Source organism: Crotalus tigris, unplaced genomic scaffold (assembly GCF_016545835.1).
Source record: "Crotalus tigris isolate CLP2741 ecotype Arizona unplaced genomic scaffold, ASM1654583v1 scf7180000017680.1116333, whole genome shotgun sequence".
Lineage (NCBI taxonomy): Eukaryota > Metazoa > Chordata > Lepidosauria > Squamata > Viperidae > Crotalus > Crotalus tigris.
The window spans coordinates 815,574-1,103,931 of NW_024096562.1; the positions used below are offsets into that span (position 1 = coordinate 815,574).

Here is a 288,358-nt window from a genome sequence, read left to right on the forward strand (position 1 = left end):
ATTGAGACTAAAGAGGAATTTATTTTACCCTACAAGTATTTCATCTATACCTTTGAGGATCAGAAAAATCAAAGACTGAGATTTGAGCCTTTAAAGCAATGACGTTTCAAGGATAAGAGAAATAGATGCCCAATGCAGAGGACGGGATGCTTCTTACTGTTTCAAATGATGCTATAAGCAATAAAGAGAGACTTATTGGCTGAAAGGGAAGTTTTGTTATGGAAAGCTGCCTGGCACAAAAAAAGGCCAGAATAAGACTGAAAATTTAAATTCAAAATTATATGTGATGGATCAAAGGCACTGTATAATTATGGATTGAGTTAAGGATTAAGGTTTGGAGTCAGAAGTAAGAGAAAAATGGGTGATTATTAGAATATATATTTTAAATAGATTAAGAATGTATTCTTTAGAATAATGGGTTTATTTGTATAAAAACTATTATGTAATGGAATGAAGAAAATTGAAGAAGCGTTTTAAATTTGGATTGATTTAATAACTAATTGAGTATGTTAAATTAGTAAGATGATGTTTTTGCCTGACAATATGGACATTATTAGGTATGATAATTAACTGGATGAAATTTGAATTTGGTCCAATGGGCTGAAATGATTTAAGGTTTGATATTACTTTGTTATTTTGTTATCTTAAAGAGATTGATTGATGGATGGATTATATATGTATAGGATAGACTAATATTTTATTTTAATTAGGAGATGTATTGTGTAGTGGAAGAAGAAATAAATGAGATTTGTGATAAAATTAAGGATTTAAGAGATTGAGATCTAGAATATATCTGGAAGGGATACCTGAATTGATAATTTGCTTCTTTAAAGTCAAATTTGATTATGCTAATTGTAAATCCACAAAGCTCAAAAATAGGTTTAGGATTGTTAGAAATTTAAATTAGAAATGGATTATTTTAAATGTATTAGGTTAATTGAGGGAAATAGAGAGGGAATATTTAATGTATTGATTTGAGTTATTCATATATGGTTTTATTTCTGGATGTTTGATTACCCCAGCATCACGGTGTGTCTTAAGCACTTTGTTCTACAAAGTTTTAAAAAAGAGAGTTTTATACAATTTCACAAGGAGAGCTGTATAAGAAATAGCATCTAATAAACCTTTTAGATCTAACTTTTTGTTCTATTGGTCACTAGCCATCCCTATTCCTAAGCCTTGGCTAACGAATGCTCCAGAAGTTATCTAATACACATTCTATTTGTTCCAGGCCATCCCTATTCTAACTTCTAGCTGAGGTATGCTGGATGTCTAACTCTTTGTTACTGTTTATCAATTCTCTAACTGCCTAGAATTGACACAATGCAGGCATATTCTGTGTTAATAAACACTCTTTGTTCTTGCTAGACAAACTCAACAGGCTTCCTGGTTTTTTTCCAATTGTATGCCATAGCCTTGCTTTGTTTTAGCAGACAGCCCATCATATAATTTTATCTATATCCATCATTTTACATGCATACAATATGTGTAACACATACTAAAAAAAGGGGTTTAGATTTTCATTTTACTTTGTGCACCATGTTTGCATTTCCAAATGGAAAAGCATTCCATTTATCTTTGGTAAATTTCATTCTGTTATTTGCAACCCATTTTTTTTTTGGCCTACCACTTTTGAGTAGAGAATCCAGGGCTGAACTTTATACATTCTATTGCATATGCCAATTAAAACTGCTGAAGAACCATCAATGAATGTCCTTTTATTCTAAAAACCTGATTTTGTCAGTGGGCCTGAGGACCATGAATGGAGATGGAGACAATCAAGTGGCTGATTTGATTGTGTTGCCATAAGGGTGTGAGAGGGACATTTTTGAAATGTTTTTTTTTAATTATATGGTAGATTTTTTTTTACATTTTGCCATCCAGGAGCTATGTCTGGGCAACCAGGGCTTAGCCTGTAGGATTAATGCAAGAACAACAAATACACACAAGACAAGTCTTACTCTGAAAATTACACTGTTATGGCCTCTTATTATAAATCAGAACCAATAAAGAGGGACTGTTTGGATCTGTACATATATTATGCTGATACATTACAACATCCTAGGTGTGAGTTCAGTGGGTATATAAATTTGTAGTAAGTAAGTAAGTAAATGTGATGTCATCTTATCTGCATTTAACTAGCTTCCTAATGCTTGGGGACATTTGTCAGATAGCTTGGTGAAATCAAGATATAGTGTATCTATAGCATTCCCACAGTCCACTAAGGAAATTACCCAGTCAAAACATCACACAAGTTGATCTGGCAAATGACTTCTCACTAAATGCATGCTAACATCAGGTAATTGTTTTTAAGGTGATTACATATTATAGATCATTTTGTGGTCTAGCATAAAACTTTCCTATATTAATAATGAAACCCTTGGTCTTGCTTTCTCCCATATTTAAAGTTATGGACATTTTATTTCTTCCTTGACAGCTCAAGAGTTTGACTCGCTTCCATAAGAATTTATAAGATCTCACCAGAGAGTACTTAAATATTGGGGTAGTTTATGATTTTGGTAGAGTTTGGCAATTCTTTGTTTATTTTATTTTATAGTTTGAAAGCTGGACAATGCAGCACCTCCGAGAAACATATTACCAATTCTTGTATGTTTAAAAAGAAATAACCACAAGGCATTTTTTTAAAAAAAAAATCCAAACAGGAAAACATCCAAATGAGGAATGTATAAATCCATTTAGGAGATAAATGAATCCCATTGTTTTTGAGAACTATTATCAATATACAGCTTTTCAGCATTATCTCTCTGAATCAAAATTCCTCACCTGGGTGGTCCTCCCTTGCCTGAGATGAAAAGGCCTGGGGATCTGGAAATGTAGCCTTTTAGGGTAAAGGGAACCCTCACTTTGCTTGCTTCTTGCAAAATCCTAAAGATCAAGTTGTTCCAAAGAGGTTTTGTGGAAATGGTGGATGTGGGTTATCATTGTAATTTTATTTTCTTTCCTTAGTCTGTTGCTGTTTCATTGTGCTTGGGCATATTGTAAATCACCTTGAGCCCTTGGCAGTAGGAAATAGAAATAATTGTATAAATAAATATACATTTAGGACCTGCCAAAAAAAAATTGGGTAGCAAGCTAAGAAATCTTGTCTCTCAAGGACATAATAAATATTCTGATTTTGTGCTTACTAATTAAGATATCATGATCCAGAAAGGCTGTAAAATATTATTATATGAGACTATATTCTCATATCTATACAAGTAGCCCTTGACTTACAACCACAATTGAACCCAAAATTTCTGCTGCTAAGCGAGACAATTATTAAATGACTTTTATCCCATTTTATGACTTTTTTGTCACAGTTGTTTAGTGAATTATTGCAGTTATTAAATTAGTATTGTGGTTGTTAACTGAATTGACTTTACTTGTCGGAAGGTCACAAAAGGAAATCTCATGACCACGGGACACCACAACCATCATAACTATGAATCAGTTGCCAAGCATCCAAATTTTGATCATGTGATCACGGGGATGCTGCAACAGTTGTAAGTGTGAAAAACAGCCATAAGTCACTTTTTCCAGTGCTGTTGTAAGTTCAAATGGTCACTAAGTGAACTGCTGTAAGTCAAGGACTACCTATACATGTTATGTACCATATATAGTACATATATAAGATATTGAAGAAGCATATATGCGACGTAGTGCTGTTAATCTGGAGAAAATATACAGTATTAAAGAATTACAAAAATTAAATGGTGCTATGAGGTTTTCAAATAGGTTATTTAGAAAATCAATTTAATAGCTGAAACAGAACTTCCTTTTTTTATCATCAGACTGCTTGTTCAGTCCAATATAACTTTATTCAGGTCTTTAGTATTCAAGTAAGCGATTTCATGAAATGTACGGAGCTACATTTATAGCAGAATGGTGATCATTACTACTGAGCAGTCTGTTCCTTAATGCTGGTTTTTACAGTAATGAAAACGGAGCTCTTAATCAGGTGATCCGACAAATGTGCAATTTACCAAGAAAAAATATGTCCTGATGAAAGGATGGAAAATGTTAGACACCCAGGTAAATGCCAATGCTGAGATCTGGATTATAAGTTAAGTAACAAAGACACAATAAATATTTATGCATTTTTTTAAAAAATAATTTGATTAGAGGGGAGCTCAAAGCTGCAAATAGGAATCTGATGACACTGACTGGCCTTTGTCACATCTCAGCAAAAGCTAAAAGAATGCAATTTTGACACAGAGGACAATGGAAGAAGATATTAATTCTGTAAGGCTATGATGTTTCTATCAGATTCTTAAGGGCGTCTTAACACAGAGGCACGAGAGTTGCAGCTACTGTATCAGAGGAGAACCAAGAAACCTTGAGTCTAGCTCACACTGTTGTCATTTTTAATATGCTAGATGGGGAAATGTTAACATAGCAGAATGGGAATTTAGCAAATATGTGAAGTTTAATTGTATTAAATCTACTAATTTAATTTTAATAGAGGTTCTATTAAAATTATATCAACCTCATAAAGGGTTTTTTTTCCTGGCTTCACCTGCTTCTTGGTCCTAACTCTGCCATCTCTTAGCAGGTACAAGTGCCAGCATGCACTCCTGCCTTTGTTCAGGTATTAGAAAACCAGAACACAGATTAAATTAAAATGCTAACTAAACTCCATCTTTCTAGCATCACTCAAATTACTTCCATCACTTGAAGATTGTTGTATGTTTGGCATGAATTGTTGGACTAGTACCTGGAACCTCATGAGGCAAAACAGGGAATGTCATATAGTGCTTGTTTAAAACTAAGAGCATCCACACACGAGTAAAATGTAACTCATATAAATATATTTAGTGCATGCCTAATGACCAGCTTAATGATACATCATGCCAGAATGATCCATTTGTTTGCAAACATAACTAATGAAAAAAATCATGCCCGAATGAACCGGAAGACATTCCATTCCAGACAAGAATTATAATATCAAAGTTGGGGATAAAACATCTGGGAGGGCATGAGAAATACGATCTAGCAATTAATGCACAAGTTGCTCATTCTGATGGATAATGACATTGTGGGATGTTCTTAAAAGTAGAAGAACATGTGTCTCAGCATCTGCCTTTCAAGAAGAGGTTAAAATGGAAATAATGCCCAGATTTGAACTAATTGAAAATTGCTGTACAGAGACTAATATATTATGCTACTTAGTATTATATGAAGAGAAGAGAAGACAGTTAACTTAGCTTTCTCTCCAATCATGTACTCTAGGTCTAACTATCTTCCCATCTACATTTTCTTCCATGAGTGGGAACTGTGACTGGTTATCCATTCTAATTACACCTGTACCAAGATGTAAATGGCTAAGTCATGGTATTAACTCTGCCAGTTTATTTTTAGTAGGAACAATTTGGCAGGCTATAAGTCTTTTCCTGTAAAATGTATAACCTGCAATTGTACCTATTTTTAAATAAACAAAAGTAATTATTATAAGTTGTGCCTTGTGGGTGAGAAATCTGTGATGCATGAGTGAGGGAGGGTGAACTAAAGCTGACATAAGGGCAAATGAGCAAAATTTAGGCATAAACTGAATGTTAGGGTCGAAGGAGAAAATGGTTACAATAAGCTAAATTGAACTGAGGAACACATACTTCATTTCCTAGAGATTTACTGCAGTTCTGTTCAGATCTTACTGGTGGCTTGTTCATCTTGGCTCTGACTCTATGCAGTGTAATGATCCAAGAACTTAGTGGTTTCAAGGACAGTAGTGGCATATGAGTTTGAGTGGCCTGGCCTGGTTGCTGGCTGCTGTTATCCTGGAACGAGCTAGCAAATAGAATAAATAAAAGGAGAAAAAGCAGATCAATTCTGGCCTTGAAGGGCAGCAGCCAGCAGCACTTTCACAAGGCCTGATGAGCTGACCTGGCTGCTAACCAGGGTTGGTTTGGTGAGATGTCATTACAGCAATATCATTGATCCAAACTGGAATATGTTATTACGATGAGAATTGGGATGAGAATTTCCATTGCTAACTGATGGGGTCATAAAGTGTAATGTCACATGACCATATCACTTAACAATAGCAATCACAGCAGTCCCAATTGGCCTTATAACCCAGTGAATGTTCAGGTTATTAAGAGAAGACTTCATGTGACTGGAATCCTAGACAATAATGCCAGTAGACAAGAGTTTTGGATGGGTAGGTGAGTGCTGTGGGTGGGCACTATTGAGAGCAGGCAGGCAGGCAGGCAGGCAGGCAGGCAGGCAGGCAGACTGGTGTGTGTGTGTGTGGGGGGGGTGCTACAGAGTGCAAGATCCCTTATACTCCATAGGAGGGTTCCTCAGGATAACACGTGGTGAGAGAGACTTATGGCAGTGACTTGTGACTTTCCTTGTCAGCTTCCTCGTTGTCTTTGAACAGGCAGGAAAAAGTTTGTGCATGAACTGAGTGGTTGCAGAGAACAGATTAACTGGAGAGAGAAATTAAGAGTGTTGTCAGTCCCTGTTTGGAAAGGAAAAAGAAAGGTCCAGGCATGATGTTCTTGGAAGAAGTGAAATAGACTCTGAGGCTTATGAGGTGGTAACATTATTTGTCAGAAGCAATACCTAAGTAGGAGCCCAGTGATTGAATAGAGCTTCTTCCTTAATGCAATGTCTGTTCAGCATCTTGAACTTGATAAAAAAAGTGATAATAACTTTGAATGTCAGCTGATGTTCTTTCATAGTAACTAATTGTTGGCCAAACTTTCTTAAGATTTGTAAATGGGACAAAAGACCCTCCCTCTTCCTCCAGGAATGATGTAATAAAAGAAAATAAAGAAGTCAACATGTGACAAAGAGACAGAAAGAGCTGACTACTGGTGTTGTAACCATTTCTAATGGCAGCTTCCCTTTCTGAAAAATTGGATTTCAGAGCAATACACTTTTTCTTCATTTTGTAGAATAAAAACTCAGAAATGTTAAAGTACAATAGAAAAGCTAAAGTTCCAAAATGTCAGTTGCAAACCTTTTAATTATAATTTGGAATCTCCATTAAACTTTACTTAACCATCTTACATAGGTATGTGAATGTCAAAAAGCTGTAAGGCATAAGAAATAAGCTAGTAGCGAGTGGGGGAAAGAAATCTGACAAAATGTCCAAACGAGCTGAGTGAATGTTTTGGTTCACTCATCTGATTTGGTATAGATGAATGATAATAATCCAAGCTCTTCATTTTAGACATTACCATAAAACGTTTATCCATTTTGTTCCCCATAGTCATGTGATGCAACTTAATCAATCCAAACTGCAGTAGTTTCCAAAAGTCTACAGTCATTCTTCTTGAATCTATTTGGTCTAATTTCACAACTGTTGCATCTTGACTTGAGGTAATATGAGGTTGTTTATCTAGCACCTCAACAGCATTTTACAAATTTGCAATCCACGTAGTTCAGTGTTTGCACAATTCATTTGCTCATCTGTGTTTCTCTCTGCCACTATAATGTTTGTTATTATCAATTTTTATTAATAGTACTTCAGTCGTAAGTCCTCATTTAAGTATTCTTTCTAATTGCTTATTACAATTAGAGCCATATTATTGGGAGCCATATTATTCTTTAAAAAATGGGGGGAAAGCTTTAATTCTGTTTCAATACTTCTCTTAATTCCTTCTGCTTCTTCTCTCAGACAAGTGCTGCATTAGACTAAAGTCTAGTCACCCAAAATATCTGCCTATCTAGTTACATCTCTTCTTTGTTGCCTGGTTTGAAATCTCCAAGGTGATTATTTTGTTCCATTTAAGGAACAAGGCCATCTATTGTATTCTGGAGCTTTCCACATAGAAAACTGTATTCCCTCATTGTGCTGTGGCCACCTACAAAAGGACAGTGGGAAGTGAATGGATCACAGGCCCCAAGAATAATCAGCCTTAAATACAAGAATATTCTCTGATCTTTATTGTTAAGACTCTGGATCTAACTGAACATTTTGCAGTATATTAACACTGTTTATCTGCAATGCAAATCTGGAAAGAATTTATTTTTAATTCATTACTCTTTTTTTCCTCCAGTGAAGCCTCTTCTTTTCCCCATTTCAGAAGTTTCAGACTGATCATTTCTCAACCTTAACAGTTTTAAGATTAGAACAATTAGAGGTTAAATTTAAGATTAAAACAATTAATCAGTGGAACAACCTGCCTCCAACACTGGAGTTTTTAAGAAGAGACTGGAAAACCATTTGTCTGAAATGGTATAGGCCTTCCTGCTTGACCAGGGGGTCGGACTAGAAAATCTCCAAGGTCCCTTACAACTTTATTATTTATTATTATTATTATTATTATTATTATTATTATTATTATTATTATTGTTGTTGTTGTTGTTGTTGTTGTTGTTGTTGTTGTTGTTGTTGCAGTTGTTGTTGTGGTGGTGGCGGTGGTGGTGGTGGTGGTGGTGGTGGTGGTGGTAGTAGTGGTTGTTAATAATATAAGATGCATGGACTTCAACTCCCTTAACTCCTCAGCCAGAAAGTTGGCTGAAGTGCATACAAATTAAAGAGGTCAAGATTGAGAAACAATGATTTACACGATTGGATGTTGCATGCTCTGGTTAAATGAAGGTACAGCTTATTCTATTGTCTTTAGTGAACTCAGATTTATCATTAAGACACAGGATTTTTTTAAAAAAAATCTTTACTTTCTTCTCTATTTTTCCTTTTTATATAATCCCGTTGATTTAAAATGCTAAGCTTTTAAAAAACATTTACATGTTCTTATTTGCAGAAAAAAAGCCCTCTGATTGACAATATTAGTTTATATGAAACTTTTTTTAAAATATCACACTTGACTAATTCTTATTAAAATTTTAAGTGATTGGCAGCTACATTTGAAATGAATGTTGTGTAGGGATGGGAAAAAACCCTCAGAGCATTCATAACTTTAGCATTGTTTTTCATCTAGCATTGGGGTTGGAAGAAGATTCTCTAGGTAAAAAAAAAAAAAATCTCCTGATTCATGTTAAGTCCTGCTAGTACCTCAAATAATAGGAACATTTTATTTAGGAAGACTGAATATTGTTTTTCCTGACTGTAGCAGAAAGGACAGTCTTTGCTCTACAATGCAGGTAAAATAACATGCTTTGATTTTTAAAATTGTTAGAGTGCAGTCCAGATAGCAGTAGCATCCCTTTGATATCAATGGGGGGGCTGAGGATCTGTGAAGCTTTTCTTCTGTGAAAAGTGCTTTTTTTTATGCTGAGCATGTCGATCATCCCATAAGCAGCTCTTTTGCTGCAGTGCTTGGAAATGATGAGACAGTAATTACAGAATGAATTTAGAACCCTGTATTTGAATTTAGAAGATTTGATTTGAAAGCTATTAAAATTATACTCTCAAGAACATGAATCACAATTTTAAACAACATTTTAATGGAGGGAGAGAGCTTTTCAAAACGTGCCGCAATTTTATTCGGTATATTCTTATTGTTAACTTTTCTACAAGCCTCAAAAGTGTTTTTCATCTATTTTTCTAGGGATATAATTTTAAGAAATGGAGAAACAAAAGCAATGTACAGTGCCCCCCAGGTAAACTGAGCAATTTCTTGTAACAGACAAAAGTCAATAATCAGTTGCCATGAGCACAGTAGCCAAAACATCTCCTTCTATGTCAGCCTTTTAAGGTGAGCATAATGAACCTAAGCAAAGTTATTAGCTGAGGAACAAAAATGAGGAAAATACTTATGCATTACAAAATGTTGCAATATCCTCATTGCACATGGGACCTCTCTGCATGTAAGCTCTTCTGTTAATGATCAAAAAAGGCAAATCCAAGGTGCATCTTGTATTCTTATTCCATCCTCATGTGAAAGGGCAAATGTTCTCTGTTATGATTGATTGATTATGGGCCATCAAGTCAGCGTTGGCTGTTAGATACATTTTCTCAAGGACCATCTGTCCCCAATCTGGTGTTTCAAATCCTCCAGTGGTATACCCATTGCTGTTATAATTGAATCCATCCCTTACTGCTGCTAGTGTTCTTCATTATAGAAGAATTTAAAATTATGATAGTTATCTAGGTTGTAAGATGCTGAGAACTTGGCCATAGGATAACAAATAAATATCAGATAGAGACAGAGATGATACACAGAAATGGAGAACTTCTCCAAACTCCAACAGTGAAGGTTTTTAAGAAGAGATTGGACAACCATTTGTCTAAAATGGTATAAGGTTTCCTGCCTGAGCAGGCGGTTGGACTAGAAGACCTCCAAGATCCTTTTCTGTTATTCTGTTAGGTACACACACACACACACACACACACACACACACACACACACACACAGAGAGAGAGAGAGAGAGAGAGAAGTTATCTGTCCAGTTAAGAGTTGGAAGAGACCATTTAGACTGGGGTAGGCAATTAATTTCCCAAGAAGCCACATGAAAAATTGGGACTGTTGTTGAGGGCTACTGCTGCTCCCCAACTGCCACCCTGCTGCCACCCCACCACCCCTTGCCACCCCTGCAGGCTGGACAAAGACAGCCAAAGAGCTGAATGTAGCCCATGGACATAAAATGCCCAGGTTGATTTAGATTAAAATCTAACCTCCCTTTCAGTACAATGCAATGAAGATGGTTGACTAGTATGGCTGTGGTACCATTATCCTTCTCATGTTTTCTATTAGGTTTTCTTATTGTTATAATTGTTATGATTATATTACTTTGTTGTTTGTATGTACACTGAAAGCTTATGTACCAGAGAAAACTTCCTTGTGTGTCCAATCACATATGATTCATAAAGTATTCTATTCTATTCTATTCTATTCTATTCTATTCTATTCTATTCTATTCTATTCTATTCTATTCTGTTCTGTTCTGTTCTGTTCTGTTCTGTTCTGTTCTGTTGTTCTATTCTATTCTATTCTATTCTATTCATACTTGCACATCCATTGATGGAAAGTCCATTAGATAATTCGTCAGAAGTGCTTTCACAGTGAGAATTTTTTTTTGCATTGTTCAATCAGAATCAATCTTTCTTTAAGTGAAATCCATTATTCCAAGTCCTAAAGGAAAGAACACATACACTGAACTACTTTTGTATGACATCCTCTCAAGTATTTGAGAAGTGCTGTGATATTTCTCTTCTCCCCTTATCTAACATAATTGTATTAAAAGTTTTTAAAAGGACAGTAAAAACGAATACAAACTAATATAAAGTAAAAAAGAAAAAAATCAGCTAGAAGTGCAAGAAAAGAAAAATAGAAACAAAAGAGAAAGATATAAAGAAGTGGCTTCTTTTTATAATTTAAATTGCTTATCATTAGAACCACAAATTATAAGTTCATGGTTTTTTTTTTATTTTATGTAAAGTCCATAAGGAGTTTTCAGTTACAAATGAAGGCAAATATATGTGTCCCAGGATAACGTTTCAGGATCCAATCTGGGTTAGTCACTGGGACCATGAGGTTTTGTCTTCTGAGCTTTCGGATTCATGCAGGAGACCATATTCAGGGGACTTCTCTCTAGGTTTCAGTTAGCAATAACTGTCTTTTTCTCTAATCAAATAAGTCAATTTGGCCATCTCAGTGAGTTCCATCATCTTCATCAACCACTTCACCATTTAAGTATTGCTGACTCTTTTCATCTTTTTGCATACATTAATCTTGCTGCAGTTATGATATACAAAAGCAAAATTCCACAACTTTTTCCAACTATTTGTCCATCAGTCCCAGAAGAAAAACCTCTGATTTCAATTGTATATCAACTTTTAAACTTGTCTGAATCAGTTTGAATTCAAAATTTTGTGGCCTTTTTACATATCCACCATGATAAAATGTCTCTTCCTGTTTTTCTCATTTCCAACCTATATTTGAAGTGTTTTTCTACATTCTAAACAATTTCTCTGGTGAAATATACCAACAATATATCATTTTATTTAAAAAAATATTTTAAGATACATATAATATATGCATTATAACATAGTGCAAATTTCAGTTCTTTCAACCACATTTTACCATTGTTCCAGCTGTAAATTATGACAAAAAAATTTAGACCATTTCACCATACATTCTTTCACTTGCTTATACCTTTTAGCAATTACATATACCTCTTATTTGTATATGCTGTAATTCCATTTTAAGCTCAGTCTTACAATGTTCAAAACCATAAGCTATTTTGTTTACTTTAAATCTTTCTAATAACTATAAATGAGAAAACCATTGGGAACTGCCAGTTGTCGTCAGTCCTTCTCCTGCTTTTATTTTATAATCCCCTTGACAGAATTCTAATATCTCACAATAAATTAGCCATTTGTATTTGTCTTTTGTTTTTTGTCTATGAGATAGTTTGAGTGCTGAGAACCACAAAAGGGGGGGGGGGTTGGCTCAGTCTTCTTTTCTCAAGGTTAAATATAACCCATTCCTTCAGTTGCTTATCACACAACTCAACTTTCTGTTCCCCTAAATGTCCTTCTTGCCTATTCAAAAATTGTACAATTTATTTGACTCCTTATAGTGTGGTGCCCAGAATTGGACACAATACTTAAGGAAGGAGGTCTGTCAAATGCGGAATGAATTGAATCTACTGAGAATAGCCAGGAGCTGAATTACTTCTCCTTCTCCTGGTCATCCATTCCCTCCCCTCACCCTCACCCTTCCACTCCTTATCTTCCTACTTTTAAGTGCAAATTCTTCCTCTATTCTGAATGAACAGCACACATGCACATATGTGTAGGAAGTTTGATTATTTGGCATGGTTTTCCTAGAACGATATTAAATTGTTAATGAAATATGAACACATCAATTTTCACCACTTGCATAATGGTGCAGAAAAATTCTTGCAGGAGGAAGCTTCTGTTAGTTAATAAGGAAGTGAGCATTTGCTAATAGCTTAAAAGTTAATGGGAGATGGAAGAAGATGAAGTTTTGAATGATATGCCAAGCTTATATTATAGTTCTTTCTTCCCAACCTGGTGAATTAACCTTATCAAGAAACTGAATGCTTATGATTTACAAGAACTTTCTTTACCCATGACTGTAAGCCAATTAACTTGTAAACAAAGGCAGGTTTAATCCATGATATTTCTAGTGATCTACATTTGTTTGTTGGCTTTTTGGTGCCTTTGATTCAATCCTGACTCTTGGTAACTGCCGTTTTCTTGGCAGCAGTTTCAGAAGGGGGTTTTCTATTGCCTGCTTCCTAGGGATAAGAGAAATTACTGGCCCAAGGCTACCCAGTTTTAAGGCAGAACTGGAACTCAAAGTCTCCTGGTTTCTAGCTTGATGCCTTAACCAGTACACCGAACTGACTCTTTGACATGGGGGTTAGGGATGTGTAACTTAATTTAAATCTTACTTGTTTTATAATTGTTTTGAAAGACTGGTTTCCAGCCATTCAGTTTTATGTTCAGGTTCTTAATTTAACGAAATCCAGCTATAAATGAACTGACCCATTTAGGGACAATGAGGGTGCTCCAGAAAACTTACAAGATGGCCCCTGCATGGGGTTGCAGTGATTCCAGGAAGTGTTTGAAATGAAAAGATGCTGCACAGTTTCTTCCCCCTCCATGCCCTCCATAAAACAGGCAAAAGGTAATTGTATGTCACCTTTCAAAACAACATATCTAAAATAATTGTATCATATCATCCAGAAAAACATAAAAAGTCTCAGTCCCTCTCTCCATCTCTCTGTCCCTCCTCCCTCTCTATCCCCACCCCTCTGTCTGTGTATCTGATATCTATATACCTAGCAGTTTATAGTGAATGAAAAGACTACAGCTTTAGGATACCTTTTCATAGCAACAAAACTATGCAATACATTTGTATTTCTGTAAATTGCTCAGGGAATGCATTCAACAATGTATGAATTATGAGCATGGGGAAAGAGCAGGCGCTCTTGATGCAGTTTGCAAATCTGCTCTTGGATTTCTGCCTCCTTAATCAAATTACATCTACCTTTTAGTTTTCTAAAAACAATTGCTAACAATATAATCCTATGCGTGTTTGTTCAGAAGACTTATAGTGTCCTACATAGGAGAAAACATTTTGGTAAGTGGTGCAAAGGTGCGGGGTTATCACCTTTTTGTCATCAAGTGATTGTTAAAGCATAATAAATAGGTCAGTACCATTGTTTGCTTTTGTGAATTGGATGCACTATTTTCTGTTTACTGAATTTTGTAAGTAGAATTTTGTAAATGTTGATTTAATAATTAGTGCTATTTGAATGCGGTAACATTGATTTTAAAAGATTAATTTTAGAAGCATGAAGCTCTTTAATACTTATTTGCCATAATTAATTGCTCCTTCCTTGTAATTGCATTTTAAATATTTTTACTTCTAGCATGTGCTCTTTTTTTTTACATTAGACCAAAAATATTTTAGCTGCAAATAATATAAGATATTGATCCAGAATAGCTCTTGGTAACTGCATTATTCCAGTATTCAAATTAGGCTGTGAATTGCAATGGATCCTATTTTGTCATTGTGTTAATGTACATTCTGAGTTATCAATGAGAGAAATACTGTTTTGCCTTCACTGGACATACAACGGAAGGAACACCATCGCGATTGGGCAACACCTTACTGAGACTACAAGATGAGAAAGCCCAGAGGATGATTCGGCAATGACATTGAACAGCCGCATATGAGCGGAACGGATGGAGAGAAGGAGGGTGGGGGAGAAAAAGCGCTAGGATTCAAACGTGCACAGGCAGACACAATGCGATTAGGAGCAACATGATTGACTAGGAGGGGACGAGCGGAGGAGGGACCAATTACTCATTCTATGAGCAGATCATTGAAACAACCAGTGATATAAGAAGGCTAGCTAAACCTTTGGCTTTTACTCTGACAACGTCGGCAGAGGAGCGACAAAAGCTTAGTAATAAAACAGTTTGTTTTTATACTTATCCTGAGTTCAATAACTATTTTTTCTAGTATGAGTGTACCTAGGATTCGGGTGTTTAAGATTATTAGACACACACACACACACACACACACACATATATGCATACACTATACACACATACAAAGACATACTATATATGTATTTCACTCATTGATAACTCAGAATCTACATTAACACAATGACCAAATAGGATCCATTGTAATTTTTATATATGTATTTATATATGTATTATTTATACATACACACATACACACATGTATATGTGTATGTATATGTATATGCATACACATATATATATAAATAATACATACACACATTCAGATATCAACTGGGAGACAAACTCTGCAGTGAGTGGAAGATCAAACAGATTCTTAACCAACCTAGCTGATAACTTTATCATCCAAAAGATAGAGGAGGGAACTAGAAGTAAAGCTATACTGAACCTAATCCTTACTAATTGAGAAGAAGTGATAGAGGGAGTTGAAGTTGCCAGAACTTTGGGTGAAAGTGACCATGTCATACTGGAATTCAATATAATACAAACATAAACAACAGAAAATAATCCAACCAGAGTCTTAAACTTCAAAAGAGCTGATTTTTAACAAACTCAGAGAGAACCTAGGAAAGATTCCATGGACGAAAACTCTCAAGGGGAAAATAACACAAGAAACGTGGGAAATTCTGAAAAATATGATCGTAAAGCCCATATCAGCACAATATCACTGAAAAAGAAAAGCAAGAAATTCAAGAAGGAACCAGCATGGCTGCACAAAGCTCTCTCTGACAGACTGAGAGATAAAAAAGGACAAGTACAAAAAATTGAAAGAAGGACACATAACTAAGGTTGATTATCAGCAGATAGCCAAAACATTCAAATATAAATTCAGGAAAGCAAAGGCTCAGAAAGAACAAAGAATTGCAAAAAAATCAAGGACAATAAAAAAAGTTTCTTTCAACATATTAATAACAAGAAAAAAGTCAAGGAAACTGTCCACTAAAGAGAGAAGATGGCAAAGAAGTAACAGGCAGTTGGGAGAAAGCAGAACTACTTAACTCATTCTTTGCATCAGTCTTCATAAAAAAAGAAATTATAGCCCAACATACCAAAAAAACTACTTCAAAAGACAAACTAGAAAAAAAATAATGATGAATATAAATCACCGGGACCCGACAGATTACATCCCAAAGTTCTGAAGGAGCTGGCAGATATTATCTCAGAGCCATTGTACCATATCTTTCAAAAATCCTGGAGCACTGGAGAGTTACCTGATGACTGGAAAAGGGCTGATGTGGTTCCCATCTTCAAGAAAGGGAAGAAAACAGACCCAGGACCACAGACCAATCAGTCTAACATCAATACCTGGGAAGATCCTGGAAAAGATAATCAAAAAACAGATCTGCGAACAACTAGAAGCAAACAAAGTTACAACCAGTAGCTAGTGTGGATTTGTCAAAACAGATCATGCAAACTAATCTTATTTCATTCTTTGATAAAATGACTAAATTAGTAGACCAGCAAAACACTGTGGATATAGTATACTTAGATTTCAGTAAGGCATTTGACAAAGTAGACCACAACCTGATGTTTGGTAAGCTAGAAAAAGTGGGATAGACAACAACACCACCAGATGGATCTGTAGCTGGCTAACAAACCATACTCAATGGTATTACATCCACATGGAGAAAAGTAAGCAGTGGGGTACCAAAAGGCTCCATCTTAGGCCCAGAAGACAAACTCAGGATCCAAAAAGATCTTGACAAACTTGAACAATGGGCCCCATCCAACAAAATGAGTTTCAGTGTGGAGAAAAGCAAAGTTTTACATTTAGGCAGGAAAAAAAATCAAAGGTTTAAGTACAGATTAGGCGAGACCTGGTTCAAAAACAGCAACTGTGAGAGGGACCTTGGAGTCCTAGTGGACAATCACTATTTAGTTATACTAGTCTCCCTTTAATTCTTTGTCAGTAAATTTAAATTTGACACACAAATAGTCTGTCACAGAAGCGACTGCCTGTGAAAGCTCCTAGATTGGGGCTGAAAGCGGAAGCAGTATGCTCTGTCCCATATTTGGGGTACACCAGGTTGCCTTGATAGACCGGTCTCACTGGAAAACACTTCTGCAGATGCTATTGTCTTCTCACTGAACTTCTTGAAACAGGCTGCAACAGGAGATAATTCGAGCATATGCTCTGATGCTGGATAACTGGGCCTAGAAGCAAAAAGGTGAATCTCTTCTGCTCATTTTTCTCTTTGACAGGCAAACATACAGCTTTGAGGCATACATTGACCACAGAGCAATAAAACAAGCGGACATAGAATAGTCTTATTTGCAGCCTGTCCTTGGGCATACAATAGTCTGCTGCCATAAATCCCAAATTGTTATATGAGAACTGTAATGGTTATCTTTTGTTACTACCATATAAAATGTCGCACATTAATGAAGCATTACATAGAGGTGAGGGTTGAGGAGTGAAAAAAAAAAGAAAATATAACAAATTAAAGGTTTTTTTTAAAAAAAAACCATATCAGGGAAACAATTTTTTCAAGAAGAACAGAGAAGGACCTCTATTTATTCCTCTGCTTACATTTCAATTTTAATCAAGACAATCAACCATACCTTGAAATAAGGCCATTCCCTCATGCTAAGTTTAATGATCCTTTTAATACCAGTATAGTTTGAGGGTTTTTTTTTCCCTCTAGCTATCTGCTGTGTCTCTTCAGCCTGAGAGCATTAAATATAAGATTTTTTTAAAGAGACTTTTTGGCATGGTTCAGGAATTAGCAAAAAGGTGAAATGGAACTAAATATTCGTCCAACATGAAATAAGAAACGAAAAGAGATTAAGAAAGTAAATAATTATATAAACGGAAATTGTTTAACAAAAATCCAATTATACTTCATCTCCAGTTATCAATTATAGAAAACCCCATTTCTGCCCTCTCTGGATTCTGCCATAAAGAAAGAGAGGGGGGTGAACAAAGGGGCTTTATGGCCCTTACTTTCTTTGGTACAACTTCAAAGGGTTTGAATGTGGTTAGCACCAAAAGGCCTTATCATAACAAAGGAGGCTATTTACCTTTCATGTAGTTTATCTGAAGTCTCCATCCAGACAGAAGAAAGGAAAAAAGGGGTGGGATTGTGATGCCTGAAACTGTCACTGGAAGAGGGGGTGATTGGGTGGGACTACTGGGGAACCCCTTAAAACCTCAAATGGGAGAGCTTGAACCCCAAGTCCTGTCTAGAACGCCTGCAACCATTTTCTCTTAATAGAGGATCCCTGTTGGAAGAATTATTCCAAGAGTTCTGTCTTCTTAAGATGCAAAGTGGGGTGGGTCCTTACAGGTGAGGGTTGAGGAGTGAAAAAAAAAAAGAAAATATAACAAATTAAAGGTTTTTTTTTTTAAAAAAAAAACCATATCAGGGAAACAATTTTTTCAAGAAGAACAGAGAAGGACCTCTATTTATTCCTCTGCTTACATTTCAATTTTAATAAGACAATCAACCATACCTTGAAATAAGGCCATTCCCTCATGCTAAGTTTAATGATCCTTTTAATACCAGTATAGTTTGAGGGGTTTTTTTTCCCCCTCTAGCTATCTGCTGTGTCTCTTCAGCCTGAGAGCATTAAATATAAGATTTTTTTAAAAAGACTTTTTGGCATGGTTCAGGAATTAGCAAAAAGGTGAAATGGAATTAAATATTCGTCCAACATGAAATAAGAAACTAAAAGAGATTAAGAAAGTAAATAATTATATAAACGGATATTGTTTAGCAAATTGTGTTCAAAGTTAGCAGTTTATCCTTTACATTTATCCTATACATTTTTTATCCCTTTGAGTCACTCTTGACTCCTACTGACTGCCTGGACAAGTTTCTGAAGTTTTCTTGGCAAGATATTTCAGAAGTGACTTGCCATTGCCTCCTTTCTAGGCCTGAGAAGAGTGACTGGCCCAAGGTCACCCAGCTGGCTCTGTGTCTAAAGCAAAATCAAAACTCATGGTCTCTTGATTTCTAGCCTGATGCCTTAACCCAGTGGTTCTCAACCTTTTTAATGCTGTGACCCCCAACTGGTCGTAAGTCGAGGACTACTCAACTGGTGCAGCACTGTTTGCAGAATGGGACTTTTGGCGGGCTCAGCAGGGCAGAGACTATATTCAAGAGAGTCTATTCTATTGGCTTTCAAAAGCCAATAGAATAAAGGAGTAGCACAGCTAAGGAAAAGGGGGAAAAAATGGCGGACTGCATTGTTTGGCAACCCCTGTGAAATGGTCGTTCGACCCCAAATGGGGTCCCAACCCACAGGTTGAGAACCACTGCCTTAACCAGTATATCAAACTGGCTCTCAAAGATTGAGTACATGTAGTTATAAGCTCATCGAGTGGTTGCATTTATTCATGGAGGTTAGGGGGTTCAATTACTGCAAATCCACCTTCTTTACTTGGCCTTTTTTGATATAATGTCAATGTATTCAATGACAATGACATTGGTATAATGTCAGTGTGAAACATAGTGAAATTACAGGGTAGTTATCAAAATATTTTAAGTGCCAATTCCGAAAAAGGTTTATCATTCTTCACCATATCTGTGAATTGAATAATACACATGTGGAGAGGGCTTTGCTTCCTTTTTTAAAGGATTCCTCCCCCAAAATCAGGCACCTTATGCTAGAAAAGCCTTTCTGAACTTTGCACCCTTCATATGTGTTGGGACAGAAAGTTCCCAAGCAGACTAATTCTCTGGGAATTTTGTCATTGCTAGGGTGATATTAGGTAATTACCACTGCAGAGAGTGCCAGATTGGAGAAGGCTATTCTATAAAAACTTCTTTGGAATTATATAAGTAATATTACCAAGCACCTGTCGTTTCAAATCAACTCTAAGGAAGGGTGGCTAGACAGATTGACAGAGAGAAAGAGTAAAAGGTAGTTCTTAAAGCCCAGGGAATATAAACCCTTACAAAACATCTATCTATCTATCTATCTATCTATCTATCTATCTATCTATCTATCTATCTATCTATCTATCTATCACTGTTAAGTTTCATGTTGATTGTAACTAGAATTTAAAATAACTCAAAAATACTTTTAAAACTGCAGCATGAAAGGAATCTCATTCAATAAGAATAGACATACATGATTTCCTTAAAACATAAAACAGATGATTAGTTCAATTGCTAAATTGGGAAGATTCTGTCATCCACCTCCAAATTCTTCCCATTCAGAAAATGTTTCAAAACAAAATATCTAGAAACATACATTATATTTCAATAATTCAGCAAAAAGTAATGTGATTAATAGCTCTGTGTAGATTATGAGTACCAATAAATTTCTCTTGAGTAAAGTAAAATTCAGTGGAGTATATAATGTAAAGTGCAGAGCACTTTCTACTGCACTACATCTTGTTTGATTTATGCTTTCTTGTTGCCAATTTGATTTCTAATTAAAATGAAAACAGATAATATTAATATTGCTATGTTAGAACATCATCAGAACATCCAATTTGTTTATGTTTATATAGCCAGTTTATGCTTGTGTGTGTATCACATTTCATTTTCATATGATTATATTAATGTAGAAATTAAACTGCATTTATTGTTACAATTACATCACGGAAAATAAACATAACCTTTCTCTCGCCCCTCCCTGCAATTTTTAATACTTTTTCTCTAGGGAAAGAAGAAATAATAGAACCTGTTGAGTCTGCCTTTATTAAGAACAAATGAAACAATATATTTACCAGCTCTCGGTGGTTTTCCTTTGTTTTACAAAATGATTCATTATAAGATGATCTAACATATACATTTCAAACTGAGTCTCAGGGAGGTTTTTAGTGTTTTGGTTTGGGTTTTTGTTGTTGTTGTTGTTTCATTGTATTTATTTTATGCCTTTGAGTCACTCTTGACTACTTGTGACAGCTTGGACAAATCTGAGCAGTTGGGGTTTTTGGGGGTTTTTTTTCTGGCAAAGTTTTCAAAAGTAGTTTGTCATTGCCGTCTTCCTAAAGCAGAGAGAGAATGACTGGTCCAAGGTCACTCAACTGACCTTGTTTCTTCCCTTAACAGCCTTGCTGTCACCTTTCTGCCCCAAGCTGTATTAAATCTATCACATTAATTTTTTTTTCAGATACTCACATACCAGAAAATGATCACACACACACACACACACACACACACACACACACACATGCCAACCCTGGAAAAAACAAGCCAAGCTTCTTTGCCAGATCAGCAGTCCAGTCTGATATGGAAGAATTCAAAGAAACTGGAATGAGCTTTTTCTTCCCTATGGTTCACCACCTAGATCTGAAACAGGAATTTGCAAGGCAGGCTAGGGAGAGAGCACAGACACCTCTTCTTTCTGGTGATGAACATTTAGAATGGCAGGAGGTAATGCAAAGGGCCAAGGCTTGCCTTTGGGTGCATCTGATGAATAAGATGGGCACTGGTGCATCCAGGCAAACTTTTTGTGTCAGGGTAGGCCTTTCAAAGGATTAAATATTCTAATTTCCTTCCCCTCCTGTCCACAAATCCATATACTCCATTTTGTATTTTTGTTCCTATAAAACAGAATCAGATAGGTGGAAAAGGGAAGCTGTAGAAGCTGTCCCTCCCACCAAGGAGAAGATGACAAAACTCTACAAGTATTTTCAAAGCAGTAGTCAATTGCAAACAAAAGGCCAATTGATCTGAGCTGTCATGAGGAAGGGGCCAATCAACACTGAGTCTATTTTCTTGGATAGATGGAAAGAACTGTAGTGAAAAGCCACAACAAATCTTCCAGTGCAATCCTGATGTCTTTCCCAGAGTATTGACTCCCTATTTATATATAGCCTTGATCAAATCTAGCTGCTCTCTTCAGATGAGCTATGCTGCCTATATCACTTGAAGAAAATTGGAGGCTAATTGAATCATAAAATAGGAATAAAGGTAAAAAATAAAGGTTTCTCCTGTCCAGGCATGTCCAACTCTAGGGAGCGGTGCTCATCTCCATTTCTTAGTAAAAGGAGCCAGCAGTGGTCACGAAGCCAGCATACTATACACCAAGGCACACAGAACACTGTTTCCTTCCCGCCAAAGTGGTACCTATTAATCTACTCGCATTTTCATCCTTTCAAACTGCTAAGTGCAAGAGTAGGGCAAGTAACGGAACTCACCTCTTTGCACAACACTGAGGTCTCAAATCCAGTTTGTCAGCTTTCCAGCTACAAGCTCAGTGTCTATAAATGGGAGGCTAAAATGTGTGAGTGATAACCATAATTTCTTTAGTAAACAAATCTGCTGATAAAGAGATGTAGATCGTTATTATATAATAAACAGTTTTGACATATAATTGAACATCACCTTGACACCTTTAACATTCATCAATCTACTTATATACCTTAAAATACCATTCTAAAAAAAGTAGCAATCTATCACTAGAAGACGGATGAATGATGAACACTTTAACAACTCCAACAAATAAAATCTGATGTTCGTCCTTTCAAGTCCATTCTTTTGGGAGCCCAATTCTCTCTAAATACAATTTTTGATTAATCAAATTTAATTTCAAATCTGTTGATATCATTTCAACATTTTAAAGAACATTTAGTTATTATTATTTTTATTAATTAAAATTTACACTGCCTAGTTCTAGCATTCCTAAGAATGAAGCTATTGATGAGGCATTATCAGAAATTCCAATTCTTGTGCCAATTTTCTGGGATATCTGCAAAAAAGTCCATTTTAAACTTAGACTGGCAGACTAAAGTCTGCACAAAGACTAATAAACTGTGTAAGCCTGGAATAGACCCTTAAAAATGAGGTTTTAAAGCAATAACGAGAGAGAGAGAGAGAGAGAGAGAGAGAGAGAGAGAGAGAGAGAGAGAGAGAGAGAGAGAGAGAGAGAGGGGGAGACAGAGACACACACAGTGAGGCAATTAATTAACTAATTTGTTATTTTGACAGTCTAACAATCAATGGTCCAACCATATTTCCTCAGGATAAGCCCAACTCCTGTGGACTTCAGGAAGACATCCATGATACTTTTAAAAGTCTTCTAGAATTAAAGCAGATAACAGTATCAAGAGACAAATGAGAATAATTTTTAAAGTGGTGGTCATGCAAAAAGACTCAAATTACAAAGACCTTTTTAATATCAAACCTTCCATAACAAGACAAAATCTACCTTGAACACTAATATTCTAGTTAACTAAATCAGCTGTTCAACTATGTAGGACTAGAAGGTTCAACAACAGTTACACAAATCATGTTCCAATTATCTATTCCAGCCAAAAGTTGATAATACAAAAGATGGATCAGAATATCATTTTCCTGTCAATCAGGTCAATTAAACTCACTACTCATGTATAACCATACGACTTGAATAAAATATAAATCATCCAAAGACTTCCATTATTCCATTATCCCCTCCAGGCAATAATCTGTATTTTGAAAAGTAATCCAGAATGCCTATTTCTAAGTGAATCACCTCAGCCAAATTCAGTAGTCACCCTTAATTAGAGCCTGTTGAGAGAAAGAGAGACTGCTTAAAAATGACTATAGTTTATAGTAAAGGTCAGAATGTCCACTTCCAAATGAATGAAACTACCAAATGAGTGTGATCATTTAGTCTTTTGAGGAATAATACTAAAAGAATAAGAAGCACAACATGATTCTTATTCTTTGTAAAAGTCCATTGGTCCATTTTTTGTACCAAATTAGAGCTACTGCATGCAAATTAAAAAAATAAATGAAAATGTGTGGAATGGCTAAACATTGTCTTAATAATTGCATTATCTATTCCATACAAACATTAGGGGCTAAGGAATGTCAGCAATGGAGCTGCTAAAACAGAACAACTGGATAAGCATAAAATGGAGCCCCTCTGGATTCTCCAGAAGTCAGTGGAGATGAAAAATATTGTTGCTGGAAACAATACAGCAGAATAAATAAATAGCTGTTCCAACTAGGATTTTTCGCCTCTCCTGAGCTGATGTGCTCAGGAGTTGCAATGAAAATTGCTTTCCCTATTATTAATCAGTATCCTACTTATATTATTTTAACTCCAGAATAAATAAGGATAATTTAAGGCTGTTTCACTCATGGACTGGGAAAGAGATGAAGGCAACATCCAGGGGATATGATAACATAGCAACATCTTTTTTGTTGCTATGTTGTGTTAGTGGTTGAGAGGTAGTCAAGAAAAGTTACATGTCTAAGAGCATTTGCTGAAGCAAAATGACATTTAGGAGATGAAGTCTTGTGGTTTTTAAAAAGCAAAAAGAAGTACAGGCATATTTCCCGAGCAAAACAATTTCTAGAGCTAACAAACACACTAAGTATAAGACATTTTAGGCCATATTTTGTCTTTAAAACATACTTTAACTTTTAGATTGTAATCAAGCCAAGGTGCAATCTCCTGCCACTTCTCTATCAAATTGTTATGTTCTTCCGTTTCATCAGTGGTCCACTGAGGAGGAGGAGGAGGAGGAGGGGGGGGAGGAATTATTTCCTTCCCCTCTACTCTGAAATAGATTAATTTGTCTAACTTCAGCTCACTCATACACTTATGATGTTGAGATAATTTTTTTAGAGAATTGATTGTAGGTCATATTATATCTGGAACAGAAGAAGGAAAGTAAAATTAACTTATTGTAAACTACTTTGAGGTACCTCTAAGGCAGGGATGTCAAACCCGATCACATCAAGGGCCATATCGTGATGTATTGGGATTTGTTTTACCCTTGCAGGGCTGGAGTGGGCGTGGCCTGTGCTGGCCAGATGTGGGCCTGTGGGCCAAGTGTTTGACATGCCTGCTCTAAGGCATTGTGTTAATACAAATGTTTTTTTTCATTATAATCTGTGCACAGGGTTTATCAATTGTTATGTTTTACATAAATTGAGTCATGCTGTTTGATCCTGCATCTGAACTAAATGAGAAGACATGACTTGAAGACTCCCTAAAAATAAATTATTTTTTATGGATTGGAAAGGAGAAGTGGAAGAAATATCCTGGAGGCTAAAATACAAAGTCTTCTTTGAGTCGAGCTCAACTCCAGATGACTTTATAAAAATTTCTGCATAATCTTATTGGCAAAAATATGGAAATTGTTCCTTTCCTTTTTTTTAAAAAAATATCAGTTAAGCTTATGGCTATGGGATTTCCTAGCAACCTCTCATCCAGAAGCAAACTGATCTAAGCCTGATCAGTTTTATCAAGATCAGACAAGGTTGTTGTTTGCTGCTGCCACCTAGTTGGGCTACCTTTTTTTCTGACTAAGCATATCAAGTATCACCCTATTAGAACACGTTTCTTTCAACCTATTATTGTCTTTTCAGATATTCCTGTTATGATTCCATATGAGCCCAAGTATGTATTATGTTCCTTATAACCAATCTCAGAAAAAAAAAAGATTAGTAATTGAGGGGAGGGAAATCACACATTTACAAACATTTGAGCAATTTCCTTCTGATACAGAAACCAGAATGAAGATTCTAATTTTTATGCTAATTCAAATGTGCACACAAAATGTTATATTATATGACATTATACTATATTAACTATTATATTATACTATATTAACTAGTATATATATATACTATATAATTATATTACATAGAGAAAAGAATATGCAAATATATTATCAAATATATGCTGGGAAATGTATTAAAATTGTTGATTTTTAAAATGCAATGCTGTACAGAATGAGGAAATGTAAAGCTGAAAAAAACAAGAAATTCCTTTATCCCTGTGAGGGACAATACACTGGCACAAGAGTGAAAGCACACAGGCCTTGCAATCAATGTCTACCTGAAATGAAGTCTTAGCATAGTGTGTTAGTGCATGGGAGCAATGTCATTCTTTCCAAAACTTTTTCCACTCTCCGTTTGTAAATTAAGCTTGGAATGTTAACTCTCTTTGTATTTTTTGTTGTTGTTTCTTTTCCTTGCTTATTAATTTCAGGTGTTTTTTATGCCACAGGGATATCAAATAGAACTATTAGGCAAAATATGCATCAAACAAATTTAATTAAATAAATAAATTCTATTCACATTTAACCCCCTCATCTACACACTGTCAAATAGAGCAACTGTTTCCAGCCACTCAAGTCTGAGCTCAACTGAAAAGGGTCCAGATAATGTTTCTGGACCCATCCTGTTTACAATAATGGTCCCTACAAAAGGAAGGTTAGAAGCACTCTGTAGGTAGTTGGGTCAAAGGCTATTCTCATAAGGAAAGATCACACTAAGGCCCTTTTCAAGAATATCAGTGTCTCACCTTCTTGTAGTGAGCATAGAGATATACTGTCCTTGGTGCCCTTAGCTTGGTGGTTTGCTTGCAGACGTTTCATTACCCAACTGGCTAACATCATTAATCATCTGTGGATGTTATCTAGTCATGTAACAGTTTGGTAATGAAACATCTGTAAGCAAACCATCAAGCTCAGAGAGCATCACATCTTGGCAGCACACATTGCGCACAGATGGCGCAAGGATGAGGTGACAGAGCTCATCTCACTAAGGCCTGTCCAATTCCTCAGGATTAATAGGTTCAAGCTCTTTCCATATAAACTGCTAGACATAACTCACAACAATTCTTTACCCTTTGTTGATCCAATGGATGCAAGTGATGTTATCTGAACCAATTCACAGAGGCCTATTGGTGAATGTTTCGGTTTATTCTTCTCCACAAGGGTCCACATCACCTTAAAAGGGGCACTCAATACAGATTTTTCCACTTCATCATTCATCCAACAATCCTTTCTGACCTCCATACACTTCTGCGTCATTTTGCAATATAATTCTTTTCATTCTTTCAAACAACATTTACAGACTGCTAGGAGATTAATCTACCATCTAAACTTATATATATATACTTTTTCTTCCTCTGGTCCAGGGGTCTTCAAACTTGGCCCTTTTGTGACTTGTGGACTTCAACTCCCAGAATTCCTCAGCCAGGCATGCTGGTTGAGGAATTCTGGGAGTTGAAATCCACAAGTCATAAAAGGGCCAAGTTTGAAGACCCCTGCTCTAGTCGTTCTACTTTCTGTTTCATATCTTTCACTTCTTCCATTTCTAATTTCCCCCAGAATCCAACACCCATTCATAATGCCACGAAAAAATAGTCTACCTCAAATTCCGAACTTCATTGTCTTTGAATCTTTCAGTAACACTTTCTGTTTCTCATCATAGCCAGCAAATTAATAATGATTTTATACAAATATGTTTTGTTTTGCTATGTATATTGCAATATGACATATCAATAGTCTTATGCTTCAGTCACAAATTCAGAATGAATCAGACAATTTTCTAAAGAAAAATTATCAGCAGTCACCATTCTTCTCATAATCACTCCCTGGAGCATAATGTGCAATTTTTCTGAACCTGAGGATTCTCACTTTCAAATGTATCTGAACTTCATACTTTCTGGTGTTATCTTAGCCCTTTTATTCATAATAAAGTATTTTAGGTGTTTTGATGGTTGTGATATTGTTTTATTTGTTATTGTGTGCTGCCTAGTCTCACATTCAGTGAGATAGATTGACATATGAATTTGCTAAATAAACAAATAAATAATCTACATCTTTACTTTTTGGCATGCATCTTCTATTCCCTTCCACAAGTCTAGATTACCTTTAATTCAAACCATCACACCTTCCCCTTTCTTAAACACAAAATAGTTGTAAATTTATTTTAATTTGATATATTAATTTATGTTTTTTATCAATGATTCCTTGTATGGTCCACATTGCAATCTTCCATATATTGCAGTATTTATCAGATGGACCTGCAGATATTAGTATCCGCTATCTGTCATGGCTTTGGTCAATTGATGCTTTCACAGGCTTTCCAGTAACACAGAAAGGCGTAACTTAGGCTTTCAGCCTTCATTATGCCTCTGTCACATGCAGCATTTCTTCCTAATGGTAAGGAAATTACTAGCCATTTTTGGTACATGCCGATCAAGATTCCATAAATACAACCAAAGGCCAGTTTCAGCCCTAACATGCTCACATTATTCTATGCAAACTCTAATCCATAAATCAAGGGTATCAAACTCGATCGCATCACATGAAATATCGTGATGAATCACAACATTTTTTGCTCTTGCGCAGCCGGGGAGAGCGTGGCCTGTGGGTGACACATCTGGCCCGCAGGCCATCATTTTGACACTTCTGCCATAGATGAACTTGCAACTGAACATACTTTTGCTAAGATCTCACCATTTAGGGGTATGTGTAGTATATGGGAACACAAGGTACATATACATTCTTGTATATTTTTTAATTAGTATAGTTCTAATAAAATAGCCACAATTGTTTATTTGTGCTGGTAAGTGTCCTGCTAAACATATCAACATATCAGCAAATGCTGATATAGTCTTCATACCTCTTTCCTGAAGCTCTAATTTCTGCCCAACAATACAGTTGAAGAACAATAAGTAGGAAAACTGCTGTTTACATTTTATTTGCACACTACCAAAAACAAAGAAAGAAAGAAAGAAATTGCTAAATTTACTAAATAAATATATTCACTGAAGCAACGGCAATGTATTCTAATACAACCATTTAGAGAAAAGAAAAACATCTCAAATTACATGTGAGCCTTTAAATTGTTTCAACAAATACAGTGAAATTACAATGTCCATTAAAGCAGCTTTTCTGCATCCAAAGAACTAAAATGAAATCATCTCATATTAAAGCGAAACAGCTTTGGGTTGGAAATGGATTTTTAAAAAAAAATTGAAAAGAAAAGGTTTGTGGTGGTAGGGCTCTTTCATTTAAAAAACAACAACTATGCCTTTGATTTTGTTCAATAGATTTGATTTTGATGTGTAGAGATCCTGGTAAAGAAAATGGGCATTTTTGCAGCAGTGTGAAATGTCTAGTGCTTCTTAGATCCTCTACTAAAGACTGTAATGGGACATTGAAACATGAAAGTTTAATTTATCTTAAAAATTATCAGAACTGTGGTATGATACCGAAGAAGTATACAATGGTGGCTTCATGGATTTCCATCATCCTAAAGCTGGTAATTGAACTACACTATGACAAAGTCAACCTGGTTTTCCTCTTGTTAAAAGGTCCTAATAAAATGGAGGAAAAGAAGGAACTAAGCTTTGTAAGTTAGAGCACAGTGCTTAAATTATAGAAGTCAATCTAGAAGTCCAAGCTTTATCAGTAGAGATTTGGAGAAAAGTATCATCACTAGAGAGCTAGTTTGGTGCAGTGGTTAAAGCACCAGGATAGAAGCCAACTGTATGATCTTGGACCAGCCACTTTCTTTCATGCAAAGGAAGCAGACAATGACATTTCTGAACCCCTGGCAGGTAGTAGTCCAGACAGTTGCCAGGAGTAAATACCAACTCTTACTTCTGTGTATCATATGAATCAGGAGATGCTGTATGTTTCTGGATCAATGATGTAGTGGTGAATGTGGACCGATAAACTGAGGCTTTTTGGTAGCAAAATAGAGGTATTGTGACTACATAGGTCTTTGTGAGAATAGTAAGGGTGCCTATTCTGGATGATAACAGACCACTTTTATAGTCTGGAAGAGTTATGAAATTCATAATTATCCATGAACGTTCAAATAGCCTTTTTTATTACTGGCTGGTCCACAGGTAAAGAGGTCTGCAATGCATATAAAAATGGGGTTGGGCTTCAATCGTGCAGTTGCAATTGCCATCTTGACTTTTTCGACTACCCATTTGGAGATCCTAGACCAGGCATATCAAACACATGGCCTGTGGGCCACATCTTGCCCATGCAGGCCACACCCACCCCAGCAAGGGCAAAACAAATCCCAGCATATCACAATATGGCCCACGATGCGATCAGGTTTGACACCCCATCCTAGACAAAATGCTAAGGCTGGTAATTAAAGAGGACTACACAACCACACTTGAGCCCAAAATTTATGTTAAGTGAAACATTTGTTAAGTGAATTTTGCCCCATTTTACAACCTTCCTTGCCACAATTGTTAAATTAATAACATTGTTAAGTGAATGTGGCTTCCCTATTGACTTTGCATGTCAAAAGGTCACAAAAGCTGATCACATCACCCCTGGACACTGCAACTGTCATGAATATTGCTAGTTGCCAAGCATCCGAATTTTGATCATGTGACCAAGGGGATACTACAAATGTAAGCATGAAAAGCCTGTCATAAGTCATTTTTTTCAGTGCCGTTGTAACTTTGAATGCTCCCTAAATGAACTGTTGTAAGTCGAGAACTACCTGTACTTATAAACTGCACATTTTGAAGGAATGCCAGTGATTAGCTTAAGATTCCTTATAAGAGCAAGTAAAGTTCTGTGTAGCTTGGGACTCAACTGTGTGTTTGAAGGATATTCTTAAGGAGTTGCACTTCTGCCACAATCCAAAAGATAGCTTGCTTGACATCAGAGTCCTGTTTACTGAATTTTCTCCCTGAAGAGCTGAGATTGGAACCAAAATTTGTTAGCTTTTAGGATTAACCAAATCTTGTTTTCTGTTCACCAAGCTTTTTGAATGAACTTTGACTATTTTTTCATTTGGCATGTGTAGCTTGTTTTAATCCCATAGTTGGTCTTCAGCTGGAAGGTGATCTTCTAGCATTTTCCTTGAGCAATCAGCTTCTATCCAATTCACATTCAACAAATCTCTTGTCAACTTTTCCCTGGAAGATGATGTAGGGTGGATGTATTACCCCCTCCCCCACCTTTTTGGGCATCCATTAAGAAAGATATTAACCTCCAGTTTTAAACGGAGAAGAACAATATTACTTTACTCTTTGCATTAGGAAAACTATAATGATATGCAGACACAGCACAAGGACAAGAATAACCTGAAACAACAGGAACTCTAGAACTCAGTGGAAATGAATCCCTCCTGTGTAAGTCTGAAGATGTTTGCTTTGATGGTAGCTGCAAGGAGTGGAGTACCATAAGGGCTGCAGGTGAAAAAAACCTGAATATTCTCTCCTTTTTATCTTTTAGATAACAGTAGTCTCCATATGTGTGTGCCTCTCTCCCTTTGAAAGGGTTGTTCCCTCATCCCCTCTCTCTCCCCAGCTGCGTCCTGCAGGCTTATCATCCCCTTTCCTTCTTCTAGCCTTTGTTGCCAATGTCTTCTGCTCATCTCTTTTTTTCCTAGATATTTCTGCATGTGACTTGCAACCATGGCTCCACAGCTTTTTATAACTTTTCTAACACCTCTAATTTTCACTCCTTTGGTCTCTACTTTTGAGGGTGAACCCTGTCACTTCTGCATGTCACCAGCTCTGACTTCCTCATGGGCTCCATGTTGTCTGTCAAGTAATCCCGTCTTGTCCCGTGAGCTATTCACCTCCATCTCAGTCGCCAACAATACCATGTTTCTCTGCTTCTGACTTTTCCAGTTATAGATCCCTGAGAGTAATCAGATTCCTAGTGCTGAACTACTGTATGATGCTTCCCTGTCAGTTTACAACAGAGTTATATCCTATGTTTGCTGCAGCTTTCCGGATACAGATGTTTTGGTTATTGCTGTTATCATATGGTTTTAAGTTTTGAATTTTTTTTGTGACATAGAAGTTTGTTCTAAAAGCATAAGAAGGAGTCTGAACATGTATGTATGTATGTATCATCATCATCAACATCATCATCATCATCATCCTAGCCATTGTCTATCCACTGCAGGTTGAAGGCCTCTTCCGCATGTTTCCAACCTACACGGTTCTGAGTTTTCTTTTGCCACTTGGATCCTCAATACTTGCTGATGTTGTTGATACATCTTGCTTTAAGTCTCGTTTGTGGACACTTTTTATCAACTGGGATCCAATCTATGACTGCAATCAGTTCTTCTTGCTATATGACCAGCCCATTTCCATTTCAATTCTTTTACTGTCTTCATGGCATAGTATACTTTCATTTGTTCTCTAAACCATGTGCAGGTCTTTCTATCTTGTCTTGTAATGCTGAGCATGTATCTTACCATGGCTCTTTGCACCACTCATAACTTTTGTATCGATTGTGAGGTTAGTGTCTGTGTTTCACCAACGTATGTTAGAGCAGGTAGCACACACTGATCGAAAACTTCTGTCTTCAGGCATAGAGGGAGGTCATTCTTGAAAATTACACTTAGCTTGCCAAATGCCTGCCAACCACTGTTCAATTTCCTTTAATTTTTCTTTCTTTGGTGAATTTATTAAACACAACTTGGCTCTTTTTCAGGTTTAATTTTAAGCCAAGCGGTTCTCCTGCTTTGTGCAACTCTTGTATGTGTCTTTGTAGCTCTTCTGGGTCTTGTGTGTAGTTATATATAATCTCACTACACACACACACACATACACACACAGAGACAGACACACAAGATTATATATACAAATATATATATATATATCAATAAAAAATGTTAAATTCAAATATTCTTGGCAAATCTTCCACTAGTTTAATCACTAGTTTAAAGATTACTTATTAAATAGTCTTAACAAATTAACTACAAAGTAAATGTTAACCAAAAGAAAATAAAGAACATCAAATCAGGCTTTATAAATGATTAGCACATGTACATTGTTAAGCCCCCAGTAGCATTACTACAATAATATTTATGTAACATTGTAAATATACCTGTTATTTATTATTTTGGGAGGCACTCTTTTCTAATGTGTGTGTGTGTGTGTTTGTTGTGTTTTCTGAACTCTTGAAGAAATATGTCATTAAACCATGGTTACTCAAATAAAGATGATTATGGAGCATCATGCGTAAAATTCATATGGTACTCATCTCCAGAAGTATAAATATAAATTAAAGCTTCAAACCTATGTCTTGGAAATAATATCCCAAGAGTCATTATTCAGAGGACAACTCCCATTCACCCACAGGAAATGTATTCTTTAGAAAGAGAAAATATCTCTGGCCCTGTTGTCATAAAATATTTAGTTGGGTAATGAGGGAAATTGTGCCATGGGAACCAAAAAGAAAAAAAAACTAGAACAGATGAACCAACCAATTAAGGAGTAGTTTGTGGCCCTTTCATCTTTGGGGGGAAAGATGAAGTCCTAGGAGGCAATATGAAAATAGATCTTCTAGGCCAGAGGTCATCTTTTCAGGCTGGCAGCCCAGAGGGAAAGGGAGCAGCTGGGAAATTTGCATGTGCATGTAAGCACGTGCATGCTTGCAGAAGCAGGGCTGTATGCACTCACATGGCGCTAGCAGCCCCATTTGCGCAGGCGTGCAGGGACTAGCAACTGCTGCTAGCCCCTATGCACATGTGCAAATGGCCACAAAACCTGCATGAGGCTAATGACCCTGTCTGCACAGGCATGCAGGCACTAGCCACTGCTGCTAGCTCCCACATGCATGTGCAAATGGGCCTTGCAACTTGCGTGCACGCTAGCAGCTCCAGTTGCGCAGGCTCGCAGGCACCAGTCGCCTCTAGTGCACACATGTGCAAACAGGTTCGCGGGCGCTAGTGCGAGTGGGATCGAGTGTGCACATATGTGCATGCATACTGGACAGCCTGTCCTGCAGCCCAGTGGCCAGTAGGCCACCACCCAGTAGTGGAGCATGGCCCATAGGTTGGGGACCCCTGTTCTAGGCACTTCATTACTATGATCACTTTGATTTTGTACATCCTTATGATCATGGTACGAAAGAAGGAGCATAAATGGATTATATGGAATTACCGTCTTTTGAATTAGTTTGCAATGGACTGGCCCCAGTACAACCACTGCAGCCTTTGTGTTATTGTTCCAATGGTTTTTGTTCATCCAAATCTATTTTAATTCAGCACTATTTGAGACTAAAGCAACACCAAACCCTATTCAATTAAAAGATATATCCTTGCTAATAAAAATATTGCTAATAAAAAAACTGACAGCATTACTGCACTTCATTTCTTGGTAGAATTATAAATATTATAGATTTTACCTAGAAAGAAAGTAATGATTTGAAATGGTAAATTGAATGCTTTTGATAAAGAGCCACAAGGAACTCTAGTGATTGCTCAAAAAAAGTTATGTCAATAAATGTTCTTTAAAGAATGGATTCATTTGCAACTAAACTAGTGAGCGTGTTTATCAAACAGAGAAAATCTATTCCATATGCAAACAAAGTTGTAGATGTTCTAAATATTAAATCTCTGCCACTGAGAGAGAATATTTTCAGTAATATGTCTATAAACTAAATGTATATTCTGTGTGTGTGTGTGTGTGTGTGTGTGTCTAGGACTATTTATAAACAGTTGTTTAGAAAAACCAGTTTCAGTTTTAAGATGATAGTGGATTGAAAACTAAGTTAGCAGAAGGATGAGAAGCTGTACAAAACTGACAGACAGACAGACAGACAGACAGATAGAAGAGAGAGAATGGGGTAAGCAGGGGTCAGATGATTCTGCTATTCTCTTGGGGTAGGGCACTTTTTCATCTTAAGCCAAAGAGATGTCATGAATTTGTTTGTTTTTATTCATTCTGAATAATGTGAATTACACATGTTGTTTTCTGTTTATGAATAACTTTGTCTACAATGCCAATTTTAATCTTTGTATATTTATCATATAAGCAAGCATAGTTTGGATGATTTCTTTTGTTGTCGTTAGATTCTCAATTAGAGTGGGTATGTTTATTCTAAAAGCTTAAGACACCTATGGCATTGTATCATTCCCTTCCAAGCCATCTAGGATGTTGCAGTTTATTAAAAAAAAAAACCCTTCTTTTAATTGCATTTTAGGTTTCAGTGGCTTTCTCTAGGTCGATACAATGCCAGTTTTAAAAAAAAATCCATGTGAGGATGTATATTCTGACTCTGTCATGTATATCTAAAACATGTAATTGAAAATTATTTAGGACCTGGTCTACATCACCACAAGTAAGGAGAAGTTTTAAAGGCAGTATGTGTCAGAAGTAAGATCTCTGAAGATGTTGTATTATTTATACAAACACAACTACAAATATTTGGTGTAGGCAACAAGTCAGCCTCATAAACTAAGAGATGAGTTTTGTATGGTTTCTCATCCTCCTGCTAACTTAGTTTTCTATCCACTGCCATCTTGAAACTGTTTTTTCTAAGCAAACATTTACAAATTATCCTCAGCTTACACCCACAATTGAGCCCAAAATTTTTGTTGCTAAGCAAGAAAGTTATTAAGTGGATTTTGCCCCATTTCACAACCTTTCTTGCCACAACTGTTAAGTGAATCACTGCAGCTGCTAAGTTAGTAATACGGCTGTTAAGTGAATCTGCCTTCCCCATTGACTTTGCTGGTCAGAGGTCACAAATGGTGATCACATGACCTGGGACACTTCAACTGTCATAAATAAATGCCAGTTGCCAAGTATCTGAATTCTGATCATGTGACCATGGGGTTGCTGCAATGGTCATGCCAATTTTTTCAGTTCTGTTTAACTTTGAACATTCCCTAAATGAATGGCTGCAAGTTAAGGTCTACTTGTGCTTATATTTGGGCAATCATTCTCTCTCATATATTTATTTTATTAACTGCAGATGTTTCATCTCAATAAATCATATCCTATCATTAGTCATCAACTAGTCATCAATTTCCACTGATGAAATATTTATTGACCAGTCTAAATAACTGAACAAAAAAATAATTCATGCCAGTAGCTCTAACAATTGCTACAGGCAATGAATCACTTAAAAAAATGACAGATAGGAAAAGCACACTGTAGTTGTTGTTGCAAAAGACTTGCACTGTCTAAATCAGGGGTCTTCAAACTTGGTCCTTTTATGACTTGTGGGCTTCAACTCCCAGAATTCCTCAGCCAGCATGCCTGTTCTGTGAGTTGAAGTCCACAAGTCATAAAACGGCCAAGTTTGAAGACCCCTAGTCTAACTGAATTCGCTTGTAGGTGTTTGTGTGTGTTTGTGTGTGTGTGTGTGTGTGTGTGCGTGTGCGCGTGCATGGAAGTTCCAACCAAAGAAAACCAAAGTGGTTAATAGTGTAATGAAATTCAACTGCTTTTATATACTTGAAATGAATTTATAACAAATTCAAATTTCCTGTGCTGTTGTCTAAAAAGCCTATGTGATGGTTCTAACCTGTCAGGAATTTTCAAAGCTAAAGGCTAGATTAAAAATTCAATTTTAATACAGTTGGTTAGATTGTCAAAAAGAAAACCATATAGTGGCAAGTACATTGTCTGTATGTGTGATTAATTAGTCAATAGCTATCACATGAAATAAATATGAAGTCATAATGAATAAATGGCCAAGGATACTAAGGTAACCATAGTTTCCTACATTGCATTACTTAGAACACTACAATTATTTTAGACAGAATTGTAAATATGAATGATCCATACAAGTCAAAATCTAGGAAGGTTTATCATTATTAGGTCTGATGTGTCAAGACCTGTCAAGCATCACTATTTCAGAATTCACTTTATTTTATCACTTCAGACTAGAGTCAATTTCTGTCTATAATGCACAAAAAGCATAAAAGAAGAATATTTGTAGGAACCAGGGTGTATAAAAAAAAGTTGAATTGGGTTTTATCCAAATATTGATGGAGTCCCATTTCAGATGTGCACTTTCTCAATAACATTAATGTATAAATGTTGAAGAAACTTGTAGGTTCCTACAAAGAAAATATGGGGAACCTGAAAAAACACCTAGGGAAATAATGAACAAGATTGCATCTAAAACCAGTGTCCCAGCTTAAAAAATAAAATGAAGAAAATCAGGTAATGTAAATAAACTGCTATTAACAAAGTCTGTTTGTTCTGTATTGCATACACCATTATGTTTGGAAGAGTTAGTAGTAAAGGAAACCAGGCTGCCAAAGAATACTGTGGCTGGACACCATCAAAGATGACACCTGCCAGAGCATTAAAAAACTCAAAAAAGCAGTGCAAGATGGGACGACATGAATTGCCAAGAGTCAGATGTGACTGATTGGATATTATTATCATTATCAAGAAAAGGAATACATATGAAAAATGGCAGAAGGTAACAATCACACAGGCAGAATTCCTAACAGAATAGAAAAGAGCTGGAAGGGACCTTGGAGGTCTTCTAGTCCAGTCCCCTGCTTGAGCAGGAGAACCCATGCCTTTTTTTGTCATAGAACGCCCAGAACAGAGTTCTGGCACCTTTTCTGGATGGAACCTTGTAGGCAAGGCGGGTTGTATGATGTGTGTGAGTTCCGGCACCTTTTTTTTTTTTTTTTTTTACAAAAGAAGCACTGGGAGAACCTATACCATTTCAGACTGTTTAGTCTCTTCTTAAACATTTCCAGTGATGGAGCACCCAAGATTTCTGAAGGCAAGCTGTTCCACTGGTTAATTGTCCTCACTGTTAGGAAGTTTCTCCTTAATTCCAGGTTGCTTCTCTCTTTGGTCAGTTTCCAACTATTGTTTCTTGTCTTGAGTCAATACAATCTGTCTAGCTTAACCAGTTACTTAGCAAAGGTTGTAGTCTACAATCTTAAAAGTTATTTCACACAATGTAGGACAAAAGTTTGCCTTCTCTGGAATGTTATTTTTATTTTCTATCTTTAATAATGATAACATTCCCAATTGAATGAAGAATGTATTATCTTCCTTTGGGTAAGGGTCAGGATGGAAAGTTTGGACAACTGAATGGCAATCATAATGCCTTCACTTTAGTGTGGACATTTTATTACCTAAGAAATTTACCCATAAATTGTATTTATTGAAAAATATCTATTATACATATCTATAGATAATATACATAAATTGGAGGTGATCAAGGGGATTACAATATAGGACAATTGATTTGATATACCTTATCTCACACTTTCATTCCATGTACATATAAAAATTACATCTGAATGTAGACCGAACTTACTCTTCCTTATATTATTATTTAAATATATATTTCTGAATGTTAAAAACAGAATGTCTAGTATGTCTGAAAGAATAACTTGTCCCTGAAGGAATACAGTATTATCTGTATATGCATATGCAACATAGATCTTCTTGGTTTCATTTCTTAATGTATGATTTATTTTGCTTTACTCTTTCAATATCTCAAATAATCTTGTAACCTACCTAGGGGCTTCTGGTTATTGAGAAAATTTAAAATATAACATATTAATCAGAAAAGGGAAAAGCCATATTTCCCTGATAAAAGTATAAAAGGAGAATTTTTCAGCTTCTTCTATGTCAGCCCTTAGAAGTTTTCCTTCAGAATTAGTTTCTATAATAGAAACTGTTGAATGGTCAAGTTCCCATCTGAAACTTGAAATGGAATAAATAATTGTTCTTTATTTAATTCTTTGAACAAACAACAGCCACAGATGGCAGCCCTTGGTTATTTCCTTGAAATCTGATACAATACAGCTTGAAATATGAAATTAGTATTGACAGTGTAGAGGATTTGTTTAGGGTAAATTGAGGGATGGGAAAAATGGAGTAACATTAAATATTCAAGGCCCTTACTTATTTTACCAATTATTCTAGACAGTTCAAACATTCTGTGTTATTCAGGAAAAAAAATGATTTTTAAAAGATGGTAGAAAAGATTAGCAGTTTTGGTGGTGAGAACAAAGGGGCATCTTAAAAATATCATTTAGTTCCTTTTACTTGTGCAAAAGACAAAATGTGTTAAAGCAACCTAAATAGAAAGAGAACATGCATACATATTTAGAAATATAAATGCAGTATTTTTTTCCTTGTTTTGATGGTTTAAGAAACATATTATATAGTTACTGTATACTTATGCTTTTAGCAGAAATGAGATGCATGACGTTGCTTACACAACTGATTTGTGAAACTTGCATTCTGCCAAATAAGAAGATATTTCCCATATATGTCATAGAAAATAATTAATAACTTAATAATGTTTTGTTCATTACATGTATACAGCATGGCCACTAATATATTGTGAGCTTAGTGGTCTTCGTGCAGATGTTTCATTATCAAACTAGGTAACATTAAATGATGACCTGATGCACTGATGTCATCTGTTTTGGCAGTAAATGACTGCAAGAAAACCATCATGTTCAGACAGCACCAAGGACCCCATAATTCAACTATTAGTTTCAAATATTCTCTTTTATAGGCACTTATGCTTCGTCAGAAAAGAGAAAACATATCATCCAAAATGGTGATGCTAATTCCTCATATCAATGTTGATGTAAATTAAGAAATAATTATAAGAATGTTAATAGATACAAAATATATCACACTAAATTTATTCAATAGGCATTTCCCCAGCAGTGACTGAGTATCTGTGTATCATCTAGTCTTATCCAACCAATATTATGCCAAAATAGTAGTAATGAGACTTGCTTTGTATCCTTAGCAATGCTGCCATACTTTCAAGTATAGATAAACTATACAGTGTTACAAACACACACTTTTAACATGCATGGCCATAATATGCATGTTTCCTTAGTATAAACAAAGGTGCATTAGTTTTCTTCATCAGATTCTTAAATATTTGAAAGTTTTAAATTAATGCATAATTAATAATTGCATGGATGATGACTTTGAAGTGGAGGGGGTGAGGTTATTTTTTCCCATCTTTCTAATTGAATGTCTCTGTAATATCATGAATTTAGTTTTTCCAACCTATCACCATGCTAGATACTTACTATGAGTTAAGAATGTATTTATTTTATTTATTTTATTTTTATTTTATGAGACTTATATACCGCTTTAAGTGCAAGCACTCTCTAAGCGGTGTACACCAGTAAGCAATGTATATATATATTTACATTGCCCCTAACAATCTGGGTCCTCATTTTACCTACCTCGGAAGGATGGAAGGCTGAGTCAACCTTGAGCCAGTGAGATTTGAACTGCTGACCTGCTGAACACAGTCAGCTAAAGTGGCCTGCAGTACTGCACTCTAACTGCTGCGCCACCTCCGGTCTTGTCTTCTCTTTTGCTCTGTATTCCTCTGCCATACTAAAATTTCAGTATTCAAAACTTTCCTGAGCATTTTCTACTATTTTTAAGGCAAGTGTTTGGAATGTTTGGGTGCTTATTTTTTATAATTTACCAGCTGTTAAGCTTTTACATATTGAGGGAGCCCCAAAAATATAGCCATAATTCACTCATTTTATAGCGGTCCTGTTTTCCCTCCAAATATATATGCAGTTGATCACCTAGGGCTGCTATTAGGAAAAACAGTTTTAAAATCTTTTTGATTGTTAGTGTCATTACATTGCCTGTTTATTATTACATAGCCATCAATTTGCATAACATTTTACAGAGTATGAAGAAGTATAAATATTGCCTTAAGAGGATTGTAATCTAAATTTCTGGAACTGGTGGAGGCAATAGCTGCATTTATTTATTTTGGACCAAATGAAAAATCAAATTGAGCATGTTGCATTTTCAGGATCCAATCTGAGTCGGTTACTGGGACCAGAGATTTTGAACTCAGGAAACTTTTGTCTCTATATGTGCATGCAAAGAGAGAGAAGTTCCCTAAGCATGGGGTTCCAGCATGAATCCAAAAGCTCAAAGGACTAAATCTCTGCCCTTGGTGACCAACTCAGATTGGATCCTGCAACATTATCCTGGAACGCATATGTTTGCCTTCATTTGTGTAGCATTTGGCTCAACTTCACTTCCATATAAAATGTGGGGAGTGACAGAAAAATAAGCATGATCATAAGACTAGAGCCACTTGCATTACTAGCAGTACAGTGAAAAAAAACATTACGGCTGAACCACGTTCCTTCCTTCTTCCTCTGTTGCCTCAGTTTACAATTTTGGCCAGTCAGAATGATAGTTTTGTTTTTCCTTCAATGTCAGATTTTACTAGTAAAAATCATGAGACCTCCAGGCCAGATGGTAGCTGCAAACAAACCAGTTCTTTCCATTGCTGCTGCTGTTAAAATTTCATAATGAAAGAGAGGCAGAGATTAATTATTAGTATCAAAGTGATATAAGCATTAAAAATGCTTGTGCAAATGAATGAGATGATGTCAAAAGGGACACAAGACAAACTTTTAGTAACAGAACCTTGATACTGTTTACTTGTTTATGTATATATTTATTTATGCACAATTTACTAGTTTACTGGGTGATTTTCCTCAATAAATCAATGGATAGCTATAATGTTTTGTTTAATTTTGATTATTTTTATTTGGTTTTATGATTTGCATGAAGAACAGATCATATTTTTGTCACATTTGTGAAGAAATATTGAAAAATCAAAAAAATTCATAACCTTTTAAGTGTCACTAAATCTCTTGACTGTGTTTGGTGGTACTTTTTGACCTGTTTCTTTCTATCTATGCTCAAGTGTATGTTTTTTTAATCAAGAATAAGTATATTCTTAAATATTACCTGTTTGGTGTTTGGTTACAGCACTCTAAGAGCAGAGAGAAGTAGAGATCCTATTATGCCATTACTGGGATTTAAATGACTTCCATCACCCTTCTTAAACTGGAGGAATGCCTTTGTTTTGCACAGGCCTGGATGGATCACCCTTAAAAGGTGTTGGTGGCTTTCTGCTAACAAAATTATATAGAGTATTTTGCCTCTTCGCTTTTGTTCTTCTTTACCACAAATCCTTCTGTCAATGAAGTTAATAAAATGTGACCCTTTCAGCCACTGTTGGCTCATATACTCTTTCCAATGGCTGGAGCTGTAAAAAGGTTGAAGAGTGATCATAGAAAGCAAAGAAGGCAATGATCTAAATGATTAGGGCAGGGGAGCAGAACCTGAGGGACATGGAAGAAGCAAGCAGGCTAGATCAGGTCAGAAAGAGTCTTCTGTGAAGCTACAGGAAAAACAAAAATGTCATTCTGTGGAAAGTGGATGATAAGGAAAGCACTAACTCAAAACAGTTTCATGTCTGTGAAGCAACAAATGCAAGCATTAGAATTAATGAGAATATAAAAATATAAAACAGAAGGATTTTACCTTACCACATTACTGAAAATTAAACTTATTTCTAAAAATCTATGAATTCTTAAAGGATAAAAGTGATTTTTGTAATGACTTAAAATGATAGAAAGAAAATCTTTCTGTAGCAATGTAGGAAAATAAGAATAACTTTCCAGCATTGTTCTATATCAATAGCCAATTATTTTCCTCTGGATGTTCCGGCTGCCTGCTAATGCACTGACAATGAGTTAGCTTTTAAAAGAACTCTCATTTCAAAGCTGACCCTTTAATTTTGAAGTATTACAGAAATTACATTCTTCACTTTTAAGAACTGTATATGAGCTAAGTCATTTGATCTCTCTTTGGACAAAGGTACCTTCTATTTCTGGTTATATTTTATAAAAGTGTAGTATATGTCTGAGCAGTTGTTGTGCTCAAATTATTACTTTTTTCACTGTTTCTTTAAGGACTATCTTTACCGTCATTATGAATAGAGGTAGACCATGTGTGATTACGTCATAGGGATTGAGGGAACATATTACTGGTGTCATCTCCTCTAGCTACAATGCAGACCATGTTTAGAAACATTAAAAAGATCACAATACTGCCAACAAATTCTTAAGGCCAGTATTTTACAAATACTGTTTGCAGGAATTAAAGCAGTGTCTTGTCATTTAATAGGACTGAATATAGCTTTGTGAAACTTTAAAACTGATTTGGAAGAAGTGCTTTGGTTCTTGTGTTTGAAAATTTTCTATTATTCATTAAAGTAGACATTTTCTTGCGACATCTATAAAAACTTGGAAAAAAAAACCTTTGTGTGTTGTTTAAGAACCTTGCTTAAAATAGAACTCCTTAAAGCAGAAGCAACTTTTTTCAGACTTTTGTAGAAGCTAGAGAAGGAGAAGCATGTAGATGTGAGGCAGGGGAAGAGATTGTTTTTAATGAACAGTAGAGAGATGCTTAGTGCCTGTTCACATGAAGGTCAAAGCTGGTTACTCTTCTGAATGTTCATTACAAGCCTTAAGAACAAAGCCAGAATTGAGAAGACAGCAACAGATAGCAAGTGCCAACTCTTTAAAGAAGCTGAAGTAATAGTGGATGACCTGCTGTAAGATTAGATAGACTGACTACAAAAAATGGCATGAAAAAGTAGCAACAATGGTGCATTGGAAGATTTGCAAGAAATGCCATTTGTCTGCAAGCAACAACTGGTGGAACCATAAAACAAAGAAAGTCACAGAAAATGAAGAAGCTAAGGGTTTTCTGAGACTTTAGAATTCAAACAGACAGGCACCTGGCACATAACATTCCAGATTTAACAATTGTCAATAAGAAAAATAAAAAAAGGCTGGATGTGGCAGTACCTGAAGACAGCCGAAGAGAAGAGAAAGAAGTGGAGAAGATAACAACACGCAAAGACCTGAAAATAGAAATAAAATGACTGTGGCAAAAAAAACAAAAAACCCAAGGTTAATATCAATAGTAATAGGTGCCTTGAGTGAAATCCCAACACAACTGGAGCACCACATGAACACCATCAGGAATGTCAAATTCACCATCAGTCAATTGCAAACAGCAGCTTTACTTGGAACAGCTTACATCCTGCAACAATATGTGTAACACCATCAAACATTCACATATGCCTATCCTAAGTCCATGGGAAGGATTCGAAAAGAAGGAAAAAATGTAAAATCCAGTCTGAACATTTTATTGACTGTGCGATAAATCAATATAATAATGTAATGTAATGTAATGTAATGTAATATATAATACTCCCAGTATGTTTTAGAAAAATTAGTAAATTACAGCAACTATTCTCAAAGTTTTAGTAGTATTCTTGCAACTTTAGTAGAAATGTCTACAGATTAAAAATTAAATAAAAAAGCAGAGAGCAGCTCTGAAGGTACTGTGCTGTATCTCAAAGACTGGGAATTCAGTCAGACTGCTATGACTCTTGCACAGGGATGCTGATATTCAATAAAATAGCCCAATCTGGGAAAAATTAGCAGCAATAGCTAAAATTAGCAGTGCTTTCCACTGAACAAGGAAGGAGTACAGTTTATTTATTACAAATGGTTAGCTTCATGGTATAGAATTTGCTATGGAAGTTTTGGGATCCATTGGGGAAAATATCAAGATTAATTCAGGTTCATTATGGATCGCTAGGAATACCTTTTGGATCAACAAACAGCTTTCCTGATAAGTTTTAAGTATATAACAAATACTGAATTTCCTAACATTTCATATTTCAAAAGTTGTCCAGTGGCTGATGATTTCTTCCTTAGATTATACTGGCTGTAGGTACATGCAAGGTGAATATCAATATTTTGAGCTCAACATCTGTTATTCCATTCATATTCTCATCCTAGACCCAATTGTATCAAATTGGAAGCAGCAGTGTAGAAAATTAGGAACAAATCAGAAAAGACTACAGCTGTGAAATGAATCAAGTCACTGTTTCCACATTTAGTACTTCCTTGGGAATAAAAGACTTTAAACATATTTTGGGAGCTTACAACTATCGAGACAAGAATGTGTTTCCCTAATTACTGACTAATGCTGGTTACACAGTACAGCTCACTATATTTTAATACCAACAGATGCATAAACATTTTTTTAAAAAAAATATTAATCAATTAAAAAAATTGAATGATTACATTGTTGACATCATTTAACGTACAACTGCATTATGCAAAAATTATAAAAGACCTTCTGCTACAGATATTGAGACTTACTCCTTAACAGATTCAATTGCTAATATTCATAGAAAATAAAATGGGTGGGGTTTGTTTTTACTCTATAGTTTAATACCAACTTCTTTCAGTGGGGTATACAAGCGTGCGCTCGTGAACACACACACATGCACACACAGAGACACAAACCAGATTTTGATACTTTTCTCACCCAACACATTAAAAACATATTTCTGCATGTATGTGTATTCAGAAGTAACTTAAAGGAAAACTTATAGGAAATAGCATATATTTTGGAGGGGAAATCCACTATCTACCTCTGTCAGGAAGATCTAAGAAACAAAAATGTTTCATTGTTTGGTTGTTATCTAATCATTATTTTGTGGTTTGGTTTATACAGCTAGGTGGCAGCACCAAACCAGCTTTGGCAACCTTGAAAAGCTAAAAGGAACAAGTTTGTGTTTGAATAGGAAACCACCAGGAAATCTCAAGGCTAATGGCTAGCCCTAAGAGATTAAAAGAGGTTAAAAAGAAAATCTAAAGAGAAACAACATCTGTGTTGTTGCCAAGGAAACTAAGACGACATATCCACCAATATGAAGATATTTCCATCTTTATAGGGTCATGAAAAAATATTAGGGAGAACCTCCTCAAAAATATGCAAGACTGGAAAGCCAGATTAAATGTTTGCCAGAGTTCACGCTAAAATACATGCATGCATCTCTCTCTCTTTCTCTCTCTCTCTCTCTCCCCCTCCCTCCCTCCCTCTCCCCATCCGATTATTGTTAGCTGGTTAGTATACGGAATAAAATATGCTTATTGTAACTTCCTTTTCTGGCTGAACTTCATGATAAAATTTTCTTTCTCACACCATATTTTTTGTATCTCAGATTGTAGGGGAAATTGGTGAATCATTAAATCATAGGTAGATATTAAAGTATTAAGCTTCTCTTCCCTGGGTGAAGAAATCCTAATAGGAAATCCCCTCAGATACCTTTCCAGAAATAATTTTTAAACAATCTCTTGACACAAATTTGAATCACAAAATTAATGAAACTCCTCAGTTGAAGTCCTAGAATTCACAGCATGCAGGGAGTGGCAACTTTTCTATATTTCTGAAAACAAAAAACAAGTAAAAAGCAAAGATTTGAATTATTTCTTCTTCTTTCCATATTTCAGCTCCACTGTAATATAGCAAAACTGGATATTAAAGTGATTCATTTCCTCTACTATTCAAAATATCTAATACAGGACAGGTAAAATGTTAATTGGAGGGGACAAGAATCCACCTCCCAAACTAGCAGATTAATGTCAGCAATGTCTACTCACGTAGAGAAAGTTGAAAGTGATCGGATTGTGTTTAGCCTCATTAGCTGGGAGTACTTTTACATACTGATACAATGTAGAGAACATTAGTTTGTTGGTAAAAATTCAGGAAAAAAAATCCTATTGCTTGGCAATTCAAAATCCTCTCAGTGAAACAAACATCACTTTTGATTTTCCTTCATTTTTTCCCATTTAGGTCCCATTCCAATTCCCATTCTTGATGGAACCTAATTTCTAGAAACTTAACCATAATGCAAGCATATGAAATCCTTCATTATTGTCATCAATGAATTTCCAAGTTTGGAAATCTTGGCTGATGAATGATGTAAAGAGAGCATAAAAGATCTGATACCATTGTAGCTAAAATCATTGTTCTTGGTAAAATAATTGAGCTAGCCAATAGCCATTAGTTACCTTCTGGCCTAAACAAGAATAACTCAAGGCATCTGTAGAACACAAGATGTTGAATGATTGATTTGAAGCAACAGGATTATTCATATGAACTACATTCACCTCCTTGTCTGTCCTAATCACGACATACACATTTCTGTTAGGTGTTGCATGATGATTAATGGTAGTTCTAAAAAAGTAAGTTCAGGAGGTTAGACTTAATCTCAATTTTCTTTCTTTGTTTTAAGTCCCACCACCACCACCTTTACATCAATGAACACTCGCTCAGCTTCAATTTATTTGTCCAGTTATCCCTGCTTTAAGTAATCCAGGTACTGGGCCCTTTTACTTCCTCTGGTTAGATGTAATATGAGAATAGATAATAAAAACCAATAACAAATAAATACCTCATCTCATTTCTTCAGATTAACTGTCATTAATGCTTTCTTTTTTAATAATATTTTATTAATTTTCCTATTAATGCTTTCTTAAAATCAGTGAGTAAAATGCCACATATTACTGAATCATTTGACATGATTCTCTATCAATTTCTCTTATTTTTTATTTTTGTTTTCATTGTAGCAAATGGCTTTAGTAAGATCAGTGTGATGGCAAATTAGGCCTCTTACATAATCTTACAAAGTACAGCAATGCCTTACTTTGACGATTTATGTAAGAAAAATGGCATACTTTATGTTGCAACTGCTGAAGTAGATCTTGGCAGTTCTGAAAATATAATAATAATAGAGGTCATGAAAGGAGAAAGTGGCTTGATAAAATAATGCCGCTAACTTCTCTAAACATCTATCTATTTAATACCACTTTACAATGTCTTGGTAAGGCCACATGCATCCAGTTTTGGTCACCACGATATAAAAAACTGAGACTCTAGAAAGAGTACAGAGTAAAGAAAAGAGCAATAAAGATGATTAGGGGACTGGAGGCTAAAAAAAAAAGGAACAGTTGTTGGAATTAGGTATGTCTAGTTTAACAAAGAGAAGATGAGGGGGGACATGATAACAGTGTTCCAATATCTCAGGGGCTACCACAAAGAAGAGCGGTCAAGCTATTCTCCAAAGCTTCTGAAGGCAGGATAAGAAGCAATGGATGAAAACTAATCAAGGAGAGAAGCAAACTAGAAATAAGGAGAAACTTCCTGACAGTTAGAACAATTAACCAATGGAACAACCTGCCTCCAGAAGTGGTGAATGCTCCAACACTGGACGTTTTTAAGAAGAGACTGGATAGCCATTTGTCTGAAATGGTATAGGGTTTCCTGCCTGAGCAGGGGGTTGGACTCGATGACCTCCAAGGTCCCTTTCAACTATTATTATTATTATTATTATTATTATTATTATTATTATTATTATTATCATCATCATCATCATCATCATATACAGCATGTTTAGAACTGGGTGAGAATATTGATCCTTTATTATTTTACAACTGAATTTCCTGGGGAAGGCTCCCAAGAAGCTAAAAACCTTTGAACGTAAACAGAAGTGGTGTTTTAATTCTATGAGGGACAGAAGCATACAATATTGAAGTGGAAGTAACATAAAGCTACAGTTTTGATAAATTTGAGAACTGAGATAACTATTAAGATTTTCTCTTTGAAAAAAAATATTGAGGCAAAATATAAGAAATCAATTCTTTGTTTTAAGAGTGGGAAATGAACTTTGAATAACATCTAGTGGTAGGTTTGTGTATAGCACTATTCCTAGCTTGGGAGAACAGCTGGCAATAAAGGAAAATATTTTGGTATACTTATCACCCTCACCTTGTTGAATTATAAATACCTACTTAGCTTGGACTTTTAACTTCAAGAGCTAATGGGACAGAAAGAAAAATTTGAGCTTGGACTACACCTGGCTGGGAGAGACTGTTGAGCTGTTTTCAGAAGGTTGAACATTTTGAACACTTCAAACATTGTGGATTACAACCTTGCCTGATTAACAACTTTTTGGATACTTGAGTCAAAGGATTACTATAAAATATTGCTTTCAGGACTAAACCTATACTTTGGAATCTATTGGATTATAAAGAATACATATAAAGACCAGAAAACTAGAGGAAATTTTGATCTACTCTTACTGAGTCTGGTGATACTAGAGGATCTCCAGAAATGATGCCTCAAGAAAAAACAAACACTTTCCAGAAGGAAATATATCCTATGCTATAGCTAATTCACCAAACAATTGTTGCATGCAAAGAGGACATAAAAAGAAATCATAATGAGACTAAAAACAACTGAGACAATATAAATGAGAAAATCTCCAAATTAAATCTACAACTAGAAAGTTCCCAGATAATTACTACAAAGTATGAACAAATAATCCAGAAATCAGAAGATGAAACAGAGGGAATAGATTTAGAGATGGAAGAGATAAAAGAAGGGAAATATAAACGACTATATACAGACAAAATACTGCAAGATTTAGCTATAACAATGAAAATACAAAAGACCTTTTACCCCTTAGGCTTGCAAAATATATCTGTTGGCAAGGAAGAAGATTTTTAAAAAGGGAATATAGAGCTGTTAAGGGAAATGTCACAACTTGGGAGACAGGGAATGAAAAGAGAAATGGAGGGAGAAAGGAACTGGGAGTTGTTTAAGGAATATAAATGGATGGAATTCCCCCTCTCCCAAAATACCCCACCTAAATTGTTTTCCTCATGCCAAACAATTTTTATAAAAATAGAAAGAAAATTCAGGGTGATCTAATTGCCCTGGCTTGGAAAGTGACTTGGCAAAGAAAGAAAGTGAGAGTCAGATTTAAAAAACAGAAGATTTGACCTTTTAGAGGGGGCAATATATATTTTATTACTTGTTTGAATAAGATTAAAAGAATGGATGACCCTTAGATATAATTAGACTTTTATAATGAAAGATATAATTTAGAATTAAGATAACATTTCCCCCCTCTTTTTTGGATTTGGGAAACATGAAGATAAGAGGAGGATTTGAATAAAATGTTTAGCTATATAAATGTAATTAATATTGAGAAAATCATAACTGATAAAGATATTTCAAATACTGATGGGAAATCAAACCTTAACAAGAGCACGAAAAGCAGGATATTGATAATGAATTGACATTATTGATTTACAAATTGATATTATTTGTATGATATTAATAAAATATGATGAAGATGCTTATATCTAACTTTTTATACATTAACAGTAATAAAAACAGTAATGAGGGGGAAATGGAAAAAATATGAAGAAGAAAGGAGAATCAGGGAAAAATACTGGATTGTGTAGTATTGAATGGATTTATATTGAAAAAGTTAATGTTAAATATTTGAACCCAGACAACATGTTATTTACCAAGCACTAAATATTGTAATTTTAAAAAATTAATAAAACTTTTATATAAAAAAAGAAATTTGCATGTCATATATTGAAAGAATGGTCCTCTGTATCCCAATCACTAATGCTACTAATTGTGGACTTCCAGTGAGTGCCATGGTAAGCTAGATATCCCTGCCAAAGTGGAACAGCATGTATGGCTGCTGGATGCTTGAACCTGGCCAGCAAAATCTCTCTGGAGAAAGGAGAGATCATGGGATAGACCACACGCACTCCATATATTTACTCCTCATGAGTAGATCACAGAAACTGAAATTTTGCGGTCAGCGTATGAGTTGGCTGGGTATTAATGGATACCATCTAAGCTCACAGCCATAACACACAGCCTTTTGTGAATAAAAAGCTCAGCCAAGCCTCATTTCTAAAATCACATTTGGAATTATTGCTTTAGAAATATTAAATGACCAGTTTTTATTGTGTTCACTGGTGAGCCTCCTTTTTCTTAGAGAAAGAAGTTTTAAACACAGCTTTAAGTACCAGGAAAATATTATTTTGGAATAAACAGAAAAAGGATGTTTAAAGTATTGATTTTGGAAAGTCAAAAATGGATCAAGGGTCCAGATGGAAGTAGAATAAAAATCTGAAATTTACTATAAGAAAATCCTTCCTCTGGGAAACTATGGTTGAGGGGTTTTTTTGGTAAAAAAAATGGAATAGGACTTTGAAAGCTGGACACACTAAGGGAAATAGAAAAAATAAAGTTTATAATTAAAGGAGAAGAATACTTAAATTCAACTTGTTAATAAAGAATGGAGCAAAATACTTTAACAGTAGATTTTTTTGAAGGATATTTTTTAACAATGGACTCAGGAATTAAGAATGTCTGAGACCATATTATAGTTAGTATCATTATCAACACACAAAGAGTGTGTTAATAATGTCGCAGAAGAATAATAAGCTATACTGGATAATACTGAAAGTCATTTGAATATAGATTAAATATGACAAGAGAATGATATGGAAAAAATGATATACTGGCTATACAAATGAAATTAGTTGATGTTTTAATATTTAAAAGGGGCATTCACGTACCAAAGCAAGAGTGATTTGGACAAACTTTTCTTATTGGATGTACAAAATAGATCTTTTAAAATCTTGAAGGATTCCCTGAGAAGGAACCAAAAGTAAAATGAAACCAAGTTCTAAGACATTATTTGAAGGGACTAAAAACCAAGATTGTTAAAAGTATAGGAAAGAATTATAAAGTCAATGTATTTGATCAAATCTAAAATAGATTTATTTCTGGTGACTCTTAATAAGCTTCTCTTGATAAGGAATAAATAACAAAATGTTTAGATTTTGTTTATAGTTAAACAATGGATCATATCAGCCATCCCAGGTAAACAGAAAATACTAGATGAGCTGATATGTTAACAGAAACTTGCATGTCTGAAGATTCAGATTTCCCACTGCCACATTTAACTGCTTAATCAATTAAAAGGGGTTCTTTCTAAGTTTCTTTCTCTGACCATTAATCCACTGGGGGCTCCAGCCTCTGTTTCCCGATTGTTTCCTAGACAGCATTTCTTTCCCTGATTCTCGAGGTTATCCACACATTTCATTACAGATATGAGATGAAGAGATGGGATAAGTTACTAAAATTGGTTATACTTGTAATAAAGGAGGAATTTATTTCTTTATATACTTTTTTTCTTTTCTACCATATTTATTCTTTGTATTATTATATTTTTGTAGATTGTGTTAGATTTTATTTTTTTCTAATTCAATTTTTTTCTAATTGTAATCTTCAATCACAATTATCACAAACAACCTAATGCTACTCATTGTGAAGTGTTCTACTTTGGTGTTACTGTTGATTAAAACGTATAATAATGATGATGATGATGATGATAAAGTTGGAAGGAACCTTGGAGGTCATTTACTCCAACCCCTTGCTCAGGCAGGAAACCCTATACCATTTCGGACAAATGGCTGCCGAGTTTCTTCTTTAAAACTTCCAGTGTTGGCGCATTCACCACTTCTGGAGGCAGGTTGTTCCACTGGTTAATTGTTCTAACTGTCAGGAAGTTTCTCCTTAGTTTTAGGTTGCTTCTCTCTTTGGTTAGTTTCCACTCGTTGCTTCTTGTCCTGCCTTCAGGTGCTTTGGAAAATAGCTTGACTCCCTCTTCTCTGTGGCAGCCCCTGAGATATTGGAACACTGCTATCATGTCCCCCCTCGTCCTTCTCTTCATTAAACTAGACATATCCAATTCCAGCAACCTTATATGTTTTAGCCTCCAATCCCCTAACCATCTTTGTTGCTCTTCTCTGTACTCTTTCTAGAGTCTCAACATCTTTTTTTACATTGTGGTGACCAAAACTGGATGCAGTATTCCAAGTGTGGACTTACCAAGGCATTGTAAAGTGGTATTGATACTTCACGTGATCTTGATTTTATCCCTCTGTTAATGCAGCCTAGCACTATGTTGGCTTTTTTGGCAGCTGCAGCACACTTCTGGCTCATATTTAAATGATTGTCCACTAGGACTCCGAGATCCCTCTCTACTATTGAGCGAGGTACCCCTATACTATACCTGTACATTTGTTTTTTCTTGCCTAAATGTAGAACCTTACTTTTTTCACCACTGAATTTCATTTTGTTAGATAGCGCCCAGTGTTCAAGTCTGTCCAGATCCTCCTGTATCCTAAGCCTGTCTTCTGGAGTGTTGGCTATTCCTGCCAGCTTGGTGTCGTCTGCAAATTTATATATTAATATAAAGTTGTCTAATAGTAAAATGAACCAATATTCTATTTCAGCTTGCCAAAGACACTTAAACATTCCTATATTATTTACTTGAAATCAACATTCTATTAGTTGGTGTTCAGTTTTTAATAAGAAGTATCAAATATATTTATCATTTCTTCTATTTATATCAACTCTTGATTTCAAAATAATATGTGCTGCCAAAATTCAGGTTGTTTAGTATATCTAGGAACATGTCTAAGAATCATTATCATTTACTTTTTAAAAACTCTTAATAATATAATGTAAGCAAGCAGTACAGTCATGGTATAGATGACTACAGCTATAATTTACAAGAAAAGAGACATCCCTAATTAATTAACAATAATGTAATACTTGCATTTACTTGTATCTAGTAAAAAAGGTTTATTTAAAATCTTCCTGTGTTCAGTTTCAGATTTTCTAAAAAATATGTTTTCTATCACATTCTTCCTGCTTTTGAAAACTATCTGTCTTCTGTACACTGAGCATTAATCAATATAGATTTTATCTAATAGCCATCCCTATTATAAGACATAATGCTTCTTTAAGCTGAGTTGGAGTTTTCAAACAACCATACTTCTAATTTAAATGCAATCCAAAGCTGATTTACTAGGGCATGCATGCCATTGACCTTAATGGGATTTGTTCCTGAGTAAACATTTATGTATTTACTTAAAAGATTTATATATCTCAGCAGCAATTTCCAGGATGGTTTATATAAAATTATGCTGTAATTACCTAAGCAGCAGTTGTTCTGAAAACATTGAAATCATATTGTTGAATGATTTCATATATGAGGTATTGTAATGATACTTTTCAAACATGATTACTTATCCATACAATTATTTGACTACAATGAATAGATATGAAGAATATGTAAACTGTTGTACACTTTATCATATCATCCCCATCATATCTATACTTTATCATTCAATTACATTATCTGAATGCTAATGATAATATTGTAAACCTGATATTCTTACTTCAGCATTTTTTAAACATTTACATTTTAAATTATAATGAGTAGAAAAATTTTGTTTTATTTAAAAAAAAATTAAACATTTAGAACGCATTACATATACAGTAAGATGATCTGCTGTGGTTCTCTCTCTTTTAGCACACAGAATTCTGAATATGAGAATCCCCTGAAAATGTCATTCAATGATCCCAATCTTCCACGTTGCACTTGTAACAAGCCTCTTGTCTGCTCATATATGATATATATTTCTAGGGATGAAAGTGGAGATTGCAAGGGTCAACCATATCATCGACATGTACTCCCTGTAGCTGTCCCATCTCTTTGGTTGTGTAGCAATCAAGACATTACTCAGCAGAGCAAAAGCAGCTCTTCCCCTGTTTTCTCAGTTGTCCTCTCTTTCTGAGCCATAGGCAATTTGGCTAGGGATTGGCTCCACTCCATTCCATCTAACAAGAGATTTCACACTCAAATGAGTATGACAAGTTAACAGCTGCTCTCTCCAGCTGAAATTCCTTGCTCAGCCTCTGCCTGTTAATAATAGGATCAGCCCTGGATTAACCATTAAGCAAAATAAGCACGTGGTTAGGGCACCAAGGGAAAGGGGGCAACACAGAGTTTTTTTTCTCTTGCTATGATGCCCTTAACTCTTTCACAACCACACTTCAGTTTAATTTATTGAGCCTGCCAGTTGAACAATAGAAATGTTGGGCTGTGCTTAGGGCATCAGTTGACCTTAATCTTGCAGCAATAGGATGGGACTATAGATCCTGCCTTGTTCCAAAGAGTGAAAGGAGTAGACTACCAAAAGTTGAGAAATCTGCTTTATTTACTTTAATATTAGTTTTCCCAGAAGTCATAAAGTTACACATTCAATTAAACCTATCTCAAAATAATGCCATTCAGTCCTATTATTTGGATGTTTACTGTTTCATTTTTGTTTGAGACACCAGACACCCTTTTCCTTTAATAAATTACATCTAACAAATGTTGCTGCAAAATGCACAAAATGAATAGTTTATCATCTCTTTGTGTATTTTTCAATTTATGAATTAGATGAAGGAAAATAAATGAAGCTGTTTAGATCTTCACTAAAGCTTCTGCAAGAAGAGAGTTTTATTAGCCAGTTTGGTCTAGTGCTTAAGGTACTGTACTAGAAAGCAAGAGACTGTAAGTTCAAGTACTGCCTCAGTCAGGAAAGCCAACTGGGTGACTTTGGGCCAGTTTTTCAGTCTTTCAGCCCAACCTACCTCACAGGCTTGTTGTTGTGGGGAAAATAGGAGGAGAAAGATGTGTTGGATATGTTCACTGCTTTGAGTCTTCTGTAAAAGTAGTAAAGACAGCACACAACTAAGTAAATAAATAAAAACACACATATTTTCCCATGATTTTTGTTTTGCAAGATTCCATCTTGCAATTTTGCTTTTGCTTGCAGCTGCTGTCTATTGTCCTATCTTTGGTTCAAATTCTTTCTCAGGGGTCCCTAATCTTCAGGGCTACTCTCCATAGAGAGATGAGGTTTTCAAAACTTGTTCTTCCAGTACTTTACTTCATTGCTCTTGCTGGATAATTCAGCTATTATGAATCCATCAGGTCTGTATTGCCCAGAAAAAGGAAGCAGTTGATCAATCAAGAGAAAGGACAATTTCCCCTTTCTGATATCCTTTCACTGCTGAGGAAGCCATCCCCCTGACCTCTCAAATGTCTCTGTAATCTGTTTTTTCAAAGACAAAATCAAAACTCTTTTAAACATTTCAGCTGGGAACCTTCCTATCTCAATTTTGTTTGTTTTTTTCCCCCCAAATTGGCATTAGTGTATTCTGAGAGGCAGTTTGGTGTAATGGTTAAGGCACTAGGCTAGAAATGGGAAGCTGGTGAAGTCTAGTCCTGCCTTAGCCACAAAGCCAGTTGGCTGACCTTGAGCCAGTTGCTCTCTTTTTCGGCTTTAGAAGGAGACAAGGGCAAACCGATTCTCAGAAATTTGTCAAGAAAACTGCAGGGACCTATCCAGGCGGTTGCCAGGAGTCTACACCGATTTGTATATATATTGCATTCTGCAATTCTACAATGATTTATTAAGTACCGAAAAGCCCAGTTTATTAAGGACACTTTTTGATTATGCTGTCATTAAACTCCTTGAAATCACAGGGGACGGCTGTTAACACAGAGGGAGAGATGCAGCAACAGCTGGCTTCCCTCGGTCTCTGAGAGGCAGCCAGTCCACATCTGAGGGAACTGGCACTGCTCTCTCTCTCTCCAGGTCTGGAGCCCTGCAGCTGCCTACTTATTATCACCTAGGTTGGAGCCTACCATTAGCTAGCATAAGGCGCTGAGGAGCAGGAAGGAAAGTAAAAAAAAAACAAAAAACAAAAAAAAACAAACTTTCCCTGGCCTTTCCTACTAATATCCAACTCAGAGGCAGGGGGTTTAAGCAAACTCGCCTTAGGAAAGACCCAGGGCCAGGTGTCACGAGTCACGCAATCCCCACTGTGGCGCGTTGGAAAGCTGGCCGCCGCTGCCGCCTCCTTTGCCCTTGGCCAACCGAGCCTCTTCTACCGACTTCCCTCCCCATCTGCCTGGGACTCCCGCCCTTTTCCCTCGCCCTCGGCATTTCTTCGATGTCCGCACAGGTGTCAGCGATTGGGTAGAATATGCAAATGCGCCGGTGACGTCACGCAGCGCTGGTCCAGACAGCAGAAATAGGGCAGGAATTCAGCAAAGCAGCATTTACACACCTCTCTTCGCGCCTGGATTGAGACTGAAGCTACCGCTGCCTCGTCCTTCTTTCCGCCTTTTGTGTGTGTGTGTGTGTTTCGCTTTCCTTGTCCCCCCCTTTTGATTCCCCCCCTCTCCATCCCTTCTCCCTCCTTCTCTCAATTCCGGCCACTACCGCCCCTCGCCACCCTTCCCAACCTTCCCTCAGGCTTCGCATCTCTTTCGTCGAGGACTGTTTTTCTTTCGAGAGCAAAAGCACCTCAACTCTGACGTCTCCTTCCCTCAGTCGCGCCGGGCTCTTTGACAGGAGGTTCGCCTGCTGCTCTCGGGCTACTCCAGGTAAGCCTTGCATATCTCTAGCGTTGGCAGGGGGGAAGTCTGGACGAGCTGGGTGACACGCTTCCTATCCTTCCCTCCTCGCCAAGGGGAAGGAATGACCCAAGTGGTGCGCTGCTCTCCACCACCCCGTCCGCGCGCACGAACAGCCCAATTCCGTGTGTGTGTGTGTGTGTGTGTGTGTGTGTGTGTGTGTGTGTGTGTGTGTGTTCTGGTCCCCCCCCTTTTTTTCCCGGTCGAGGCTGGAAGAGGTCTGCACGCGAGAGTTTCCACGCCGTCAACTTAGGAGGCAGTTAAAGCGAGGCCGCCCCGAGCGAGCTGCGCTTTCGAATGGGGGGGGGGGTTGGTGGTGGTTAAGCGTGTGTGCGCGCGGAATCCAGCGAGCAAAAAAAGAAAAAAAAAGAGAAAGGGAAGCTATTGGGGGAAGAGCCTGGATGGCACCTTGCCCGAAAAGCAGAAGCTACTAAGCTCCGGAGCTCGCTCGCTCTCTCTCCCTTTCCCGCTTACTGGGAAGAAGATAGGTGGAGACGGGGGTTGGGCAGGGGAGAAAGAGGACACTGGCTAGAAGAAAAGCTGCAGTTCCGTCGTCTCCGCCAAACTCTATTTCTCGGGGCGCTTCAGCTTTGGGGGGGGGGGGTGGGCAATGGAGGGATGTTGGAGAACTTTGAATTGAATGCCTAGCTTGAGTCCCGCGATTGCGCATTTCCAACGGCCCGAAGAAGATACTCCGGGAAATCGGAGCGGCTACCTTGGTCGAGCGCTAGTGAGCGAGCGAGCGAGCGAGCGGTGCTCTCCTTTAGGACGACGCTCGTCTCTCTCTTCGTTTTCACCCTTGCCCTCTCCGGGGGTGGCGGAAGTTTTTTGTGTCCCACGATTAGCGTGGCGGGTTCATGGCCGCCCAATTGTCAGAAGCCCAGGTTGCCCTGCGGTGGGAACTGGAGCCTTTGGTAGGATCCGTGAGCTTATATAAATGCATGCCCATCGCATTGCGCCCCTTCCAGTTATGTAAAGATGAGAAAGGAAGTTAAAGGACGGCGAGCCAAAGAAAATTCAAATGTGAAATAGAACGTAGCTGATTGTAATTTATACGGGCAGCGTTCCCTATTCTTCTCCGCTCTTCTTTCTCTGCAAATCAGCTTGACTTCTCACCATTTTCATGCACTGCTTTTTATACATGGCCTGTACTTTTCACACTTTCTGGTGGTCCCATCCATTCCATCCAACCACAACTTTCCCAGTCTGCTTTCTGTTTCCTATATTTGATTTGCAATTCCATCCTCAGGCATACATCTTTTATACTTTCATATTTGAGTCACATTTTTTATACTTCCATTCATTGTTGACCTCCTCTAGATTCCCACAAAACGCATTTAAGTATTCCATTCCCACTGCATTCAACTTTTATGTTTCTCCTAATATACCCAACTCTCATACATAACAAGGGAAGCAAAAGAGTTGTTGCACATGAAACCATATGGAGATATATATATATATATATATATATATATATATATATATATATATATGCATAGTCTACATACTAGTAGTATTTATATAAAAAAAGTTTCCATCTTTGGTGACCATTCTTCCAAAGTATAACAAATTCATTTATCTAAATAAAATACAAGTTATTTGCCATTGATGTATAACCTTGCAATTATTCACTCTAGTTTCCTTGTCAATACTGTACTGTTGGCTCTGACATGAATTTTTGGATGCTTTGTCCCTGTTGTATCACCTGTTGCATCATATAACCCATGTGAAATTCACTACAAAACATTTGTATTCTTAATCAGCAATGTAACAATCTGCACATATACTTTATTCAACATACAAATCAATCCACCTTTAACATTATTACAAACATTAATTGCACATTTATCCATAAATACATTACATAAACAAAAATTTTAATTCCTTGCTAATTTTGTCCATTTTCTTGTATGTTTTCCCATCTGGTCCTCTTATATTGGCACAAAACATTATCTAACAAACCTCTTCATCATGCACTTTTTCTAAATCAACCACTATTTTTATACCTTTTCCAATGACATTTTAGCTCCTCCTCCCCTTTTCTGTACATTTCCTTTCCAATGTAGAGTTGCATTTGCTCTTCCCAGGTTTGGCTCATTGTCTTTTTTACTGTGTTTTTCAGTCAGAATTCTGACGAATGCCTTCCCAAATACACTTAATGAACAATTACCCTTGAAGTTTCTGCCTTCTGCAATACATTTGTAAAGGGATACATTCTTTCAATCAGGCACAGATGTGATCTTCACATCCTTATTTTTCTGTAAGTCAGGTCCATATTTTAACAGTTCTCCAGTTACACCATCTACACCTGTAGCCTTACTTTTTAAAAATATTTTTCAAGCATCTTTTGGTTCCTTTATTTTCCATTGAATGCTTACATTTACAGCATTTGCTTTAATTCCACTTATTGACATGTTGCTATAATATCTATATAAATCTATAGAATACTCTGTCCTTTCATGTTGGCTTCATTTTGGATTATTTCATTCAGTTTTTGATTTTATTTATTCTTCTGGAGGCTTCTTGTTTTGTTCTTTTCATCCAGTCCAAAACAAATACTTATTCCTCCCAAAAATTATCTGAATTTGTTTGGTCTTAAAATTGTACTCATTCATTGCTTCCATTATAACTCCAATTCATGGCACTGCAAATTCTTAGTGGTTTTCATATATTTCTTTTTCTAAAATATACTTTTATTAAATTTCTTCAAAAATAAAAAAAATAAAAATTAAAAAGGAAAGATAGGGAAGGGGAAGGTGCAAAGGAATAAAGAAAAAGTAGGGTAACTTCCAACTTTCTTCAGTACAGTTACAAATATAAAATGCGTTAACTTTTTGGTATAAAATTCAGTGTTACATTGTATTCCTGTAATCACAAGCCATTCTAATAATCCAATCCAAAAATTAATATAGCACTTCTTTCAGTTTCTAGAACAAAGTCCCAAAATGGTTTCCACATAGAAACAAAGCTAGTCAAAATCTCTCCTTTAATCAAGGTAGTTAATTTCGCCATCTCAGCAAGTGCCATTAACTTCACCATCCATTTTTCCTTTGCGGGAAGCTGTAAGTCTTTCCATCTCTGTGCATACAAAAGTTTCACTACAGTTATCACATACAAGAACAAGACCCAAGTTTTGTTTTCAATGGCTTATCCATCAAATTCATATCATATTTCCATTCATTTATTCTCAATTAATCTGCATTTTTGTTATATTCTGTTCCTTCAGTTTTATTTTTATTCTAGTTTCTTTTGCTCGTATGTCCATTTTCCCTGAAGCCTTGATGCTATCCAGAAATGGTTTATCCTACGGCTAGAATTGCTTATCTCCTTTGTACTCTGCACTAATTATCTTCATCAGCAAATCAGTTATGATTTTAGATTCATTCCTTTGCTAGGTGTTTGTTTGATGAGGCTTATATCTAAACTACATATTTGAAACAAAATATGTTTTTCTGAAAGAGACTCATCCTCTAATTTATTCTTGCATCTTCAAATGACTCAATCCTTTTTTTGGTTCTTTTTTGTCACCTAGATTATTTTCTGCTACAACGTATTAATTCAGAACATTGCACTATTTTTCCCAATGGTTCTCACACAAACCCAAGTTCATAGTTTTTGCATATATGTATAATATAGCAAACATTTAGAGACTTTAATGTGTGATCATATTATATTGCAGGTTATACAGCATAGTACAAAAGACTTGGTGTGGTATAGTGAAGATCTAAAACATTTTAAATTCTCTCCCCACACTTCCCTTTAACATTCTTTTTATTAAAAAATTACGTAAGAGCCAAGATTGAAATGATGCAGTTTGTGTGACATAGTATCAGAGATTAAGTACTGTAGGTTTCAGATAAACTTATTTCTAAATAAAAGCATATTGAAATATACCATAGCTACAAAAGTAAGCCACACATGAATTTTGTGAAGCTTTATCTCATATTTAGAAGAAATAGGTGCATAACTTAGCCTTAAGGTTTGTTTAAAAGTTGAGAGTTCAACATTTATTTCTAAGTAAATTAAATGATCCTAAAATTTTAGTGACATAATACAAACGTTTATGACTTATCCACTCTGATCTACTTAGAAGCTGTTTAAGTATGCTTTATTTCTTTATTAGGATAAGGAATCTATGGTTTCACAAATGTATGAAATAATCATAATATAATTCATGCTTTATTCTTGTAAAAGTAAACTTTAAGTACCTTTTTTCTTATGTAATAAAAACTGATTAGAGATAAATGTTTAGGAATCTTCTGAGATGGATACTGAGGCATTGAAAATAGTTCTTGAACTATAATTAAAAGGTCACTATATCTACTTGTCTATCAAGCTACATTTCTTATGTTGTTTCTTTTAGTTTTCTTATAAAGCCCAAATTGAAATACATAATGCCAAGAAAAGTCCAAAGCACTTTACCTCTAATAGTTTGTGTACTAAATAATGTCTTTAATAATTAGCAAAGATTTAAGGATTTTTCCTGCATCTATGAACGGGGGAAGGAGGCTCTCTGATTAGTAATTGTGCAAAATTTTTAAATATTAAATTACACAAGTTCCTTATGTTTTAATTTAGGAAGACATTGATTACATGGCAAGATATTTTAAATATTGTAATTTTTTTAAAAAAATAACTGGAAAAGTTTCAAAGGAAAGTCTTATTCAGTTTTTCTTTTATAGTTTCTGGGCTTTTTTCTTTTTATGGTAAAATGTTGGTAGATATTATATAACAAGTCACTCTTTATGAAATCTCTCTGATGTGTTGTCATGTAAGGCATCTTGATAGTCATGGTAAACTTGTTTCTAGTTCTACTAGGTTACTTGGAACCTTCAAAGCAAAGATGAGCTGTCCATCAGTTGTAGTTCTGAAATCCTTGGAATTGCCGCTCTGATTTTCTCATTATTTTGCCCCTAGGTGTCGCCTGTGCTGAATTTAAAATTCTGGGGAAAATGTTTTATTTCTAAATATATATTTTTATCTCAAATTGAATAACAAGTATAGACACCTTCTTTAAGTGTTTGTCTTGCCTTCCTTCTGTCAGCATCTTTTTCTATATTGTATTCAGACATGCTTAGTAATGATTATACTGTTTAAAACCTTATAGGTATTCAGGGAGATCAGTGAAGAAAGATAGCAGTACTTCTTTTCAGAGAAATACCATGCCTTGCTTTTTAATGGATATCTTAAAAAGATAGTAATATTGTATTTGACTGCATGTATTTAATGAGTCATGCAAAGATTATAGATATCACTCCTGCGAGATGGCAGCAGATTGAAGCTTATGGTCTTGAAGTATCAATTTTGCTTAGAACTATATCTGCAAAAAAGTCTTCTAAAATCCCTTTTACCATATTTTGTAAATAATTAATAGAGCTAATACAAAGATTAACACTCATAATTAGAGCAGATGAGATAAGATCACATGAGAATAACATTGTCAATTAATAGTCTAAAAAATCTGATGAAACTTAAAAGGAAAAAAATATTTGGCTGAATTAATATATTAATAATTACTTTAACTTATAAATATAATACATATATTCTAAATAAACTTCCTAGAAGTGATTGTTTCGCAGATGGTAAATTGCAGCTAAAAACACATCCCTATAATTACAGTCCCTGACTTCAAAGGGCATTCAGAGAAAATTATTCAATGAATTCATTTTTAAGTAATACAGGAGATTTTTTTAGATAGATGTAGTAACTTCTGGAAGTGAATAAACATTACTTCTTTGTAATACGCTTTTAGTTATATGTTTTAGTTCTGATATGTTTTAGTTCTGATGCGCAATCCTAATATATCAAAAATGAGTGAAGTGTATGACCTGTCTCATCATCAGTATGGTGAAATTTGCATAATCTTTCAACTATCTCATTTTCTAATATCTGTTCTGTTTTCTATTCTTGGAAAGCATTTTATATTCATGATTAATGGTTTATAACCTTTTTTTCATAATTCTGGGGGAGAAAAATCAGTTGAATTTTTGTGCTAATATTTTCTTTTGCTTTGTCTTATGCTTTCTGTCCCAATCCATTGAGGAGACTATAAAGGTTTTTGTTGATCAAACTAGTTGTAACCAGTGATTTTTCTACCAGCTTTAAAATATGAAATGACATGGCTGACATGGCATCCATACTGTAGTGTTGAAGAAAATTTTATTAAATGAAAGCTGCAATTTTTGTTATAACAAGATTATTAGCTTGACCTTTGAAGTAAATCATTCCCAAACTTTTGTCTAACACAGTTTTAACCTAATTAGAGCAGATTCTTTGGGGCTCCAAATTTGGGCAGGCAAAGGAAAAGCAAAAGTTATAATGCAAAAATTATGAGCTTTTATTGCTTCAAGGTCACTTTAATTATGCAAAATTATAAGGAAGAAATTATGAGGAATGACAGTGTTCTGGCACAGAAATAAGATTAACCCTTTTATTCTAACATGCATGCTGTCATGTAGATTCTGGTTTGTTTTGAACACTATTCAGTTAACTGTTTGACAGTAATAACTAAGTGAAGCCTAGTATCGGGATTGTACCTAGGTTAGGTAGCCCAAGGAAAATGGAGAAATTATTGGGCTGAAACTTTTGGGGATGTGTTGAATTAGTTACACTAAAATCAATGTACCTTTTGTTTATGTTCTTATATAAAGAAGGAAAGACAGAGTATCAAAGATGAACATGTGACTCCCACTGAATGGATAAATAAATATCTTTTATTTCTTCAAAAGCTTTCCCTATGGCAAACAAAGCCATGATTTGTGATCTACTAGTTATCTGGTTCTACTTACCATTTGCTAAGTAGAATAGTAGCTGAAATGGAAAGAACACATATACTGTAGAAGGGAAAGCTGATTGTATTTCTGTTCTCCTAGCATATCCTGGAAGTATTTTTTCATTGAAGAAATCAAGAATCTGCCTTTAAATAGCTAAAATGGAAAACATGAATTGGACTGTTACAGGATGACCAAATCAAAATTTGTCATAAGAGAAAAAAATGGATTTAGGATTTCTGTTTCATTCAGTTTGCTAAAAGTTATTTAATGCTACACAACCTAATCTACCTTTGTGCCAGCATTAGCCTTCCTAATATCTATAGCTTGGTTTGGCTGTAGTGTAACTCAGCTCTTTTTAAGTTTTTCTCTCCCTCCATTTTTCACCCTCATGCTACCACAGATTATTTTTCAACAATTTAATGCAATTCAAATAAGTTCACTGTTACAGTTCAGATGGTATGAAGTTTATAATTTTGTATTTAAATCTGAGTTTATATTTCTTTTATAACATATATGAATGTTTTAATTTGATTTTATAGTCTATCTTTCCACTGAATTCTTGGCTATAATTCACGGCAAAGAGAGATAGGGGACAAAACTTAATTTAATATTTTTTTCTGTACTCAAATATATCACATTAAGACTAGGTTCAGTTGAGGTATCTATCAAAATTTAAAAGATTAATCTGAGATTATGCAGATAATTAATTGCAAGGTGACTTGCTGATAGGGTTAATATACAGTTAGGGTAGTTTCTTAAAAGAACTAATGGTATTTTATAAAATCAACAGGCAGCAAAATTATTTTCAAAATTGTCCAGCAACATGGCTGCTGCAGCAAAATGGCTTTTAGAAAATGTGCTAGAGGTTGATGTTTTTTATTAAAAATACAAAGAAACTATTTACCAGGACAGTAGATCATGGAAGGGATATTGGAGGCATCAAATTCAATGTAAGGATGTATATTACAGCGTGCCTTGCATTTGAATTCATCCAGTGAAGGGATGTGTATCAACACACTTGGAAATTGCTTCTTTTATCCAACTGCTTTTACTGATAATAAGTTTCTTCTAAGATAGAAGTATCTACAGAATCCTAGCAGTGTCGCACCACAAGCTCTGACTCTTCGGCACAAAGGAATGGTGCAGATAGAAAAGGGATGAGGCTCTCGTTGCAGTGGTACAATTATGGCTTGCTTTTGTCGTTCTGTCTCTTCTTTTGCATTTACTCCATAGCTGCTGCCAATCTAATTTAACTTCCTGTAACTTAAATCCATTAATCTCTATCTGGCATTCAGGATAAGTAGAAAACACATCTTCATCTTCTGCCGTGTAACATCATTTCAGGTCTTTGAAAACTCTATTTTTGTGCGCATGCACACAAACAGACAATAAACTAAATAATCCCAATTCCTTATTTTTTTTTCAAGGATTTAGTTTCTTATTCTAATTTATTCTTCTTGAAACTATATCAAATAATGTAACTTTTTAAAGTATGGGCCTACAGCTGCATATGATATTAAGGTAAGTCAGTATAAATTAATGTAGAACCATTAATGCTTTTCTTTTCTTTCTGCATCACACTGGTGACTCAGACTTATTTTGTCATTGGTTGCTATTCTGAACTCTTTCATAGTAATAATACTTTATTATTATTGCATATCTCTATCAAAATAATAATTGAATATACTTGTATATTTTCTTTATTACCTGTATGGATTTGCTGTCATCATTAAGTAGCTGGTATATTGATTGTTATCCTACTATTTAAAGCAGCCCTTTTTGTTCTTCCTTTACCAAGCTACATGTCTATGGAGATAATTAGTCATCTGGGTCATGGTTATCCCAAAGGTGCTTTTTTCATGAGGCAATTGGACTTCCTTGTTTTCCTTTGAAGATGTTTCGCTTTTCATCCAAGAGGCTTCTTCAGCCAAAGAAGCTGAAGAAGCTTCTTGGATGAGAAGTGAAATGTCTTCAAAGAAAACAAGAAAGTCCAGTTGCCTCATGAAAAAAGCACCTTTGTGTTTACCAAGCTACCCTACAATTCTGGGATACCTATCTGTACTTATGGGTTGCTGTCCCTCTTTCTATCTCCGTGCAGTATGTCTCCTTTTTTGTTGCCTTTGTAAATGATTTGTGCAGTCCCATTGACAACTTTTATTTTCTCAACTGTTGGCAATTATGTCTTTTGTTTTTTTTTAAGAAACTCTCTTTCACTTTGAACTCCCTTTTCTCCCTCCACAATATTCTGATTCACTAAAATTCCCTTTCTTTGAAGTCCAAAATATGTGTTTGATTACATTGTGTTAGCTATATTGCTTTTACAGTATATTAAAATCTTAAAAAGAACTCCAGTGTTACATTGTCTTTTTTTTTCCTTCCCTTCCTCTCAGCCCAGTGTTCCTGCTATTCCCACTTCCCCAAAAGATATTTTTCCTATGGATTGGTTTCAGATTAGAAAGAGTTGGGACTAGCTGATCTTTCTAACCATGAAGGAGAAAGTTGTCAGCAAATCAGGGTAATAATTTATTGGAAAAATCATCCTTGGCAGAGTGTGTCTCCAACAGATGTCAGGGCAATTAAAGTCCCCCATCAGTACTATTTCATGCCTGTCTTAAACTGCAATTTGCTTTAGGAAAGCATGAGCTATATATTGCTTTAGGAAAGAATGAGCTATATATCTTATTATATTGGGCAACATACCAACCACAGTTATTTTAAAAAATTCTGTCCTCTACTTATTTTAACCCCAAGAGCCGAGGTGGCGCAGCAGTTAGAGTGCAGTACTGCAGGCCACTTTAGCTGACTGTGTTCAGCAGGTCAGCGGTTCAAATCTCACCGGCTCAAGGTTGACTCAGCCTTCCATCCTTCCGGGGTAGGTAAAATGAGGACCCAGATTGTTGGGGGCAATGTAAATATATATATACATTGCTTACTGGTGTACACCGCTTAGAGAGTGCTTGCACTTAAAGCGGTATATAAGTCTCATAAATAAATAAATAAACAAACCCAGATGCTCTCTCTTAATAACAACTGGGATAGCGGATATTTTTAACCTATTGTGGGACACTTCCTTTCCTGTTTATTTATTAATCACATTTATATGGCTGTCAATCCTACACAAAGTGGGATTTTGCGCGCGCGATGGCGGCTACTTTGTAGCCGTCTCTCCTGGGTAAGTGTAAGAACCGCTATGAACAGCAGACATCAGCTGTTCAGCGGTTCAAAATCCCCCTCCTGGGCAAAGGGGGGGGTAGAGAGTGTCTGAATAGTGGTAGAGCCTCTTTTGCACCCCCCAAGTTTTTTTTGGGGGGGTGAAAGGAGTGCTCCCACGGAGTTCAGACTTGTCTCCGCTTCCCAGCTGTTTTTGTCCTCAGGGACAAAACGAGCCGCTGCAAACACCTCCGTGCTTAAAGAGAACTGGTGAGTTTTTTTATAAACGGACAGAGCTGAGTAGAGGATTTAGTTTTTCCTTTCTTTGATTTATTTGGATTTTAAGTTTTAAGACTTGCTTCTATTTTTATTCTCTCTTTTTATTTTTTTTTCTTTGTTGAAAGGGAAAGTAAAATGGCGATCGGCAAATCTCTCGGTGTTTTTTTTTCTGAAGTTAGAATGCTGACCGGCAGGCTTTTTGGTGTTTCTCTTTCTTTCCTTTCCCTTTCCCTTTTTATTTTCTTATGATTGGAATGGTTGTTTTTGGTATCTCTAAGTATTTTTTTTGGAACGGACTTTTTCTATTTAATTATTTTTTTTTCTTCTCCCTTTTTTTTTGAACTCCCTTCTTTTTATTGTAATGACCCTTTTTTGAAGGACTTTTTTCTGTTTAATTTTTTGCAATTTTTAAGAAGGAGTAAAGCTTTTTTAAATTCTTTTTCTCTTCCTTTTTTTTTTCCCCTTTTTTCTTTTTATTATAATGACCTTCTTTGGAGGGAGTTATGATTTTTGAAGGAATTTTTATAATTTTTTAAGAAGGGCTAAAGGTTTTTCTTTAAGATGGCTCCAAAGCGTCCAGGGATTTCTACAGCTTCTAAATCAACAGTTTCACCCTCTTCTGGGGGTCAGCTAATAACTATGAAGGATTTGCAAAACATGATGGGAGATGTTATAATTCAAATTAGGGCAGAAATGAAAAAGATTTTAGAGGAAAATAATAAGATCTTGAGACAAGATTTTGTTTTGGCTTTAGAAGGAGTTGCTTCTGTTCTTGAAAAGGTGAACTCCCATGTGGAAGAGGTAGCTGAAAAAGTGGACATAATGGAGGGGAAAATTGAAAGTATGGAAAAAGAAATGGAAAATGAGATTCTTATGCTTCAATATGGACAAATGGAATATGCCTTAAGAATCAGAGGCCTGGGAGAGTCTTTGCAAGGAGATCTGAAAGAGATGGTTGCAAAGGACTTTGCATTGATTTTGAATAAAGAAAAAGAGGGAATACTTAGTGAAATTGAAAAATTATTTAGGGTTAACTCTGTGGTGGCAGCACAGAAGAATCTGCCAAGAGATGTGGTAATTTACTTTGGTAAAAGATCTTTACGCAATGAAATTGTGCAAGCCTATTATAAGAAGAGATTTCAAATTGCTTCACAAGATGTTATAATTTTTAAGGAGATCCCATCTAAAATTTTAAGAAGAAAAAAGGAGTTTGCTTTTCTAGCAATTGAACTTAAAAAGAGAAAAATTCTATTCAGATGGGATGTTCCGACTGGAATGGTGGTGAACTACCTGGGGACATGTCATAGACTTAATACTGTTTCTCAAGCAAAAGATTTTTATACTTCGGTCCTGGGGGTATGTGCATCGCCATCTATTAGGTCTCAACAAGTCCAGATTGAGGAGCAGAAGATAACTTGTGTAGCATACAATTCCAAAGAAAAGCAGCAACAGAAGAAGGTTAAGGAAGTTTCATATTCAGTGGTCTCTGAATCTCTGGGAGATGTTAGACCTACAAAGTCTTTGGAGCAATCTTCAAGGGTGGAATTGCTGCCTGAAATGGAAATTGGGAAATCTCAGTTTGAGGGGCATCAACAAGAGAGGAACGGGCAGAGGATAACTTGTACAACTTACAATTGTAAAGATCAACACAAGGAGGAATTTAAGGAACCCTTACCTGTATTGGCTTCGGAGTCGATGGGAGATTCAGGAATTTTGGAGCAGTCTCCTAAGGCAGAACTTGCAGCATTTCTTACGAGTTTGATACAAGAATGGAGAATGGAAATGGAAGATTGGAAGAATGGAGAATGGAAAAAACTGGAATGTGAATAATTAATAATAATACTAATATAATTGAGACTGATAAGGATGCAGTTTCTTACGGATGGAATTTGTTATTGGTGAAGATTGAAATGTTTAATGTGTTTATTATGGATAGGCGTATAAGGGAATTTTGTTGTTTTAAGTTTTGAACCTTTAATGATAATATTGTTTAAATTTGTGTTTTGAAGGGATTATAATTTGTTCATTTTAGTGAGGGGATTCTAATGTTTTAAATTTTAAGTAATGTTTAAATTCGTGTTTTGAAGGGAGTACAACTTGTTCAAGTTTTAAGTATGCTTAAATTTGGTTTTTAAATATTAATATTTTTAAGAGAAAATAATTTGTTTAATTAAATGTTTAGATTTGTTTAGGAAAGAAAGTAATGTTTAAATTTGTGTTCTTGGAGGGAGTTTATACAGAATGATGATTGTATTTAGATTTGTTTAGGATTTAAAAGTGTTTCTAGTTTTTAAATATTATTATTAATATTTTTAAGAGAAAATAATTTGTTTAATTAAATGTGCTTAGATTTGTTTAGGACTTATAAGTTTTTTAAGTTTTTTCTTTTTGGATAGGAGAGAAGATTATGAAGATTGAAGGAAATATGTATTTACTTTAAGTTTTTTAAGAGTATTTAGTTTTAATGGTATAACAAAGGTTTATATGTTTATTTTTTTGTTTTAGGATAAAGAAAGAAGGAGAAATTAGATTTTACACTATAGATATAGATATTCAAAGAAAGTAATGTTTAAATTTGTGTTTTTGGAGGGAGTTTATATAGAATGATGATTGTATTTAAACTTGTTTAGGTTTTAAAAGTGTTTTAAGGTTTTTTTTTTTTTTAATTAAGCCTGTACTCAGCTCTGGGAAGTCCAGGGGAGGGTTTGGGAGGTTGGGAAGGGGAGGGGTGAGGTAGGGTTGGGGGGGGTATGGGAAGGGGATTTGTTTTTGTAAAATTTAAAAAATTTTCAATTAAAAAAAAAAATCCTACACAAAGTGACTCTGGGTACCTTACTATATTTCAAATACTTAAGTTGTTCTACTTGCATTCATTCTGTAAAATTATTTAAAAATAATAGAATGAGAACAAATTATTCTGATTTGCAACAGTATGCATCTGCTGGGGAAAAAATTTTTTTAATGGTATTAAAAATAAAGCTACAGTATCACAACTCCCTTATATCAATCAGTGGTAAAACTGTATCTGGTGTACAGTCCTGAACCTTAAAAAAAAGGATATAATGTAGTTAGATAAGTAAGATTCAGAGAAGGGCAGTTAAGATTATCAAGGGGCTGGAGTAATCTCTTGGACTTCTGGGGAAGAAATGGCAATTTGAAGATAGCTCTGTGACTAACAGAGCTGATGATTGTAATAGAATAAAGAGCCAGCAAAAAGACAGTCTCTTTGTAATTCTTCCTTGGACAAGGAGAAGACTTGAACCAAAGTGCTCTAGAGGAGACTGCAAGACAGGAGACTGCAAGCATGAGGAGACTGCAAGACAGCAGTTTCTGGTGGGTTAAATGCTCTGGGAGCTGAGGGAATAGCTATCTTTTTGCTCAAATCATGGCCAGTGCTTTCAAAAGGACACTGGCTTCACATACTTCTTTTTTTAATCACTTTTGGAAATTGCTTCTTAACTGCTTTTTTTCTTCTTCTTTACTTTCTTCTTTTCTTTTTTCTTTTTGTTCCTATTTTTCTCTTCTGTTCTTTTTGTTAGTTTCTTTTGTATTAGTTTTTATTGTGGCAATTTTAATATTTTAATAAAATTACTAAAATCCCATGAAGAAAAGTTGCAATATTCAGACTTTTTTAGTTTAGAAACAAGAAGAATGAGCAGGGACATGACTGAAGTATACAGAATTATGCATGGCAGTGTGACTGCTCCAAAAGCCACTTGCTGGGAGACTAATAGGCTTCCTGTGCAGTTGGTTGGCCACCATGAGAAGAGACAGGTGGAGTAGATGCGTCATCTGTCTGATCTAGCAGGCCACTGCTTATATTCTTATGTTCTTAAAAACTGTCTCTTATTAACTGTATGCATTTATTCAGGTTTTTGGTACTTTTCCTATAGGATAAAATGAAACTGATCCTTATACTATTTCCATAGCAGAACACCATCAAATATATATACATATCTCAGACTGTTAAAATATGCCTTTTAGAAGCATTTTACAAAGAGTGGATCTTGCAATTGTATATTAGGCATAGGAGAGAAATATATATAGTTGGCTCCTGGGCATTCATTGTAATCTGTGCTGAATACAAAAATGTAGCTGAAATGAAATTATGTATTTATTATTTATCCACGTTTCCTCCAGAAGTACAAAGTACATATGCTTCTCCTATTTTTAATCCAACAACCTGTTTAATAAACAAGGGTGGAAAGAGATCTAATGAGCTTGGGTGATTAAGGGCAGATTTTAACCTGAGTTTCCATAGAATTAGCCCAGGGTCTTAGCCCACTACATTATACTGGCATAGTGTTTAGAATGAAATAATGAGCTAAGTGTGGATACTTTAAACATAAGTAGGGCTACTCTAATGGCTAATGGAGTGGATTACAATTTGGGAGCCTGCAAAAAATCATTGGATGACTATAGACTAGTCACTTTCTCCCAGCTTAGCCCAGCCTACTTCAAATATTATTGTGAGAAAAAGAGGAGGAAGAAGCAGTTTGTATGTTTTGCTTCTGAATGAAAGGCAGGATATAAACCTTATAACATTTATTTTAAAATGGGGAATGGAATGTAGATTACTTACAAATGGAGCAGTGGGAGATGACTATATTACATATTTAGAATATCGTATCTTGTGGATTTTGTTGGATCAGATGTACTACATCATCAGGTTGTAGTGTTTTTGTTGGTTTGTGGGCCACCTTGATGCTTAACAGTTGAAATAATCTGTTGGAAGGCTCTGATATGTTTTGTGTATGGAAATATTATTGTAGTTGGTGGCCCATGAATATGCAGAAACATTACAAAGAATTCTGTGCATTCCCAAAAACTGCATGCCTCACCAAGGCAGAGCTTTTACACTGTTTCCATAATTAACAGCTGAGATTGCAATTGGCTAACTACCTATGAAAAACAGGGAGCTAGCTATATTTAAAAAAAAACCTAAGTAGCACCTAACTGCAATAAAGAACTAAAATCATAAATCCTTAAGGGCCACCCATGCCATCAATGCAGGTCATACAATTTAGTATGAAAATACAAAACATAATAAATCACACAAACAGCAGGAAAGCCAAAGAATTACTGGAACCCTGGCACTCAAATGAGTTATCAACAGATCCATAGAGCTAGATACATTCTACAACCCAACCAGATACCTGATCCAGACCACACAAAGCAAGCAGATGTTCAAAGTAGTAACCACACCATTCACAGCAACCAATTAATCAGTTTCTCCCAGGAAAATTCCAATCATTCCCCACACTCAACCCAACCCCCTGTGTCCCAAACTTACACAGTCTGCAAATACTAAAAGGCAATCTCCATTTTTGAACTGTTGTGCTAAGGAAGTCTCCATAGAATCAGGGCAAAATCCATGATAATCTCGGTATTGATCTCCCAAAGACCAGCAACCCAACTACTTAGTATGAATATTGCATCTCTGTGGAGACCCTAAGGATCTATGGATCTGGCATAGGACAGTGGTAGCACTGTCTGTCAGTTCAAGCTGGTTTTGTAGAAATAGAGGAAAATAGCTTGTAAAGGTCAATAATGTTTCTAAAAAAAAATTCAAGAAAAAATGGTAAAGCTATCAATGAATGCTTGAAATATGAACATGAAATTGGCATGACAGGATGATTTTGTTTTCAATCTCAGTTACTATTTATTGTTAAACTGTTTTGTTCCATTTACTCATTAATCTGTAAATTTCAGCTTAGAAATCTGCATGCATTATATTTAAAATAATATATTTGCATTCCTAAATAGCTGTAGATCATTTGAAATATGGTTCTGTATCTCCCTTCAAACATTATCTAGGGACCATTACTTAGAATTTAGTTTATATTGGTATATATGGATGTGATTAGTGAAGTATATAAAACAATCTGCCTTTTTTAAAATGCTGGAGGAAACTCTTTATCTTCCTATTCCAGTTATGGCTAATTTTTAGGTCAAAACAGGAACCTATCTGTCTTTGGAATATTAACAGAACAATGTATGAAGCAAGCTAATATTTGTATTTATTAGTTGTAATTATTTAGTGTAACAGTATCAATATTCTGGAATGGTGGTGATAAATATCCTAAAATGGCATTTAGTTTGATTTCTGCTATGGTTCCATTTTTCTTTTATATAAAACTTGCAGTTTTTAAACAGAGTCTAATATAAAGCAAACTGCTCCTTAATATAGATCTGTTGGATTACATTTGATGGTAATTTTAATCCAAAATACATTAAATTCCACTGTGCTCCAGTTTCACCTCAACTTTGTAAATGCTTGACAGCGAATCTAATTTTAGGCAGAAGAAACATTGCAAACAGGATGATGAAAAAATGGCTCTCATATATTTCTTGACAGAAATATTAAATAAGTTGGGGCAGTATCCAGAGAAATAAGAATTAATTCCCTTCTGTCTTGAATCCTAAAGACTCAATTAGTTCTTATTTTACATGTTTATTTGTTTGAAAAATGTTGCACATTCTATTCATACTCTTAGATAGTTTAAAAATATAGCTATAGACATAGCATTTCTCTTTTGTATCCAGTGCTGAATGGAAGCACACTGAATTGGAGCCTCATATAAGCATTATAAATGCAATCTAGGTAGGGCTAAATATGTGCATCTGTAATCAACAAAAATTTAAAATTATCTAAATTTTCATATTTCCTACGTTGTAAGTATACTTATGAATGTAGATCAGAATTTAGTGAAAGTGTTTAAATATTTGTAAGCTGGTTTTCTAAATAGGTTTCCCAGGGAGATCTTGCCACATACTGTATATTTTGAAAATATATATTTTTTTTCTGAAAGTGATTAAAAATTAGAAAGTAAAGGCAGCAGAAATAGATTGCATAAAGGACAGCACAACATTAAATATTAGGACAATACACTAAAAGTTCTGGAAAATAAATGTCTTTCTTAATCCTAGAAAGATAATAAGCAGTCATCTTGACTGACTGAAAGTCACTCCAGAAAGACTGCTACTCCAGGGCATCTACTTTTCACACTCAACATGGAACAGAACCAGAAGCAGAGCCAAATATGTAAGAAAAGGCATTCCTTTGCACAATTGTGGTTTCAAGCTATACACAGTAATTCAGTTAGGGACCATAAATGATTTGGGATTAAATGAAGATAATGTAAAATTGCAGACAGTCATAATCCCCAATGCTAGCTCATATACTTGCTGCCCTGTATTTTATAACTGAAGTTTTCAGATAATTTCAAAGCCTTTATCTGGACAAAAGATAACTATGGCATGAATTACTATTTCTATGTAAGATCTAGCACAGTGGTTCTCAACCTGTGGGTCTGGACCCCATTTGGGGTTGAACGACCATTTCACGGGGGTCGCCAAACAATGCAGTCCGCCATTTTTTCCCCCTTTTCCTTAGCTGTGCTACTCCCTTTTATTCTATTGGCTTTTGAAAGCCAATAGAATAGACTCTCTTGAATAGAGTCTAATTCTATTGGCTTTCAAAAGCCAATAGGAATTGTCCAGGCTGTCTCTGCCCTGCTGAGCCCACCAAAAGTCCCATTCTGCAAGCGGTCCTGCACCAATTGAGTAGTCCTCGACTTACGACCGGTTGAGTAGTCCTCAACTTACGATGGTTGGGGGTTGCGGCATTAAAAAGGTTGAGAACCACTGATCTAGCAAATGTGTCAATTTCAACTGTTGCACAGAGCATATTAATGCATCTGATGATAAGAGATAGATCCAAAGTTATTTACATTTTACTTACCATCAGTTCTGTAGTCACGGTGCCTCAAAATCTATATTACTATTCTGTCTCAATTTGCAAAAAAAGTAATTACTTGATTTCCTATGATAGAATTAAGTGATGGAAAACACTCAATAAACAAATGGTGCTTTTTCATAAGAACCATTACTATTTAATGCAATTGGAGTCTTAGTTTATTAAAGAAGAGATGATTTCACATTTATATATTACTGATCTTTTCATTTGCCTTCACACTGCAAGTACATACTTAGAAATTTGAAGGCTTATTTTTAAAATTTTGAACTGATACTCTCACAGTACCCAAATAAAACTAGCCAGATGTGATTGCTACAAGATGTGATGGCTGACATACAGTACCGTATCAGTTAGGATTAGTCATCACCTCTGCAGCTGAATGAAGAACCAATTATTTTGAACTTGAACATTACTGACCAGAAATGAATTTCCGGGGCTCTTCTTTTATAGAGAGGTGAAATATCTTATTTCATATAAATTTCTTCTTCTTCCTATACACAAAATTTTTGTACAGGTAATCTTCGAGGTACGACAGTTTGCTTAGCTAACGTTCAAAGTTATGACACCATCCCCCAAAGTACTTACGACACAATCCTGAAGTTATGAATGCTGCAGCACCACAACAGTCAATCACCCTTACAGAGACATTGCAACATTCCCCCTGCCTATTCCCCCCCCAGGACCTAACAGGCACTGGGCCTGTGGAGATTTATTTATCTTGTGAAAATCTCCATCATCAAGCAAGGTGTCTCCTGTCCAGCCTCTCTGCCACAGTTCTTTTGCCTGTTCCTGGAGCACCAATAGCGGAACAGTGAGACCAGGCGCAGAGTGGGACAAGCATGCTGTGCTCATCTTGGCAGAGTCATACCCTTGCAGGCCTCTATTTTCCACAGCAAAGGGGATGTGCTTCTTCAGACTCACGGACTTGAGTCTAGTGCTCCAAAAGCAGATCAGGTGTCCCCTGCAGGCAGCTTTGGTGAGTCAGCCAAGCTGAGCAGGGTGCACTCATCCCACTCTGTCTTTGGTTCCCATTGCTCAGCTATTGGAGCTCCAGGAAAAATCGCAGCGGAGAGGAGACAATTCACTTGATCATGGAGATCTTCTCAAGGTAAATGAGTTTCCAAAGGCCCAGTGCCTATGGAGACCTGGTGGGGCAGGATGGAGGGAAGCAATTGTGGGGACCCCAGGGGAAAATGAAGTATCTTATTGAGTCGGGGGAAGCCTTGGGTGGTCTGAAGCAGGTGCCTGATCCAGCACTTGCCCCCCCATGGTCTTCCCCACCTCATGTGCACTTAACGACCTGTGCATTTGATTAATGAATGTGTTGGGGAAAGAGAGGAATTAATTAACGAATCCTCTGGTTATGAATGTAATTGGGAGGCTCCATTATATTCGTAATTTGAGAATTATCTATATAGAGAACATGGCTGCTGCTGCTGCAATAAGTGTTTAGCATTTGAAGAGCTAAATATGTATTAGAAACTTGTACAGAGAGGATATCTGATCAGAAATGACAAAAGAGAAAATAACAGATCGCTTACTGAATTTTTGTCTAAAAGGTTTATTATAAAAGTGGGAAGGGGAGGGAGAGAGGTCCAGTTACCTAGGAAAGGAATAGTGAAATATACTGACAACAATATTTTCTTATCTACTATTGCATTTTCAGAAAGGTTTCTGTCCATTCTATAAACTAGTAAAAATGTTTGTGCATATAAATTGATCTGTTTGGCAGTGTCATTAATCCCATTTGCAGTTTTAATCTATCACTTCTTCATACATGATGCTTATATGTTATGATTTTTAATATACAGATAGTCCTTGAATTACAACCACAACTGAGTTCAAAATTTCTGTTGCAAAGTTCATTTTGTACGTTAAGTACATTTTGCCTCATTTTATGATCTTTCATGTTGTTAACTGAATCACTGCAGTTGTAAAGTTAGTAACATGGTTGTTAATTGAATCTGGCTTCCCCAATGACTTTGCTTGTCAGAAGGTCACAAAAAGTGATCAAATGACCCTGGGACGCTGCAACTGTCATAAATAAGAGTCAATTTTTTGATCAGTGTGAACGTGGGGATACTGTAGCAGTTGTAAATGTGAGAAATGGTCATAAGCCCCCTTTTTAGTGGTATTGTAACTTCGAATGGTCACTAAAAGTACTGTTGTAATTTGAGGACTACCTGTACTGTCATTTTAATAACAATGGAGGCATGCACGCATCTTTAACTCCGAAGAGTTTTAAAAAGTTAGATGCTTTTGTTTCTTTAGGTTTGGGAGTGTTTTTTTGTGTTCCTCCTCAAGTTGTGCTCTCAGTATTATAGCCAAGTTAACAGAATAACTCAGATCTTTCAGCTTGGTAAACAAAAGACATATTAGCTGAGTTCCTAAGCTCATGAATATAAGAAAATAAATTGAGACTTTTGCGTTTTGGAGTGACTATAATGAAACAATAGTCCTTCTGACACAAATGATTAAGTCTTAAAAATGACCTTTGAGAAGTCAATCTGACATGAAACAGAATGAGTCTCTGTTCATTAGACTAGCAGTGCAGTAACCCCTAAAACATTCATCATTCCAACCAACCTGAAATGTAGTTTTTCTTAGAAAAATGCTTACCGCAATTCTGTAAAGTTCACCCCAGTACACAGTCCTATCTGGAACTGGAACCTACCTACTGTTCTGAGACTAAATTTCTGATTATTTTTTATGAGTTGGATTCTAGAGATCATTATTTCTTCATTTAGAATAAAATACTGATATCATAGGTTTCCACTGATAGCAGCTTTCCAAGGTAGTAAGAAATTATGGTGAAAAAGTAATACATAATTTCAAAAACAGAGTGACGATTCTGGAGGGAAGATGATGATGGAAAATGTCACTCCGAACCTACGTATTACTGACAGTGTGATTATTTCAACAGATGTTATTTGAAAGATTCAGCTATTAAAAAAGCATTTGAATTTCTGTCCTGTTCTAGAACATTCTCACAGTTCAGAATGTGTGAGAGTTGAGCACTTTACATCATGCCTCAAAGAAGTATTTGCATCCAAATTACCTCAAGCTTTATGTATTCTAAATATGCTAAATTTAAATATCTTTTAAAACACCAGATTTATGTGCCTGTAATATGCGATTATGGTATATACAACTGTTTTTCAATGTTCACGTTTGCTCTCAGAATCACTGGAATTAATAGCCTACCCAATTACTATGTAGCATGTGCTACAGTATTCGTTTGTGGTTATGTGTGGAATAAATGAAACAATTCTAAGAAAAATAGTGATAAAAGGAAACTTACACATGATCTATATATATCCCTTTTTATTTACCCTAGTAAGAGGCTAAAATATTCCAATTATTATTTTAAAAATATGCTTATTTTCTACTCAATTAAAATTAAGAATTGGCTGCCAGCAGTTCGGCAGTTCAATTCTCACAGGCTCAAAGTTGACCTAGCCTTCCATCCTTCCGAGGTTGATAAAATGAGGACTCAGACTGTTGGGGGCCATATGCTAACTCTTTAACCCACCTAGAGAGGGCTGTAAAGCACTGTGAAGTGGTATATAAGTCGAAGGGCTATTGCTATTCCTATTAAATATAATGGGATGTTCATAATCATATCTAGATATGCCATCTTTGCTGAAGAAGGGAAGCAAAGATATAGAAGTCTAAGGATTACTATATTATGACTTTTGAACTGGACTTTGGTTTGTAATTCAATACCTCTCTACTGAAATCTGTTTTACTAATAACACAACTGTGCTGAACTCACCTACCATAGTGTAAACTATGGTTTGTGGCAAGGTTGGTCAACTTTCAGCCCTAGTTGCAAGGAATCTCTGAACTCCCGCTCCCATCTTCAGAGCTGTCTATATCCATGTTTATATTAAAAACGATGCAAATTCCCATCTTCCTGCTTGATTAAAAAAAGTTGTATGTATTCCCACCAAAAGTTTAACATTGTTTCATAAATAATCATACCCAATAAAGCCAAGGAAGGATGGTGGTAGGGAAGCCTTTTCCACTTCTGTAGTGTGGCCCCACCTGCAATATTGCTAAGCCAGCTGTGACCAAAATTCTTGATTCTCTCCACCCCCATTGCACTCTGAAGTGCTCACCTCTGGCATAATTGTTTGATATGATATATAAGCATAATCAAATATGGCTCATTCAGTAAGCTTAAGCAACAGAGTATTTACACAAACAAACAAACCAACAAACCACAGGCATTTATTCTTATTTCCTTTAGAATTAGAGCAATGAAATCAAGGAGCATCTGGTCATTCCTCCTATTGCTTGAAGTTTTCATAGCAGTGGCTTATGGATGGATGGAATCAAACTGGAACGGACAATTTTATTCTGATTCTGGGAGGTTAACACAAGAGGTAAGGTAAAATTTAAAATTTACTTTTTTTTTGGTATTGTGCTTCTCCGTTCTTCCCAGTGTACATTTTGCCATTCGAATTGAGATTTAAATAAAACATAAGAATTTTAATAAAGTTCTGTAAGAAATGGAGCTGACACATGATTCAGCCTTGGCTTTTATTTTACCAACAACAAACACATAAGAAAATGTTGACTTTCCCAAGATTGCATAGTATGGTTCTTGGCTAAGAAAACTGACATTACGTTTCCCATGTCTGACTCAGAAAAACAATTATACAATCTTCTAATCTTTGGTCCAGGATTGATTTTCCGACCTTTAAAAAAACTTCCAAATCTATAGGTTCCCCAACAATAAATCTCAATTAGTAGTAGTGATAAACTGAATTGGGAAATAATGATATTCAGTTCAATACGCTGTTCTACAATATACAAGTAGTCCTCGACTTATGACTACAATTTTTCCCCAATTTTCTGTTGTTAAGTGAGGCATTTGTTAAGTGAGTTTTGCACCATTTTACTACCTTTCTTGCCACAGTTGTCAAGCGAATCACTGCAGTTGATAAATTAGTAACCTGGTTAAGTGAATCTAGTTTACCCATTGACTTTGCTTGTCAGAAGATCACAAAAGGTGATCATATGACCTTGGGACAAAGCAACGGTCATACATATGAGCCAGTTGCCAAGCGTCTGAATTTTGATCACACATTCATGGCAATGCTGCAAAGGTCATAACAGTGAAAAAGGTCATAAGTCACTGTTTTCAGTGCTGTTGTAACTTTGAACTGTCACTAACAAACTGTTGTAAGTCGAGGACTACCTGTAGTACAGTATTCTCTTTTGTCCATTCAAGTATGCAGGGTATATATGTCCAGTTCACATGTGACCCTTAAAACTATAATATCTTAATTATTAATTTTTGCTAGGAAGTACCTTGTTGGGATAATGAATGCATTTATTGTACATAAACGCAATACAGTATCTGAATTAAATTCTAAGAATAAAAGGCTATCAGCTATTTTCCCCCTCTGTCACATTCAGACACTTGTATGTGCACACACACGTATATACTAATGAATTGCTTAAATATTAGTGAAGATTTTGCGAAGCTGGGGATAAGTGAGATAAGGAAGTTTAAACTTGTTAAACTTAATTTATAAGATCCAGATTGTAGAAGAAAAATTTCATGTTTTTTTCCTCCCCCATCTTCAGTGTGCTGTTCAGGGCTCAAGACTAGCCATCCAGATTAGATCCCAGTTCTGAAACACATGTCCCATATGTTCTTACCAGTTATTTATGCTTGTATTTTAAATGTTTCTCAGGTAACATATTGCAAAATCTTTCCTTTCAACAATAATAGGCAGAGAGAGAGAGAGAGTTCTCCACCCTCACTTTTGCTGCTTAGGTAGCAACATGCTGTGATCTAAAGGCTTACAAGAACTACATAGGGCTGATGACTTAATTAGTCTAAGATGACTTTGCTTATCTCTCTCATTTAATAGAATAGATTAACAGAAATCTTAACATGTTACTTATGAATCTACTCCTAATAGCAGTAATAATACTACAGTAGCTATAGCAGCTAAACATTAGCATAATATTTTAAATTCTGTGCCTTGTGAAGCTAAAGGTCTCCCCATTAACAACCTGACATTTGAAAAAGAACAATGTGACTTGAATGAAATCAGTTTCTGAAATAACTTAGTAAATGATTTAGCGGTAGTTTTTCATATGAAAATTGCACAGAAATATTTATCTACTTGATCTTCTTCTGCAACCCTAAAGTTATTAAACAAATTGCTTGTTTGATTTGAGATATTTTATGTGTGGATGCATTAGTCCACCCACTTGACTATTTAACAAGTGTGAAGAATATGGAAAATTGCAGCTCCAACTAAATGACCACTTTTATATTAGTACAAATAGAGAGCCTCCCCAAATCCAGTCAAATTCTGCACAATCACAGATAGTTTGCAAATACCATCTAAATTAGATTTCTCCAATCAGTGTCATTAAAATATGGCAGGAGCATTTGTAGCCTGTATAGAATTTCTAGCCTATGTAACTAATATTTCTGGAGGATACCATAATGGAGAAAGTTAACCTAGAAATGATCTAGAAGTACCAGATTTCTCTTTAACATACTATGTATGCTTTTTATTTAAATCACAATTTATCCTTATCTTTAACCAAGGCTTTCCTGGAGTATATTATAGCATTTAAACTTACACTGCTTCATAATGTTTTATAGCTCTCTCTAAGTGGTTTACAGAGCCAGCATATTGCCCCCAATAGTCTGGGTCCTTATATTACCAACCTCAAAAGGATAGAAGGCTGAGTCAACCTTGAGCCGGTCAGAATTGAAACTCTTGGTAGTCAGCAAATTAGCCTGCAATACTGCATTCTAACCACTGTGTCACCACGGCTCTTTATTATAGAAGTAAACAAGTCCTTAACTACCAGGTTTACAAGTCAAGAGAGTGGAAAAGAAGGTGAGAATAGAGGCTTGAAAAAAGGAAAACCAGGCTCCTTTGTTTGATAAAATGAGCAACACAGCTGTTCAGGGAGAGAAGGAGCTGTTCTTTCAGCAAAGTTCTTAAAATAATCCTGCTTCCCTTCTTTTCTGCTTTAATCTCATTAGGGTTAATGGATTTGAGTATTCTAGAAAGCCAAAACAATTCAGGCTGCTATTGATCTGATTTTAGTCTTGTGCTTGATATTTACTTCTGCATGGTAGGAATTGTAAAATGGAGCCTACATTAGTAAGTAAAGCCTAATGTGCAAACTTGTGAAGAGGAGAGTAGCGTTTGAGATCAGTTTGATTCTGAGTGAGGGAAAAATTGCTGAGTTTATTCATAATGAGAAATGTTTAACTGTCAGAAATGGTCTGGTTTTTATGTATCAAGAAGGCAAAATTGGTAGATTCATACATCTCACTAATGGCCAACGATGAAGAGTCATGAACTGGCACTGCACACAATGGAAATGCAAATGATTAGATGGTCATTAGGAGTCAAATGGCTGAATCATGTTACGAACAAAGATATCTGGAAGGCTTTCCAATTCCAGACAAAATGAGAGGAGCACTACAGTAGTAATATGGACATGTAGTCAGAGCTGGAATCCATCATGAGCCAGGCACCCCAAAGACAACCAAAAAAGTGATGGGTAGATTACCTGCATGAAGACATGTGAGCCATAGGCATACACCCTGTTGATGCTGCAGACTGGACAAAATGGCGGACCCTGTGACATGATGGGAATAACACAAAGAACAATAACAAAAAGAAAATACATAATTTCAAAACCTAACCAACCAGGTTGTATATGAATTAGGATGCTTAAATCAATTCTTGCCTGCTGGTTCTCCATTAAATCTGCCTAAGCTTATTTCTGCAGGTTGCAAAGTTCTATATTGGAATTAGCATGGTAAAAAAATATGTCTGGAATGGCAATAGATTTGTTTGGCAGGAAAAAAAATGTAGGAGGAGAAAGCAGAATGTTCGTCCTGCTTTTAATTGCTCAAAACTTGACTTTTATTTTCTGGGAAAAGCAGTCATTAGGCTTTTGTTCCCTTTTGACTCCTAGATAAGATCTATGGTCTAAAAAATAAATCTCAGAGTCTTTATCTGTTAAAATTCAGATTTCTGTTGTTTTTTCCCCAAAGTAGGACTAGGATTTAATTCCTGGTATCTCTGTGGAACTGCAATTGGATTATACCTGTTTACAACTTATTTAGGCTAATCTTGAAGAGGATTTAAGTATTTTATGCTGCATAACCATATGCAGATCAAACAAACGTAATTATTGGAGATAAACAAAGAATGAGTTGATTATCTTGTTAATTGCTGTAGAAAATCCTGATCCTTTTATTCACTCTGTTTCCATTCTGCCCCCCCCCCCCAAAATATCTTCTATTCTGGTAAAAGACAAAACAAGTGAAGGGTCTTTCTGTCCACACTTTTCTATGCTTTTTAAAGCATAAGTAAGCAAAGGCATTGGTTATGTGCTTTGTTGGAGATTATAGCTATTCATGTTTCAAAAATTATTTGGTATAGAGCTTTGGAATCAGGACAGGCGGACTTCTTTAAAAAGTCATCATTTTTTTCATGTTCATGCAGAAAAATGAAAAAAAATGATATATTACTTAAAAGAAGCATTCCAGAGCACCATTTCCAACTAAATTTTGAAGCCTGCACAGTCATTATAGAAACTGTCTTTATACCATAATAAACTGCATAGCTATTACAATGGATTTTATTTTGTAACAATTATTGATTTTAGGAGATAGGACTAATGCCTGAATTGTTTAAGTTAGAAAAAAGAAACTAAAAAAATATGCTGCTGATTAAAGAAGTGGTTTATTAAGAAACCCGGTGGCACAGTGGTTAAAATGCAGTATTGCAGGCAAACTCTGCCCATAACCTAGTGCTCGATCCTGATGTGACTCAAGGTTGACTCAACCTTTCATCCTTTCAAAGTCAGTAAAATGAGGACCCAGATTGTTGGGGACAATATGCAAATAATGCTTCCACATTGTAAACCGCCCCAAAAATGCTGTGAAGTGCTATAGGGCACTCATATACTGTGTTTTCCCGAAAATAAGACTGGGTCTTATTTTTATTTTTTTGCCTTCAAAAGAGGCATCAGGTCTTATTTTCAAGGGGGATGTCTTTTCCACTCACCTCCAGCACTGACAGTCCCACCCAACTGGCCTACTTCTTCTGCGGCCGAAGGAGCAGCTTCATTCTGCTACTCAGAAAAGAGCTTGGGCCTGCATTTTGCAGTCAGGCCTTTCTGGAAGGCCTCTGCAGCCAAGAACTGAGCTATGGATTGAATCCATAGCTTGGTTCTCAGCTGCAGAGGCCTTGCAGAACCAAGTTTTGGATTGAATCTGTAGCTCAGTTCTCAGCTGCAGTGGTCTTCCAGAAAGGCCTCTGACTGCAAAATGAAGGCTTGGGGATGCTGCAGAAGAAATGGGCTGGTGAGGAGAGGCTTGGCTGCAAGATAAGTGGGTGAGGGGCATGTGGGGCAGCTCTATACCCTCACACCCATCCTAGCTTGATTTCTAGGTGTGTGCCTCACCCTAATACTAGGGCTTATTTTGGGGGTAGGACTTATATTAGGCCCACCCCCAAATCAAGCTAGGGCTTATTTTCAGGGTAGGTCTTACTTATTCAGTATGGATATTCTCTCTTTCTTCCCCACCATCATAATGTTAAAAAATAGTTTTTCTTAAGATCTCTGCAATTATTTTTTGAAGTTCTGCATTCTTCTTGTCAAATAGTTGAGAGGTTAGATTAGGAAGAGTTAGAAGCAAGATTAGTCTGCTGTAATAACAGCGCACACATATCAGTCACATCTATTGCCCATAAATTGTTAGAGAGGTAAAGTATTAATTTTGGATCTGAGATAAATAGGTGATATAAATATATATATATATATTGGCCTGAATCTTAAAGTTTGCAGCCAGTTTCCTTTATACCAACAGCTTTTCCAGTATCTATGTCTGGGAATGTCTGCTCGGGAGTCCTGTAATTTCAGTACTGGTCTGAGCAAAGCCTGTCAGTTGACTCTTTGTAATGCCTTTTAGCCAACAAATAGAAGTGGGGATTTAATTATCATTGATCATTTAAAATTCACATATAGTCTGTGTCTCTTCACTCGCTAAAATCCTATGCAGTCATTTTCACCATGTTTCTACTGCTTCCAATTGCAAAACTCTACCTGATAGAATTGATTAGTATCAAGTCAAGGATAATGCATTCTATCCTACTCTCCACCTTATGTAGGAGAAAGTTATCAGAAAGTTAACTCAGGAATTTCCTGGAAAGACCAAGCTTCTCAGAATCTCTCCCTCATCTGATATTGTAGAAATGAAATTTTTCTGTCATGATGACTTCACAACTCTCTAAAAAAAACCCTGCTGATTGCTTTGATTGGTCGAGCAATAGAAGACATCAATGTCAATATTATGTTTATTGTTGTTTTCCCCTTCATTTTTTGATTTTTCAGCAGTACTAGCTAGTTCTAGTGTATAACTCAACTCCTTCTCCCTTCCTAATGCTTTTATTTTTTCATTTGTTTCCCATTTCAGTCACTGGAATAATTTCATCATATTTCTGTTCTACCTATTAAATCTTATTACCATTCAGTGCTGAGGATTCAAGCTCATATTTTTTTTCTAATCTCTGAGTTTAAGTACTTAAATAGTGATGGATGCAAACTTTATACATAAGCCTTCCTTCTGATTTTTCTCATGTCATTTAAGAGGCCCCATTTTATCACCATGTCTATTTTCTGCAAGATACAATTCTTTACTTGTGGCCCTTCATTATTTATTTGCACCTCTAACAAGATTCAGTTTACACACATACACACACAAATTAACTTACTGTGATTTGTCCTTACACATTCTTATTGGTTTTTATGATTGGAATTCATCAAGTGCCAGCCTAATCTAGACAACCCAGACCATTAAGCCAGAAATTAAAGCTCTATTGTCAACATTATTCCCAAAGCCAGTCAGTATGGGGGCGCATGGGGGCGCGTCCGTGTGGCCGGGGGTCGCCGTATAAAAAGGTTGAGAACCGCTGCCCTATACAAAGAGAAAGGTGGCTAGATAATTCAAAGAATCAGCTTATTACATGTTCCTAGGAAACTGTTTGGTAGCATTCTGATTGGAAAGGTACAAGAGAGGACAATGAAGTGCAGCTCAATTTTATGCTGAGTAGGATTTGTGCAGACCCAATTTTTTTTTTTTACTCTTTCGGAAGTTATTGTGACATGTTTGAATATGAAAAAGTTTATTCTATATTCATGCAGTTAAAAGAAGTGTATGATAAAATGAATAGATTTAAATCATGGGATATTTTACATGAATATGGAAAGTGTGTGGTTATTAAATGTGGAAAGAATGATACCTACTAGAAGTAAATCATGTGTGAGAATAAATGCAATTCTTAGTAAATGGTACAACATTGAGCCTGAGCACCAGGATATCCGCTTTACTGGTGTATTTATTGATAACTGTGTAAGGAATGTTTGTGGTGATAATAGTTGTGTGTTTGTTGGGTAAGTGTGAACATGTGTATATTTTTACAGTATATGCAGACAATGAAGTATTGCTGGCTGAAAATTTGAGTGATTTGCACAGCATGTTTTCTTATATGAAGCAAAGGGGAATATAGATCTAAAAATCAATATGTTAAAAACCAAGGTAGTTGTGTTTGAATGGAAATGAAGATGCACGTACACACACACAAACAGAGAGAAATTAGAGCAATTAGAGATGGATAAATTTTAAAATGCAGATGTTGTTGGAAAGTTAGTAAGTAGTAAGCAATCTGTTGTGTAGGATGAATGGTGAAAGTGGCTGGAATATATGAATATGGTTTTGCATGGTTTGTTTTGAACGTTAAAGCTGAGTATGTCAATTTTCAATAAGTTGAAATGGAAATGATGTACTTAAACAATCTGTATGATCAAACAAGAGATAGGATCAAGAATGAATTGGTCAAAAATGAGTGTGAATTTATTAGAAAAGTGATCCCAAAGAGGCTTTTTCATGAGGCAACTGGACTTCCTTGTTTGTTTGTTTTTTTAAGATGTTTCACTTCTCATCCAAGAAACTTCTTCAGCTCTGCCTGGATGGTGGAGAATGGAAGGATTTATACTCTTTGCAGACAGCTGATCATTTACATTCTTTTAGAGAGAGTTGTTGAGGCCACCTGGAGGTTTATCTATGTCGTCAGGGTCACCTGAGTTGTGCAAATGGATGTGGAGCCTTCTTGGAACTGCTAAAGGACTGTGTTGTAGATTGTAGATAGATGATGTCGTATCCCTCTCCCTCTGTTGAGAGAGGGCTGTTCAGTTTTGACATAGATGGCCTCTTTGAACCCTCTTTCAAATCAGCAGTCCTCTCTGTCCAAAATGTGGACTTTGCTGTCTTCGAAAAAGTGGTCTTTGTATTTTAAATGCAAATGGACTGCTGAATCTTGTCCTGATGGGTTTGTTCTCCTATGTTGTGTCATGTGTTCATGAAGTGGAGAACAACACAACTGTCAATGCTGCAAATACTGTATATTCTTGCTTTGACAATATGCAAAACTGTTGGGCATTTATTGGGTTAATACTTAGCTTAGACTGGGCGGGGGGAAAAAAGCCCGGGAAAGAAAGAGGAAGTAAACTTTTGACCTTCTCACTAATTGGATAATGTGACCTGTGACTGCATGAGAGGGAGGGGTTGAGCAAGGAAAGCTTGATGCCAGCCACCGGAAGTTCAGATTCTGGCATCAATTAGTCCAATGTTGACCGGCATAATTTGTAGCTCTGCAAATAAAGACTTTAGGAAACATGCCTGAAAGTTTTTTGAAGTGCTTCATTAGTCGGAACTTGTGACATCATGCCAGAATCTAACACTCTTTTCAAACGATCTACGTCCCGATCTATCAACAGTAGCCTCGGGGGAGATCTCATTATGGAGAAAAAAAAATTGCCTGAAACCAGCCCCGTAGCTGCAACAGTCTCCCCGGGGGGGGAAGCGACAGCCAGCAAGCCGGGGGAGAGAGAAATTTGGCAGATTTCCCAGCTGAGAGTGAAGACTTCAAAGGCAGAATGGACAGATAACACAGTTATGGGTGAGTCGTTGGAAAGATTTCAAAACGTAGAAATGAGAAACAGAAAACAGTCCCTACAAAGTGAAACCTTCATCCCTAAGAGAGAGAATCCCAGTTTGAATCCTCTGCAGCAAAGGGGAAATTGGGTTCCCCAGCAAGCGGCTGATCCATGTCCTCTGAACTTACCACAGCCAATAAAGGCCTTGCAATGCCTTGGGGTGGTACAGATGCCAGGAAATCAGCAGCTGGGGGGAGAACAGCCACAGCAAGGAGGTTGGCCACAGCCCCCAAACGTGCAACCCCTGGGCATAAGTCTGCAGCCAGGTTGGGGCCTACAGCAACTGGGGTGGCCACAAGAGCGATGGGGAGCCCAGCAGGAAGCCTGTCAGACCCTGCCTTTGCCAGCCAGAGACCCCAACCCTGAAGAGAGGGTGAGTCCCAGTCTGAGGCATCTGCAGCAAGGGGTAGATGGGTTTCCCCGGCAGATGAATGATCAGCAGCAGCAGAGGGCACCACCACCCCCTCCAGTCCAACAACAGAGAAGACCACTACAACCCCCACTTGCGCAGCCACCATTGGGAGGCCTACAGCTGCAGGGGGTACCATCCATCCCCGCTGGCCAGCAGCCATGGAACCAGCCCCAGTGGGGGCCACAGCAGCCTGTGTTTGCACCACCCTTCAATGCAACGTTTGATGGGGACCCAGAGAAGCTGATTTTTTTCCTCAACCAAGTGCGTTCTCATCTAAATCGCTGGGCCTATCTCTATCCGGAACCAGGGGCCATGGTTGACGTCATTGGGGCCAACCTAGAGGGAGAAGCATCTGAATGGCTGAACAATCTATATAGCGAGCAAGCCCCCGAATTGGAAGATCCTCATCTCTTTCTCTTAGGACTGAGAGAACGATTTGAAGACCCATCCATCGGCCTCAAAGCAGCAGGACAAATTCACAAAATAAAACAAGCGGGGAGGCCTGCCCTAGAGTACGTGCGAGAGTTCCGCAAGATGGCAGGGCGAATAGAGGGGTGGCCTGAGCAGTCCCTCATCCATCACTTCATCGAGGGATTAGATGATCACCTCTCCCAGGCTTGCATCTATCGAGAAGTACCTGATCGGCTGCAGGAGTGGTACCAGACGGCCGTGAAGCTGGATGTTAAGCTCTCTCGCTATAAAAAGCCTCCCCCACAGGAACCCGAACAGCAACCAGAGCTACCTGAACAGCAATCACCCCCACGAAAGCCTTCAACCACTGCAAGGGCTGAGAGACCCAGGCCACCTGCACGCCCTTCCTTCAAGTGTTTCCGGTGTGGACAAGGAGGACACCGAGCGGCCACCTGTCCAGTCCCCTACCCTCGACTGCAGAGCAAGCCAGGACCGGCGATGCAAAAGAAACCTGCTCAGTGGCTACCAAGAGAAAAATCTAATCGACTCACGCAAGAACCAGTCGCCCAGGTTACACCCCACACACAGGAGAATGCCAAGACTCCAGGTGGACCTGCCCCTGCCCTTCCCTTCTTTGATAGCGACGATGAAGGAGAAAACGACCCAATGGTGAGTCAACAAATCCTGCCTTTTTCACTGCCCGCCAAGCTCGTAATCCCTACGTCTGGGGCACAAATAGACTTAAACGTACTAATTGATTCGGGATGTACCCGCTGCATTATTAGTCTGGCGTTTGCCATGAAAATGGGCATAAGGGCAAAACAGCTTTCCAAACCAATGAGATTTGAGCAAGCCGATGGCTCCCTGATGGGAGGGACTCTTATTACACAAATAACTGAGCCTTTACGCCTAGAAATAGGTGCACACTGGGAGTTTATTCGTTTCCTGGTGGCTCCAAAGATGACCGAGGCAGTGATCCTGGGACTAGCCTGGTTGGACAAATGGAAGCCATTTATCTGGTGGGAGAAAGGAATGAGAATTGTGAGACTACCTATAGGGCCTGATCCCCCCATTGATTCAACAGATGTTACCGGGCATCTTAGGCCACCCAATGAGCGAGCGCACATGGCCGTCTCACTGACCCCAGGTGAACCAGTCATCCCCAAAGAATACTTGGACCTGGCGGAGGTGTTCAGTGAAAAAGAATGTGATGCCCTACCCCCTCACAGACCCAATGACTGCTCCATCGAACTGGTGCCCGGAGCCAAACTCCCACGTCCGAGGATGTATGCTATGTCCCCCCTCGAAATGGAGGAGATGCAGCGATATGTGAACAAGAACCTAGCGAGGGGGTTTATTGAACGGGCCAAATCTTCCGTGGGAGCCCCTGTGTTGTTTAAAGAGAAAAAAGATGGGTCTCTTCGTCTCTGCGTAGACTACAAGGGACTCAATGCTGTAAGTGTGGAAAATAAATACCCCCTCCCCCTCCTAAAGGATTTATTGACCCACCTGGCTAAGGGGAGTGTCTTCACTAAGTTAGACCTAAGAGAGGCATACTACCGGGTGAGAATAAAAGAGGGAGACGAGTGGAAAACTGCCTTCAACTGTCCAATGGGGAGCTATCAGTTCAAAGTCATGCCATTTGGACTACAGGGGGCCCCAGCCGTATTTATGCAGTTGATTAATGAGGTTCTACATGATCACTTGTACAAAGGGGTTTTGGTGTATCTTGATGATATCCTGATATACAGCACAAACATGAATGATCACATAAAACTAGTGAGAGAAGTGTTAAAGAAACTATTGAATGCCAAGCTTTATGTCAAATTGTCAAAATGTGAATTTCACCGAACCCAATTAGACTATCTTGGCTACCGAATTTCCAATGAGGGTATTGAAATGGATCCAGCCAAGGTAAAAACTATAATCGAATGGCAACCCCCAAGGACTCGCAAACAGCTCCAAAGCTTTCTGGGTTTTGCCAACTTTTATCGTCAATTCATCCCTTCTTTTGCCGAGATTGCCCTTCCTCTTACAGAGCTACTCAAGACAGGCAAAGGAGGAGGGAAGCCACGACCGGGCCAACCACTAGCATGGACAATGAGCTGTCAAACAGCTTTTGAGAATTTAAAGAGACTATTTGCCGCTGAACCGGTTCTAAAGCACCCCTGTCCAGGGGAACCCTTTGTGATTCAAGCCGACGCCAGCGATGTGGCGGTTGGAGCAGTGTTACTTCAAAAGAACAAAAATGGGATCCTGCAACCCTGTGCCTACACCTCTAAGAAATTCACGGAGAGCGAGCGAAGATGGGCAATCTGGGAGAAAGAGGCCTTCGCAATTAGGTGGGCGCTATTGAACTGGCGACACTATCTAGAAGGGAGCAAGGTGCCATTTGAGGTATGGACTGATCACAAGAACCTAGAGGCACTGAAAACTCCTCGCAAATTGTCACCAAAGCAAGTACGGTGGGCACAGTACTTTAACCGCTTCAACTTCACTCTAAAGTACATACCAGGAGGAAAGAACTTTCTAGCTGATGCGCTATCCCGGTTACCCCAGTACAAAAGTGAGCGAGAGCAGGTTAACGAGGCAATTATTCCCAATCCACAAACTGTCACTCAACTTACACCTCGCAGGGTCCCCAATCCGGATGACCCTGGAGTGAAGAAAATAAAACGAGAGCTCCTCACTGACCAATGGTTCAAAGATAATCAATCGTCCCTAACATGCAGAGATGGCTTGGCATACAAAGGGGGGAAGTTATATTTGCCAGAAGCGCTCCGTCTTAATGCTCTCAACCACAGCCACGATGTAAAGCAAGCTGGACACTTCGGATATTTGAAAACCCTACACCTCACCCGCCGGCAATTCTGGTGGCCGGGGCTGAAAAAGGATGTGGAAAACTATGTAAAAAGTTGTACAGTATGTGCTACAATGAAAAGAATCCCGGGGAAAACTCCTGGGTTACTGCAACCCGTGGCGGACCCTTCTCAACCCTGGGAAGAAATAGCTATGGACTTTATAGTGGACCTACCTGAAAGTAAGGGAAATACTGTCATTTGGACTGTGATAGACCTGTTCTCGAAACAAGCTCATTTCATCGCCTGCAAAGGACTCCCATCCGCCCAACGCCTGGCCAAATTGTTCCTGAAACATATCTACCGGCTGCATGGTGCCCCTAAGCGAATAATCTCAGACAGGGGGGTGCAATTCACAGCGAAGTTTTGGAGAAATTTCCTTACATTGATTGGATCATCTCAAGGGTTATCATCTGCTTTTCATCCAGCCACCAATGGGGCCGCTGAAGCCGCTAACAAAATGGTGGAGCAATATCTTAGGTGCTATGTTTCCTACCAACAGACGAACTGGACTGATCTCCTCCCTTTTGCGGAGGTGGCATACAATAATTCCGTGCACAGCAGCACCGGCTACACGCCTTTCAAAGTAGCCACAGGGAAAGAATTCAACCCAATACCTGAATATCCTCAGTTGCCCTCCGCTTCACAGACACTTGATCAATGGGTGAGAGGATGGGAAGAAGTTTGGAAAAACACAAAAACTGCTTTAAAAAAGACTTTTGAAACCTATAAAAAGCAGACTGATAAAAAGAGGGCTCCCCAAAGAACATTCCAAGTTGGGGAAAAGGTCTATCTGTCAACTAAATATCTACGCCTCAAATTGCCCAGCAAGAAATTGGGACCAAAATTCTTGGGGCCTTTCCCCATAGTAAAGGTCATCAACCCAGTCACAGTACAACTAAAACTCCCTAAACTGTTAGGGAAAATTCACCCAGTTTTCCATTGTAGTTTGTTGAAGCCTTATCGGGGCTCCACTTTGAGACCTCCTCCAAAGAAGGCACCTGGACCCCTCGTAGTGGCAGGGCAGACCCACTATGAAGTGAAACGTATTCTTGACTCCAGAATCTTTAGAGGGAAATTACAGTACTTGGTACAATGGAAGGGATACCCATTGTCTGAAGCCACCTGGGTGAAATCTAGTGAAGTGAACGCTGACAGATTGATCGAAAAGTTTCATGTGAAACACCCCAGCAAACCGAAAGATAACCCTTAACAAATGCTTTTGTTTTCCTTACAGGATCTGTCCTTCTTGTAAGGGGGGCCGGATGTCAATGCTGCAAATACTGTATATTCTTGCTTTGACAATATGCAAAACTGTTGGGCATTTATTGGGTTAATACTTAGCTTAGACTGGGCGGGGGGAAAAAAGCCTGGGAAAGAAAGAGGAAGTAAACTTTTGACCTTCTCACTAATTGGATAATGTGACCTGTGACTGCATGAGAGGGAGGGGTTGAGCAAGGAAAGCTTGATGCCAGCCACCGGAAGTTCAGATTCTGGCATCAATTAGTCCAATGTTGACCGGCATAATTTGTAGCTCTGCAAATAAAGACTTTAGGAAACATGCCTGAAAGTTTTTTGAAGTGCTTCATTAGTCGGAACTTGTGACAACAACTTTCACCAGAAATACAAGTGGCTTCCACCCTTACCTGCAATTAAACCTATATTTTGGCCTTTAATTGAATTTGGATGTCACTAATAGGAGAATTGTTCATAAGGTAGTTTTAATGAAATTTGCATTTTTTTCTAAGTTATACTGGTATTAATCTACTATTTCCCCCTCAGAGCCCATGATGGTAGGTATAAATATTGTTAAAAAACAATAAGGGTGCACCTTTTTATGCTTGTAGATTGTGTACCTCATTGCTTTGGTTAGCGTTACTCATACTTTTCTAAAGAGTGGGAAGAAAATTTTTCACAAGGGCTCTGGTAAGGCCATGGGGCAGCATTTCATGAATAATATTTCTCTAATTCACTCTGGCCTGAATTCCACCTGGGCAAAGGTGAAGGAAGTGAACAGGGAGAATCTTGTTATGTTGCATTCATCTAGCTTTGTTGACTCTGAGGAAGTGGATAGGATGAATTATGATATGAGTTTACACTTTTCCAAAATCTGATAACAGTTGCAGTGAAAAACATGACATCAAAAATATTTAGACAATAAGGACCCAAAATCAAAATAATGGCCAGTATTTGCAATATCAGAGACAGAATATGAAGTTTTGCCTGTTAACAAAAATCTGGGCAAATAGCATGTTACTCCATCTGCCTCTTCACTAAGGCTAAAACTGGTTCAAAACAGGAAATAAAAACTTAGACGCCTTGCTTTTTATAATTGGTTCCAAAATCGCTCTAAATCTGTTCTGTCTTGCCCTTTGCATCCTTATTATTCAACAAGGCTGTTATGGCCTATTCCTATAGTACAGTATGATTACAGCTTATAGTATTGTATCTTGAGGGGCAGAAAATTTACAACAGCTGGTAAAAATCACACCCTGCATGTGTGTAATAAATTTTAACCATTTCTAATCTCTAAGTGATATAGATCTCTGTTGAACACACATTACACTCCAAAAACAGATTTTTTTTATTACAGTATATCAGATAATAAAGTTAAGAAGATGGAGAGAATGTAATCAATAGTTGGCTTTGACACAAACATCATTAAACAATTATAAGAAATTATTCCAATTCCAAGAGATGTGGTAAAATCTGCAGAAAAGAATTGGTGCTTCAGTTATTACAAAACCAGGTTTCATTTTGTTTAAGAAATGGTGGATAAAACTAACTTCAGAGAATATTCTTGGACCTGAAGTCACAAAAAAAAAATTACCTTCTGACATTTTTCAGTATAGGTACAAACATACAGTAAAGTAACCTCTTACTCTAAATTAAAATACAACAATGACATCATATAAAAATATGCAGACTAGACAATCTAAATAACAGTTATATAGAATATATATAATACCTAAAAGAAACACTTCTGATTTCAATTTTGCATTCATTTTTAATATTTTCTGACTCAAATGATATATCCAATCCCAATACTTCTTGGTAGTCTTATATGTCCACCAAAGATACTTTCAACAGATTACATTTCCAACAAGTATTTGAGTTAAAAGCAACAATACATCATCTTATAAGGATTTTCTTTCAAATTATAATTTAGTGAAAATTTCAGTCCATTAATCCATTTTGTTCCATTGATCCAGCATAATATTATATCCAAAGGTTTTTTGCTCATTTAATCATATACTCATTAAGATTTATCCTCATTCATTTTCAACAATTTATGTACCTTGGCAATGAGGTGTTTCTCATTAGTACATAATTCCCTTTCAAAATCTGTTTCTTTCATCTGCAAACACTTTTTTTTTCTGGCCAATTTAAACTTTTTTGCCTATTGTGCATAGGCAAACCATGAACAAATATAACCCTTTTCCAACCTTTCTCCTTTTTAAATTTAGGTTCTCAATAAAAAAATCATAGAACAGAATAAGTAAACCAAGTTTATGTAACTATCATTTCTCTTCAAAAAGGCTTACTGGGGTGACAGTCTTGCTTTATCTGTTCCAGATGCTCAGTATGGCATATCTAACAACATGATTTTTAAAATCTAACTTAATCTTAAGTTTATCATGCCAAAGACAGCCATGCCTCCCAGTTCAGGTACCAATAGCTAAAGGTTCATCATACAGGGCTGAAGATCTACTTTCAACAGCAGAAGTGAGCTCTGTTTGCCTAAGCACTCCAGTGTGACTGACTTGAAAATGAAATTTTATTTTATTTTTATTCTCTATCTTAAAACATTGATACAAATATCAATGTTGAAAAGTGTGAGAAGTGTATGGTCTTTTCCTCAAGATTAATCAGCTTTAAATATCTGCGATAACATTAGCACTTCTTTGCATTGGACAAAAATCCAGAACTGCTGGATTGTGAATCTCTGAGGACAACAGTGATATTTTAGAACAGTTTAACAGAGCTTCTATTGTTTTCCTTAACACGTTCCTGTAACAGCTGTCACTACTAAGTGGCTCATGATAATTACAATATATGTTGAAATTGATCAGGTGGTTAAATATGTAAAAATAAGACTTTATATTTGTAGTAAATACATTTAGTTCTTCAGTTGCCTTTTTGTATATGGAAATTCCTGTATATAAATATCTCTGTGTTCCCACAGTATTAGTATTGTTGGAGAGTCATTGAAACTGCCACAGAGATAGGTTGTAGAGACCATTGTGAGATACTACATTGGAGGTGTTTTTATTTATTTATTATTTTATTTATTTAATTTTTGTTTTACCTGTCCTGCTGGCTTCTGAGCTTCAAGCTCTATGAGAGGAACACAAGCTTGATCGCTTTGCAGGTCATCCTCAGTAGGCTGTATAAAATTAACTAGGGTGAAATTGACAGATTGGTAAGGTGCCAGGCCACTGGGATTCCCCCCTCCCCCATTTATGTAGAAAGGAGACTTCTCTTGCTTTAAAACCAATGGCAACTAAGAATGAGATTTTTTTATTTTTTATTCATTTCAAGTTAGCAGAAGTGAAAGCAATCATGGATAACATTTTGAAGTTTTGAAGAATAATGAAAATAATATAGCAATGCCTTATGTCTGCTTAAGGGCCACATTATTACTTGATTTACTGATCTTTGCAGTACAGGTAGTCCTCGACTTACAACAGTTCATTTAGTGACCATTCAAAGTACGATACTTGCAGGGTCCTGGGGTCATGTGATCCTCTTTTGCAACCTTCTGACAAATAAAGTCAATGGAGAAGCTAGATTCACTTAACAACTATCAGTGATTCACTTAACACCTGTGGCAAGAAAAGTCATAAAATGGGGCACACTTAGCAACATAAAATGTGGGCACAATTAAGGTCCTGTAAACTGGTAACATTTCTATCCAGAATTCTCTACTAATTTTAAATTTTGGGGCACATACTGGCCTCAACCTGTAAGCAGATTATTTCTGTATAATCAATAATAACACAATTAGAATGATAGTGAAAGTATGTGATTATTGTAATCACTCTCAATTTTTTTATAGAATCTAGAATAAAACATGTTAACATTCTACAAGGGGTTACAGTTCAGGAGCTGTGCAGAAAATATAACACAGCTATTCTTTTCAGTTTAATGATTCGCGGTTCCAGATATTCAGATAGATGCTTTGCATCATTTTCCAATGGCATCATTACAGAGCTGTCGGAGAAGTATTATTCAAGAGCTTACATGCTTAAATATTTGCTTCACTATGGGTAGATATATTGAGACAAATTTTCTGTTATCTATATTCAACAGCTTTTATTAATGTTTTATTATGATTATATAATTATTTATTGAAACCTCTACTAAATATTTCAAAACAATATATAAGGCAGGAACAAAAAGGAATAAAAAAACTTGTAAGTTTATGACCAATATGACATGGGGCCAGGATATCTGACAAACCACCTTTCTCTGATTGTCTCCACCTTTGCCCATCAGGACTAGTAAGAGAGGCATGCCCTGGGTTCCCTCTATTTAAAAAATGTCACCTAGTAGATCTCAGGAAAGGTGTCTTCCATTGTTGCACCTTTCCTCTGAATCATTATTTCCAGTGAGATTAGATAGCTCCTATCTAATTGTTAGATCAGATAGCACCTATCTGATTGTTCTCCGAGCTATGGGAGATAAGAGTTTAGGTGAGCCTGTGAAATGTTAATTTATTGCTGATGGTCATCCTTGCTTTCCTTCTTTTTTTGCTTTCTTTCTGTCATGTATTTATTTTCATTTTCCTTATTCTGTATTCTGTAACTGTGCCTACTGCCCAACCATTTTAATGAGTTGGAAAGCTAGCTAAATCAAATCATATAAGTAATATTAATATATACTTATTATAAACTTTAATTACAAATGTATTTTGAAGTGATCGTCAAAAAATGCCCATGTTTTTAAGCAGAATATATAATAAAATATATATGCATGTAATTTTCCTTATAGGAATCAAGAAGGGCTGAAGTCACAAGAAAAGGTAAGCAAATACAAATTGTTACTTTTTATTATTACGTTTATAGCCCTTCAGGTATTTATTTCTTCAATGTGAGTAAACTTATTTTGTTGTTAAAATACAAATCTTCAAGATTAAAACGAGTTATTTGGGTTTTCAGTTATTCTTAGACAATGTATTTTTTTTTTAAAAAAAATTGAAATTAAAATGTTCCCCTGATGCTTGATTTCTTGGTATGCCATTGTGGTATGCAGTAAATTGAGAACTTTGTTTTGGCATATAAAAGTCTTTAGAGTCTCTTGAAGATCAACATGATAGTAATAGGTATTTTATATACTGATAAAAACACACTCTTTTCAAAGTATAGCTCAAAAACTGTATACAGTGGTGTGCAACTGATAAATGTTTCTTTAAAGAAGAATCTTTATTGAGGTATTTACAATATTGCAATATTTCTTTAAAGTATCCTGTTTTGATGAGCTGCTATATTAATATAAGTGTAGTTTATTTAGCAGTGAACAATCGATTATAACAATCACAAAGAAATTGTGTTCTGGATTGGCTGAAAATGTTTATACTTAAAAACAGACATATAACTTAGGAATCCTCATCACTATCATTAGTAATTTTCAAATTATGCTCAAAATTGCTCACAAAAACAATCTTAAAACTTCATTGTTTAATTGAAGGAAATTGCCAAGGATCTATGTTGAATGAAAAACTTTAAATTCAAGAAAAAGCTTCTCTTTAGAACACCAATATAGAATATAAAAATTACAATTTCCATTCTCCCCAGTTACTAAGTGGTTGAGGTTGATAAGAGTCAAAGTCCTTCTAAGTCAGGAAGATCTTTGATTTTGAGGTTTACTTATAAACTTTTCTAATTATTTAAATGAGTTATCAGTAAAGCAGAATGTGCCCAGTATCCTAGTAGTTTTTCTTATTATCCATCATAATCTATAATCATATAACTTCTTAATAATAAATAAATAATCCATCTTTGTTCAAGTAGCCTTCCTAAACCTGGCAGTTGGTGACAGATATTCTTAAATCATATTTACAGCACATTTGGATAGAAAGGCTGGACTAATGTAAATGACTAATATGTATATCTAAACTGCACAGTTCATGTATACAGTAAGAATAGACTTTGTATTTCAATCATAGCCAAACTTCATTTTAACCATTTGCTTTACTTATTTTAACTTTGGAGTGAAGAAAGCAACTGAAACTAGTGTAGTGCAGCAGCTGCTCTGATTCTTTCTGTCAACTGCCTCTTGGGTTAAAGCCAAAAGGTTATTGGCAAAATGTCAGGACTGTTGTGTGATTAGGGTTTGATTGATGGCTGTCTAAGAATGTGGAAAGAGTCTTGAAGTGCTGAAAAACAGAAACCATCCATTTTTTTCTATTCAATGTGCTTTTCTTCTCCTACAAGTAAGAGGTTGCAGTTGGTGTACTGAGAGCCTGTTATGGGGTTAGGGAGACAAAGTATTTCAAATTTCCTTGGTACAAAGCTATAATCCTTTAGTACTAATTGGCAATGGTCAGATACTGATTCAAAATCAGTAGAGAATTTAAGGTTAACTTTTCAGTTGTGTTTAACAGATGCTCTTGTCAGGTTACAGGTTGATGAACAATTTGTCTGTTTTTAGCCTCTATTTGAAGTGATTCTCACTGAACAAGTAAAATAGATACAAAATAAGTCATAGAAATATAGCGCACATAAAAAGTATGTAAAATAAATAGGATAAAACTAAATGACATTCATCCAGTAGCAGGCTACATCAACAGCATTGTCTCTCACCAGCATGAGGTCGTCCTCCGTACAAGTTGAAGGACATCATAAGCACCATAGCATATGTAAGATAACTTGTTCTTCACATTCACACAGAGAATATCCCATATTTTAATCTTACAGAAGACAATTATTTCATATTAAAAGCTTCTTGTAGGGCCCTACAAACTTAGTTTCTACTTGTTTCAGAGTATATAATTCACGTCTGTACTTTCAAAGTCATTCATAAGTATACCAGAAAAGTAGTGTAAAGAAATAATATACACTACAGCAATAGGCAAGTTTGGGTACCACATTCCACAATTGCTGCTTGTACACAAGTACATATTTCTATTACATGCCTTTATGTAAAGTATGAGCAGTACTGCCTCAACAGTATATAGTGAAAGTATGTGATGATGTGGGAAAAAAAATCATATCTGTTTTTACATATAATACAAAGTGCTTATCCACTCACATAATATATGAACAATAATAACTGGAGGGACCAACAGCTCCCATAAACAATCTCTAAAGCAGTATTAGGCATTACTTTAAAAAACAGATTAAGAATCTGAATAAAAAGTTTTAAAATGATAGAGTGTATTGAATGATGAAGCAGCTAAAGTACAGTATATCTCTTTGGTTCTAAATTCTCTGTAAAGGAGCCCATAGGATCCAAAGGACTAACAGTGTTCTTTTTATTTAACAACAACTTCCAGAGTAATGAAAATACAGATTTTGAGCAGCCAATAATTTTAGAGTAGGAAGCTATAAATAATGCTTTCTTTCAACACTGAATTTTAATGATAAATACTAGCAAGGAAAGGAACCAATTTCTTCCCCACCCCCATTCACAGCATTTGCAGTTGTAAGTCATATTTTGCTACAATGTGTTTGCTTTCATCAATCACTTTTTCCCAATACAATCTGTCAAAGTAAGCACTTTTGAATTGTAGACAGCAACACAAACAGTAGATGTGAGGAATTTCTTTAATGCCAGTCTGAACTTTGCCTCCCTGTAATCAGAAAGTGTTTGAAGATTTACAAGCATTGGCACTGAAGTCAAGATGGCTGATCACAGATAATACCCCAGAGAATTTTCTAAAGAAAAATCAGGAGATATATGTTATATTACTATATTTGTGTCAAGGTAATAATTTAACAGCTAACCAGCTTGTATAATTGAGATTTATGATGTACTGATGGGAATGACTCAGCAGGGTCTATTTCCCTGTAAGAACCTTTGTGTAAAAGGGAAGGCTCTGCTGCTGTGTTCTCTCTCTTCTGTTTCCATCTGTAACTGCTGTTTGTTAGAGCCTGCTGTATTAACACGTGTATGTATATTGTCCTTGGTGTATGATAGATAGTGTAATATAAACCACCATTTAATATAGACCACTGTTTACTGTGTTTACTCCTGGGTTTTCTCAGCGCAATAAGACTGCATGTTCTGACAATTTGGGTCACTTGTCTGCCCCTCAATTCTTCCTATGACAATATCCTATTTAAAATATGCTGCATTTAACAACAAAAAAGCAATATAAACAAGTACAGGCAGTTCTTGACTTACAACAGTTCACTCAGTGACTGCAGAAAGTTACAACTGCATTGAAAAAAGTGACTTATGACCATTTTTCACACTTACGACCACTACAGCATCCACATGGTCAAGTGATTAAAATTTGAATGCTTGACAATTGATTCATATTTATGATGGTTGCAGTGTCCCAGGGTCATGTAATTACCTTTTACGACCTTCTGACATGCAAAATCAATGGGGAAGCCAGATTCACTTAACAACTGTATTATTAACTTAACAACTGCAGTGATTCACTGAACAAATGTGGCAAGAAAGGTCCTAAAATGGGCAAAATTCACTTAACAACTGTCTCATTTAGCAACATAAATTTGGGGCTCTGTTGTGGTCGTAAGTTAAGGATTATCTATATTTTATTTTTATATTGTTTCATATCTCATGCTAACTTAAAATGTGGAGCATTCTTGTTTTAGTAGTCACAAATCAAGTCCATTTTGTATATAAAGCATGACTTGTTATTCAGTCATCTCCAATGCAACCCCACAGACCATAGCATGCCAGGCCCTCCTGTCCTCCATTGTCTTCCTGAGTCTGCACGGACTCCTGCTCATTGTATCGATGACACTATCTAACCATCTCATCCTCTGCCATCCCCTTTTCCTTTTGCCTTCAATCTTTCCCAACATCAGGGTAGCTTAGTGTGAACAAATTACGGTTAAAGAAAACATGACCTTTGCATGAGAACACAAGTTTCATGTGAAAGTTACATATTTATTTTGTATTGAATTTCAGAAGATTAAGTTGTGAAGGCCACTCCTATACTAGGACTTATTTGGGAGAGTGCTTCTCTGCAGTCAGCTGGAATTAAACTGGTGCCAATATTATTCTAGGAACTTGTTTTTCATGACCAATATCTTTCTATAAAGTTTACGAAGACATGAAACTCATTTGACAAATGTCTGTTCATGAGGCATTGGAAAATAGGGACAGGAGGTGTTCTGCAGAGACAGCGATTTAAAGTCCTGGTTTGTCTGATAATCCCTAATTGACTGACTTGGATTGATGGAATAAACCAGGGGTCCCAAACCCCCATTCCGTGGACCGGTTCCGGGCTGTGGCATGCCAGTCTGCACAAAGCCCCATCCATGGGATGCAGGCAGCACACAAAACCACACACTCTCCAGTCTGTAGAAAAACCTTTCTCCATAGAACCAGTCCCTGGTGCCCAAAAGGATGGGGACCTCTGGAATAAACAGACAAATAGATACATTTGTCCAATAGGACATAGATATGTTCCAAGTCCATGAAGGAGGCTAGGGAGGGCAGACCCTTAGTAAATCTGAAGCAGATAAGGTGAATGGCCCCTTTTTCTGAGTTGTCTTTTTATTTCTCTTTTCCAGCACTTTTTTTTAAAAATGGTCTACAGCATTTTTCCTTCCTGTTTTCTATTTTTCCCTTCCACCTGTTTGGCTCACCTTCTCCTATAGATTCTGAAAGGAAAGATATGAACTGATTCTATCCTCCCCCGAAGAGTAGTCAGTGGTACTTAGAAGGGGGAGAGCAAAAATGGCTTTGAACTCAACAAAAAATTATATTCTACCCAAGATTTTGCTAATGAAATCAGGGTAGACTCTTCCTTTCTTAAACACTTCTTTCTGTATCATTGTCCAAGAAGTGATATAAGTAATTAGGAATCAGTGTGGATGGTCTCTGATTTACTTGCACAATATAAATCATATGAAGAACCAAGATAGATACTGTTCAGAATCTACTGAAATGTTAGATAACTGCAACATACTGCTTAGATGTACTTAAATGTATTTTAGCTTTTTTCAAGAGTGGCAGATGGTCACATTATCCAATCTAATTAGTATTACCTTTTGTGTTCCTCTTGGTTGTCATAAAATCTAGTGACACCCAGCTCTTGACTCAGCAGTACCTGCTGCTATCCCTCCCAATGTTTATTCAAGTGATTTCTCCTTTTGGAGCAGTTTTGCTCTTATTATTTTCATATACCCTGTTTAGCAGTTCTGCAGGATTGCTCATTATTATTCTGCCCTTAATGGGTGCTTCACATGTTCTGATTTTGCCCTATTTTTCAGCTAGTGAAATAATCCTGTTTCCATTTTAGATTAGTCACTAATGTGCTTTAGAGTTCCATGGTTGCATAAAACTGAACCACAGAGCTTCATTTCCTCTTTGTGGTATATCTGAATCTGGACTGGTGGCCATGCAAGACATTTTATTGCTTCAGGGAAAAAACAAAAAGCAATCTTCAATAGACAGAATGTGCTGGTTTAATTCTAAGTCTAGTATTCTTCATTGCACCTGGAAGGCATGAGGTGTCTTATCTGCTTTCCATTCTTTAGTAGTTGCTGCCTAGTGAGTCTGCATAATAAATCTGCCTAATGATAGGATTGGTTCTCACAGATCAAGTTGGGGCCATTCTCTACCAGACTATTTTTAAACTCTGGCATCTAACTTATCTTCATTTAAAAAGAAAAGAAAAGAAATCCATGAAATATTGAAATAGATAGGAATCTTAAAAATATTTGAATTACTTACTTTTGGATGAACTAATGTTTTCTGCTAAATTTCATATTTTAGATTTCTTTTCCATAGTGCTTTATAAGACATAATGAGCAAAACATGCTATACCAATAGTGACTTATCAAAGCACCCATTCAGTTGATTTATGAACATTTTTTAATGTCCAGTTTGTACATTTATTGTGAATTTGCAAAAAAAGTTACTGGCTTTTGCTTGTTTGCTGATGTCAATGGAGGGTATTTGGAATTCTAAAGGACGAGCTGTTCCTTAAAAAAACAAACAAACAAACACATGGCTGAGTAATTGTGGTCAGTTTCTCAGTCTCTGCAAATTACAGTGGCTTTCTAACCTCCATCTGTCAATGAAGCTGCTAGATGTGGCTCAGAGTCTGTGGGCATAATTATTCATTTGTTTTTCTTTTGCTTGCAGACATCTATTTAAGAAATTGATGTCACATGACGATATATTTTTTTAAGCCAGTCAGCCAAGAAATGATCAAACCAATCTTTCCATTGCTGCTTATCTAACTTTAACAAATAATATTTATTTGTAGATTTCCCAGCAGCCCTTTTCAGGAGTGAACTGTGCTGCTATATGTGTGGCTGACAGCTTCAAAGCCTGATTCCTTAAATATGTTTAAAGCCAGGAAAACATAGCTGCAAATATGAATTTATTAACATATGCTGTGATTTAACTGTTGAATATCTAAAATGAACACATGCCTGTTTTAACAAGTATTTGTAATGTTATTAAAGTGGCATATGTTTTCTGGATAGAGTCTGAGGGGAAGTAGGATGTACCTGATCTTGATACCTCTAGTTGGCCTTGATATCTGCTACAGGAGACCTTCCTGTCAGCAACTGTTGTATGGTAATGCCATTAGAAATGATGTGTGCCACTGTGATACTCTCTTAATACACACTAATTAAGATTCTGAAACTGTAACAGTCCAAAGTTGACATAGTTAATTCTCTGCAACTCTTCTGGGAAATTTAAAAAAAATGGTGAGAAGAAAAAAAAAGTAAATGTTCTTTCTTCCAGCCTTGACTCTAGTGTTGAATGAATTGGATATTCAATCCTTCTTTTCTAAATTACTTCCGAACATGTATCCTTAAATTTGAAGACAGAAGCAAAAATAGAATCTTTGTTTTATCTGATAATTGAATAGCTTAAATGGAACAGAACAATGAATTGATCCACTTTGTTTATAAAACTACACCATATTGCAGTCATAAATATTTTTTATTGAAAATGATATGCCAAGCTTATGAGTGTGATCTTGCACTCTTGCTTAGAAAAAATATTGATTTCATCAAACTAAGTTCTCTTTGTTCTTGATGTGCTGACTGACAACTGCCTATGATAAAATTCCAAATAAAACTCTTTTGCTACAAAGAAACTGAAAAATTAAAAAAAGTTTGAATTTTACCAGAAACCTCTTAGAATAATAGAATCAGAGTGTTGAGGGGATCCATTTACACCATCAAATTTCAACTCCTGCATAGTCTAAGAATTTAAATGAAACATTCTTAATGGCTGGCTAGCTTGCCCAACCACATCTAGTAAAGTGGAGCTCAACACTTCTCTGGGTAATTCATTCTACTATCAAACTGTTCGTACTATTTCTCTTAATGTATAATTAGAATCAAATGTATATATTTTTTGTAAATTATTTCATGTCCAGGCATTGACTCGCTACTGTGTAATACTGAACCCAGGAAGAAATTTTACATACAAAAAATAATTGTACTTGTGTTAGGTTTTTACTTACTGACATAGTTGAAGGAAGGAACACTCTGATTCCTGCAGAGCATTCTTGGACCACAGGAATAGTAGGATTGATGACATTTTGGATGATGGGTTGGTCCCAAACACAATCTTTGGCATACCTATTAATATATATCTATTCACATTTTCATTTGTGCATACAAGACATATACCACTGAGATTTCCTTGAGTTTCCCTTTAGGAGTGACATGAGCACTTATACCCCTCAGTAATCCTGAACAAGGTTGCTGTTTTCCACATCTTGAAAGTGATCAATTCTCCTCACATTAAATCTCTGAAAAATAATTTTTTGATTATGGCTGATCAGTCTTGCAAAAAAGGGGGGAAGTGGGGACAAATAGCTATTTGTCTTAAAATAGCCATTTGTCTGAAATGGCATAGGGTCTTCTGCTCGAGCAGGGGGTTGACTAGAAGATGTACAAGGTCTCTTCCAACTCCATTATTCTGTTAACAATTTATTTTTATGAATTTGGCATCAAAAATGGTAATATCAGTAACCCATGAAAGTTGCTTAGTAATTCAGGAAAGTAGAAAAAGAGTGAGAAAAGGATGGTTGCCCTTTCCTTACTGTGAGTTTTGCTGTATCTGCCAGCAAATACAGTATTGCTGGAAATCTGGTAATGTTATGGTTGTAACGTAACCCGTAGTGTGAAGTGTTCCTAAAGAATATAGCCAAATTGTAATATAGGAGGGAAAGGGGTGGGGATAAGATTATGAATCCTATAACAGGCCATCTCTTCAAGTGAAAAGCACACTCTGTTGTACTGGAAACAGCCATTCTTTTGGATTAAGGAACGGTTTATGCCAGAATGATACCAGCCTCCCCAAAGAGAAAATCAAAACGTTTAAGCATTTAACAAGATGAATAGTACTAATGCAAAACTTTGCCATATACTAATTAATGCATTAATCATTCTGCCTACAAGTCAAGAAGCACACACAAGCCAGTGCAGATTGCTTTATCAAAAGGAAAAACAATCATTTTTCTCATTATTTTGCAGCTGCTGCTATCATGTTGTAGGCACCCTCTTGGAGTTACTATTTTTAAAAATAAAATAAAATCCAAAGGCGATATTTAACAATGACAAAACAATAACTAACTTTTACGATTTGAACATGTAAAATATTGTAACTTTATTTTTAATGTTCCTTATTTTATATTGGTTCATATTTCATAATTAGGCAATTTCATTAAAACTTGTCAAACCTCATCTACAAGTAAGGTCAGGTTCATCCATAAGCATCCTTTCATTATTTTTAACATGAGATCATGATGTTGTGAATGGCTGTCAGTTTCTATCTTACCATCCGTTCATGTAATCCAGAGGTCTCCAACCTTTTGGCCACCAGGGCATGCCACGGCCTGATACCGGTCCATGGACCAGGGATTGGGGACCCCTGATGTAACCAACAACCGATGGCTTCTATTAGGCCTTTGAAAACTCCTACTATATAGGATAATAGCTAAGAAACTGGACTATGAATCAAAGCTATCCTGGGTGGGATTTTGTATCATTCCTGGTTTCATTAAATAGCTTTAGGCAAATAATTTATTCTTAAAACGCAGCCCCTCCAATTTGTAATAAGTGAGATGGTGATGGATATAATACAATTGTACATAACTGATGCATACATTTTAGGTAAACTGTATGCAATTCATTACAAACTTTTCAAAACTTTATACAAAAATGCATTTTATATTATGAAATGTTAAGAGTGCTCTGTTGAATGAATATTTTGCTTTCCCATTCAATGGCAATATGTTGTTTGAAATATCTGAGAATACGGGGTGGGGGGGGGACAAGTCTAAAAGCATAATGCAGGAATGGAAGACATGGGCATGTGAGAAAGAAAAAGAAAAAAAACCATCTGTCACATGTTAGTTATAAATATATTTCATTTCTGTAGTCTAATAAACTAAAATCACCATGCATATTATCCATTTGAAGTGAGATGTATTAAGATGGTAGAGTTAATTATCCTATTAGAGACCTGTCAGTAGTGAAACTTAATTATCAGTTTGTCATTTCCTGGCAGAAAGTGAAAACAGCTTTTAAAATGGGGAAGAGAGAAGGAAATAAAGTTATCAATTCATCAACTGGTGTAAGAATCAGCGGTAACCAAATCAGAAAATTCTGATTAGTAGAGGGGGTCAATATGTAATATCTTGTTGAGGACAACTTTATAGAATTCTAGACATCATCATTATGATATCAACATTCAAGTAAATTTCCTTTCTCGGCCATATAGAAATCTGATGTTTCTATACCTTTTACAATTATGAAAATAGTGAGCTTCTTGCTTAGTAGTTATTAGAGAGGATCTTTCATGAGAAATCATATACTTCTCTAGGTACAATAGGTTCAGGATGTAGGGGGCTCCTAGGACCACTTCCTACTGATGTAAACATTCACATTTTTAGAATGATGTGGAAAAAGGTGGGAAAGTGATGCCTCCAGACTTCTGGCAACCTAGGCCAGTGACCATTTGGTCTTAGCCTAAAGCTGGCTCTGCCTGTGTACTCCAGTAATACTGTTTTGAGGATATCAGAGAGTCTGTTTAAAATCAGATCATTCATATCTTTCCTTCATTTCAGATATTATGAGAGAAAAATTCATTTGGGATATTGTGAGAAAATTTCATTTGCTTGATCAATAGCAAGATGAATGCCTACAGCATAATACTTTCTTCTTCCTACCGATCCTTATGAACAGGGCGGGGGAGGGTCTTTTTATTGCCTTTTTTTTTTCTCGAGCGAAGAGTTAACCTTTCATTTCCATACACTTCTGTATCACTTTTAATCTTTTCACATCAGGTCCGGTCAGAGCTTCTTTTCTCTTGTTGTTTGTTCTCGGAAAGGCTCTCATTCCTAATCTTCTGCAGCTGGTATATATGAATATTATATGTAGTCCTTGACTTACAACCACAGTTGAGCCCAAATTTTCTGTTACTAAGTGAGACCGTTGTTGAGGTGAATTTTGCCCCCCTTTTGTTTCTTGCCACAGTTGTTAAGTGAACCACTGCAGATGTTAAGTTAGTAATGTGGTTCTTAAGTGAATCTGGCTTCCCTATTGACTTTGCTCATCAGAAGGTTGCAAAAGGATACGGCAATCTCCATAAATATAAGTCAGTTACCAAGCGTCTGAATTTTGATCATGTGACCTTGGGGATCCTACAACGGTTCTAAGTGTGAAAAATGGTCATAAGTCACTTTTTTTCAGTGCCGTTGTAACCTCAAACAGTCACTAAATAAAACTGTTATAAGTTGAAAACTACCTGTATTGACTTCTTCAGAAAAGCTTATCAGAATTAAAAGTGAAATGTGTATGGATACGCTTAATGACAGATACTCTTCCTCTTTGAAAATGAATCCACTTACCATAAATTCCTTCCTTTTGAAAATGAATCCACTTCTTGAATAATTATTTATTTCCTTGGTGTTAAATGTTTAAATTTCCTACCTTTGAGCTTTCTTTTATTGCAAAATTGCTCAGACTCAAATGAGGAAATGTTAACCTACTTACTGAAACCATGCTGCCATATTTTTGTATAGGATGAACAAAGAGTGTGTTGCAGTTGTTACTTGATCTGCAAGAAAATTTTTAGCACAAAGTTTTCATTTCCCAAGAGAAACCCTGTTTGGATCTCAACATAGAATTTGAAAGGAGGGGGTGTTGTTTTTAAATTGAAGCTTACATTGCAAAAAATGTCACTTTGTGCTTACAATCAATTTAAATGCCATTTAAATTCATTACATAGCAGTAATAAATTTCCAAAAGCACAATTGTCAGAGGAGCTTTCCAGACCACAGGCCCATCCATTTACCTGGCCTTTAAAATGCACATTTAAATGAATTAGGAATACTTCTGAATTGATAGTTTTATTTTCCACCTTATACAATATTTAAATAAACAACTTTCAAGATTGAATCTAGCAATCCTAGTTTGCCCTTTTACCCTCAGTTCCCATAGCCCTGCAGAGGAATACAATTTTCCAAACATAGCCAGGAGGTTTGAAAACATTCCTTATCTTGCATTGCAAAATTTCCAAAGAATAGAAATATTTATTGAAAAGGCACACCGTTGAGCCCAGTATCCCATAGCTCTTGCATTGTAAGGATCCTTATTTTCTCTCAATCACAGAAAATTATGGATGGAAAAAAGATTCTGCAGGTACCGATGTAGAGTTTTAAAGGTGATACCTAACATCATGAAGTAGACCCAGTAGCACATAGGTAATAAATGCAGTGATGAATAGCAATAATATTTAGCAATAGCACTTAGACTTATATATCATTTCATAGTACTTTACAACACTCTCAAAGTGGTTTGCAGAGTTAGCATATTGTTCTCAACAATCTGGGTCCTCGTTTTACTGGCCTCAGAAGGATGGAAGGGTGAGTCAACCCTGAGCTGGTCAGAATTGAACTACTGGCAGTCATCAGAGTTAGTCTGCAATACTGTATTCCTACCACTGTGTCACCATGGCATAGGTCCGTGATGGCGAACCTTTTAGAGACCGAGTGCCCAAACTGCAATCCAAAACCCACTTGGGTATCATTGGGTGCCCGGTGGTGTGGCCCATTGGGTGGGCGTGGCCCATAGTGGGGTGGTAACGGCAGACTGGGTAGGACTAAAAAGTTCAATCAATTCCAACTTTGCGAGATCTTTTTTTTCCCCGCGAAAAGTTGAAATTGATTGATTGATTGAACCTTTTTTTTTTTTGCACACAGCGGCAGAGGCCTAAAGTGAAAAGGTTTTATAAAACCCAGCTGAAGGCCTAGGACTGGGGCAATGGTGCCTGTGCCCACAGAGAGGGCTCTGCGTGCCACCTGTGGTACATGTGCCATAGGTTTGCCACCACGGGTATAGGTGTTACATACAGTAGTGGCCAAAATTGTGGAAACCTTTTGAGAAAAGTGTACAGTAGAAATGTCACCTTTGGTTAAATTTCCACCATTTTTTCTTCTAATTTCTTTATAACTGTAGCCTTGTTCATTTAATAATACTATTTTACGTTGCTTTCTGGGCAACCAGTCAACTTCTTTGCACCATTACTTTAATTTTATTACATTTTACAAGCTCACTAAATGAAAGAAACCCCCCTAACTAACTTGATAGCGATCACATAACACACTGACAAATGTCCTTCTCTCAGCTTCAACACATGACATCAATAACTGAATCTTACTGTGATCTGATTGGCTCATTGCCAAAACAAGATGACACCTGATTGGCTCTCTAAACACTCATGCTCACTGGCTAAAATCAGATGAAGAAAAGCTACCTAATATCAACCTAAGCAAGTTGTGCTTCCTTTTTCTGGTTATTTGGCTATAACTTTTCATAGAATACAGTACAGATAATTGAACAAACTTTGTTGTATTGCATTCTTGATTAAATTATCTTTCCATTGATATATAATTTTATGGTACTATTCCAAAAAAGTAGTGTTATTAGCCATCAAACCTCAAAAATACACTTTTCCCAAAAGGTTTCTACAATTTTGGCCACTACTATAGGTGTTACATTACTGAATGTGCTACTCTCAAGAGGCAGGTAGGCTTCTATATATTGGACCAGCTATATCTCCCAAAACAATCTTACTTAGAACATGTTACAATACAAAAGACAACAAAATTGTGATTCACTGTTGCTAGGGTACCTAGGTGCAAAAAGACTCAAAGAACTCGTAAATCTGGGATGATCCCCAAGTTGTATGTCTGCTGCTTTGGGGAAGACATCATTGGATCCATCATTGAAAAACAACACATCTTTGTCTTATGTAATTTAAAGTGAGCTTGTTTTGATCTTTATATTCATCAGGCATCAAGTTGGAATGTTTATAGTCTTCCTGTGTTACCCTGGGATGGAGATATGCAGATGGGTATTATCACTCTGTATTGACAGATTGTATCCTCCAGGAACTTCATGTAGTTGTTAAACAGCCCTCTGGAACTTTACAGTGGAGTAACTATAGGTATGATCATTCTTTCCCAGTCCAATAGCAGTTGGAATGGCCTGCTTAGGAAGGAATGGAGACACTGCAATGTAGTGCCTCTAAGTCCTAGCCTTTGCATACTGGATACCAAATCTGACTGTACTGAAGGAGGCTGTCTGATAAGATCAAGAGGGCACACTCCCTCTAATTAAGACCTACAAAACCTCATCCGAGAGGGTGCAGTTTCCCTTTTCCATGCCTAACTACCATGAATGCAATACGAAAAAAGAAATCACATTAAAATGGAGCATATAATATCAAAATAAAAATCCTCTGCCATATTCCTATTTGCGTTCGTAACAGTTGGAAAATAAATAGATTTAAGGGCTATTTGCCTCCACTTGCTAATAGCTTGTTCAGGTACATTTAACAGAATAACAGATATAACAATCTATTTGTTATCTTTGCTCAACATTTTCCGCACATATAAGAGAGGAAGCATTTCTCTACACTGAGTATGGAACCCATGCATCTTAATAAATAACTGATTTAATAAATACGTAAACAGAATATAATATGCTGCTCTAGATCAGGGGTGTCAAACTCAATTTTATTGAGGGCCGAATCAGCATTGTGGTTGCCCTTGGGGTGCCGAGTGGGTTTGGCCAGGGTGGGTACGGCTTACTGGGTGGGTGTGGATGGAGTGGGTGTGGCCTACTAGATGGGCATGGCCAGCTCTACATCGTTTGCATCAAGGGTGCCTGTGGGGGCCTGGGCAGGAGTGGGACAGATCTGAGTGTCTCTGGCAGAAGCGGGTGGGACTGGGGCAAGAGCCAAGGCATGGTCCATTTCTTCATTCCTCACAAAGGGTGACACCTCCCCAGCATGCACCCAGGGGGCGGGGCCGATGTGGCAGTGTCTGGTTCCTCACTGTTTCCAGATGACCTTGTGGAGCTAAGACTGAATGTGTTTCAGCATAGATGGCCACTGCAAAATTGTACATTGGCTCCTGGCTGGCCTGAGCCAGGGCCAAGGCAGTGGGGGCCATTCCCTCATTGTTTCCAGGATGGCTTCATGGGCCACTTTGTGGGCCACATCCGGCCCCCGGGCCTTGTGTTTGACATATCTGCTCTAGATAGTACTTTATAAGACGTTTTCTTAGCCACATTTGTTGAAATATTTTTGTTTCCTATGTTGTAAATGCTCTCTCCAAGCTGTATTATTGCAAACAGGGTCCTGGCTTATTAATTAGAGCCTGTGTTTGTGAATATATTTTTAATAAGTTAAATCTGTAAACTGCCCCAGTCATTTTTTGGAGTCAAGGAGTGAAAAAAGTGCTGCATATTTAGTAATATAATTATTTTTTCAAATAAATTTCATGAGTATTTTATTGTATGCTTAAATACATTTACTGCACCAAGGCAAACCTGAATGAGCAATTTTCACTGTGTTGAATTAATACAAATATTGAGAAGCCCCAGAGTTGAACTCAGTTGAATTTCATCATTTTCCCCACTTGTTTTACAAACATAGTATTTTCCCTAAAACAAACTTGTTTCCCATGAATTTTGTTTATCTAAGCTTAACAGATGCATATTTATAAAAATTGTTCCCTAATTTTCCCTAATCTTATGGAATACACAGACACATAAATAAGCATAATTTTAATTGAATAAAGTACAAAATTAACTAAAATTGTTAATTTTAAACTGAATGCAACTTCTAGTGTACCAGAACGTGATGAGAATACACCTGAATGGGCCAGTGCTCACTTTTCAAGAAATTCCATAATAAAAAGAAAGCTCAAATTGATCAGGAAGAAAGCCTACCTTCTTTTATTATTTGTATTAAATAATACAATGGAGTGAAATCCAGTTTTAAGTAGATGAAACTAAGCAAATATTTGTTTACTGCAATTCTGTGCTTATTTACCTGTGCTTAGCCAGGACAATTAGGTAAACAATTGCCTAATTTTTAGCACGCAAAATATTTACATTCAAATATTTACATACATATTTGTATCTATGTATGTATGTATATCATTGGAAGGAGCTCATAGATATCTTTCAAATAGTTGAAGCCCGGCTTGACCGAAGCTTTTGAAATCTATTTTTAACCTACTTTTATTCATTAAACAAAAGTTAAAATACAAAAGTCCCATCTCCTTCGATCCTCTTAGGGAAAACCAATTTATCACTCCTCCACTCAAGTCAGTTTTCTGCTATTGTGAAAAAAAAAATGCAGGCTTGAACTTTGGGAAAGCACATACAATCCACTCAGTTAGTTCAAAGTCTGTAAGATCCATATTTCTTTCAATCTTCTTCACCTAATTTACCACTTTTAAATCAAATTCCTTTTGTGAATCTGATTTATCTACACTTACTTGCATCTGAATATTTTTTGCAATCATTATCATTTTATCAAATGTTTTTAAAAAGCTTTCAGCTAAGGATTGCATGTTACCAAATGTTTTTTTATGCCAGCTAAATTTGTTTATCTGTAATCTGATAATTGTTGCTCTGTGTAACTTAGCAACAATAGATAAGAGAACACAGGAAACAGAGAACATTGAATTAATATTCCTCAGAGTGAAAAATAGATAAAGGATTAGGGAATATTTTTTTGAATATCTCGAACCAAAATTAAAAGAAAAAAATAATCTCCAAACATTTTGCAAATTAATAAAATGCAAAATTCCTTTGGCAGGAGTCCAATATAGATATAAATTAAATGAAAACATTTAACAACTACACAGAAACACACAGTGATTTCCTTCCTTCCTAAGCAAAAGTTATTCAAAACAACAACATAAATTAAAATGAAAAGAAAAGAAACAGATAAAAGCCCAGCAGAGGGGTAAAATAGTTCAACATTCAACTATCGGATCAACTTTTAAAGATAAAGAGTGAAACAGAAACTTCAAAAGTGAAGTTAAAATCCAGGTATACTTAAGAAAACAAACTGCTGAGAGGAAAAAGATGGATGATCAGTGACATTTTGACAGATTCCACAAGGGAATGCAATCTTCAAGATTCTTCTTCCCGTGGGTCCATGGCTGTCTGAAAGCCATTAGGTCATTCCTAAATGCACTCATTCAGATCCAGGGAGAAGCACTGCCAAAGAATCAGCAGATCTTCAGCAGGTAAAATTAAAATTCCTACTGTTCAGCAATCATCTTGGGGAGTAGTCCTGAAATCTAAACTTTCTGTCAACTGAATAAAGCATCCCTCATTCCTAGCTAATTGTCCTGAGGATGTTGTGGTTTATAGTTCAAGAACATTTGACATATCTTAAGTTACCTACTCCTGAGATGCAGAGACTACTATGGTTAGCCCTGATGATGTTACCTAGTTGGTAAAATCTGAAAAATCAGATAAAATTAGATGCTAATTGTTGCTTCTACTATAAATTGTGCAAGATTGCATTCCCCACTAGAGAAAAAGGCATCTGTGGTCAGACTACAGCTTTGATTTTTGTATGGTGTATCTTCTCTCTTGCAGGCAGATTTTAACCTGTGCTGGCATTGATGCAAAATGAGGAATGATTCTTTGCCAGAAAGGTTTGGGGGAAGAGAGCACAGCAGTTCATAAGTATTGGAAGGATGTAGCAATTACAAGGACTGCTGAGTGAATGCATAGTCATCACTGAGTGAAAAGGAAGTTGACAGCAACGGGTAGGGTGTGCAATAGAGTGCTGCAGAGTTTCCCATTAATTGTTGTGAACATTAATGGAATTGTAAAATCACTGCTTGAGCAAGATCTTCTTTTCTTCTTTAGCATCACTTTAAAGATGATACCAAGAGCCCTTGCAGAGCAGAAGATAATGTATAAATGAGAAGCTTTCAGCCAGCTCCCAATGTGAAGAAGTAACCAAATAGTTTTAGCTTGAGCTAAAGATACTTGTAATAAGGTTTACTATCTTTGAATTATATGTTCCATTACACAAATGGCAGGTAGAAATAGCTGTGGGATAATAAGGTTTTCTTGGTACACTCTAGCAATAAGAAATCCTGGATTTCTCTGATTTTGAGCCTGTTGCCCAAACTGGGCAAGGAAGAAAGGTGAATTATATTGTTTATGTTGTATGACATTAGCATATTGTATTTTTGTTTCATTACTTTATCTCTTTAGCCAGAGTTAGAGTAAGTATAATTCATCATGGCTGATACATTAGAAAGATTATTATGTTTATTTGAATCCTCAATAGAATTACAAGATCCATGATTTAATAGCTAAAATTCTGTAGGGCATCTTGCTAAACCTCCTGAAATTATAGGCCTCAGAACAAGGATGATACTATATAAACTAAATGCATGTTCACAGTGTCTAAAAGATGAACAGAAGATAAAAAAATTAAAGAAATATGAGTATTTTTCCAGGAGATAGGGAAGTTTTCAGAATTACTTTTAACCAGGTTCCTGCCTTATAATATACTTCAAGATTTCTGTTTTTATTCTGATAGCAGAGCAGAAAGATTTTTCCATTAAAAAAACAGCAGTAACTAAGTGCTCTTTGCCAATGATTTCAATTCATGTTTATCTCTCACTATCCGCATTCTATAGGATCAATCCGCACACATAAATTAATAATTCATTACAAAAATACAAATGCAAATGATCATATCATTTGCATGTGAAAGGAAACTCTTCTGTTTTGGGAGACATTGCCTATGGGGGAAGGGTATGTATGAAGAGGAGGTTATACAATATGTATAGTATATGAGCAGGTGGTTGTTTTGTAACTTGAATATATGTTGCTGGCAAATATATTCCTAAATACCTGAGTTTCAAGTGCTAGAAAGGAAAGAACCATGTAGCAGAATTGTTTCTTCTGAATGCATTTTTGGAATTGCTCTATTTTTTGGCCCGTCTGTAATAGGCAAAAAGGTCCTGAATGGGTGGTAAATAAAGCAATTCCAAAAATGCATTCAGAAGAAACAATTCTGCTACATGGTTCTTTCCTTTCCATCACTTGAAACTCATCTCAGATGACAAAAAATCAGTGAATGGAAATTTGAATAGTAGAACATAATCTGGAAAAAGTGTTTCAGGCCCTTCTCAAGTTCTCCTGGTCACTCATTAAACATGCTGCATTTTTATGGCTCCAATGGGTATATGAAAAATATATGTTGCTGATGTAAGGAGAATGTGACTCTCAGGCATCTCAACTCACACAAAAACTAAAAGAAGGGCTGATTTAAAGAGGTGCTATGCTCATTTGTATTCTGAATCAGTTTCAACCTGCCCACAGTCCTAAAATGAACTTTTCTGAAATTAAATAGATGCCAAGTATCCTGCTTGCTGTCCTCTGACCTGCCTAATTACATACTGATTGGTGATGGCTTTTTGTCTTTTTAAAATATCTATATCTGAAGTGGTCTCACAATTTGTCACTCTGAAGTGCTGAATGTGCTTGTGATGTCTCTATGGTATCTTGCTAAAGGATGAGGGAAAAGGAACATATTAGAAAATATCAGTGGGACCAGATCATTGGATCCTTCCCCCATCTCCATTTGGGCTACTCTTGAATAACACTTAGACTAGGAATGAAAGTATGTTATAGCATTTTGTTTTAGATCTAATCTCTAATAATATCTCTATTTTGTAGAAAATATTGCTACTTAGCATCCCAGAGGCTAGTGAATTATAATTTCTTTTGATGCTTGTGATTAAATTTATAAATAAGCTAATTGAAATGTAATTTCCTCATTTAAGAAAGACCTACAACAAAGTGTAATAGCATACAATTTACTCTGTACTATTTCATGTAAGGAATTAGATACAACTGGGTATGATAATGATACATTTTCCATTCTAAATTTATTGTACTTTGATGTCTTTAGATCTTTTGAATAAGCTGCATTCAGAATGCATTTCCAATAATGTTGAGAACTATAATAGTATTGCATTCTGAAAAAAAAATATTCTTTTGTTTTCAAATGAAAAGTGTGGAGTTGACTAAAGTTTCTTGCATTTGTAAGATTAGGGGCATTCAGAGAGAAACATTCAGCTGCTTCCCCAAGTTTCAGGAAATGAAAAAAAAATGAAATTTTGTTCATTATTACATTGTGTTGGTGTAATGACCATATTGGACACTTGCACTGTGGATCATAATCACTAGTTACCAGCGTTTCTGAGATTCTCTTGCTATGTGAGTAGTGAAACATTTGACATTATACAAAAGTAATAAAACACTAGAATTGCTTCTATGTTATGTGCACATTTTTTCAATCTGTACACATTTGTTGTCATTAAGTTGTGTCTGATTCTTTGCAATCCTATGGACCATTGCATACCAAGCCAGCCTCTCCAGTGTCTCCTGGAGTTTGCCCAACTTCATGTTCATTGCATTGATGACACTATCTACCCATCTCATCCTCTGTCATCCCCTTTTCCTTTTGCCTTCAATCTTTCCCAACATCAGGGTCTTTTCCAAGGAGTCCTTTCTTCTTATTAGGTGACCAAGTATTTGAGCTTCAGCTTCAATATCTGCCCTTCCAAAGAACAGCCAACCCTGATTTCCTTTAGGATTGACTGGTCTGATCTCCTTGTAGTCTATTCTCCAGCACCACAATTCAAAAGCATAAATTCTTCAGTGCTCAGCCTTCCATATGATCCAACTCTCATAGTCATATTATTATTATTGGGGAAAATTGTAGATTCAACTTTATGGACCTTTGTCAGCATGATGATGTCTCTGTACATATTAGGGATGTATAAATATCTCAAATATTAGGCATAAAAGAAAAATAGCTAGTGTCTTCACAATAGAGTTCTTTACATGTTCTTTGTAGAATGCACAAAATGCAGAACATCAGATTGAGCAAATTGCCTCAGCAAAAGGCCAGAAGAGAGAAGAGGCCAATGCAGAAAGTAAGAGAAAGGAAGACCTTAATAGTGTACCTTCAAACAAAAACACCCCCTGAAGTCCTTAATGCCTTGTACAACCGTCAGCTGGAATTCCCTTCCTCCACCATTACATTTCCCTTGCAAACCAACTCTATAAAACACTGGATTATTTGGGTTGACCTCCTAAATAATATGGCTAGTAATACAAAGCTACCTTGAAGACTGACAAAATTTAGTCCCTCATCCACCATCCTGCTTTATGTTATGTATGTAATGATGGACATTATCTATATGCAATGTGGTATAACTTTTTACAATGTTTAGCCTTGTAATTGCTAGGCTTTTTTAAAAAAAATATTTTATCAAGATCTAGGTCAGAAATATTACAGAAATTATCACTTTTCCTTGTACCTTTACTTGTGGATACATGTATTGTATATGCTTCTCTCCCATCAGATTTATACTGAAAGTCTATTTTTTGTTTTTTGAAGGAGACAATGATAATTTCCTAAAAGGGAGGCTTTTAAAAAGCAAATGCTTTTGCATATAGTATATCAATCATTGTTAGGAGTTTTCATTCCCTGCCTAAAAAGCAGGATTGGATAGTACTTTATAAAACAGTTTACATGTGATTTTCTTAAAATAAAAGCTGAGAATCTGAGGATTATGACTCATCAAAGAGACTGCTTCTACTTAAGAAAAGAGAAGGTATATTTGCATAATTCCTTCCCATCTTGACTATTTTTTAGAATTTCTCTCTTGAGTACTCTCAGCTATTTACCCATTTAAGGGGAGTTTGTGTACTGAATACATCCTTTGGACAAAATATAAAAATATTATAATATGGTAGAAATAAATGAAAAAAAAATTCTACTGTACTGAAAGAGAAACAAACTGAAAGGCCTTGAAGAGAATAAAATACATCATTTTCACTTAAATCCGTATTATCAAAACCCCATACCACTGGATTTTTCGCTCATTATTGATGCACATCAATAGTAAATACATATATGTGATTTATTCTATGCATGATCTTCAATGTGGATGTCTTTCTGCCAAATTAAGGCATCTTGTGTAAGCTTAAATTGCAATTTAAGCTTACACTAATTCTTAAATTCTGAGATTATTAGGCACAACCTAATTTAATATTATCTAGATCTTTTTAAAATTAAATTTAGCCTGTTTATCATAGAAACTAACACAAACTGGCAGTGTGGAAGTTGATGCATTTTTATTTGCAGAACCCTAAATTGAAGAATATTAATTAGAAGTAAGTAATAGCTCACCATAAATAATAACAAAAAGTTCCATGCAGTGGTATGTATGGTGACCAGATATAAATGTTGAATGAGTGAAAAACCATTCATATTTATATTCTAAGCTAGTGGAATTGGAGCAAATTCAGTTTGTAATATCCAAGAATATGATAAATTGTGAAGTACACTGCTTATAACTTTCTCCTCTTGACCTTGATAGCATAATTTGTAATTTCTAGCTAGGAGTTGAAAGAGCTTATATAATTTCATAAATGTCTAAGGGAAACTAAGAGGTTTCATGTTTCAAGGGAATAATTATTAGACTTTTTTTCTTATGAAGAATCCATCTGATTTTTTGAGTATGGGCAATTACAGTACGTGTTGGTCAGCTATTAATTATCTGTGAATGGGAAATTTGATTTAGAGGGCATGGCTTCTCAACTGCAGGCAGTCCTATAGGAACATAATCTTTTCTCATTTCATATTGGCCTCAGAGTAGATTAATGGATGGAAACTGAGAAGAGTCTTCAAGAATAAATAATTTTCAAACAGTGAACTGCTGGCTGGCAAGAGATCAGCTGCAGTATCATTTTGCTAAAACATGAATTAGAAAACATTTTGAATCATCTTGTTGCTTAAGAATCCTTAAGAGTTATATTATTCCTTGATGCCTTATAAATATACAGGCTTATTGAGATGTATAATAATTCTACTTCTATTTGATATATTTGTTTCCTGATAAATGTTTATGAATTTTGCTTTCCTCAAGGACTTTTTGTTTCTTTCTGATAAATTTAAAAAAACATTGACAACCATTTCTGGAGGAGATAAATTGGTGACGTTGCCTTCTGTACATTGTTCTATCAAAGCAATCTCAAGGCCCATTTTTCTGTTTTGCTTCTGAGTACACTTTTCTGTGTTATGTCAACCTTGAGCACATGTATTCATTTTGAGTGACATGTTTTAGTTTGTTGCAGGTTAATCTTAGCAGTTCATTGACGATTTGGCAGAGAAGGAATACTCTTTCAGCTGTGTCAACTATGTCTCATACCTTTACTAAAGTATTGAATGTTTTCATACTTGCCTTTTGGCTTTGAAATCTAGCAAAAATTTTCAATGTTATTGTTTTTATTATTTTCTTTCCCTGGTTTCTTGCTTTTCTCTGTGCTTTATTTTAGGGGAAAATGTCCAGTAGTGCACTCTTTATTTTTCTAGTCTAAGCATTGTTAAAAGAAATATATTTTATTTTGATATTGCATATAACAGTATCTCTAGAGATGAGTCAACTACACACAAAATTATTTGGGAGGTCATTACTGTATGACCGACAGTTGCCTCCAGAAATGAATTTGAAGTCATATTATTATGCCTTAGCTTTGAGTCCAAGGTAGTGTCATATTTGGGCAAAATGACAGATTTTTCAAGTTGAGAATATTGTGTACCAGATACAATTAAGCATAAACAGAAGAAAACCAAGGCTTTTCTATTTAAAAAGCTTTTATTTACTGAATATGTCACAAACCTTGAGAGTTTAGCAACATAGTGACAGAATAAAAATCTGAGTTCTTGTCAGAAAGCCAAAAGAGCCAATTCTTTCTTTACTGCTATATTTAATTTTCCAAAATATCCAGATTTTTCATACTGTGGAGCTGGTAACTTGCTTGGGTTACTAGCAATTACTTGAAGTTGGAATCAAAGGTAAAAACTAAAAAAAAATATTAGATTTCGCCAACCAGGGTTCTCCACTGGAAAGTATATATACAGTACTAAGCATGGACAAATCACAAATTTTGATCAATCTGCAGTAAAACTTAATCCATATTTGAGAAGCTGGAGGAAATAGGTAGTTGTTTCAATCTTATCAAAAAGACCAGAAGTGCCAACCTTATCTGGCTGTAACATCACAAATAGTGATTCTCAGTGTTATTCAGCTACAGGTAATAGGACCAATTACCGTATTATGTGTTTGGCAATGAATTTAGTCATGTAATAATAAAATCAAAGCCTCTTTTCTAATTGAATTCTCTGTAGTTCTCAGAGTCCTGCTGCACTTCAGTTTGGAATGTGGACTGGATTTGAAATGAGATTCAAATCCATCCCCAGCGTTATCCTTTCTTCCAGACCCTGCTTCCTAAGCAAAATTACCTTTATCAGTACTGGAATTGCTGATATTGAGAAAGCCTTCATAGAGATAAAAATATTAGATGCATCCCAATTATCCAAGTAAGGGGATTTCAAGGGATTCAGTACTACTACTGGGCTTTGCTTTCCTGTGATTGAGGTCACTCAAGGAAGCTTGTGGCAGACATGTCAAACACAAGGCCTGGGGGCCAGATGCGGCCCGCGAAGTGGTTTCATGTGGCCCACAAAGCCATCCTGGAAACAATGAGGGAATGGCCCCCGCTGCCTTGGCCCTGGCCCAGGCTGGCTGGGAGCCAATGTACAATTTTGCAGTGGCCATCTATGCTGAAATGCATTCAGTCTTAGCTCCACAAGACCGTCTGGAAACAGCGAGGAACCAGACACTGCCGTGTCGGCCCCACCCCCTGGGTGCATACTGGGGAGGTGTCACCCTTTGTGAGGAATGAAGAAATGGACCATGCCTTGGTGCTTGCCCCAGTCCCACCCCCTTCTGCCAGATCTGTCCCACTCCCACCCAGGCCCCCACAGGCACCCTTGGTGCGAACGATGTAGAGTTGGTCATGCAGCTAGCAGGCCATGCCCACTCCATCCATGCCCACCAAGTAGGCCGCACCCACCCTGGCCCCCCCAAGGGCAACCGCAATGCTGATGTGGCCTCAATGAAATTGAATTTGACACCCCTGGCTTATGGCATTTTTATGACATATCATTCTCTACCCATTTAAACATGTCGAATATAGAAATTAATAGCTTAAATCCTCTGGCAAATATTGCTTTTCAATCAGATTTTGGGGAGGGGAGCAGATGTACTAACTATTGTAGTGTCATTTAGCTTTCTTATCTGCAGCTTGACTCTTCAGTCAGATTTTTCACAATTGCAATGAACTATGCTACTGTCTATTCCTTTCTATTCTTACTTGGACTATTCAGGAATTTTTATGGAAACAGAAATTTGTGGGGAAAATATATCTTAGGTAAAAGGCCTACCCTTGATTTAGATCTCAGCCTACAATAGTGGATGGCAGCCTTTTCCTTTCATATGAAAGTAGAGTCACAATGTGACTCATATTTCTTTTTCACTTCCTACATTGATTGTTAGAAGGTTAGGACTTTCCGTTACAACCTTGACTGAGCAGAAACATCTCCGAGCAGAAGATTCCAAGTAGACTGCAGATGAGGGAACTCTAATGCAGTATATCTAGAGGATATCAGATTATGGAAGATACTCTAAAACAGAGGTCCCCAACCCCCAGGCTGTGGCCTATTCAGAATTGGACCCTACGAGTGGCTCGCCGGAGTGCATTTGTGCAACTCAACTTGCATGAGCAGTAGGCCCATGGGCACTTGTGCATGTGCATACTAGCCCATGCTTGCACAGTCCAGTTTCCCTCCCCCCCCCCCGAGCCAGGCTGCCAAGTCACAAAGATTGGGGATCATTGCTCTAAAATATCATTTTATTTTATACACAGACTCAGTCTGCTAAGTTTTCTCATTGCTTGAAATTAATGGTGAATACACTCTGGAATATGGCCTGTACCAGGAAGGAGTGAAGGTGAATTGCTGGGGAGATCTGAATGAGGGGTTGATAAAATATCCCCTACTCAGGAGGAAGGGAGAAACAAAGCTATATGTACCAGCCTTGCCTCCCTTCCCAGCTGCTTTGTCCCCTTCCCTAGCTGCCATTGCTGCTGATATTCTTGGCTCTCTATCATACCATTTTCCCTAAACCACTTCCTCCTGGAACATTCCCATTTTGCTATGCACACAATTCTGTTCAATACATCAGTTATAACTGAAGTCCCAGAAATATGGAGAACTGATGATCCTATTCATTTTATAATGTTAAACTTAAAATTCAGTCAATAAGTTATACTGTACTATGAATTAGTTATGACTTGACCCACATACTATCTTGTTCTGCTTCTCTTTCTCCTTTAGACAAGGAAACAGGTTGATTTCATGTGATATCCAAATCCAGAATGTTGGCTAACATCATTTGCCATGCTGACTCATAATTTTTGTTTTTATATTTTATAATTTGGGAGATTAGTTTTTATACTCTTTCTTTGTTTTTGTTTTTATACCATTGGTTATTTTTTTTTCAATTCATATTGTACTCGATTTTGTCTGTTCTGGTGTAAGCCACCCAGAACTGTTCTGGAATTGGATGATGTCTAAACTGAATAAATTATTATTACTGATTTTTCAAAAACTGTTAAAAACCTGGTTGTTCTACCATTCTTGGGATTGAATGGTGGTTTAGACCCCTTGGATTTTGTTTTTCTTTGATATTTCTCATATAGTTTTGGTCTTTTGGGTTACAGGCTGATCTTCTGAGAATATTTGTAGCTCAAGGTTGAAATGAAGGGTCCTTGATGCTCTCTGTGCTTGGTTATTTTCCATCAGACATTTCATTACCCAAACGAGATAACATCATCAGTGCTAGTACGGACTCGAGTTTGCTCCCAAAATATATTCTAATGGCTTGCCCTGTAAGTGTTGGTGGGAATGGTGCTGGTGCTTTTTTGGTTAAGCTGGTTTCTCTAACTTTGTTTGACAGTTCCTTGATTAGGGTATTATTTACGTCTTGATTGTTAGTCTAATGTTAATCTTGGTATTAATATCTGTTTATCTGGGTGTTCATTACAGGCAGGGAAGCGTTTTGGTCTTTTTGCTTCCTTTTTAGCTTGTTGATTGTCTCTTTTGAATGGTATATAAATATTGCTTATGTCTATGTGCCTATTGAGGGCTCATTTGCCAGAGTAGCAGGCTTCCAGGAATTCTCTAGTGTTTTTGGATTTGCCTAGGTCTAGAACAGTGGTGTCAAACTGTTGGCCTGGGGCCAGATGCATCATAGCAAAATCATGCCCACCCCATTGCCAGCAATGGCAAAAAAGTCATGATACGTTGCAACACATCACGTGATGTTATGAGTTTGACACCCCTGGTCTAGAATGGTCACTGTTTCCCAGCTGAAACTATGGTTAAGTCTGTCTGTGTATTGTGAAATTAAAGAGTTTTCTTCATGTCTTCTCCCTGTTACTTGATGTTCATGGATGTGTTTTGTTAGTCTTCTGCTTGTTTGTCCTTCATAGTGGCTGTTGCAGTTTTTACACTGTACACTTATCCTTTGTTGGTTGCACACACACACACACACACACACACACACACACACACACTGTTTATGCTTTCTAATTATAAGCCACCCAGAATCATTTTGGAATAGGCAACCTCAAAATTTAAATATTAAATTTGTTACTAATATCTTGGATCGTTTACCCAGAATTGCATAGGGGTAAGTAAAGCAGGATGAATAGGCTATTTCCCATGATTGCCAAAGATAAGTAAACAGTGTTATCATGCTTTTTCCTAAAGATTTTTTTAGATTGAATATCATCACATTGCAATAGCATGGTTTCTTTTCATACCCTGCTGTCTAAATTCACACCAAAGGAACACTTTAAAAACTCATGCAGCCAAATCTCCATTTGAAGGTGTGCTTTAATCTTCTAGTCATAGCTTGGTTTTATTAGTTTAATTCTGTGGAATGATTTGAAATGTTATAGAATATTTACTCAAATTCAATTATGCCTTCGCAAACCATCATTCCATGAAAATATTTTATACAGATACCAATCAGACTATCTTGACACTACTTCCATTCCCATACTGAAAAATAGCATAGAAAAAAATAAAGTCAAATAGCAACTTTATTAAAAGATTTATGGGGTCTGCAAAAAGCTATATTTTTATGATGCAAAGCCTTTTCTGTAACTATTTTTTTAAATGTTTTTTCTTTTGAAATTCAAAATATGATTGCTGCTATTGCACTGGGCATGCAATTCACGAGTGAAGTATTTTACATTAAGTTTTTCTAACATCACAAATCTGCAGGTGCATGGAAGAGCTCCCTTAGAAAGATTTGGTAATTTGATGCCACACTACTATGGTTACAGGCTTCAGAAGAATGTAGTTTATTGTTAGGGAAAGTGTATCTGAAAATGGTAAAACATGAAGATTTCAAGATGCACCTCAATTTCCTAAAAGAAAGAAAACTATTTTCCTGCTGATGTTCACATTGTGACTTTTGATGGCAGGCTTAATTTTGACTACCACATGCAAGTAGGCATTAAATAATACAGAGTACAGAGAAAAGCTACAAGTTTTAGATCTTTATGCATTTTCAATGACACAGTTTGGCAGAGAGTAATTCTGGATAATCAATCTATGGCGGCGAAAGCTTTTCCCTTGGATGAGAGCATTAGCTTTTGGTCCATATTAGGAATTTGCCAAATAGCTAGTAGATGCAGTCTAGCTCAATAATATCCTGTTCTTCTGGTATTGAATGGATTTTTTAATATGATTTGTGCAATCAGAATACATATTTTTATTTTACTCAAAAATGTAATTCATTACATCTTGTGGACTTTTTAAAATGGCTATTTCAATAAATATGTGTAAAAAAATCATGTAAGCAAAACTTAACAGGGTAATCATCACCCATAATGGGATGAAGTTGGAATAGGAAGGAAATATATCAGCTTTCTGTGGGCATAGTGACTTCCTGTAAACATGATATGAATTTTCTGGAGAGAACCCAAGAGAAAGCAGAGTTGACATTATTGTAGCAAGTATGAATTGTGCACGCACAGCATTGAAACATGGCATACTATTTTCTTTCACTAAGCTAGCTGTGCTTACAGGGAAAAGGAATGATTACAAATTGTACACAAATGGCTCAAAAAGTAGAAGAAACTAGTGAATTTATGCCTTTTTATAGAATGTTTACTAAAGATAGGAAAAAAAGATAGATCTTTTTTTAAGATCTACAAATGTTATGGGAAGTAGCAGGCAGTATTTTCTCTTGTGCTAGAAATGAACATTTGTCAAAAGAAGTCAAAGCAGCTGAGAGCATATTTCTGTCCACTTTGCCATATGGATGTGAGTTTGGTATGTCAGGAGAAACATAAAAGTGAGCTAAATGTAGTGGAAATAGAATCTCAGAACAAGGGGAGATAGGGGGGGGGCAAGATTATGGAGGTACTGAATGATTGTGGATTCAATAAAAATGTCAAATGGCTGGGTACTGAAGAAGTATGTTGAGTTGGTTAGGACATTTCATTCATTCATTCAGATATACATGGGTGTAAATCACAGAGTGACACACACAGATGGTGTGAATGAAGATCAAATTCTAAAATAAATGGATTAAAGAATGGATAAAGAAGGAGGGGGATATCAATAAAGTCAGTTATGCCTTCACATAACATGGTTGAAGTTGCTAAGATTGCAAAAGAGAGAGAGGCGAGACCTTTAAAGAACAAAAGGCAATCCATGAAGCAAGGGTAGACTTGCCCAACTCCGTGAATATTGCCTTACAATAAAGTAGAATTAGCCTGTCTTTTCCACTTAGGAGGCTGATACAATCCTGCCAATCTGAAAGTACAAATCTCCTGCCATCACTTTTTATTTCCCAATAAGTTAGGGTAGATTCTTTTTCCTCTTATCTGATTGTTCCCCAAGCAGCATTTTCCCCTCTCATTTCCCAAGGACATTCCCACATGCCATTACATGGGCCTTCCCACTTCAGCAATGTAAACCCATGACACATTCCCACACCCATTCTTCTTCTACCTCCTGGGGCTTCATGAATTGGTGGTAGCTCGGTGCTTCCTATGAAGCCTGCCATGGCTTGTGGCATCTTTCCAACATGCTGAAGCTCACAGGTAAGTTTTCCAGGCGCACTTCCAGCATTCATTGTGCAACTCATATTGGAAGCGCTCCTGGACAACCAGCCTATGGGACCTCAGCAAGGGGTGGAAGTGAGTCCAGCATGAATGAAGCCTGTCTTCAGGCCATCTGCTTGCTTGCTCTCATAGCAGTGCTTCATGGCATGAAGCTGCAGCTGCCCCAGTCCAACCTTGCAATGCAAAGCCCCAGCTTAGCCAATGGCACAAGTCCGAGCTGCTCCAGCCCAATAGTGCAGTGCAAAGACCAAGCCTTCCCATCCAGTCAACAATACAAAACATCAGCCATCCCATCCCAGCAGTGCAGTGTAAAGCCAAAGTTATCCCAGCATAGCACAGCAGCACTGTGTGGAGCCATAACTGCCTGCACTCACCATGCATTCCCTGATTGTAGCTGATCTACACTATCTACTTTCTCCCTTTGCTGATGAGACATCCCAACCCGGCCCTTTGTGAGGCAACTGTTGGCCACATGGTATCTTCTTCCTGGGGTCTTGGGTGAAAACTCCACATGTGATCATGGGAAGAGGGCCTTGCGTGTCCAGTAGCTGCTCACAAAGAGCCAGGCCATGAGCAATTTGTCAACAGCAGCAGCAAGAAGTGGCTAGGCCAGCAGAGCACAAGGCAGCAAAGAAGGTGATGGCCAGAAGGAAGAGACAAGAAAGGAGAAAGGCAAATGGGGCAATTGAGGTTCCCTGTGGCGGTAAGTGCAGTTGGGTTGCCAAACACCTGAATTTTGATCACATGACACGGGGACACTGTACTAGTTATAACTTTGAGGACTGGACATAACTACCATTAGTTCAATGCCACTGTAACTTTGAATAATTGCTAAATGAATGGTTGTTAAACGAGGACTACTTATACTCTAAATATTTATGTTTGGGTTGCTTCATAATTATTTTGATTTCAGTCAGATACTTGAAGGACTCTACACCAAGATGAAATTGATTAGGCTATCCTTGAGTAGGGTAGTATTTAGCAGTATATAGAGACACTGAGGTGTAGTGGTTAGAGGTTGAATTAGTATCAGAGAGACCCAGTTCTAGTTCACTCTTAACCATAGAAACTTATTTTGGTAATTTGGGACCATCTCTGTGTCTTAGCCCAACCTATTCCATAGGATTTCTGTAGGAAAAATGGGAAGAGGGATCATTATGAATACCACTGTAAATTTCTGAAGGAACATTAGGCTTTCAATGTAAGAATTAATAAGCACAAATTACAACAACAATTCTATTTTGTGCTTCTCTGGAATCATGTTTGTAACCACCTTTAGTACAGATTTTGCAAATGAGGCAATTAGTGCTAGAACTGTGTGGAGGAAGTTATTAATATGCGCAAAAAAGATGAAATCAAAGAATAATTGATTGGCTGACTGATTTCTTATGTGCCAGCAAGTGGGTGTCAAGTCTTAGCAACACATAGCTAGATTTTGTCCATGGCAATCTGTTCACCTGATGCACTCGTTGCTACTATAACTGAGTCCAGCCACTTTGTTGCTGGTTGTCTTGGTCTTTTTCTCAATTTCCAAAGAATTATAGCTGAAAAAAAGGTGTAAGAAATACTGTTGCTAGGTTCAGTGTTTCATGAGATCCAGCAAAAATTCATTTTTGAAGTTTCTTCAATACAAAGTATTTGTTGTACAGCAACTTACACAATATATTGTTTCTGTCATGTTTCAACCTAGAGGCAACAGCTACAAATTGTGTTAGTATAGAAATCCCAAACCCCTCCTCACTCACTCACTCCTCAGGAAAAAAAAATGGTCTGTAGAAAATGTGATTATCATCATGAACCTGAATAGACAAACACAACATTTGTAATTTTAAACCTTAAAAGAAGATATTTTATCTAGCAATAATGAGAGGTTTGCCTTTGAATTATTATATTTTAAAGAGCGAAAAACATCTACTGTCTCAAGGATTGGAGGATTAATAGCTCTTGTAACCAAATGTTCTCTTCCTTGTTTTGTAAACATATATTTAATTACTTATACTTGAAAACATTTCACTCTGCAACACTTTTTTATAATACCCTCCAGTCTTTCAGATAGCCTCTTAAGTAAACAAGTAAATGAATAAAGAGAGATTTATGTGAAAGATTTTTTATTAAATAGACAAGGAAATTAATATGTTCAGTTGCAATCAATATAATATTTTCAAAATAATGCTATATGAAATCGTTAATTCAAGTATGAATCTCACTCTGAAAAGAAATCTATTTAATAAATTGTGGCAGAATTCTGCAACAGCTTTAAACTGAATTCATTATATGAAGTAGTATTTTTGTGTAATATTTATATTCTCACAGATCAAAATTTTGATAAAAGACTATTTAATTTTATTTCTCCAAATGGTTTGGCAGAGACAGAAACCATTCTTAATGAAAAGTAGCCAGAATGGTATCAGTGCTAGCTCTTGGTCTAACCTACCTCACAGGGTTGGACATGATTCATAGAATTGTTTAAAAGATGTTAATAGTAGCAGCTTCAGTAGAAGGCAGTGAGAAATGCCAAAGAAAGCAGTAGTAACACTCCCTGGCTATCAATTCACCTGCACACTTGGCTCATTCTCTGATTTCTGCTATAGCCACCTGCAACCTGGGGCCTTCTAGATGCTTTGGGACTACACTTTTCAGACCTTCATGTCCAACAGGAGCATGTGAAAAAGATATTCCATGAAATATTTAAATTATCCTAAAATCCATCTTGTTCTCCAAAAGAGTTTGCCATAAAATAGGAAATACTGCAATAATATTGTTCTGTTTATGACTGGGGATCTTAAACTAAGGACACTTTTCTGTTACACATATTTCTGTTACATATATTTTTCCCATTTCAAGCTTTCTTGAATTACTTAAAATCAATATCATCAGTAATGTTTTTATGCTGAATATATGTTTGAAGAGGAAAAAATGCTAAAAATTAAATGGTGCCTGCAGTTATTCTCTCTTATTTTAGTCTCCTCTGTTAGTTTTTCCATAGGCTGCAGACAGTTAAAAAAGGAATATATTTAAAACAACCCCAGGCTAGTTGCTTATGAAATTAAGGTTCATAAACTAAATTGCAACAGAAGGAAAGTCCTGAAATTTATTTTGCTTTACCACTGTCACCTCAGTGATTATGTTTATCATTTTGTCATTTATAGCTTATTTTCCCAAATTTGTCCTGTGGCCTGAGGGGGGATCATAACAGAAATTATTTGGGAGGATTATTTTTTCCTTAAAATAAGAAATAAATTTAACAGTAGCTTTTTATAAAAGAATCTTACAATACAACTTTATAATTGATATGGAACTATGAATTTAAAATATCCTTTCCTGCTTCAAAAGCCAAATGAATGAACTTGGCAATGCACAGAGAACATCTGCATGAAAACAGCAGCAGTAGCAGCAACAACACATTTTGCTGTGTGTCATTACCATCCCACACAAGCCATCTTTCAAACGAAAACTAGTTGGAGAACTGGTACCAAGAAAGCTTAAGTTCAGAATGAGGCTAGCAAAGGTTACTAATAATAATGAAAAAAAAGCTTACATAGATACATGCAAAGTAAAGGGAAAGAAGAAAAATCATTATACCTGCTGTTTCATAAAGAAAACACAATTCTAACAGAGAGCAAAGAAAAGGAAGATCTATTCAACTGCTGTTTTGATTCAGTTGTTCAAAAAAAAAAAAAGAAATGATAAAGGCAAAAGTGAAGCTTGAGATGGATAGAAACAATGCAGGGAAAATGACTCACTTCAGAATAACAGAATAACAAAATTGGAAGGGACTGTGGAGGTCTTCTAATCCAATCCCCTGCTCAGGCAGGAAACCCTGTACTATTTCAGAGAAATGGTTGTCTAGTCTCTTCTTAAAAAAACTTCTAGTGTTGAAGCATCTACAACTTCTGAAGGCAAGCTGTTCCAGGGGTTAATTGTTCTAATTGTCAGGAAATTTCTCCTTAGTTCTAGGTTGCTTCTGTCCCTTGATTATTTTCCATCCATTGCTTCTTGTCCTGCCTTCAGGTGCTTTGGAGAATAGGTTGACACCCTCTTTGTTGTGGCGACCACCCCTTAGGGTCAAATCAGCTAATTTTTTCAGGACTGGATGAATTGCATCCAGAGTGCTGAAAGAACTAGCAAATGATCTGGTTAAACACTTGTATAATACCTTTGAGAAATCCTGGTGAATTGCTTGATGATAGGAAGAAAGGAAATGTCTCTATTTTCAAAAGACAGAATATAGAGACACCAATGTCAGCTATCTTGTCTGAACTCCAGTAGAAGCTATCCAGATAGCCAACATGGCAAGGTTGAACATGCAATTTCATTGTACATTAGCCAGAAGAAACCTATAGCAGTTGATCTCCTTCTATCAACATGATGGCGTCAACTGCAGTTTCAGCTACTGGTTACTTCCTCCTTTCTCATATTTTAAAGGAGTTCTTGAATTGAATTTCTCAAATGTAGTGCTAGGTAGTTCTTGTGGACATAATTGGCATTCCTGCCCTGGGGAACTCTGGCCATGTTTTCAAAATGTGGTTCCTCAATCTAGGGGGAAAAAATCCAGACAACAAAAAACTGAAATCAATAAGCTTGCCTTTGAATTGCTTCACGCCTTTCTTACCAGATTCACTATATTTTTGTTTGTTTGTTTCCCCCATCCTGCTCAAGACATGCTTATTTAAGCATGGTGAAGACATTCAGAGTGAGTGTAGCAATCTGCATGCAGTTTGAGAGCTTAACTATTTGCATGCAATAAATTATGAATGTGTTTTTCCTGACAATATTTTGTGTTTAAATAAATGGTCAGAAAAGAAGACCTGGAGGCAAAGGGACTTTTGATCTTTTTCAAAAGTTGTTACAAGTTTGTTGTGAGTGCTGTCTAACTCAGTTTGTGTTGTTTACTTTTGCTTAAGGCAAATGTGGTTCCAACAACCTCTAATTTCATAATAAATCCCATTGAATTTAGACAAACATAGGGTCATACTGCACACAGTAGATGGCTTGGCATTACCTTCTCCTCTCCCCCCCCCCAAAATGGCCAGTCTTCTATTCTATGTGAAATGTTTGAACCAGAGTCTTGGAGAGTACAGCTATAGAGATTTGCAAAGAGAAGTATGGACCCAGTCATCTATTGTCACTTGCTCCCTTTTGTTTGCTCAAGCCAGCAATCCTTGTGTAGATAAAGGAAGAGCAAGTTTAAATATCTAAGTCAGGGGTCTTCAAACTTGGCCCTTTTATGACTTGTGGACTTCAACTCCCAGAATTCCTCAGCCAGCATGAGGAATTCTGGAAGTTGAAGTCCACAAGTAATAAAAGGGCCAGGTTTGAAGACCCTTGATCTAAATCCATGTTGTTGTTTTTTCTTTTGACAGAGGAGCATAGGTTTAGCCATTTAAAGTCAGTGGTTTTTTTAAAAAAAAAAAAAAAAAAAAGTGCCGGAACTCATACATGTTATACAACCCACTTTGCCTAGCCTACAAGGTTCCATCCAAAAAAGGTGCCAGAACTCTGTTCTGGGCGTTCTATGAGAAAAAAAGCCCTGTTTAAAGTAATATATTTATTTGGTTTTTTTAAACTGCCTAATAGCTGAAGTTCTCTGGGAAATTTACTGTACTCCTTCCCTGGTTGCCTGCATGAAGAGCATCAGATTACGTACTTTGCCTGGGTTAATTGTTTGAAATTATAGTAAACCTTGAATCAAGCACACTGGATTTTATAAAACTAAATCTCAGTAGATATGCAGACTAAAACCTTTTCAACATTTCCTACTTTTGAGTAGATATGCAGAGATATATCCAGTATCCTTGCTTATTAGCTGTCTTTTCCTCCATTTCTCCACCCCTCCCCTCTTAATTTTGGCCTCAGCAAAGATGCAAAACATCTCTCCAAACCATTCCCAAAATTGGGCTGTAAAAGGTCCTTTGCCTCTGATATAAAATAATAAACATTTGATTGGACCTATATGAAGACTATCCCCGGAGCCCCCGAGAAAGAGATTATGTGGCTAGGAAGGGAGTAAAGTTTAACAAATGTTTTATGTTATGCTACGTGAGTTAGATTAAAATAACTTTCCTTATTTCTGATTCTGCGGTGTTAGAGGAGACATGGGTTCATATGATACAACAAGGCAGTTCTGTTTTTTGAGGCTAAGGAAGTACCTGATATGTGAACTGAAGAAAAAAATGTGGAGATTATTATTATCAAAACAGCAGATAATCCTTGAGTCAGTCTTAAAGGTTGTTTTGGCTTTAGAACCATCAAATAAAAAGTGTGTAGGATTTATAAGAAGCACTTCTGGGGATTGCGGTAGAAAAAACATCCTACAGCTTTCATGAAGAAGGAGATTTACATGTACAAAAGTTCCCCCAAAGAAAATAAAGCTTTGTAGAACTGAAAACCTGTGGTATTTAAAAAGAAATATTTCACAGTTGAGATCTGGACAGGTTATGTTAGGAAAGTTGGCCATCAGGATTGCTAGGCTGTTCCCTAAACAGATATAGACTTGGCTGAAGCTTCCCAAAAATTTCACACAGCTAGATCTTTATTTTTATCTCAAGATTGGAAGCCATAACAAATAATTGATAATTGCTGAGTTGTTAAGCCGATACTAGAATTTATATCTCCTTTGGATTATAATTGAACACCATGGTTTCTTGTGTTTCCCTCTGTGTAATGGTAATTGAGCCTTTTATTTCCCATACTTTCTTATAAGTAGCAGTTGTTTGTTTACATTTTCTGCATTCTGCTTCTGAGAATCTAGTAGCTGATGGGACTTTAGAGTGATGATCTCTAAAGGGTGGAAATCCTGACAGTAATAGAGCACCAACGTAGAGCCATAGATGTTGGCTAACAAGAGCTACGGCAGTTGTGTCTAATTGCCACCTTATGCAAAGCTGTAAGAAGAAAAACAGAAACTGGCAGCAGGCATCATGTTGCAAATGATTGAAATATCCATTACAGTCAATGAAATTTGTGGCAACATAAAGCCCCATGCTGGTCAGTTCCTGTTGCTATCTCCTGTACTGGTTAAAAAAAATATAGTAGGAGTAGTAGTAGTAGTGAAGAACAAAAGGCAAATGTTTTAAGTGGTTTAAGGAGCAAATATAAGAAAAAATAGATGAGCCTGGTGAATGTGTTACTGATACATCTCTGTAAGCTATAATACTGCCCCAAAATTTCACTGGGTGATTGTTCAACACAGATCCACAGTCCATTTATGATCAGTTTGCAGAAGTACTTCAGATAACTTTCTGCATTAATGCACTGTAATATTAAAAGTGGTATTGCATGAACTAGCAATAAAAGTTTAAAAACATTTTAAAGAGACCCATAATTGATTACTAGTGATTTAGTTCCAAAGCTTTCCTCCGTGATTCACTAGACTACGACAGAGTAGCAATACAGAACAGAATATACAAAAATGTTGATTCAGAAAGTTGAAAGGTGAAATAGCACCACTTAACAATTTTATACTGCATCTTTTGACATCCGTCATTTTAATTTGTTGAAGTTTAGCATGAACTGTCAGCTCACAAGATTTTGGAAAGAATATTCTGCATGCATTTGTAAAGAAACTCAGCACACTTTTCTACCAAACAGGCTGTACATGAAAGACAGTGGAAGTTGAAACAATTTCTTTTCCAGTTTTTACAGTGTTCCAGAAACAATTACCTTCCTCCCTAATACAAAAGGACACAATGACCAGTTTGGTTAGCTTCTTAATCTACCTCTTTCTTTCTAGATCATTGCTCCTTTATCTCGCAGTAACACATTCATTCCTGTAAGAACTCAACATTTTTTTGGTTTGCTTGAAGTAGGCAATCATGCAAATGGAAAGGTCAACAAGATGCATTAACAAAAAAAGGTGGTGATGATATTTGTTTCCTAATGAGCAGCCACTTTTAATTAGATATTTTGGAAACAGTATATTATGCCAACAAACATGTTTATTTCTTTTCAAAGCTGTACACAAAAACAACTTCAATATGGTGTTTTTTAATTATGTAACATTTATGGATCCTGTGAGGGGAAAAATTGAATTATCATGCCCAGCTTTTGAGCTTTACCTAGTGCACATACCATAAACTATTTGCTTTCAGGTAGCCAACAGTATGAAACACTGAAAATGAGGGAAAAATATAAGCAAAAGGAAAACTCTATACAACTTCCTTCAACACCATTCACTAGGCCCCTCTATTAGTTTCTATCTTAGCTCCTGCCATATCCTTAAACCACTTAAAACATTGCCTTTTCTTCTTTCAACTTTTCACTTCTCTCTTTTTGTGGTTTCCATCTATTTTATTTTCTTCTTGATCAATTTATAAATTGGTTTTGTGATTCAGTTTCTGTTCATTCCCTCTAAATTACCAAACTACTTCACTATAATTTGTTGTACCTGTCACACACTTCTGATTTTGGTCTATTATTCATTCTACACTCATATTTTTGACTGTTTCTTTTGCTTTACCACACACTCTTCTTATCCCATTCTCATTACATTCAAAAAGGAACTCCATTAAGGAAAAATATATATTTAATAAGAACCACACTTAACATCTCTATCCAGTGGCTGGGGAAACTGCACCAACTAAATATTTGTTTGAAAAAATCATTTCCCAGAATTCCAAAGATAGCCCTTAAGGCTAAGGGAAAATAGGGATGGACAGGGCAACCCCATGTAGGGTACAAGCACATATCTTCCATTTGAATTTTTTTATTATTATTATTATAAAACATGTTGTCTTTGTGCTATTTACACATAGCTTCTTTATCTCATATCATTTATTCCTGATTTATCTTAACTGCAGCCTTATCAAGTTCTACCTATCTCCCCTTACCTATAGTTTTATAAATGGTTAGATTTTTTTTTTCTAAGTGAACTAAATCCAGAGACAAACTCATAATCTCAAGACAGCATCCTGTTATACTTGTCAACAGTATCTTAGGCCTATCTATTCTGGCTGCAGTTCCAGGAATCATCTGCACTGCACCTTTGCCCTTTAGCCTGCTTTGATTGCCACTAGGTCTTTCTACTTCCTTAAACAACCTGCATGAGCTGGGCTGAGGTCACTTGCTGATGCTTCTCAGTGCTGGCACTAGGGGATGGAGCTGGGAGGAAGAGAAGAGAAAACTGCTTTTCTTCCCCTTTTTTTCTGGGCTGCTTATGAGGGGCCACTGACACTGCTCTCACAGTTGCCTTTTCTCTTCAGTGTTTCCTGCTTCTTTTTCTTAACATTAAACAATTATTTGTTGCAGGCTCCTAAAACTCTCAATCTCATGCTAAGACTTGTTTTCACATCTGACATTTTTCAAAGGGATTACAGTGATGTTTGCTTGTTCGAGTGAGGCTAGAACAGCAAAATGATTGGATTTGTGCTGCAAACTTTATCATCGGCTAAGTACAATTATCAAGAATTGGTCCAAGACAAATGTTTCGTTTGGCCATGTACAGCTGGAATTTATCAGTATTGTGTGTCACAAAGCACTGATTTAACTGTTTTAGTGGAATGAAATTGACTTTTGGGATGAAATCACCAAAGATTAACTAGTAATACAGTTTATTATCTTATGTAGAGCTTAAAAGGATAAATTACATGTCCTACATCAGCTTCATTTTTTTTTTTTTTACTGCGAGTTGGCTCTTTATCAAGATGGGAAGCATGGATATAAACTTTATTTTCCTTTTCTTCTCCAAAGTTCTAGATTTTTGTAACTCTTCAATGATAATTATATATGTTCTAGCATGCAAATTAATCTCCTTTGTTATTTTTCTTAACCATCTCACAATATTTTATCTGCTTTCTTTTTTTTTGTCTGTGGTGCCTTATGATTTATGTACTGCTCTTGCATTGTACTCATCCACAATCCCTTCTGAGCCTTTATTTGCTAGCACAGTCAATGATCAGGTTTAAATTGAACTGTAAAGTTTATTTGCTCAGACATGATATTAGTAATGCTCAATCATTAATAACACAGAAATCTGGGGGAAAAAATCCTCTGGAATGAGGGTGCACTGAAATTTCACATTGACATAATTTTTAGCATCACAAATCTAAAGTGGATACTAATATCTAAAGAAGAGATTGGAATAATGATGATAAGATATTATTAATTAAATGATATATGAGATGCCATAAACATAACAGCAGTAATGTTCTGAAATCGCAGCCATTATGTTCTGAAATCGCAAATGCATACATAACATATGTGTCCATAACAAATGCTTCAAGATTTCTGTGAGTCATTTTAAATGATGTGAGGGTATCTTGAGTGCTGTGGCCTCTTTTTCTAACTTCTCTGTCAAAATTGCAACACATTTTAATTTACAAGGAAAATATTGCCAGTGCAACCTATATTTCATAAATATAAAATCAGCTGCTACAAGCAATGCTCTTAGCTCAAAATGGAATTTGCATTTGGATGATTGATGACTGCATTGTCACAGATTAATTGCCTGCATTGTCAAAGGTAAACAATTTCTAAGGGTGGTACAAATATGTACCTCATTTCACATAGCAAAGCAAGACTGTCATATGCAAGGAAGGAACAGATAACAGAGAAAGATCAGGAAGTAGAAATGAAAAGAAGATTCTGGTTGAATGTCTGGAAGAATGCCCTGACAATAAAGCTGTTAAATTCTACAACTTTTGTGACATGATCAATAAGATCCCATCCTGCTAGTCCATCTAGTTTTATAATACTTGCAAAAGAGATATGAAAGATGTTAATTAGTGTTCCTGAAGAGTAGAGAAAGTTACGGAGTGTAGAAATATAGTTACATTTTTTAATTGTTTTAAAAAATATTAAGTTCAAGTTAAAATCAACAATGGAAAGCAATGCACCTGTAATGAAAAACCATACATGCTACAAAAAAGAGAAACAAAAAGATAATCTCAGCAGTCAAAATCATTTGTTAAAAACATCCTAGTGGATATGTCTGAATGTCTTCTTGAAAATATGTTTTTAATCAAAGCATAAAAACTTGAACTTCACTTTGCAATGAACCTAATTTGTGCCACAGCACTGCTTTTTTACATATCAATGGAAAAACAGTTAATGTGACGCGATCGAGTATGACACCCATGCTATGGAGGAAATGTTCAAGATCTATGGGGCGGTAGAGTAATGTATATAGTCTGAAAGATTGGAATCAACTGTTCAGCAGGCTGCGAGGATCCAGATTATTCTGGGGGAAAAGTGCCTGTGGAAAGTTGCTTGTGTATACCTTCTTTGACAATATAGTCACTACACTGCAAATGGAAAGTTGATGGGGACAGCAAGGATAGGAAGATAAGGGCATTCAGGATAAGCTACATTGCCATGTGTGCTTTAGATTATTTTTATTAAATATTGTATTACAAGTTCAGAACTGAGCTATGGCATCAAACTAACAAAACAACTGATTCCTTGAATAATTTCCATACTTTGGTCTCTGGGTGGGTTATAATTCCCACATGGTTTTATGAATGAAGTTGATGAGACAAGAACCAACAATTCCCAGAGAAAATTGTTCTGCCAACACAGTCAACTCCCAGTTCTTTGAAGAGAACTATCATCTTCTGATTTTGAAAAGGAAACAGCTTAGAATTTAACTCCTAGAATATGTACAGCAGAATCACATCCATTGTTCCAGAGTAGAAATCCTAATTCACAATGCAGAGATGTAGTGGATTTTGCAATTTTATTATTAGAACTAAATAATCAAATACTAATAACTTAGAGCAGTGGTGGCAAACCTATGGCACACATGCCAGAGGCGGCACTCGGAGCCCTCTCTGTGGGCACACGTGCTGTTGCCCCAGCCCTGCCTCCCCCAACAGTCCCCTCCTCACCAGCAGCCCCCTGGGAGGAGAGTTGCCCCCAAGCGTGGCCCACATGGAGCAGCGCAACCAAGGACATGGCAGCCAGGCAGTGTAGACTAGACTCTACCCTCATGCCCCATTGTGCACAGTTGATGCTGCAGGGCTCAGGCAGAGGGCATTGGTGCCATGGCGCTGCTGGGGGGGGTGGAATGTGGGAGGGGCCAGTTTTTGGGCACTCGGTCTCTAAAATGTTCACCCTTACTGACTTAGAGCAACTGGTGCTTCCTATTTTAATTTTATTATAGCCACAATGTCATATATTAGGATGAGTAAGTCCATTCCAGGTAATCCTCAACTTACAACAGTTTGCATAGTAACCGTTCAAAGTTACAACGGCATTGAAAAAAGTGACTTATGACTATTTTTCACACTTACGACCATTGCAGCATCCCCATGGTCACTTGATCAAAATTCAAATACTTGGCAACTGACTCATATTTATGACAGTCACCGTGTCTAGGGCTCACGTAATCATCTTTTGCAACCTTTTAACCAAGCAAAGTCAATGGGGAAGCCAGATTCACTTAACAACCACGTCATTAACTTAACAACTGGACTGATTCACTTAACTGTGGCAAAAAAGGTCATAAAAAGGGGCAAAACTCATTTAACAAATGTCTCACTTAGCAGAAATTTTGGGCTCAATTGTGGTCGTACGTCAAGGACTACCTGTACTTGTATTTTGTCCCCTTGTATTCATTTTCAGATCCACATATATTCATTTTGCAAAGCATCTTTCCTCCCTTTTGTGATAATCAGATGAACAAAAGAAACCTCTATTTCATTTCCTTCTCTTTCTCTCACACATAGTTGCCTTGGGGGATGGCATTGCAGTGTTCAGCACTCAAGGGTGTGATGCTTATTCAACCATATGTTTTCATTCTCCACGTTACCAGAAGCAAAAATATGAAACGCACATGTTGTATTTATTAGATATCGGTTGTGTTTGAATAATTTTTAACCAGCCAACACCATATGTCTGTTTTCAGACTGTTATTTCTTACACTTTTCGGGATGGGTGGGTGGGGTGTTCTTATTTTGAATAAAGATTAAAAAATAGAATTCTGCCAAATGATTTCTGTCACCTTAACAAGAAAAGTATTAAATAGATGCAATAAGGAAAGAAAATAAACCAAACTCTCCTTTTTGTTTCTGACCTTTCACCAATTATGCCTAGTCAATTATGTAAGAAGAATTTCTTTGCTAATAAGATCACATCCAAGGAAATAGAGTTTAGATCCTAGTCTAGATTTGAAATTGCAACGGTAGGTGGAAGGGAAGGAGGAAGACCTTCAGCCTAGGCAGTGGTCTGATAAGACAGAGGTCCCCAACCCTCAGTCTGCAGCCTGGTACCGGGTTGAAGCCGATTGGGAACTGGGCCATGCAAGTGGTGGGCAAGCTCACAAAACCATGCCCTCTCCTCCCCCTGGCTGCTGCCACAACTGCTGCCAGTCCACAGAGCTGGAAAGAGGTAAGAGGCAGCTTAGTCTGCTGGTAGGTGAAAAGCATTGGAAGCATTTTGGAAAGGACTCTGCCTAGTTGTCTAGTGACTAAAAAGAGAGGAGGGGAGAAATATTTTCAGTCTTGCAAGATTCTGTTAATCTGACCTTATAATAAAGTAGGATTAGTTCATCTGGGTCTGCTTCTTGTCTGTGCTAACTTGCAAGGCTGATAGAAGTGAAGAAAGCAAAAGAGATGGTGAAAACAATTATAACAATGAGTTATATTTGAAGTAAATTCAATACACAAATTCCATATACAAATATTTTACATGTTCTATCTCCTTACCTCTAGTGTCCATCTATGTTTCTTTGGTCCTTTAGCCAATACTACATTCTTTTGAATTCCTATTCCTTTCGAATAATTAATCTGTCCATGCCAAATTCTGTCAGGATTGTTCTTAATGCCAATTAATGTTGATGTCAATGAGTTTCATGTTATCTGCATACAGCAATATAGGAACCTTTCTACTGACAAATAGATGGGACATAAAAGGAAGGATTAGTAACCTCTTCTACAATGTTGTTTGTATAAAAATTAAAATGTTTAATTAAAAATATTTTTTAAAAAATTAAATGAAAATTAAATGAAAATTAAAGAGGAAGGGAGCCAATACACAGCCCTAATGGACACCTGTTGTGATTTTAATCTGCTTTTTTAGGGAGCCTCTCTGTTTAGTCAAACCTGTCTTCATATAATTTTATACTGTATATTAGGTAAAATAACCTTCCATCTGTATAAATAGTGAAAACGTGTCCCATAATTTTCTTCTATTTATTGTATTAAAGGCAGATGATAAATCCTTCATGCAGGCATTTTTTGGGGCCAAATCCTTGATTTGTGAATCAGATGTTCTAAAGTGAAACATGGATCTATGTCCCTTTCTGAAGACTTCCCGTTCTTCTGCTATAATCTGCCTAGTTTCTTCCCAATCAATAAATTGGGTTAAAATATATTTTTATGTATGTAGCTTATATCCTATATCAGTGACATTTATGGGGCTAAAGGTAGCAGGGTTGATGGAATCTCCCTTTCTAAATAGTGGTATTACTACACTGTTTTTACAACCTACTGGGATTTGCCCAGTGACATTGATATAAGTAAACAAAAAGGCAAGCATAGAAGCCCAGTAATCACAGAATGCCTTAACAATGTTCCCTCTCCTGGGGCTTAACCAGCTGTCTGTCGTGAAATAATTCTTTTAATTTCTGCAGCAGTTACTATAGCTAGATTTTGTTTGTTTGTTTGTTTGTTTGTTTAGACATCCATTTCACCTAATGATGATTTTAATGTACCTGTACCATTAATTGTTGGTTTGATATTCTAATCTCAAATATATATTTGAAATAAACTGTCCAAACTTCAGGTAAAATATGTGCTTCTGTTATTACTTTTATTTGTCTCTGCCCTTGGGAAACTAGTTCCGAAAATTTTGTATTGTTATTTTGTAAACATGACAGTCTTCATTCTTACCACTGACTCTTATAGTAGTACCTGTTTGGTCCTCCTTATCAATGCTTGATATTCTCAGTATTTAACCTTCACAGTATCCACCCTATCAAATGATTTATCCTTCTTAAATATATCTGACTATTCAAGCCAGTTGCTTTCTTTCAAATCTACATGTGTGGTTAAATCACAAAATTCTGGTTTCAGTCATTTTCCCTTGACATTATTTATAACACCAGACTTTTAAGATTGCCAACCATAACGATTGTATGGTTAAATGGGCTCAAAATTTTGAAGAGTCGATTTTATGAGATACATGGGAGATAATTTGGGTGAGGAATGTTAAGTTCACCCAAGCTCAAAATTTACGAGAAATTTTTTATAAAATGTTTTATAGGTGGCACCTTGATCCACAAAAGTTGTCTCGTATGTATCCGAATGTACAGCCCAAATGTTGGAGATGTGGTTGTTTGGATGCAACGTACTATCATATCTGGTGGTCATGTAGAAATATAAAGGCTTTTTGGATTAAGATTTGGTGGAACATTCAGAAGATTTTTAATAGAAGGATAAAATTTACACCACAATTATTTTTGTTAGGCATTATTGAAGACTGTGATGGCAAAGAGATTACTTTAATGTTGAACTTTATTACGGCGGCAAGGTTATTGATTGGGCAATATTGGAAGAAAGATTCCTTGCCTACTCTAGAGGAATGGTTTCTTAAAGTTTCTTATTTATCAGAAATGGCAAAAATTTCGGCTTATCTGAAAGACCATTCACAAGAGAGATATAACTCTGTGTGGAAAAGATGGGTAAATTTTGTACAGAATAAATATGGGATTAGAAAGTATTATTTAGCTTTTGAATAATTTATAGTTTAATGTGGCTATGTTTGGATTTGTTTCTATGTATTGGAGTTAAAGTATTTTTAATTTTTTGGATGTATGTATAGTTGATTGATGTTCATTTAATTTGTATGTTTTTTTTTTGTTTTTTTAAACCCTGTATTCAGCTCTGGGAATGAGTGGGGAGGGTTAGGGGTGGGTGGGGGGGGAGGTATTTTATAGTAAAAAGTTTATAAAATTTTCAATAAAAAAAGTTTTCAAAAAAAAAAGATTGCCAACCATAATTTCATATATTATAGTTTCAATCCCAGGAATATTTTGTGTAAATCTATATGTTGTATCCTGGGCTTCCATGAATGGCTGCAACTTTAATTCTAGTTCTGGTTGGTTTTTTCTATGCACTTCTGAAATAGTCTTGTGAACTCCTGCACTGTTTATCATCATTGTCTTATCCATCTCAGCTGATTTTGTGGTGCTTTGTGAATACACAATATTTCTATAATAACAGAATACAGTAAACACTGTTAATGATCTGTATGATTCCCTTCGTGATCATTAAGTGTTAATGATCATAAACAGTGTTAACAGTCAGACATCAACTTTTTTCTTTTTTTCTTGTTACCTTTTAAACTTTTTTCTACTTTTTGAGGCCTAACCCTCCAATTTTTTCTTTTGAATTATTTTGTATTTATCTCTTTGAAACTTAATAAAGTTACTTAAAAAATAGGGTTTGCTATATGTTGCTTTGACAGGATATGGTCTGATGTTTGATGACACAAATGTTATTGGGAGGTTTACTTTTTGCATGATTAGGCTTTTATCCTGTTCCAGAATGGCTGGTTTATTACTGTCTGTGTTCTTCACTTGTAATATACATGGAACCTCAGTTCTTTGTATTTCTAGTGTTAATTGGTTTAGGTTCTCTTTATAAAGTTCACTGAGTGTTTAGTTTTGCAAGTATCTCATTATTCCTATGGAAAGTTTAACATTTTCCCTTCATCACCAAACTAACTGTTGCTATAGGTTGTTCATTGTTCTGGCATTTATACAGTTATAAAAAAGATACTCAACTCTATTAATAGCTTTTGCTAAGAGGTCAATTATACCTAAAGATTGCATCAGATGAACAAAGTATATTTTTCAATCAAATTGAGTCTGCAAACTACTAGGATTAGGATAGTTAATAAAAAGTTAGTTTGATAGACATCAAATGTAAATACCAATTATTTTGTTCAATCTCAATATTGGATAATTCTTAAAAAAGGTAGCTTTGATGGAATAAATTTATATATTAAATTTGTGCTTTTGATGTCTGCTTTTAATTGGATGGGGCTTACTTGTCTGCCTCTACAATTCCTTGATTAGTTTTGTGTTACCTGTTTCTCTGTATTCTTCTTGTATTTGCAGTTTTTTTTCTCCCTGGATTATTCAGTAACTTTTTGGGTAATTTTCCCTTTTTGCATTAAGTTTCCATGATATATAGCAGAAATTTTCTTGTTGAATTGCAAGGCTTTATGTATTTAATTGGTTTTTTTTCATAAACTTTTCTTGAGTTTGTTTCCCTTTTCATCAGCCTTCTTTTTTAGCCTTCTTTCATTAGCCTTCTTTCTTCTTTTAGTGCCTCTGTTGGGTACTATGGTTTTTGTTTCCTAGTTATTATTTCTATCTCCTCTCCTTCAAGATTGGGAATATGGCCTATTGTAGGTGGTGGACATTCCAATGGGGTTTCTTTTAGTTTATGTCCTTTTCCATTTATTGTTTTAAGCCTCAGTTCGAACATTTTTTTCTTCAGTTCACATATCAGGTACTTCCTTAGCCTCAAAAAACAGAACTGCCTTGTTGTATCATATGGACCCATGTCTCCTCTAACACCGCAGAATCAGAAATAAGGAAAGTTATTTTAATCTAACTCACATAGCATAACATAAAACATTTGTTAAACTTTACTCCCTTTCTGGCCACATAATCTCTTTCTCGGGGCCGCCGGGGATAGTCTTCATATAGGTCCAATCAAATGTTTATTATTTTATATCAGAGGCAAAGGACCTTTTACAGCCCTATTTTGGGAATGGTTTGGAGAGATGTTTTCCTGCACTCCCCTGAGCAGGAGCAACCATCTGGAGCATAAATGGATGATCTCTCATCCTTTCCTTGTCTGGAGAGGCTCTGTTGGATCAAAGTTGTTGCCAGTTCATTAATCTTGGCCATAGCATCATCTCCGTTCCTGCAGTGACATCTTACTCACCATTGCCTAAAGTTATTTTTCTTGCCCAGATAAAAGCAAAGTGTTATTTAGGTCAAATCCATTATTACAATAGGGACATGGACATATTTTCTTGGTAATAAACAACCTTGAGTTATTTGTAAAAATAGTAAAGATGGGATACAATTATTAATGGGATATTAGTTATTAATGAATTAATAATAAAAAATCATTCTACTTTCATTATCATCTTTGAATTAAAATATATAGAAATAAAATCCTGAGCTATGTTGGCCTTAGCTATAGGCCTTCAGTTCTACTCTTATCATTTCCTTTTTGACAATTTACATTATAATTTAATTTCCCTGACTTTACTTAAAAAATTTAATTGACCACTCAATGGGTTGATAATTTCTTGCTGTATTCACCCAAGGCTAAAATATTTGTAAGGTAATTCATATTTTAGCCAATCTTGTAGAGAAGAGATGATAATGCAATTCCAGGAGCTCTTAAATTATGCTAATCCTTTTCTCCCTGGGGTTAGATCTGGATTTGACATGTGATAAGTTATTATTGGCGACAAAGTAAAAAGCAAACCCACGTTAATGGTTTTATATACCTTGTCACTTCCTAACTGTCAGTTACAAAAGAATCAGTTAATGACACATCTAAATTATTTCATTCTTTGGTTTCATAGGCCATCCCCTTTAAGAATAAAATTGCAGCAGTCTAATGTGATCGTAATGTACACCCTACATAGATTGATCCAGCAAGGATTTTTCTTGCTTTCATCATTTTAATTTCATAGTATCTTTCTTCTGTCCTTGGCAAAATAATACCTAATCATTATTTTGAAACATTTTAATGTCAGTTCTGCTAACCAAGCTTTTGATCTTTTTATTTAGTCTTTTTTAAAATATTATTTTCAGTCAAACCCTACTATGTGTTTCTCTCTCTTTAGTCACTTTTAATTAGTTTTCACTTACTAACATTTATTGTTAGTGGGAGTTTTATTTATTTCAGCTTCATACATTTGAGAAATCTTTACCTTAAAGGAAATAAGGCAGAGATTGTTATAGATACTTTTCCCTTTCATAGTCCATTGGAAGATTCAACATAGGGAGCTTAGAACTGGTTGGTAGAATCTTCTCATCAGTTCATGTGAGCCCCTTTCCATACATGACAAAGCTAAAGCCATAATGTTAAATCTTGAAAATTCAGATAATTGAATGTAGAAGGCTTCATTTAGTTTCAGGATTTCTCTCCAAGCCACAGTCACGTAACTCTGGACAAATGTAGTTCAATGAGAAGAGCATTTGTTTTTCCCACAGAAAATTCCAAGAATCTTTAGGTAAATTAGCATCAGAAAAGGGATGTTACTTTGAGTTGACTAAAAATAAAAGTGGAATAAAAATCAAGCAAACAATTGAATAAAATAGATGTTTGGAATTGTTGCTGTGATGTCAGCAGAACTGATCTGGATGGGTCAATGCGTTTATCTGATTAAATATAAAGCAGATTTCTCTCTCTCTCTTTTACATTTTGAAGTTCCTGACAAGAATCCATATATAGGAAATGGGTCAATGTGGCCCTTAAATAGCCCAGGAAGATATGGAGCTTTTCCAAAAATAGTACTAGGAACAGGTCTCCATAAAAAACTAGAGGTGTTTCCCTGAAAAAATAGCTGTTTTTTTGTTCTTCATCACAGTTGGTAGTTGAAGATAGCCACATCCTACTGCAGCTGTGATTCTTAAAGTAACTGTTATAGATTTTACATCCTTTCAGTATAATTTATAGGACTAGGGTATTCAATTCCTTAGATTAGCAGAACACCAAAATTTGGAAAGAATGACTTTTTAAATGCCTGACACAAAACAATTTCTTGTGAGGTAAGATCATTAATCTTGTTCCTCTAAGAAAATATCCTTGTCTTTAACTATTCTATGCTATTCCAGCACTATTTAATGGCACTATTTGTAAACATTAACCCACATATTTTCTCTCTAGTTCAGCCCATCCATCTCTGTTTGGTCTCCTCATGACTCCCAGTTTGCAATACACTTTTGTACATTATTTTGCACGTTAAACAAGCACAATTTTGGATTGGAAAATGGCATGATACAATTTGGACAAAGTGTGAATGCTATATTACATCTGTTGGTTCAACAAGTGTGAATTAGGTGGTTTCTCATCAATATGCTAACATGTCTTTCTATTCCCAAGCCAAGGTTTTTCTATATGGATATTTAAATATTTGTCTGAAATTCTTATTGTAGATTATTATGTTATCCATGGATTTTTGCCCAACTCATTTAAATATAAATTAGTATTGTATGTTGAAAATACTTTATTATTTATTTCTCAATGTCATACTTCAATTCTGGCTTTGATGCATTGAGCAAATGCCTTTGGTTAAATTACAAGATATTGTATTCTGTTAAGATGTGTTTGAATATTAGTAACTCACGTTGGTAGTTGGGCTGTTGCTTTGATCTCCGAGCTTGCCGATTTGGCTGTAAACATTTTGTCTCCATTCAGGGGAGGGGACATCTTCAGTGCACTTTGACAAGCACAATTCAAAGAGCACTGAAGATGTTCCCCTCGAATGGAGAAAAAACCCCGAATGGAGACAAAACATTTGCAGCCAAATTGCCAAGCTCGGAGATCAAACTAACAGCCCATATTCTATATATTTCTATAATATATTTCTATAATAATATCACTGTATATGAATAACTTATATAATGAGGTTTCTCTGGACATTTAACAATGGAAGTCATTAAACTTTACCTTCTGAAGCAGAATAAATAATCTTAAAATAAATGCAATGCACAGAATAGTTTATATTTTGCATGGAATTCCCAAAAAATATTTTCAAACACTACATGTACACCTTTGTACATTTCTTTGGGGTTTCTGAATTCCAAAGTTACATGTGAGACAGATGCTATTAATCTGAATCATATGGCGTGCAAAGTTAACAGAATAAAGACTGAGCGCGTTCTTTAAGGGAACATAAACATCTTTCTCTCTTTTTACCCCTGCTTTGCAGGCAAGTTGTTTTGTTCTGAAAGCAAAATGTTCTATAGAGTGAAACTGATGTAATCTATGATTGTGAACAGCTGATACAGGAAGACAAACAATGTGATGTGCACTCATATCTGTGAAGGGGCACTTTGATTCACTGAGGCACTTTCTCAAGAAATTACAGAGTGAAATGATATTCCAGTTCTGGAGAATGGAATGCCGTGGCTGCATCACTTAGCTTCTTCACATGCTTAGACGGATGGAATCATGGCAGAATGGTCCTGCTTTAATCTTTGTCAAGATAGAAAAATAAACCTCCATAAAGCAGTTTCTTCATGAAAAATATAACTTTCATAAAAAAGAAAAAGAAAAAGGGCTAAAAAATGGCTAAGAAACACTGGATGTGGATGAAAGGGAAGGATGGAAAGCTTAGGGAAGATTTGCTCTAAATACCCCATTTACCATCTCTCTTTTATCTTCCTCTGGTGTAACTATTTAATTTTACTTTCTTTTCTTTAATTAACTTTGGTTGCATTTGTTGACTTTCATCTTTGTAACATAACCATTTGAGATGAATTTCAAGTTTATCGTACACCATGCAAGTCTGTTGAAATTCATATTGACCTACAAGATGAAAGAATGTACAACTGTGGCTATATCTATGCTTCCTTTGAAAGGACAAGAGAAAAAAAGATATCTTAAGCCTTTTATTTATAATAAATAAAAAATGGTTGTGTTTATCCCCCAACATTTGGTCAAAAATATATTCAGAAAGGCCTTCAAAAAATTTAGAAGAATATGTCATAAGAAAATAATACAAAATTATTAAAACCAGCAGCACAAAGAGAGTATTGAAGTAGAAAAGTATTATACTAGATGCTTGGCATTAAACAACTTAATGGATGAGCAGACATTCCTCAAATGTTTCAAAACTATGACACTTGCCTTATGTGTCAGAGCTTAGGGAGGCAATACTGCCCTGCTCCCAATTCATTCTAAAAATGCAAATTGTTGCATCGGCAGGAGATGGTGCCCTCAGTCAATGTGGTCTGGGGAACCATATATCTGAGTATTGAACATGTGCTTGGTCACATAAATGAACTTTAACATACTTAGTCACATGAAATATGAAATATATAGTCATATGAAATATATATGATTTATTACAGAAAATAGTAAGTGCATGTACAGCATTCAAACTAGAGAACAGCTTTTATAGAGAGTTGGGGATGCAGAGAAGGAAGTACTTTGGAAAAGAAAATTAGTACATTGAAAGAGCAAACTAGAGGTCTTCTATCTAATATGGGGCTCAGAGAAACATACAAATGATGAATTTAGTGTGGATGGGGGGCAATACAATGGCTTGCAAAATCTTTCTTTAAAGAAAGATTTTTGAGGAGAGTTTTTCTCAAGATTACCAAAAACAAACACAAAAAAGCCACAGGTTCATGGAGTTAAATGTCGATGCCATCCCAATATGTGTTTAAAACATTTTAAAAATGCAAAAGAGAGATGTGTGCGTAACTGTATTACTGGAGAACTAATGTGCTTACCAATAATAACAATTTTATACACATTGAAATACTCTTGTTAGAGTCAGTTCATCCCATTATATAAGTACTCTTTGGATTTTATTAAGAGCCTAGCAAATGATTATTCATTTGATTATTAGATTATTCACCTAATCATTCCTGAGATTTTATGCCACCTGCATAGGATAAGAATCAATCATACTGCATCCGTTATATTTATGTGAGACAGTAGAAATAGACAGAAATCTGCTTGTTTCTGTTAGACCTCCATTTATTCTAACTTGCCAGACAAAATAGGTGATTGTGGAATTACATTTCAATTACATTACAAGATTAACAATAGACAATAGGCAAGTAGATGAATAGCAGTGTATGTGTATTTGTCACACATTCAAGATCTAGAGGCCACAGTGATAAACTCGCTATCCATATCACCACTCATCTTGCCTCTGAAAGTGAAAGAACTCAGAGTATCATTTTAAGGATGAATTATTATTGAAATATATTTACAGAATAGAGTAACAGAAGAACAGAGTTGGAAGGGAGTTTGGAGGTCTTCTAATCCAATCTCCTGTTCAAGCAGAAAACCCCATAACATTTCAGACAAATGGTTGTCTAATCTCTTCTTAAAAATCTACAGTATAGGAGCAGCCACAAGTTCTGGAGGCAGGTTGTTCCACTGATTAATTGTTCTAACTCTCAGGAAATTTCTCCTCAGTTCTGAATTGGTTTTCTCCTTGATTAGTTTCTATCTATTGCTTCTTGTTGTGCCTTCAGATGTTTTAGAGACGATGTTGACTCCCTCTTCTATGTGGTAGCCCCTTAAATATTGGAACATTCTTATCATGTCACCCCTAATCCTTCTTTTCATTAAACTAGAGACACCCAATTGCTGCAATGGTTCTTCACATGTTTTAGCTTCCAGCCCCCTAATCATCTTTGTTGCTCTTCTCTGCACTCTTTCCAGAGTTTTAATCTCTGTTTTATATTGTGTGACCAAAATTTGGGTAGAAGAAGGCAGTCTCTTTCAAACCATGATGTCAGGTTGTTAGGACCAGTACTTAAAGGAAGGGCATTATGACTATGTTTTCTAATGCAGATATCATTATTGAAAACTATATGCTAAATCTAAATACACAGAATTTCTTGGTAGCAAGGTCTTATGCTTGAGGAGAAACAAAATATTTATTGTTGGCCAAAACTTGCATTTTCAGCCTCCCTGCAATTGAAATATATGATGAAAAAGAAAAAGCTTATTGCCCCATGAACAATACTCCAGTTCTTGGCATCCTACCTCCTTCCATGCTAACAGTATTTTAAAGTTCAAATTTCCCCCACCCAAGACATCTGGAACCATGACAATGCCAATGTGCATTCTATGAAATAAATCTCCAGTTTACACAAAGTAATATCCGAGCTATCTTGGAATAGTCAAACCTGCCAATTTAGTAGCTTTTAGTACACTGCTAATTTTGCATAAGCCAAGTGTGCCTTTTAGTGTGTACACAAAAGCAGTGGAAAGAATGCAAACAAAAGAGCATACATTTTGTAATTCTAAAGCTGAAGCACTGTGTATATCAGGGGTCCCCAATCCCCAGTCCATGGACCAGTACCAGGCCACAACATGCCAGCAACCAGTTCACACAAACAAGCAAAGCCCCATCCATAGGATGCAGGCAGCACACAAAACCATGCACACTCCAGTCCGTGGAAAAACCTCTTTCCACGGAACTGGTCCATGGCGCCCAAAAGGTTGGGGACTTCTAGTGTATATTATCAAATAATGATGAATTTATCCAAAATTATGTGAACTTTTATAGAAAATAGTACAAAAATCTTATCATTGTTGTTAATATGGACAACACTGCCAGTCATTAAGCAGGTCACCAAGGGACCATGCCTGATTTTATAACCTTTTTTTGTGGTGGTCAAGGAAAAACCACAATTGTTAATTAAATACTATAGTCATTAAGCAAACCCATTGTACCCAATGGGTGTTTTTTTGCTGGAAACCAGAAGTAAATGCCAGTTTCTAGCAAAAAAAAAATGTTGTAAATCATGATAATATGACTGCAGGACACTGCAAACAGCCATAAATGCTAGCCAGTTGCCAAGTGCCCAAAATGTTATCATGTGACCATCTGAGGGAAGCAGCCAATCAGAAGTTTGAAATTTGGTCGTAAGTAGTTCTTGGGTGGTCCATTTTAACTGAATTGTCAGTAAGCAACTGGTCCTAAGTCAAAGCTTCCTGTAATAGTCAGGAGTATGTGTGTGTGTATGTGCTTTCATGTATTAATGTCCTGAGATACTAACAAACTAATTTTAAGTCATTTGTTTTTATATGATAAATAATAATTATCCTTAATGCCAATGAAATAATTTAGAGCTGTGATAAGCTGCAGCCTTATATATACACTAGATAGAAAGCAGCATCATAAAGATCATGGAGATTGTGTTCCAACAGCAACATTGATGAATTTTTTTATAACTTTGAATTGGGGAAATATAAAAAGGAGGTAAAAGAATTTATTTTCTAGCCATTTTTGCTCTCCGTGTGGACCTATAACAGAAAGTAGAGAATTAAGCACTTTTAAAAGGCTGACTTGTATCTGAAAAATATTTTGCCTTTTATACCTACATAATTCAGATTAAAACTGATAAAAATATTTTGCCTTTTACACTTACATAATATAGATTTAAACTAGAGGAGTGAAATAATGGTGTTTTCAGAGCTTTTATTACATGATAATTCCTAGAATGTTTGGGGAAGCTTTGTCAGTTGTACAAAGTCAATATAGATTGGAAATGCAAATATGTCTCTTGTTACAGGGGTTTGTGTCTTAGTCTGCAAACACTATGCCATGTTGAGTTGCAAAATAGGTATTGATTAAACTAAGAGTTTTGAAATTTAGTCTCAGTAGTCGTATTAGGTAGGCACTGCAATTTAGAAGCAATGTTAATGATATGACTTTGTTCCTTTTGGAACAATCTTCATTCTGTAGAGGGATGATTAAACCTAAATGTACTTTATTTTGGTTGTGCAGATGATGATAATCCTGAATTGCTTGAGGTTTGAGTTAAGTAATTACCGTATTAATTTTTTTTAACATGGGGTTTATCAGCAAGTCAATTCCTCAATAGACATGGAAAGTATTTTTGAAAATAATTACCCCAGCAATATAGCCAACCGAAAATTTAAATCCATTTTAGTCTTCAGAGGATTCTATGAAAGACATCCATGTATTTTTTTTGACAATTTTTATTTATATCTTCTAAATGTTTTAAACACTCTGAGCTTGTTTTCTTTTTTTTATTTAAACTTTAGAGAGCGTAGCAAAGAAACCAGCATACATTTATTTATCCCATTATAAATAGTGTGGATTCTAAGATAGGTTGAGCCAAAATTGCTGATGTTTGTGTTGAAGATTTTAAATAGCAGGAACTAATTTTTAAGTGCTTCAATTAATTTATATTAAAGTAAGCTGTTCTTGAAGTGCTTCTTAAGCATGCTGAAAATTACTATCTTATTATTTCAGGTCCAAAATAGGTATGATAGCTATTCTGTAGGTCCAGAAACAATTTATTTAAAAGGGGGAAATGGGTTCTAAGAAATGGATTGGGATTGAGTAACAGAATAACAGAATTGGAAGGGGCCTTAGAGGTCTTCTAGTCCAACTCCTGGTTTAGGCAGAAAACCCTGTCCATTTTAGACAAATGATTGTCTGATTTCTTCTTAAAAATCTGCCATGTTGGAGCATCCACAACTTCTGGAGCCAAGTCGTTCCACTGATTAATTGTTCTAACTGTCAGGAAATTTCTCCTTAGTTCTAGGTTGCTTCTCTCCTGGATTAGTTTCCATCCATTGTTTCTTGTTCTGCCTTCAGGTGCTTTGGAGAATAGCTTGACCCCCTCTTCCTTGTAGCAACCCCTGAGATATTGGAACACTGCTATCATGTAATCCTCTAGCCCTTCATTTCATGTGAAAATGAACACTGTGTGGAATATGGAATGGATTAGAAAGATTCAACTCTTCCCCTCCATGTTGGTTTCATATTTATAAAGATCTCACCATCATCTTAGAACCCACAAAATTATGTGGTTCAATAAAAGAAGAATATTTAATGACTTGTTCAATCTTTTCTGGTTTTAATTGTTTTAACTGCATATACAAGAATGGTTACGTGGCAAAGTGCCTTGTGGTCAGTGAGGTGGGGAGCTGATTCATGAGTAACAGCAAACAAATACTATGTTTCAAAGATGCAGAAATCCTGCCACCATTTATTCTTCCCAGACCCTTAAGAATTCAGGGTTAGGCCCTGAAAACAAAGCAGTCTCTTTGGAGTGTCAGGAGTCCAAACCATACAAAAGAAAAAATCTGAAACATAAAAAATGTCAAACCAAGAGAGAAAACTGAAACAGGCACCAGCAGTTTGAAGTTTGTTATCCTCTTTTGCAGCAGCAGACTCAAGGGAACAAACCAAAAAGTTTCCTCCTCGTTATCCTCCTCCTCCCCAGCCTCAGCACACAAGCAAACAGGCAATTCCTTACTTGTGAAGACTGTCGGCCTCTTCCTTACCTCTCATAAGGAATTCTAATATAGGAATTCTATTTAATGAAAATGAGCTAGACAGATTAAACCGCTGCAGAGTCTGTATAAACAAGCCTTGACAGAGAAATTTCTAGTGCTCCTTCTGCAGACTTCTCTTTGTCATGATGTTCAGGTATCTGCTGTCTTCCTCCACTTTTTTCTCCAACCTCCATTTATGCTCTTTCGACAGAGCAACCTTTAAGTTTAGCCAGTCTGAGTCCACAGCACAACCAAGAGCTGTGGCTTACTTACAAAAAGGCCAGGATTTTCCCTTTTTCCACCACAAATAAGAAAATTTTAATGCTCTCCCCCCCCCTTTCAGTTTCTTCTCCTGCTTCCACCAAACCTCAGACAACTACTTGTTTAGAATTTAATATGCTAAGCACAGGATTCATAAAAGATGATGGAAGTGCTTTTGTTGCTTTAGACATCCTTACAGAAATCATATGAGCAGAGGACTGATTTAGTTGGCAGGATTTAAGGAAGTGTGCATCCTCTCCACCATGTGCTTTAGTTCTCTTTAAGAACAGACAATGCTTGTGCACAGTTATCCTGATTGCTTGGAGACCACAGAGAAACAAGTGATCTGATTTTAAATTTAATTTTCTAGGTTTCATTTGATCTAGTTGATGCAAAACCTTGGAAGAAAAATGTAGCCAACATATTTTTGCATTGTTCTGATAGTCAACCTCATTCTTAATACACATTCATTCTATGAAAACAAGATTTTAATGTTTCCTCATCTGATAGCTTCTTCACTAATTCCTGAACATTATCTATTAATATCATAGCTTGACCATTCATGAAAGAACATTTGATAGACAAGATGAATGAGGTTATTAGCCTCATCATTTTTCTCTGGGATTTTTTCCCTCCACTATCTCTTAGAGAATTGAAACAGAATTTTGAATCTTATTGGATAGGACAGCATGCACAGATCTGCAGATTAGTAATAATGAATAGGATGAATTCAATTAGAGAGTTATCTTCTATTATTTCATGAGATAGAATTACTTCCTCCAAAACTATTGCACAGAAAATTCTTAATATCTAATTAGTTTCAACTAATTTGCTCATATCATTTTGATGAAGTCTCTTGTAATATCACTGTTTCATAATGAAGTTATATGAATTTTCCTGCTAAATAGTAAGAAAAAATTAATAGCTTCTGTTGTCACAGATTTCATTTCAGATCTTGAAGTGTAGTGAAATTCTCTACTTCACTTAATAGAGCAGAACGAATGGCCAATTAACCAAGTTCTTATGTGAACAAAGTAAATTACTACTTAGTAAATAAGTGTCTCCATTTATCCAAATGACGGTTAAATTGATTTAATACTATAGAGCAACCTTATACTGTACTATCTTAACTTGGTGCTCTCCAGATGAATTAGATTTTGACTTCCACCAGATCCCTAGTCACTATAGACAAAGTCTAACGATTATTGGATTGACACTTGGTATATCCCCACAGAATCAGGTTAGGGAACAGCATTAAAAAGGATAGACTGAAATGTTTGTGTGACTTGATCTCAAGACATCACAACTGTAACTCAGTCCTTAAGTACAGTGTGGGTGAATTTTTGATATGGAGTTCACCTTAAAGAAATATTTTTAAAATCAGCATTCAGCATTTTTAAAATCAGCATTTTTAAAACCACAATATAATATCTGAAAGTGTGAAACATCAGATATGGTATTTATTGTGAAAGTTAATTCAGTGCTAGCATAAATCTGTTGTAAAAGTGAGTGGTCAAATCTACTAATTGCATTTCACGTTTTCCACTATACGTTTCAAAAGGAAACTTGAATATCTCCTCTGCTCCTTCTTGATCAGTGGTCTTCAAACCTGAGATAACCAACAAATCCTTCTCTATGTAAAAAAAAAAATGGTGCAGAATCCATTAATAAATGCATTTCATGCAATACATTTTATTTGAACAAAATGTTACAATTAAAATTGTGATGATGCATTTTATGTCATATAAACAGAAGCTGTCTTCAGGAATCCCTGGATGATTCTCACAGAACCTCAAGGTTTCCAGGGATCATAGTATTGTACTTCAGACTGATAAAAATGATTGGCATATAGTTTTTTTAAAAGTATATTTTACCATGTTTACTATCATCTGAAGTATGCTGTGTTTGCTATCTTCTGCAATTAGATTATGGTTAGTTTTCAGAAATAAAACTGGATGAAATGAGGAATTATAAAGATGCATAATGAAAGCAATCACCTCCATAAAAGTTAATGCATAGTAAATATGATATTTTGAAAAATTACAATTAACTGTATAACAAAATATTAAAGTTCCTCAAAAGTTCTACAGTTGATAGGTGAAACACCATACACCCATGAATAAAAGATTTTCTTCATTTGCTTTTACTGGTAACATTTCCTTGTACAAAAATGAATATGCCAAGATCACTTTACTAAATTTTGTGGTATTTTTGTCCATAGCATCAGAAGTAGTACCTAGGATCAAATGCATAAAATATTAGGAAATAACTAATATAGATATCATCAAAGCTAAACCTGATAGACCCTCACATCTGTTTTAGGATTTGTATTAAACTGATTACTATATTAGATTCAAGTTTTAATGTTCATTTCTATTCCACGATTTCACTCTCTTAAAATAACCAGAAAAATCAATCATGTTAATTCTTCATTGAGAGGTAAGAAAATTGGGCTAGGAACTTTAATGAAATGTTTTAATTACTAGTCTGTTCTCCAATATGATTCCTACAGCTTATCTCTCCCCCCCTCTCTCTCTCTGTGTGTGTGTGTCTTGCACACTCACCCTCATTTTTTATAAGCTTGGAATAGAGATTTTTTTAATGAATTTCTGCTTTGTACATTATTTATAGAATAATGGAAGAAGGCTCTAATAAAAGCCATCTGCTTATAAATTGCCTACTTAGGAATATCAGAGTGTAATATAAAATACTCCACTTTTGGATTCTGTAATTCACTGAAAACGATTCTGCTGAATAAAATCCAAACAGAAAATGGGTTGAATGATCGGTGATTCAAGACCTTCCAATGTGGCTAGACTTCAGAATATCCAGCAGAAACTGAATTGAAACCATGACAACAAATGAGTATTTGTACACAAGCATATCCAGTTTACCAGTTTTATCAACCTACATGCACTAGCTGTTCCAAAATGTCTTCTTAGTAAATAGTAGCTGTTTCTAGAAATCCCAGATGACTGAGTGAATCCTATACTTTTTTTTAAAAAAAAAATCTGTTTTACTCATAAATAAATATTTGTACATTCAGTAGAGCTTAGTCTTTCGTAAGCCCTTGGAAATTGCAACTTGATTTTAATACTGTCTTTTCTGCCAAACACTGAACCAGAGCCAGTGTTTTTTTCTAAAAAAAAAAAAGGTGCCAGAACTCACACACGTCATACAACCCACCTTGCCTATCCTACAAGGTTCCATGCAAAAAAGATGCCAGAACTCCGTTCTGGGCGTTATATGAGAAAAAAAGCCCTGACCAGAGCAATCATGATTTGTGCAAGGGCTATGATTAAATGCACACCAACAGAAGGGCTAGAAACTCCTTAAGTTACTTTTAAAATTGGTAAAACTGATAGACTATCCAGAGCACAGTTTTATTTTGGGAACGTTCTATAAGAAGATAGGGATGTGAGGCTTACCGTATTAAGAGAGTTTAGGAATAACATAAGTAAATCAAAACATAGTATGAGTTTTGGAAAACCAGTATTCCAAACCCAATTATGACTTGAGTAAAATAGAAACTCAGCCTACTAGTATTTAGAATCTTTCCCACTATGTTGGAATATTTCTGCCACAGTTTTGTATCATTGTGTTTACAGCTGGCTTGGAAAACCTCCAATAAAGGTGATAGTCCATGAAGTCAGTATCTCAGGACCAGAGACGTATGTCATGAGTATTCAGAGGAAGAGCAAGGGGTCAACTATCTATAAGATCTCTCAATTCACAGAAACATAAAACAAATAAGAATACAAAACCAAGGAACAAGTATCTAGCTTTTATAAAAACCAAGACAGAAAGTAAAACAGCTCATATATTTAGCCATTCATATTTTTGCCTGCTAATATTTCATAACTCTCCTCCTCCTCCAATAAATACATTCATCTCAACAATTGACAGACACGTTGTTTGGGAAACCAACTTCTTGCTTCATTTTTAAGGCTACATTGTGCTTCTATCATAGAGTATAACCCTAAGCAACAAGGCATACACAGGAGGAAAATGGACATGTTTTAATGTATGGAAATTTCTGTCACATCCTTTATCTCACAGTCTCCATCTATCCATGGGTATTTTTGACAGAGTTTTTTCACGTTGTACAAGACCAAATACAGTGTTTAACACTGGGCTCATTTGTTCACTCTAAAAACCCATTCAACATAGTTAAATATATTTTAAGTGAGTTATTATTTCTGTCATCCACCTAGATGGCATAATTAATATTGATGTGTTCTTTACACAGGTATTTTAGTTAATTATTGCATATATTTTATGTATACTTCCACTGTAGATTTATCTGTAATAATGGGAATGTGTGCTACTTTTGTACATCTGGAACTTGATTAAAAAGCACAAATTAAATGAACAAATATTTTGTTTTCTTTTGAATCCTGCTTTGTTCTGTCAAATAGAAAATAAGACTGAAATAAAGTCAAAATATGCTGCACAGGGTATGTATGACTCATCTTTTCAACTAGTCTTGCTGAAGGAATTCTTACAGCTAAGCCACTTTGCTCTGTAATCTTGTCAGGCCCAATAAACAACATGAGGTTAAAAGCACCAAGTATTTTGAGAGAAGATACTGCAACAAAATTAAAATGCTCTATGTGAAGGAATGCAGATTTCAAAGCTAGGGACAACTGTCTCCAAGCCTCCATATTTGTCCTTTGATATACATGCAAATAAATTCTTGCATTCAAAACAGTTTCATTTAGCATAAAATGAATTCAATTTGCGCTTATAGTAACATCAGCAAGTAGACATCCTGAAGGCTTTTACCTAGCCACATCATAAACATTATTAGTTCTCTGAAAGATTCTCAGTAGCATGTTGGTGCCGTCCAAGCTAAGGGGCCCATCATTCATATATCATCAATCATTTCATATTTTCTGTCAATGTGGTTTTAATGGTAAAACTACTGGAGTGGTTTGCCATTGCCTTTTCCCACCCAGTGCAAATTGATGTTTTCACAATTCTCACTAAAGTGATTGTCTGCTTCTGGCATTTTCTCATTTTGCTGCTGCCCAATAGAGGGGCCTGCTTCCTTAGATGGGCAGCTGTGATAACCTTTATGCCTTGGGAGACCCTCCTGGGAATATGAGTATGCATATGGATATGGAGAGACAGAGAGAGAGAGAGAGAGAGATAAACACACACACACACACACACACACACACACATACATATATACATATATGCATACATATATACATCTACGCACCTTTTGCATACACTTTTGATTTTTTTTTGCTTATCCTGCCCAAGAAAACACACACACACACACACACACACACACACACACACACACACACAAATCTTCCAGGATGAGGCGGCACAACAAAATTTGTGGGTCTGGGAGGGAGGGTGGCTGGATGTGGATATTCCAATTAACTTCCCATAAATTACTGGATTAAGAGAATCTCTCAAGGAATTGTCCTTGATGTCAACATTTACCTAAACCCTAAGGGTGTCGGCCCTTCAAAATGGTCCAGATAGGACTTTTATTCATTTCATAGTGGCCATATACTAGATCCTAGTTTGAAGGATTGCAAAATCACTACAGTAAATACAGATGGGCAATTACTTTTAATGTATCAAATAGGATACCCATGAAGATGAATTTTCTTATGTTTTATCCCTCAGCAAAAGAACAAGTTCAGAAAGTTATCGCAGAGATCCATGATTTAAATTCTTCTGCAACTACTGAAGAGAATAGGTAAATCATAGGCAAACCTAAATGACATTTTTACTGATTTCTATCCCCACTTTACCCTTCCATTTTAGAAAACTATAAATTTTCTCAATATTTTTGGTGCTGAAATTGATGTAATTATGTTTTAAAAGATCCACAGAATTGTATTTTACAATAACTTTTTTAAAATTAATTTCCTTTTCTACCTTAGTGCAAATGAGAAAAACAGAACTAACATGGAAATCAGAATCTGATCACTATAAATTCAGAGTTGTCTATTATAATCTGGATAAATAAGAATCTGTTCTGAAGTACTATCTTTCATGAAATCTAGGCTTTGGCAAAAATCTGATGGTAATGTATATTATGATAGCAATAATAATGGGTGTTATCAAGGCTTCTATAGTTATGTGCACTATGAAGTTTTTCCAATCTTAGTTGCTTTTAGTCTGTTGACCTTTCCACAATGAAACTTATTTCTGAAGGGAAAAACTGTAAAAGTAAGTACTACTAATTCATGGGATAAAACCACTTTAGAAAACACTTTTATATTGCAGTGTTTGTCAAACCAAAATTGATCAATCTCTCTTTCTCTTTTTCTCCCTCTTCTTCTCTGTGTTACAAATAAGCTCCTTTATTGTTTCAGAAACTGTTTTGGAAAATACCCGCAGATCTAATAGCAATTTGATATTTGGCATTGTATTTTTAAAAATTCTAACCAGTACTTTTTGTATTTTATATTCAAAAAAAAAATTCTCCTGCCTTAACAGATTTACAGTTCCATAGCTTCAAATATGTGAAATGATGTGTTTAGAAATGAAATTGATTTTTTATTTAAATTCTAATTCTAAATTGAATTCACATGCACTAACCCAAATGAAAGAAATATGGTACACATATACAAAATCTGATATGTTGAGAGGAAAAACCTCTTCAGTGGAACAGTTATGGTAGATACAATATTAGTAAGTTATAATACACAATTGTGCTGAGCAGGGAAGGTTAAAACTCTTAATAACACCCAAGGGAATATACAGATGTAACATTGACTCTGGTAATGCTTCTGCTCTGCTTTTCTCCAAAGTAGTTCTTTTACACCATATATAGTAATGTAAGATCACATCTAAAGATTTAATATAGAATAAATGAGTCCAAACAGAATGGAATACCAGAATTACTCTAAAAATCATAAAAGGAGCTCAACCAAGCAAGACATATTACTTCCTTAATGGCTAATTAGGATTACTTTGTGCTAAAATAACAAAAAGCACAGTAAAAACTCTAGTACGATTATTTATCTCTTTATTTAAATGTATCTTATTGCCCATTTCATATACAGAACTCTGGGTGGCTAACAATTACAAAACAGAATTAAAAAAATAATAAGAAACTAGTTTCAATGCTCTCTTCCTGGGTCCCTCTAGTTGGCACTCTCACAGTCAGGAACTCTCATATGCCCATCCTTCCCATGATAGGAAGACATTGAGGAGAGGTGGTCCTATAGGTAGCCCATACCAAGCAATGAAAGACCTTAAAGGTAACCACCAGTACCTTGATTTCTACCCAGAAGCATACTAGTAACCAATACAGCCCACAGAGCAGATGTGTCACATCTGCCAGGTAACCAGCATCCATAACTGCCCACATCACTGCATTTTGCATCAGCTTTTGAATACTCTTCAAAGACACATTTCATTAAATCCAAGCAGGAGTAAGGCATGACTGACTGTGAGCAAGGCTTCCTGGTACAGGAATGGTTGCAACTGATACAACACAAAGCTAAGTAAAAGCCCTGTTGGCCACTGTTATCATCTAACCTTTGAGCAGGACCCACAAGCCCAGGAGGATCCCCAGATTGTATACAGAATCTGTCTGGAGTAGTGCAAGAGATGAAATGTTCCCAGAACTAGGATGTCTCCAAACCTAAATCTGTTGGGTCTTACTAGAGTTGAACCAAAGCCTCTTTTTCTCCATCCAAACCCTCACTGCTCAAGACAATGAGACAGGACCTCCATGGCATCACTTAGATGAACTAACGTAGTGGTTTATAGCTGGGTATCATTAGTATACTGATTATACCTCACTCCAGACTGACAGATGATTTCACCTAGAGGTTCCAGATAGATGTTAAACAGGAGAGGAAAGAGCATCGAACCCTGTGGAACACTACATAACAGAGACCGCAGGGTGGATCATTCCTTCCCTATCAACACTGACTGCACCAAAAGAAGTAGAAGAACCAGCACAACACCATGCCACCCACCCGCAACTCAAAGCTGGTCCAAAAGGATATCATGATCAGTGCTATCAAAAGCTACTGGGAGGTCAGGAAGATCAAGTACAGACATATCACTTCCATCCTGCTCTCATCGGGAATCATCCAAAAGTGCAATCACTGCTGTCTTAATCCTACATCTGGACTTGAATCCTGACTAAATGGGTTAATTCATTAAGCCCAGGGTTTCTGAAAGCAATTTGTATCTCTGTATCAATGTAAGATTGTCTGTTTCCTAGTTAAGACTGACCTTGACATATCAATATGCTCAAAGTTTTGAGATCAGGATCCAGAACAGTATCAAAAAAGTCAAGATGCTGATCATAGCAGTGCAAGAAAATTTTGCCCCCTTTTTTTGTACATGCATCAACTCACATATCAAAAGAGTAGGTCTTCAACTGAACTGCTGCAACTACCATCTTGACTTTTTGGCCTTTCCCTGAAAATACTGCGGTTTGAAATACTCCTACTTCTTCCCAAAAAACCTTTTCTACAAAAACGTAAGCACATTTAATTGTGCAATTAGAAAACAGGACGTTTTTTCACCTTGAGTTGCAGGATTGTTAGGCAGTGACACCTTCATTGACAGCATAATTCCTCAACCATAAGGACTGCAAAGGACTGTTATTATATCGTGATAAATTCAGGTATATATTATTACAAAGTTGCACTGAAGTGTACTGAAATATTTTCAAAAGAAAATAACATATAATTAGATACATGTCAATAGTCATAATGTACATGTCACTTAGTCTTATTGGGGACCATATGGCTAGAACATGTAGCCAAAGTAATTTCTCCCTTAAGAGGTTGATTACTTAGTTGGGTTTTAAGTTGCCACATTTAGCCCTCTCAAGACCACAATGGGGCTAATAAGTGGAAATCTTACTTTAGGGCATCTGTTAAGTCAAGCAGACAGGTGTGATGTTTTCATGGAGTTGCTGAAGTCAGAAAAGGATTACTTCATGCTGTAATGGAGCTAATGGTGTTATGCTCAGGACAGCTGTGGGTACATCTGGTGTTAAGCTACCCTTATTTAAACTTTATGATGTGAGAGACTGCCAGCTCTTCTACTTGCAGCATATAAATTATGTTGATTGCTCATACACTTTTCCTAACCCTCATTTCTATTGAATTATGAATGATAGCAGGGCAAGAGTTTGCTTTTAACATTCCCATGTGTGGTCTGAGTGCAGTGAACAGCTATCATCTCACTATACTCAACCAGAAGATGCATAAAATTGTGCAGTCTATGACCATGTAATGTGTATTTGAACCATAAAGGTATTTTTACTTTTTCAAACTGACAAGATGTTTCGAGATACTATGTGTTTATTTTCTGAAAAGAAAATAAGTCAGGGCTTTAAACAGCTTCACTTAGGATTAAAAAATTCAGCTGTATGAATACCACATATAATAATAATTTATTTAACTACTTTGCAGCCCAACTCCCAACAACTCTTAGCAGCTCACAATAATCATTTGCCTTGAACACATCAATTTCTGAAAACAGAGACATTTTCCTTGTAAGAAAAAATACACATGATCAGAAACAAAGCAGAAGCTTCCACCAGAGTTCTAGAACTGTACCAAATACAGAGATGCCCAGAGTATTTTATATATTTTGTGAATATTTGATTATATTCATTGTTGAAATAACTGAGAAGATTTCAACCAACAGTTCAAGATTGTTACTACCACCACCACCACCATTATTATTATCATATTAATATGAAGTTCCACCATACTTAGTTCATGACTCAAAATGGTACCTGAGGGCTTCCAGTTTGTGATCGCGGTGCTGGCGGACGTTTAGAGAGAGCGCTCTCTCCGCCATCCAGTTTTCCTTTGTCAGAAGACCCTGAAAAGGGTTGAAAGTCGCCCTGGAGGGGCGACCACCGTGAAGAGGACCGACCATGAGGAGGCAGCTCCTTTAGACCGACGAAGAAAAGATCGGCTATTAACATGGCCGATCACTAAGCCATATCAGCCAAAAGCCAAAAGCACTACCAAGCACAACAAAAGCAACGTGGAAGAATTGGATGAGATCTTATCTTACCTTTCTTGCATCAGAACTACTTTCCTGTAAAAGCCTTTGGAAATTTCTTCCCCCTTCTTAACTTGATGGCTTCTGCCTACTCTGGGAATATAAAGCTATGAAAAAAAAAGAATAACTAAACTAAACGACTAAATAATTGGACTTGTAATTTTTGGATATTTGGGATCCCAAAAGTTTCCTATTCCTACAGGGACCTATTACCTTATCAATCTGCTAAGCTGAAAAAAAAAGAATATATTTTTTAAACTGGATAAAAGCCTAACTTGAGTTTGGGAAAAGACTTTACATGTTACCAGGGACATCTTGTGGCGAAATGTGGTACAGCAACTGAATTTCTTTTTGACTGGGAGACCTGTGAGACTAAGATTTGTCCTTGGCACTATCAAAAAAGATAAGAACTTGAAACAGCTGGGTGGTGAAAACAATTCTTTATAGTGGAGGTGGACATTAATTGACTTTTATCAAAAATAGCCTCCACTAAATGATTATCTGTAAACACCATAGAAATGGAGGAATATTACCCACAAAACTACAAACTTATACTTGAAAAAATCCTTGAGGCTACTGAGCTAATGAATTCCAGACTGAAAGATAAAGGTGCCACCTTAAAGCTACAAAATGCAGCCCAGATCTCAACTGATGAACTTACAATCCAAAATGCAACAGAAGAGGAAGGAATTAACATTAAAGTGGACTTTAAAGAATACCAGCTACAACCTACTGAGAACCCTGAGAACCAAACCTTGACCTTAATTAAAAAATCTGCATTCTAACAGCAACAGAAACTGAAGAAAGCAACACTAAGATGGAAGATGCTGAACACCTACATGCACAGCACATTGAGAACCTAGATAACCCAGACAACCAAACAACAATTACAACATTGAACATGACTTTTTACTGCCAACAATCCAATGATTATGAAGGGGCCAGCTCCCTTGAAAAATTGATAATTGGATGGTCTCCCTTGACATGTGTAGGAATGAAGGGAGATCCACCTGAGGATTTAAAGGCATGGCTATGGAAGCCTGCTTGGCACAAAAGGAAAGCTAGAGTTAGACTTAAAAAATGGGATTTCTTTATGTGACCTATAATGAAAGAGCTTAAAACTGATTTAATATTTAGGATTTAGACTTATAAGGGAAATAAAAAATAGTCACTAGAATAATAGTTTTGAATTATAATATAGAAGTTGGATTGAGACGATAAAGGTTATTTTTATTAGTAAATGATGAGGTACTAGGATGAGAAATAGAATATGTTTATGAAATAAAGTAAGAATTTATCTGAGTAAATAATAAGTGTATTTTAGATATGACAACTATTTTGTAATGAACTAAGGGAACTTTGGGCTACCCAAAATCTAAATACTATGGATATTAAGCTAACTGGAATACTGTAACTGAAATTAGCTAAAATTTAAAAACAGGACATGGAGGCATATAAGTTAAAATATATTGATAAATGTCTTAACCGATTGACTTATAACTAGCAATGTATTAATTTCAATGTGATATAATAACCAAGGGAAATAGAGAGGAAATTTTTGATGATGTAACCTGACATATGTATGAAAGAGCTTGTTATTGGATTATGGATTACCCAATTACCATGTTGCTTTCTTAATACCTAGACTTTTGTAAAATTGGAAAATTAATAAAACTTGCTTTTAAAAAAACGGTACCTGAGAGCAGTTTTCTAGACCTAGATTGTATTCCTACACATTTATGACAGAAAGAGTAGTGACCTTTTTGGGATTTATTTTTGACTTAATAATAAGTTAATGTAGAAGACATGCATTCAAATTTCATCCCATACAAAAGCATGTCAGTGTAGATACCAATTTAAAAATTGTAGTCAATTTTTATACAATGTACATCAGGGGTGTCAAACTGCCGGCCCACGGGCCGGTTTCATCATACCGGAACTGCGCCCACCCCATTGCCAGCAATGGCAAAAAAGCTCCGATACATGGCACGATGTCACATGACGTTGCGAGTTTGACATGTCTGGTGTACATCAACTGTTGCTTAAAAGAAAGATAACAAACCTTATAATTTAGTAAATTATTAAAATTTCTGCTTATTTAAAGGATCATACTCAAGAAAGATATAGTATGGAGAAGATGGATAGATTATATTAAGATTAAATATGGAACTGAAAAGTTCCACTTATTTTATGATTAAATAATAAGTATTATTAATAATATTTAAATTAAAATTTTCTTTTATTATATAATAATTGATTATAAATGGATTTGTTTATGATATGTTATTAAGGTTTAAAGGGAAGGTTTAAGTATGATTTTAATGATTGTATAAATTGTTAAACTTGTTTAGCCTATGATTAATATATTTGTTAATTTAATTAAATTATGTTTAATACGTTTTAAATACCCTGTATTTGGCTTCGGGAAGTCGGGGGGTGGGGGTTGGGGGGAGGGTAAATGGGTTTATTTTATTTTGTAATCTCTAATAAAACTTTTTGAATACATTTTTTTTAGTAAATTACAACTTTCACGCATAAATTTTAATCCTAAGAAACAAAAAGTATTCACTGTCATACTTTGTTCATTGTTTTAGTAGGTCATCTTGATAAAAATAGGTATACATTTCATTAACCAACTTTCAGTAATAGTTTACTAATACTTCAGTGTTCTGAGTCAGATCTTTTGAAGATAGTCGAATAGTTGACAGAGAAGCTGATGCCTTTTACATATACTTTTATCCAGCCTGCTGCCTTGGAAATTGTAGCTTGGTAGAAGTTGACTGCTGCAACTACTTTGTAATGATTGAAGGAAGAAGAATAGCACTGTGCTATTTCAGAACTTTTCAGTTACTTAAACTGGTTATATTTGACTGCTTTTTGTTAGCTATTGGGAGACATAATCATCTCTTTTCTTGACTGAGGGAAAACTGGCACCTGCATGCATATCTCATTGCTATACATCTTGCAGATGAATAAATAGACTGCCTTTGTTCAAACGTATTATCTCTGTGAATCAGTGTAGATGTTGATTAATCTTTCTAAAACAACTAGAGAGGCTGGTAAAGTTTATTTAAGCTGGCACCCCAAAAATGGTTTTATAAATGCTCACACAACTGAGAGATGGGTGCTTAAAATCCTTCTTTCTCTCATGCCACAACCCAGTCTAATAATCCCCTGTTCTCCACCATTTCTGTCCCCCCCCACACATCTCAATTCCCCAAATCCAAGCCTCAAATTCACCACCTCAGTCTTCAAGATAGAACACTGAAGTTATTTACTCAGGCAGAAAGGAAGTGTCCCCCCTTCATTTCAAGCTATTTATTTACTCAAGTTCCCTTGAAGAGTTGTTGAAAAAATTGCAGCGACTGGCAGTTAATTTTCCTGATCCTTTACTTTGACATGGGGGGGGGGGAATAGCAAGAGCTGTAATTTCTTTTCTTCTTTGCAAATTATCTAATGAAGAAGAATATTTCATGGCTTGTTTCCTCCCACATTATATTACTCATATGCTGCCACTACAAGCAGTTGTTTTGCTTGAATAACAGCTGCCTTGTTCTCAGTTGAGCGGAGGTGAGATGAACATCCTACAAATACAATTGGATGTCTAGGGACATCATATTTCATAAACCAATTCTTAGCTATTTTTCAGGTTGGAATGTGAATTAGTCTGCAAAAAGAGAAGTCAGAAACCTATGCTTTAGTTCCAAATATAAATGCTACTGAATGTTATGTGTTGTGCCTCTAAACATATCCAGTTATATTGTGTATTGCATAAAAGAAAGCCAATTTGTGTAATGGTTAAAAGCATTAGGCACAAAACAAGTGGGGGACCTTGAGCCAATCACTCTCTTTCAGCCCTAGGAAGCAGGCAATGGCAAAGCGCTTCTGAAATCATGCGAAGAAAACTGCAGAGACTTGTCCAGGCAGTCGCAAGGACTCAACACTGACTTGACGGCACAAAAAACAAACAAAAATGAAATCATAAACAAACTTACTACAGTACAGTTAATGATACAATTTTACATTATTCAGAGTTAATTTTAGTTAAACTTCTTTGGAGTACAGTCTAATTAAGTCAATATATCTATATATATTGTAACTGAAAACATACATTGTATCTATATCCACAGTGATGTAGATTTAAAAAAGGCAGTCCAGGAGTTTATTGGTAATTTAGGGCAAAGATGGATGCTCTAATAAAACCATACTTTTTTTTTTTTAGTGGAAACCTTTTTCTTTTTTGGTATTTCAGCAAATCAAATTTACTTGACCAGCCCAGAAACTACTATTAAAGTAAAACTACTAAAGAAAAATTCTGCACTAAATTTTAAAGGTGACACTGGTGAGTTTAATATTAAAAGCCTTGAAAAATGAATAATCAATTTTCCATTGTATTGCAACAATTACGACCCATCAATCTCAGTTTTCATTTCCTTGTACTGTTTGGTAGATCATCACTTGCAACTACACCCAATTCTACCACCCAAAAGTGGTGACATTATGAGTTGGATAAACCTACTTGATGTTATTAACTGATAACAAAAGAAAATAAATTCTGCAATGTCAGGAACGGTGAGCACATAACCTTGTTATTTAGCACAAAGGTACCTCCTCTGACAATCAGTCTGAGAGTGAAGCAGTATCTTTCCAAGAGCAAGTCTTCTATTTTAGCTTTATCACCCTATGAGTCATTTGTTGCTGGAAAAATTCATTTCTATGCCTCTGTATACAAAACATATGGCAACTAGGCCAAAGAAATTCATTTCTACTTTTTTTTAGCACTTCTAGGAGCTTGCTCTGTGATCTCTTTTCCTACTTAGCACATCAGCAAAGTCTTGTCTATCCATCATTTCTGCATTTAGAGCAGTAGAGAAGAAATAGATACTTTTTTTCCTATATAATTAAAAAAAAACCCACAGTTCACATGCAATTAGGCAAAGCTTGACTTTTATGATAGTGCAGAGGAACTTGGCAAAGCTTCTATATATTATACATGATATATGATAGCAGTGTTCCAATATCTCAGGGTTGCCACAAAGAAGAGGGAGTCAAGCTATTCTCCAAAGCACCTGAAGGCAGGACAAGACGCAATGGATGGAAACTAATCAAGGAGAGAAGCAACCTAGAACGAAGGAGAAAATTCCTGACAGAACAATTAAAATTCCTGACAGAACAACCTGCCTCCAGAAGTGGTGAATGCTCCAATACTGGAAGTTTTTAAGAAGAAACTGGACAGCCATTTGTCCAAAATGGTATAGGGTTGCCTGCCTGAGCAGGGGGTTGGACTTGATGACCTCCAAGGTCCCTTCCAACTTGATGATGATGCCATGCTCTCTCTCTGTCTAAATTACAGCCAATTACAGCTTAAGGCATATTTTAATACATTTTTCTGACCCCTTTCGTCCTTTTACTTTTATGGATGCCCTCTCACTCTTATCAGAAAGACCCAATTCATTTTTCTTTGGAGAGTCCCAACAGTCTGATGATAATTTCTTTATATTATTCTGTACTAATCTGTGAATTTTACCTTGTTTACCTCTGCATTCTCTTCTCACTATTCTGTCTCCCAGTAGTAACAACCCCTGTTCATCCAGGCTCCTAGCAGTCAGATTATTTCCTTGCTTATCATAGCATATCCCTACCAGTTTACATCAATTTCATTCATTTCTCCAACTATGCTGCAACCCCTTTGGTTACAACTCCTTTTATGTTTATAGCCAGATAAAGAACCATCAGGCTTTTTTTGTAATTAAAAGACTGAATGTAGACAATTTCCTGACTTATAAGTGTCAAAAAAAATTATACAATTTGTTATGATCAAAGGTGTAATTAGGAATGCAAAGCACAAAGGACCAAAGCAAAGGTGAACAATAGTTGCTGGCTCAAAGCCAATAAGTTTAAACAAAGTGAATAACCCAATGAACTGGATGGCTGGATTTGATTAACTTCTAAACAAATATTAACATGCTTTACTTCTTAGGAAGGCCTTTTGAGATATATTCAGATTCAACTACACAGAAGATAATGGCTCATATTGTGAATTTTGATCCTTTTTTCATTGGTATTTTTTCATGTTTTTTTCTTTTGTTTTGATCCATCTGGAATTCTTGCAAGATGTAAAATTATGCACTCTTTGTTCTTCCAATGGCATCGCTGGCTGTGATTCTTGTTTGCATCAGTATGCTTGTTATGCAAACAATGTATTCAGGGTAATATAATGCATTCTGATTTTAGTATATTAGATGGTAAATGCATGTTGGGAATCCATTATTGTGATTAAATCCCAAGGACCTTGTATCATGTAAAATGATGTATGCTGCTGAGATTAATTAGTGGATAAATAAAACCAAGTTGTTTCATCTAACACAAAAGATACATTGCCTATTTCAATCACAGCCATAAAGAATACTGCTAAAATTATATACCATTATTTAAATAGAAAGATATTCTTCTACATTATTTCAAAATCTCATGCTGCTAGTTGCTCCTCAGGTAATTTATTCCTCAGAGATAGACAGTTTATTCTGACCCAGATTTAATCATCTTTACAATGTGTGAGAAATGTATGGACTGAATGATTTCCATAACTTCCCTTGTTTTTCAGAGTTTACCTTGCAGAATTAGACCCATAAGGTTTACTTCACAAACCTCTATGATTTCTAGATTTGTAGAATTTTCAGCAATCATCATGCTGTCTGAGGAAATTCTGAGTGTTGAATTCCACCTAAGCAAGGGAAAATAATTAACAATTCACAGATTCTTACAGGAGGATCTGTCTGTGGGAGTGAGTTCAGAAAATCTGGAGAAAGAGGGTACAAAGTGCATACAATTGCTGGGAGGCCGAGGAAAGAGAGCACAAATGTGTAGTCACAGGGAGATCACGGAAAAAGATTGTGATATGTGTGTGTGTGATTGTAGAGATGCTGTACGATGAGTGTGTGATTGTAGAGATGCTGTAGAGAAAAGAGTATTGGGTGCATATGCATGTATGCGTGCAGGATCGCAGAGAGGCTGTCTAAAGAAGGCATGGGTGCATGTGTGCAATCGCATGAGTGCGAGGTGCATGTATTCATTTGTGCAAGTGCATGGAAGCTGGGGGCAGAAGGCTCAGTGTGTGTGTGTGTGTGTGTGTGTGTAAGTGAAGTAGGGGAGGTGGGCATGGTTTATGCAAGCGAAGAAAGCTGGTGGGGGGAGACTTACCGCCATGATTTGTCACCTTCCTTGCCAGCTACCTTATTGATTTTGTTCATGGGAAACTACCAGTAAAGGTCACAATTGGTGATCACATGAATGCATGGTATTGCAGCTGGTCATAAGTGCGAGCTGGTTGCCACATGATTTTCTTCATGTGATCATGGGAGAATTGCAACACTAATAACTTTGTGTATCGGTCATAAGTTCCTTCATTCAGTGCTATCGTAACTTGAATGATTATCATTCAAAGACTACCTGTATTAGATGGCTTGCATGAAAAGAAGCTTGGGAAAATGAAAGAAATACTTGATAGATTGTTAGCCTACAACAGAAATATTTCAGAGGGAAAGTCAACAAATTTAAACTATTATCATGATTTTAAATCCTACATAAGATGTACTTCATTCCAGTGGAAAATCACAACATGAACTACCTATTAGCTTCACAGGTACAGAGCACATAAATTCACACTAGAATTTACAGATTAGTCATTGTTACTCAAGTTCCTAGGCAAGCTTCAGAAATGAATAGCAGTTTGAATCCTGGTTACTTGGCTTTAAATCCCATCCTCTCACTACTATGTAAAACTGTACAAAATTTAGAATTTTTGTGATAAATAAAGTTGAAGAGCAAATGAAACTGTTGAGTGTAAACAATTAGACATCATGACAGGAGTTTTTCTGTTCTGCAGATGTTTGTCCAAAAATGAGACAGTCAGCACAAAGACAATGATCTAATAGCTCCCCTGTTCCTAAAGTGCATTAATAGATTGATTTGATTGTGCACTAGAACTAAAAAAAATCTAGAATTCTCCCCTCCTGCCCCCCCCCCAAGAATTATATGGAGGACAACAAAAGCACAGCAGTATCCCAAGAAAAAGCAGGAACAAGTCAGAATAAGTATGTGGCATGCCAAGCCAAATCAAAGCAGTCAGGCAAATATGGAAGAAATAGACTTTCAGTCCCTGAGCGCTTCATGAATTTAGGTTTCCTTGAAGTGAAGTCAACCACTTAATACCTGAATGAACAAATGTGATGCTAATGCCCTGTGCTTTGTTGTGTGTGATGATCTAATTGAGAATTGATGCATTCTCTTTTGTCCCTTGAATGAACTTGCCTGCACACTCCCTTTGGACAATGCAATACAACTTTATAACAGCAATTTGCTTTTTTAGAATCTTTCTCCATCCAGCTCAATTTCCCCACCTTGATAGGCATATAAACTCTTGTGATTTGATGTACAAGCTGGGGGGAAAACCAGATAATGTTCTATCAGGCAAAATATTTTAGATTTGAAAAAGGAATTGCTAAAATTATATTTCTTTTAAGATAGTTCATTTAGCTGTGGAAGTTATATTCAGTTTTACCCTGTTGCAAGTATGGAATTTAGGTTGTCTAAGTAGCGACGTTCACTACCTGTGGCACTAATTGTGGTTTAGTGTACCACCTTCTCCTTTTTAATAGTTTTTTTTTTAAAATGTGAATGTTCTTATGTATTTTTTTAAATTCTGTGTTGGATGCCACCCAGGGCCACTTTCAGATGAAAAGATCAACAAATATGATAAATAAGCTGTAATGTGTGAATGAAAGAGTGAAAAGAGACTTAAGCAAGATAAAGGGAACCAATCAAGGAAACAGAACATGAACAAAAAATGTGGTAGACTTAGTCTATAGGATGGGCAGAAAACCATAGTCTAGTGCAGTGTTTCTCAACCTTGACAATTTTAAGGCATGTGGACTTCAACTCCCAGAATTCCACAGCCAGCATTGCTGGCTGTGGAATTCTGGGAGTTGAAGTCCACATGCCTTAAAATTGTCAAGGTTGAGAAACACTGGTCTGATGGAAGAATATAAACAAAATCTAGGAATATTTGAATGGATGTTGGATAAAGAAAATGGATAAATCATTCCTGGAATGGGATCACTTCTGGTCTGTTTTAAAGGGAAAAATAATATCCTGGGAATAGAGCTTATTGTTTTGCAAAGAATTGTCTTAGGCTGTTGTGGGAAGAAGAAACAGTAAAACAATAAAATATAACACCGCAGGGCTTTAAAAACTCGGCTTTGTACCTGGGCCTCATTTCTTGGCTTTACGTTAGTTGTTTAATAATCTTGGTTGCTTATTATTTTTAGTATCAATATTGTTTAACAATTTGGATATTGTATTGTTCAAGAATTAGGATATTAACTTGTTTATATTATTATGTTTATTTTTAATTTGTTTATTTTTATGTTAAAGGGGAGTTAAAGCACATTACGGACTTGGTTATTTACATGATTAATGTTAGTTAGAGTATTATTATTATATTTGTTACCCTGTACTCAGCTCTGGGATGTGGGGGAGGGAGAGGGGGGGTTAAGGGTGGGTGGGTTTTGGGGTGTATATTGTAACTTTTATAAAACTTTTCAATAAAAAAATAATCTTGGTTGCTGTATACATTTATTTATTTTGTTAATGTTTTTACTGTTTCAATGTTTTTAATTGCTTTAGTTGTTTTGTAATTTTAGAATTGTAAGCCTCCCAGAGTCACTTGGTTGGGTGGCTATAGAAATTGAATAAATGAATAAAAAAAATGTAGCAAAATAGCAGTAACTTTCCTTGAACAACCAAAAAGTGTGAAATAGTGCTGATTTTCAGAGAGTGTATAGAGGTAGTCTTCACTTAATGAACTTAATTGGGACTGACAACCCAATACCTAAGTGATTCAGTCCTTAAACAAAATGTCTCATAATTATTCTGATTAGTGGTGACATTTCTGGCAATCCCAGTTGCTGTCATTAAGTTAATGGCAGATGTTAGGTGGGGATGTAAGCCATTCTTGGAAGATAGTTAGAGTTGAAGTGCCTCACTTCAACTCCCCTCATCCACTTATCTCCCCTCCTCTATCTTTTGGCTACTAACTTACCCACTGATGCCACCTGTCCATGCCTACCCACTACCACTGTACCTGCTATTCCATGCACCACTACTGTATTGGCTGGAGTCTCCTTTCATGAAAGATAGTCCTGGCCAGCATGTGAGAGAAGAACCCTGTGTGAGACAAGAGGATGTGAAAGAGAGCTCCAATCAGTACAGTAATGATGCTCAGTGTGATGCAGCAGATCCAGGCAACTGGCAGCAGTCTGGTGAGTGGGTAGCTGAAAGGCAGTCATAAATGTGGGTGGGCCTGAATTTTGTTTATGTGACTGCAAGGGCACTGCAACAGTTGAAACTTTGAAGATAAGTCCCTTTATTCAGTGCTGTTGTAACTTCAAATGGTTGGATGGACATTAATCAAGGACTATCTGTATGTATAAACAGTGAATATTTAGGAGCCGATAACTCAAGAAAGAATCATAGGGCAGCTTGTGTACCAATGCAACTTCTTTGTCCTGCCTCTTCTTTTTTTACCCAAAATGATATTACCGGTATGTAAATGTGAAAGATTACATTAAATTACATTAATTAAATGAGATAGGAATCAGAATATTGTTCCTTCTGATCCATAGAAGTAGACAGACAGACAGATATATGCATAAATGCTGTAAAATAGTGTATCATGTTTGTATGTAGTTTTTATATATTACTCTATCATGCAGAACATACTTGATTACTCTTCTTTATTTGGGGAACAAAATCAGCTGAATAAAAATGCACCCCCTGGGTCATACTGTTGTCCCTTGTTATTCAGTGAAGAGTAAATGGATGACAGGAATCCATGCACTGACAACCTAATTGGATTTCTGACTTAGAGAATTTGATGCAGCTGAAATGGCTTAGTTAAGGATGAAGAGAACTTGGCATGCATTGTACTCTTCCTTATTCTGGCATAATGCCCAAACCAAATGATAATAAATCCTAGATTATCCTATTACGAATTTATGAAATCATAAGACTAATAGATACATGCAAGAAAAAGAGAAATTATTACCCTGGTTTCAGAAATTAGAAATAAATGGAAGTTCCATTACCATGTCATTGCTATTTGAAACACTGTAAACAAAGATGCTTTCTGTAAATGTAAAATCAATATCTTGAATGTGTATGTAGCAGTGATAGAGTTAATAATTACAGTTTTCATTTCCTAAGCAAATAATGAGTCTTTATTGTCACAAATAATTCCATTTTTTGTGAAGACAGAAACATTTACTTTTCAAGCTATCTGTCAAATAAAATACATACTGATAAAATCAAAGGCATATTTTCTTCCCAAAGGAACAGAGTTTTCTAATCTGCATAGATATGCAAATGCAGCTATTTACTCTAAATATCAGTGTAACCAGAGTAATGGTTTTTTCAAGCTATTATTGGACTACAAAACTTTATTTTAGTCATTGACCAATAAAAGTATATTCAATAAAGAAATAGCACAAAGCTATTCCCTAAGAATAAGAACTATTGGCAGCCATTTATGGCTTCTGTATTGCTATTTCTACAGGAACATTCACCACCAGTTGATTGGTTCTCTTTTTTTCTAAAATTTCTGGGACACTCTGATAATTATTATTTGCATTGTCTGCTAAAATCAAGATACACTTACTTATCTAAAATTTACAAATGTTTTGCTCATTATGTTTAAGCTTCACCCACAAAATGTATTAAAATATGTATATCAAAATTACAAATACTTTTTCATCCTTTTCTAGGGTATTTGAAATGTTCCTTTTGCTTAGGTAAACTGTATTGTACATCTCAATTAACTTTGCTTGGAATAGTCATAAACAAACCCTCTTTTTAGTGAATCACAATTTGGAAATTAATTATGAATTAGCTTCATTAATAAATCATAAAATGGCATTTGTTAAACCAGTTTGTAATATTTCCTGTGTGCATGTTCTCTTAGAGCAGTATTTCTTAACCTTGGCAGCTTTCAGATGTGTGGACTTCAACTCCCAGAATTCGCCACTCAGCCAGGCACCTGAAAGCTGCCAAGGTTAAGAAATACTGTCTTAGAGCAAGTGTCAACCTCCGGCAGGGTTAAAGGAAAGCTAGCTCTGAGGAAATGGCGGGAATCAGTTAATTAAAAGGATGGAACTTTCCCTCCCTTCTCTGACAGGTTCGGGTCACATTGTCTCATACATCATTCAATAATTATTATGAGAAGAAACTTTAGTTCAGCCAAAACTGTTCTGTTCGCAAGTCAAAGGCATTGAGACGAAGCGAGTAACAAAAGCAAGCCTTCTTTATTGTAAATCAGCATCAGAACAGAACCAAAATGGCGTGCAGGCCTTTTATAGTGTCCTTGCAAGGACAGCATCAACTAATCATTGCAGAGGCTGGTTTCCTGCCTTGCGCATGTGCGCAAGGCTGGAGACAGCCAGTCTGGTCCCGGGCAACCATGTGGTCTGCCCGGGACTCTCTGCAGTATTCCTGAGCTTGCTGAGTGATTCAGAAGGCCTAGGACATAACAAAAACAACCCTCCAACAGCTCCAGCTCTCACACTGATAAGAACACCTGTGGATTCAAAATTCTCTCTCTCCCTCCCTCCCTCCCGCACTGTTGGCAAGTTAGAAGCATGTAGCGGTCCTAAAGACCGTAGGATTCTTAGCTTGAAAGCAACTTTGGAATTTAAGCAGGCAGTAAAATAGCATTTTGTGCTACTATAAACCCCAACCCTGATTGGCTAGAATCAGAATTAGAATGTGCTTATGAATGTGGCTTCAGTTGCTTTTTCATCTTGTGACTGTCACCCCCAAGCAGCAGCAGCAGCAGCATCACACACTGCTGTACCTTCAAATGTGTTCTCTTACATTGAAATGGAACTGATGCCAGTAGATAGCACTATACATGCAGGGTAGAAGGGAAATACTGAGAGTGATTGAATCGTAGGGCATAGTAGGTGAAAGGGCATAATAACTCAGATAATATAATGTTCCATGCCTGAATTATAAAGTTTTTACTTTTCAAAAATCATGGCTTATGCAGGGGAAGGTTCAACCTTTTCTTGTGTTTTACAGAGCTGAACCTTTCAGCAACAGAGGCACCATAATGAGATTTAGAATTGAGAGGCTCAATTAGTATTACCTTTGAAGTAGCCTCCCAAAAAGGTTAATTTCCTCTCTGGAGTGTGATGCCTTTGCAAGCGAGTCTGATTAGTATCCGTCATGTCTTTCTTCTCTCCACCACATCTAGCAAAAATTCCCATATTCTTTAACATTTATAGTTCTCTGTAGCCATTTTTCCCTTCTCTGCTCTGCAGTCCCAGCAGTCATTCATTGACTTGAATGCCAGGTCTATCACTCTCAGATGCCAAGCATCCCACACTACCCCCTTTCTTGATGCAGTATATTTCCTCAAAGAGGGCATTCTCCTTTACATAACCACTCTCTATGCTAGTTGCCCAGTTGCCAACAAGTTGCCTAGTTCCTCTACTTTTTCTTCTTTCAGATCTGATTCAGAATGTATATTCTCTATGAAACCATTATCTTAATATAAATTTCTCAACTCTTGTATTTTTCCATCTGTTGTTGCCGCCTCCTTCTCATCCATGTTTAAATTCTTTCCAACCCAACAGAACATGGAAAAGAAATTATGTAAAAGAATTTATATGTCTTCTAGCAGATAACTCTAATTTGGCATGGCAGGAGAACTCAGCAAAGGAAAGATTTTGTTAAAGCTTTCCTGTGGCAAAAATATGCAGAAGAAATTTCTCCTGTGCATCCCTATGGGAAAAGCGTATGTTGTTACAGTGTTGGAATTGGAAAGAATTTGAGAAACTGAATTACCTACTTCTGTGACTACTTATTTCTTGTACTGTCTTTGGTACAAGAGCTTTCTTGGGGCTTTTCAGGCAATTCAAATGCCAAGCATGGAAAAACAAGTTAGGTTTAAATATGTATTGTGATGATTCAGTGAGCCACTGAATGATCTTGCAGTATGCATGTTTTTTATTTGTTGCTGCCCATCTTGTACCAATGACTCTGGGTGGCTTACAGCATAAAAGCATTAAACATTAAAATCATCAATCATAGAAACACAACCAATAAATCATTAACAAATAAAATCATTAACACCAGATGGCAAAGGGTTTGCAACAATGATTACTGGTAATTCTAAAAAGTTTGCATAGATACAAGAACCCTTATGTGACACAGATTGACTGGCTCCATCTATTGGTATCTCTGTCCTTTCTAAACAGGTGTTTTAGAATTCTAAATAAATACTGTATTAGGGCTGATCAGAGAATTTGAAATTTCAAAGAATTTGAAAAAAAGCTTATTAACAGCACAATGAACACCATGACAAAACACCCATTAAAGCAACCATCTCCTCAAGAAGATTTGCACAAGCTACTTCAAAGGCTGTTGCCAGTGTCAGCAGGTGCACATACAGATTACATTATCCTTTAAACCATCACTGAAGCAAAGCTTTCCAAGGGAAGTGGCTGCCTTAACCTTTTGAAGACAGTTGTGAAGTGGCTCTTTCAAGTACTTTACACAGTCCAAGTAAATATTCTAGCAGCTAATGAAAAAGAAATGAATCTCACAAAATTGCTTCTAAAGATAGTCTAGGTAATAATGTCTATATTTTAACATATGAAATTGGTTTATTTTTCCCAGAAAATAAATTGTGATGCAGTTTACCACACCTTCACTCTACTTCATTATATTAATTAATTTTAATCATTGAAAACAGTTTGCTGATTTTTTTTGAAAACAAAACATGGACCAAAACAGTAACTATATTATAATATATATTATATATAACTAATATATTCACTGGAGAAGAGCCTAATGCTGGGAAAGATTGAGGGCAATAGAAGAAGGGGACGACAGAGAATGAGATGGCTGGATGGAGTCACTGAAGCAGTAGGTGTGAATTTAAATGGACTCCAGAAGATGGTAGAGGACAGGAAGACCTGGAGGAATGTTGTCCATGGGGTCGCGATGGGTCGGACACGACTTCGCAATTAACAACAACAACAACAACAACAAATATATTTTTGAAATGGTAACAGATATTATACAATGCACCTTTCTAAAGCATTACTCTAAGGCTCTGTCAGAAAAACAAATGTTCCCCAGGTTCCCATGTTTTTAGCAGTTTGAAGCCTTTTAGTGAATCAGCACAACATTTGATACCTTGGTACAATAAACATCCACAGGAATTTACAAGGGCATGAAGAAACCCTGAGATTTCTTGAGCTTGTTTCTTTTAGTATTAATAATTATGTTTTACAGCTTCAGTCTAATCTAGGTTCAGTAAAATTATCCCAGCAGGTTGGGAAGAAGATGTCAAACTAAAACAAAACTTTGTGTAGTAACCATGTTGACTATGATCTACCATTGATTTGTTAATTAACAGAAATCAATTCCTAATCTTCGATTTTATTTGAGATTTTGGGTGATTCCATAAATTTAATGGAAGTTGCTTGTGCAGATATACACTGCCTAGAAAATCTGTTTCTTCTCACTACACTAAATTTATATTCAGATCATATCTCCTATTCTTAAAGTATTTCAGAATTGGATAACGTGATTTCTAGCTAAAAATGACCCATCTCTTCATGCTTTGATATGATATTCCAGCCTTTCTTAGCCTGATATTTCTCCAACCATTAGAAGGCTAGCTGATTTGGGTAAAATTCTATAGTGAAATTATAAATCAATTTTCTGAAAGAGGTTGCATATTTAACCAAAACAAATACAGCTGAATACAAAAGTCAATTACCAGCAAGCTGGGTATAAGACTGATTTTTGCACAAATTACAGCAGATGTAAAGACAATTGTCCCATCACACTCTTTCACTGGCCAGCAGCCTTCTGTTCATTCATTTTGTCATTAATTAGCATCTATCAAATTAAATTGTAACTTTAACAGCCAGTCTATTTATTCAATGACTCTTGGCAGATTTACCTGAGAAGGAAGAGCATTGGATGATTTGCTATTCTAGACTCTTCTAAAAGAATGTGATACACCAAGAAGGTGGAGTTGTCTTTTGATCTCTTCTCAACAGAAATCCACTTGTGGTTTGAGTATGGATGTGTGATTTTGCCTAGAATTTTTCAACTCCTAAAACCCAGGCTAACTTTAGGAATCATGTTCTGAAACAAATATTTGTGTTGTTCTGTGGTGTAAATAATATATATTCTTGGGATATTGATTCTGTGCACTATAGAATTCTGCACAGGTATTAGTGTGCCATGTGAACTTTTTTCATAACAGGAAGATCTGTATGGATATCTGACTCACCTTCTTTTATGTAAGCTATAAATGATAAATATGAGATATAATCATGATGGATAATTTGCCACACCAGGTTTCTTTTTCCGGCTGTAATCATTATTGCTTCCAGAATCACTCTTCCGAATATAGGAATAGCTATTTTAGACACAGAGGAATTTTAACTCTCTTCCCAAATAGTTAGTTTTAAATGTCAAATAAAGGAAAGAAGATAAGGAAATTTCTAGGCTTGTCTATGATTTTACTGTCCTATTTTCCATAATTTCTTGTGACATGTTCCACAAATGAGAAGTACAGATGGCTCTACTTTTGAAGATCTTGTCTTGCCCCCACTGTTCCTCTGCTGTGCGTATGTTGCTCAGGCTATGAAAAGGAGAATAAGAAATGTGATTCTTGCACCCTAGATTTTGGATTAGGAGCTAAACATGATATTTGAAGGGAAAAAAAGTCTCAATTGTACATGCCAGTGGATATAAATAGTATATTACAAAAAACTTTAAATAATTTATTTGTACTTCAATATTATCTTTTGGGGACATTGTTAACATTAATAGATTCTGCAAACATTATAGCAAAATTGAGTTGTTAAAAGACACAAATGTAGATCAGGAATCCCTCTCTATCCCTCTTTTTTTTTTTGGCATGGATTCATTTAGTGTTCTGTCTCTGTCATCTGAGTATAGTTTGCTTGTAATAAGGTTGGGAAACATTTTATTCTGAGCCAAATAAATCCTTTTGAAAAGTTTTTTTTTAATTTCACAAATATACTTCAGAATAAATTATTTCTATAATGTAGAGTTGGCTTTAGAATAATAGAGTTGGAAGAGACCTTGGAGGTCTTCTAGTCCAACCACTGCTCAGGTAGGAAACCCTATACCATTTCAGACAAATGGTTGTCCAATCTCTTAAAAACTTCCAGTGTTTGAACATTCACAACTTTTGGAGGCAGGTTGTTCCACTAATTAATTGTTCTAACTGTCAGGAAATTTCTCCTTAGTTCTAGGTTGCTTCTTTCCTTGATTAGTTTCCATCCATTGCTTCTTGTCCTGCCTTCAGGTTATTTGGAGAAAAGCTTGACTCCCTCTTCCTTGTTGCAACCCCTGAGATATTGGAACACTGGTATCATGTCCCCCCTCATCCTTCTCTAAATTAAATTAGACATACCCAATTACAGCAATGCTTATTTATATGTTTTATCCTCCAGTCCCCTAATCATCTTTGTTGCTCTTCTCTGTGCTCTTTCTAGAGTCTCAATATCTTTTTTACATCATGGCAACCAAAACTGGATGCAGTATTCCATCTGTCAGTTACAAAAGGCCACACTGCTTGGATATGCACATATATTACACCGATACATTGCAATTTCCTAGGTTGGGAAGAACTTGATGCGTATGAATACCTGCTTAAGGACTGACAGTTGTGATTTTTACATTATTGTGTATATAATAAACATCAGGAACAACACTTGAACACCACTGTCATTGACAAAACCACCATTAGTCAAATGCACAAGGCAGCTTTATTTGGAACAGCTTATGTTCTGTGACGATACCTTTAACAACTACAAACAACATCTCCCTATCCAAAGTTCTTGGGAAAAACTCAATAGGCAAATAAAAATGCTAAATTAGGTCTAAACATCTGGCTGACTGTGCATGAACCATAAAAATAATAAACCACCCCACTTGGAGCAGTCTATATTCTTAGTACTACCTTAATATACTTAGATCTTTGGTTGGAACTTGAATTGTTGAGTTTCCACCCATCTTAGACTGTGAATCTAACTATGGACTATCCTCACTTGCTAATAATAAAAATATATGGGTACATGCCACTTTCTGTACTGCCCAATAGATCCTACTATGTAAAATGGCTTTATATATGTGTGTGCATGAAGGAAGGATTTCTTTAGATAACTTATACTGGGGGGAAAATCACATAAAATGCAATTTATGTACCTGAACCAGAAATAATGCTTTAGTTTTTGGATTAAAAAATACAACATTTGGGGAGAAACTCTGTTGTTGGAATAGTAAACATTATGAAAATTTCCCTTAGATAAATTACAAAAGTTAGAATTTATTATACAGGTAGTGTTTTTGGATACTACCTTTTTGCCCCATGCCACTTTATAATATATGATTTGCTATCTCAGACATAATAAAAGAAGGAAAACTGATCTGGAAATATAATGCTTAGAAAGACTTCTGGCACAATCAAGAGCCCTGGAAAAAAAAATCCAGTGATTAAAAAATAAGGCTACAAAACAGTTAAGTCATTGTCATTGAAAGAGAACTCAACTCTCATTATCAAGAAGGCACATCTGCATCTTATCAGATATTTGGCATATTAAATCCTGAGAACAGGAAAACAAACTCTTCTGATTAGAAAACAGTATGTGAATCAACCCAGCAAGAGCTGAAACAAATGGTTGAAGCAGAGCTGATCTCTATTTTCTTGAGCTTAGCACTCTATCAACTATAGCAGCCAGAGCCAGATGAATGAATAAAGGAATGAACGCATGAGTGAAAGCAAGGATAACAAATGTTCTGTTTCATTAACCCTTTTATAACCTATGGAATTTATGTGTTCAACTTTGCTAAAAAAAAACCCACACACATTCTTTTGCTTCTTTTTTAATAGTGTCAAGAAGAAAATAGGTAAAGGAGTCCCATTGATTGTTGCGTGGATTTTCTCTCTTCATGAATTCCCAAGAGCAGGAGGGTTAGGATGGGAAGTGTCTTCTACTCAATTTTGATTCACGGGAACTGTTTGGACAAGGCCACACACTTTCCTTGGAAATGATTTTGGAAGTGGCTTGCTCTTGCCTCCTTTTTAGAGTTGAGGTAGGACTAGAACTCATAATAACTCAGTTTCTAACCTAGTGCCTTTAATCCTACACCAAATTGGCTGTTCCTCTTTAGCACCGCAACTGCACGATTTTACCATCTTTAATAATCATTGTGACTTGTGAACAGTGGATCACAATCAATAGGAGATTGAGCACATGCTGAAAAAGGAAACAGAAAGGAGTTTGCAAGATATATGTGATTCATAAAACTATGGGATACGTCAGAATTTTAAAGGAAAAACTATGCAGCATTTCTCAGTGTTCTCTGCAGTTTAATATCTAGACAAAGAACAGGAGAAAAAAGCAACTCTGAATTCCATTTTCCTGGTCCTGTATTAGCTAAAGGTGAGAGGATCTAAAATCTGAAACTAGTGAAGGTGCAGATCTTTAATGTGAGTGTCAAAAGTTGCTAAAATTCATATAATAACCAAGAAATCACTGCATTATATGATTTCATTAGAATCAGCAATGTTTAGTTGTAGTAAAATATCATCTCACTTTGCCTTTATTCAGAATAATACACAATATTACTCAAACCTAAAACACACCCCAGCCCTGTAAAATAATGCATTATTATAAGTACTATGCAGAATTTAGGGGAAATGTTACAAAGATGTGTGTAAAGTGGCCTGAGTTGGAAATTTTCCAACTCAGAATAATAGTAAAGGATGATCAAATATCCTCTAGAATATATGTATTAAATGTAAGAATCAATGAGTCCTCAAAAGATTGAATTTGGGCGGGGAAGGAAGGAAATTTATGTGAGCAATGAAGCTAAATTGATACAATATAGGTGGTAATTACTTAAATATAGCTCCTGCCGATTGAGCCAATAAAACTACATCTGATTATTTCCACCAGCATCCAGATTAAATGATTTTGTTAACAAATGTGTTCCTTAGAAGTTCCTTTATTATCATACCATCAATGTTATGCTAGCTGCTCAAGATGCTAACAGTGAAGTAAATGAACTATTGATCTTGTATATTTTTAGAGTAGCCCTTAGCCTATAAGGATTTACTGAAATTGTCAAAGGATAAAATATACCTGAAAAATAAGCTAAAAGAAAGGATGGCCTTGGGGTTAAGAATGAAAGCCAGGGGCTATGGAAAGAGGTAATAAAAGATATAAAATCAACAAGTTCAGCCTTGAGCAATCAGCCACAGAGATATCATCTCATGCTTTTAGAAACATTTAGCTCTAACACTTTAATTCCCAACTTTACTAAGATCTATATATCTTGCTGCACAGCTAGATTTTTTTATATACAGGTATGTGGGTATTTTCCATTTTTGTGATAAAGAGAAAAATAAACTGCATATATTAAATAATATGCTAACTTAATTGACTCACTGAGTGGCTGACTAAGCTTTAAATTTATATATTTGGTAGTCAGTTAAGTTCTGAAAAGATTTTCTGAGAAAAGTCAGTCAGTTGTAATTTCCCAGTCCTGCCAGTAAGTCAATAATAGGGTTCTTCTTTTTGGATTTAACATAAAAACATATTCCTCTTTTGGGATTGAAGTAAAAAAATGGGGTTCCTCTTTTAGGTCTATTAGTAAACAGCTGAGTTGTTGGCCTGACTTTTAGCAGTAAACCTTATTAAGTTGTTATATTTATCTTTATAGTGTAAATAAACCTCAATTGCTTCTTTCTCCTGCTCTGTTTGCATTTATAATCAGAGAAACTAGATGTTTCATTTTGCAAGACAGTTTAGGTTCTTCCCTTAGAATTCAGAGGAGGATAATTCTGCCCAAGGACTTTAGAAATTAACTTTATAATGCAATTCTGTACATACTTAGGCCATAATACAGAGCATATAGGTAGATTGCATTCCTGTATGTATTTCAGTTGATAACCAATTCCACAACAGAAGAGAAATGGTTCTTTTCTTTCCCTGTGTTTGCTCTATTGTATTTGTTTTATAAGATCTAAAAAGTGGAACAGCTGTACATAAGAGCCAATGAAAATAACAAAATAATACATGAATAATACATTAGGAACTCTCTTGAACTCAGTTAGTTTGAACATTTAAAATTATTCCCTGGGCATTAAGCATAGGCAAAATGTAATTTGTGGGGTCCTTGTGCTCCCTGAGCTTGGATGTTTTCTTGCAGATGTTTCATTACCAAACTAGGTAGCATCATCAGGGCTAGCAAATATTCTCTTTTATCAGTAAAAAGAAAAATAACCTAGTTCTCATTTTAATAGGAATAATTCTAATTTGACCAACCCCAAACTATTAAACAAAAAGGAAACAATTATTCTTCATTTTCCATGCTTTCCTAAATTTTTGCACTAATAGTCCTAGAGGAAAAATCTGAAAGAAAACCACATACAAATTAAACAATTAAAGATATGTCACAAATTCAAGAGCTATTTGTTAAAAAATTACTTTTCTTGTACAGGGTTTTGTCAGCTAATACTAAACACAACAGTTCTCTATAAGCTGCTTTGGGTTTCACTAAGGATGCTTTCCAGGCACAGAACGCAATACTTTTGAGTGACGCCTCAATAAATACTGAATCTGTAATCAAGAATTTCCTTAGTATATTTACTGTATTGGAGAGGTTCTTAGCCAAGTTTTAAAAGATTTGCAATTACTCCTACTATAATTCTAGGATGCTGGACATAAATTATTCCACTTGCAAATTCCATCTCATACCGGTAGTGTTGAAGTGACTTAATTTACTGGTTCTGTTGTTGTTTTTTTAAAAAAATTAATATACCTATTAATAATGCTGGGACTAGCAATAATAAATCTTCACCTGGATATATACAAGGGATATGACTTGAAACTAATGAAAATTGCTTGCAAAATATTTTCTTGTTAACCAAATGAAGTTCTTGTTTGCAGAATTTAAAATTAATGCTGTGCAAAAAACTGTCTTAGCATTTTTGTAAATTTAGGAAAGAAGCAGGCACAATTCTGTGAGGGAGGTGGAGCCAATTTAGTCAACCTGCCCAAGGCATCTGATGGAACCAATGTGGTTTCGGAAGGTGCTTAGTGTTTTCTGAAACTCTATTACATGGTTTGGCAGACGTTCTTGTTGCAACTTATGCCTATGCAGATTCTCTCTGTGTATGGATCTCATAGAGCGTCATGGTTCACCAAGTGACTCAGAAAGATGAAACTATGTAAGAGATGCTTAGATAGCCACTGGAAGAATACAAAGAGTGAAGCTGACTGAACACAGGTAAGAGCCTACATTAGCCTCTACACCCTTATTGTAGGTAGCCAACTGGCCGCTCTGTTTTGGGTAACCAGATCTCTCCTGGGTAAGAAGGAACTGGAGGAACTCTTGCAGGGTCACTGTGAGGAATATTTTTGACATTTGTCAGATAAAGTCATTCAACTTTTCAGTGGTATATAAGTCTCATAAATAAATAAATAAATAAATAAACAAACTTTCCTCAGAGTTGAACTCTGGCTTGGCAAACCTATTGAAGGTGATAGAGAATATCTGAGCCTTGTTATCTGAGAGGAATTTTTGAGCAAATTGATAGCTCCTTGGGTCTGTGAATTCAACCACCTGTGCTCTGGATCCATGCCTCTCCTGGCTAGTTAAGGCTTCCCAAGAGGTGGTATGTAGTTGAGTCTAAGCTGTGATTAATGCCTCCTTGCAGGAAGGCATAGTGAAGCTTGCTGTCCCACTTTTCAAGAGGCCATTCTTGGACCCCACAGTAGTGGATAACTTTCATATAGTCTCTAAATTTCCCATGTTAGAGAAAGTTAGTTGATTGAAGCATAACTACAGCACAAAGGGCCCTGCATGAAGAGAATTATCTGGACTCTTCCCAATATGGGTTCCAGCCAGGACACAGTATTGAAATGGAATTGATTGCACTTGTCAATGACTTTTGGAGGGCTTGGGATAGAAGTAGTGAAACTATTCTGGCCCTTCTGGACCTCTCAGCAGCTTTCAATACCATCAATCATGGTATCCTTCTGCACATCGTGATTCAGGGCTTGGGAGAGGGAGGCACGATGGTACAGTGGTTGTCCTTTTGCTGGTAGCAGCTGATGTTGGTAGGAGAAGAGGTCAAGTTCTACCCTCTGCCATATGCGGGTGCCTCAGGCTTGAGCTTTTCTCCACTCTTTTTAAACATCTACATGAAACTGCTAGGGGAGGTCACCCATTGATATCATATTTTATCATCAATATCTCTATCCCTAGCCAGAGAAGTAATGCAGTGGGGTGTTAGCCAAGTGCCTGGAGGCTGTAAGGGACTCGATGAGGAGAAATGGGCTTCGGCATAACCCTGAAAAGATGGAGTTGCCCCCCAGGACAAGATGATTCTTCTGGATGGAGAGTTGTTTCCCCAGACTGAACTGATGTGCTATTTGGGGATGTTCCTGGACTCATGGTTCCTGCTCAAGGAGCAGTTGGCAGCTACGGATTGGGGGGAAGGGCATTGCACAGAGTCATCTCATATGCCAGTTGTACCCTTTCCTGGACCAGAGAACTTGCTCATGGTGACTAGTGCCTTGGTCATCTCCCATTTGCATTACTGCAATATGTTCTACATGGGGTTGCTCTTGAAGACCACCTGGAAACATCCACTGATCCAGAATGCAGCAACATGCACAGTGAGGGGAAGGCCCTAGCTTTGCCCATGTAGCATTTCTGTTGCATGAGTTGCACTCACTTCCAGTTTGCAAGTGCAATTCAAAGTGCTGGTCATCACCTTTAAAACTCTATATGGGCCAAGATGTTGGCAGGAACATCTTTCACTAAGGATATGTATCTGTCCTACCAGCTCATAGAAGTGGGCATGCTTCTAATCCCTTCCCTTTAATATTGTCTGATGGGAGCTAGGAAGCAAGCCTTTTCCATGGCAACCCCTGCCTATGGAACACCTTGCCTGAAGTTCAACAGGCCTCTATCCTTTAAGCCTTCAATAAGGCTTTAAAGATTCACACACACACACACACACACACACACACACACACACACACACGTATTGGGAGAAGATTACATGACCGGACATAAGAACTGATTGGTGCCAGTGTTTGTTGCTTTTGACATTTTATTTGGTTGAGCTTTATAGTTTTAAAATAATCTTATATGTCTTTTCATTTTTGATTGGGTGCCACCCAGAGTTACTTTAAAGATAGGAGGCTGTATAAATGTTTTTAAAAATAAATAAATAAATAAGAAAGTGATTAAAAATTAAGCTGCCATCATAATAATGCCATTATGGTTTGCCTATAACTGAAGTACTGTGTATAGTTTTGGTCTTGGTATTTGAAAAAGAATTTATCAGAGCTTGGAAAGTACAGAAGAGAGCAACCAAAAAAATCAGAACAGTCTAATATCCTCTATACGTGCAAAGATTTGACTGAGGTTGTAAAATCATACATAAAATGGATGAAGAAAGTGGACAGGATTAGGACCAGGCATAACCAGTGAACCTAATTGAAAGAGTAATTTTAATAGACAAATGTCAGACAGTACATAATTAATTTACAGTAACATTCATTACCACAAGATATGATGGCTGCTGACCTGGGTGGCTTTAAAAAGGGTATTAAATAAATTCTAGTCCTACTAAGAGGATAAGCTAATTGTGGGTGGACAATTCACTGCTACTGCATATTGAGGACAGCCTACTTCCAAATATCAATTCAATTCTCTCCACAGTATGAGAGAATATATCACTGTTTTCTGCTTATGAGCATCTCAGAGATATCTCAAGAGGTCCTCCTCCAGATATACATAGAAGATAAAAATGGCAGGTGGCACTTTGTTTTGAAGTTGTGTTCAAAAAAGAGAAGAAAGTAGATAACATCTTGGAAGTCTGGCAAAATGCTAGTGGATGAGATGAAAGTAGAAACTGTGTATGTGTACGAATCTCTTGATATTAAAGGAAATATTTTTGATATTTTACTTATGCCTATGCTGCAGTTTTGAAGTCAAGGTAGATTTTTCTGAGTTTCACCTGTTTGCCCTCTATAAAAATATACTGAGAGGATCCATATATGATTGATATTTGGGTCTCACACTTTACCCTTGCCTTGTATTCAGTTTCTTGACTGAGTTATTTGTCTTTGAACCTCATCCATTTGCCTGCTGAGAATTAGAGCTTTTCTGTTTTTATTCTTTTGTTTGGTTGTTGGTGGGCCACTTTGGATCATCATGTGAGATAGGCATCCATGTAGATTCTATAAATAAACTATATATATATATATGTTTTCTGAGGTTTTCGCGGGTATTTGTATGTAGGTCTTTGGTTGTTCGGGTTTTCTCCCGCGTAAAATTGGAAGTGTCTTGGCAACGTTTCGATGAAGTCCCATTCGTCATCTTCAGGCTGGTGTTTTCAGCTTCGTGCTTTGAGCAGCAATGTGTGGTCTTAGCTGTTTCTTCCTTTTAACTGCCAGTGGGGGTATGAACTGATTGGGTGGGAGCTTGGCTGTGTTCTGATTGGGTGGAGGTGTGTTCTGAATGGTTAGGGGCTTGGCTGTGCTCTGATTGGCTGGGGGAGTGTTCTGTTTGGTTGTGCTCAGGTTAGTCTGAGTTGCAGAGGGGTTTAAGATTTTGGGCTGCCTTGCTATTTTTTGGCTTCGCGTTCGTGGTCGTGCCTCCTCTTCATGGTGGGTGTCAGTTTGCTTCATGTATGGGTTGGAGGGGTTTAAAGTGGCTAATGATGCAGCTGTGGTCTGGCTTCTGGTTTGTGGTCGTGCCTCATCATTCGTGTGGCTTTGGCTTTGCTTTTTGCGTGGATGTGTGGTGGTGACATCCTGTGTGGTTTTGTGAGTGTGGGTCTGGTGTCACTTTTTGTGTTAGAGAGTCGTTTGTCAATAAGGGCGGGTTTCCAAATGTCTGGTAGGCGGGGGGTATCATCTCGTTTGTTCATGCTGTGTGGGCGTTTTTCTATCTCGATGGCTTCTCTGATTATTCTGTTATTGAAATATTCAGTTTTGGCGATAGTTCTGGTCTTTTTAAAGTCAATGTGTGTGTGTGTGTGTATATATGTGTGTGTGTGTGTGTGTGTGTGTGTGTGTGTGTGTGTGTCTTTGGTTATTCAGGTTTTATCCCGCATCAAATTGGAAGTGTCTTGGTAACATTTCGATGAAGTCTCATTCGTCATCTTCAGGCTGGTGTTTTCGGCTTCGTGCTTCTAGGAGCAATGTGTGATCGTAGCTGTTTCTTCCTTTTAACTTCCAGTGGGGGTGTGAACTGATTGGATGAGAGCTTGGCTGTGTTCTGATTGGATGGAGGTGTGTTCTGATTGGTTAGGAGCTTGGCTGTGCTCTGATTGGATGGGGGGGTTGGCTCTGCTCTGATTGGAGTGCATGCATTGAAGAACATAAGAACTCAGTCAAAAAAGAGGAACCAACTTCTTTCCTGGTCCAACACCTTAAAATCACAGGACATGAAATTGACTTTAAAAAGACCAGAATTATCGCCAAAACTGAACAGATACGTGGACGACACCCTCATAATCTGGCCACATGGGAAAGAAAAACTGGACAACTTCCTCATACACCTCAACAGCCTACACCCCAAAATGCAGTTCACCATGGAAACAGAAGCTAATAACCAACTTCCCTTCCTGGATGTCTTAGTCTACAAGAAATCCAATGGCTCCCTAGGACACACCATCTACCAGAAGAAAACACACACAAACCACTATCTGCACGCTCTCTCACACCACCACCCAGGACAGATCAACTCCATAGCCAAGACACTCATCTCTAGAACAAAACACTTTAATAACAGAATAATCAGAGAAGCCATCAAGATAGAAAAATGCCCACACAGCATGAACAAATGAGATGATACCTCCCGCCTACCAGCCATTTGGAAACCTGCCCTTATTGACAAACGAGTCCCTAACACAAAGAATGACACCAGACCCACACTCACAAAAGCCCCACAGGATGTCACCACCACACGTCCATGCAAAAAGCAAACCCAAACCCACACCGATGATGAGGCATGACCACAAACCAGAAGCCAGACCACAGCTGCATCATTAGCCACTTTAAACCCCTCCAATTCATACATGAAGCAAACTGACACCCACCATGAAGATGAGGCACAACCACGAACGTGAAGCCAAACAATAGCAATGCAGCTCACCATCTGACATCCCCGTGCAACTCAGACTAACCTGAGCACAACAAAGCCCCCACCCAAACAGAACACTCCCCAATCCAATCAGAGCACAGCCAACCCCCCATCCAATCAGAACACAGCCAAGCTCCTAACCAATCAGAACACACCTCCATCCAATCAGAACTCAGCCAAGCTCTCATCCAATCAGTTCACACCCCACTGACAGTTAAAAGGAAGAAACAGCTATGATCACACATTGCTCCTAGAAGCACGAAGCAAAAACACCAGCCTGAAGATGATGAATGAGTGTGTATGTATATAATTAATGTTAATATATATATATATATATATATATATATATATATATATATATATATATATATATATATATATATATATATATATATATATATAACATTAAAAATATGATCCCTGGGTGTATCCATATACAAAATATATATAGCTAGTAGCTATATAAGTGAACTCCCAGATCTCCTTTTATCTAATGACATCGGCAGTCTGGCCGACAAAAGCTAAGTGATTTTTACTAACAGGCTTGTTTATATTAAATTGTCTTGTTTATATTCCTACCCTGGTGTTCATTTTTCCTTTTAATTTTGCTAACATGCACATACCCAGGATTCACATTTAGCAAAAAGGCTAGCACAATGGAGGGAATGGAAGTCAACTGTTATGATAATTGTGGATATCTGAAGGTGCTCATATTTTTCTGTCTGCTTTTGTCAATGATTGTCTTCAAATCCAGTGGAGACTTCCAAGCACAGGACTTGTCAGAGGGTTCTGTCAGCAGCCACAGCTTCTACCATCTAGATGTCACAGCATAGGATTTCCTTCACAGTGTCCTTTTAGTGTCTACATGGACAATCTTAAGGTCTCTTCCCAGACTCCACTATATCTGGAAGTAACTGGCAAGGCATAAGGTAGCCATCCATTCTATCCAGTCTGGGAAAGTGGTAATCCATTCCATGCAGTCCCACCTTACTGCATCTGAGCTCTGACACTCAGGGACTCAGTGCTGGTAGATTTCATACAATGCAAAACATCCAGGTTGGAGACATGGTCCTGCCCACAAATGCCAAGGGTGAGACAGAGAGGGCATATATGTAATTTATCTAGTTGTTTGATGTCCAGTCACATCCATGTAGGAGAGAAGGGATAACCACAGTTCTGTAGATTTTCAGCTTTGTATAAATACAGATGTTATTTGCAGCCACCCTAGAATCTGGCAGGCCTTACTGATCCAGAAATCAATTTCTTTGACTCCATCGCTCAAGATGATGCTTCCCAAATATTTGAAACTGTTTATATTTGGCAGCTCAGTGTCATCTACAGTACAGTGATTTTTGGTTCTATGAGTTTGGTATTTGGTGGATTTATAAAGTACTTCAGTCTTGTTTAGGCTAATAGTCAAGCCAAAGAAAATTTGAGAATTTGTTAAGCATCTGAGAATTTGTTAAGCATCTGAGAATTTGTTAAGCATCAACTGTAGATCACTATGTTGTGTGCCAGGATGCACAGTCATCAGCAAAGAGGGTTTCTTGAATGATTATATGGAAGCACTTTATCTGTGCATTCAAGTAGCAAAGGTCAAATAAAGAGAAGTCCAATCAGTATCTCACATACACTCCCTCCTTCAGACTCTGAACAACCCATGACAAGATGTAAGCAAAGAAAAGATTGAACAGGACTGCTTCTCCCTGCTGGAAATAACAAATGCAGCTTTGATATATCACCATTGTAAAGGTCCTGTCCTGTCATTCCATTGTGCAGTAGATGGATCATCTTCACGAATTTCCTCGGGCATTCATAATGTCACAGGATGGTCCAGAGAGCCCACCTGTGTACAATGCCAAATGCCTTTGTCAGGTCAAGGAAGATAAAGTAAAGAGGTTTGTACTTCTTTATGTACTTTTCCTTGATTTGTCTCATGGCAGATATCATGTCTGCTGTACTCTGTTTTGGTTGAAAGTCACACTGCTCCTCTGGGAGGTTCCTTTATGAGACCATGCCAAGTCTGTTCAGAAGAATGCAGACAAAAATCTTGCCTAAAATGAACTGCAGTGAAATAGCCCTGTAGTTTCTACAATCTGATTTGTTTCCCTTATTTTTATAGGGACCCATGGTTGGGGCATCATAGAAGTCACCAGGCATCTCCTCTGTGAGCAACATGTCTTCTAAGATGCCTTGGAATGTCTGAAAGGCATTGGATCTAGTGCTTTGTAGATATCAGCAAGATTACCAACAACATGTCTTGTTGTTTTATGTCATCTGCAAGATTGCTTTCTTGAGCTTATCAGTAGAGGGAGGCAGTCTAGGGCATCCAAGACTTACAGCTGAGGAATCTGCTCTAAGGCATCAGGGTCAACTCTGCATGTCCTATTGAATAGGTTGGAAAAGTGTTTAGCCTAGCAGTTTTTCGGTCCTTCCTAGTCTTTGATGAGATTCGACCCATCAGGTGACAGCAAGGAGGAGAGCATCCTGGTTTAAAAGAATCTTAAACTGTCTTTATGGCACTGAAATAGTTTTTGGTAGCATGCATGACTACATAACATTCCATCTGCTCAACTTTCCCTGAAGCCACTTGTCCTGCATTGTGCAATTATGCCTGTACTTTAGATTGAAGATAATAAACTTGTCCTTCCTTAATACAGATGATGGATCATTTTGCCAGTCTGTATAGGAACTAAAGAGCCTCTTGATGCGGGTGAAGAAGGAGAGTGCAAAAGTTGGTTTGAAACTCAACATTAAGAAAACCAAAATCATGGCATCCGGCCCTCTCAATTCCTGGCAAATAGATGGGGAAGAAATGGAGGTAGTGACAGATTTTATTTTTCTGGGCTCCAAGATCACCTCAGATGGGGACTGCAGCCAAGAAATTAAAAGACGCTTGCTCCTGGGGAGGAAAGCTATGGCAAATCTAGACAGCATACTAAAAAGCAGAGACATCACCCTGCCAACAAAAATGTGTATAGTCCAGGCCATGGTTTTCCCAGTTGCAATGTATGGCTGTGAAAGTTGGACCATAAGAAAGGCTGAGCGCCAAAGAATTGAGGCCTTTGAACTATGGTGCTGGAGAAGACTCCTGCGAGTCCCTTGGACTGCAAGGCGTTCAAACCGGTCAGTCCTAGAAGAGATCAACCCCGACTGCTCTTTAGAAGGCCAGATCCTGAAGTTGAAACTCAAATACTTTGGCCACCTAATGAGAAGGAAGGACTCACTGGAGAAGGGCCTAATGCTGGGAAAGATTGAGGGCAATAGAAGAAGGGGACGACAGAGAATGAGATGGCTGGATGGAGTCACTGAAGCAGTAGGTGTGAACTTAAATGGACTCCAGAAGATGGTAGAGGACAGGAAGACCTGGAGGAACGTTGTCCATGGGGTCGCGATGGGTCGGACACGACTTCGCAATTAACAACAACAATAGGACTTGCTCTTGGCCCGGAGGACTGCTGAAATGATCTTGTGGCTTTTATCAAACCAGTCTTTGTGATTCTGAGTTTTCAGTGCAAGTACAGTTGTTTCAGGCTGCATGATCATATCTTTAAACTGCATCCACTTTTCCTACAAGTGGTAAACTAGCCAATGTGTTTTTCATTAAATACATCTTGAAAATGTTGGAATTGGCCTCAGTCTTTCATTGTGCCATTGAATGATGTTCTGAGATTCTTTGGTTGCTTAAAGTATGTGCAGGTTGAAGACCAACTGGACCAGCCTGTAATCAGACCAACACTCAGCACTTCACATGGGCTGGATGATCGAGACATCTTTAAGATTGTGCTGATGTAGTATCACATAGTCAAGTAGGTGCAAGTGTTTGGCCTTGGAGTGAATCCAGATTGTTTTGTACTTCTTTGCAACTCGTCATTGTATTTGTGAGGTACAGGCTGTGCTCAGCACATTTGCTCAAAAGCAGAATGCCATTACTGTTTAGTTTTCCTACCCCGTGCTTCCCATGAACTTCATTCTAGTTGTTGCTGCCTGTCCTCACCCTGGTGTCGACTTTCAACAGTGTGCATATATCCATCAGTTCAAAAAATTTAGAAATTACTGATCTAGGCAGTCTGTATGTCTCTCTAAGCATTTGTGTGTATCATCCTCAAATTTGTGAACATAATCCTATAAATTATAGCTGAAAGTTTCTTAGTTCCTCATATAGCTTGTTATATGATGCACCCTGGTTCTAAATATCTGTTCCCCAGATATTTCCCAGACTATTCTTAAATTTTAAACAAGGCAGATAACATTCTGTTGTTCACCTCTGAGTTTCCTATTATCGCTTTCCTCTATAATTTTATTTTTAGATTAGATTAGATTAGATAACCTTTATTGTCATTTTTATTGCGGGCACAATAGCACATATTAAAAATTAAATTTAGTTGCTCTCAAAGTGTACACATACATAACACGCATTTAAACATACTATATACAACATATCTATAGACCTACACCCTTACATATAAGTAACATAAATATTAATCACTGTCCTTCTTGATTATATATCAAATTTAGAGAGCGCCCATCTCATTTATGGAGGGCATGTTGCTGCCCTTTTCTGTATCCAATGTAGATAATATGCCTGAAATATACATGTGACTTCTAGATTTCCTCATCACCTGAACAATTAGGTTGTATTTATTAAACTAAAATCCTGTTGAGCTATATAGAAGTGCAATATCATTGAATGTGGAATGTTGGCTAATACTTTGTAAGTTTGCGTAGTATAAAGCAAGAATTGCATTTGGTATGGATGTATTCTCCTTCTAAATTGCTATGTTATTGTTGCAAAGTAGAGTCATCCTGGTTTTTTTTTTTTTTTGTTCCATTTGTATCATAACTGTGATGTATTAGCATGATTTGCCTCTAATGTTAGACCTGAGGCATTTCTCAGAAATTATGTCTTTCTTTTCCTATGGCAGTGACAAAAAGGCATACTTTGGTTTGCTCCTTGAAAAGAAACAAGTTAAATTTGCATATGACTAAATTTATAGTGCTCCAAAGCATCATTTTACCTGAGGAACAATTGTAAATATGCATTGCAAAAGAAAAGGGGGAAGAAAGCTCCCTTGTCAGAATCATTGGTTTGTTATCCTTATAACCAAGTAAATTATACAAGCTGAATACAATGGAGGCATGCAAGATATTTAAATTTACTTTATCAGTAATTACTCTTTACAAGTAATTAATATGTAATGCATGCATGAGAAGCTTTTCTGCAATTAATGATGTAATGCACACTGGTCCAGAGAAGATTGGTGTTCCCAGTTGCTTCCTCTTCACTTTTTGGGAAAGGATACATCAGCCTGTCCTTACTGAAAGTATATTTTCAAATGGGAGCTTTCTACTCATCATTTTTAAGGACAGTCTGGCCTCCCTCCAGCTTTTATTGGCAAGACTCTCACCATTGTTTATGTTAGATTAGGCACTTGCTTATTATTTGAATAAAAAGTTGGAGGAGGCTTTTCCTAATTGGTTTTGATGCTGTCTTTTTAATTCCTTTTCATGATGGCTGTCAAGAGGCTTCTCAGTACAGATGTGTAAATCTTATCTATCTGTTGGATATTCAAATGAAGTATGGGACCTTTCTCAAGCAGTTAGAACCTGAAATAACATATACATTTACTTATTTAACTTATATGCTGTCCATCTCATCAAAGAAATACGTTATTTCTAGGTTTAACAAATGGAGTTTTGCTAATATAGACATATTAGGTATATGAAGTTGTGCTATTAGGGAAATGAATCATCAGAAACTAAGTGTATTCTTTATGTTCTTATAGAAATCAATTAGAACAAATTATGGCTTCATTTGGGCTGATCATGCCAATTGAATTTCAGCAAAACATACTGTATTTCTGGCATATAAGATGACTTGGCATATAAGACGACCCCTGACTTCGGAGAAGATTTGCATGGTTTAGAAAGTCGTCTTATACGCCGAAAAATACGGTACTTGTTACTGAAATCCAGATATACTGTACTTAACCAGATTTAATCTGAAAACAAATATTTAACTGTACTTGATGAGACAAAAGTTCCTTCCTATAATATGACAGAGAAGCTCCTATCTTGATCCATACTTCCTAAATTTAATTAGAGTTAAAAAGTGGCTTGTTTTGTAAGATGATCCACTTTTAACCCTAGAAAATTGCTTTCCTTATGACTAATAAATTAAACAAATTATATCTTTTTCATACACTGTGGTGGGCTCATAAATCCTCCAAGCAGTTAGCTACTAGTTCCACTTGATTACCTTTTCCATTACCGTTTTTTATAATCCTTGCAGGAGTGGGAAATTCATTCAGTTTTAATAACAAGAGAAAAATTGATGAGAGGCTTGTTTAATTAGTGAACTACATCCTGGATTTTTTTCATTGTCTCAGAAGCTGAGAAGTGAACTGATAGATCATTTTTGTGCTTTGGCTGATAAGCCTACTCATCTCTTTTTAAGTATTCAAGTATACTTCAGGAAGCACTGTGGCTTTAAAGGATTGCATTCTGCTATAAACAGCATCACTTGGGACAGCAAGGCTTCTGAGACACTTTACCTAATAGAGTAGAAGACTGAGGTCAAAAGTTAGTTGAGAGCTATTGCTCACCACTTCATTATTTAAAAATGCTTTTGAAAATCCTCTTCTGAGTGTTTTTGTAACAGGACTTCCCTGTGGTGAGACACAGCTAAAATAATTCTTATTGCCCTAGTAACATCTTAAAAGCAAAGCTAGTTTTATTATTTATGTGTTATTTTCCAATTAGAGTGTTCATTGTGTTACTTCATAAGTACATATCTCTGAATTCATTCTGTGTCTGAATAGCTGTTCAGTCCTAGTCTTGTTTCAAAAGAAAGAAGAAACTAGAAGAGCCCATGACTTGAACATGCTTATATCTAACACCAAAATGTTGGCATATCCTGGTTATTTCCTCCCATCTTCCTTTCCCTCTCTGGGATTTATTTTCCTGCTTAAAATCCTACACTAAATCAAGTATTAAATGGGCACAGTAACACATATTTACACTAAATTTGTGTTCTGTTTTATGCTTATCTGTTGGAGAAACACCATAAGTAGCCATCTCATTTCTCACTCCTTGTCAGTATAATACAGAAGTGGTTGAGGGATTGTTAGCATTGTAATAAACCTAAGATAAGCAAGCAGAAAATAGTTAGCTGAACACTTACTCCAGGTGACATAGGAAAAGAGAAGTAAATTCTAACTTAGTTTGGAAAAGAGAAAAAACAAACCACATATGATTTGAAGTATCCAAATCCTCATTTTAGCATTTATTAGGTTTTTGTGTCCCCTTTATTTCTGGTCAGCTCAAGGCATCATACATATCTGATGTTCCTGCCTATTTTCCACACAATAAGAATGTGATCAGGTGGGCTAAGAGAGAATAACTGGGCCAAATTCACTCAGCTAGTTTTCATGCCGAAGGGTGAACCAGAACTCACTCTCACTGTTTCTAAGTGAAAAATTTAGTCATTACACCAGAATGATTTTCCAAAATGTCTCTAAATAATTGGTCCCGGGTAGCACCTGAAAGTAAAGTTACTATGGCTGGCACCCCTCGCATGAGGACAGCAAATGTTTCCTCTAGAAGAATATGTTACTTTGAGTTTATTCCTAATGGCCAAGTAAGTGGACCATAAATGATTAAGTTAGGCTTGCTGCCTGTGTGCTAACAAAGTTCCAGAAGTATGGATATCTGTAGAGACACGATCATATGATCCATCAACCCACTGTGGAAATTACTATAATGATGCTCAGAACAAGAGCACTGGGAATTAGAGTTGGGTGGTGGGAAAGGTTTAGGGAAAATTTTGGCTGCTGTCTTGTAATAGTTTGAAGTAGTGTTCCTCAACCTTAGCAGTTTAAGATGCATGGGCTTCAAGTCCCAGAGTTCCCCAGAATGCTATGATAAGATAAGATAAGATAAGATAAGATAAGATAAGATAAGATAAGATAAGATAAGATAAGATAAGATAAGATAAGATAACCTTTATTGTCATTTTTTTACTGTGGGCACAACGGCACACATCAAAAATGAAATTTAGTTGCCTGCTCTCAAAGTGAAACACATACATGACGCACAGCTAAACATACTATGAACAACATATGTATAGACCCACATCCCTACATATACGTAGCAAATAAATATTAAATACTGTCCATCTTGAATATATAATGGAAGGAGGAAGCTTGAAAGTTCACAAGGTTAATGCTGTATGGAATGAAACTATGGCTGAATCTGGATGTTCTGCTACGGATACCACGAAGCCTCCTCCCAGAAGGTAACAAGGAAGAGGATATGTAGTGTCCCAGATAATCTTATGCAGGGCTTTTTTTTCTCATAGAATGCCCAGAACGGAGTTCCAGCACCTTTTATGGATGGAACCTTGTAGGGTAGGCAAGGTGGGTTGTATGATGTGTGTGAGTTCCAGCACCTTTTTTTTTTAAAAAAAAAGCACTGATCTTACGGACCCTGCTCAAGCAACACTTCTGTGTTATGTCCTGGTTTGGAGGGAGGGAACTGCCAATGATCTTTTCGGCCATTCTCACCACTCTCTGCACCGCCTTCCTGTCTGAAGCAGTGATGCTTCCAAACCAGACTGTGATGCTGTATGACAGGATGCTCTTGATCATCCCCCTGTAGAAAGTGGTCAGGACAGGGGAAGGAAGATGTGCTTTTCTCACGCGATGCAGAAAATGCAGGCGCTACTGTGTCCGCTTCACCAATTTCTCACTGTTGAGCGACCAAGTCAGCCTACTTGTTAGAAGTGATGTTAGAACTGATGTTAGAATTGAACTGAAGTTTCTTGGATGAGAAATGAAACATTTTCAAAGTAAAAAAAAAGTACAGATGCCTTTTGGACAAAGCACATTGGTACAATGAACAGACTAGTTATTTCTGGACAATCCCATAACAAACACTTAACTGTGGGCATTAGAAAAGATTTGGAAGTCTTCTAAGACTCCAGCTTCTTATCTTTCTTTAACTCTCAGCACCTGCAGGTGCTGTTTTTGAATGTCGTAGGTGAGGTTGATATTTTTTGACATGGGCAAAATGCAGTAAGTTTATGAAAAATGTTGAAATGTGGATATTTTCACCTGCATTTTCAAGGTCTCTGGGCAGGGAAGTCCTCTCTGAAAAAAATGGAAAGGATGAGCTGGACTAAAACATTTGTTTCCTGCAGGATTTTATTATGGTTCAGATATTTTGCAAAATGGACTGGCATCTTATTTTTGTCTTTTATTCTATCATTAATTTTCAGCATGATGATACATATTAATATTACATTGGGATTAGTAATGCCACATTTTTTTTCCCAATTAGCCAGCTTGGTCTAGTGCAGGGGTGTCAAACTGCTGGCCCACGGTGGACGTGTCATGTGGAAGCCACACCTACCCCATTGCCGGCAATAGCAAAACCGCCCCGATACGTTGCGTGACGTTATTTAACGTCATGAGTTTGACATGCCTGATCTAGTGTTTAAGGCTCCAGGCTAGAAAGTAGGAGATTGTGAGTTCAAGTCCCTCCTTAAGCCATGAAAGTCAGCTGGGTTACTTTGAGCACTCTTTCAGCACAACTCACCTCTCAGAGTTCTTTTGGGGAAATAGGAGGAAGGTGTGTTGGATATGTTTGCTGCCTTGAATTATTTATAAAAATAATAAAGGCGGAATTCAAATAAAGTAAGTACAGTTGGTCCTTGACTTACAACCATTTGTTTAGTGACTGTTTGAAATTACAGTGTCACTGAAAAAAATGAGTTATGACTGTTTTTCACACAACTATTGCACCGTGTGATCATCTGATCAAAATTTGGAAGTTTGACAACTGGCATGTGTTTATGATGGTGCAGTGTCCAGAGGTCATGTTATCAGCTTTTGCAACCTTCTAACAACCTTCTGACAAGCAAAGTCAACAGGGAATCCAGATTCACATAACAACCATGTTACTAACTTAACAACTGAAGTGATTCACATAACAACAATGTCAAGAAAGGTAGTTAAAAGGGGCAAATTTCACTTAACAAGTGCTTAGCAATGGAAATCTTGGGCTCAACTGTAGCTGTAAGTTGAGGACCACCTGTACATTGTAGGTAGACCTTTGCTATTAAGTTATAGCTTCTTTTAAAAGTTAAACCCTAAAAGTTAACTCCCTAATCTGTTGCTTCTTTTAAATATTAATTTGTTTCATTACCCAATGACACTCATTTCTTGTCATTAAGCAATGGCCAAAATATTTTGATGAATCATACAATATGGGAGGCTTATGCAGAGTTTTGGCAAGCAGCCTTCTCCTCTCTCCAGGAAGATAGTTTACAGCAAGGGTGTGAAATTCGCAACATCACGTGATGTGTCGCGACATATCGCAACTTTTTTCCCATTGCCAGCAAGGGGTGGGCACAGTTTTGGCATGACGCATCTGGCCCGCATGCCGGCAGTTTGACACCCCTGATTTAGAGCTTCCCAAAGTCTATATTAGTCCAGAAACCAGCTTCAATGCATGTGCTGATTCTTTCTAAAAAAACAAAAAATCTTCAGAATAAATTTTCAAGTTTTTTTTAGGGTAATAATGAATTTAATGATTAACACTGTGCTCATTTTCTTCTGAAGGGCTTCTCTATTCAGTACTGAACAATGTGTTTAAGGATTGTATATCCCATAATTGGAAGTGACCTTGGCAAGTCAGATTGTATATAGGTTACTATTAGCAATTCCATGAATATTGTTTCAGGGGCACATTGAAAAATTAGTAAAGCGAATAAAGGATATTCAGATATGCCACTTAGGGACTGTAATTTTCATGCCACTTGGACACTTTGACCTTCTAGTTTATTATGATTCAGGAAAAATGTCAATACTCCTCAGCTTCTTCAAGCTTTGTGGAATTTTAATGAGTTATTGAGTGAAGCAGTTAAGCCTCCAATACGAGATACCTTTCCTTTGTGTCCACAGTGGTGAAAATAAAGGTTTAACTACACTTGTCAGAATATATATATTCTGGTGTTATCAGCTTTGTGCTTCTAGGAGCAATGTGTGATCATAGCTGTTTCTTCCTTTTAACTGCCAGTGGGGGTATGAACTGATTGGGTGGGAGCTTGGCTGTGTTCTTATTGATTGGAGGTGTGTTCTGATTGGTTAGGGGCTTGGCTGTTCTCTGATTGGATGGGGGGTTGGCTGTGCTCTGATTGGATGGGGGAGTGTTCTGTTTGGATGGGGGCTTTGTTGTGCTCAGGTTACTCTGAGTTGCAGGTGGATTAGAGATGGTGAGCTGCGTTGCTGTTTTTTGGCTTCACGTTCGTGGTCGTGCCTCATCTTCATGGTGGGTGTCAGTTTGCTTCGTATATGGATTGGAGGGGTTTAAAGTGGCTAATGATGCAGCTGTGGTCTGGCTTCTGGTTTGTGGTCATGCCTCATCATCGATGTGGGTTTGGGTTTGCTTTTTCGTGGATGTGTGGTGGTGACATCCTGTGTGGTTTTCGTGAGTGTGGATCTGGTGTCATTCTTTGTGTTAGGGACTCATTTGTCAATAAGCCACAGGACATGAAACTGGCTTTAAAAAGACCAGAACTATCGCCAAAACTGAACACTTTAATAACAGAATAATCAGAGAAGCCATCGAGATAGAAAAACACCCACACAGCATGAATAAACGAGATGATAACTTCCGCCTACCAGCCATTTGGAAACCCGCCCTTATTGATAAATGAGTATATATAATTTTATATAATTTTTAAATATATAATTTTAAATATATAATTTTTAAACATGTGAAGCTATTGATTTATGTCATTTGATATATCAAATCAATGTGGGCTTCACTTAGATTAGAATCTCTGTCTTCTATACTGAAGCTTTTTGAAACAATGACAGTGAGACGTTGCAAGAGAGTTAAAGCAAACAATATACTGAAAATCAACCATTATTTTGATTGTTTTTTTACACCATCCTTTGTGATGCTCTAACTAACGCTTATTACAATTAGCAATACACAATAATCTTCTAATTGTCAAAATTATGCTAATGATTGGAGACTGACAATGTCAGTCAATTCAGTTGTACATTTAAAAATAAAGCTGTTCAAGAAGAACCCGACAGCTTTGTCAGATTCTTATTTTAAAATATTGATTTGGGGAGTGTTTCATCCCAATTTATTCCATCTGCATGAGCATTATTCATGAACACTGTACATCCACTTCTCATATGATATAAAATATATAAATGCTATAATAAAACATATTCTGGCATTCAAAGTTCTAATCTTAGAAGTTGAGTACCCTCTTTACCAGTCCGCCTTTCCCATTTTGATCTGGAATGGCTGAAAATGAATTTCAACCAAATTTGGCTAAACAGTTACAACCTGCTTCCAGATCTTTTAGTTTGACTTAAGAAGTTGCTGAAATGTCAAGCAGTCCTTCCCTGTTTCTCCCATGATAGATATTTGAATGCCTTATCAGGGCTTAATTATAGCAAGTATTGTTGTAGATAGCATTATTTAGCCATTTGCTTAACATTTTCTGCAATAACTGCTGTTAACTGTTTGCTCCTTAAAAAGACTTGCAATATGCTATTATGGACATATCTTTGGGAAAAAAATTCTTACTTCTAAACTGAATGCATTAAAGATAATCTTTACTCTATATGCTAGCATTAAACATCCATAGGCTTATGGGTTTGTGTTTTGCTAATTAATTATTGATGGCAATGAAAAAAAAAAAGGTAACTGTGTTGGAAGAGGGATACAAATCTACCAGGCTAATGGCCTGCCATTATCAATAAGAATAATGTTAAATAACAGATTAAATAACATGGTAGGTTGCACAAGAGTCTTGAAAAAATACTATATTATTATCTAAAGTCTGATGATGTAGAATCTTTTCAAAAAGCCACTTGTGTGATTTCACTGTTCAGTTCTCCCACTGAAAATCTTTTATTCCTTCATTGGGAGAACTTTACCTTATACATTAATATATACCTAATATATATACCTTATATATTAAGATGAAATCAAGAGATGTAATCTTGCCCATTTCCAGGGATGCCTCCCTGTGAAACATGTCTACATTCAATATATCTTCCTTTTTTTTATTGAAAATTTTTATAAACTTTTTATAATAAAATATTCCCCTACCACCCCATAACCCTCCCCCCTCCTTCCCAGAGCTGAATACAGGGTTAAAGAAACAAAAAAAAACATACAAATTAAATGAACATCAATCCACTATACATACATCCCAAAAAAAAATTAAAGTACTTTAACTCCAATACATAGAAACTACAAATCCAACCATACCCAATTTAAACTATAAATTATTCAAAAATTAAATAATACTTCCTAATCCCATATTTATTCTGTACAAAATTTACCCATCTTTTCCACACCGAAATATCTCTCTCTTGTGAATGGTCTTTCAGATAAGCCGAAATTTTTGCCATTTCTGATAAATGAGAAACTTTGAGAAACCATTCTTCTATAGTAGGCAAGGAATCCTTCTTCCAATATTGCCCAATCAGCAACCTTGCCGCCGTAATAAAATTTAACATTAAGGTAATCTCTTTACCATCACAGTCTACAATAATACCTAACAAAAATAATTGTGGTGTAAATTTTATCCTTCTATTAAAAATCTTCTGAATGTTCCACCAAATCTTAATCCAAAAAGCCTTTACATTTCTACATGACCACCAAATATGATAGTACGTTGCGTCCAGACAACCACATCTCCAACATTTGGGCTGTACATTCGGATACATACGAGACAACTTTTGTGGATCAAGGTACCACCTATAAAACATTTTCCTCCAGTGATTATGTTCAATTATTAATACTGGGAATTTTTTTCTGCTTTTTCAGTGCTTTATGGGCAAGATGGGCTCCATGCATTGTGTGAAAAAAAGTACTGTGAACGGGGAAGTCAGTGTGTTGTGAACAAGGAGACTAATCAACCTGAATGTAGATGCGTAAATGGTTGCAAGCCCAGTTACATGCCAGTATGTGGATCAGATGGCAAATTCTATGAAAATCATTGTGAACTGCATCGAGCTTCATGCTTGAAAAAGAAGAAAATTTACATTATTCACAGCAAAGACTGTTTCTTCAAAGGTAAGGTGCTTTTCTGTTTAGAAAATTTCTGCCATTTTTCTATGTTGTATCTCATAGAGTGCGTGATTCTGCTAAGCCCAAAGGCTGAAAAGAAAGAAAGCTATTAATCCATAAGTATTAGAATTAGTAGTTAATTAACTTACTTACATATATTTTATAGTAATAATATTAATAATTAACAGTGTTTTTTATTATTTTTCTATAAAATACTGCAGAAAACCAATGTAGAGCAACCAATTCTTAGGGATTTATTCTACACCGAATATAAAAGTATATGTATATTTCCTTTGAAGATATTTGAAGGTGTTCTTGTTTTTCCTGTAATCATGTCAACTTTTAGACATTTCTTTCTTTTCTGCAATGATGATGTTCACAACAGATTGATTACATTTTTCTAAACTTAGTCTAAGAATGTATTTATAAGAGAAGCAAGACACAAGTTTTTTTTCCTGTTTTATAGGATTATGAGTTTAATTCGGCTGAATTTTGGTTCAAACTGGGGCAGTTGAAGCTATTCTATGTTTAATTATTTTGTGTTTGTGTGTGTGTTTGTGTGAAAAGTAGTTCTCTCTGAAATATTGACAATTCCCAAGTTCGTGGGAAATTTGTTGCTTTGGAGGAATTCAGAATAGTAGCAAGTCTTTTTAGGAAATAATGCCGTGTTGCTTTCCCTTTTTCATATACAAGGGTAGACAGCAAGAAGAATTAACTAGGCTACTTTAGAGTCTCAGAGGGATTTAATTACAGTGTTTGGGGAATGAATATTGAATGTTGCTGCAAACTGTTTTCTGAACAATGGACTGGAACATTCCAAGACGTTTGACAGTGTTAGAGACAGGGAACAATTGTTTAAAATCTGTGCATTTTCCTATATACTGAATGCAATATAGGAATATATCAAGAAGTTTGGATGCATACTTACTATTAACATGCAATTGTTTAGAAAGCTGAAATACAAAAATAGTGAATGTGGCAATTGGAGAAATTGGAAAGCTTTCCAGCTGATTCTGCTATTTTTTTCCTTGCTTTAAACTTATTAATAAATCCCCAAAACAATTGACTCATTAGATCTAGAATTAAGCAAGGGAAGACAATCCTCTAACATTTCTACCTGTTTATGTGATAAATGGTGTTATAGTTTTTCTACCATCATGGGCTTCTCTCAGCAGCTGTCTCAGCATTTGAAAATGAAAAGAATCCACTCTTACAAAGCAGAGGAAGTCTATATATAATCCCTAAATGTATCCAGCTGGCAACTTCAGCTGTTTGAAAAAATGTTAAGAAATTGAAGTTAGATGGAAGTCAAAGGAAGCTCTAGAAACCATGAAAAACCTTTGCCAGAACTGCCTGAAAGGTCAGGTCTGCAAAATGATCACTACAAATTACCTACTCAGACCTTTAACAGACACTGTTACAGTAGTAATTTACAGTATAATGTTGCTTATACAATAATGGCTGTAATGGGAGAGGAATGTTTTTGTCCACTATGAGTAACTATCTAACATATATCAAATACCCAACCAACAACCTCCCTCCCCCAACACAGACACACAGATACACAGAGACACACAACTTGATAAAATCAGCATCTTGATCATCCTAAAAAGTTTTGGAACAAAGAGTTTGGGCTTGATGAAACAAAACTGAGCTGTCCAGACATAGAACACATAGGGTGAAGCATTTAAAGAAAATATTACTAAACTCAGGGATAGTTCTACTGTGCTTTGGGATGGTGTGGCAACCAGTGGTCTAAGAAATATTGTATGGATAGAGGGAAGAATGGATCCAACTAATTATAAAACCTAATGTTCCATAATCCCATAACCGGTGAAGAAGTTGAAGCTGAAAAAAGATCGACTTAGTTCAGCAAGTCTTAAATATACCTCTAGCTCAACCATGAGGAATTTACAAAAAAAAAAAAAAAAAAAGATAGAGGTTTTGGAAAGAGCTTTCCAGACTGACTTTTAGAGTTCAATATCTCTGATAATCTTACATTGATCTGGGAATGCTGAGAAATAATAAGACAAAAGAAAATAACTCAGATTGAAATAATAATTACCAAAGTCCTTGAAGGAAATAGTTTAGAATCTAAACAGAGACTAGGCATGTGCAAAATAGATAAACAAAGATAATTAAAAGAACAAAGTATTTATAGAACATATTGGAGTCCAATATATAGTTTTACAACTTCATTTGGAAATTTTACTATTTCCTATTAAAAAAAATATCAAATCCTGTAATACTTCTTAATTGTCTTATTTTGGAAATAAATTGTTGAAAGTTCTGATCAAATACTGCGCAATACCATACCATAAGAAAAAGATAGAAAGATAGACAGACAGACAGACAGACATTTTTGTATCTTTGATAAAGTGATGGATATTTAAACAAGGGGATTTAGTTTCCTTATGTGTATCAGAGAAAATTGTTTCATTTTGAACCTGTCTTCTCATCTTTAAATGTTTTTGTTTAGTGTTACAAGTGTGCCTTCCATATCTTACTTCAGTTAAAATAATGGATTTGTAATTATAGGTATTTAATGTGATTATAATTATTTTAGTAATTAAATATAGGCAGACATTTCTCTCTGTGTTGTATTGAGGTGTCATGGGAGTACTGAAAATTCATATTGTACTCTAGTGGTAAAAGTATTTCAATTAATTCTCTTAAACCTACTTCCATAAATGTACAATCAATGCAAAACTCATTGAGATTTACCTTCTTATAATAAGATATATAAAGGAATATTATTCATTAAAATGTCCAGCTACTTATTATAGCCTGTACTTGTTAAATACAACCAATTTATTTAAATTATGAAAAGTGCCAAAAATAAGGTTAGAGCTGCATTTCCTTGTTAACCTTCAGACATATTCTGTGGATCCATAACGGTCAGCAGTTTGTGCATCAATTCATTTTCTTGCTAGAGCCAAGTAACCATTAGTCAGTGAGAATATATCAGAATAAGGTGCAGTCAGAGCCAAAGGAATTTACAATAGTGTAGGGTAGGTTAAAGTAATTGGTTTTTAATTTGGGGAATGGTATCATATGGTGCCTTCCACTCTTAAGCAGTTTGTCATAAATTTGCATTTGCAAGAGTAATAATTGTGCAAGCTATATTTGTATATAAAATTATAGTTGTCAAATGTCTAAGAAACTTAATTCTGAAAGTCTATTAATTTCACTTCTTATACCTTGCCTATTTTGCATATCTATAGGTCTATTTAAAATGCCTTTAATTGCAGAGTATTCCTGAGAGAGGTATTGGCAATGGAAAAGACTGAGATAAGAATGAGTTAAAAGTTAATCTTGGAGTGTGTTGGTTTATGTCTAGTAATTATATCCCACCTTCCCATCATCAACTTTGAGACAACTCGTAATAACTATTTATTAAAATATAACATTTATTGTTCCAGAAGGAAAGAAATACAAAGTATTAGCAGAATAAAAAACACCTTGTCACAACAATAAAAAAAAATCTTAAAATTGAAAGACAGTTGTCAATTTAAATAGCAAATAAACATTCCACACTGAAGTCTTTCCCTAATTTCAGGGAAATTGCTAGCAAAAATGGGAAATGGCTTCTTCTGAAAAAAGAAGTTTAAGAATAAAGGTCTTATCTCAAAATTCAATGAAGTGGCTTGAGGGAAGTTAAGGGTTACACAAGAATATTTTTGAATATCAACAGATGGGTACATTTTTTGAGAAAAAGCAAGTGTTCAAATATCCCTGTCACATACTATTCAAAGGTTTAAAGGCCATCATTTGTGTTTTGAATCTACCAAAAAAAGATTTGGAAGCCAGTGCAGTTGTTTCAGAGGAAGTAATGTTCAACTCTTAATGATTCTTTTTTTTTCAATCATATAATTGTACATTTATACAGTTAATCAGTGTATTAGTTGTATAATTGCATAGAATTGCCTTCAGAAGTTGGTGCTCCATCACTGGAAGTTTTTAAGAAGAGGTTGGACAACCATTTGTCTGAAATGGTATAGGACAGTAGTGGCGAACCTATGACACAGGTGCCAGAGGCGGCACTCGGAGCCCTCTCTGTGGGCACATGTGCCATTGCCCCAGCCTTGCCTCCGCCCACAACCCCCTCCTCACCAGCAGCCTCCCTGGAGGAGAGTTGCCCCTGAGTGTGGCCCACATGGAGCAGTACAGCCAAGGACATGGCAGCCTGGCAGTGTAGACAAGACTCTGCCGTCACACCCCAATGCACACAGTTGATGCTGCGGGGTGTGGGCAGAGGGTGTGGCTGCCATGGCGCTGCTGGGCTGCCTGGGTGATCTGCGGTGGGTCCTGGAGGCAGTGAGGGGCCCTGCGGGCAGGCAGGGTGAGGCTGAGTAGTGGTGGTGTAGGCGGTGGAGCATGGGCAGGCAGGGGGTGGAGCAGTGGCAGGGCCAGTTTTGGGGCACTCGGTCTCTAAAAGGTTCGCCATCACTGGTATAGGACCTCTTTCTTGAGCAGAGGGATGGACTAGAAGACCTCCAAGGTTCGTTCTGTTATTCTGTTATTTAACAAACAAGAGAAGCAACTTAGAACTAAGAAGAAATTTCCTCATAGTTAGAACAATTAATCAGTGGAACAACTTGCCTCAAGAAGTTGGGTTGCTCCAACACTGGAAGTTTTTAAGAAGAGATTGAACAACCATTTGTTTGAAATGCAATAGGGTTTTCTGCCTGAGCAGGGGGTTGAACTAGAAGACTTCCAAGGCCCCTTCCAACTCTGTTGTTCTGTTCTGTTCTGTTCTGAACAGACTAATTATAGAATCCAAATATTCTTTTTAGGTGATTTAATTCAAAATGAATACTGATGCAATTTAAATGATCTGACATAGCAACCAGACGATAGAATCACTACATAAGGATTGCTGTAAAACAACACAAGTCCTAATGTATGAATTCTTCTATGTGTCAGGCTTGATATTACCTGATAGAAGGCCATGGAAGCCTTAAAGTCTTGGGATTTTCTGAAGTCAACCTAGAAATGTAGGAATCCTCCAACACCAAAATGTGGAGGTGCTGTACCACCATCCTGGAAACCAGCTCCAAGTGAATTCCTGCTGAATGGCAAAGTGGTTGGTACACTAATAATCCCAATCTTGTCTCTCTATCCCAATATTATATACATCAGGTCACATCCCAATATCTCAGGGACAGAGTTTCTGACCACAGATAAGGTATTCTTTATGATCCAAACCAGTCCCCAACCTAGGCACTGAGACTGCCTCCAAACCAAAAATCTAGCTGGGAGGATTTACAATGAAACAATATTGTCATCATCACCTAGCCAGGTTTTCATAATACATGCCAGATCTGCTGCCCCATTCACACCAGATCATAGATGAATATCATTTTGTTGCAAACTGACCTTGTATTAAAGCATCAGCATCTGAGGCTAAGGGCATTAAGAGTACAGCCATTGGGCTCCCAGAATGTGCCAACTAGGTTGGAAGTTGAGATTACTACCAACTTGAAGGCTCTCTTCCCCTAAACTACCATACTTGCATGCAGAATTCACACAGCCTTTCTATATAATTGCAGTGCAAGTGCTTTACCCTGCAGGTGCCCTCTTGCTAATTCCTGAGCAGCTCAGGCTTCTTCCCTATTTACCTTTCACCTCGAAACCTCCTATCTTCTGCCTCTTCTCACCCGCCATCAGTATCTCAGAATTGCAAATCAGTGCAGAAAGTCTTGCTGATAATAGCACCAAATAGACTCTGTTGGCCTCTACCTCCCAAATGAGTAGTTTGTTTTTTTAATGTTTTATTACAGTAAAATATTGAATCTAAAGAGTAGATAATGTACAAACTATATTATTGCAGACTGAGATATGTACATACGCTTCAAGTAATAACACATAATTTTTAGACTTTTGAACTGTACACACACAAGTAAATGCAAGACCTCCTAGTAATGAGAGTTTAATTTAGTCTCAACCCTTTCTTAGACTGTATTTTGGCTTGCATGAGATTAAATCATTAAAATTGATGATGCATCCTTTAATCAGAACAGTATACTCTTTTAATTATCACAATGCAGTTAAATATAAATTGTTATTGAAGGATTTAGGTTGATGAGATAAACCCTCAATTTGTCCAAATGGAATTGGAATTTTGATTGAGTGACTGTAGGGATACTGTTATAGTCATAAGTGTAAGGACTGGTTGTAAGTCACATTTTTCATCACTACTGTAACTTTGAACAGTTGCAAAACAAATGGTTGTAACTTGAGAACTACTTGTATCTAGGACCAGGGGTGTGCAAAAATCTTGAATTCACACCATTTTAAATGACACTTTTTTGAGTTCCAAACAGTTGTTTCACGATTCCCTTTGCCATTTTGGAAATGTTTTGTATTTGAGACAAGTGGTTCCAAAACAATTTTGCCAAACTCAAAATTCAAGATAGGATGAATCCAAAGCATTCTGAGCACTACTGATATTTTGTTGATCCTGAAAACACTGGAGCCATGATCTAAAGGGAGAAATCAATGCATTGGTTTCTTCTTATGTATTTATTTGCATTGTTACTGAAATAATTGATTTCCATTTGAAAAGGAAGCCAAAACTAGAAAGGAAAATCAGAAAGGATTAGTTTATCCACATCTCTATAATCCTGTATTATACAGGATTAACTAAATTGTTGTTCAGGATGAATGGTGTTAATTCTTAATGCTCATGCACACTCAGCCTACTCAGACGTTTTTGAAAGACTTGAAGCCACTAAAATAAACATTGATAGGTGATAATGAATGTTTTCTTCATGTATTGCATTAACACTTGCAATGAGAGATGAAACTTACTACAGGAAAAGTGGGAAAATCAGAGCAGAAAATGTTAGTCAAGGTAGGCACTATCTGGTGTTCCTTTGAGAATATTTGTCATATTATTCAGCACCCTCATGAAATGCAAGACTTGTAATTTACAAGGAAGGATAACATTCTGACAGTATACTAGACATTAAACCAAAGCCTGGCACATTTAATTACTTATTAGAACACTATTAAAATCTTTCACTCACCTCGCTCCTGTAATATGATTTATATGGGCCTGCTATTGAAAGCAAAGCAGAAATGACAATTGGTACAGATTGCAGCCCCTGAAATGTTATAGGGCTTTAGATTCCCCTTCTGTTAAATCTGTTTTGTATCATTTGTACTGATGTCCCATTTGTTTCCAAGTCCAGTTTAAGATACACTGCTGGCATTAGTCTCTACCATATAAACAGTTGGGGATCAAACTATCTGAAGGGGCCTCCCCTTTAAAATGATATTACAGCAGACTACAATAAAAGTAATTAAATGAATTAAATTAAGACTAAAATATTTTGGCATATTGAGCTTTTTACATTTCTTTCTTATATCGCTTCCTTAGCTGAGAACTTGTTCCTCAGCTTACTTATGCATTAAGCATTTGTTGCTTTTATGATGTAATGATTTGTTTTATCAATAAAGATTATGAAATTTCAATAAATAAGTTAAAAAAATTGGCTGATAGGCTGAACTTTCTAAAAAAAGTCTTGTTCATCTATCTTTGCTTCCAATGGAAGCTGAGAATAAAGAATTTTGCATACATTTTGGTACTTCAAAGAATCAAGCATTGCTGGTAGCTTAGCAATTTTGTCTTATGTACTGAAGAGGTTAAATATACCTGACACAGTTTTATATCTGTTCTTCCTGCAATGTTAAATTATGGGAATAAACACTATTGGTATAACAACATATGTTATAATTAATCTATTCTAACTGTGGAAAGTTATTCTCTTATTACCTATAAGACTTAGACATATATTCATGTTAGTGAGTTCCATTAAACTAGGCTGGGCTTATTGCTAAGTAAATATATTTTGGCTTCCACTATGAGTCATTGGATTTATTTAAAAATATATTTTTACTTGTAGCTGTGTGGGTATGTGTGTGAACCATTATAGATCAAATTATGTGAAGGAGTTTTGTGATTATGTCATAGCAGTTCAAACAAAATAAGTAATGTAAGGCCTGAGTGAACAGCATAACAGACTTCATCAGCTCTGTTTGATCATGGAAATATTATCTGACAGAATGCAGATAATATAGGATAAATTTTAAAATACTTTCAATCATGAACAGATATGAAATTTTAAAAACCATTTGGACTATCATAATAGGTCTACCCTGAAAGCTTAAAAATGGATTAGGAAAAAAAAAGCTCAGGTCTGTCTGACAAGTCATATCATTACTGAGTTGAAGATTGAAGTGATTCTTATACATATATGTGTATACACACAAACACACACATACATATACATACATATATATTATATATATTTTCATTGTTGCTTTGAATGAAGATACATTGGTCATTTTGAAAAAAATACATTTGTTTCCTATTTGAAAAATAAAATATGCTTAGGATATTTTTATTTGCCAATTTTTTTCTTCTTATAGACTGAAATTTTCTTTCAGCCCTATTTATGAATTCACTAGAATATGTGTGTGTGTGTGTGTGTGTGTGTGTGTGTGTGTGTGTGTATACAGGTAGTCCTCGATTTACGACTACAATTGAGCACAAAATTTATGTTGCTAAGAAAAACATTTGTTAAGTTAGTTCTGCCCCATTTTATAACCTTTCTTGCCACAGTTGTTAAGTGAATCACTGCAGTTCTTAAATTAGTAACACAGTTGTTAAATGAATCTGGCTTCCCCAATGACTTTTTGTCAGAAAGTCACAAAAGATGATCACACGACCCCATAAACAGGATTCAGTTGCCCCGCATCTGGGATGCTTCCATGGTCGTGTGAAAAATGGTCATGTTACTTTTTTCAGTGCTCTTATAACTTCGAATGGTCACTAAATGAACTGTTGTAAATCGGGGACTACATGTACTAATATATATTCTCAGTTGAATATAATTTTAGAACAATATTTCCTAAGGAGGATAAGGGGTTTTTGTATATTTTTTTTCAAATGCACCTTTTTAGTTGCAAAATGCAGTGCAAGAATTTTAAGATGTGTAGAATTTTATATGCATGGATCTTTCAGATCCTTCTGTAGAGCACTGAGTCCAGCATTGGAAGATGACATAAAAATTGTGATTTGCCCAAATTTTCATCTACCCCTAAAAATATCTCTTCCATGGCAGCTTAAAAATCAACCTTAGAATGAAAATTTAAAATGAAAGACATTTTTGTTTCTTTGGTACTATGAAAAAAATGCTGACCTGTATTTTATCTCACTCCCATCCAAACGCAAAAGCCTTATATCAACCTGATGTGATAGTTTGAGCTAAAGATGGTCATATATCCAAAATACACAGTTGCTGGGTTATTTGCTTTCATTGTGATAGTTGTATAATACCAGTGGCACTCAGTTAAAGATCATTCATTCAGTGAGCATTTAAAGTTGTGACAGCACTGAAAGATTGGTACTTAACAACCAGTCCTCCAAATTCCAATGCAGCACCCCCATAATGGTCACAATTTGGGTACTTGGCAACTATTTATGATGGTTGCAGAGTTCCATGGTCATGTGATCACCATTTGTGACCTTCCCTGCCAGACTTCCCCAAGCAAACTCAATGGGGAAGTTGACAGCAGAAGTTGCAGATCTCTCCTATGAATCACTCCCATTGCCTTTTCTCTTTGAGGAGCCCACGATGCATTATACAGCACATACCTGTCTCCAGAATTCTCCCCACCTACATTCTGCATCAAACATATGCCTGTCCGGCTGCATTTGCTCTAGGCCAGGGCTTTTCAGCCAGTAGTACGGGTACCACCTGTGGTACATTGGCATCTGGCAGCTGGTACGCGACCATCCTAGAAAAGTGGTAGTGGGGGAGAGAAATGAGCTGAACCAATGGCAGCACCGCACAAGCCTGAGTGAGAGATGGCTGGAGCTGCAGGGCTGTCAGGGCTCAGTGGAAGCACCAGGATCAGTGCCAGGCTCCAGCTGGAACTCGGCGCTGATCCTGGTGCTTCTGCTGAGCCCAGAAGAAGTGCCGATCAGCTGGAATGTTGCAGCATCTCCAGGGTGATTTACATTCAGATTCTTGGCAACTGATTCATATTTATGACGGTCACAGTGTCCCAGGGTCATGTGAAGTGACCAAAACCTGCTGCAACCACCCAGTAGACAGGGGGAATAAAAACCAAACACCCCTCACCCCACCCCCCGCTGCCAATCCTCAACAGAAATGCTCACAGCAATGAAAACCTTGGACAGGAGGAAGAGCACCGCTGAGTGGGCAGGCAGATGTCTTGCTCAGCTGTGGCTTAGGGAGGCACTTTTTTCAGTGACATTGTAACTTCGAACAGTCACTAAGCGAACTGTTGTAAGTCGAGGACTATCTTTACTTTATCACTTTTTTCCTTTTTTTTTTTTGGTCATCAAGTTTTTGACACCTTGCTAGGCTAGGTGGTACTTGGATGTTGCCATATCCTAAAAGTGGTACAATGGATGAAAAGATTGAAAAGCCCTGCTCTAGGCTACAGCAGCTACTCCCCATCTAGTCATGCTTGTATGGTACCACACACCCCAGACATGCTGTCTCACCTGTCTGGCTGCTCTCCATAGCATTCACCCATCCACTAGCCTGCTTGCAATCCACTTGAGACTTGGGACTTCCTTTAGGCTTCCCCATTAACTTTGCTTGTTGAAAACCAGCAGAAAGGTGCAAGCTGTAGTCACATAAATTAGTGATCTACTATCCTCATTTAATGATGGCAGTGGGAACGTGCCATCACTAAGCAATTTGGTCCTGTGATGTCATGCTTTACGATCACATTGTATAGTGATGGAAATTCCAGTTCCAATTCCCATTGTAACCTGAAAACTACCTGTATTCATTTTATTTTTTTAAAGGACTAATATTTTCAACGATCAGTGCTATTACTGAATGAGCAAATGTATCAAATTTAAACCAAAAACTGATGGAAAAGTCCATTTTGTTCTTTAGCTCTATTCTGAAATATAAAATTATCCCTTTGTAATAGTGGTGTGTCATGTGAATTTCAGATTATTTGTTACCAATACTGAAAAGCTGCTCAGTCTTCCTGAGCATCTCATGTGGAATATATTGGTTATGACAAATGTGCAATATCCAGTGGAACAGGCTTTCAAAAACAGGAAGATAGTTGTCTCTCCTCATTAGATTAGGAACAATGCAATTGGTGGTAGCTTCTGTTCACAAACACTTTTTAAAACAAAAAACAATTCCTAAAGTAATTATGTCAAGCTACACAAAGCCTGATGTTTATTAAATTCTACACTACTCAGAAAAATGCAGCATTATCCTTTGTGAACTTCTTTTTAGTTTATTAAATATATTTGGATAGCAATGTGAAAGGCCAGCTTTTGAATGATGAATATGAACACAAATTCCATCACTGAAGTCAATTTTGTACCAGAACAGCCAGTATTTTAACTCAAAGTTACAAGAATCATCTGTATTAATACAAATATTATTTTTCCCAGAGATCACCACGAGATATTATCTCTCTCCCATGTTCTATCTTTCTCTGGATATTTTTTTTATTCTATACTCACTATATAGTTACCCAGTTGCAAACTTTCTTTAAGTGAAAAAAGAAATGTACAACATAATAAAAGAAGGAAAATAGAGTGAAAAATATTTAAATTTATTATAGATGTCTACTTCCAATGGACTCCGGGTAGTATACAAACAAAATTCCACAAAAACAGATAAAATCAGCCCAGACTAAATAATCTAAAAATGATACAAATCAAACAACACAGAACATGCCCCCCAGAATAAAACAATATATTAACTCCAAGGCTGGGCCTAAAGCCAGGTTTTAAGAGTTTTCTGGAAACTCAGGAAAGAGTCCACAGTCCTTATCTTTGGGGTGATGTTCCTCCAGAAGGGAGGGGCCCCAATGGACAAAACAAGCATGCTTCCTGCTCCCATGAAATAATAATATTTAATGGAGAGGACCTGGAGCACACCCATTCTGCCAGAATATTCTAAGTGGACAGAAACAATTAGAAATGAGTGGTTACTTAGATATCCAGACTTTATGCCATAAAGGATTTTGTACATAGTAGCTAATGCCATGAGTTGCACTCAAAAACCAAATGGCAACCAAAGTAGCTCACATGGCACATGTAACACATAGGCACACTGACAAGCACCGTTACTGTTCATGTTGCTGCATTTTGAACCAGATATAGCTTCCAGATGGTCTTCAAGAGTAGACCTATGTAGAGCATATTTAATAATCCAGTTCTAGGTAACCAGGGCATGAGTAACCAACTTAATTTAGTTTTGACAATTAAACAAGGAAGTTGTCTTTGACAAAGAGAGGAAAGTCCTGATTCAAATTATTTCAAGGCCAGCCAATTTTTGGCACTAACAACTTGCTTACTTCTGCTGTTGCTACAGCAATTTCTTCACATTTGGGGGGGGGGGTTCTTACCAATAAAAGAAAAGATTAGGCTTGGCAATACTGAGAGAACTAAAGCAGGGGAAGATTAAGATTGCACGGTTGGATGAGATCAAAGAGAGTATTGGAGGAGCTATCACTAGTTATTGTAGACAGATGAGGCTGGTGAACATTTGGCCATACCAAAACATAACACAGTGGGTAATAAAATCAATTCAATGGTCAATGGTTAGTCATGGAACAATTCATTACAAAGAAGAAGCCAGTCAAGGGGAACATTTTCTGCTGAGATCATTCCTAGGGGAATTCAGCTTTTAATTGTTAGTTGGAAATACTATATTTTCCTAGGACTGACAAAAAATGGGCACTTTCATTAGAACTGATGAATGATATCAATTCTGTTCAGTGGTGGGATTCAGCTGGTTCGCACTAGTTTGGCAGAAATGGTAACTAAATTTTGCTGAGTTTGGAGAACCAGCTGAATGCACACTGCTTCCGGAAGTCCAGTCTAGGCCTTGAAGGCCTGGAGGAGGCCTCCGAGGCCTAGAACAGCCCACTGTAAGTTTGTGGATGCCACTTCTGGAAGTCCGTTCTAGGCCTCGGAGGCCCAGGCCTGCATCCAATAAGAGAACTGGTTATTCAGGTATTTCAATCCCACCACTGGTTCTGTTTGGTAAAAAGCAAGATGTCTCTACATTAACAGGTAGAAGGCTTATTAGATAGGAGAAGTGAACATGTTATTCAAGCCAATGTTGTTCAAGAGACCAAAAATAAAGTCTATTTATTATTTTATTAGATTTTATTCAATTTGGACACTGCCCGACTCCAACAGGGTGGTTGACCAATAGTAATGTTAAAACCAATACTAACCAAAGTAAAATGCCATTTATAAACTTAAAAACAGAAACAAACACAGTAAATTTACCTCATTTCTTTCACCCCAAGCTCAGAACAACCAAGTTTTCTAGTTTGGGGTTTTTTTGGGAATATTATCAAAGTAAGAATTGTATGAATCTTAGGGGAAACTTCATTCCAGAGAGCAGGACCCCCATTTAGATGATACTTTTCCTTGGTTTGAAAAGGTAACACTGCTTAATTGAGGGACCAGACCAGACCCACCATGCTAAATTTTACTGAAAGGGTAGAAAACATGGAAGACAGGCATTGTCACAAAAGCTGGGCTCTATCCCATGCATAGCCTCACAGGTAATACCTAGCATTTTGACAAAGGCATGAGAGACACTCTGAAGGGCCTCTGGATCCAAGAAAGGGCACAACTGGCATATCAGATGGAGGTGAGTGAGGGTCCCAATAACAGCAACTGCTGTCCACTCTTTGATAGGAGTGTGAGTCCAAGAGAACCCCCAAGATTCTTGAGTTTAAACCTTTCCGAAATTTAGATAAAAAACACCATGTCAAAGACTGGATGGGAATAGGAGCTCATAGTTACTGCAACACAGTGAAAGAGACCTCCAGTGCTAATACTGGACTGAAAAGGGTAACAAATGCTTAGTAGTTCCTTCTGTTGAAATGTTGTAGTCTATTTTTACATGCCATGATAGAAACATGGTTTATAAGTAGGCCTTGATATAGCTAAATGCTTACTTAGCTTTATTTCACTTTATTTAGCTTTAATTAGTTGTGAAATTGGCCTTGCTTGCTTTATGAATGGCTCAGCTGAACCAAATCCAACCAAAACAAAATAAAACCTTGCATATGTTAAACATGCAAATATTTTTATTTCAGCTGAGAGAAATTGTTTCAGTATAAAAGGTCAAAGGCTAACAAACAGAAATGCTAAGAGTGATCAGTAGGACCCATAACTTTGTAATTGCTGGAAAATTCCTCAAAAAACTTTAAATACTTAAGACAATGTTGTGGAGAAAGATCACTTTGGGGATCTTGTGGGCATCTGTTTGAAACCAGTAAACAAGTATATTTCCAGTGGTACGCATACTACTGTACCACTGAACATAACTGAACATTAATTTTTAGAAAGTGTCAGAAGAATGGATTGTCAACATAAAATCTGGCATTTATTGTGTGCCACAAACTGAAAGCCTTGGATTCAAATTATATGGGGAAAAAGAGGATGGAAGAATCAGCTAGATTAAAGTAGAATAGAATAGAATAGAATAGAATAGAATAGAATAGAATAGAATAGAATAGAATAGAATAGAATAGAATAGAATAGAGCTGGAAGGGACCTTGGAGGTCTTCTAGTCCAGCCCCCTGCTCAAGCAGGAGAACCTATACCATCTCAGACAGGTGATTGTCTAGTCTCTTCTTAAAAATCTCCAGTGATGGAGCACCCATAATTTCTGGAGGCAAGCTGTTCCACTAGTTGATTTTCCTCACTGTCAGGAAGTTTCTCCTAATATATCAATTGAAATGGCATTATTTCCCTTCTGTGGTCTTCCTCTTACTCTAATTCATCCTAAGGTTTATTTATTTGATATCCTGAAATGAAGAGCTTAAACTACATTCTGTCATGCATCCTACTCCAATATACACAGGCCACACCAATATGTTCATGCAGAAACACTATAATTTGCCCCAAAAGAGAAGCTTCCATTAACATAGTGCAAGAGTTATACTGTGCCATATAACTTCTCAAGACAAATTTCAGAGGAATATCAGGAAGATGATCCCATTGCCATTAAGTAATATTCAGTAGCCTGATCCTGCTGCTCAACCTTCTTGCATGCCATTGTTAAATAAGATAACGTGCTAAATTATATACATTTGATTAATAACTAAAATAATAAATGGACTTGCACATTTATTTTCAAGTTTGTACATGACTGTGTTCCATTCCAATGACTTGGCCATGAAGCAAAATGGTTAAGTGAACAAGTGACAGTCTCTCTCTCTCTCTCTCTCTCTCTCTCTCTCTCTCTCTCTCTCTCTCTCTCTCTCTCTCTCTGTGTGTGTGTGTGTGTGTGTGTGTGTGTGTGTGTGTGTGAAAGAGACTGCAAAGATCACTGGTTGCTGCTGCCATCTCATTCAGATAAAGTCTTTTGTACAATGTCCTGTGACTGACCCTCCCCCACTTTTTTGCCCCCTCACAGGAGAAAGAGATTGTTTATTATCTCTTCCTGAGAGAAGAGTGCTTCTCTAAAAATACTAACTGCAAGTTAAGAAGCTCAGTTCTATGATCTTAATTAGTTGATTAGAATCTGCTGCCTGAAACTGGCCAGACCTTAATCAGTTTCACACTGAAAGGCTGTTGTTTTCTTGTTTTGATTTTTTGGCCTTCTAAAAGGCTTTCCACTGCAGCCACCAAATACCTTAGGCAAATAGCTAGTATCCATTCTTTAAATCTTAAATTAAGCATCAATACATATATTATCAACAACAAACATATATGCCAGGATTACACTCACTCTGGTGTATCTTGTCAGGTGCAGAATATTTGGTTGTAAACACATGCTTTAATTAGAAAATGATTTTTATTATCATTTATTACCATCATAAAGAGTTGTTAAAACAAAAAAAAATTCAAATGGGTCACCAACTTGAGATAGCTGCTAAAGGAAGAGTGATTGTATTAGCATTTAGATCAGGGGTTCTCAACCTGTGGGTCGCAACCCTTTTGGGGGTCATCCAAGACCATCGGAAAACACATATTTCTGATGGTCTTAGGCAGGGCTTGTCAACTGCCTTCTCTCCCTCCCCCCCTCCGCTCCACCTCATTTGTTTGTGGAAAATACGCTGCATGGCAGCATCTGCATGAACTCTACCAAATGTGCCCTGCAGGGGGCATATGAAGAGCGCAGTTGCAGAGCAAGGCCCCGCCCTCCCCAGAGACTCATTGTGCAGCAACGGATTGACTTCTTCTCGTGCATGCAGGTCAGCGAAGGGGAGGCCGCCGCAGCACCCAACTCCTGCGCCCGTCAACTGGCGACCCCTGAACTTGCGCTTGTCAGCTGGGAAGTCTGGTGACAGCCGCCAATCTCCTTTGCCACCCCACCCGTCCTTGACTCCTCCTCCACCTGTTCATGTCGAGCCCGCCGGGGCTTGACAGGGAGAGAGGGAGGGAAGGAGGAAGGGACTCCTCCTCCTCTCCTAAGCTTCAAAGCACGATCAGCTTCCCAAGGGCGCCACAATCCTCACAAAAGCGGGAGAGGGGGAGAAGCAAAGGGGGCAAGAAAATAGTGGTGGGCTTGAAGCAGCACCTGTCAGCGTTGGTGATGAGAAATTCCCCACAAACCCAGGGATGGGGTGAAGAAAAAGAGTCCCCTTTGGGAGGAAACCGCTACCTTCTTCTCCTTGGCTTTGCGCTCTTCTGTTTCTCGGCAAACAGGCTGGCAAGCCTTTCCTGGCAGGAACTTCCTTTCCTTCCCTCCCTCTTGGTCTCTTCCTCCTTCCCTCCCTCTCTCCCCTTGTCCCTCCCTCCCTCCCTCCCTCCCTCCCTTCCTTCCTTCCTTTCCTTCGCCTCCCTCTTTGTCCCTCCTTCCCTCCCTCTTTCCCCTTGTCCCTTCCACCCTTCCTTCCTTCCCTCTTGTCCAGGATCGGGGCAAACCTCTACAGCTGATCTGCGCTTTTGCAGAGCAGCCAAGAAGCAGGTCAGCTGTAGCAGCTCTCCTTGGCTCCTGCCCAGCAAACTTGCTCGAGCTTTGCTAGCTTGCTAATTTAGCAGAAGCACGAATCACCTGTAGCCCAGCATTGATCCTGGGGCTTCTGTTAACTTAGCAAGCGGCTTGTTTTCTGGCGAAGCTGACCAAGTGAGCTGGGTGGAGCTCTCCTCTTCCTCTGGCAGCCTATCCCCCTCCCCTTGTCCCTTCCTGGGCACAGAGGAGGGGAGGAAGGAAGGGACAAAGAGGGGGGGAAGGAAGGGACAATGAGAGAGGGAAGGAAGGAAGGAACAATGGAAGGGAGGGAAGGAAGGAAGGGACAAAGAAGGAAGGAAGGAAGGAAGGAAGGAAGGAAGGAAGGAAGGAAGGAAGGAAGGAAGGAAGGGACAATGGGAAAGAGGGAGGGAAGGAGGAAGAGACTAAGAAGGAGGTGAAGGAAAGGAAGGAAAGAAGGAAGGGAGAATGGGAAAGAGGGAGGAAGGGAGAAAGAGACTAAGAGAGGTGAAGGAAAGGAAGGAAAGAAGGAAGGAAGGGACAATGGGAGAGAGGGAGGGAAGGAGGATGAGACTAAGAAGGAGGTGAAGGAAAGGAAGGAAAGAAGGAAGGGAAAATGGGAAAGAGGGAGGGAAGGCGGAAGAGACTAAGGGAGGTGAAGGAAAGGAAGAAAAGAAGGAAGGAAGGGACAATGGGAGAGGGAGGGAAGGAGGAAGAGACTAAGAGGGAGGTGGAGAAAAGGAAGAAAAGAAGGAAGGAAGGGACAAGGGGAGAGAAGGGAGGGAAGGAAGACAGGCACCCACCCCAGTCCCATCCCAGAGACCCACAGATTCCCTCCCCCACAGGCACTCTGCAACCTGAGTGATCAGCTGGCCATGCCCCCTTGCCATTGATCACATGACTCTGGGACACTGTGAACATCATAAGTATGAATCAGTTGTCAAGCATCCAAATGTAAATCACATGACCCTGGGGATGCTGCAACAATCATAAGTATGAAAAATGATCATAATTCGCTTTTTCAGTGCTGTTGTAACTTCAAACAGTCACTAGGCAAATTGTTGTAAGTCGAGGACTACCTATACTTCCCCATTTTTTCCCTTTTTGGGGGGGGTCAAGTTTTTGATACCCCCCGGCCAGCTGGATGGGGGGTTGGGGTTCACCACAACATGAGGAACTGAATTAAGGGGTTGCAGCATTAGGAAGGTTGAGAACCACTGATTTAGATGGTCCCATTTCCAATATGAAATTTAGACATTAGAAATTATTCACAACTTATGAACACTGGGACATAGTGCTCACAGTTTAATCACAGCTTTTTGAAGACCTTCAGCAAGTGAGTGGAAGATATTTAGTGGTCAATTGTTAGTTATTTTGCTCACTTTATTTTTTTAAAAAAATGCATTTAGAGTACAGCATGAAATAGCCATTCTGTTTGGAGAAATGTGGGAAGGGTTATCTAATCAGTAAGTGGTTTTAGCAAATATCAAGTTGCATTGTATCTATGGATGAACAGAACGTTTTCTATGAGATGCCCTGATTATTGGGCATTCTTTCTCTCAATAGCAGTAGCAAAGAATATTTTGAAGGAAGAAAAATGATGAACTCCAGCACCACAACTGCAGACAGTTGGAAAAGGTCAGGAAGCATATCAGAGTTCAATTACCTCCAAATAATCTGGTACAGAATTTTTGTTATCCTCATCTTCTCACACAGGCTAGTCCAGGTACTAAAAATAGTGATGCCATTATCATATTCTATATAAATGAACAGATTCATCCCAAAAAAGAAGCAATATATTTAGCTGTACCCAGGGTGGCTACTATCAAGATTTTTCCTCTTCAGAGACTACAAAACACATTGAGATTTCTGCTAAGCACCCTTTTCCCCCTAAAGTAGCATTGCTTCAATGTGATATTGATTGTACTTCTTAAGAGAGGAAGCTTTAGAAAAATTGATCAGTTTTCTATTTGTGCATCGCAGTCCTGATATCACATCTTGTATAATTCTTCACACTTACCCAAATTCAAGTGCTGACCTCGGCAGAAGCACTAGTTTCAGCAATAAAAACAGTGTAAAAGTTGGTATATGTTCTGGAAGATGCTAATTTAGTCATTCTTCTGTGAAGATGGAATTGGAAGTAAAAAAGGATTTTATATCAGCTATCATCTTCATCATCGTCCCAAAGGTGTTTTTTCAGGAGGCAACTGGACTTTCTTGTTTTTCTTTGAAGATATTTCACTTCTCATCCGAGAAGCTTCTTCAGCTCTGAATGGATGGTGGAGAATGGAAGGATTTATATCCCTTGCAAATTCTTCCATTCCCCACCATCCAGTCAGAGCTTAAGAAGCTTCTCGGATGAGAAGCAGAACATCTTCAAAGAAAAATAAGAAAGTCCAGTTGCCTCCTGAAAAAGCACCTTTGGGACAACCATGACCTGGATGACTGAGAATCTCCATAGACATCTTCATCATCATTTTAGCCATTGTGTGTCCACTGCAGGATGAAGGCATCTTTCACATGTTTCCAACCAATATGATCCTGAGCTTTCATTTGTCAATTGGGCCCCAATACTTGCTCATGTCATTGATCCCTCTTGTTTTAGTGGTTGCTTTTTATTAGGTGGGATCCATTTTATGGCTGTCTTGGTCCACATGCCAGCAGTTCTTCTTGCTATGTGACCAGCCCATTTCTATTTCATTTTTTTTACTCTCTTGACAATATTATATACTTTTGTTTTTTCTCTAATCCATGTGTGGGTCTTTCTATCTTGTCTTGTAATGTCGAGCATGTATCTTTCCATGGCTCTTAGCTTTTGTATCAATTTTGGAAGGCGGTGCAGAGAGTGGTGAGGATGGCAGGAAAGATTATTGGAAGTTCCCTCCCTTCCATCCAGGACATAGCATATAAGCGTTGCTTGAGCAGGGTCTGCAAGATTTTCTGGGACACTACCCATCCTCTTCACTACCTGATTTCCTTGTTTCCTTCTGGGAGGAGGCCCCATGGTATCCGAAGCAGAAGATCCCGATTCAGGCACAGTTTTGTTCCATATAGTATTTACCTTGTGAACTCTTTTCAACCAGTGATACGGGTACCACCTGTGGTACATTGGCACCTGGCAGGTGGTATGTGACCATCCTAGAAAAGTGGTAGTGGGGGAGGGAAATGAGCTGAACTGGTGGCAGCACCGCACAAGCCTAAGTGAGAGATGGCTAGAGCTGCAAGGCTGTCAGAGCTCAGCGGAAGCGCCAGGATCAGTGCCAGGCTCCAGCTGGAGCTCGGCACTGATCCTGGCACTTCTGCTGAGCCCAGAAGAAGCACCAATCAGTTGGAATGTTGCAGCATCTCCAGGGTCTTGTGATTTACATTCAGATGCTTGGCAACTGATTCATATTCATGATGATCACAGTGTCCCAGGGTCATGTGAAGTGACCAAAACCTGCTGCAATCACCCAGCAGACAGGGGGAATAAAAACCAAACATCCCCCCACCCCACCCCCATGGCCAATCCTCAACAGAAATGCTCACAACAATGAAAATCTCAGACAGGAGGAAGAGCGCGGCTGGGGGGGGCAGGCAGGTGTCTTGCTCGGCTGTGGTTTGGGAGGCACTTTTTTCAGTGCCATTGTAACTTCAAACAGTCACTAAACGAACTGTTGTAAGTCAAGGACTACCTGTACTTCATTACTTTTTTTCCTTTGGGGGGGGGGTCATCAAGTTTTTGACACTTTGCTAGGCGACTGGTGGTACTTGGATATTGCCATATTCTAAAAGTGATACAATGGGTGAAAAGGTTGAAAAGCCCTGCTCTAAAGCTTTCTCCTTCCGTTATGTATTCAAGATGGATAGTGATTAATGTTTATGTTACTGATATGTAAAGGTGTAGGTCTATACATATGTTGTATATAGTATGTTTAAATGTGTGTTATGTATGTGTACACTTTGAGAGTAAGCAACTTAAATTTCATTTTTAATGTGTGCCATTGTGCCCACAATAAAAAATGACAATAAAGGTTATCTATCTATTGTGAGGTTAGTGTCCATGTTTCATTGGCATATGTTATAGCAGGCAGCACACACTAATTGAAAACTTTGCAGGCACAGGGGGAGGTTGTTCTTGAAAAGTATGCTTAGCTTGTCGAATGCCTGCCAACCACATTTAACATGCCATTCAATTCCCTTTATTGTACCATTTTCCATTGAGATACATTGACCAAAGTATATGTATGATCGACTATGTCTAGTTTTTCTCCATACATAACCTAACTCTTTTTCAGGTTTATTTTTAAGCCAAATGGTTCTCCTGCTTTGTGCAACTTTTGTACATGTCTTTGTAGCTCTTCTGGGTCTTATGAAACCATATCAGCTATACAAACAGTAGATGCCCATGATTTCCCGAGTGGAGGTATATGTGTGATATTTTTCACTGGAGTGAGAAGGTTATTTTAAAATTAACTTACAGTTTAATGCTTACTTACACAAACACCTTCATTTATTTATCTGTAATTTAGGTTTCATCCCTCCATAAGTGGCTGTTATGTCTGAAAATAGGATACCAAATTTGTCAAACAAGCAAAGAAAAAATTAGAAACTAGTCACAAAGTACCCTGGAGCAAAGTTTTAATTCAGATCAGAATCAGATGGAGGTTGAGAAGGGAGGTACTGTTCAAACTAAACAGGCCTTTTATTCAGACCAATAAAGTGGACTCAGAACTATAATTTAACTATAAGAGCCGAGGTGGTGCAGCAGTTAGAGTGCAGTACTGCAGGCCACTTTAGCTGACTGTGTTCAGCAGGTCAGCGGTTCAAATCTCACCGGCTCAAGGTTGACTCAGCCTTCCATCCTTCCGGGGTAGGTAAAATGAGGACCCAGATTGTTGGGGGCAATGTAAATATATATATACATTGCTTACTGGTGTACACCGCTTAGAGAGTGCTTGCACTTAAAGCGGTATATAAGTCTCATAAATAAATAAATAAATAAATTTGTGGTCATTGTAGAGTGCTGTGAGAAGTATTTTCTCTGAAACTGTCAGGTCTCTTTTTATATGGTTTATAATATGTCTGCACAAGAATTAATTCATAAAAAAATGGTCTAGTTATCAAGGGATTACAAGTAGTCCTTGACTTATATCCATTTCTTCAGTGACCATTCAAAGATACAGCAGCACTGAAAAAATGTATGTACAACTACCCCCCAAATTTCCAGCCATCATAGCAACCCTGCTTTCATGGATCTGATAGATGAGACCAAGCAAAGCAGAACTCCGGGGCTTGAGTTTTCCTCTAAGAACATGTTTATTGGCTACAAAGTATCGGCATAGTCAAAAGTGAAACATTGAAACCAAGACTAAAGTTCCCTCCAAAAACTTACAGTATTACAAAATTAAACTTCCCACCGTAGAAACTATGCAATCAATTATGTCTCCCAATAGAACAGTCTGGCAGGCTTTCTAACATTAGGCTCAATCCCCCAGTCTAATGAACAGAAATGACCTTGGTTCCCATGTAACAGAGAATGTTTAGGCTCTCCATTCCTCCCCCCCATTCCTGTGGCAACCGAAAATGAACAAGATGGCTTCAGCCAGGTTCGTTGCAGAGTTGACATCTGCACTCATGTGTTCAGGTTCTGGATACTTGGGTGCTTAGCTCATGATTATGACATCTCAAGAAGCCATGGCCACATAATTGCCATTTGTGATCTTCCTGGCCAGTTTCCTACAAGCAAAGTTAATGGGGAAGCCAGTAGGGAAGCTTGCAAGTCACTCCAGTAAGTTGCTTCTTCCTGCGGCTCTTGCCCATATACCCTCCTACAGCCTCTGCTGGCCCTTCTCATTCTCCCCCAACTCACATGCAGCCTGCTCCCAAACTCTCCTCCAACCACCTTTGATTTACATGTGGTCTTCATTGTCTCTCTGAGGGTCTGCCATCCTTCCCCACCACCTGGGGCACCCCCAGACTCCTTGCCTGGGACTCCCACCAATTCCCACTTAACAACCTGCTCATCTTGGGTTTGCAGTGGCAATCAGAATTACTGGGATTGCCATAGCTAAGCAATGCAGTGACATGACACAATGCTTAATAACTGCATTGCAGGTAGTCCTCGGTTTACGACTAGTCACTTAATGACCATTTGAATTTACAAGAGACTCGGTGAAAAAATACTTATGACTCAACCTTGAAGTTATGACTGCCTTATCACCCCCATGGGCACGTGATCACATTTTGGGTGCAACATGTTTGACTTTACAACCATCTGTCAAGGGTCTGTGATCATCTGATGGCCACTTGCAATCTTCTCTGTCGATTTCTCTAGAAAGTCAGTGGGGAAGCCGGCGGGGAAGGTTACAAGCTGCTCTCACCTGTGGAAGAATTTCCTGTCCCCTGCATTCATGGGTGAAGATTCCTGGGGGTTGGGCGGGAGGCTTTTGGATGCAAGGCATTGGAGTTGCCTCTCTCCCTGCACAAAAGAGAAGTGAGCTGAAGAAAAGAAACTTGCAACCTGCTCATCCAAACTTCTTTCCAGCCTTTTTATCTATCATTGATAAACATCATGTTCACTAGCTTTCCAGCCAGAAAGATAACATAATATTTCTAAACAGTGGAAAGGGCCTTTTTGAAGAACAATGCAAGAGCTGGTTCTCTTCTCCCAGTTGTTCTGAAGGCTAGAAAGAGTCCCTCTCTACTATTCAGACATTGCATTTGCTAAACTTTCTGTCTAGAAAGCTAATAAATGCTATGATTCCGAAGGGTAGAAAGAGTAGGGTATAGAGGGGATGAGAACTGCCATGCTGGGCTGAAGAAAAGAAGCTCGAATATTTGGGATCTGAGCTTCCTTTCTCTGGCCCAGTCTGGAACTTTCCTTTTGCAAATGGAGGAGAGAGGAACCATCAGGGTGGGAGCTGGAGATCCAAGCTTCCTTTCCTTTCTCTGCTTTTCTCTGGCCCAGGACAGGAATTCCCTTCTGCACACGGAAGGGAGCTGCCTGCCCTCTTTTGGTAGGCAGCTTTTTTTTCCTCTGTTCACCTATGAACTACAATTAGAAGGGCTGGAATGGTGCATTGAGTGAAAGATTCATATGGGTGCCTCACTTAATGACTGCAATGACTTGCAACAAAATTCTGGGCCCAATTGTTGTGAGTCAAGGACTATCTTACTTCATGCCAGCAACCCCAGTGCAAACTTTTGGGTTAAGTTAGGGCAGGGGTCTGCAAACTTGACAACTTTAAGACTTGTGGACCAGCTCCCAGAATTCCTCAGACAGCTATGCTGTGCTGCTGAGGATTTCTGGGAGCTGAAATCCACAAGTGGTAAATGCTCCAACACTGGAAGTTTTTAAGAAGAGACTGGACAGCCATTTGTACGAAATGGTGTAGGGTTTCCTGCCTGAGCAGGGAGTTGGACTCGATGATCTCCAAGGTCCCTTCCAATATTATTATTATTGTTGTTGTTGTTGTTGTCAAGGTTGCAGACCCCTGGGTAGTATGTTCAATAGTTCAGATAAGTAGGAATAGTTTTATATTTTTAAGATTTTTTTTTCTTTTTTGGTGATAGAGGATTGCTCGGGCATTTTCCCCTAGACCGCATCCGATTGAGAAGAAGAGGAGAGGGATTGTTGTTGTTAATTGCGAAGTCGTGTCCGACCCATCGCGACCCCATGGACAACATTCCTCCAGGTCTTCCTGTCCTCTACCATCTTCTGGAGTCCATTTAAATTCACACCTACTGCTTCAGTGACTCCATCCAGCCATCTCATTCTCTGTCGTCCCCTTCTTCTATTGCCCTCAATCTTTCCCAGCATTAGGCTCTTCTCCAGTGAATCCTTCCTTCTCATTAGGTGGCCAAAGTACTTGAGTTTCAACTTCAGGATCTGGCCTTCTAAAGAGCAGTCGGGGTTGATCTCTTCTAGGACCGACCGGTTTGAACGCCTTGCAGTCCAAGGGACTCGCAGGAGTCTTCTCCAGCACCACAGTTCAAAGGCCTCAATTCTTTTGCGCTCAGCCTTTCTTATGGTCCAACTTTCACAGCCATACATTGCAACTGGGAAAACCATGGCCTGGACTATACGCACTTTTGTTGGCAGGGTGATGTCTCTGCTTTTTAGAATGCTGTCTAGATTTGCCATAGCTTTCCTCCCCAGGAGCAAGCGTCTTTTAATTTCTTGGCTGCAGTCCCCATCTGAGGTGATCTTGGAGCCCAGAAAAATAAAATCTGTCACTACCTCCATTTCTTCCCCATCTATTTGCCAGGAATTGAGAGGGCCGGATGCCATGATTTTGGTTTTCTTAATGTTGAGTTTCAAGCCAACTTTTGCACTCTCCTTCTTCACCCGCATCAAGAGGCTCTTTAGTTCCTCTTCACTTTCTGCCATTAGAGTGGTATCATCTGCATATCTTAGGTTGTTGATATTTCTCCCGGCAATCTTAATTCCAACTTTTGATTCATCTAGCCCTGCCTTTCTCATGATGTGCTCTGCATATAAGTTAAATAGGCAGGGCGACAGTATACAGCCTTGCCGGACTCCTTTTCCAATTTTGAACCAATCAGTGGTTCCGTGTTCGGTTCTCACTGTTGCTTCTTGACCCGCATATAGGTTTCTCAAGAGACAAATGAGATGGTCTGGTACTCCCATCTCTTTAAGAACTTGCCACAATTTGTTGTGATCCACACAATCAAAGGCTTTTGCATAGTCAATGAAGCAGAAGTAGATGTTTTTCTGGAACTCCCTAGCTTTCTCCATGATCCAGCGTATGTTGGCAATTTGATCTCTAGTTCCTCTGCCTCTTCGAAATCCTGCCTGTACTTCTGGTAGTTCTCGATCCACATACTGCTGGAGTCTAGCTTGTAGGATTTTAAGCATAACTTTACTAGCATGTGAAATGAGTGCAATGGTGCGATAGTTTGAACATTCTTTGGCATTGCCTTTCTTTGGAATTGGAATGTAAACTGACCTTTTCCAATCCTGTGGCCACTGTTGAGTTTTCCAAATTTGCTGGCAAATTGAGTGTAGCACTTTTACTGCATCGTCTTTTAAGATTTTGAATAGCTCAGCTGGAATACTGTCACCTCCACTAGCTTTGTTGTTGCTCAGATTTTCTAAGGCCCATTTCACTTCACATTCTAGGATGTCTGGTTCGAGGTCAATGACCATCTCATTGTGGTTATCTGGGATGTTAAGCTCATTCTTGTATAGTTCTTCTGTGTAGTTTTGCCATCTCTTCTTAATCTCTTCTGCCTCTGTTAGGTCTCTGCCATTTTGGTCCTTTATCATGCCCATCTTTGCATGAAACGTTCCCTTCATATCTCCAATTTTCTTGAAGAGATCTCTGGTCCTCCCTGTTCTGTTGTTTTCTTCTATTTCTTTGCACTGTTCATTTAAGAAGGCATTCTTATCTCTTCTAGCTACTCTCTGGAATTCTGCATTCAATTGGGTGTATCTTTCTCTTTCTCCTTTGCCTTTCGCTTCCCTTCTTTCCTCAGCTATTTGCAAAGCTTCCTCAGACAGCCATTTTGCTTTCTTGCATTTCTTTTTCTTTGGGATGGTTTTAGTTGCTACCTCTTGTACAATGTTGCGAACTTCCATCCATAGTTCTTCAGGCATTCTGTCTATCAGATCCAGTTCCTTAAATCTATTTGTCACCTCTACTGTATATTCATCAGGAATATGATTTAGTTCATACCTGAGTGGCCTAGTGCTTTTCCCTACTTTTTTCAATTTAAGCCTAAATTTTGCAACGAGAAGCTCATGATCTGAGCCACAGTCAGCTCCTGGTCTTGTTTTTACTGACTGTATAGAGCTTCTCCATCTTTGGCTGCAGAGTACATAGTCAATCTGATTTCTATGTTGACCGTCTGGTGATGTCCATGTGTAGAGCCGTCTCTTGGGTTGTTGGAAAAGAGTGTTTGTTATGACCATCGTATTCTCTTGACAAAATTCTATTAGCCTGTGCCCTGCTTCATTTTGTACTCCAAGGCCAAACTTGCCTGTTATTCCGGTTATCTTTTGGCTTCCTACCTTAGCATTCCAATCCCCCATGATGATAAGGACATCATTTTTTGGTGTTAATTCTATAAGGTGCTGTAGGGCTTCATAGAACCGGTCAATTTCATCCTCTTCAGCACCAGTGGTTGGGGCATAGATTTGGACTATTGTGATATTGAATGGTTTGCCTTGGATTCGAATTGAGATCATTCTGTCATTTTGGGGATTGTATCCCAGTATTGCTTTTCCTATTCTTTTATTGACTATGAAGGCTACTCCATTTCTTCTGAGGGATTCTTGCCCACAGTAGTATACCTGATGGTCATCTGAGTTAAATTCACCCATTCCTGTCCATTTTAGTTCGCTGATTCCTAAGATGTCGATGTTCATTCTTGTCATCTCTTTTTTGACTACGTCTAGCTTGCCTTGATTCATGGATCTTACATTCCAGGTTCCTATGGAGAAAAAATCTTTACAGCATCGGACTTTCCTTTCACCACCAGATATATCCACAGCTGAGCGTCCTTTCGGCTTTGGCCCAGTCGCTTCATTCTTTCTGGCGCTACTAGTACTAGCCCTCTGCTCTTCCCCAGTAGCATATTGGACACCTTCCGACCTGAGGGACTCATCTTCCAGCGTCATATCTTTTTTCCTTTTAGTACTGTCCATGGGGTTTTCATAGCAAAGATACTGGAGTGGTTTGCCATTTCCTTCTCCAGTGGATCACATTTTGTCAGAACTCTCTGCTATAACCTGTCCGTCTTGGGTGGCCCTGCATGGCATAGCTTATAGCTTCATTGAGTTACGCAAGCCCCTTCGCCACGACAAGGCAGTAATCCATAAAGGGGAGGAGAGGGATAAGGAAGTAGAAAGATGGAGGAGAGAGGGAGGAGAGGAGGGGAGTGAGGAAGAAGAAGGAAGGGGGAAGTGAAAAGATGAGAGGGGGATGCGGTTTGGGGGGAAATGGGTGAGCAATGCCGGAATTTGTGTGTTGTATTTTAATTTGTTATGTATCTGAATTTTTTTTTCTTATGATTGTAATGAAAATAAAATAATAATTTTTTTTTAAAAAAAAGGTTGCAGACCCCTGGGTTAAGGCATCCAGGGCATTAGATTAGATCTGAAATTGTCTCCTATTTGATTTGGTTTTTATAAACTACTATTTATCAAACAATAATTTATCATGTTGGGGATATACATTTCAAAGTGGGCACACATGTATAGATAGAGTGTCTAAACTCTTATTGAGCAGGATTTTGTAAATGTGCCTTCTAAAGCGATTAGGAAATTAGAGACTGATAAACTTTTAATTAGGTAGAAGGAAGCTATGAATAATCTGATCACCACGTGGCTTTGTACCAAGTGTGGCATGTTCCTAATTAAACAAGCATCTGTTTTCTTCCTAATTTACTCTCTTAAATTTTGTGCCGAAATCATGATTGTTACACGTGTCACGATGTGTGTCATAAATAATATATGCTGTTACCAACAGGGAGTCTTGTTGTAGAAATAGTACTTTAAAATAATCCTCTACTCCCAGCTAAATGTTTTGAGGTTTTAAATAATTTAATATTCAGGACAAATACACCAAGGTAGAAGAGAGAAAACTCTTATTTAATTTTCAGAAAAAGAAGTGTGGTCAAGAATTGGAAAGATGGAAGAATAAGGAGGACAAGGAAATGAAAAGAGGAAGGAAAGAGCTCTGATCCTAAATAGAGATACAAAGATTCTTAAATGACAATGAGCATTCAGTGCCATATGGAAAGTAAATGGAAGAATTGTGAAAGGTTGTGGTATGATTAAATGGAATTAAAGAGATAAGACCTGGAATGTGAAACTCCAGATGGTCTCTGTTGTTGTTAACTGCGAAGTCGTGTCCGACCCATCGCGACCCCATGGACAACGTTCCTCCAGGTCTTCCTGTCCTCTACCATCTTCTGGAGTCCATTTAAATTCACACCTACTGCTTCAGTGACTCCATCCAGCCATCTCATTCTCTGTCGTCCCCTTCTTCTATTGCCCTCAATCTTTCCCAGCATTAGGCTCTTCTCCAGTGAATCCTTCCTTCTCATCAAGTACCCAAAGTACTTGAGTTTCAACTTCAGGATCTGGCCTTCTAAGGAGCAGTCGGGGTTGATCTCTTCTAGGACTGACCGGTTTGAACGTCTTGCAGTCCAAGGGACTCGCAGGAGTCTTCTCCAGCACCATAGTTCAAAGGCCTCAATTCTTTTGCGCTCAGCCTTTCTTATGGTCCAACTTTCGCAGCCATACATTGCAACTGGGAAAACCATGGCCTGGACTATACGCACATTTGTTGGCAGGGTGATGTCTCTGCTTTTTAGAATGCTGCCTAGATTTGCCATAGCTTTCCTCCCCAGGAGCAAGTGTCTTTTAATTTCTTGGCTGCAGTCCCCATCTGAGGTGATCTTGGAGTCCAGAAAAATAAAATCTGTCACTACCTCCATTTCTTCTCCATCTATTTGCCAGGAATTGAGAGGGCCGGATGCCATGATTTTGGTTTTCTTAATGTTGAGTTTCAAGCCAACTTTTGCACTCTCCTTCTTCACCCGCATCAAGAGGCTCTTTAGTTCCTCTTCGCTTTCTGCCATCAGAGTGGTATCATCTGCATATCTTAGGTTGTTGATATTTCTCCCGGCAAGATGGTCTCTAGAGAGCAGCAAAAAGATATTGAAGACTAAGGTTTTGGTCATGCATATTTTTGTCTTAATATCTGTAATAATGGCAAATGCTTAAAAAGCAAATAGGCAGCTATTACATCCTTCTTAAAAAAAAAAAAGAACTACTCTGTAGTTACTAAGACTTTCTATCTGTTGTATCTGCTCCTTGATTTAAACTATACAACAGTCTCAAAACTGTTTGTTTCTTTAATAAATTCATTTGTGTTATCTTCAATAAACTGAAAACAAGAGATTATCCAGCCATATAACAAAACATTCTGTTCATTTCTGGCCTACCCATTTAGAAGATGCTAGCTAATAATCCTTGATTGTTAGTAAGCAGTAAAAAAAAAAATTGATGAGCAAGTTTCCAATAAAGTATCTTCCTTGGATGAGTAAAAATTCCAGGGGTAGTCTATGCAGATAAATGTTTTAAATGGCTGTGGGATCACCTAAATGATATCTTACATTTTGATTGACTTGTAAATAGGTACCTATAGTTAGGGCATTTTCCTAAAACATGCTTACACAGAATAAGTAAACTTCAACTTAATTTGTATATAATATGCAGCAAACATTTATACTTCTTCAAAACTGGTTTACTGTAGGTAGTCCTCAACTTACCACAGTTTGTTTAGTGACCATTTGAAGCTACATCACTGAAAGAAATGACTTATGACTGTTTTTCACACTTATGACCATTGCAGCATCCTCAGGGTCACAAAATCAAATTTTGGATGCTTGTCAATTGGCATTTATGACAGTTGCAGTGTCCCGGGGTCATGTGATCACCTTTTGTGATCTTTTGACCAGCAAAGTCAATTAGGAAGCCAGATTCACTTAACAACTGTACTACTAACTTAACAGCTGCAGTGATTCACTTAACAACTGCAGCAAGAAAGATTGTAAAATGGGGCAAAATTCACTTAACAAGTGTCTTGCTTAGCAACATAAATTTTGGGCTCAACTATGATCATATGTTGAGGACTACCTGCAGTCTCTTAATCACTTTGGCAGGCTGTGATTAAAGATATATATCCATTAGATCAAAGAGGGAATTGCATTTATTTTTAAGAAATACTGTATGTACATTTGTGGAACTTACAAAAATGAAAAGATTAGTGTACTTGTACTAGTACTTGACTGTTTATAAAGAGGACACATTTTCCCCTTGGTGCCTGGACTCACTATGTGCTATACAATGTTTAAATCAACTCACCAATAATCTCTGTTTGCTTATTATAATTTGTCTGATTATCTTAATATACCACAACTTGGGGCTTCAAAAAAACAAACAAACCCTGAAGCGTGGTTGTAATGCAATGTAATTGTAATATTACAGTATAAATTCCACCTTTTTGGTACATGCAGACCAATACCGAAGAAAAGAATTTGCTTCACAATGTTGCAATATGCATTTAAACGTAAACACATACCACCCTCTGCAGATGTCCTTCCCATTTTCTCAAATGATATATACAGTAGAGACATTCATGGTATGTCCATATCATATATTGGGAGTTCCCCTACTTCCCATATCAGAGTTGTAACAGCCCTTTAAGTCAGACCAAACTAGGAAACCGAAGCCATATATGTTTTTTATTGTAAAGCTACAGTAACAATCTTGCAAGTCTGAAAATGCTTCCCCTTCCTTCCTTTAGGTTCATTTGAAGTAGGGAGCGACTTGCTTGAGATACATACTCATGTTTCATACTTGGCCTGAACTCATGCCCATTTTATTTGATCATTGCCTTGGTAGCAGATCTACCTCCTTTTTTCAAGGGCATTCCTTATAATCTCAACAAGTTGGCATCCTGGTCAGGTTCCCTTGATCTTTGATGATGATGATGATGATGATGATTGCACAGTCAGCCAGATGTTCAGACTAGATTTGGCTTTTTTGTCTACCTATCGAGTCCTTACTAAGGACCTGGGAGAGGTAGACGTGGATGTTTGAATTGACGTTATTACAGATATCATCACAGGATGAAAGCTGTTCCTAATAAGGCTGCCTTTTGAAATTGACTGATGGTGATTTTGTCAATGCCAGTGGTGCTCCAGTTGTTTTGGGATTGCACCCAAGGTGCCTATTACTATTGGTACTACCCTTGCTTGCCTTTGCCACAGTCATTCTATTTCTATTTGTAGGTCTTTGTATTTTATTAACTTCTCTAGTTCTTTCTCTTCTATTCTGCTGTCTCCAGGCACTGCCACATCCACTATCCAGACTTTTTTGTCTTTCTTATCGACAGTTGTTAAGTCCGGGGTATTATGTTGCAGATGCTTGTCTGTTTGAATTCTGAAGCCCCAGAGCAGTTTAATTTTATCATTTTCTATGGTTTTCTCTATTTTATGGTCCCATCAGTTCTTGCTTGCAGGCAAATGATATTTCTTGCAGATCTTCCAATGCACCATTGTTGCTACTTTGTCATGCCACTGCTTGTAGTCATTCTGTGCAATCTTCTTGCAGCAGCTTACCAGGTGGTCCACTGTTTCATCAGCTTCTTTGCAATAGACTTACTGTCTGTTGCTGTCTTCTCAGTTTTGACTTTGTATGCATTTGTCCTTAAAGCTTGGTCTTATGCAGCCAGAATTAGTCCCTCAGACTCTTTCTTCAACTTTCCTGCTCTTAGCCATTGCCAGGTCTTGTTATTATCTGCTTTCCCAACTATTTTTTTAATGTACTGCTCATGTAGTGCTTTATCTTCCCATGCCTCCATTCCATTCTTCATTTGGTCTTTCTTGTAGCCCAGTTTGGTCTCTCTAGTAGTTAGTAAGCTTTTTTGATATACTAACTTCAGTGCATCTTTATCATTGTCTTTCAGATATTCTTCCAAAGCCATTTTTTCTTCTTCAACCATCTGATGTACTTGCAACATTCCATGCCCACCTATTTGCCTTGGTAGATAGAGTCTATCAATGTCACTGTGCGGATGAAGGGCATGATTCATTGTCATTATTTTTCTGGTCTGCCTATCCATTGCTTTTAGTTCTGCTTGAGTCCAGTCCACTATTCCAGCTGTGTACCTAATGACTGGAATTGCCCAGGTGTTGATTGCCCTTATGGTATTTCCTCTGTTGAGTTTGGACTTTAAGATCTTCTTTGCATTCTTGATGTATTCACCTCTAATCTTTTTCTTGATTTCAGTTTGCTTGTCAACTTGAAGGATACCCAAGTATTTGTAGTAATCTTCCTCATCAGACTCTTAATGTTATTTTCATGGGGCATCTTGATTCCTTCAGTTTTCACTATTTTTCCTTGTTTGATAGTAAGCGTGGCACATTTGTCCAAGCCAAACTCCACTGCAATTTCTTGGCTATATATATATGGACAGTGTTGAGCAGTGATTCTATTTCAGATAATGTTTTTCCATACAGCTTTAGATTTTCAATGTAAAGGAGGCGGATAGTCTGGCAGATGTTTTTGATGTTTGATAGCCATGATCTGTGTTATTCAGTATTGTTGACAGAGGAAACAGTGCAATAACAAATAGTGGTGATAGTGAATCTCCATGAAATATTCCTCTCCAGTCTCTCACCATTGACCTGCAACTGTGCCTTGCATTGTGCCATCGATCTTTGCACAAATTTTCTAATGTTTCTACTGACTCCTGTTATTTCTAGGCACTTGATTATCCAGTCATGTGGCAGAGAGTCAAATGCCTTTTTGTAGTCAAAGGTTAGTCTTCCTTTTCTTGCAATTTTCCAAGATCATTTTGTCTATTATAAAGGAAACCTCAAAGCCTAGTTTGAATCTTGGAACTAAGTGGGCATAAAGTGGGAAAGCCTTAAAATATATATTTTAAAGATAGAAGAGCTTATTAAAAGCTATTCGGCACAAATGCTAATTTTCAAAGAGCATGCAAAGTGGAAATTTAAATTTTAAATGCTGGGGAATACTGAAAGCCTCAGAACTGCTGATTAAATTAGTGGCTTAGAAACAAACTGTCTATCTCCTGTCTGAGTCCATTTAATCCCCAACTTTATAGATGTGTGATTTGTTTTATTTTATTTGGTGGGAGGCGAGAAACTGAGTTATTGTACATTCAGGGGAAACATTCCTAGAGATGTCTGGGAATTAAAACCAGTTCGCAGTTCCCAATTTTATCAGCTGATAAAATTCAAGGTCTGGCCTTCCTCTGTCTGTTTGCATGTTGCATTAAAGACATGTTTTACTCAAAGATCCATTAAGCCCTCATGTTTAAGGTGATCTGTCTGAAGGCTTCTTTTCTGATGTACAGAAAAATAATCTGACACGCTGATGTTTGACATATGGAATTAATAAATGCTCCATGAGTTTCACCTATCAGAAGCTTGGCTTCTGACAAATACCTTTGCTAGAGGAGAGTTTAAGTGTGCAGAATTTCAATTTAAAGCTGTAGGTTTTGGAAAGGATGACAATTATGACCTTCGCATGCAGGATCTCTCTGAGAAGAAAACCTTGACTCACTATGCACAGCCCAGGCTGTGATTAAAGAGTGGTAAAACTGAAGAACCAATATTAGCAATCAATTCACACAGACAGGATGCAATTCTCAGTGATATTCACCAATGATAGTATACCCTTAAGAAAGGACAGCTGATTGGGGTAGTTAATTTATACATATTCACACATCTTCAGTGGGAGAAATGAAAGGATTATTAGCACCTCTCTCTCTGCTCTGTTCTTCTAGTGAAAGCAGACATACAAATCCATTAACACTAATTTAGGGGGAATCAATCATCCATCCAAGCTGATGGCTTCCAGGTGAGACTTCAGAATGATGGCTTACCTTAATACGTAATTATAGTTTATATTTTAGGTACTTTTCTCATTAGCTGAATTTATATATTTCCTCATATTTTATCAGAAAAGGAATCACAAAGGGATTTTCTATAGAAAATGACCACTTCCACATTTTTCTTCATACTCTATCATGAACTGTTTTATACACTATGAAATGTAATGATCAATAATAATGTGTTTTGTTTTCATTTTGTGTGTGCTGCATTTCCACAACAAATGAATGTTCCAAGCCCATGTATTTGGTTTAAGAAATCCATATGTATACTTACTGGGATGTATCTAGTGCTGCTTATCAACAAATACTATTTATTTATTATCAAACTTCTTGGCTGCTCATCTGCCTCATAGAGGGAGCACTAAAATCCTGCTGGCTGGTTAAATTCTTTCTCGTGGATCTCTAGTGGTTTACCACTGGGTATATTTCCTTTTCTGAGAACATTGAGGGCATTTGGGATTACCTGGGGAAAGAGAACAACGAAAAGATCTGTTCTGGGCTCAGCTAATGCTTGTGTGACTTTTAGTAATGTGACTGCATCATTATGAGTTATCCAGTATGCTGAAGTAGACTGAAAAGCTTTCCGCAAGTACTGAATCATGATATATGTTGTCTTCTGTTAAAATCAGCACTTAGGCTTTCCTACATCCTACCTGGCAGAAGCATTTTCAATCAGCACATGAATGTTTATTTCATGTGAAATGGGATATACTGTTTTAAAACTGGAAGAAGACATCCTAAAATCAAAAAGACTTATCTTCCTCAGTGTTAAGTGTATGAATTTTTGTGAATAATTATTGATGAATAAAAATATTAGAAACATAATACATGAGACACTGTCCATTCTGTTATTTTACTGAGTATGCTCTGACTTCCAGTTTAATATGTAGAATGTCAAACATTATTTATACCTGGATATCAATACTGTAAATTCAGTTTGTTCAAATATATCACTGGCATGTATATGAATTAATAATGAATATATATGCCACCTGACTTTGAGCAACACTGTGGGCAGTCATGTACTTAGCAGTTCCATTAAGAATCTTCTTTGTGTTTGTTGTATGGTATACTATAACCTAAAATGATGGAAAATTAAGTGGATAAATGTCTAAATAAGTACATTTGTCTTTTCAGGAGTCTGAAAGTAGAGCCTCTTAGCTTAGAATTTTGACAGGATTTTTTTTGTTTTGGAATGTCAGTATTGAGTTTTGAAAGTTTGCAAATCTCCTTTGGAAATAATTCAAGTTAATAAGCAAGAAAAAAACCTTGTTTCCATATTCTTGTTTCCATTTATTCTGTAAATAAATGCCCAAACATCTAAAAGCTTCACTTCCAATGTTTATAGTTATTTTGAGTATCTTTTTTTAAAAAAAAAATGCAGTTCCCCAACCAGAATATATGATTGCATAAACAATTGACTGTCAGTCTTAGGAGGTAAAGGTGACAAATGTCTTAGCTGTTTCTATCTCAAAATTGTTTTCTTAGATTTGGAAGTTCTTGAAGAATCTGTTTTCTTTCTGTCAAATCTCCTTTGGTAAGAAAACTGAAATGACATATTCAGATATGACTGGAATACTATTGTAGGGCAAATATTTACAGAAAAATGTCTCATTGAATGCAATAGGACTCACTTCTGAATTATCATTCTGAAGATTGTTATCAAATAAATTTTGTCAAAGTCAAACAAAAATGCAGTAACAGCAAAGAAAATGAAATGCAGGGATACATTTTTCTTACAGTTCCTAAATGAACGTATGGGTACAGAAGAAGCCACTTGCAATATAAACAGATATAACTGCTAGATATTAAGGGCAATAGTTCTAGCAGGCATAAGAAATGATCAAGCTAAATCAAAAGTAAATACTGAATATAAACAGCATTTTCTGCATTGATTTCTTCCTTGACTTCTTTTTAAGTTCTTACTGCAAATAGCCTGGTGAGAAAATCTAGGATTAACCTGTTCTTGGTGATTTGATTTTCTCAGAAAAATAACTTGATTGCATCTTCTTTTCTTTTATTTATATTTTTATATGTGTTACTTTTTGCCATTTTCTTTATCATTTTGTTTATAAAAATACCTTTGGACAGAATACTAAATAGTACTAGCGAAGGTTCATTTCTTCCCTCTTAGCAGCAGAATGAAAGGTGGCCTATGGACAAAGAAATAAAGTCTTTAACCCAACCTCCACTTTCATATGTCATAGAATTGGGTGGATGAGAAGAACCATTAGCAGAGGTTACAGATTACTTCACTAATTAGATAATTTGGTTTCTATATTGTACTATAGAAATATATTTCCATGTTATTTATTTTTACTCCTAGAGACTTAAACCAGAAGTTCCTAGTAGAGTGCCATCAATATTTGCTCTTGCCTCCAGTATAGAAACTTTCACATATCCTTAATATTTATATTGATATAAATTTTCATGGCTGAAATTAATCAACCAATGATGGGCTTTTGTCTTGAATAACCCTAGTCTTTTGTCCTGTTTCACCAGCATATTCAAAGACAAAGTGAACTGCTTTGTGGTATACCCTGTGGTGTAGCTCAAAGACAATTAAACTGTGCTGGGTGTGGTCTTCTATTTGAACCTAACAAGCTGATTTCTGATTGGTCCACATCATGGAGTCCAGGAAGCTGGTTTCTGATGGGTTCCTTATTTTGATAGATCTCCAGTTGACAAGGAACCAGTTCTCTTGGGATTTCTTCAAAATGTACTAATTAGAGATGCCAGCCAGCGCTACTGGAACAATGTCAGGACAGAAGAAAACTAGACTGTGGCCATTCAGCCCAAAAGCCTATCATTGCTTTATCTTTAATTTATTTAAATCACAGAGTCAGTGTTGAATGTAGCAATGGATACTCACAACACCTAAAAACTGGGATTTCTGTCAATTGTGGGACATAAAATCAAATCCTGCACTATTTCTATCACAGCCCTTCACTTTGAGCCACAGCTCAGCTCCAATATGCAAAGTAGCCCCAGCATGCCATTATTTTTCCACCTACTTTCCAATATACTAATGACTTGTTTTTCCTTTTATTAATCCCGAGTTTTGGTATCATTTTTTATTTTTGGACTGGATCAAAGGGTGACCCATTTTTCTCAGCTTCTTCTTCAGAATTGTGAAAAAGGAAGTTGGTTTTTTTTTTCCCCATATCCTTAGGTGATTTAGAGACAGTCTCTGAAGGGCTGGCTTATATGGTAGCAGTCAGAGACTTCTTTATCTTTCTTTACAACTCGTTTATAAGCAATTTTTTCCCCTGCTGATTGTTTTCTCTTTTTTTCCCTAAAATGCTTTTATAACAGATAATGCTGATGGAATGCTACTGGTCGAAATGCTCCTGAGAGAGAACTTCAAAGTACTTTACTTTTATTACAGAATTCTGAGGTCCAGCTAAATTCATAAAGGATACAAAATCTTATATGCTGAGGAAGGACCTTCCTTTGCTGCTATTGGGACATCTATTCCAAGACTTGAGGCTTATATATTGAATTGCTTGTATCTTTCCTTTCCCTTTTTTCTCCTCCTCATTTCTTTGTTCTTCTCATTCTGTTCCTCTTAAGGATTTTTGTCCTCTTCTTCTCCTATTGCTTCAGTCTGTCCTTTCTGCTCTCTTTCTTGTCTCTTTATCATGACCATTAGACAAAACTGGTCTATTGTCCTGAGCCTGGAACCTTTCCATTTATTTTATATTAAGATTTGTCTATGTCAATTTTCTATATGCATATGTATACGTACACACATATACAGACACAGACACAGAGAGGGGGAATATGGGCAGCAATATGGAATAATAAATAAATTATATAACATTATAAAATAAAACATAAATATAAAATAAAATCATAATAAAAGCCATTATTCAAAAGCAGTTCATTAAAAATAAAAATAAGCAGCTGGGAAGTCTCATATAAATAGATTTTCAAGAGATGCCTGGATTATAGCATTCTTGAGCCCTGACATGCTTTCCATCACATCCCCATATAAAGTCCCGGAGAGCTTTGAATTCCTCTTCCTTTCCCATTATTTCCTATTCTTTGGTGTCTATTACCCATCGATTAAGAAAAGCAGGGATGCTTTACATAACTCTCAGTCTTTGCCTTCCTACATTCAGGTCTTCAGTTTATCCTTCAAACACTCTCTCAGCTTCAGTAGACTGAGAAAGAGCTATTGAGATTTGCAAAGGGTGAATGAATAGGATAGCTTCCTGTCTCTCATCTGTAAAGGAAAGAGAAAACTACCAGCATTCCTATTTTAACACAATATATAAAATATTTCTAAAGATGTAGTACCTTTGATCATGCGTAGAGTGATTTTTTTTCCCCCTCAGCACCATATGCTGACTATAATTTCAACTGCACCAAGTCACTAAAACAAATATAAATCCTCACAGTTCCTTTAGCAGTTGGGCCACATGCAGAGTGATAATAAAAGTAATGCTGAGTTGAATCTGATTCACCAAACCATTTAAAAGTGAAACAGCAAAACATTGAGTGGCTGGGAAATATGTTACAGGTGTGGTTTGTATAGTGAAGGGTAGCCCAATTCATTCAGCATCTTTGTTTCTTAAAAAAAAAAGTCTAGAGAAAGCTTTTCTCTGGATGGCACAATGCTGATATTAACCTGTAAACAGGTTTCTTTTCAATTCTGCTCCAGCATTTAGTGTTTCTGTGACAGGCTTCTTAACAAACCACTTAGACCCAAAATACCTGGCAGAATAATTGTTTCTTTATCGTGATCTAAAGGAGATGTAGCCTGCCCAGACCTTCAGTACCTTTTTATAAGGATGGAGCGAATATAGAAATGGCCTGTTTGCAGTTTCTTCCCTCTGAGATTCAGTATATCTCTTGGTCACACAGCACAAGTAGATTATGTAGAAGGGTGTTAGGATATGTAGAGTTTTTAGGTTAATACAGTAATTTGAATTTTACCCTGAAACTTAGTTGTTGCCAATGCAACATACAGATGATGTCCGTCATGCTGCTAAAATAGCTCTCCCTCACCAGCCAGTGGACAGTTAATTTCTGTATCTGGTTTTAAAGGGAGCATGTAACAATGGCCTAATTTCAAGGTGATAAAAGCATGTGTCATTGTCCTTAAGGCATCCTGCTTCAAAAAGGGCCACAACTGGTATTTTTAGGCAAAAGTTTACCTGGCTATCATCCCTACCTGCTGATTACTTGTTGATATTTACATTTCTTGATTTTGTCCTGTGCGAAGGAAGGAAGGAAGGAAGGAAGGAAGGAAGGAAGGAAGGAAGGAAGGAAGGAAGGAAGGGAGATTTTGTATGCCATCTAGAGCAGGGGTTCCCAACTCCCAGGCCATGGCCCACTGCTGGACCTTCAGCTGTTTGGAACTGGACTGCAGAAGTGCTGGGAGAGTGCCCACACATTTGCACACATCCCCACTTGCTTGAGCAGCAGACAAGCACCGCAATTCACATTAAACCATCCCCCCTCCCCTCCTGCCAGTCTGCAAAGCCAGAAAGGTTGGGGATCTCTGATCTAGAGCCTCTGGAGTAAGACAGTTTATAAATCTTATAAATATATAAGCAGATACTTGTAAACATATAGTGGGAACCAGACTACTTTTAAATATAGGCTTCCAATAGAAGACAAGATATGCAGCTCAAAGATTAGGCTAAGGTAGAACTGTGGAATCCTTGGTGCTCTCTGATCTACATTGCCAATTCATTGATGATGTAACCTAGTTTGGTAATGAAACATCTGCAAGCAAACAATCAATCTTAGAGAGTACCAAACTCCACAAATACAGACTTAGATTAGTCCTTGCTATCTCTTTGAAGTCAATTGAGAGTTTGTGATCCTCAGAAAAATGCCATGTGTGGCTTGTTTTAGAAGTAGTTTCCACTGAAGTCAATTCTTCCAAGGAAGCATATATAGGATTGCAAATTAGTTCTCTTTATGGTGGGTGGGGAAATTCATTAAAAATAATTATGTAAATATTGTGGCAGTTGAATGGAAGCTTTAGTTACTATGGGAACATTATCAATTATGAAGAGAAAGCCTTTTGTTGATTAATAGTGTTAATGAAGAAGAATGCTAGTTGGAATACATTTCAACAAGTTGCTTTGGTTCCTTACTGAGAAATGAAGAAATGTTTCTGTACAAACAGAAATGAACAAGGCTATTTACATAAATGTTTTTATGCTTTTTAGCCATCATTGGTTCTTAGAAGAACTGAATTTTGATTATTTATTATTAAAGGCCATTCGGTGGTTATTTCTTACTTTTTCTTGGCAAATATATCTCAGGCTGGCTTGATCTTCTTGTGTGAATGTTCCAAGAACATAGACTTTGAAATCATTATATTTATTTCACCGAACCATTCCATTCTTTGGCTAGGAAATCATCACTCTGTGATTGCTTGGCTATTGTGTTTGGCAAATGCAAATTAGATATTTTGAAAACTTTTCAAATCAAAAATAAACCCTTTCAAAAAGCTCATTGTGTTGAAGAATTGTAATTCCAGAAGTTTTTGTCTCAGTCCACAGCTAAAGGTGAAAACCTTCTCCATTCCACCCCAAGCCAAGCTGGGAAAGGGGTGAGATTAGAAAGAGCAAATTTCTTGCTGGACTCCCTTTTTGTTTGCTGGCATCCTACCTTCTATTCTGATAGTATGAATGCATTGAAATCACTATGTATTGTATTGCTACCTCCTCTGTGTCAAGCTTTTGTTTATTTATTAAACGATACTTGTGTGGAATGGAATTCCAGTAAGCAGTAATTTAACATTACTCATTCATTCTACAAGTTAATATTGGTTGTTGTTGTAAGGTAAAGTCTGCAGAAGAAAAATGTAGGGTTTAAGTAGGCGTTTTATAGCAATCAATGAAAATAAACCAAAATACTCTTGAATGAAAATAAAAATTGTCAGTGAATGACTGGAACTGTTCTTTGGGCTATCAATACAATACTAATCTTTACATGAAATGAAACACTGTATATGTGGATCTTCTATGTTCCATTTTTGTCCTGCAATTAAAGTGGTTGGTATTTATCTTCAGTGTCTATTTATGTGTGTTATGACTTTAGTCAGTTTAGATAGTGTGCTTGTTTTCTTTGGTTTTGCCCATTTTAGCTGAGTCTTTGTCTCTAGAAAGCAAATCAGCAAGTTATTTTGTTTTGCTTTCCTTCATTTCTCTTTTTCGTTCCCTTAGTAGAACTGCTGAAGTCTGCAAAATCTGTTAGGAAGATGATGTGTATTTTGACTGCAGAGTTTCTGATATCCAAAAGAAGAAAACACTGCCAAGGTTTTGACATTCAAGTTTTAGTAACTTTGATTAACTACTTGTAGTCTAGGCTGTGTAGAGGTGTTCCTTTGGATAAGAGATACAGTAGATCTAAGAATAGATCAAAATCAGAAGCAGCACAGAGCCAGAATACCTGTTCATCCTTTAAGCAGCTACCTACTGATTCCATATTAAATATTCTAGGCAATCAGAAGAATAATATAATATTATTTAAATATTTAAATAAATAATATTATTTATTTTCAAAGGAAAGAGCAATGCAACAGTGCCTCTCAGTTTTCTCACTGCTTTCTACCAGATCAAATCCCACTTTCTAGACCTCCCTCCTTTTTCCATTTTCATTCTTCATGCCATTTTTCTTCACATAATCAAAAATATCTGAGACTGGGCAAATGGCACATTTTACCCCTGAAGCCAAAAAAGGACTGGATATTGAAATCAATGTGAGTGTGACAGTTTAACACAGTTGAGAGTTTGCCATTATATTTTCTCCTAATGTCGTCTCTTCCAAATTGCACCTAATCTCTCCTTTTTACTTATGTCGGTTTCTGTTCTTTCCATCTGTCATCTCATCTAACCACTTAGAAAATAAGTGCAATTGTGCCCATGTTACTTTCAAATCCAAGGCACGTTTTTATTCTTAGAGATCAATCAGCTGAGTAGCAAAAGGTCATTTGCACCTAATGTAGGTCCTAAGAAGCTAAAACTGAGATGCAGGTTGTTTGATGATTAAGCAAGTACATGGTAACTTATCAAACAATCAACTAAACATACATAGTCTGAATGATTAATCCTAGCTAGCTGAAGCCAATGTTTCCTTGTTCTTGCTTTCAACTGGTCAGTCAGTTAAAATGCTGCGTTGGTTCCTTAAAAGATAAGTGAAGAAGGCAAACTGTTAAGCTACGATTTGAAGTCTCAGATCTGCAAAAACAGTGCTAATTGTCAAATTATTGTAATCACGTAGAATAAAAAAATAAGCTTTACTCAAAATGATCAACTTCATTCCAGATATTCCTCACTCCAAAAGGATAGTATAGGTAGTCCAGGCTGAAAAAGCAGGCATAGTGTCAGGCCCAAACACCAATAAAGACACACAGAGTTTTTTCTAAGCAGTTTTCTTTATTGTTCATCACCTACAATATAATCAAAAACCTTGCCAAACTAAAGCAAACAACTTGCATCATTAAAGATATACTCTGAACACTTCCAGGAAAGAGCTGCCTTGACCTTTTTCCTCCCAACCAAACTTTGCTGTCTTGTTTCCCTGGAATGCAACTCTCTCCCTCCTGGGAATCCAGGCTACATTCACCACACATGCTAACCTTGGGAATTTGGAGAGCCATGAATTAACTACTGGGGAAGCAATCGCAAATTTACTGGGTAATCTATGATAGAAATTTTATAAAGAAATAGACAAACATGCTGTTTTCCTATGGACAAAATAACGCAGTTTCGTATAGCAATATTTATTCTGTAATTCTGTTATTCAAGTTACAGAAGAGAAATATCTATTTAAATAACAACCAAAAAATTGTATTAATCAAGTTGTCATCAAGCCCACTATCTACACCTGGCTTATCGAAGCAGCTGCAATGAAGACTTCTCTGGCTGAGGTCCCTGGCAATCTGGTTGCTGACAGCTGCTTCCTTATCCCTACCCCTTTACATATTCCCATGAAGTGACAAAATGAGCTGGCATTAAATTTGTGCAGATATATTTTCCATCTTTTGACTAAATTGGACTCAGATTTTATCAATTATATGCTGTCTACATTGTATCTTCCTCTACCTTGAAGTTATCTTCAAAGGATGCTGTTGATTGATCAAGTGAAGTGAGCAGGTATTTCCATGGATTTCAGCTACAGAATTTCGAGGAGTTCAGGCAATATTTTTACTTTTCTTAAATGCACTTGGGTAATTCTAATTAATTAAAATATGGAACTCTGAATTCTAAAACCTGCCAGGCAAGTGACCCAAATTAATTTTAATTTTGCATGGGAATTCTATATCTTTCCAAACAAGCATTTTACTTCAACAACAATTTAATTTTGTGGATGTTAGCCCAGCTGATAGTCTTTAAGAATGAGAATCTGAGAATCCCAAAGATTAAACCATGCTGATTGCAATGGCTAATGAATTCTGCATGAAACTCAGGAAAGCTGGTCTTGGATGATCTGTAGTGTATATCTTAGCACTAAATAAGCACCTGGATATTTAAGTGGTCTTTAGGAGTCATGTACATTGAAGAATTCTTAAAGAATGGCAGATCAACCATAAATGTTGTCATTGAAGGCATCCTTTGTTAAATCAAAAGCATCTATATTTGTCTTGCATCTTTCTTCTTTAATAAAATGAAACTTCTTTAATTTTAAAACCAAAACAATAACAATCCACCCTTGGTCATTCTCTGTTTAGGTTAGAAAATATCTCTGAAAGGATGACCCAATGGGTCACTCTTGTCTAGTGAGATATATCATTGAAAATAACTTTCCGATATGCATTTCAATACAAAGTTATATTCAAATGCGTACAATAGGAGAAATGATTATAACAAAACTGTTTTTATTGTGTAGATTTTAATAAAATTCCATATTTATGTGGAAATAAAATAAAGATGGGGAAAAGGAGACTCAGAGCAAACAAAAAGTGACAGATTCATTTACCTTTAGGCAAAACATTCACTTTATACCTATTGAATATATTATAGACTAGTTTCATTACATTTAAGACTCACCTAAATGGAGAATAAGCTGTAACTGATATTTAAAGTAAAGCCTATCTTCTAGCATATAAAAACATCTTTGTTGAGATATATTTTATAATATGAACAAATATTCCACTGCCTTCCCACAAAATAATCCAAGGTGTTTGCCTTTCTATAGAGCTGGATTCATAGATGGATGATATGTTTTAAGAGCCATGGAGGGCTGGGAGTGGAATAGAAGAACATATAACATTTTTGGCAATCTAGTGGCCATAATTATTGATGCAAAGAGAGAAAGGCCAGCTCTTCTCTGGTGTTCAGGATTTTTATATTTTATACTATTGTATGTAAACTCTGTTGTAGGACTTACATTGTAGTTTTTGTTTGTTTGTTTGTTTCCTTTGCCATTATGATGAGAGATACTTCCACCAATTTCAGCTGAAGTAGTTGAGAAAACTTTTGGAACCCAAAAATGCCCAACTCAGGACTGAAGATTGCCACCCATGAGCTTATAGTATCAATTCTGGGAGTTGAAGCTCACACATCTTAAAGTTGCTGAGGTTGAGAAATGCTACTTTATACATTGTATTCACAGCATGATCACGATGGTGTGATGATGATAATGCATACCAGAAATAAAAACCCATATTAAGTCAAAGTGTGATTTAATTCATTCTTTAATGTAAAGTATGGATTAAAATAAAGATAAAGAGGATCAAGGACCATTTTATTAATAAGCAATAATAGTAAAGTAGACCTTTTAAATGTCATTGAAATTAATCCCTGTTGGTGATGAAAATAGAGTAAAAGTTATGATGCATATAGGATTACTTGCTAAATAAGAAAATAATTATCATATTTTCAAGAGCTTACTGTCTAGGCTGAGAGTTCTAATTTAGGAAAAAATATTTATTTTCTACACTTATACTGCACTGTCAGCCTAGGAATGTTCTTGTTGCATTTGTTTATGAATAGGCGAGCAGGGATATATTGATGCCATGCTCATATTGTACTAAACTGTAGTATGTTTCCATTCGATTGCTACTGTTATTATAACCACTGTATTTTGTAAATCATGATTTATAGTTTAGGATGTGTGCACCAAGTTTTTATTGCCTTTTCAATCAACAGTGGTTAGAACAAATCATGATTAAGTATCAGATCTAAATTCAGTCACTCTGTAGCCCTTAGTATATGCTAATCTCCATAGCACAGGACAGATCTCATGTGGATCAAGAAAGTCTTACTTTAGAGTCTAGGGAGAAAAAATGGTTTTTCTTTTCATTTCATGAGAGAGGCACTGATATTGTTGATCCAGAAAAATGATGGAATAAACCATAGAATTTAAGCTGGGAAAAACTAAGGGAGGAGAAAAGCACAAAAGGCTAATTAAATGTATGGATTCCATACTTACTGATTATATTTGGAAACTTTTTTTAAATGAACTGCTACTATAAAGAGAAATTGGTATCATGTTCACAATATAATTAAAACACAAAGCTGAAAATTCCTGTGGACTATTTCTGGATAACAGTCCCAACAGATGGCATTAGGAACTTTGGCTAAGCTTGAAGAACACTTAGCAAGATTGGACCTGATTAATACTTAGAGGAAAGTGTATTAGGGAATTTCAGAGCTGTACAATTCATTTAGAAGTTGAAAAAAACACAGTGGCAAAAGAAAATACAAACCTTTTTCATGATGTTGCCAGGAAAACATTATGGAAGCAACCCATGTAGATTTAATTTGTGAATGGTAATAGAAAAGTAACAGCTGGATTGTGATATATTATGACAATTGAATATTGATTGAAAGAACTGAAAACAGCTGTGTATAAAAGTATGAGTATGGCAGGAGAAATATAAAAATAAATTGAATATAGCAGGAATGGAGGACTTAAGAAATGTGTGTGATGAAACAAGAAGGCATAGAGCCAAGAACGAATGGGCAATGAATTAAGGAAAATTGGACAGGGAAAAGAATAATCAATCCATGTAGTGCCCATTCTGATAATTTTGTTTAGAAGTTTCATATAATGAGTTGACTATCTAATTTTCTATTGTGAAAGCATGGCCATTTTATCTGAAAAGGGTTCGTCTAAATGTGGTGAACGTACTTACTAAAATCAAAGCCAGTTTCAAAATACAGTCCTCTGATGCACTGCATTTCTAACAGACTATTTAGTCTTTGAAATACAACTCTTTGCTACTTCAACTTGGCAAATGCATTGTATGGAAAAGCCATTGGGGGAGAATATGCCTTCCCCTTTTGGCAAAAAAGCTGCTCAGATCCAGCCCAAATTAGCATTGCTTCTGTCCAAATAAAAATGGTAGGTTTGGCAATCGTTCACATTTTTTTGAGCTCGATCCTGTCATTTAGACATCACTGCAAATTGAAAATAGCGCTTCACCTTAGCACAAGAAATTACTGAAGCTTTTCAAGCAGAGAGAAAGAAAGAAGAAACAATCAAATCCTCTGTATCTTAATCTTTATTTCTAGTTTGTGGGAAAAACACTGGCACTGGGGAAGTTCTCAGCACAAATTGAGTTAGCACTCAAGTACTGCTAATACAAGAGCTGTGATAGAGCATTAGCAAGATATCTATTAACTGTAGCGACTTTGGCCTTGAGGGTAAATGTCCCTAACTCTTTATGTTAGTCAGGTTTCTATTTGTACGGCCTTTGGCTGCCAGAGACAAATCACCCCTTTTTAAATGGTATAATGAATATATGTCTATACATACACATTCACTGCTTGTGAGTTCTGACTCACATTTGAAAGTCACTGTGGAAAAAAGGGCCATAGTTGGCAGTGTCATATGCTGTCAGCTCCCTTCCAGCATCATTAGAGAGGGTAACAGCTATATTTGTTATTACATCTGTTTTCGGTTTCCCTGCCCAAAAGCTTTTCAATGGTTGCCATGCAATGGGCTGTAGCAACCAGCAGAACAATAAAGTATCCCCTTTCCATGAAGACATCTTATCATTCTTCTTCAAAGGCAGTGTCGTCTGCTTCTTTCTCTCTCCCCTCTCTCCCCTGTGAGAAGCTATTTTGGAAAGAATAAACAGTACAAATTAGAACAGTCATGACGGGCACTCGCCCATTAGTAAAATATGAAAACATACGGATATGCTGCTTTGTGGCTGGAACTGACCTCTTGCCACTGCAGTCTGAAAGGATTCCAGAGAGAGAAGAGATACTAAAGTAAACAGCACATAGATTTAGATGTTTGCCTCCTGTATTTTTGTGAATTCTTGTACATAGATATTACAGCATGTCAGCATTTTGACTACTTCAGAAACAGAGGTTCAACATGTCAGTGGCCTAGCAAAATCCTCGTAGTCAAACCTTTGGGCCATTTATTGATCTGCCAATTTGTTCCAGCAGTGAACTTCTTGGGGATTCATAATGTATCTGCTCTGCTTTATATGGACATCTCTGTCATAGCTTCTATCCATTTTAATATGCATACAATAGAAATATTGGGGCTTTATCATCATCTTTAATTTTTTCCTCTCCTTCCTCTTGTTCCTTTATTTAATCCTCCTTCAGAAATGTTTTGGAGAACTTGAAACTTAATGACTATTTTGTTGATTTGCTTGCTAAGATTACAGATCTCAGGCTCAGAAACTACAGTGAAGGGGTAGGAATAAAAGAAAAACTATCTCAAAAGAGAATATATATATATTTTATAAGTCTGGCCTTTCCTGCTTAAATTGGTGGGACATATCTTTGCCTTGACAGTCCACTGAGCAATCACCAACTGCTGAATACCGTGGGGTTCATTTCAAAGTAAGCATGCATAGAGGAAGGAAAATATATTCTTTGCTGTTCTTTAATCTGCATCAGTGTTGAGCATACCAGTAAAAATGTATATGTAAATTTATAAATAATTCTTATAAATTAATCAGAAACCACTTAAGCCATTCTCACTTACTTGCATGGTTAATAATTCTTATATCCCTTATTATATATACCTTAAATTTTTGTTATAGAGTTTACATTAGAATTTGTCAGCTAAGTATCCTGCAAGAGCATTTGTTTATATATTTAGCTCTTATAATAGTACTGGACTAAACTGTTTCACCTCCAAAACAATCACGTATTAAATTGGTCAGAATGCCAAAGTAAATGTATATATTAAATAAGATTAAATGCTTATTATCATGGGTTCTATTCTCTAGTCCCAACTATAAAGTTTTACATGGATAAAAACAGAGGATCTCCCCCCCCCTTTTTTTTTTTTATGAGGCTGCCTGTTGCTGGCTGAGGCCACTGCAGTTCAGATTCTGAAGGAAGGAATGGATAAAAGGCACTGGAATAAATCCAATTAGCAAAACTTTTTTTGATCCTCTATTTGTACAAAAGAGAATTTCTTTCCCAATCAGCTGCAGTGGGTGGAAACAGCAGGAGAAGTCAGCCAGGGCAAAACCACTCATAATGGGCTTCCTTTACTGGACAACTTTCATAATCCTTCAACTTCCACCACCTCCTCCACCCACTTCAAGAATTATTTAGATTGTTTAGGAGAAAATAAATCAAGAAATATCTGTGCAGTTTAGGCCACAGCAAAGGAAGATTGCATGTTAGTGAAAATTAGATACACTGTTAATTGTCTAGCAAGGATCTGGCAGCTAGGTCAGGCAAAAAAAGCAGGAAAAAACCAACCAGGGTCAGAGTAGGAAAAATGCTTATCAGTAGGCTGGCACAAACAAAGAGTGTTCCTATGGGGTTTGTGTAGAAAATAAGAAGAGACTAGCCTGACTAGGAAAGTCTTATGCACTAATTAAAGGTATGGTGTGGTAATGCAATGTTGAACTCCAGATAAACAAAATGAATACATTTTCAAGGAGGTCCAGCAACAGCACTGAAGAAGTTCAAACTTTTGCACTTTTCCTTAGGTATATTAAAATTTATTTCAAATTATGCCCTGTCGCTCTTCATTATCTGGGTTCTAGGCAAATCTATTGGATACCACTAGAAACAAGTTCATAGACACATAGATTAAATGTATAGATTACCACATTGTCTGTTGTTATTGTTAATTGCGAAGTCTTGTCCGACCTATCGCGACCCCATGGACAACATTCCTCCAGGTCTTCCTGTCCTCTACCATCTTCTGGAGTCCATTTAAGCTCCCGCCTACTGCTTCAATGACTCCATCCAGCCACCTCATTCTCTGTCATCCCTTTCTTCTATTGCCCTCAATCTTTCCCAGCATTAGGCCCTTCTCCAGTGAGTCCTCATTAGGTGGCCAAAGTATTTGAGTTTCAACTTCAGGATCTGGCCTTCTAAAGTGCAGTCGGGGTTGATCTCTTCTAGGACTGACCGGTTTGAATGCCTTGCAGTCCAAGAGACTCGCAGGAGTCTTCTCCAGCACCATAGTTCAAAGGCCTCAATTCTTTGGCACTCAGCCTTTCTTATGGTCCAACTTTCACAGCCATACATTGAAACTGGGAAAACCATGGCCTTGACTATACGCACTTTTGTTGGCAGGGTGATGTCTCTACTTTTTAGTATACTGTCTAGATTTGCCATAGCTTTCCTCCCCAGGAGCAAGCATCTTTTAATTTCTTGGCTGCAGTCCCCATCTGAGGTGATCTTGGAGTCCAGGAAAATAAAATCTGTCACTACTACATTGTCTACATAGACCTTATTAGATATCTATAAGTCAGAGTTATTGTAAGAAGAGTGTTGTGTTAGTTCATGGAAGTAAAAACAAAGCAACAGAATTTTGAAGCATCTTTTCCCACTAACAATTTTTAGCAAAAAGCATAATTCAATAAGCTGCACCTCACTTCATCAAATGCCTAAAACGATTATATGAATGTAGGATTTAAATTTGGAAGAGATGTGGGGGGGGGGGCAAGACACAGTTATAGGAAAGCAGGTTGCATGTGAGATGGATTACAAGTAGCTTTTCAATTAACCATTGTAATATACAAAAATACCATTGTTGCTAACCCAGGATTAGTAATTTATCAAAATCCTATTTTATCATGAGAAATATTATATAGGATTGGGAATGCCTAGGTAATCATTTCTTTATGAATTTCTTTCTACAACATTCAAACTTTCTTATTCCTGACAATTTGCCTTGGTTAGTCTTTCAGTTAAATTTTCAGATTTTACTTAAGTTCTATATTCATGCACTTTATTTATTTATTTATTTAAGAGACTTATATACCGCTTTAAGTGCAAGGACTCTCTAAGCGGTGTACACCAGTAAGCAATGTTTGATCCCATTTATAAATGGCTTTGTGATCCAATTTACAAAAGGCTTTTTGATCCAAATTACAAATGCACACACACACACACACACACATACCCACCTGATTTTTTTAAAAAAAAAATCTTATATAATGGGAATGCATCAAGCTTGTTATTTTGTGCTAGACTTCATTGCTACACAATTATTTTGTGCTATATTACATTACTGTATTTGTATGCACCTGCAAATCTGAAAGCTATGGGCAACTGTATATGTTACTCCTAGAAAAAAAAATACAAATATTTACATTAAATCAGACTATAGGCAGAATACAAAATCTATGACCAATAAGGAAATGGATAATAGGCTTCTTTTCATATAATGCCCACTCCCCTGCCCCCAGCCTCCAAATGCTGTTCACCATCAAGCCTTATAAACAGATACTGCAATCTTAGACCCTTTGGGAGAGGGTTGCTTGTTCGTTTTTTGACAGCTTCTGTATGGGTTTTATAATGTATAAATAACCCTTAAATTGGGGCAAATTATATCACACAATTTGTAGTTGCAAACTGTAGCTTCACTTCAGTGAGCTGCTCCGCTTAAAATGCACCACTAATTTGAGAGCTAGAATATGCTGTTTCCAGAAACTCATTCATAAAATCCATACCTGGCTTTCATTTTGCTTGCCAATCTTCTTTCTGCAGCCATCTGAAAAGTAGCCAATTTCATCTCTGTATAAGTTCATGAATCTGTATAATGAGCTGAAATTTATAATGCAGTTCCACAGCCCAGATAAAACATTTTAAGAAATCATGCTGCTCTGAGAAGTTGCTTGAGTGACACCAAGCAATATTCCAGGTTATTTATTCTTTTTGCTACAAATAACAGAATAACAGAATGAATAACAGGATGAATAACAGAATAAGAGAAGACTTGGAAGGGACCTTGGAGGTCTTCTAGTCCAATCCCCTGCTCAAGCAGGAGACCCTATACCAGGGATGGCGAACCTTTTAGAGACCGAGTGCCCAAACTGCAACCCAAAACCCATTTATGTATCATCGGGTGCTGGGTGGGCATGGCCCATTGGGTAGGTGTGGCTGCAGTGGTAACAGCAGACTGAGTTGGACTAAAAAGTTCAATCAATCAATTCCAACTTTGCGAGATCTTTTTTTTCCCATGAGAAGTTGAAATTGATTGATTGATTGATTGATTGATTGATTGATTGATTTTTTTTCACATGGTGGCAGAGGCCTAAAGCAAAAAGGTTTTATAAAACCCAGCTGAAGGCCTAGGACTGGGGCGATGCTGCGTGTGCCCACAGAGAGGGCTCTGTGTGCCACCTGTGGCATGCGTGCCATAGGTTTGCCCTATACCATTTCAGACAAATAGCTGTCCAATCTCTTCTTAAAAATCTCCGGTGATAGAGCACCCATAACTTCTGAAGGCAAGCTGCTTCACTAGTTAATTGTTCTCACTGTTAGCTTACTCTTTAGTTGCATTGCAGTCTTTCCACAAAACATCCCACTGTGTCTGAATATCAAAACTACAAGGATGCTTGTCACATGAATCTTTTTTTCTTCTCTGTGCAATAGTGAAAGCAGCAACCACACCAACTGAACTTGATGTAAAACACAATAGGTATAGCTTCTTTTTTCAAATTGAATAGCCTTTGGTCTGTTTCATCTGTTCAACACAGTATTTTTATGACTATGCCTGACACATTTGCATCTACATGCAAAATGTCTAAGGTCAAATCACTCTTCATTTGTACACTCTTTATTGTGCACAGAACCCACCATTTTTATTTGAAAATGTCACAAAGGAACACCAGCATTTAAACATTTCCCCCACCCCACCCCCAATTTTAGTCCAAAACATTTCTCTGGTTCTTGCTATTTATGTGGCCATCCATTAAAATGCATTCATTTTTTTCTTTCTCTCTAACAATGCAAATGGCAGACAAAAAGGTCTCATTGTTCTCAATTGAAATTGCTCCCATAGTTTCCTGATGCTAAGGTGACTAACTATTTTACAATGAAAAGGAGGACACAAATAAATTGAAGAAAAAAATATTGTAAATAAAAGAAACATTTTATTCATTGCAACAATAATACAGACAACTTGCATGTGCAAAGTTTGCCAGCCAGGTGTTCTGGTGTGCTCAGCAGCAATTCCTATTGGCTTTCGAAAACCAATAGCGGGAGTAGCACAGCTCATGCAAAAGTTGAAAAAAAAACCATCAAAAAAGGTGCCAGAATGCCATTCTGAGCGTTCTATGAGGGAAAAAAAGCCCTGCAGATTAGTCTTCAAATATCAAAAAGGAGGACATGTAGGAGGACACTTTTTGAGGGAGGACAGAACTTACAAAAGGAGGACTGTCCTCCCTAAAGGAGGACGATTGGTCACCTTAATGATGCAGTGCAAGCTTAAGACATATGCAGCTCCAGATCCCAATATTTCAGACTGAGTGAAACTATCTCAAAAACATATTTTAAAAAGACCACAAAGATCTCTATGGATGTTCAGGGCTAGATTGAACATCAGTCTGATCGCTAAATATGATCTGTGTAGTACTAGTTTCATTTGCAAGTAATTCTGGTTATTCTGAAAAAAATATCTATGGGTTCTTTAGGAATATACCACTTCTTCAAATAAATACAACCCACATGAAATACAATTATGATTTTTACATGCACTCCACATACTGCTATTCAAGAAACTAATGATAAACATTTACAGAACAGCAGACTAACTAATGTTTACCATTATTTAATATAAACTTGATAAAAATGAATTTGAACTTGAAGACTTTGAATGAAATATGAATAATGACTGTAAAACATTAAGAACTTATAAGCAGTAGGTATATAATATCCTAGTCAGTCAGAAAAATTATGAAGTAGTATATTCTTTACAAGTTAAGAATGCCTAAATGTAGAGCAATCTGTCTTAGTTATAGGAATACATCAGTGATTGTGTTGCTGGCATGGATAACCAGTCATTTCTGAACACTGAAATCAATAATTTGATATACCTGTCTCTCCGAATATTTTTTCAAATTGTTTTTTTATTTTTAAATAAATAAATCCCTTGTTTTATTTAATCTTATGTTAACAAAGCAGGAGTGTGATTAAAGCATTAATTTATAATGAATAATAGAATAAATATGAATTACATAAAATAATGAGAGTTGAATAAAAGCTTCCTTTTAAAGCTTTCTGTGTTCCCTTTTTTTCTTTTAATGTTTTTGATCATTATTAATTAAAATTATTAATGCTTTATTATCAAGAACAGAAAAAGGGAAAATATATAGTCTATTGATATCAATTACAATTTAAATTATTCATATTACAAGTATAAAATTATTTGCCTTTTTTCATACAAAGTATGAAAGTAGAGTATAAATGTGTGAGAAAAAACTGCTGCAGATTACCACAAAATATTTGTTATCTATCTACTAAAACTCTTGTTGTCATGACCATTAACTGGGTGAAACGATGCATCATAGTAAACAATTTTTGAACAGAGGTATCTGAAATGGTGTAACTCTTAAAATCCAGAATCCATTTATTTACAAAGAAATAAAATTTAGAAAAGCTTAACTGCTTCAGTGCTATTGGCTGCTGCGGCATTGATGCAATTTTTATTTTCAATGCTCCATGACAGTTTCCCAGTCAGTCTTTTTTTTATTAAAAGTTTTACAAATTTAATACAATATAACCCAAACCCCTCCCACCCCTTCCCCCCTTCCCCCATTTTCCAGAGCTGATTATAGGGTAAAAAATAAACAAACATAATCTAACTAACATAACCCGACTATACTATCAATCAAATCCATAACACACTTTAACTCCTTTTCAAAACAAGTATTAACAAATTAAGAACAATAATAACAATATAATTAAACCATAATACTAAAAATAATATAAATTCCACCATATTGAAATATTAAAAATAATCTAAAATCTACTCATAAGCAAGATAATACTTTTCAGTCTCATATTTCTTTTGAATATAATCAATCCATCTTCTCCAAACCGAAATATATTTTTCTTGTGAATGGTCCTTTAAATAGGCAGAGATTTTCGCCATTTCTGCTAAATTAGACACCTTAACTATCCATTCTTCCATAGTAGGCAAAGAATTTTTCTTCCAATATTGCCCCACCAGTAATCTTGCAGCTATTATAAGATTCAGCATCAAATTAATTTCTTTGACATCAAAATCTGCAATAATACCCAACAAAAATAATTGCGGAGTAAACTTTATCTTTCTCTTAAAAATCTTTTGAATATTCCACCAAATCTTAATCCAAAAAGCTTTTATATCTCTACAAGTCCACCAAATATGAAAATAGGTTGCGTCTAAGCTTCCACATCTCCAGTCAGTCTTAACAATCCTTGCTCCCACCTCCTACCAGTATTTAATATTTAAGCCTCCTTAGAAGCCAAGCTGATTATGTTTATTATGTTGCAATGTGATTATTGTATGGGAATCACATAGTTGCTTAAATTTGTTGGACGTGTATATGTGTGTACTGTTTCTCCATGGGTGTGTATTCACCAAAGCTCCCAGTCAAATATTGTCAGAACTTTATTTTCCAATTTATATTTGCTGCTGTATTATTTAACTATAATATTAAGGTGACCAACTTTTTTACAATAAAAAGGAGGACACAAATAAATTGAAGAAAAAAAATTGTAAATAAAAAAAACAAAGTTGAAAAAAAAAACTTCAAAAAAAGGTGCCGGAACACCGTTCTGAGCGTTCTATGAGGGGGAAAAAAGCCCTGCAGATTAGTCTTCAAACATCAAAAAGGAGGACATGAAGGAGGACACTTTTTGAGGGAGGGCAGAACTTACAAAAGGAGGACTGTCCTCCCTAAAGGAAGATGGTTGGTCACCTTAATAATATTTCTATTTGATTTTTTTATAAAATTATACCTAATAAGAAATGTTGTGGTTTCATTTTAAGTTTAAATTACAAAATTTTCCACCTTGTACTAGGAATATTTTTTCAGGGTCCAACCCATGTGATAAAACATTCCTTTTCTTTCACAGCATTGGCAACATTTATTATTGTTTATCTCAGTTATTATTGATCAAATTGTTCCATCTATAGAACATTTTGTACCAATTTTCCTTTGCGTTATGTGTAACTTTTGCAGCTCTAGTCCATACTTCTTTCCATTGTTGTGTTGTAACAGTTTTCTTTAAAGAAAACTAAGTAAAAGTTCATACATGTACCCTAATGGGTGGTGTTGGTTTTGTATGAGTGTTTCAATTTTTTCCCCTTAATATTCATCCTTCCTTCTTGAGATCTTATTTTCTTCTTCTACCAGTTTGTAAGTACATCAACCATGGTATCTTCCAGCCTTCAGTGAGTACTTCTTGCTGTGTTTTTAATCTATTTGTAGAGTCTGAATCAACCATATTTGCATGTGAAATTGCATTTTTCTTGCTGTAATCATCTCCAACATGAAAAGCATTTGAAGGGGAAGCTAGGGGTGGAATTGTTGAGTTTAGTATTTCCTTTGCAAAATTCTATTTATCAATTCAATTTATCAAACTTTGAATAATAATAATAATAATAATAATAATAATAATAATAATAATAATATACATTTTTGCCCTTCTTTGTGTCTTTATACTACAAATATCTATGAAGTCCATTAGTTAAACTGGCTCTTTCCAAAATTGCCAAATACAAAGATTTGTCTTCCTATCACTTCCTATCTTATCACTAATAGCCAAACATATCTCCTGAACATATTTATAATGTTCTATTTCATATGGTCAACCACAAATAGCTCTCAAAAATTATCAAATGTTAACATCATCATGTGGCTTTGATGGGCTTGTTTCTCTCCAGTCACATAAGTATGTCATAAATGGAAAAAGAAAATATCATATCAGCATTTGCATAACTCTAGTTCAAGGACAGCAAACTGTGGCTCTAGGTCGGTGTTTCTCAACCTTGACAATTTTAAGGTATGTGGACTTTAAGCATTGCTGGCTGTGGAATTCTGGGAGTTGAAGTCAACATGCCTTAAAATTGTCAAGGTTGAGAAACACTGCTCTAGGTCAATCTTTAGTCCAGAAAATCTCAGAGTGATCCCTAACCATAATCACTGAAAACTGGTGATACAGCTTCCTGTTATTTTGAACTAGAGAATGAATAAAAACTAAATATAAATCTTAAAATATTTGTTTACTTATAGCAATATAAACATCAATGAAGACTGCCTATCCCAACTCCAATTCATTGTAGAGTTCTTTTCATATCTGCTTATGGCAATTTCTCTTTAAAGCAAAGACTTCATTGGCCATCTTTTGCTTACAATATAGATTCTTTTTGTGTTATATATATCCTATGTACGTACATCAGAACCTGTATTTAAACTGTGCTGACTTTCCAGACACAGATAAGTTCAAATGGCATGCTTTCTCATCCCTGAGTCTCATTTTCATCCTGCTGTGATGAGAAGGCTCCAGAAAATGCTTTGTACCAGATCACCCATCTTTTAAAGAAATATTTCTTCCCTTCACTTTTTACCCTCATTCTTCTTTGCACCAAGAATGTCATTTTTTCCACTTTATTGTCATGGAATCATCACTTTCTCTTATCAAATATACCCGTTCCTCTCACAGGGGATTCTTGAACAAAACTATGACAGTTAATGAATGAGCTATCCTATCCAAATACCCAATTGCTTTCTCATCATTGAAAACCAGTTGTCATTAGAGCTCTTCTTACCACAGCCAAAGACAGGTAAACAACTTATAACACCATGTTCATGAACTTGAAAATTGAAAAGCTATTTTCACATTTTGGAAGTTTCCTTAGCTCAAATAGGAGAACAAATTAATGACTGTGAAATTGCTTTTCTGCTGTCATCAGCTCTTCCTTGTTGTAACGGACCAGTAACTTTGAGCTGAAGTTCTGTCGTCAAAGAAAGTGAAGTTGTCATTTATTAATCTGCTTGGTTCTTGAGTTATTTCATAATAAAATCATGTCTTTCTTAAAACATAAATGTGATATCTTTCCTCAATTTATAGTTTGGCATATAACAAGCAAGTGCTATTGGTTAGACTTAGGAAGAACATTACTCTCTGGGGATCAGGGTATACAATTAGACTACCACATGTAGAAAATTCAATTAAATAAACCAAAATAGCTTAAAAACAAACAATGATTAGAAAATTATGGCACTCTATTTTAAAACCCCACTTGCTCATAAAAAGCCTTTATGACTTTATATAGCTCCAGGGAATGGTCAGGACCTGGGCATTGTCTGAGAATAAAGACAACTTGCTATTTAGTCAAAGCTGTGGAAAGTGCTTGGATATGTCAACAAACAAATGTCTGTTATTTTGTAGTTTGTATTTCATAATTTAGCATATGTGTTGAGCATTAATTGAGAGATCAACTGTTATAAGGACCAGTTCAATTCAGGTCTGTATTGGATATATCATTTATTTATATTCAGTGTTTTTTTACAGAACTGAAAGCATTGCATTCAGTCTACTTGTTTGATCTTCAACAGTTTTCAGTCAGGTATTATATGTTAGGCAAAGAAATAGTTATTTGCCCAAATTCACTCTGCAATTTTCTTTGAGATATAAGGAGACATAATCAATGTAATGCACAGATTAGGAGATTTACAAATTAAAGAGCCTGTTATGGAGAACTGACTTTTATAAAAACAAGTGCAGAGACAACAAACATTATGAGATACTATGAGGCAATGCAACAAAAGTCTTCAAAACAATCTTAAATCTTGTTCTCCAACTTATTAACATAGCATAAATCTTTGAAAATACAATACCTTACCTACTTGCTTGTCTTTATGTGTTTTAGTGGCCCTATCCTATAAAAATGGTACTGGTAAAACCCATTGCATAGACAGTGCTTCAGTATCAAGAAAGTGCATTTCTCTGAAGCTCCTGTAACTATACTTCAGAATTAGGATCCTTAGAGAATTTGTTTCCCTGATCTCTTTATAGTAGGGGTCAGGGATGTTTTCTAAATTAGACACTGGCTGGTTTTGACAGCAGTAACCTGTTTCATCCAGGTTTAACCAATATACTGGGTTCTTATTGGAGATCTTCTCCAATAAAGAGAAGCTGCTGTATTCATGAGCTGCAGCAGTGCCTGCACTAATAGGACTATGGGTGCAGATGAAGCAGCCTTGTAGACAATAAAGGGAACACAACCAAAGAATAGATTGTAAGAGTGCAGGCTGCAAGCAGGGAGGGTGTGGAAGCAAACAGCCTGTGCTAGCTGCTGGAGATGGTGAACTTTCTGCAGTTGGTCCTCTGTCTTTTACTCGGAGGAAGTGGAAGAATTTAAAAACCAATTTTCAAGAACAGAATGTAACTGGCTTGATAAGACTGCTGGCTGAGATCTGAATGTAATGTATAGGTGAAATAAGTACTTCTGGCAATGCTTCTTCAGCAGCAGCATTTGGGAGAAAGGAAGGGAAGGAAGACAGATCATGTGAACTTGCTTGAAGATAGTGAACTAAAATGAATAAATTCTAGTTGAAAGCTAATTATCTCGAGTCTTAATTCTGTCTTTTTATTGGGGGACTTTGCAATTCAGCCCGATCATGATTGACTTTGCAATTAAGCCCTATCATGACTGATAATAATATTTATCCCCAATGCCTAACCTACATAACTAATAATGAGAAGATTATATGAATGTAGCTATTCTGTTTGTATGGGAATAATTTTCGGTTGGCTTTACTTGCACTTTTATCCTGACATCTGTATATACATAGGGATATTAACACTTATGTGTGAACCAAGCAAATAATTTATTAGATCTGTGATTGCTTTCAGCAAAACCTGGCAATTTATTTCACTTCACACCTTGCATTTCTGTAAAATAGATTTTTTTTTCTGAAGGCTATGTAAGAAATAGTTCATGATGATATGTGCATTGAATATGTTCCAAACTGAGCAGCAAAGGGGTAAAAATAGATCAAGGACTCATAGTAGCAGATTGGATTTTCTTTGCAGCACAGCAGATGGATGACAAATGACATATGTTATCGTATGCCTTTGGTGGCAGTTTACAGCCTATATTAAGTACAAGATGGCATGAATTCAAATCACAGCTTAAAAATGACCCTGTAAAGCAATTCCCAGTCTTTCAAGGTTTCCAAGGAGTAGAAGTAGATGAAACAATCTCCAAGCAGAGAACCCAAACTGCAACATTATCTCTGGGAGTGACTTCTCATAATTGATGCTGTTGATTCAGAGAAAGACCATTACAAGACTATATCTTGAAAATAATCTCTGCTCCCCACCTAAGTTTGGAACATTTTATGGATCAAAATGCCCAAGTTCAGGTATGGACCATGTGAAATCACTCATTCCATGCACAGAATGCTTCATAAATGGAACAATTTGCTCATTCTTCCTTAGAGGGCTTTGAGCTGGTGGCTGCCTACAAAAAAAAAAAAAACTCATTTGGTTGGCATCTTAGACCTACTATTTATGCAGTGGTGCTCTGTTTGGCTTTTAAGCATATTTGGACATGTTGCCGTGTTATCTCCAAAGCAAAGAGTGTTATTAATTTATGTTAGATGGACTGACCCCATGGGACAGAACAAGAAACAATATAATTAAAGATGAAGATGAACTAAAGGCACTGAATAAAACATTATCCTGATAAAATGGGATTTTGCCAAATAGCAAAATACCATGTGAGAGAACAAAAACATCTGTAGGACAGCATCCACTTCGGCAGAACCATTAACTATTTTTTTGTTGCCCAGGCCCAGAATGAACTTCCGGAAGTGGCATCCACACAGAGAACCAGTTGTTCACATATTTGAATCCCACCACTGACAGCATCTTACTATTTAGTTGCAGACATACAGAATCCTATTTGTTCTTTAGATCAGTGATTTGGAACATGTGGCCCTCCAAATGTTTCTCAAGTACAACATCTAGTATCTTAGACCAGTGATGGCGAACCTTTTAGAGACCGAGTGCCCAAAAACTGGCCCTGCCCCTGCTCCACCCTTGCCCCGCCCCTGCTCTGCCCCCACCCCACCTGCCCACAGGGCCATTCATTGCCTCCAGGGCCTGCTGCAGATCGCCCAGCAGCGCCATGGCAGCCACGCCCTCTGCCTGCACCCAGCAGCAACAACTGTGCGTGATGGGGCATGAGGGCAGAGTCTTGTCTACGCTGCCTGGCTGCCATGTCCTTGGCTGCACTGCTCCGCGTGGGCCATGCTCTGGGCTGATTCTTCTCCAGGAGGGCTACTGGTGAGGAGGGGGTCATGGGAGGAGGCAAGGCTGGGGCAACGGCACACATGCCCACAGAGAGGGCTCCGAGTGCTGCCTCTGGCACCCGTGCCATAGGTTCGTCACCACTGTCTTAGACTATTGGCTAAATATGCTGGGACAGCTGGGACTTGTAGTTCAATAGCAACTGGAGGACCACAGGTTCCTCAGAATTTTGAGAAAGTAATATATAGAAAAAAATATGCTTTGTTTCATGTAATGTGTACAGAGTCACTGTACGTTTTTTTTCTAAGAGGGAAATATTAAGACAAAACATATTAACTATTATTCTCAAAAAGGTTTAGGTAATTTTTTCATTTCAATTTTTTGCCAAAATTCTGTTTTGGATTCTTATACTTTAGTCATCAAAGTGCTAAAAGAACTGTATAATTTAGAATTTTAAAAAACCTCATGTAATCCTATATGTGGCATTGAGATGTGATAATGAGCATCCTGCTTAGTACAGGGATCCAAATGAAAGCATCTATGTAATGCATTCCATAAGGGAAGTTCTCTATTTCTTAGCTTCTACTATCAAAACGCTCCTATTGTAAAGAAGGGGTGGGTGGTTAAAATACATTATTGTACAATCGTTTGTTTATCTATTTTAAACCTCTAACTTTTCCTGAATTTATTAAAACCCAAAAGGAAAAACTGTTTGCATCTTCTATACCAGAAGTATAGGCAATCAGAGTATTTCAGTGATAAAGTAGTGTATAACAGAATATTACCTACCTATCGACATATCCATCCATCTCTCCATCCATTCATCCATACATCCTTCCATTCATCCCACCTTTCTCTTCTACAAATTATTGTGTCATAATGCATTCATACATACATACATAATGCTCTTGGCTGCACAATAAAAACCCTGACAATAGTGGCTGATACTCCCATTACCTCTCAGCTAGTCTATCCTATACTGGGCACTACTTTTGAAGACAACTTAGAAGCCATAGCTGGTTCAAACGTGTGGCAACCTATGTTCTGGTCACTGCATTGCTTATCAATTTGTTTCAGTGTCCAATTCAAATTTCTAATTATAAAGTCTATAAATCTCACATGGCTTAGATCCCAGATACCTGCAGTATTGTCTCTCCCACACAGTCTTAACTTGCCCTGTGGCAAGGGGAGGGGATGCTGTGTCCCCATTATGCATGAAATGAAATGAACAAGGGCCCAGTGATGGTCCTTCTAGAGGGCTGCCATCTTGAAGTACATGGTGCCCACTAACTTACTGACCTATAAAAGGCACTTAAGGCTGTTGTGTTTCACAAGGCATATGGGCAATAAACAATAATGGTGGTGAGGCTTTTTAAAGATAATTTTTAAAATGTTTATTATATTTTGTATTGATTGTATAGGTATATGTATTTTTTCTTTTGTTATACTGAAAACCAATCAGAGTTCTTTGAATATACTGCTATTTCACTACCAAGTAACAAATGAGGAAGTAAACTGAAAATGTTAAGAATGTGTTAAGAATCTATCTGACTGTTGAGAGCTTCAGGACAGGCCATCTAAAACTGTTACTTTACATGCACAAGGTGGCCATTTCAAGTTTTGTTCCCAATGTTTGCCTCTTTTATTTGTATTTTTAAAATCATCTTGTGTATTCACCTTATAAAAGGCAGGAGACAGATCAAATACAATAAATGCTGTCCAAAAGACCCTTTAACTGAATTTATTGAAGTAAAAATATAAAAATATATTTCGATCTTGAAAGCCCAGAAGGCTCTGAAGTTGGAAGTCTCAAACACAATCAGACACTCACTAGTAGGGCAAAATCAGGGAAGAAGGTTTGGTCATTCTTTATCTCTTTCTCAACTATATTTTTAAAGGATTTTTATGTCACTGCCCTATCTATTTTTCCGGGTAAAATACATGGGAAAGTCCCATAGGAGGAAAATATCACTAAATGTTAGGGTTAGATCACCATGAACCCTGAGAGCAAAATGGACATTGCCAACAAAGTCGGAGTGCTTGGATATGATTAGGAGGGCACTTACTTTTTTACACTGCCCTATCTATTTTTCCTGGTAAACTACATGGGAAAATCCCATAAGAGGAATATTCCACCTAGGGTTAGGGTTAGAACAACATGAACCCGTAAAGCAAAATGGACATCGCCAACAAACTTGGAGTGCTTGGATATGTTTAGCAGGGCATTTACTTTTTTATACTGCCCTATCTATTTTTCCTGGTAAAATACACGGGAAAATCCCATAGGAGGAAAATTCCACCTAGGGTTAGGGTTAGATCAACATGAACCCGTAGAGCAAAATGGACACCGCCAACAAACTCAGACTACTTGGATATGGATAGGAGGGCATTTACATTTTTACGCTACTCTATCTATGTTACCTGCTAAAATACATGAGAAAATCCCATAGCAGGAAAATTCCACGTAGGTTTAGGGTTAGATCACCATGAACCCATAGACAGAAATGGACATCGCCAAAAAAATGGAGTGCGTGGGTATGGTTAGGATGGCAATCACCTTTCTGCCCTACCCTATCTATGTTTCATGGTAAAAAATATGGCAAAATCCCATAGGGGGACAATTCCACTTAGGGTTAGAGTTAGGTCACCCTGAACTCGTAGAGCAAAATGGACATCGCCAACAAACTCGGAGGGCTTGGATATGTTTAGGAGGGCATTTACTTTTTTATACTGCCCTATCTATTTTTCCTGGTAAAATACACGGGAAAATCCCATAAGAGGAATATTCCACCTAGGGTTAGGGTTAGATCAACATGAACCCATAAAGCAAAATGGACATCGCCAGCAAACTCGGATTACTTGGATATGGTTAGGAGGGCATTTACTTTTTTACGCTGCCCTATCTATATTACCTGGTAAACTACATGGGAAAATCACATAGGAGGAAAATTCTTCCTATAGTTAGGCTTAGGTCACCATGAACTCATAAACAGAAATAGACATAGCCAAAAAACATGGAGTATGTGGGTATGGTTAGGATGGCAATCACCTTTCTGTCCTACCCTGTGGTGGTCTCCCATGGAGAATGAGACATGCACACAGGTATCTCGGGATGAGAGCCTAGAGCTGACCCCAGCACCCTCTTTTAATGTTACTAAGGTTTTTACATCACACAGCGTAATCAAAAGACGTATATAGGGGTGGTTACAATATATCAAATAACAGACACTCTCCAGATGCAAGGCTAGCAGGTGTTCTTATCAGAGTCTGTCCAAATGGTTGATGTATGCATCCTGTGTTTGGAGCAGTCCGCCCGTTATCTCAAGGACCTTGTGGGAGATGCCTATGGGTATTTGTGCAATTAATCCCACATCTCCTGCTTTTCTGTTTTTTCAATGTTACTCATTTCAGTTCCAGAAGGGATCTTGATTCACTGATTAAGGTGTCCTTCCTAATGGAGGGCGTAACATTTTTGCACATTTGCAGGAGGGAGGGAATACATTGAATGCAACAACATAGCAATACAAATAATATCAAAATGGTCACTATAATAGAAATCAAAGATCGTAGCCAGGATCCATCCGGTAGCCAGGACCAAAGGGCACCCCAAATATCCACGGTGCCTGATCCATCACTGCGTAAGGGATTATTTTGGAGCAAAGATTCCATTTTCCTAGCTGTAGCAGAAATATTAGGTTGAAAATCATGTATATACATACAACAATGAGAATGAATTAAGGCACATACACCGCCTTTTGCTGCTAAAATAATATCTAAAGCATACCGATTTTGCAAAACTACTTCCCTTATTTCCCCCATTTCTTGATTAATCATTTTAATGCTGTTGATTGTTTCATTAAACATATGAACAGTCGAATTGTTAAGCAAATGAAGGTCCCTATAGTTCATGGCAACTCCTAGATTGGGTAGAATTCCTCTGCTGATTTGAGTCTCTAAACTACCACCCAATGTTAGGGGTGGATCCGAGGAACCAGTATCACGTTTGTTCCGCAGGCGTCCATCAGGGAGATGAGGCAAGGCATATACAGCAGGAGTCAAAAAGCCCAGTGTACGGGTGCCTTTCCAATCCTTAGGCACCTGGCGATAGGCTCTACGGCCACATAGTAGCCACATATCGGGTAACTCATAATAATCCTGGTGAGACTCATTAGCAAATGTTATTATGGATTCCATGTCAAGGCAAGCCATGTAGGTACTGATGTTTGTCCATTGATTGCTTCGATAAGTGTCATTTATCTTAGTAAGGTTGCTTTTGATGGATTTGCATTTCTTTGCTGAATTCCATATAATAACTATAAGTTATAAGTTACTATAAGTTCCCAAATAAATGGCAGTACGGAATAGTCCTGTGCTATAAAAACAAAATCTGGCAGGTTACATTATACGAGCGCCCACAGCATATGTCATATTCAATGTCTCTGTAGTTATGCTCCACAGCTGCTTCCATCCTGTTTCATTGAACGGGATGGCATGGAAAATAAGACCACCACGACTGTCACCAGGAATTTGCATGCAAATCCAACAGTTCGTGACGTTAAGTGTAAGAGCAGTGAGCCTGGCATCCCGTACAAAAGCATTAAAAGCCCACAGTCCCTGATCCTCATATGCCTGGCTGAGGTGGTGTACGTTGAGCCATATAAGGACGAACACAACGAGCTGGAGTCCAAATGATCTCGCCATGGTCGTCTATTGCAGCATAGCCTCGACCCCAAGTAATGAGGGAGGCAGGCCCTTTCCAGGTGGGATCAGGCAAACGCCGATAGTATACCTCTTGGGGGCGTGAAGAATCTGTGGGAGAAGCAGAAAAATGCCTGCTTGCGGCAGTTGAGCCAGGGGTGCCAGAAACATTCAAAAAGTTTAAGGTAAAAAGTACAAGATTAAGAGTGTTTTGTATCCCAGGCAAGCTGGGGGTATTTTCCCCTTTCTTTTTTGCATGCATAATAATAATAATAATAATAATAATAATAATAATAATAATAATAATAATAATAATAATAGTAGTAGTAGTAGTAGTAGTAAAGTTGGAAGGGACCTTGGAGGTCATCTAGTCCAACCCCCTGCTCGGTCAGGAAACCCTACACCATTTCGGACAAATGGCTGTCCAGTCTCTTCTTAAAAACTTCCATTGTTGGAGCATTTACTGCTTCTGGAGGCAGGCTGTTCCACTGATTAATTGTTCTCACTGTCAGGAAGTTTCTCCTTAGTTCTAGGTTGCTTCTCTCCTTGATTAGTTTCCACCCGTTGCTTCTTGTCCTGCCTTCAGGTGCTTTGGAAAATAGCTTAATTCCCTCTTCTTTATGGCAGCCCCTGAGATATTGGAATACTGCTATCATGTTCCCCCTTGTCCTTCTCTTCGTTAAACTAGACATACCCAATTCTCGCAACCGTTCCTTATATGTTTTAGCCTCCATAATTTCTTTTGGATTGCCCAGGATAGAAAAAGTACGAATACAATGATTAATAACATGTTTAGCAGACTCACCCCTTTGAGGGGTGGCCATAATAAAACCTGAATAGGTGTCAATGGAAACATGCAAATATTTCCAGGGGGCAAATGTCAAATATTGCATAACATCCATTTGCCAAAGTTGACAGCTCTGCGTCCCTCTTGGATTGACCCCTTGAGGAACAGAGTGTGCTTGGAGGCTGCAGGTGGGACATTGTTGTATGATAGCCGCAGCCTCCGTAGCTGTTAAAAAAAATTGTTTCATTAAAGCCTTCTTATTTTGATGAAAATATGAATGGCTGTCCCATGGAGTTATGGGAGATAAAACAAGGACAGAAATGTCCTGGTGAGTGGAGGCGGCCAAAGCGGCAGCATCCGCCTTGGCATTGCCTTCGGAGATGATACCAGGGAAAGGTTGGTGACTTCTAATATGAGCAGGAAAAAAACAAGTAGAGCGGGAATGAAGAAGGGATTGAAGTGTGAGAAATAGACTGAGGAGAGAGTCATCCAGTGAGGGTGACACATATGAATCAGATAAAGAGGTGAGAACTTTATATACATAAAGACTATCTAAAATAAGATTAAAAGATTCAGAAGAAAAAGTTTGTAAGGCCAATATTGTAGCAGCAAGTTCAGCACGCTGAGCAGAAGTTTGAGGAGGAGTAATTTTTGTGTGCCATTGTTCACCCTCCTTCCATACACATGAACCATAAGTCTTGCTGCCATCAACATACAGGGTGACAGCGTTCGGAATGGGAGAGGAGGAAATGGGAGAATGCAGAGAAATTGAAACATTATTAAGGAGTTGGAAGCGAGGGTCAGAGGGAACATGACAGGAAACAGATCCTGCCCAGTCAGCAAGAGAAAGTTGCAATACATCTGAAGAGTATAATTGAAGCAAGTGCCTTGGGGTTGATTCCCCTTTTGGATTGCAGCTGCAAGAGTGTCCATTTGAAAAGCAATGGTTCCCACAATGCGACAGGCTTTAAGAAAATCTGCTAAGGTGGCCTTGGGAGTGGAAACAATTGGTTTAAGAATGGACTGGCAGTCTGCATTTGCATATTCATAAGCCAATTTTATGAGGATTTCATTTGCTGCATCTCTGTTTGAAATTTGATGCTCAATGGCAACTTGCAGGCAATTCACAAAGTCTGCATAGGATTCAGTTGCAGTTTGGTGAATGGCAGAAAAAGATTGAATCGGGGTTCCACACTCATCAACACGAGCCATGGCAGAAAGAACACAAGCATTAATGATAGGAAATGCAAAGGGAGTAAAAGTTTGAGCTTGAGCATTAAGGGTAGCAAAATTGCCTTCTCCAAAGAGTTGTTCTGCTGTCCATTGTGAACCTGGGTGATTAGCTCTGCTTTGTGCCTCTCTTTTATATTCAGATTCAAAAACTACATATTGTGTTCCGTTAAGAAGCATGCGGAACAGATCTTTCCAATCTTGAGGCAACATTCGATATGCACTAGCAATTGAATGTATTAGTCCTCTAGTATAGGGACTGGTTATGCCATAATCTTTTGTAGCCTTTTTCAATTCTCTGATCATAGCCAGGGGAAGTGCTTCCCAATCAACTAGTAAGCATGTTGCAGTCTATTGGTAAGTAACAGGGAACAACTCTGTCTCGGATAGTTCAGAAATGCTTAAATCACCATTGTTTAAAGCCTTTTGAAATGCACCACGGATGATTCCAGGCTGGGGGAGAGGAGGCAACGTGGCAGGAACAGAAGAGGCTATTTGCTGTTTATCAGGATCCATAGAATTTGCAGGGGCAGAAGGGTTAAAACCTGCTCCAGGGGGTAAGGGAGTGGCCAACATAACAGACGGATTTTTATACGGTGGAGGATCTAATAAAGGCTGATGAGGCGATTCAGCATAGGTTTGAATCAGAGTATAGGCAATTTTCCAAAGGCACAAAATCTCTGGGGGGGGGCTGTTGGAGACTGATGGAGAACAGTACCAATTTTCCTCCATGTGTCTACTTTTAAAGATCCAGACTCCGGATAGGATGAGCAGTTAGCCCATACGTCAACAAGCAATTTAACAGCCTCAGATTTAGAAAGGTGACAGGTTAATTTCTGTTCCTGATCAGTAAGATATTTTTTCCTGCCAAGTAGCCTCAGCTCTTCCACATGCTGCTTTTGAGCGTGAGACATTCCACCCCCCATACTTACAAAGAGAAGTCAGTTGCCAGCAACTTCGTCGGGTGCACCAAGCCTATTCCAGGCGATAAGTAAAGGGTCGGCAGGGACGTATCCTTCAGTGGATCACGTCGGGATCACCAGATGTGGAGGTCTCCCATGCAGAATGAGACACGCACGCAGGTATCTCGGGATGAGAGCCCAGAGCTGACCCCAGCACCCTCTTTAATTGTTACTAAGGTTTTTACATCACACAGCGTAATCAAAAGACGTATATAGGGGTGGTTACAATATATCAAATAACAGACACTCTCCAGATGCAAGGCTAGCAGGTGTTCTTATCAGAGTCTGTCCAAATGGTTGATGTATGCATCCTGTGTTTGGAGCAGTCCGCCCGTTATCTCAAGGACCTTGAGGCAGATGCCTATGGGTATTTGTGCAATTAATCCCACACTACCCTATCTATGTTTCATGGTAAAAAATACGGCAAAATCCCATAGGAGGAAAATTCCACTTAGGGTTAGGGTTAGGTCACCCTGAACTCGTAGAGGAAAATGGACATCGCCAACAAACTCGGAGTGCTTGGATATAGTTAGGAGGGCATTTACTTTTTTACACTGCTATATCTATTTTTTCTGGTAAAATACATGGGAAAATCCCATAGGTGGAAAATTCGACGTAGGGTTAGGGTTAGATAACCATAAAACCATAGAGCAAAATGGACATCGCCAACAAACTCAGAGTGCTTGCATATCGTTAGGAGGGCATTTATTTTTTACGCTGCCCTATCTATATTACCTGGTAAACTACATGGGAAAATCACATAGGAGGAAAATTCTATCTATAGTTAGAGTTAGGTGACCATGAACTCATAAACAGATATAGACATAGCCAAAAAACATTGAGTGCGTGGGTATGGTTAGGATGGCAATCACCTTTCTGCCCTACCCTACCTATGTTTCATGGTAAAAAATATGGCAAAATCCCATAGGAGGAAAATTCCACTTAGGGTTAGGGTTAGGTCACCCTGAACTCGTAGAACAAAATGGACATCGCCAACAAACTTGGAGTGCTTGGATATGGTTAGGAGGGCATTTACTTTTTTACACTACCCTATCTATTTTTCCTGGTAAAATACATGGGAAAATCCCTTAGGATAAAAATTCCACCTAGGGTTAGGATTAGGTCACCATGAACCCGTACAGGAAAATGGACATCACCAACAAACTTGGAGTACTTGGATATGATTAGGAGGGCACTTACTTTTTTACACTGCCCTATCTATGTTACCTGGTAAAATACATTGGAAAGTCCCATAGGACGAAAATTCCACGTAGCCTTAGGATTAGATCACCATGAACCCGTAGAGCAAAATGGACACAGCCAATAAACTCAGAGTACTTGGATATGGTTAGGAGGGCATTGACTTTTTAAAATTGCCCTATCTATTTTTCCTGGTAAAATACATGGGAAAATCCCATTGGAGGAAAATTCCACCTAGAGTTAGGGTTAGGTCACCATGAACCCGTAGAGGAAAATGGACATCGCCAAAAAACTCAGAGCACTTGGATATGGTTAGGAGGGCATTTAATTTTTTATGCTGCCCTATCTATGTTACCTGGTAAACTAAAAGGGAAAATCCCATAGGAGGAAAATTCTACCTATAGTTAGGGTTAGGTGACCGTTAACTCATAGAGAGAAATAGACATCGCCAAAAAACATGGAGTGCGTGGGTATGGTTAGGATGGCAATAATCTTTCTTCCCTACCCTTTCTATGTTTCATGGTAAAAAACATGGCAAAATCCCATAGGAGGAAAATTCCACTTAGGGTTAGGGTTAGGTCACCCTGAACCCGTAGAGCAAAAGGGACATCGCCAACAAACTCAGAGTGCTTGGATATGGTTAGGAGGGCATTTACCTTTTTACACCGCCCTATGTATTTTTCCTGGTAAAATACATGGGAAAATCCCATAAGAGGAATATTACACCTAGGGTTAGGGTTAGATCAAAATGAACCCATAGAGCAAAATGGACATCGCCAACAAACTCGGAGTACTTGGATATGGTTAGGAGGGCATTTACTTTTTTTCGCTGCCCTATCTATGTTACCTGGTAAACTACATGGGAAAATCCCATAGGAGGAAAATTTTACCTATAGTTAGGGTTAGGTCACCATGAACTCATAAACAGAAATAGACATCGCCAAAAAACATGGAGTGCGTGGGTATGCTGAGGATGTTTCATGGTAAAAAATATGGCAAAATCCCATAGGAGGAAAATTCTACTTAGGGTTAGGGTTAGTTTACCCTGAACTCGTAGAGCAAAATGGACATCACCAACAAACTCGGAGTGTTTGGATATGGTTAGAAGGGCATTTACTTTTTTACACTACTCTAACTATTTTTTCCGGTAAAATACATGGGAAAATCCCATAGGTGGAAAATTCGACGTAGAGTTATGATTAGATAACCATAAAACCGTAGAGCAAAATGGACATCGCCAACAAACTCAGAGTGCTTGGATATGGATAGGAGGTCACTTACTTTTTTACACTGCCCTATCTATTTTTCCTGGCAAAATACATGGGAAAATCCAATAAGAGGAAAATTCCACGTAGGGTTAGGGTTAGATCAACATGAACCCATACAGCAAAATGGACATCGCCAAGAAACTCGGAGTACTTGGATATGGTTAGGAGGGCATTTACTTTTTTACGCTGCCCTATCTATGTTACCTGGTAAACTAAAAGGGAAAATCCCATAGGAGGAAAATTCTACCTATAGTTAGGGTTAGGTCACCGTTAACTCATAGAGAGAAATAGACATCGCCAAAAAACATGGAGTGTGTGGGTATGGTTAGGATGGCAATAATCTTTCTTCCATACCCTTTCTATGTTTCATGGTAAAAAACATAGAAAATCCCATAGGAGGAAAATTCCACTTAGGGTTAGGGTTAGGTCACCCTGAACTCGTAGAGCAAAAGGGACATCGCCAACAAACTCAGAGTGCTTGGATATGGTTAGGAGGGCATTTACTTTTTTACACTGCTCTATCTATATTTTCTGGTAAAATACATGGGAAAATCCCATAGGAGGAAAATTCCACCTAGGGTTAGGATTAGGTCACCATGAACCCGTAGAGGAAAATGGATGTCGCCAACAAACCCGGAGTGCTTGGATATGATTAGGAGGGCATTTAATTTTTTACACTGATCTATCTATTTTTTCTGGTAAAATACATGGGAAAATCCCATAGGTTGAAAATTCGACGAAGGGCTAGGGTTAGATAACCATAAAACCGTAGAGCAAAATGGACATCGCCAACAAACTCGGAGTGCTTGGATATCGTTAGGAGGGCATTTACTTTTTTACACTACCCTATTTTTCCTGGTAAAATACATGGGAAAATCCCTTAGGATGAAAATTCCACCTAGGGTTAGGCTTAGGTCACCATGAACCCGTACAGGAAAATGGACATCACCAACAAACTTGGAGTACTTGGATATGATTAGGAGGGCACTTACTTTTTTACACTGCCCTATCTATGTTACCTGGTAAAATACATTGGAAAGTCCCATAGGACGAAAATTCCACGTAGCCTTAGGATTAGATCACCATGAACCCGTAGAGCAAAATGGACACAGCCAATAAACTCAGAGTACTTGGATATGGTTAGGAGGGCATTGACTTTTTAAAATTGCCCTATCTATTTTTCCTGGTAAAATACATGGGAAAATCCCATTGGAGGAAAATTCCACCTAGAGTTAGGGTTAGGTCACCATGAATCCGTAGAGGAAAATGGACATCGCCAAAAAACTCAGAGCACTTGGATATGGTTAGGAGGGCATTTAATTTTTTACGCTGCCCTATCTATGTTACCTGGTAAACTAAAAGGGAAAATCCCATAGGAGGAAAATTCTACCTATAGTTAGGGTTAGGTGACCGTTAACTCATAGAGAGAAATAGACATCGCCAAAAAACATGGAGTGCGTGGGTATGGTTAGGATGGCAATAATCTTTCTTCCCTACCCTTTCTATGTTTCATGGTAAAAAACATGGCAAAATCCCATAGGAGGAAAAGTCCACTTAGGGTTAGGGTTAGGTCACCCTGAACCCGTAGAGCAAAAGGGACATCGCCAACAAACTCAGAGTGCTTGGATATGGTTAGGAGGGCATTTACCTTTTTACACCGCCCTATGTATTTTTCCTGGTAAAATACATGGGAAAATCCCATAAGAGGAATATTACACCTAGGGTTAGGGTTAGATCAAAATGAACCCATAGAGCAAAATGGACATCGCCAACAAACTCGGAGTACTTGGATATGGTTAGCAGGGCATTTACTTTTTTTCGCTGCCCTATCTATGTTACCTGGTAAACTACATGGGAAAATCCCATAGGAGGAAAATTTTACCTATAGTTAGGGTTAGGTCACCATGAACTAATAAACAGAAATAGACATCGCCAAAAAACATGGAGTGCGTGGGTATGCTGAGGATGTTTCATGGTAAAAAATATGGCAAAATCCCATAGGAGGAAAATTCTACTTAGGGTTAGGGTTAGTTTACCCTGAGCTCGTAGAGCAAAAAGGACATCGCCAACACACTCGGAGTGCTTGGATATGGTTAGAAGGGCATTTACTTTTTTACACTGCTCTATCTATTTTTTCTGGTAAAATACATGGGAAAATCCCATAGGTGGAAAATTCGACGTAGAGTTATAGTTAGATAACCATAAAACCGTAGAGCAAAATGGACATCGACAACAAACTCAGAGTGCTTGGATATGGTTAGGAGGGCATTTACTTTTTTAAACTGCCCTATCTATTTCTCCTGGTAAAATACATGGGAAAATCCTATAGGATGAAAATTGCACCTAGGGTTAGGGTTACGTCACCATGAACCCGTAGAGGAAAATGGACATCGCCAACAAACCCGGAGTGCTTGGATATGGTTAGGAGGGCATTTACTTTTTTACACTGCTCTATTTTTTTTTTCTGGTAAAATACATGGGAAAGTCCCATAGGTGGAAAATTCGACGAAGGGCTAGGGTTAGATAACCATAAAACAGTAGAGCAAAATGGACATTGCCAAGAAACTCAGAGTGCTTGGATATCGTTAGGAGGGCATTTACTTTTTTACACTGCCCTATCTATGTTACCTGGTAAACTAAAAGGGAAAATCCCATAGGAGGAATATTCTACCTATAGTTAGGGTTAGGTCACCATGAACTCATAAACAGAAATAGACATAGCCAAAAAACATGGAGTGCCTGGGTATGGTTAGGATGGCAATCACCTTTCTGCCCTACCCTATCTATGTTTCATGGTAAAAAATATGGAAAAATCCCATAGGAGGAAAATTCCACTTAGGGTTAGGGTTAGGTCACCCTGAACTCGTAGAGCAAAAGGGATATCGCCAACAAACTCAGAGTGCTTGGACATGGTTAGGAGGGCATTTACTTTTTTACACCGCCCTATGTATTTTTCCTGGTAAAATACATGGGAAAATCCCATAAGAGCAATATTACACCTAGGGTTAGGGTTAGATCAAAATGAACCCGTAGAGCAAAATGGACATCGCCAACAAACCCGAAGTACTTGGATATGGTTAGGAGGGCATTTACTTTTTTTCGCTGCCCTATCTATGTTACCTGGTAAACTACATGGGAAAATCCCATAGGAGGAAAATTTTACCTATAGTTAGGGTTAGGTCACCAAGAACTCATAAACAGAAATAGACATCGCCAAAAAACATGGAGTGCGTGGGTATGCTGAGGATTTTTCATCGTAAAAAACATGGCAAAATCCCATAGGAGGAAAATTCTACTTAGGGTTAGGGTTAGGTCACCCTGAACTCGTAGAGCAAAAGGGACATCGCCAACAAACTCAGAGTGCTTGGATATGGTTAGGAGGGCATTTACTTTTTTACGCTGCCCTATCTATATTACCTGGTAAACTACATGGGAAAATCACATAGGAGGAAAATTCTACCTATAGTTAGGGTTAGGTCACCATGAACTCATAAACAGAAATAGACATAGCCCAAAAACATGGAGTGCGTGGGTATGGTTAAGATGGCAATTGTCTTTCTTCCCTACCCTATCTATGTTTCATGGTAAAAAATATGGCAAAATCCCATAGGAGAAAAATTCCACTTAGGGTTATGGTTAGGTTACCCTGAACTCATAGAGCAAAATGGACATCACCAACAAACTCGGAGTGCTTGGATATGGTTAGAAGGCCATTTACTTTTTTACACTGCTCTATCTATTTTTTCTGGTAAAATACATGGGAAAATCCCGTAGGATGAAAATTCGACGTAGAGTTATGGTTAGATAACCATAAAACCGTAGAGCAAAATGGACATCGCCAACAAACTCGAAGTGCTTGGATATCGTTACGAGGGCATTTACTTTTTTACACTACCCTATCTATTTTTCCTGGTAAAATACATGGGAAAATCCCATAGGAGGAAAATTCCACCTAGGGTTAGGTTTAGGTCACCATGAACCCGTAGAGGAAAATGGACATCGCCAACAAACCCGGAGTGCTTGGATATGGTTAGGAGGGCATTTACTTTTTTACACTGCTCTATTTTTTTTTTCTGGTAAAATACATGGGAAAGTCCCATAGGTGGAAAATTCGACAAAGGGCTAGGGTTAGATAACCATAAAACCGTAGAGCAAAATGGACATTGCCAAGAAACTCAGAGTGCTTGGATATCGTTAGGAGGGCATTTACTTTTTTACACTGCACTATCTATGTTACCTGGTAAACTAAAAGGGAAAATCCCATAGGAGGAATATTCTACCTATAGTTAGGGTTAGGTCACCATGAACTCATAAACAGAAATAGACATAGCCAAAAAACATGGAGTGCCTGGGTATGGTTAGGATGGAAATCACCTTTCTGCCCTACCCTATCTACGTTTCATGGTAAAAAATATGGAAAAATCCCATAGGAGGAAAATTCCACTTAGGGTTAGGGTTAGGTCACCCTGAACTCGTAGAACAAAATGGACATCGCCAACAAACTCAGAGTGCTTGGACATGGTTAGGAGGGCATTTACTTTTTTACACTGCTCTATCTATATTTTCTGGTAAAATACATGGGAAAATCCCATAGGTGGAAAATTCGATGTAGGGTTAGGGTTAGATAACCATAAAACCGTAGAGCAAAATGGACATCGCCAACAAACTCGAAGTGCTTGGATATCGTTAGGAGGGCATTTACTTTTTTACACTACCCTATCTATTTTTCCTGGTAAACTACATGGGAAAATCCCATCGGAGGAAAATTCTACCTATGGTTAGGGTTAGGTCACCATGAACTCATAGACAGAAATAGACATCGCCAAAAAACATGGAGTGCGTGGGTATGCTGAGGATGGCAATCATCTTTCTTCCCTACCCTATCTATGTTTCATGGTAAAAAATATGGCAAAATCCCATAGGAGGAAAATTCTACTTAGAGTTAGGGTTAGTTTACCCTGAACTCGTAGACCAAAATGGACATCGCCAACAAACCCGGAGTGCTTGGATATGGTTAGAAGGGCATTTACTTTTTTACACTGCTCTATCTATGTTTCCTGGTAAACTACATGGGAAAACCCCATAGGAGGAAAATTCTACCTATAGTTAGGGTTAGGTCACCATGAACTCATAGACAGAAATAGACATCACCAAAAAACATGGAGTGCGTGGCTATGCTTAGGATGGCAATCATCTTTCTTCCCTACCCTATCTATGTTTCATGGTAAAAAATATGGCAAAATCCCATAGGAGAAAGATTCTACTTAGGGTTAGGGTTAGTTTACCCTGAACTCGTAGAGCAAAATGGACATTGCCAACAAACTCGGAGTGCTTGGATATGGTTAGAAGGGCATTTACTTTTTTACACTGCTCTATCTATTTTTTCTAGTAAAATACATGGGAAGATCCCATAGGTGGAAACTCGACGTAGGGCTAGGGTTAGATAACCATAAAACCGTAAAGGAAAATGGACATCTCCAAGAAACTCGGAGTGCTTGGATATCGTTAGGAGGGCATTTACTTTTTTACACTGCCCTATCTATTTTTCCTGGTAAAATACATGGGAAAATCCCATAGGATGAAAATTCCACCTAGGGTTAGGTCACCATGAACCCGTACAGGAAAATGGACATCACCAACAAACTTGGAGTACTTGGATATGATTAGGAGCGCACTTACTTTTTTACACTGTCCTATCTATGTTACCTGGAAAAATACATGGGAAAGTCCCTTAGGAGGAAAATTCTACCTATAGTTAGGGTTAGGTCACCATGAACTCAAAGACAGAAATAGACATCACCCCAAAACATGGAGTGCGTGCGTATGGTTAGGATGGCAATCACCTTTCTTCCCTATCCTATCTATTTTTCATGGTAAAAAATATGGCAAAATCCCATAGGAGAAAAATTCCACTTAGGGTTAGGGTTAGGTTACCCTAAATGCGTAGAGCAAAATGGACATCGCCAACAAACTCGGAGTACTTGGATATGGTTACGAGGGCATTTACTTTTTTTCGCTGCCCTATCTATGTTACCTGGTAAACTACATGGGAAAATCCCATAGGAGGAAAATTCTACCTATAGCTAGGGTTAGGTCACCATGAACTCATAGACAGAAATAGACATTGCCAAAAAACATGGAGTGCGTGGGTATGGTTAAGATGGCCATTGTCTTTCTTCCCTACCCTATCTATGTTTCATGGTAAAAAATATGGCAAAATCCCATAGGAGAAAAATTCCACTTAGGTTATGGTTTGGTTACCCTGAACTCATAGAGCAAAATGGACATCACCAACAAACTCGGAGTGCTTGGATATGGTTAGAAGGGCATTTACTTTTTTACACTGCTCTATCTATTTTTTCTTGTAAAATACATGGGAAAATCCCATAGCTGGAAAATTCGACGTAGAGTTATGGTTAGATAACCATAAAACTGTAGAGCAAAATGGACATCGCCAACAAACTCAGAATGCTTGGATATGGTTAGGAGGGCATTTACTTTTATACACTGCCCTATCTATTTCTCCTGGTGAAACACATGGGAAAATCCTATAGGAGGAAAATTCCACCTAGGGTTAGGGTTAGGTCACCATGAACCCGTAGAGGAAAATGGACATCACCAACAAACTTGGAGTACTTGGATATGATTAGGAGGTCACTTACTTTTTTACACTGCCCTATCTATTTTTCCTGGCAAAATACATGGGAAAATCCAATAAGAGGAAAATTCCACCTAGGGTTAGGGTTAGATCAACATGAACCCATACAGCAAAATGGACATCGCCAAGAAACTCGGAGTACTTGGATATGGTTAGGAGGGCATTTACTTTTTTACGCTGCCCTATCTATATTTTCTGGTAAAATACATGGGAAAATCCCATAGGTGGAAAATTCGATGTAGGGTTAGGGTTAGATAACCATAAAACCGTAGAGCAAAATGTACATCGCCAACAAACTCGAAGTGCTTGGATATCGTTAGGAGGGCATTTACTTTTTTACACTACCCTATCTATTTTTCCTGGTAAACTACATGGGAAAATCCCATCGGAGGAAAATTCTACCTGTGGTTAGGGTTAGGTCACCATGAACTCATAGACAGAAATAGACATCGCCAAAAAACATGGAGTGCGTGGGTATGCTGAGGATGGCAATCATCTTTCTTCCCTACCCTATCTATGTTTCATGGTAAAAAATATGGAAATATCCCATAGGAGGAAAATTCTACTTAGAGTTAGGGTTAGTTTACCCTGAACTCGTAGAGCAAAATGGACATCGCCAACAAACCCGGAGTGCTTGGATATGGTTAGAAGGGCATTTACTTTTTTACACCGCCCTATGTATTTTTCCTGGTAAAATACATGGGAAAATTCCATAAGAGGAATATTACACCTAGGGTTAGGGTTAGATCAACATGAACCCGTAGAGCAAAATGGACATCGCCAACAAACCCGGAGTACTTGGATATGGTTAGGAGGGCATTTACTTTTTTACGCTGCCCTATCTATGTTTCCTGGTAAACTACATGGGAAAACCACATAGGAGGAAAATTCTACCTATAGTTAGGGTTAGGTCACCATGAACTCATAGACAGAAATAGACATCACCAAAAAAGATGGAGTGCGTGGCTATGCTTAGGATGGCAATCATCTTTCTTCCCTACCCTATCTATGTTTCATGGTAAAAAATATGGCAAAATCCCATAGGAGGAAAATTCTACTTAGGGTTAGGGTTAGTTTACCCTGTTCTCGTAGAGCAAAATGGACATCGCCAACAAACTCGGAGTGCTTGGATATGGTTAGAAGGGCATTTACTTTTTTACACTGCTCTATCTATTTTTTCTAGTAAAATACATTGGAAGATCCCATAGGTGGAAATTCGACGTAGGGCTAGGGTTAGATAACCATAAAACCGTAGAGGAAAATGGACATCTCCAAGAAACTCGGAGTGCTTGGATATCGTTAGGAGGGCATTTACTTTTTTACACTGCCCTATCTATTTTTCCTGGTAAAATACATGGGAAAATCCCATAGGATGAAAATTCGACCTAGGGTTAGGGTTAGGTCACCATGAACCCATACAGGAAAATGGACATCACCAACAAACTTGGAGTACTTGGATATGATTAGGAGGGCACTTACTTTTTTACACCGCCCTATGTATTTCTCCTGGTAAAATACATGGGAAAATCCCATAGGATGAAAATTCGACCTAGGGTTAGGGTTAGGTCACCATGAACCCATACAGGAAAATGGACATCACCAACAAACTTGGAGTACTTGGATATGATTAGGAGGTCACTTACTTTTTTACACTGCCCTATCTATTTTTCCTGGCAAAATACATGGGAAAATCCAATAAGAGGAAAATTCCACCTAGGGTTAGGGTTAGATCAACATGAACCCATACAGCAAAATGGACATCGCCAAGAAACTCGGAGTACTTGGATATGGATAGGAGGGCATTTAATTTTTTACGCTGCCCTATCTATGTTACCTGGTAAACTAAATGGGACAATCCCATAGGAGAAAAATTCCACCTATAGTTAGCGTTAGGTCACCGTTAACTCAGAGAGAGAAATAGACATCACCAAAAAACATGGAGTGCGTGGGTATGGTTAGGATGGCAATAATCTTTCTTCCCTACCCTATCTATGTTTCATAGTAAAAAACATGGCAAAATCCTTTAGGAGGAAAATTCCACTTAGGGTTAGCGTTAGGTCACCCTGAACTCGTAGAGCAAAAGGGACATCGCCAACAAACTCAGAGTGCTTGGATATGGTTAGGAGGTCATTTACTTTTTTATGCTGCCCTATCTATATTACCTGGTAAACTACATGGGAAAATCACATAGGAGGAAAATTCTTCCTATAGTTAGGCTTAGGTCACTATGAACTCATAAACAGAAATAGACATAGCCAAAAAACGTGGAGTGCGTGGGTATGGTTAGGATGGCAATCACCTATCTGCCCTACCCTATATATGTTTCATGGTAAAAAATATGGAAAAATCCCATAGGAGGAAAATTCCACTTAGGGTTAGGGTTAGGTCACCCTGAACTCGTAGAGCAAAGTGGACATCGCCAACAAAGTCAGAGTGCTTGGATATGGTAAGGAGGGCATTTACTTTTTTACACTGCTCTATCTATATTTTCTGGTAAAATACATGGGAAAATCCCATAGGTGGAAAATTCGACGTAGGGTTAGGGTTAGATAACCATAAAACCGTAGAGCAAAATGGACATCGCCAACAAACTCGAAGTGCTTGGATATCGTTAGGAGGGCATTTACTTTTTTACACTACCCTATCTATTTTCCCTGGTAAAATACATGGGAAAATCCCATAGGAGGAAAATTCCACCTAGGGTTAGGGTTAGGTCACCATGAACCCGTACAGGAAAATGGACATCACCAACAAACTTGGAGTACTTCGATATGAGTAGGAGGGCACTTACTTTTTTACACTGCCCTATCTATGTTACCTGGTAAAATACATTGGAAAGTCCCATAGGAGGAAAATTCCACGTAGTTTTAGGGTTAGATCACCATGAACCCGTAGAGCAAAATGGACACAGCCAATAAATTCAGAGTACTTGGATATGGTTAGGAGGGCATTGACTTTTTAAAATTGCCCTATCTATTTTTCCTGGTAAAATACATGGGAAAATCCCATAGGAGGAAAATTCTACCTATAGTTAGCGTTAGGTCACCGTTAAGTCAGAGAGAGAAATAGACATTGCCAAAAAACATGGAGTGCGTGGGTATGGTTAGGATGGCAATAATCTTTCTTCCCTACCCTATCTATGTTTCATGGTAAAAAACATCGCAAAATCCCATAGGAGGAAAATTCCACTTAGGGTTAGGTTAGGTCACCCTGAACTCCTAGAGCAAAAGGGACATCGCCAACAAACTCAGAGTGCTTGGATATGGTTAGGAGGTCATTTACTTTTTTACGCTGCCCTATCTATATTACCTGGTAAACTACATGGGAAAATCACATAGGAGGAAAATTCTACCTATAGTTAGGTTTAGGTCACCATGAACTCATAAACAGAAATAGACATAGCCAAAAAACGTGGAGTGCGTGGGTATGGTTAGGATGGCAATCACCTATCTGCCCTACCCTATCTATGTTTCATGGTAAAAAATATGGAAAAATCCCATAGGAGGAAAATTCCACTTAGGGTTAGGGTTAGGTCACCCTGAACTCGGAGAGCAAAATGGACATCGCCAACAAAGTCAGAGTGCTTGGATATGGTTAGGAGGGCATTGACTTTTTTACACTGCTCTATCTATATTTTCTGGTAAAATACATGGGAAAATCCCATAGGTGGAAAATTCGACGTAGGGTTAGATAACCATAAAACTGTAGAGCAAAATGGACATCGCCAACAAACTCGAAGTGCTTCGATATCGTTAGGAGGGCATTTAATTTTTTACACTACCCTATCTATTTTTCCTGGTAAAATACATGGGAAAATCCCATAGGAGGAAAATTCCACCTAGGGTTAGGTTTAGGTCACCATGAACCCGTAGAGGAAAATGGACATCGTCAAAAAAACCCGGAGTGTTTGGATATGGTTAGGAGGGCATTTACTTTTTTACACTGCTCTATCTATTTTTTTTGGTAAAATACATGGGAAAATCCCATAGGTGGATAATTCGACGAAGGGCTAGGGTTATATAACCATAAAACCGTAGAGCAAAATGCACATCGCCAACAAACTCGGAGTGCTTGGATATCGTTAGGAGGGCATTTAATTTTTTACACTGCCCTATCTATGTTACCTGGTAAACTAAAAGGGAAAATCCCATAGGAGGAAAATTCTACCTATAGTTAGGGTTAGGTCACCGTTAACTCATAGAGAGAAATAGAGATCGCCAAAAAACATGGAGTGCGTGGGTATGGTTAGGATGGCAATAATCTTTCTTCCCTACCCTTTCTATGTTTCATGGTAAAAAACATGGCAAAATCCCATAGGAGGAAAATTCCACTTAGGGTTAGGGTTAGGTCACCCTGAACTCATAGAGCAAAAGGGACATCGCCAACAAACTCAGAGTGCTTGGATATGGTTAGGAGGGCATTTACTTTTTTACGCTGCCCTATCTATATTACCTGGTAAACTACATGGGAAAATCACATAGGAGGAAAATTCTAGCTATAGTTAGGGTTAGATCACCATGAACTCATAAACAGAAATAGACATCGCCAAAAAACATTGAGTGCGTGGGTATGGTTAGGATGGCAATCATCTTTCTGCCCTACCCTATCTATGTTTCACGGTAAAAAATATGGAAAAATCCCATAAGAGGAAAATTCCACTTAGGGTTAGGGTTAGGTCACCCTGAACTCGTAGAGCAAAAGGGACATCGCCAACAAACTCAGAGTGCTTGGACATGGTTAGGAGGGCATTTACTTTTTTACACTGCTCTATCTATATTTTCTGGTAAAATACATGGGAAAATCCCATCGGTGGAAAATTCGACGTAGGGTTAGGTTTAGATAACCATAAAACCGTAGAGCAAAATGGACATCGCCAACAAACTCGAAGTGCTTGGATATCGTTAGGAGGGCATTTACTTTTTTACACTACCCTATCTATTTTTCCTGGTAAAATACATGGGAAAATCCCATAGGAGGAAAATTCCACCTAGGGTTAGGGTTAGGTCACCATGAACCCGTACAGGAAAATGGACATCACCAACAAACTTGGAGTACTTGGATATGATTAGGAGGGCACTTACTTTTTTACACTGCCCTATCTATGTTACCTGGTAAAATACATTGGAAAGTCCCATAGGAGGAAAATTCCACGTAGCCTTAGGGTTAGATCACCATGAACCCGTAGAGCAAAATGGACACAGACAATAAACTCAGAGTACTTGGATATGGTTAGGAGGGCATTGACTTTTTAAAATTGCCCTATCTATTTTTCCTGGTAAAATACATGGGAAAATCCCATAGGAGGAAAATTCCACCTAGAGTTAGGGTTAGGTCACCATGAACCCGTAGAGGAAAATGGACATCGCCAAAAAACTCAGAGCACTTGGATATGGTTAGGAGGGCATTTATTTTTTTACGCTGCCCTGACTATGTTACCTGGTAAACTAAAAGGGAAAATCCCATAGGAGGAAAATTCTACCTATAGTTAGGGTTAGGTCACAGTTAACTCATAGAGAGAAATTGACATAGCCAAAAAACGTGGAGTGCGTGGGTATGGTTAGGATGGCAATCACCTATCTGCCCTACCCTATCTATGTTTCATGGTAAA

At 37.0% G+C, this 288,358-nt stretch overlaps 1 protein-coding gene across 1 annotated transcript; it reads left to right on the forward strand.

Moving 5' to 3' along the window:
- The first annotated feature begins 55,038 nt into the window (after nucleotides 1–55,038).
- FSTL4 (follistatin like 4) lies at nucleotides 55,039–205,211 on the forward strand. Its single transcript, XM_039337466.1, has 4 exons — nucleotides 55,039–56,132; nucleotides 78,376–78,511; nucleotides 96,861–96,891; nucleotides 204,856–205,211. Exons 2-4 carry the CDS (start codon nucleotides 78,386–78,388, stop codon nucleotides 205,209–205,211), a joined length of 513 nt encoding a protein of 170 aa, XP_039193400.1. The 5' UTR covers nucleotides 55,039–56,132; nucleotides 78,376–78,385.
- Nucleotides 205,212–288,358: the final 83,147 nt, after the last annotated feature.

Bases quoted from the DNA above. Each gene is read 5' to 3' on its own strand.
- FSTL4 (XM_039337466.1), top strand. From the start codon at position 78,386: ATGAAATCAAGGAGCATCTGGTCATTCCTCCTATTGCTTGAAGTTTTC. The intron at 78,512-96,860 runs GTAAGGTAAAAT...TTTTCCTTATAG, and splicing joins CTGGGAGGTTAACACAAGAG to GAATCAAGAAGGGCTGAAGT. The intron at 96,892-204,855 runs GTAAGCAAATAC...CTGCTTTTTCAG, and splicing joins GGCTGAAGTCACAAGAAAAG to TGCTTTATGGGCAAGATGGG.